Source organism: Zootoca vivipara, chromosome 7 (assembly GCF_963506605.1).
Source record: "Zootoca vivipara chromosome 7, rZooViv1.1, whole genome shotgun sequence".
In the NCBI taxonomy this organism is placed as follows: domain Eukaryota; kingdom Metazoa; phylum Chordata; class Lepidosauria; order Squamata; family Lacertidae; genus Zootoca; species Zootoca vivipara.
Genome location: NC_083282.1, coordinates 3,143,685 through 3,415,175, shown reverse-complemented (window position 1 = coordinate 3,415,175; position 271,491 = coordinate 3,143,685). Strand labels below are relative to the sequence as shown.

The 271,491-nt window shown below is 44.4% G+C and overlaps 7 protein-coding genes across 38 annotated transcripts; 3 read left to right on the top strand and 4 right to left on the bottom strand.

Moving 5' to 3' along the window:
- Positions 1-12,615: 12,615 nt before the first annotated feature.
- DDR2 (discoidin domain receptor tyrosine kinase 2) lies at positions 12,616-68,254 on the bottom strand. Of its 2 annotated transcripts, XM_060276574.1 has the most exons (18): positions 68,062-68,254; positions 59,079-59,153; positions 54,310-54,405; positions 48,075-48,177; positions 46,150-46,381; positions 44,591-44,738; positions 40,961-41,057; positions 37,848-38,031; positions 35,802-36,045; positions 33,359-33,421; positions 29,726-29,856; positions 29,070-29,280; positions 24,771-24,994; positions 21,839-21,969; positions 20,316-20,507; positions 17,565-17,799; positions 16,751-16,900; positions 12,616-14,085 (listed from the first exon to the last, which is right to left on the bottom strand). In XM_060276574.1, exons 3-18 carry the CDS (start codon positions 54,389-54,391, stop codon positions 13,951-13,953), a joined length of 2,562 nt encoding a protein of 853 aa, XP_060132557.1. In that variant the 5' UTR covers positions 54,392-54,405; positions 59,079-59,153; positions 68,062-68,254; the 3' UTR covers positions 12,616-13,950. The 2 variants fall into 2 exon arrangements, with proteins under 2 accessions (XP_060132557.1, XP_060132556.1); XM_060276573.1 differs by lacking the exon at positions 59,079-59,153.
- A 10,342-nt stretch (positions 68,255-78,596) lies between these two features.
- On the bottom strand, positions 78,597-104,280 carry UAP1 (UDP-N-acetylglucosamine pyrophosphorylase 1). 6 transcript variants are annotated; one of them, XM_060276575.1, is made up of 11 exons: positions 104,219-104,280; positions 96,519-96,813; positions 93,955-94,159; positions 92,797-92,972; positions 90,970-91,142; positions 90,253-90,446; positions 87,763-87,906; positions 86,825-87,013; positions 85,621-85,668; positions 82,164-82,230; positions 78,599-80,680 (listed from the first exon to the last, which is right to left on the bottom strand). In XM_060276575.1, exons 2-11 carry the CDS (start codon positions 96,808-96,810, stop codon positions 80,603-80,605), a joined length of 1,566 nt encoding a protein of 521 aa, XP_060132558.1. In that variant the 5' UTR covers positions 96,811-96,813; positions 104,219-104,280; the 3' UTR covers positions 78,599-80,602. The 6 variants fall into 6 exon arrangements, with proteins under 6 accessions (XP_060132561.1, XP_060132558.1, XP_034978260.2 ...); XM_035122369.2 differs by lacking the exon at positions 104,219-104,280 and adding an exon at positions 98,370-98,425; XM_060276576.1 differs by lacking the exon at positions 104,219-104,280 and adding an exon at positions 98,218-98,325.
- A 207-nt stretch (positions 104,281-104,487) lies between these two features.
- METTL13 (methyltransferase 13, eEF1A N-terminus and K55) lies at positions 104,488-115,060 on the bottom strand. 2 transcript variants are annotated; one of them, XM_035122375.2, is made up of 8 exons: positions 114,828-115,060; positions 112,960-113,713; positions 112,153-112,352; positions 109,747-110,008; positions 108,580-108,744; positions 107,606-107,818; positions 106,507-106,638; positions 104,488-104,777 (listed from the first exon to the last, which is right to left on the bottom strand). In XM_035122375.2, the coding sequence occupies exons 1-8, from the start codon at positions 114,987-114,989 to the stop codon at positions 104,503-104,505; spliced, it is 2,163 nt and encodes a 720-aa protein (XP_034978266.2). In that variant the 5' UTR covers positions 114,990-115,060; the 3' UTR covers positions 104,488-104,502. The 2 variants fall into 2 exon arrangements, with proteins under 2 accessions (XP_034978266.2, XP_034978267.2); XM_035122376.2 differs by having other exon boundaries at positions 109,813-110,008; positions 114,828-115,059.
- A 229-nt stretch (positions 115,061-115,289) lies between these two features.
- Positions 115,290-134,538, top strand: ITPA (inosine triphosphatase). Its single transcript, XM_035123697.2, has 8 exons — positions 115,290-115,433; positions 117,845-117,902; positions 117,985-118,049; positions 120,262-120,335; positions 122,067-122,098; positions 122,771-122,886; positions 125,103-125,179; positions 127,259-134,538. Exons 1-8 carry the CDS (start codon positions 115,356-115,358, stop codon positions 127,380-127,382), a joined length of 624 nt encoding a protein of 207 aa, XP_034979588.2. The 5' UTR covers positions 115,290-115,355; the 3' UTR covers positions 127,383-134,538.
- Positions 134,539-138,769: 4,231 nt separating this feature from the next.
- VAMP4 (vesicle associated membrane protein 4) lies at positions 138,770-170,440 on the top strand. Of its 5 annotated transcripts, none has more exons than XM_060276580.1 (8): positions 138,770-138,922; positions 141,995-142,121; positions 144,798-144,844; positions 145,433-145,483; positions 156,049-156,149; positions 157,764-157,843; positions 159,234-159,285; positions 160,775-162,188. In XM_060276580.1, exons 2-8 carry the CDS (start codon positions 142,056-142,058, stop codon positions 161,035-161,037), a joined length of 660 nt encoding a protein of 219 aa, XP_060132563.1. In that variant the 5' UTR covers positions 138,770-138,922; positions 141,995-142,055; the 3' UTR covers positions 161,038-162,188. The 5 variants fall into 5 exon arrangements, with proteins under 5 accessions (XP_060132563.1, XP_060132562.1, XP_034979155.1 ...); XM_060276579.1 differs by having other exon boundaries at positions 138,775-138,922; positions 141,914-142,121; XM_035123264.2 differs by lacking the exon at positions 160,775-162,188 and adding an exon at positions 162,195-170,440 and having other exon boundaries at positions 138,776-138,922; positions 141,914-142,121.
- A 1,469-nt stretch (positions 170,441-171,909) lies between these two features.
- MYOC (myocilin) lies at positions 171,910-177,641 on the top strand. Its single transcript, XM_035124284.2, has 3 exons — positions 171,910-172,772; positions 174,497-174,625; positions 175,597-177,641. The coding sequence occupies exons 1-3, from the start codon at positions 172,208-172,210 to the stop codon at positions 176,379-176,381; spliced, it is 1,479 nt and encodes a 492-aa protein (XP_034980175.2). The 5' UTR covers positions 171,910-172,207; the 3' UTR covers positions 176,382-177,641.
- Positions 177,642-179,610: 1,969 nt separating this feature from the next.
- PRRC2C (proline rich coiled-coil 2C) lies at positions 179,611-258,731 on the bottom strand. Of its 21 annotated transcripts, XM_060276560.1 has the most exons (37): positions 258,649-258,729; positions 251,902-251,967; positions 248,693-248,841; positions 246,777-246,954; positions 246,016-246,125; positions 244,556-244,693; positions 242,048-242,289; positions 241,564-241,643; positions 240,794-240,927; positions 240,618-240,705; positions 240,245-240,359; positions 236,670-236,747; positions 234,539-235,082; positions 233,431-233,591; positions 232,122-232,368; positions 228,876-229,089; positions 225,269-227,656; positions 223,273-223,478; positions 222,735-222,889; positions 220,450-220,798; positions 219,268-219,353; positions 218,718-218,903; positions 215,611-215,862; positions 212,029-212,118; positions 208,403-208,504; positions 203,135-203,360; positions 202,055-202,270; positions 201,606-201,718; positions 200,760-200,896; positions 199,187-199,421; positions 197,691-197,813; positions 194,074-194,286; positions 192,438-192,541; positions 191,824-191,889; positions 190,436-190,556; positions 189,272-189,508; positions 179,611-184,264 (listed from the first exon to the last, which is right to left on the bottom strand). In XM_060276560.1, exons 3-37 carry the CDS (start codon positions 248,805-248,807, stop codon positions 184,004-184,006), a joined length of 8,310 nt encoding a protein of 2,769 aa, XP_060132543.1. In that variant the 5' UTR covers positions 248,808-248,841; positions 251,902-251,967; positions 258,649-258,729; the 3' UTR covers positions 179,611-184,003. The 21 variants fall into 21 exon arrangements, with proteins under 21 accessions (XP_060132543.1, XP_060132541.1, XP_060132542.1 ...); XM_060276558.1 differs by lacking the exon at positions 251,902-251,967 and having other exon boundaries at positions 248,693-248,843; positions 258,649-258,731; XM_060276559.1 differs by lacking the exon at positions 258,649-258,729 and having other exon boundaries at positions 251,902-258,610.
- Positions 258,732-271,491: the final 12,760 nt, after the last annotated feature.

Genomic DNA, 271,491 nt, shown 5'->3' with positions numbered 1-271,491 from the left:
CTGCCTTTTCCCCTGCAGAGCATTCACCTCCTGGGAGGGCCTGGCTGATCCTGGGAGTTGAAGGAGAGCAAAACCTGTTCTGCCCTCTTCCTTGCTCCCTCCAGCCTAGTCATTCACAGTTGAAACCCTAGAGCTGGCCTTCACTTCTGCCGACAAGACTTGGCCAAGAAGGGGAGACTTCCCTCCACATGGAGTCTTCTGCCCTGGGGGTGGTTCCCATTGATGGGCCATTTATTCTCTCTTATTCCTAAATGGCTTGCACTCAACTGGCCCTGAGTTTGCATGAGCTAAACCTAGGAATTTTCGTGTTTGGCACAGTTTAATCAAACTTTGCTTAACCCAAACTTTTACTAAATCAAAGAATTGTGAGGTGATCTAGCTGCCGCCCCACAACTATGATGTATTAAAAACATGCAAATAATCACATTAAAAGCAAGACTCAGCTACATTAGTAACAAAACCAATTTGAATGCGTTATAAAAATGCAACACCAGATGGCACAAGAGAGCACAAAACCTTTCTATAGTGTTTTTACATAGGGTTTTTCCCCCTTTTGTTATAATGATTTAATTTCTGACTTATTTATAGTGGGGTTTTTTCCCCTGTGTGTAGATCCACCCACAGTCAGTTCCCCAAAGCCTGTTGGAACAAGAAAGTTTTCACCTGCCAGTAGAAGGACAACAAGGAGGAAGGCTGTCTAGCTTCTCCAGGGAGGGAGCTCCAGAGTCCAGGAGCAGCCACCAATAAGGCTCTTTCCTACCCCCCCCCCCCCAAGCATGCCTGCAAGGGTGCTGGGACTGAGAAGGGCCTCCCCTGAAAATACGACTGCCATATTTCAAAAAGTGAAAATCTTCTTTTTGGCCAAATTTGTTGAACTTTTCTTAGTGTTGCTAAGGCATTTGGCTAATTAAACAAACTATGGCCTTTTAAGCTGTGTGTGACAGGGTATTGTTTTTGTTTGTTACCATGGTATATATTTTTGTGTTTTTATACAGTGGAACCTCGGTTTATGAACACCTCAGTTTACGAATTTTCGGTTTACGAATGCCGCGGACCCATCTGGAACGGATTAATTCACTTTCCATTACTTTCAATGGGAAAATTCGCTTCAGTTTATGAACGCTTCAGTTTATGAACAGACTTCCGGAACCAATTACACCCATGCTTCAGGTTAAGTACGCTTCAGGTTGAGTACTCCGCGGACCCGTCTGGAACGGATTAATCCACTTTCCATTACTTTCAATGGGAAAGTTCGCTTCAGTTTATGAACGCTTCAGTTTATGAACAGACTTCTGGAACCAATTGTGTTCATAAACCGAGGTACCACTGTATTGTAAACTGCCCTGTGATCCTCAGATGAAGGATGGTATATAAAAATATATAAATAATAATAATAAATAAAACAGATGCATGCTTCTCTGGCTGAGATGAAGCTAGTAGCTACAAGAAGCAGGCGTTCTCAGTCATAAGCAGTGTATAGGCCAACTTCAAGCCTTTTTGTTTTGTTTTTTCAGCTTGTGCTGTAGAACCCCCTACCGCCCACCTAGAATCCTGAAACGCCCACTAGTGGGCGGCAGGGAGCAGGTTGACAACCCCAGAGATAGGTGGTTTTGAGGCGATGAAAGTGAAGGGTTAAACCAGTGTTTCTCAACCTTTTTTGGGCCATGGCACACTTGTTCCGTGAAAAAAATCACGCGGCACACCACCATTAAAAAAGTTAAAAAATTTAACTCTGTGCCGCCCTATATTGACTATAATTATGACTCTAAGAAACACTTGCCAATTGCTGTGTTGGTTGCAATCTCCTGTAATAAGGCTTCACAAGCCGCTGATTTCTCTGCCAGCACGTGCTCCTCGCCGAAGAGGCCGCTCACTCCCTGACAGAGTGACAGTTTGGATGCTGGCTGGACAAAAGAGGCTCTTCTCTTTGCACCTATGGAGTCCCTGTGCGATTTTTATGCGTTACAAAAGGCATCGTTTCATTTCCACGTGGCTCCGCTCCTCCCGTCGAACCCGTCTGGGCCGTCCCGAGGTTGCGGTGCATGTTGGGATACTGGGGGTTCTGCTGCTTTTTCCTCTCTGGGGGGGTCTGGGCTGAGGTTGCGGCTGCAGAGATGGTGAGTAGGGGAGGGGGAGCGCTCGGCGGCTTTCGATTGGGTGCGGAAGACCATAGACAACTAAGTCAAAGGGACGCTCGAGGAGGAACCATAGAGATAAAAGAGAGAGCGGAGAGTGGTGGTGGTGCGGACGGGGCAGGCAGGCGGGTTATGACAGGAATCGCCGCCATCTTGTGAAGGGTGCGCTCAAACGCAGCCATGCTGAGAAGGTTCTCCGCACATAGGTACGGTAGTTCTGCAAATCGCCCTTCTCGTCGCCGCACGTCGCGGCACACCAGCCAGCGTCTCGCGGCACAGTAGTGTGCCGCGGAACAGCGGTTGAGAAACGCTGGATTAAACCACCATAGCATGTTTTGCTTAAGTTGTATTTGCCCTCAAGCTTGATGCTCTGATAAGAGAACACATAATTACCACAAAAGCTGCAATGCACTTTAATAGAGATGATAAGTAGAAAAGCCCCATGAATAAGTGTTGTCTCTCCCCTTCCCAACTCCTTTACGTCCCCCAAATAAATTTTCAAACACCATCTTCCTCCCCTTAAACAGAAGATTAGCAACTGGATGGATTGGTTGCTGGGGGGGGGGGCGGGGAGCTGTGTCTCTTCTTCACCAGCTCAACAAGCATAAGGTCTTGGGCAGGGGTTCCCAAACTAAGGCCCGGGGGCCGGATGCAGCCCATTCACCTTCTAAATCCGGCCCCCGGACAGTCTGGAAATCAGCATGTTTTTACATGAGTAGAATGTGTCCTTTTATTTAAAATGCATCTCTGGTTGATTTGTGGGGCATAGGAATTTGTTCATATTTTTTTTTCAAAATACAGTCCGGCCCCCCACAAGGTCTGAGGGACAGTGGACCGGCCCCCGGCTGCAAATGTTCGCTGACCCCTGGTCTTGGGAGTCAGCCTGGCTCCTGCTGTGGGATGGCCCCGGGCGGCCAAGTGACATGTGGCACTCTCTCCCTTGCTTGTTAGTGATGGTGGCTGTGGAATTGAATGGAATTCTGGGGCTGCTCTGTGTCTATGTGCTGGCCAACTGCCCAGCAGGGATGGAGGTGCAGCCAGGTCGTGCCTGAACCAAGCAGAGCCAGCCCACCCATGAGGCGAGGTGAGGCGACCACCTTGGGCAGCTGGATCCACAGGGGCAGTGGGCCCCAATGCAGATCTTTATTACCCCCTTGTTCCTGACATAGATGTGCACTCACCACTTCTTTCCTGCCAGGGAGGAGGGCACCATTTTGTGGTTTGCCTACAGTGCCCAGAGGTCTTGGGCTGGCCCTGGAAACAAGAATTGCTCTGGTCCCATTTGAGACTGGCTAGCATCCCTTTATGAATGATGCTCTGCCATGCATATATTAGGGGCAGTGCCGGCCACTTCATGCGCTGAACAGATTCAAAACTCGGCTCAGCATAGCTGCCATCCAGCTGAGCCACATTAGTTGCAATGGCAACCAGGCAGCATTGGCGCTGGGCCCTCCTTCAGTTCCGACATTTGCTCTACTAGGCTGCGGAGAGGTAGTGTTTTTTGGGATGAGGTGGTTTTCCAGAGGTCATGGTGTCCATACAGTGGAATGACTGCTCCTTGCTCTGGCTGAGCTGTAGGGTGGCTAGGTGTCTTACTTGTTGAAGGACAGTTCTCCATGTGAAGGGCTGTGTTGTCCAAGAAGAGAGAGCAGGGGTCTCACGTTGCCCATGCAGTGGTTATTACCAGGACAGCTGACTGGCACATATGTCATGGTCACACTCTTCTGCACTGTGGTGAGATGTACTGAATTTCTATTTAAATTGCAGTAATCAGGGCTTTTTCCCCCAGCCAGAACTCACTGGAACTCAGTTCCAGCACCTCTCACGTGGGCACCATTGCCATAATAAGAAAACAAAGGAGGCTTTCATGGTCAGTTCAAGCACCTCTTTTCCTAGAAAAATAGCATAGCACTGGCAGTAATTATTTCTAAATTTGCTTTTATTCATAGAAATTAGCACCTGCAAATCTGCTCTCTCTTTTTGACATTGCATTTCCTCTTTTTTGGCAGTGGCTGGTGGAACAGTGTCTTTGGCAAGCATTAGGCAGTGGATCGCAGACCACAACTACTTCCCCCTATGTTCCTCGAATGTCTCCATACATTGTGTTGGTGAGGCAGAAGTAGTTCTTCATTCCAGTCTTAATTCCAGCTGCTCGAATAACCTCCTTTACTTACATGAACTTTGCTGTTAGACTGTACTTCTCACCATTAAAGTAGTGTCTCCCCACCATTATTACTGTGCTGGGGAGAAGCTAGACTGAGATCTGCAAGGCCATTAAACTATGAAGACTGACCAATAAACTCAGGACCGGCCACCCTCCACTTTCACTTCAGAAGCACAAGGAATTGTTTTGTTTTAAAGAATCTTATTTACAAATTGATCATTTTACAGGAATACAGTTCAACGTGGCCTTACAGAGAATAAATAAAGAAAAAAACTATACATTGGTCTTTAAGTCTCCATTTCAAAATACAGGGCTGTTTTTGAATGAGTACTATAGTCATAAACTAATATTAAGCAGCCTGACATTAATATTTGCTAGAGATGAAGGGAACACGGCTACCATTGTTCACTATAAAGCAGAGGGGCCAATTACTTGCAGTGATAGCTCAGAACATCTCAGAAAAATGTGCTCTGCATTGAGACGAATGGAGTACAATCAAACGACAAATACTGTACTATCGTTATAAACAAGAAGCCTAACATACAACATATTATAAACAGACCAGGTTCCAAAGAACTGTACAACTAGTTTTGCACCCCAATCACCTTTGAATTTGAGGGAACTTTCATAAGCATAATACCACTCAGGCGTACCCAGTGTAACACTCTGGATCATCATTTACAGACAGCATGGTCAGAAAACAGAAAAGGGGGGAAAAACCAACTCATCGTTTAAATTGGGAGCATTATTCCAACACTTAAATTTTCCCACTAATACTACAAGCTCAAGGTTAAACTTGTAGAAAACTTGAAATCTGACTCCGTAAATTGTGTCTGATGCACATATTTTAGCTTTTCTGTAAAACAGAGTTCCAGCAAACCCTTTTGCTAAATATTAAATGTATCTCCAACTGATATATTTTCATGTTTCCAGAAGCTGGAGTTTTAGGGAAGAACATCTGTGCAACAAGCACACCACAGATGAGTTATGAGGGCCATCCCTCTGTGGACATTATTTATGCTACAAATCTTCTATCAGATTTATAACAGCAAGTTGAACTATTGTGGCTTGTCCAAAAAGATCCTCAAAATTATGGTTTCACAAAGGGAATCAATGCGTCCCTCCTAGAAATCCCCAGACCACTTCACAGTTCCCAGGGCTTCCGAGGGAGATCAATTACTATCCATTAAATCTATGGACTTGCTGTCCCTATAATTTCCATGATGCAGTGGGGAGATGAAGTCGCCATGGTTTCTCATTCCTGTTTCCTTCTCTGGTCCTTTCTGCCCATTCCCCAGCTGCTGGTGACAAGCATTGCTATCTGAGATGAGGAATGAAGATGAGCAGCAAGAGGAAGAGGCATGCCTTGGCCTCTGCTAAAATCAGGAACTGAACATACCGGTAGATCCGTTTTCCAGTTTGCAACCTGGCAGTCTATCTGATTGTCTATTGCAGTTACTTACACTTACGAAAACCAACCCTCACCAAGATTACAAGCTGCATTAGAGCCATGTGAAATATATGACTACCTCAAAGAACCCACAATATGTAAAGTAACCAACAAGGAACTACTAAAGGGAGAGGAAGGATTGGGAATTAATTGGGAATCTGATGTTCCGGATATTTACATAAGTGCAATAGTTGGAAATTCCGTTCTCCAAAGCAAACAGGGCCACAACTGGGGTTGACTTGATTCTACCTAGTATTAAGATGGAAGCTGTTTTGGTGGAACCAGAAGGATTCTAGCAAGTTGAAAGGCACTGCAGGAGGGAGAAAATTGTATAATCTGTCTCAGCAGACATTCAAAATATGGATTTATGACAACATGTCAACAAGGAGTGAAATATCCTGGGAAACACAGTGAGGAGGGGGAGAGAAACCCTTTTGAGATTCACAAAATGACCAAAATCAATGTGTGTATGCACAACCACACATGGAAGTGTGCTCTCAAGACCAGTTTTCTATTTGATACTGTTGTGATGTGGGGTAAATGTGTGAAGACAGAATTTAGTGTTTTGATATAGTGTGGATATGCTTACATTATTTTTGGAGGGAAATGCTAAAAAGGATTAATATAATGTTTACCTTTAGTCTTACCCTAAGAAGCCAAGGAACATTTCCCCAAAGCCTTTCCCCATAGAATCTATGGGGAAATTTAGAAGGGTATTACACAAATTCATGCAGGGAAAATCTGCGAGTGGTTATTAGCTATGGCAGCAATAGGTGACCTCTATATTCAGTGGTGGTCATGACACTTAATAGCCTCTGATGGTCCTCAGGGAAAGGGCACACTTGCCTCTGCTTCAGGCTCGCAAGCACCTGCTGAGCAGACCCTGGCAACAACAAATTTTGGATCTAACAGTAAGGCAGCCCCTTTATCAGCCCCTTTTCAGTGGCCACAGAAAGCTGGGCATCTGTTGGGGGAAAAGTTGTGTGTGTGTCAGAAAACTAGGAGGGGGTTAATGGAACAGAGTATCCTGAAGAAAGGCGTAGGTGGTTGAGCTGGCCCACACTCCAGACAGGAACACTCTACCCTGAAACATTTGTTGCTTCTTGCTAGGTCCACTTCCACTTGTAGGTGACAACTTGTAATGTGATGGATGCAATGTACAACCTGCTCTAAAATAAACCGTTTCTTTTTATTTTCCCAAACTTTTTAGATCGATAGACTTCCTTATCCACCAAATTTTAAATCTGCTTTTAGTGGTGCTGTGTACCTCATTATCTTTTTACTTGCTGCTGCTTGATTTGTTATGTATTTCTGTTTATTTTGTTGGTTGCTTGATTGATAAGTTATTGGATTTTAATAGCTGCAAGCCACTCAGAAAACACTGTTCATGGGGTGACATAGAAATGCTGTAAAATAAATACTGTACATTAAGTTAAATAGCCATCAATTGACCTCCTCATCGTGAATCTAAGCTAGTGACAAACAACGTATCTTTGTTACAGGTAGGTAGCCGTGTTGGTCTGCCGTAGTTGAAACAAAATAGAAAAATTCCTTCCAGCAGCACCTTAGAGACCAACTAAGTTTGTCATTGGTATGAGCTTTCGTGTGCATCCACACTTTTTCAGATACACTGAAACAGAAGTCACCCAGAGTTGACCAAAGGGTGCCTATATACAATAGCATTATTTAAAAACAGAAATTGATGTTAAGAGAGCATCTTCACTTCTGACATGCTGCAGCTCTGTGTTATTTGATGTCTCGGTAATTCAATTGTTATGTAGTGGATATGACCTGTGTCCAGGCATTGTGAATAATTTCATAAAAGGTCTGCTTAAATACACACACCTGAGCCTTTTATAGGAGAGAGAGAACAGGGAGGGAGAGACTGGAGGGGGGGGGAATTACAGAACCTTTCCAACCTGGTGATCTGGAGCCTGGATGGAATTTTTAGTTTCCATAAGCAATCAGGTGGGAAGCTATTTACAAGCATGAGTTAGTTCACCTCCATCTAAACCACCAACAGTGGGAAGCTGTAGCATATAATGTGGTGTTACTACGGTAAAACAAATTTAAAAATAAACTTTACAGTTGGGAGAAAAAGTAGATTCTTCTTTTCATGTGAAAGGTGGGGTTTATGGGGTTTGTTTTTCTTTGTTATATCTGCAATTTCATACTTCAAAAATCTAGTTACAAGACTTCCTTGGCGACAAAATAAGCATGTGCTTAATTGACATTTGTGGTAAGCAGCTGCACGTACCAATGCTACCAACAAAAGTGCAATAATCCTCAAAAATCCTTAAAAAGTGAGGAGCACATTGGAAGGCAATGAGCTATGTACACACATCTTACCTCCCTACATTTCATGGTCCAAAATTCCCTCACCCCTAGTTTAGTTTTGTGGTATGAGTATATGATCAGTCACTAAGATGCAAATTAGGGGAGGGCTATGGCATCAGAAGCAGCAAAGCCCATAGAAGGAAGCCAGGCTGATGGTGCAGACATCGAAGTGAGATATTTAGATCTTAGTAAGCAATTGTAAAATGGCAATGGCAGGAAGGCATTCTCTAGCAGGGAAAATAGAGTGGTGCCTTTCAGGATGCTGGACAGAGGGGTATGTGGAGGGTTCAACACCACAGGAAGGAGATTCCTCAGTTATCCTGATCATTTCATTCTGCCCAGGTCTGCATCAGCTCACTTCTGCCCGTCTCTCCCAGCAAACTGTGATTTGCGTCAAGTCTGGCAAAGTTACATCTAAATGAAACAACCACTAAAAGTGCCAAAAGGCTTTTGTTGCTGTTATAGATATTATTGTTTTTATCTTGATTTTTAGATCTTACTATGGTTAATGTGGAAATTGTTCAGATTTGTACATTTTGATGTGTTTTATTCATTGTTCATAATTGATTCAGTTGTGTTCATAATTATGTACATATTTTCATGTTGCAAGCTGCCTTGAGCACAGCTTTAACTAAGGAAAGGCAGCATACAAAGAAAATGATGCTGACGATGGTTGTAATCCGAAAATAAAAACTGGGATGCTTGAGCCTCCCAAGACCGAAAGGAAGCCTGGCAAGAGCTCGTTCCCCCTGTCCTTAGCTAGCGATCAAAGGGGAAGGAAGGAAGGGAGAGAGACCGGGAAGACTGACAAAGCATGATTTAAGGTTCCTTGCATGATAGATCCCAAGAAAGGAAAGAGCAGTGCCAAATGAGAGAAAGAGCAAAACATACACATTTTGCAAACTCTATTAGTACGTGTTGAAATTAGGCACCGAGGCACCTATGACTGACTGGGAGTGAAAGGATGCATTCCATCTCTCAGCCCAGTCAAAACATCCCCCAAATTGGCCTTGGAGTTTCAGGCAACAATCTCTCTCTCTCTTTTCTGTTGTCTACACTGTCCAAGAAGGCCTACCTCACCCCTTTTAGAGCAGTAGTTTACAGATCCATAGAGACAATTTTGACTTTGTTCAGAAGCCACGTGTTGGTGCCAAGTCCTGCTGCAGAAGGAAGTTATCTATTCATCCCTTATTATGCTTCATCTGTTTGTTGATGGCTCCCATTCCACCCACATGAATTGCCACATTGGAGGCCATAGGACTGTGATCACAACTCCATGCTCCACACATAGAAGAGCAAGAAGTCAAAGATTTTCAGATCTGAAAGCACAAAGTCTCACAGGTTCACCTCACCTTGCTCAGGCACATTGCTTTTTGTGCCACTTTGCTGAAAAGATCTGAAATCTGCCTGTGGCTAAGGTGACACAAAGAGCCAACAGATTACTGCCTGATCCTGTAACACTTAATTATTTTGCCTGGCACTTTAGCCTGAGCAACTTGTGCAGGCCAGGGGCCAAAACAGACATGATGGAAATAGTCACATTTGTTCACCCATCTGCCTCTTTCATGTATAAAGTGTGGGGCGTGTGAGGGTAGGATCTGGTTTTCCCCACAACCAGAGGAACATGTATCCGAGAGAAGCTGGCTCTCTCCTTTACTCCTCAGGTTTACCTCCCTTTCCTCTGTTGCTGCAGGCACTCTTTCTTCTCCCAGCTTTGGTCCAGTGCCAAAAGTGAACTTGGCTGGGGAGATGAAACATGGGAAGATAATACAGGGGAGGGGAGGAAAGACCAAGAATTCAGCTCTGTCATCAGACCTCCCCCAACTTCCCACTGCATATGGGAAGGAGGCAGAGGTATGTAAATACAGATGCAGCTGCCCACTTTGTGCCTAGTTTGGTTCTCAGCTGCTTTCAGACGAGCTCCCTGGTTGGTACCCAACTGCCTCCAATTTGCTAGCCCTTCACCATTCACCTGCCCAGGCCTAACTGAAATGAGTAGGAGCCTTACAAGAGCTCCTATTCCCTCATGGGAGGCCACCTCAGTTTACCACCACAAAGAGGTTTCCTATTATCTCTGGTTTTCAGCAAGCAAGCCACCTGCCACAACCTCCGCTGCCTCACTATCAGCCTGTGACCCAATCAAAATGGGACTTGTCTGCAGAGATCCTTGTATGGTGACAGCCTTCTTTATTTCAGAGCTCTCCTGTTCTCTAGATTCCAGATATAGCCCAATTCCAAAAGACAGATTGTGCTGCCCTGACTGTTGAAGGCTAAATCTAGCAGCTTGCTCTGCTGTAGCTGAGCACCCCAACTCTAAACATCTTCCATTGCTATTATGGACCAGCCTACAAATTCTGAAGGTTTTGACAGGGAACCTTGGTGACAAGGTTTACTCAGTTTAGTAAATAACTCCTAAAACTTTATACCTGTTTCTCTGGTGGATACCAGGCCCTACTACTAAACAATCCCAGGAATCTATTCTGCAGAAGGCAGCTACCCAGTATTACATAGAAGCAAAATGATAGGCCTTTCCCCTTCTCAAAACAGCTTGGAGCTTGAGCTTTTGAGGCTCCGGAGAAAAAAAGCTGAAAGAATGGGATGCTACAGAGAGGGAAGCCAGGGCAATAAGTGAAGCATCCTCATAAGGAGAAACATGGAGCACAAGACCAAAGCCAGCCAGAGGCTTCTGGGAAACCCAGAAACAGGACCATCACTGACTGTTTGGCCCCAGTAACCGGAATTTGGAGATAAGCTGCCCCTGAAGCTGGAAATCCAGCTGTCATTGCTAATGGCCACTTGTGGACTGCACCCTTGATGAATTTATCTAATCCCCATTCAAAGTCATCGAAGCCAGCGGCCATCACCAAAGCATGTGGCAGTGAATTCCATATAACCCTCTCTTTTGACTGTCTTGAACTGATGTGCCATAGCTTTCATTGCATACTTGTGAGTCCTAGCCTTATGAGGGATAGTGAGATTATTATTTTTTTGTTCTCCACACTGTGAATAATTTTCTAAGCCTTTACTTGCCATTTTCTAATCTAAAGTGCCTCAAATGGCCACTTTGGCCATTTCATTTTACAGTACCGTCTTTCCCACATTTTAAGACACCGTCTTATCACTTTTTTTCCTCAAAAAAACACTGGGTGGCTTATTTTCAGGGAATGTCTTACTGGTATTTTTATTACATCAGGAGCAGTGCCCCTCTTTCTCCCTGTCTCCCTGCGGGGCAGGACTCTTGACTGAAAGAAAATGACGGGCAACAGCCACCACCAAGCTCCATGAGAGGGAGTCTGAGGGAAGGGAGGTGTGTGCATCGCTGGCCCAGCCCTCTCTCCCCGGCCCTGGGATGTTCGTGAGGGAGGGAAGGAGCTCCTCCGAAGGGCTGCTCTCTCTCTCTCTCCCCTCCCAGGTGGGGACTCACTTAATAGCAATCTGCTACACTGGAGCTTCTTAAATTTAAACCAGTACAGTATAATGGAATCTATCTGTGTGATGCAGTCGTAGCAGTAGCCTATACTAAAGCAAATAAGGATCTCTACCAGCCAGCCAACTGCCCAAGACTTAAGAGCGAAAGTTCCAACAATGTAGCACTTTGTAGCACTGATAGCAAAGAGGCTACCGGCTGAGATACTGTAGAAAACAAAGCAGCCAGCTGAGCAGCAATTAAGATGGTAAATGGTAGCAATTAAGTAGCAATTGAGCCAGCAGAAAGCGGGGTGAGATAATCTGCTGGTCCTAACAACCCGTCCGTGTTTCTCTTACCCACAAAATGTTAACTTTTGTGTAGGGTGTAGGGCAGTGTTTAGCAGCTCCTAAACAGCGAGAAGGGGAAAGTCCTTAATCCCCAGGGCAAGGACTGCGCCACCGGCAGCGATCCCGGTACCGGTACAAATCCTTAAAGGGGAAGCTCTACAGACAAGCAATGGAAAGAAAAAAGAATCCTCACTTTTTAAAAGGCTATTAAAAGGGGGAAAGGTGGGGGGAAGCGAGAGGTGGGCTGTGTGTATGTGTGTGTGTGTGTGTGTGTGAGAGAGAGAGAGAGAGAGAGAGAGAGAGGCGGGGGGGGGGGAGAGAGAGACGCGCACACAGAGTCTCTCCCTAAAGGGGAAGGCAGCGTCTTCAATCGCCCCTCTTTTTTCCCTCGTGCTTTCATCTTCTCCCCACCGCAAATGCCACTTTTCTCCTCTTCACCAAGCAAGCAGAGCTCACACAGCCTAGCTAAAAAAAAATATTTTGGAATCCTTTTACAGGTATTTTAAAAAATGCTTACAGAAACAGGAGGGGGAATCACGAGGCTGCAGGAACGGCTCTACGGTGCATTTTTACAAGCTTTTAAAAGAAATACGTGTCTTTGGAGCGACAGTAAAATGGGGAGAGATTTTTATGGGGGAGAGTTGGCTGGCGGGAGGTGGGAAGGGTCTATCACTATGTCTTATTTTCGGGTTATGGCTTATATCGCGCAACTGCTTAGAAATCCTGCTATGTCTTATATTATGGCTACGTCTTAAAAAGGGGGAAACACGGTAGTTGCCCTCTGCTGCACTTTTTCCACCTCTACGTTAACCCTTTTGAGATGGGAGAAACCAAGACTGTACACAGTATTAAAAATCTTCATGCGCTCTAAAATAGATAAACCGAGAGATTCTCAGAAGCTCTAGATCTGGAGTGTATAGGAGGAGACATTTCTATATTTCATATAGCATACAAAAAAACCTAAATTGAGGCAGTCTGTACTCCACACTAAGAAAGAAGATTTAACCAGCAGTAAGCAATCCAAATTCTGATTATTTTGTAAAATGTGCAAGCTGGGCAAATCTGCACAATTTTTCATATCTGGTTAATTTTTGGCGGAGGGGAGGGGTGCATTAGCATAGCTGCCAAGTACCCCGTTTTCCCCGGGAAACTCCCGTATTTTCTTACCGTTTCCTGCAGGTGTCCCGAATGGCAAAATACCCTGTATTCCCCCGGATTACGGAGCTCCTGCCGGCGGCCATGTTCTTCTGGTGCCGCACTGGCACCGGAAGTCACTTCTATGCACTTCCGGACATGCGTAGAAGCAACTTCTGGCGCTGCGGACATTTTGGAAATGGGCAGAGTGGTGCCAGAAGTCGCTTCTATGCATGTCTGGAAGTGCATAGAAGTGAATTCCGGTGCCGCGGCGCTGCTGATCCCAGATTTTTCTTGGCACCTATGTGAATTAGGACTGTCTCACAAACCACTGGAAACCTACCTCAGCATTTTTTCTGGCTTCTGAGATTTCAGCAAGCATTGTCCGTATGCTTTCAAGTGTATAGACGTGGTAATAAAGACCAGAAAACTTATTCCTATTTAAAATGAAAGCTGAGTTAAAGAAGCCAAATTCTACATCCAGTATCATATTCTACTCTTTTTCTACACTCATGCAGAGTTGCATCACACACACACAGCCCCAGGCATAAAGTGCTGGCGCTCTTCCCAGCTGTGTGTGTGTGTGTTTGCCTATTCCCACCTCAAGTCTGTGTAGTCAGACTACATCTCAAGTTCTTCCTTCAGAGGAAAATAAGAGTCGTGTTTTCCTCTTCCCATCACAGACAAAACCCATTCACAAACCGGAAACTATGACATTACAAGATAAATAGCATCCCTTCCCCCAGTCTTTGCCAATCCAAAGTATAGCACCTTGAATGAGGTTGTGTGGTAGACCTGGTCAGATCCCATCTTTTTTACTTCCTTTCCTTTGGTGGCTGATAAAGAAAGTCCCAACTCCGCTGCTGAAAGAAATTGTGAGTCCAGGTGAAGTGGCTTCAGTTCTATGTGTAAGTTTTTGAGGGCAGATGGATTGGGACGGTCCAGAGTATTTAGGGCATGAAGGAAAGGCATCACTACAAAGTGGTTGCTTCTTGGAGGAGGCAATGGATTTCCTGGAAGGAGGGTCGGTTTTTGGTGTCTCGTCTCCAGCAGCTGAGCATTAGCTTATAAACAGGATCAGGACAACAGGCAGGCTGTGGAAGGTAGGTCTTTAAATAGGAAAGAGAGAGAGAGAGAGAGAGAGAACAGATACTGAATAAAGGCAGATAAAACCCCTCTCAAAAAAGACAGTAGAAGCAGTAGACGGGGATTTCATTTCTGGCATGTAACAGCAGAGCTGGAATGTAGCTGAAAGTAATCTACTTCATTTACTAATGATTACTTATTAATCAGATCTGTAGCCCCATTTCCTCCAAAGAATTCAGGATGGCTTACAAGTTGAGGCTGAGAGAAAGATTAATCGGAGGCTGACATAATTTTATGGCTCCGGGGGGAATTTGAACTCATGGCCAATCATTCTACCCAGTAGACCACATAAGAACTCTTATTTTCCTTGTTCTAAGAAGAAGATGGCATGATCTGCAAGGCAAGGAAGGTCCTGCTAGTGGGAAATCCAGACTACTCAAGGCTTGGAGTGCTTGCAGGCAGGGGTGAAAAATTGTCAACATGCCGTAGTGCAAATGGGAAATCAGGCCATCGCCCCCACCCCGCCCGCTTGCCCTCCCCACCACAGCTTGCCTGCCACCCCCACCCCAACCACTGCTTGCCTGTGCGTCTGCCCCTCTGCTGCAGCTTGCATGCATATCCACCTGATTGTCTGCACGTCCCGTTGCCACCGTGTGGCTGCTGCCCCTCACCTGCCACCTTACCTGCTTGTGCGTGTGCTCGCACATGCGCGCCACCACACGCTGCCATCCACCTGCATGCTGCTGCTGCTGCTGGCTGCCCACTGCCCCCCCCAATGAGGGCCACATTGATGTACTTCCAGAAGCTGCAGCCCTCCGGGGGGGGGGGGGAGGCGGGCAGGCGGGCAGCAGATGGCAGTGGCCATTGGCCAGAGAAGGTGTGGAACCAGAAGTTGCGTGTCTTTTGGTTCTGCACTCTTTTGGTCCCCCTTGGCTGAAATCTTGGGACATCTTGGGATGGAATCAGAAGCCGGGGCGGCTTCTGTAATTCTGGGGTACAAACAGTGCAGTATATTAAAGCACATTTGAAAAGACATTTCCCCCCCCCAGATAATTTTGGGCACTGCAGCATGCAAAGAGTTGCTGAGAATTGTAACTCTGTGTGGGTTAAACTACAGTGCCCAGAATTCTTTGAGGGGAGAAATGTGCTTCAGATGTGCATGGCTCCAATAGCCAGAGACAATGGGAGTTGAAGTCAAATATACTGTACAGTGCCTGGCGTGCTATGGTCCATGGGGTCACGAAGAGTCGGACACGACTAAACGACTAAACAACAACAACATACTGTACAGTAATTTGGAAGATCACAGCCTTCCTGATTTATACTGTACTTGGGCTCAAAAAAAATAAAAAAATTCCTTCAGTAGCACCTTAAAGACCAACTAAGTTTATATTTTGGTATGAGCTTTCGTGTGCATGCACACGAAAGCTCATACCAAAATATAAACTTAGTTGGTCTTTAAGGTGCTACTGAAGGAATTTTTTTATTTTGCTTCGACTCAGACCAACACGGCTACCTACCTGTAACTTGGGCTCAAAAAGTATGTTTCATAACTCCATAATGAAGAGCATCTTTCCCCCCTCATTTACACATGAGGAATGGAAGCCACGTTCGTCATTCTAGCAGATGTCTCATACTGATTTTCTTCCCACCCCACCCATTTTTCTGACTCTCCATTTTTTAAAGCTCCAGTAATAATATTCTGCTTCATTGCATCCATTCACTCAATCCCACTTTCACCCATGTTTCTATTCAACAACACAAGTTTGTAAATCTTTCCAGAAGATTATTGCTTATTTATTATCCTGTTTCAAACTCTCCCATTCCCGCCCCCCACAACACAGCATCATAGCTGCCTTGAGTCCCTGTCAAGGAAAAAAGCACCCAACAACAACAACAACAACAACACTGTATTTATGGGATGCCAGCTGGATGAGTGCAAATGCAAGATTTAACAGTCTATAATTATTTTAAAACAGCTCACAATTCTGGTAGGAAAGGAAGCCATGGGAACTACTTTTCATTTTATGTATTAAGATTATATTATTTCTTTGTAATATTGTGCTTGTAAATACTGATATTTTTGACACTCAAATTTATTGATACATTTTGTAAACAATTTTTTTTGTGGGGGATGTTTGGTATTTGGATAAGCTGGTGTTTGTGGTGAGCTGCTTTGGATAAAATTCACTGTGGGAAAGCAGCTTATAAACAAACTAAAGTATTGCTGTGCATTTGGGGGTTCAGCCTGCATGATGCCTCAGTCCCTGTAATTATTGGGGTCCTGGATCCAGCAAGGGTGTGTGTGAGAGGTGGGCTAGAAGCAGGTTCATGGAAGAAGACTGGGAGTCATAGCCATGCTTGACTTCTGTTGGAATCCAAGGATGTGACCTTCTGGGGTGTTGATGCTGTAAACTTCTTCATCTTAGGCTCAGGTTGCATATATGTGTAAATAAACTATATATCATAAAGATGCCATAGCATCCACTGTCCCTAATTTCAAGGAAACAGAACCCTGGGTAAGTGCCTGGAACCCCTGGGATCAACTCAGAGGTTGGAGTGGCATGCAACACTCTTAAAAGTGCAAGAGTCCTGTCCTCTTTGTCACCTAAAGCACATGCAACTGTCCCATAATGGAGCAGATGACCTGGTACATTTCATTTCCCCCTATTTCCTTTGTTTCCATACCTGCCGTCCCTGATCCCTGAAGAACTCTCCTGTGTTCTCAATTACTTGTTCATCTGAGAGCTGAGAATATGGCTGCTCACGGCAAAAGGTGAAAGTCTCCCAGAGTGTCACACCAAACGCCCACACGTCACTTGCTGTGGTGAACTTGCCCTGGAGGGATAAATGGGTGGATGGGGGAGAGAGAGAGAGGGAGGGAGAGAGGGAGAGAGGGAGAGAGAGAGGGAGAGAGGGAGAGAGAGGGAGAAAGCACACCATTTAGAAACATGCACTTACAAACATCCCGGGATGTACATCTCCCATGAGCCCAAAGAGACTTCCAGGAGAAAAATATGTGGCAACAGCAGAAAACACTTTTTTCAGGCTATGGCGCAGTCTAGTTTGGTAGTCTAGTTCTCAGCACAGCTGGAATTGCAGGGCATGTTTAAAGAAGCTGTTATTTTCAGGCCTTTGTCAAATTTAGCTCTCCTTTCCTGTAGTGACCATCAGGGAGTTTGCTATCAGAAGGAACCCCTGAAAGGTCATTTGCCTGTGTTCAATCTGAGAAATAAAAGCATGATACGGGCAATTCTAATTTGTATTCTTGCATGATGATAACAAAGCCAACCATGGTATTAAACTGGATTCCACAAACTTGATTAAAAGTATAATTTTTAAAAACCTTAAGAATGTGTACCTTCAATATTCACCTAGCCCACAACCCATTCTCTTCCTTTCCTTCCCAGATATACAAGTCTTTGGCTTTTCGGTACAGAAAGGACGAATCCAAGCTCCATGTAGTCGACAGCTCTAAGAGGAAGTGCAAGATGAGGCTTACCAAAAGGATGCTCTCCCAGGACATCCAGCGAATGGGGAGCACGGCCCGGCCCTGGATCCTGTAGTAGTCTCCACTATAGAGGTTCCGGCTCATGCCAAAGTCAGCGATCTTGATTGTGTAATTCTTCCCTACCAGGCAGTTGCGCGTAGCCAGATCACGGTGGACAAAATTCAGGGAGGACAGATACTTCATGCCAGAAGCAATCTGTGTGGCAATTAATTTCAGGTTGGCATAGCTGAAGAAAATAAGAAGCACCAGAGAAGAAATGGCTTGTGGCCAGCCTAGTGTCCAAACTGCAGAGAGCCTGCTCCCTTCCCTGCTAGGCGTGGGAACAGCCACCCAGAGGTGTTTTCCAAAAGACAGAGGGTTAGACTTGCAGGCTTGAGAAGGGTTGCATATCAATCTTTCAAAAAAGCAGCTGGGGGAGGTGATCCAGATGGGACTATGGTGCCATATTTTAACCTTTTCACCCTTGCTACTTTCCTGCCAAACTGCTGCCAGCCAAAATGTGTTGTTTATTTAAATGGAAAAACACGTAAACGTAATATGATAACAATTGCAAAGTTATTTACTAGAAACTACTTCTCAAAAATTAAATACAGCTTCTCATAGTGTCAAAATCAACATCATGACATAATATTTTTAAATGTAGCTTATTCAGTTGACCACCAAGTCCAGTATGCACAAAATACAAATCCTATTTTGTCAGTGCCATGATACATTCATTTCTAATTTCTTCATCTTCTCCTTTATTTTTCTGTCTGACGTATTCCTTGGAAGAGTGACATGAAATAATCTTCTAAGTGTCTAATGAAGATGATAAAGTTGGTAGACAAAAGAAACTGGCCCTGGTAGATGCTGACACAGGCAGACAAGACAAGGAATTTTAATTTGTGTAGCTATTATATTACAAAGTGTCTTTGTTTATATGATTTAGAACTACACACAGCTGATGGTGAAACAGGGGAATATCCAGGAATCCTTGTCTTGTCTGCCTGCCTGTGTCAGCATCTACCAGGGCCAGTTTCTTTTGTCTACCAACTTTATCATCTTCATTAGACACTAAGAAGATTATTTCATGTCACTCTTCCAAGGAATACGCCAGACAGAAAAATACAAGAGAAGATGAAGAAATTAGAAATGAATGTATTATGGCACTGACAAAATAGGATTTGTATTTTGTACATACTGGACTTGGTGGTCAACTGAATAAGCTACATTTTAATATATTATGTCATGATGTTGATTTTGACACTATGAGAAGCTGTATTTAATTTTTTAGGTAGGAAGTAGTTTCTAGTAAATAACTTTGCAATTGTTATCATACAGCCTATTACGTTTACGTGTTTTTTTCAATTGGATTTGCGTAATATATTAGGCATTCTGTTGGCTTTGATTTTGAGTTTATTTAAATGGGGCAAATAGCGACTTTGGGCCAGTGGGGGAAGTGGGGGTGGGGAATGCATGGGGCAAACTGTTAATCCAGCTGCTCTATGTTACAGCCTCTCTTGACTGAGGGCTCCCACAGCTGCTTTTTTATAAAAGAAAAAGATGTGGGCAGTCTTAAACGTGCTATTTAAAAACACACTTAAAAGTCACACGTAGTTTGACCATCAGCTGGAGGGAGCAGCAGAAGCAAAGCCCTAATTAGGTGGGTAAATCTAGAGGGAGATATACAGGACGGAGAGGTTTCCTGCTTGTTCCACTGTTTGCCCCAGGAAAACCCTGTATTTACCGCTGAATTGGAACCAATGTCACTCTGTAGCAAAATCAATTAATGCTTGTTCCGATTCAGCCGCAAATAGAGGGTCTCCCTAGGACAAATGGAAGTGCTGCTGAACCCTAACATGCAGTTGTGAAGGCTACTTAATACATAGCTGAGTTTGCCTTGCAACAAGAAAAACTGGATGATGCTTTTCTTTTACACTGATTCCCATAATTCAAAATCCCCGAGCTAGTATATCTTTTCCTACCCTTAGTTTTTCCATGCCTCTGCTACACCTTTCCTGCTCTTTTTCCGATAGACTCCAGCTTCCCACTTTATCATCCTCACCTGCCTGAAGGTCTCCTGCTCTCCAAAATAACGCTGCCTAATGCAGACAGTATATCCTCCCATCGTATGCTTCTTCAAGCCATTGCCTTAACAACCTCAGTCTTCATCCCCAACTAGCAAATCTCATGGATACATCCCAGGATGCCACACTCTGAACCTACAGGGTGCAGCAACCTTCCCAAAGCGAAGCAGGTCTGGTTCTGACCAGTGCCTGGAGAGGACACTGACTAGAAGACACAGATATTGCTGCTCTGAGTTCCATCTTGGACAAAAGCCTGGACAGAAATGTGAAAAAGTACTTTTACCAACCCCTTCCACTCTGCCCTTGATTTTGTTGTCTCCCCAGAGGAAAAAAAAAGAGCTTGTAATATTATTTATACAGGAAGCACCTGGAGAGCAATCTTAGTTCTGTGAACAGACAAGGCTGCAGGATGTGGTGGGATGAAATGGGTGGGAATCAAATACTTGCTGGGGGGCAGAAGAGGGATAATGAGAACCCCCTTTGCTTTAGCAAAGGCTCAGGGGGAAATGCCCAGGAGCTGAACCTTGAGCCCTTTTGTGCAGCACAGCACAACATGCACACACACACAAGCTCAGCGGCTTGTGGAGCCAGTGTGGAACAGCTGCCACGTAAATGAGGCCTCCGCACAGAGGAGGCAGTGCACAAATCCAGCACTCACAGAGGCTTTATTAGCTACCTGACAGAAGGGGTGGAGCACTCTGACAAGCTCTGGGGCTCCTGGCGAGACAGGAATTGGTTGAGGTCGCCATTCTCCATGTACTCAGTGATCATGCAGAGGGGGTCGTCAGCGATGCAAACAGCCAGCAGCCTGATGATGTTGGGGTCCTTCAACCTGGACATAATCTTTATCTCCTTGAGGAAGTCATTCCTTTCAGAAACAAAATTATTATAATTGTGTAAATTGTGTGTCATTGTTTTTCAGTTTTTCAGTTTCCATGGTTTTGTATGTACTTGCTGTTATTTTAATTGATTATAGTTTAGTAATTATTTATTATAATTGTTAAAGAGTGAGTTTCTGATTATTATTTGCTGATAGTTTGAGAATGAATTTTATTTTGTACTGTTATATTCTAATGGATTATTGAATACAGCTTTATTTGCTAAAAGTTGTTTGTTTTAAAGATATGTTTTTATTATGAATTCTTTGTATTCTTTCAGATTGTTATAAAGTGTGTGATATGATAATAATAATAATAATAATAATAATAATAATAATAATAATAATAATTTATACTTATACTCCACCCATCTGACTGGGCTTCCCCAACCACTCTGGGCAGCTTCCAACAAGAGATTAAGAATACATTAAAACATCAGTCATCTTTGTTGTATATTTTGTTGTTTTTTAGCTTGTAAACTGCCTTGTGTATAGTAATATAGAAAGGCAATGAAATTAAAAGTGAAATTAAATCCAGCATGGGGAACAGATGTGGCCCAGTGCCTGAAAGCCTTCAGCTGAAAATCAGAAAGGCCCTGGTTCAAATCATGCCTTTAGTCTAGCATGAACTTTCTCGTTGGCCTTGGGCAAGTCACACTCTCGGGCCTAGCTTCCTGCACTCTCTGTAAAATGCAGATACAGTGGTGCCTCGCTAGACGAATTTAATTCGTTCCACGGGTCTTTTCTTATAATGAAAAATTCGTCTAGCGAATCCCATAGGAATGCATTGAAATTTTTTTGAATTTTTTTTTGCCCATAGGAACACATTAATTGAATTTCAATGCATTCCTATGGGAAACCGCGATTTGCTAGATGAATTTTTTTGTAAAACGAATTCGTCTAGCGAGGCAACCTCCGCTGGAAAAAACCTTTCGTTAAGCGGAAATTTCGTTAAGCAGGGCATTCGTTAAGCGAGGCACCACTGTACTAATACCAGCCTACCTCACAGTGTTATTTTCAGGATTACAGCAATAAAATGTACCTGAAGTGTTTTGAACATACTTTGTATTTCACCTAATGCTTCTGAACTGTAATTACAAATGGTTAAGAGACTTTTGGTGCGTATTACTCAAGATTCCTTTCTCAAACAGGGGAGGAAACCTGCTTGCACCCAGGCTTCCCACAGGGCAGAAGGCTGGACCAGGTGGGCCTTTGTTCTAGTCCAGCAGGGCTCTGTTTATTTTTGGTCTCATGGTGGGTCAAGGAGCTGCTATAACTGATCTTAGAAATGCTACAGCAGTTGTCTTCCACCTCCCAAGCACCTGGCATTCTTGTTGGCATCAGCTCTCAGCATCTTCACAGCCAGGAGGACAGGTTGGCTAGCGTTGCCATCCGGAACAAAATCCTTCTCCACAAACTGCTCCATCCCTCCTTCCACTTCACACAGGTGGACCTAGAAGGAAGGCAGCAAAGCAGAACTGGTTGGACCAATAGCTCTCACAGAGAGGAAGGCTGGACTTTAAAAAAAGCAAGATCATTAGAATGACCTCCCACCCCCCACTCAACTTTTCTCCCCCACCCCACACCCCCACCCCACTTCCTCTGCATCTGGAGTAGAAATGAATTCAAAGTGCTGCGCAGCCAATTTGAGAGTCAGGCTTGCTTGTGAATTTCCTGTACAGACAGATGTTTGTTATCTTCTGGTTGTGTTATCACTCCACTGAGGTCTCCTTATCCATAATGGAAAGCTTCCCAGACACAACAAGATTGCTGCCAAGGTTATTCGAGAGAGGCAAGATGACCACTCAGAAGAACCAGACTGATATCAGCCCCAAGGCCCTCCAGATGAGCTTCTTCATATTTTGTATGAAATAAAACAATCTGGTGTTGTGAATTTGGGTGTCTGGATGTCCATAAATGGATCTATGACTAGTTTTGCCTAAATTTGCTGGGGATCAGGGATTTAACAGATGAAAACTGATGTTTTGCTTTATAGTTCTCTAGTATTGGCATGTAATACTCATCAGGGTTTGGATAGCCTCTAATTAGTGTGAGGAGGCAGAGAAGTTTTTACTTTGAGTCATTTCCCAGAACCTTGTTGGTTTGTTGTAGCTTCCCAAACCTTATGGCACCTAAAAAACTAACATATTGAACTGTATTAATCATTTTGATGAATGATTTCTTATGTTTTCTGATATTTCGAATTACTATGACTTTGTTGAATTGTACTAATCATTTTTATAAATCTATTGTTGTTTGCTTTATTTTATAATATTTTTATTTTTATTTATATTATTGTATTTGATAGTACAATGATTGCAATGCTTGTTGTTTCTAATGCTATTGTGATTACTTTGAGCTCAGCATTTGTTGTTGAAAAGCAGAATAGAAATACCAAATCATTATCATGAGCTTTTGGTGAACCACAATCAACTTATCAACTTCATCGGATGAATGAATTGCAATTCTGCATTGGCAAGCATATACAGTATAGACATGGAGGGGGAAATAGAAGAATGAGTTCAGGGGAAATGAAATGTAAGGGCTTATCCACACTTACTTTTCCTCTCCTCTTAAAAGCTCCATGTTTGAGGAGCTTTATTTGTGTCCTGGATCTTTCCCTGTGAAACGTGAACTTCAAAGCTCAACCAGAGCAAAAGGCAATCGGCAGAAAACCTGAATTGGCATTTGCCCTGATTGAGTTTTAAAGAGCGGGTTTCTGTGAGGTTTGGGGGGGGGCAACCCCCCCATGCTCAGAACCAGAGCTTTTAAGTATGGAGCTGTGTCTGGAAAGAACGAGGCAAAAGCTAAGTGTATGAGCCTTAAGAAGGCCAGTGGCAATTACCTCAAACAGTGGTGCCTAAAGACTACTTTTTGTCCTCTGTCGTTTGCGCAGGAACTTGCTATAAACATATGGTAAAAGAAACTTTATTCTCCTCCAAATTAACACCCTCCAATCATTTCCAGAAGGCCAGCAGTGACAGACAAGGAGAGCATTGCCAAAGGACAGCGGTACTTCAACAGACACTGACATAGTAGCACAATGCAAAGTCGCAGAAAAATATATCACCAAGGACAAGTGCTCCACAATCAGGAGTATAGACAAGCAGACAAAGACAGGCATAGTCTTTTTCTTTACAACCACTTGTGTATTTGATAGAAGTAACATCAAATCGTAAATCACGAACCAGACACTGTTCCGGTAAATTCAGCGTTTCTTCCCTTCATCATCAAGCTGTACAATGAAGTCTAAGCAGTAAACAAGCAATAGCTTAGAAAACTGGACAAATCTGTCTCTGTATTAATATTGCCAAAAGGGACGCAATGAAGCAATCCAAAGACCAGTTCCTCCAGCTGAGAAGGCCCTCTCAAAGCAGGATTGGCTTTGGCTGAAGCAATAATCTCTTCTCTGTTTATATACCGTATTCTAAGTGTTATAAGAATTCTAAGGTATCGTAAGTAAAATGAATGTTCATAAGTGCACAAGGTAAACACACATATTTAAGTACATCAACCACATGTTTATGTAGTTATGATGTTAGTGGGCGTGCTAACGCCAGACACATGTGTGCATGAGGTGTGCATGGCCCCCCGGCACCCACAGTCCCAGGGCCAAGCCGGCGGGCCTGGACTGACTTCTCCTTTACTGACGAGCAACACAGAAAGTTTCAGAGCCCCACTGCATGGACAAAACAAAAATTGCAGTAATTATTAGACACCCATTATTAGCCGATTCAATGCCCAGTAGGATGATATCATCTGTCCCAATGAATTCAGATCCTTACCAGGCACGCAATTGCGGCAGGGGGCAAAAATCGCCCTCTGTGCCCCCTGCATGGCGGGCAGACACTCACCCATTGGGGGGGCACAGAGGGTGAAAAGCGCCCTCTGTGCCTTCTACCCCTGACCTGCGCACCGATGCTCACCCAGGAGCAGCGGGGGGGGGGGAGCCCTCTCAATATTGGGGGCGCTCAGCCCCATTTCAAAATATTGAGGGGGCTGAGGCACCTTCTGTCCCCTATAGCTGGCACCCCTGATCCTTACAGAACATCTTGGCCATTCCTATCGCAGCCCATAGTTTATCCAACACCTTTTTATTTTCTGCTCATGGCCTTCTTGCCTTAGTGCTCAGTCCAACTGAGTCTTTCTCTTATCTCTGTGACCATACCATGCCATGCTTTTATCATCCGTCTCCTGCTCCAGAAATCCTTGCTGGAAGGTACACGTACCGTAAGGAGCAAGCCGTGAACTCACCTCTCCAAACTGGCCTTCTCCCAGCTTCTCCTTGAAAGTCAGCAGCTTTCGAGGAAACTCGGCCACAGTCACATCTTTGCCAGACAGCAAGTCCATGGTGATTGCAGGGACAGAGTAGGTGTTGCTGCCTGTCACCCCCTGCAGGTTCACAATGTCTGCCTCGGCATAATGGGGAACCCCTTCAGCTGCGAGTGGCTGGGCTGGCTTGGCAGACCCACTGCAACCTGGCAAGGGAAGAAAATAGAGGAGAGGGTCTCAGCCAAATATACTTTGGGGTCTTTGGCTGCAATCCTCAAGGACCGCCTCTATGCATATGAACTGACCCGAACCCTGCTATCATCACCCGAGGCCCTTCTTCATGTGCCCATGTGCCATGCTCCATGAGAAGTCCAGAAGGTGGCAGCACAAGAATGGGGCCTTTTCTGTGGTGGTTCCCCATTTGTGAATGGCTCTCTCCAGAGAGACTCGCCTGGCATTACATATCTTTAGGTGCCAGGAAAAAATGTTCCTCTATAACCAGACATTTGGCTGAGTAAACAATTTAATGGCCTTTTAAATGACTTTGTGGGAGGGGGTTATTGGTTTTCGTGGTTAAGTATTTTGCGTTTTCATTTTGTATTTTTGTGCTGTAAACCACTCTCGGGTCTTCAGATGAAAGGTGGTATATAAAGTGCTATATCAATAAAATGAACTTTGCACAACATTAGACTTTTTTATTATTATAGCAAGATAATTCATGTAGTGTCTTTCTGGATATGTTTATTATGCCATAGCTCCTATGTCAGGCAAGTTTTTTTCTTTCTCTTTCTTCTTTCCTCCTTTTACTGTATACTTGTGTTTTGTATTCTGTTGCTTACCCTTTACATAAATAAACATATTTTTATATACTGTATATAAAAATGATGAATTCTGCAACTTATGGATACTAAGAACTTTATTCTTTATTTTATGTACGTTCTTCTGTTTCTGTTATTCATACAGTAAGGAGATTTGTGCAAGCACCACAGGCTCCATGTTGCCCCCCAAACTGAAGGGCACTGGCACGCACGTGTGATGTCACACATGCAATGTGTGACATCACATGCACCTCTCGATGCTGTGCAGGCCAGGGCAGCCTTCCTCTAGGCTGTGCTGGCCCCCACAGCGTTGGAAGACACTACACAAGCCAGCACGACCTTGCACCAGAAGCTCCGACTGAGGGAGTGAGAGAGGAAGGTGGGAAGGAAGGCGGGAAGGGTGAGAAATATTGAGGGGACTGGGCCCTGTTGCAAGCCCCTGCAAGTTGTTGACAGGGCTGACCCAAGACCCTATTGTGTCTTTGGAGTTTGCCAACAGGAAGACCACCTGCTCCCATTAAGTTATCTTTGGATGCCAAATTAAGGATGGGCAGATCTCAGTTTTTCTCAGTTTCTCATTTTGCCAATCTTAAGTTCAGTTCTCCACATTTGCACATCAGTGGGTTTTTTTTTAAGTGCTCATGAAAATTCACCCGTGTGTGAATTTCTCCTAATAAACTTTTGTGTGCAACTCTGCATAATTTGCACATTTTTGCAGGGTAGGGCTTACTAATATAATGTGGTTTTATATGTCTTTTGTGGAAATATGCATTTTTAGACGCAGTTTACCACCGTACATATGTTTTTGTATGTATTACGTGGCAAAAGACCTACATTGCAAAATCCAGAGAATTCATACAATTCATTTTAACTGACTAAGGCTGCTGATTTATAATTTATTGATTCTTTTATCTATATATTCTGTGAGATGGCTGCCCCGTGGTTTTCCATAGATCTGAGGGCAATGAAACAATCACTGAGACGGCTAGAGTGCCGGTGGCGGATAACTCATTCTGAAGCTGACCGGACACGGGTTAGCGCTCAATGTCGAGCCTACCAAGTGGCGGTAGCGACGGCGAAGAAGACTTTCTTCACCGCCTCTATTGCATCTGCAGAAAACAGCAGCAGGAGACTTTTTCAGGTGGTTGGCAGTTTAGTGGAACCACCTGCTCCATCGGGGCCCAGTTCGGGCCGCATGATCTCCTGCAACGATTTTGCAAAGTTTTTTGCAGATAAAGTCACTCAGATTTGGGAAGAGATAGACTCCACCGTGGGAGCAGGGCCAGGGCGGGAGAGTGCTTGAGTCCTGTCTAGTTCAGTTGCATGGGATCAATTCCAATCTGTTACCTCCGAGGATGTGGACAGGCTGCTTGGACTAGTGAAACCAACCACCTGTCTCTTTGATCCATGCCCATCCTGGCTTATAAAAGTTAACCGGGAAGGGCTGGGTGATGGGCTTCGTGGGTTGGTGAATGCTTCTCTCTGTGAGGGAGCCTTCCCAGACCCGCTGAAAGAGGCGGTTATTAAACCGCTTCTTAAAAAACCATCTTTAGATGCTGCCAATATGGCCAACTATCGCCCGTCTCAAATCTTCCATTCTTAGGCAAGGTGATTGAGTGAGTGGTTGCTGAACAACTCCAGACATGCCTGGAAGAAGCGGACTATTTGGATCCCTTCCAGTCGGGATTCAGGCCTCATCATGGGACTGAAACTGCCTTGGTCGCACTGGTTGATGATCTTCGGCGGGCTAGGAACAAAGGTGAGAGTTGTTTCCTAGTTCTGCTGGATCTCTCAGCGGTTTGACACCATCGACCATAACATCCTTCTGGACCGTCTAGAGGGGTTGGGAGCTGGGGGCACTGTCATAAAGTGGTTCCGCTCCTTCCTCCTGGGCCGCGTTCAGAAAGTGGTGGTGGGGGATGAGTGTTCGGACCCCCGGGCTCTCACTTGTGGGGTGCCTCAGGGCTCTGTAACCCCCCCCCATGCTTTTTAACATCTATATGCAGCTGCTGGGAGAGATCATCAGGGGGTTTGGGCTGGGTGTTCATCAGTATGCGGATGATACCCAGCTCTACCTCTCTTTTAAATCAGAGCCAGTGAAGGTGGTGAAGGTCCTGTGTGAGTGCCTGGAGGCGGTTGGAGGGTGGGTGGTGGCTAATAGATTGATGTTGAATCCCGATAAGACAGAAGTACTGTTTGTGGGGGACAGGAGGTGGGCAGGTGTGGAGGACTCCCTGGTCCTGAATGGGGTAACTGTGCCCCTGAAGGACCAGGTGCGCAGCTGGGAGTCATTCTGGACTCACAGCTGTCCATGGAGGCACAGGTTAATTCTGTGTCCAGGGCAGCTGTCTATCAGCTCCATCTGGTATGCAAGCTGAGACCCTACCTGCCCACTGACTGTCTCTCCAGAGTGGTGCATGCTCTGGTTATCTCCCGCTTGGACTAGTGCAATGCGCTCTACATGGGGCTACCTTTGAAGGTGACCCGGAAACTACAACTAATCCAGAATGCGGCAGCTAGACTGGTGACTGGGAGCGGCTGCTGAGACCACATAACACCGGTCTTGAAAGATCTACATTGGCTCCCAGTACGTTTCTGAGCACAGTTCAAAGTGCTGGTGCTGACCTTTAAAGCCCTAAATGGCCTTGGTCCAGTATACCTGAAGGAGCATCTCCACCCCCATCGTTCTGCCCAGACACTGAGGTCCAGCACTGAGGGCCTTCTGCCGGTTCCCTCATTGCGAGAAGCCAAGTTGCAGGGAACCAGGCAGAGGGCCTTCTCGGTGGTGGCGCCCGCCCTGTGGACCGCCCTCCCATCAGATGTCAAAGAGAAAAACAGCTACCAGATTTTTAGGAGACATCTGAAGGCAGCCCTGTTTAGGGAGGCTTTTAATGTTTAATAGATTATTTTATTTCATTTTTCTGTTGGAAGCCGCCCAGAGTGGCCAGGGTATAAATATATTATTATTATTATTATTATTATTATTATTATTATTATTATATGTTTTAAAATAAATTTGTGCTTTTAGACGCATAACAAAACTACCAGTGTTTTGTTAAGAGCGGTAGACTTGTAATCTGGTGAACCGGGTTCGCGTCTCCGCTCCTCCACATGCAGCTGCTGGGTAACCTTGGGCTAGTCACACTTCTCGGAAGTCTCTCAGCCCCACCCACCTCACAGAGTGTTTGTTGTGGGTGAGGAAGGGAAAGGAGATTGTTAGCCGCTTTGAGACTCCTTCGGGTAGTGATAAAGCGGGATATCAAATCCAAACTCTTCTACCTTAGGATGGCTTTTTTTTGTACTGAAAGGCAGTATAAAAGTACCTAAGTAAAGAATTCAATCTCATTCACCCCCTTAGCTTTGAAAAAAATAAAGAAACATTGAAGCTGGAACAGGGGATTATAGCCCAGGGTAATAGAGGAAATATGGGAACAAGTTCAACAGAGTGCCTGGTTGCTCTGACCTGCCTCGTGCTCCCCTGGGGTGAATTCAGGTAACTTGCGGATGAGTTGAGAAGGCTCTTGGTAGTCTGGAGCCAGTGGGAATATGCGGTCGTAAGTGGAGTTTGATTCTCGCTCACTGGATGATGTGGAGCGGTTATGGTTGAACATGCTGGACTCACTGGGCAGAGAGAGGCTGACAGTCATTTCGTCATCCAGCATCCGGCGAGAGGCCTGGAAGCAAGTCAAGGTTTCATCTTTACTGTACAACAGGCAGAACAGGGGGAGACTGGCTTTATGAACGGATATTAATATCCCTGTTCAATCATGTTTTAAGACATACAGAGCTTTTCCTTGGGCCAGGCTTACATGCTATTAAGTTAAGAAGTGTAGAAAGAAGGAGGGAGGGAGGAAGAGATGGGGTCCTTGGATTTTACCCCTTGTGAGTAGGAAACAGCTTAAGGGCACAAGTAGGTTTCCTCAACAGACAGATAGTCAGTTATGAAAGGATCTTAAATAGGTTGCTTCAAATCTTGATACTAAACTCACATTTCTACGCTTACTTGCTTGGAAAGGAATGTCATGTACCGTACCATGCTTAATCCTGAGGAAGTAACTTACTCACATTGGCAATTAAGTTTCTAATGCAGACATGCACTGTATCTGCCTGCAGGCTTACCTTTTCCAACATCTTCTGCCAAAACTGCCTCCAGAGTATGATTACAATGATGGCCACCAGGATGAAAATGATGGCCACTAGGCAGCCAATCAAGATGCGAGTATTACTGTCATCCACTTTGAGGGTTGGATCTGTCAGGATACAACCATAAAAATGTGAGCTTTAGGTGAATTTATGAAAATTAAAAAAAGACTTTCATATGGCATATTGCAAGCTGCCATCCTTGCCCTAGGTTTTATGCCTCCCCACTCGGTCAGAATTTTTCTTGGTGTCTTTTCAAATACAGTACTGCCTCCATTCACACTGTTTCTGAGAACAGCAGCCTGAATAACTAAGAGTGCAGTTCTAGCCCCTTCCAGTATTGAGGGAGTGGGCTCAAGACAGAACATAGGGTCCCCTCTGCTGAAGAGTGCCATTGGTCTTCATTATGATGGGAAGCCCATTATGATGGGAAGCTACGACTGTCCCTTCTGGTAGAAGGAAAAAGGCCTGAAATAAGGTATTTCAGGGAAGGGTGCCAGTGGCCTTGGATCTATCAAATCTTCCATTTTTGGACAAGGTGGTTGAGCAGGTGGTTGCTGAACAATTCCAGGCAGGGTGGATAAAAATCAATGATTTTTTTAAAAAAATCAAAAAAATCGGATTTTTTTGATTTAAATCGGATTTTTTTGATTTAAATCGGATTTTTTTGATTTAAATCGATTTTTTTGCTTTAAATTGGATTTTTTTTAAATAAAATGCTTTTTGAGGAAAGAATATTACCATCCAAAGGTTATTCCATCATGAAATAAAGATTAGTTTTTTTAATTATGTAGTATAAGGTTGTATATGTTTAATTTATGGGGTAAATAAATTCCATTAATCCATTCACCTCTTCCAGAGGTTTTTGTAAGATTATTGGGCAGTTTCTCTGCCTACAAGATATTATCACAGGTGCTTGGTTTACTTTTGCAGTTCTCAAAACTGAATTTGACTCAACAGAGATCACATGCCTCTTCTTCACAGCAAAAATGTTATAACATGAACAGAGTTGAGAAAAAGACCTTAATCCTATTGTTCTACAAACCTATGAATACAGAAGCAACCCCTTCAGTGCTAAGTTTCAAGAAGTTCAGTGAATAGAATAGAAACAATATTTTTCTGATTGTTTGGACAGTATTTAAGTTTTTCATGTGTAGGCTGGGCTGACAGTCTAAGTTTCTTAAAATATATATATATTGTTTTTGTTTAGCCAAATTAGTTAACAAACATGGATGTTTGTTTAAGCAAATAACATTTGCTGAAATGTTATTGTTTCAGTTGAATAAATCTATTTAAATTGTTATTATTAAGGTAATGATTATTTTTCTCCTTCCTAAGTACAACAGTAAAGTTGTCCAAATATGAATGATTAACCTATTAAACTGGGGATAAAAAAACTAATATGAAAAGTTGTTATTCTAAAAATCTTCATCTACTTGCATAATAAAGTTATACCAGCAAGAATTAGTCTTTATGATTTAAATCAAGCCTTACTGACTAGTGATTTAAATCGTGATTTAAATCAGTTTGATTTAAATCAAATCCACCCTGATTCCAGGCATATCTGGAGGATGCGGACCATTTGGCCCCCTGCTAGTCGGCATTCAGGCCCCTTCATGAGCCTGAAACTGCCTTGGTCTCGTGGTCCCTAGCTCTGGCGGGCTAGGGACTGAGGTGAAAGCTGTTTCCTGGTTCTGCTGGATCTTGCAGCAGCTTTTGATACCATTGGCCCATGGTATCCTCTTGGCTGGGAAGGAGGTTGGGAGCTGGGGCACTGCTTACAGTGGTTCCACTCCTTCCTCCTGGGCCGTGTCCAGAAAGTGGTGTTGGGAGATGAGTGTTCAGACCCCTGGGTGCTCACTTGTGGAGTACCTCAGGGCTCTGTCCTCTGCCCCATGCAGGGCCGGCTCTAGGTAGAGTCCCGGTGGCGCAGGGCGCCAGGGCGCCGGGCCGGTAGGTGGGGCGCTGCGCGGCAAAGCCGTGCGGAAGCCATGCTGTGCCCTGCGAGGGCAGGGGCGCCGGAGCGATCTCTGCCCCTCAGCACCAGGGCGCCCGACCTGCTCGAGACTGCCCTGGCCCCATGTTTTTCAACATCTATATGAAGCTGGTGGGAGAGATCCTCAGGGGGTTTGGGCTGGGTGTTCATCAGTATGTGGATGATACCCAGCTCTACCTCTCTATCAAATCAGAACCAGTGAAGGCGGTGAAAGTCCTGTGTTAGTGCCTAGAGGCGGTTGGAGGATGGATGGCGGCTAACAGATTGAGGTTGAATCCTGACAAGACAGAAGTACTGTTTGTGGGGGACAGGAGGCGGGCAGGTATAGAGGACTCCCTGGTCCTGAATAGGGTAACTGTGCCCCTGAAGGACCAGGTGCGCAGCCTGGGAGTCATTTTGGACTCACAGCTGTCCATGGAGGCGCAGGTTAATTCTATGACCAGGGCAGCTATCCAGCAGCTCCAACTGATACACCAGCTGAGACCCTACCTGCCTGCAGACTGTCTCGCCAGAGTGGTACATGCCCTAGTTATCTCTCGCTTGGATTACTGCAATGCGCTCTACGTGGAGCTACCTGTGAAGGTGACTTGGAAACTACAACTAATCCAGAATGCGGCAGCTAGACTGGTGACTGGGAGCGGCCGCTGGGACCATATAACACTGGTCCTGAAAGACCTAAATTGGCTCCTAGTATGTTCTGAGCACAATTAAAAGTGTTGATGCTGACCTATAAAGTCCTAAACAGCCTTGGCCCTGTATACCTGAAGGAGCATCTCCACTCCCATCATGCAGCTTAGACACTGAGATCTAGGACTAAGGATCTTCTAAGAACCAGGCAGAGGGCCTTCTCGGTAGTGGCGCCCACCCTGTAGAACTCCCTCCCATCAGATGTCAAAGAGATGAGTAACTATATAAACTTTAGAAAACACTTGAAGGAATCTTTTTAATGTTTAATGTTTCTTTAATATGTTTATATATAATGGAAGTCGCCCAGAGTGATTGGTGCCACCCAGTCAGATTGGCAGGGTACAAATCAATTATCATCATCATCATATGGTGAAGGATCTCCCAAGTGGTTCTATCTTTGGGTCCCTCAGCTATGAATCTTGGAGCAGGAGTAGCAAAATGAAAGTAAGGGCCTCACCCCCACCTCTCACCCACCACAGTGCACACCCGCTACTCTGCATCTCCCTGGTGCCAAGTTAGAATTGCTCCAATCCACAATATTCCAGGTACAGTGGTACCTCAGTTTAATTACACAATTGGTTCCGGAAGTCTGTACTTAACCTGAAGCGTACTTAACCTGAAGCCAACTTTCACATTGAAAGTAATGGAAAGTGGATTAATCTGTTCCAGACGGGTCTGCGGAGTACTCAACCTGAAGCATACTTAACCCGAAGTATGAGTGTAATTGGTTCTGGAAGTCTGTACTTAATCTGAAGCATACTTAACCTGAAGCGAACTTTCCCATTGAAAGTAATGGAAAGTGGGTTAATCCATTCCAGACAGGTCCGTGGAGTACTTAAATTGAAAGTACTCAACCTGAAGCGTACTTAACCCGAGGTATGACAGTAGATCACTTTATGGTCCACATTCTAAACTAGCTTCACACGTACCATAAGTAGTGGGAGTCACTGAAGAATCAGGAAGGGCTCCAGAATTATTGTACATGGCTGCGTCTAATAAAGAAAAGGGGGGGGGGAATCCAGACTTAAACAACAGCACCAGCAGACACAGTGGTTGTTTGAAACTTTCATTTTTAAATGTGGAAAAACAGATTATAGGTGCTCCTCAAGACACTGAGCTGGTTTCAATTATCGTTATCTTGGCTTAATGAAAAAAGATGTGAATGCCCCTTATGGCTTTGCACACAGCCTCTTTGCTCCTCGATTCACACAAACAATGATTACAAGATTAGGTTTGGTTATGGAAAAGGCGTTTTTCCTTGGTCAACCAACTAAACTCCTGTCAGTGGCCCATCCACACTTTTGTTTGGCCTGTGATCCCTACTGATCTAGTATCCTGGGTCCTATAGGGTTTTTGTCCCACCACTTTCCCCAGGAAAACCTACTGGTTACTGTTGAACTGGAGCAAATGGCAGTCTGCAGAAAACCTGAATAAAAATTTGTTCCTCTTCTGAACCAGTCCTAACATAGCTCCTGAATCGGATTTCATGTGCTTCGTATGTTGGGGAGAGTCTGCTCCCCCCCCTCTCCTTCTTTCCCCACCTACCCCTGCAGGGTAATTTTTCCAATTGTCTCTTCGGCTTTGAGAACCACTTCCGGTTTTCTCTGCATGTTTTATTTTATTTATTTTTTTACTTTACTTTCCCCTGTTTACTGCTCTTGTAAAACCTGTGATAAAATGATATTTATTGGAAGGGTCTCCACTTCTTTTGTATGCCAAAAGACTGTCTGAAATTATCCAGCTTTCTGAGCATCTGGCTGCCATAGGTGGGCAGAGCTGAAGTTGGGGAGAACACAAAAAGCAGACTATTGATTATAGGACTAAAGAACAGGAAAACATAGGTTTTCGGGGATAAAATCTGAGGCAAAAATCACAAGTGGGAACACTGAGCCCTGGAGCAAATTGAAAACGGGGCAAAAAGACACGGGAAGGAAAGTGTGAGCGGGACAAGAGGAGAGGCCTCAGAGACTAAGCAAAGTTTAGACCAGGCAGCAGACCAGTGGCAGGCTCAGCTTGGCTGGAGAGGGGTGGGGTGGGGGTGTAGAAACCTCCGAATTTTGTATGGCTTGAACTCAACTTACCACACAAAGGCAAGGAAAAGATTATCACAATTCAGGGACAGGCACATTCTGGCCATGCAAAAACACACAAGGTGAGGTGGGACAGAACAAGGCCAATAAAGGCTGTAGCCTAGGAAGATGCCCAAGGGACAGGCAGTGAAACCTGGAGGCTCTCACACCTGGTCGAAAGGCCAACAATTTGAACTGAGCCTAGAAACCAGCTGGCAACCCGTGACACACACACATAGCACTGGCATAATCAGCTGTGCCCAGCAGCCTCCTGGACCACGTGACATTTCTGGACTCCAAGGGCAATCCCATGAAAGTGAATTAAAGTAGTCCAACCTGGCAGTAACAAGAACAGGAATAAGCATGTCTAAGTCTGACTTCTCCAGGAAAGGCCACTGTTTTACAACTTAGTAAAAGGAACTCCTAACTGACTTTCTGGTCCATCAACTTCATCCTTCCCTGGGGGAAACAGACCTGGCCTTAGTCATTCATACTCTAGTCACATTTATGTGCAATGAAGTGTATGCACCTATGCAGACTTTAGACATTAGAGTGAAGGCAGGAGTGGCTAGGGCACAATCCTGTTCACTGAACCAATTTTGCTGCATGTACAGAGGAGGTCTTCTGTGTTGTACCATATATCTTGTATATCAAAGGTGCCGTGGGCTTTGAAGACACTCGAACTCAGGACGCAAGGGAGAAACATGCTAAGAGGAAGGCACGCTTGGCAAATCTACAACGAGATCAACTCCCGCCCGGAAACCAATGTCCCCCATAGCTGTCAACTTTCGGATTTGAAAATAAGGGATCAGCAGCCTCACCTGTCCCGGGGACAGTCTACGGTATATCTAACAATCCAGGATAGCAGCAAGAAACGGCATTGGAATAAGGGAATTTCCAGCAAAAAAAGGGGAAAGTTGACAGCTGTGGCTTGGAATTAGGGAGTTTCCCGCAAAAAATGGGAGGGTTGGCAGCTATGATGTCCCCACTGTGGAAGGATGTGCGGATTCAGAATTGGCCTCCACAGTCACTTATGGACTCATTGTTAAAACACTGTTTATGGAAGACAATCTTACTCGGCCAAAGAAGATCTTGTATATCATTATGACAAATACAGTTCATCAGCCTATGCTGCATCCAGGCATATGAGAAAATGAAACCTACTTTCCCAGCACATCAGGCCTTCTGCTGTATATTCTAGCAATGAACAAGGATTCCTGGCTCCCTCCCCAAAGATCTCTCACTTACTAGAATACACACAAACACACATACTGTAGTTCCATCCTCCATCCCTGTGTAATACCTGACTGGAAGGTGATCTCGCTGAACATCATCCAGGTGTCAGCAAAGTAGAATTGGCATTTGATGGCACTCGCCATGTGATGGAGAAGGGGCACTGTGACAAAGCGGGCACTGGGGTTCACATCATCTAACACCAGCACTGAGGAGACGGCGTTAGGCTCCCACTCATTTGCATCAGAGCGGAAGTGGCACTGCACCTCCTTGAAAATCTTCACTCCCTTGGCAAACATATTGTTGCAGTGAACCTGTGTAATGGAGACATGAGATGGGTGAGCATGAGGTGATGTGATCCCACCCAGAGACTATGAAATGCCCCAGCTAAGGTTGCCACGTTTTTGGAAAGCCCTGCTACATTAAACAATAGAGCGAAACATAGAAAACTAACAGGGGAAGCAATCAAGTATTATATCAGTGTTATGAAATAAATAAGTAATAATACTCTCCCACTGCAAGTGTACGCAAGGCAGCCATATTAAGCTTCCGCTCCTATGGACATATATTTGGGAGTAAGCTTCAATGAACTCAGGGCAGCTTCCCTTTGAGTAATCAAGCTATAAGATGCCTCCTTCAGCAATTCATTGGTTGTGCTATTACAGAATTTTGTTCTGGGCTCTTGTCCTGACACCTTTGGTTGCCAGATCTTAGCATATGGCAAAATTTCAGAATTTTAGCCTTCTTCTTCGGGTCTCTGGGGAAGGAGAAGCACTTCAGGACTGAGGTCCAGAATCGCAGTGTGTGCGCGCACACATACTATTTTCTTCTTGACTGCTTTGCCGCTTGCTCCACCCATTCTATCCATCAGGTTGCACCCTTGAGGTGCTAGGCAAAGCCAGGCCCTTCTCTCCTGATTTCTCCTGCACAGGCCCCTCTGGAATGAATGGGATGCAGCTTGAAACCATTGCACTTAATCGACCCAAGCTCTCATCCATTTCAGTAGAATAAGGTATCAGTGGATTGTGTCCCATATCAGTTAGTGGAAAGGAAAGATAACATTTGAATTTTCTGCATAAGGCACAAAATATAAAACCTGTTTATCCTTTGCCAGTGCCACTCTTATACACACCAACTGTCCCAGAAAAAACAACAGGACACCCTGTTTTTTCTTGAGAGAGGACAGCAGCCCAAATGGCCACTGTGAGCTCACACAATTTCGGTACACTCTCACCCCAAAAAAGCCCTTTTTTCAGGGCAGAAATCTTGTGTGGTGCCCCAAAACACCATGCCCCCAACAAGTGCTTTGGGGGTGGGGGGCGGGGTGCTGAGAACTTGTACGGGTAACATGACTTGCACAGGATTGCAGCCCCAGAAGATGGCGTCTCAGTTTTGGAGGGCCTGTACTCTTCCCTGGCAACCAGATGTTCCCTGTCAGATTTCAAAATGGCTGCCATCAACACAGGTCAGGGAATTTGGACTTTGGCACACATATTTAGAACAAAGGCCCACGTGTAATTGTTTATAATCACGGTTACTCAAGTGTGTAGGCCAAAAGTTTATTTGTTTGTTTGTTTGTTTGTTTGTTTGTTTAAACCATTTATGTATCACTTAACTACCACAGTCTCAGAAATTCAATATAGAAAAGATAGAAATAGGTTAAAACTATAAAATCAGACTTCAACTGGAATAAAAAAGGTTTTGGTAGGTGATGGAAGCTCAACACCTCTGACTTCAACTGGAAGTGAGTCCCATAAAATTGGGTCCCTCAAGACTTCAGTGATTGGGGTGGGATATAAGAGACTAGGTGATTCTTGAGGTATCTGGACCCCAGCAGATAAGGGCCTTGTAAATTAATATAAGAGTTTTGAACTTGGTCCTGCAGCCTATAGGAAGCCAGTGCAAGCTTTTGAGCATCCAAGTTATCTGTTAGCACTGGTCTACCCCAGTCAACAGTCAAGCTGAACCTTTTTGCACCAGCTGGAGCCTTCAGAACTGAGGTTTGAAATGTGGGGTTGGGCAGCAGGAAAAGGATCCCTACACATCTTCTCTAAATTTCACTCTGCTGCCAAGTCTGAAGAAAACATGGGAGCTCGCATTGAATTTAGCAACTAACCTTCATGGTGGTGAAGTTTCTGATCCGGTCAAATTCGAAGACAATTTCTACATAGCCATTGGCAGTGCTCTCATTGCGCCAGCCAACATAGTCATAACCAGGCCATACATGGTATTCGTGGGTTTGGCTGAAATCATCCAGGCCTGAAACCCCATCTGTCAGCTGGCCTAGTCCTTCCGTCATGCTAGTGGCAGGTGAAAAGAGAGGGGGGGTAAGAACACAGTTAATCCCAACCTTTTCCTTCTAAATATCAGCAAGATCAGGAGCCCCCAAACTAAGGCCCGGGGGCCGGATGCGGCCCAATCGCCTTCTAAATCCGGCCCACGGATGGTCCGGGAATCAGCATGTTTTTACATGAGTAGAATGTGTCATTTTATTTAAAATGCATCTCTGGGTTATTTGTGGGGCATAGGAATTCGTTCATAATTTTGTTTCAAAATATAGTCCGGCCCCCCACAAGGTCTGAGGGACAGTGAACCGCCCCCCTGCTGAAAAAGTTTGCTGACCCCTGAGCAAGATTGTCCTGGCTCAAACAGGAGGGCAAAGGATACAGATGGCGATCTCCTGTACCATTTAATGGATGGATAAATTGTGGAACAGGGGCGTACCCAGGATCAAAATTAGGGGGGGGCAAGGGGCGGGGGCAAGGGGCGGGAGGGGAGGGGCCACAGTGGGAATATGGGCGGGGCTACGTGGCCTGCGTCCTCCCAGCTCTTCTGAGGAGGCAGCCCCAGGCTCTTGTTCCCGGCGCGAAGCTCCAGAGGCGCGCGGGGAACGCAAGCCTGGGGCTGCCTCCTCCGCACCTCCCAGGTCTTCCGAGGAGGCGGCCCCAAGCTCCCGTTCCCGGCGCGAAGCTCCAGAGGTGCGCGGGGAACGCGAGCCTGTGGCTGCCTCCTCCACTTACACTCCCCGCTCCCGCTTAGCGCTCCTCCGCTTACGCTCCCCTCGCGCCTCTGGAGCTTTGCGCTGGGAGCCGGAGCCTGGGGCTGCCACGCTGCGCCCCTTAGCCTTTTGCTTCTGGGGGGGCAATTGCCCCCTCCTGCCCCCCTGCCCACGGCACTGGTCGCCCCTCTGGGCAGCTCGCCCCATCCCCCGGGTGCGCTGTTTCCCTCCGTCTCTTACGTTTACACCCCACCGCTTTTGCAGCTCGATAGTGGGAGGGGGAGAGGAGAAAGTGCGATGGGTTATGGAAAGGGGAAAGGGGGGAGGGCTGGTCTGTTTCTTTCTGGCTGGGGCCGCGCACCCCACTTTTTGCATTGAGATTTCTTTCTTTTTAGCTTGGGGGGGGGGCGGGCAGCTGGCTTCTAGAGTAGGGCAGCTGCCCTAACTTGCCCCGTGGTGGGTACGCCCTTGTTGTGGAATTGGCAGCTGGAAACTCAGTTGAAAGTCCAATTTAGCCCGGGGATAGGCAAATTCTCACGTTAGTTTTTGATACACTAAATTCCTCTCATGTGATGAGAGGAAGAGCCCCTTTTTGTACATGCCCTGATGATCCCAAAATCATCATGAGAGTTTTTTGTGAGACACTGTCAGGAAGAGGCACAGAGAGGCTGTCAGGAAGTTCCAAAAGTCCCAGGTTACACAAGGAAGGAATCTTGTAGTTCTCTAGAAATCTAGTTGCAGTAGGGGTAGCTAACTTGGTGCTCTCCAGCTGCCATGGGCTACTACAACTTCCATCATCCCTGGTCATGCTGGCCATCTGGGGAGCACCGTGTTGGCTACCCCTGAGCTATGGTGTCGTTGCTGGGCCATTTCCATGTGATAACTTGCTTTGCTGTTTACCTGTTCAAATACCATAGTAAAAGCTAATGAAGCAATTAATTTTGCAGAAAGGTCATTTGCTCCACAAAAATGTGATGGGTAGACATCACACAAGGAATTTATCACATGAAAAATTAGCATCAATTCCATGTCTCTGGTTGAACTTGGAAGATGAGGATAATTATAATTTTGTTTGTTTGTTTATACATACATACATACATACATACATACATACATACATACATACATACCCTGCCCATCTGGCTGGGTTGTCATGTGACCATGAGAAAGTATAAAGGTACAGAAAGAGGTGGCTGGCAGAAAAGTTATAGATTTTATCTCATTTTATTACTGACAACCTTCTGAGGGCTATTTGAATGGTTGAGCACTGTGAGAAAAGGATGCGGGACTAAATGGGCCACTGGTCTGATGCAACAGAGTTGTTCTCATGTTCAAATCCCCAAATAGCAGGAAAATAGAGCAGATTCTTGGAAAAGAATCACCTTTGACTTAGTTTGTGGCACTGGTTTAGGTTGGATACAAAACTTGGGGGCCGGTTGTTCCACTGGATGCACACATGCACTTTAAACTATAAAGTACACAAGGAAGAAACTGGATGGAGCACCGAAAATTATTTAAAAAAGAGTTATACCCTGTGCTCGGTTTTTCCCCAGGGGGTACTCAAGTAAACCTCTTTTTTGTTTGTTTGTTAAAAAGTGTGACACTTACTGTAACAACTTGATGGTGAGTACCAGCACCTATTTTTCTAGAAAAAAGGCACTGGTTACTCTTCACAATTTATCTTTAAATTTGAAACTATTGTTATGTTTCTTAAATCAATGAGATTGCCTGCTTCCTTCACTCTGAAATATTAACTTGGCTGAAGGCTTTCCTCCTTACCTTCCAAGTCCCGGACTGCAGAATCCGGGACCGGCAGCCGTGTCGCTTTGCCCTTCTATGGGCACCCAAAATGGCTGCCGCCAGCTTCGAAAGTCGCTTGTACGCATGCCAGGAAGTGCGTCGACACAACTTCCGGTGTCGCTCCGCCCATCTATGGGCACCAAAAATGGCCGCCGCCGACACCGGAAGTCGCATCTATGCACTTCCGGACATGCGTAGATGCGACTTTTGAAGCCGGTGGTGGCCATTTTTGGTGCCCATAGAAGGTCAAATTGGAAAGGAAAAAAATGGCTGCCGGCAGGAGAAAATAACGGAGAAAAATGGGAGACGAAGTGATATGGGGGACCACCGGGAAAAGGTAAGTAAAAACGGAGTTTCCCGGGGAAACCGGGGTACTTGGCAGCTATGGCTTTCCTCTCTCCCTTCCACCCATCATGAACTCAGGAACTCACCTGTACCCATCATAGATTGAATCATTCAGGTAAATCACGGTGCCACCAGGTAGAGCCAACTGCTGCCCTGCAGGAGCACTGTATGAAACCAACCCATCTGTAAAGGGATGAGACAGGGGTTACTCTTGCACTGCTGCTGCTGGTGAGAACGTAGATCTGGAGAGAAGTTCACAAACACAGAGAGCTTGGAGGCTGGGAACAGACTAAGCTAAATGGGAAGAAAGACTGGCTGAGGTCTAGACTGCTTCCAAGTGGAATCATTCACACACTTGCAAATTTAGGTTGTGCAGTTAGTGGATTTGGCACTCTTGAGCAACAAAATTGCTTTTAAAAAAGCACTAATTCACCATGTAATATTTCAAAAATCTAAGTGGTGTAGAGTTTTTTAAAAAAAATAAAATGAGTTTTTGTGGGAAGGAAAATGATGGGGAAATGCCCTTGAAAGTGTGGGGCAACACTTTTCTGCAAACAAATCAGAATAATTGCTCAATAAACTCCAGCCCTCTTCTGAACCACACCTTCCTGCAGTTCAGGTACTCTTATGTTCTAAGGATTCTGACCTCTTTGAAGCTAAAACAAGATAATACTGCAGAGATTAATTAATTTAAAGAAAGTACTTCCTGTGATCCTAATTAATTGCTCCTGTGTGGTGCCTTTAAGCTGCAAAAAGGGCAGAGTTTCTAACAGTGTAGTCTGGGAAAGGGGTTGAAAATAGGACCTCATGACACAAAAATTGGCACATATTTCTTTACCCCTGATAAAGTTCCTAGCTCCTTATTTGCATAAAAGTTTGAAACAGAGCTCAATCAGTAAGCCTGATCAGGAACTACAGTTAATATACCCCTACACCTCAAAATAAGTTATAAATATCTAGTCCATATCCTGTATTTTTTTGCTCCATAAGACACACCTGATCATAAGACGTACCTAGTTTTTAGAGGAGGAAAAGAAGAAGAAAATATTCTTTTCTAGCGAGCCTTCAACGGCTCAGAAGAAGGAAGGGGTGAGAGAGGGGGGGTACAGAGAGAGAGGAAGAGAGGAAGGAGGGAGGAAGGGAGGGAAAGGAAGGGAAGGGAAGGGAAGGGAAGGGAAGGGAAGGGAAGGGAAGGGAAGGGAGGAAGGAAGGAAGGAAGGAAGGAAGGAAGGAAGGAAGGAAGGAAGGAAGGAAGGAAGGAAGGAAGGGGTGAGAGAGGGAAAGATAGAGAGACAAGGAAGGAAGGAAGGAAGGGAGAGAGGGGGGGAAGGAGGGGGGAGGGAAGAGAGAGAAGGAAGGAAGGGGTGAGAGAGGGAAAGATAGAGAGACAAGGCAGGAAGGGGTGAGAAAGAGAGAGGGGGGGAGAAGGAGAGAGGAAGAGAGAGGGAAGGAAGGAAGGAAGGAAGGAAGGAAGGAAGGAAGGAAGGAAGGAAGGAAGGAAGGAAGGAAGGAAGGAAGGAAGGAAGGAAGGAAGGAAGAGGAGAGAGAGAGAAGGAAGGAAGGAAGGATGGATGGAAGGAAAGATAGAAGCTGGGAGGAGGGGCGGAGGAAGGGGCTCCCGTCCATCCCTTCTCCCGGCTCTGGAAGAGGCGCTGCGTCTTAACACGCAAACCATATGCCCTGAAGACCCCATAATCTCCCCTGTTCCTCATTTCCAAAAGCAAACATGAACTCTGAGTAAACCCCTGGAACCCCTGGAATCTCTCACTGCTCAGAGATTGGGGTGGCATCTTTCTGTGTGCTATTGAGGGGTGGTTGTGTATTCTCTCTCTGTAATTCCACACACACCCCAACTTGTACAGGAAAAAATACTGACCTACTTTACAGGGTTGCTTTACAGATTGCAAAATAATGGATACCAAGCACTTCAAACGCTCAGATGAGCTTTAGAAATGCTGTATTTATCATTATTAAGACAATGCTATCTTTGCTTTCCTATTTCATAGCTATAACAATATTAATAAGTAGTTCTAATCAAGTATTATGATACAATTAAAATGTAGTAAATGAAATTAAGAACAAAAATAAATACATAAAGTTACCCATTCTAGCCCTTTAAATTAAACTGAATGCTTTTTTCCTTCAAGCATTAAATCTTCAATCAGTTTGGAAACAGCAGATTTTGCTTTCTGTCACTTAAATTGTCCTCTTCTGCACTTCACTGGACACTTTTCTAAACCACTGGATTTCTATGAATTTTTAAAGTTCCAGGAAACATTATACATTTGAAAGTGATACACATAAGTAAATTAGACGTATCACTGTGCAAAGGAATATGCTGCCAGTTGAGACATTTTTCCTTGACCAGTTCCACACTTGCCCCCACTTTCCCTCTCTAGTTTCCTCTTTGCTGCTCTCATTTCAGAGTAATGTGAACAAAAATGGCCACAATCTGTGACCAAGAACAGCCATAATCCAGCTAAGTACAGCTGTGAATGAGAGTTTTTCTGCAAGTTTGCATCTCAGCAGCTCAGTTTCGAAACTGTTTTTTTAATCTAAGAAACTGGTTGTGGAACTAAAGGGGCTTTCCCCTCCATATCTGGTAGGAATTGCTTTATTCTGGGATGAAATTTATTAGGAGAGATTAAAGATTATTAAAACACATATTCAAATTTCTCCACAGTTATTCCTACTACTGTAAATGTGTAGACAGATACCATGAAGATGTTTTGCCAAAAGGAACTTTTGAGCTGGCAGCATCTCTATAGCACAGCAGTGACAGTCATTTAAATATGTGTCTATATCCTTATGGTAAAAATAATCTCCGGAATTTAGTTATTGCATTAAAAAAACTTAAGTCATGGGTCTCTAATGGAAAGGAAGATCCTGATCATTTCAATTCATAATGGTAGGATTTTATTTCATATAGTTTTGTTTCAGATGCACAGGTATCTCTCCCCATGCCATCGAGTGAAGTACGGTTGTTATGATTTTAGATTGGGTGTTATTATTTAATATTTTTAGATTTTGTATGCCCTGCATTGAGTTCAATATATATCTGGCAAGCCATTTGTCCATGTTGTGGATGGGATGCATCTGTTGCAAAGGAAAAACCCCAGAACAGTTGGGTGCAGACACTAATTACCGTGTTTCTCCAAAAATAAGACACCGTCTTATATGTATTTTTCCTCAAAAAAAACCACGGTGGCTTATTTTCAGGGGATGTCTTATTTTTTTTAATTAAGTATGGTACAGTTTAACCTATCACTATGGCTTATTTTTGGGGTAGTGGCTTATTTTTTGGGTATGGCTTATTTTTTGGGTATGGCTTATTTTCGGAGAAACACGGTATGTACACATTTGTCTAGATCACTGCCATTGTATGGAGGGTTAGCCAAATATGCTATTTTTCCTTTAAAGCATCACATTGATTGACCTGTTCATTAGTTGTTTTATTTTCGAAAGGGGGGGCAGAATCCTTGTTGACCTCACAGAGGCTGGCCAATCAACACTATGCACGGTTAGCTTCTGTTTCAACCTTGCAGAACTACTGCCCCCGCTTCCCACAAGAGCTCAACTTTGGACAAAAAAGGTATATTTGGATGGAACACAGTGGTGAAGCTTCCAGAATAGCCTCACCGCTCTACAAAAATTATATTTGCCTACAGTGTAAGTCACCCTGATAGGTCATCGTTCCAATGAATTGCTGTACTTACCTAGCCAGACACAACCATACAGCTCTACCCTGAGACAGACATTTGTGGAATGGTCAGTCACAGGAATAAAGCGGATGAATCGGCCAATGATGGGTGGCTCCAAGTCCTTGAGGACAATATCGTATGGATTGGTGTTCCCATCAAGCACCTGAGGGGGGAAAGGACATAAAATGACCAAGAACAAGGCTGCTGGGTAGACAGAGAAGTGTTGCAGCCACGGTAATTGTACCACAGTTCTCCTTGAAATTTGCATAGCTATTATTCTGATGGTGCCCTCTAGCAACTGAGTATTTAATGAGATTTTTCTATTTAGGTCAACTCAATTCTGCTATAAGTTTAATCAGGTGTTTAAAATGGTTGCATATTTTGCTCTTTAGTAGCATAGCCTCTCCAACTCCTAGAGAACATTGGCAATTTATGTACGTTCTGCATCTTCACCCAAAACATGGGTTCATGGTAACATAAAGATTCTGCTGAAATCTTGTCGAGTTCAGGGAATTCTTTGGTCCTTGACTTAGTTCTGAGCACCAAAATGTGGCGGGAAGGTAAACGGTGTTTCCGTGCACTCTGGTTTCCATCACAGTGTTCCATTGCACCAGTAGCAGTTGAGTCATGCTGGCCATATGACCTGGAAAGCTGTCTGTGGACAAACACCAGCTCCCTCGACCTGAAATCAAGATGAGCGCCACAACCCCGTAGCCACCTTTGACTGGACTTCAGGGGTCCTTCACCTTTACCTTTTTAATGTGCTGGTGCACTTTGAGGCATGCATACACACGTCTGTATGTATGTGTATAATTCAACAAAGTTGCCTGCATTTTTGGAATCATTATGGGGTCCTCAACATGAGCTCTTGGGCTTCAGAACTTACTACAGCATTACTGAGGGCATATCCACACTTACCTTTCCTCTGCTCTTTCCAAGCATGATCCACACTTCAAAAGTCCGTGTCCGAGCACGGCCATATGGCCAGCTCTGGAGCTTTTCCTTCAAAAACCCGTTCTTTAAAGCTCAGTCAGAGCAAATAGCACTACAGTGGTACCTCGACTTACGAATGACTCGACAACCGAATTTTTCGACTTACGAGTGGGGCAAATGGCCACACACTTACAAATTTCTCAACATCCAAATGGAAACCGCGGTGGTTTTAGATAGGGTTTTTTGACTTACGAATTTTTAGATGGGGTTGCTTCGACTTAACGATTTTTTCCGTTTCCAATGCATTCCTATGGGAAATCGCGTTTCCAATGGCGCTTTTCGACTTACAAATTTTTCGACCTACGAAGGTGACTTCGGAACGGATTAAATCCGTAAGTCAAGGCACCACTGTATGTGGAAAACCTGAATTGCTGTTTGCTCCAAACACATAGCTTTGAAGCACAGACCTGTGCCTGGAAGAGCGGGGCAAAAGAGAAGTGTGGCTAAGCCCTGGCTGTGCTGTTGTTTTTTATTTGCCACAGACTTTCTATAGTCAACAACAACGATTATTATTATTATTATTATTATTATTATTATTATTATTATTATTATTATTATTCACCCCCTCCCTACTGCTTTACCTGCTTTCCATGCCTGTTCCGCCAAGATATCCAGCGGGTGCCGTCCCGGCTGTAATTAATTTTGTACATTGGTGCAAATTCGTTGCCGTGACCTCCTGCATGACGGCCTTGGGTCCCTACCAGGGTGATGAAGTGCAGAGCATGTAAATCAATCTCCAGGAACTCCTTGAGGTCATCTGGTTCCACAGGGATCTCAGGGCACCACGCACCATCTCCTTCTTCTGAGCCTAGCCTAGAGAAAAGCAGAAAGTGGACCTGGCTGGTGTCACCCACTCATTTGTGGTCAATGCCCATCTTGGCCTTTCACTTCCAATGGTGCTTCTGCCTCATTCTTTCATTCATCCCCTTCTTCTGACTCCCTTATCTAGCTCTGGCCCTCTCAGCCACTAGTCCAGTTTCTCCATTCCCATTCAGCTTCCTACTCTCACCACCTCAGCACCTGTGCCTTCCCTACTTACCACTATAGATGTGCCACCTGGGTGGCAACAGGGCAAAGCCAGGACTGGAGAAGCTGAGTTGGGCTGACTTCAGGGATGGAATGGAGGACAAGAGAATGGCAGCCCTGACTGGGACAAAGGGATAGGCTGGAAGCTGGCTATGACAGGTGGACAGAATTTGGATAGTGATAATGGTTTCCCCCCTCTCACATGAAAGAACTCAGGGGAGGCAAAACAAGGAACTCTTCACATCACATTCAATGATCATATGGAGTTTGCTGCTGCAAGGCATGGCGAGGCTCAGATGGCTTAAAGGGGGCTTATGCGTATTCATGGTGGTGATGTATCAGTGGTGATAGACCATAGTAACTAAATGAGGCAAGTTGAGGCGAATGCCTCGGGTGGGAACATAGCACATGTAGATCTTCACTCCCTTTTCCCTGATGTAAAACAGGTGCCATTTTGTGGTTTGCCTCAGGTGCCCAAATGTCTTGGGCCGGCTTTGCCAGTAGGTATTGTTAACATCATGGCCCCTGTTGGCACTGGGCATTGCCAGTCATTCAGTAGCTGTGCACCCACACAATGTTGAATTAAAAGCTGTAAGAGAGAGGGCTGGCAGAGAGCAGCCCACTCTGCTTACTTCTACCAGCTGGGAGAGCGGCAGCAAGAGCAGCAAGGCAGGGAGGAGGTTCCAGGGCTCTAGCAGAATACTGGAGCCTCAGCTGCAGTTGGGAAGCAGAGAAGAAGGGGTGGAGCCAGCTGCATCAAAGGGTGGAAGGGAGGGGGAAGAATCAACGGCAGCTGAGGAGAAAGGTTGGACACTACGGGGACCCGTAGTGCCAGGAGGGGCATTTTGGGGACCAGTCTTAAAGACTGAGGCAGAGCCCGCCAGACGCCATTGCGGGCTTCTCATCCATGCAGAGAAGACATGATTTGAGACATCTCACCACTGTATATAGCATGCACAATAAAACTCTGAAAATCCAGAGGATGTGTGGAGTGCTTACTTGGGAGTAGCCAACACCCATCTGTGACAAAAGCCCTCATGCATTCTCTACCACCTCACATGCCCCATTCAGTGGTGCTCAGCAGTGGATGTGGGCAGCATCCAGCAAACCATCTCATGAGCCACAGTTGGGTACATCGGTGATAAGCAAAGGACACCATGAACAACCCGGCAACACCTGTTCATTCTGCTCTATTACTGCTGGCAATATTCAATGTCTGAACCGTAGCACTGTGATCAGGTTCTGGGGCTGAGCCCTGGTACAATAATGGTGCCAACAGTAGACCATGGGCTCTTCTGAGGATGGAGTCAGCTTTCCCTTTTTTGCTGACCTCAGACAATGTAGCCTAAGAGGGTGCAGTCACTTTTGGAGTAGCAAAAGCACAGGCAGTGAGATATGGGAACGACTGGGGTATGTGAACTGAGGGTCCCAGGCTCATATATCTTTGTTTGTGAGAGACCCAGGTTCATCTCACTCTTACCTTCCATACTTAGCTGCTGTGGATTCAGACCATTGACTAGAAGCAGTAATGTCCTCATCCGGGATGTGCCCGCCTGACATGCCCAAGGGGTAGCGGCAGACAGCTGCAGAGAGAGAGAGGAGAGAGAGCGGTTTGGGATGTCAGTAAAGCAGTAATGACAGGTTTTTTTAATCCAACAAAACACTCACCAAAAAACAGGGCCGGTGCGTCCATTTAGATGGACTAGGCCATTGCCTAGGGTGCAAAAATGGAGGGGGCGCTGCCGAGCCTGCCCCGCAATACCCTCGCGCCGCCGCCCGCCTGCTTGCCGAGGAGCTCACAGCGTCCCCTCCACAGGCGGGAGGAGCGCGAGCCAAAAGGAGAGCTCAGCGCCCTCCCGTCTATGGAGGGGACGCCGAGAGCTCCCCAGCGGCGGCGGCCGCAGCGAGTGAGCGGCGCCAGTAGTGGTGGCAAGCGCCCACAGCCGAAGCCTTCAGCTATGGGCGCTGCCGCCGTGTGCTCGCTCGCTCGCCGAGGAGCCCCCAGCATCCCCTCCACAGGCGGGAGGAGTGCAAGCCAAAAGGAGAGCTCAGCGCCCTCCGGCCCACGGAGGGGACGCTGTGAGCTCCCCAGCGGTTGCAGCGAGCAAGCGGCGGCGGCAGCGCCCGCAGCTGAAGCCTTCAGCTATGGGCGCTGCTGCCGCTGCCGTCGCTCGCTCGCTGCAGCCGCCGCCGCTGAGGAGCTCAAAGCATCCCCTCCACAGGCGGGAGGGCACAGAGCTCCCCCCTTGGCCCGCGCTGCTCCCGCCAATGGAGGGGACACAGGGGCATCAGCGGGGGGTGCCAGAAGGTGTTTTTGTCTAGGGCGCAAAAAGCCCTAGCACCACTCCTGCCAGATAATAATAATAATAATAATAATAATAATAATAATAATAATAATAATTTACTATTTATACCCCGCCCATCTGGCAGGGTTTCCCCAGCCACTCTGTGCAGCTTCTAACAAAATATTAAAATACAATGGTATGTTAAACATTAAAGCTTCCCTAAACAGGGCTGATTTCAGGTTTAGAGCGAAAAGGTTTAGAGACAAAAAAAAAACAGGTATTGGAAGAATTGATTAAAAAAGAGAAAGAGTTGGTTAAAAAAAAACCTGGAAAAGATTCAGTAAAACAAACAATAAAGATGTTACAAACACAATATTCAATGATAATAATCCAAGAAATAGAATGGAAAATAAAAAGGATGAAGCAGAAAAACATATTTTGGACATGCTGCTGCATAGAATAGTGCATGAGTCTGACCTTTGGAGTTTGTAAGTAAAGCATTTAAACTTACTAACAGTGTGGTTTGTTCTTTGCGAGAGGGATAGAGAGGAGTAGAGAGGGGGAGCTCTGTATTTGGAATAAACAGTCTAACAACCTATACTCTTCATGCTTCACAGTGCTACATGGTTGTGTTTTTTAAACTCTGCTGGGAGCTCTCATTTGCTGGAGAGGGTGTTTAGCCTGTGCTTTGGATCTAAGGATCAAGCCAGTTATTTTACTAATTTCCACACACTATCTATCTATCTATCTATCTATCATCTATCTATTCCCCCCATGAGCCCACATTATTACCACAATGACTCCAGCACAAGATAGAATACTGTTTTTCTAATCTTTCTAATCTATTTAGCATTATGATTATGAGTACTAGTTTATATAATGTGAAGTTTAGCTGGTGCATAATGCCACCTGTCAAGAGATTTTGAATGTGCGTTCCTTAATATTAGGAAAGAACCATGGATGCTTTAGTTGAGATTCCTGCATTGCAGGGGTTTGGACTAGATGACCCTTAGGGTCCCTTCAGATCTTCAATTCTATGATTCTAAGCAGCATTAATGACCAGATAAAAGCTATATATAGCTCTATCTTCCTCGAAGCACTTTAAAGCCCTAGGAGCCTTCCAGAGGAAGATCTGCGAGAAAGACTGTTTGCCATCAGGGGGCAAACACGTGGGCGGGGCTACGGAGCCCAGGTGAAAACTGACTCCGGGAAGAAGTTTCATCCTGGGTGCTGCCCCGGGGGAGAGCGTGTGTGTGCAGCCAGGGGCATCGCAATAGGGGGGCAATAGGCAATAGGGGGGCAGGGCGGCGCCCCCTTGCCACATCCACTGACGCCTGCCCCGCCTGAGTAGGAGGAGGGAGGGAGAGAGGGAGGGCTGTCCGAGCAGCCGAGAAGCTGTGCGCTCAAGTTGCCTCCGCTTCCCACAGGCCCGGTGGGGGCGTGAGCTGAGGTCCACCCTCCTTTCCCTCCGTCCCTCCCCGGGGGCAAGGCCTGGTTCTGCGGCTTAGAGCCCCTCCACCTTCTTCGCCTTCTGCTGCGAAGCCCCCTCCCCATTCTGTGGCTCCTGCTGCCGCTGCAGCCCAAACAGAAGCGGTGGCGGCGTCTGCTGCACGCTCCGTGGGCGCGCCGACCCGGGAGCTGCTGAGGCGCTGTGCCGCCGTGGGCTATTGTTGCAGCCGCCAGGAGCAGCCCATGTGCAGCCCTCGGAGTTGGGGCCAGTGGGGTTGGGCACGCCGTCAGGCCGCGGCCGTCAGGAACAGTAAGTGGCGCCGCCGCCGGGGCTGGGCTGGGCTGGTTAGGGACGCGGTTCCCGCACTGCCCTCACACTGGAGCTCGAGGAGGGGAAGGAGAAACGGAGAGGAGGAGGAAGCCGCTTCCCTGTCTCCATTGCTCCTCCTTTCCCTTCGCGCGGGTCCCTTCCTCCCAACGGCGTCGCTAGCCTTTATGCGCGCGACGGACGCCCCATCCCCCGGTGGGGTGCCTTCTGATTTGCCGCCCTGGGCAGCCAGAAGGCTAGCGACGCCGCTGCGCCTTGCTGAGCCACTTCAGGCTCTTCGTGCGGGACCTCGACGCGTCTCCAGCTCAGCTGCAGCCACCGTTAAGCAGGACGATTTAATTATTATTATTTGCTTCTGGGGTGGGGGAGCTGCCCCCCCCCCGCCGCATACTGGGTACGCCCATGCCCCTATCAATATGTTTGCAATCTAGAAGTAATAATAATATTAGGCTTTTACACAAACTTGCAATATTCAAGTAACTTCTCATACATTATTTTCAATAGTTCTGTAATATATGCCACCAGTATTACCCCAAATTGTAGAGGGAGATGATGAGATTGGGTTGCCTTTGTGGCAGAGGCAAGATGTGGACTAGAGAACGTCCTGACTTGTAGACCCAACTGAATAGTTAAACATTAAATATACATTTTAGTTGGTAAAATACAGAGATTGAGCTGACTGATCACTGGAGGGACAACTCAGTAACGCACTTCTGCAAGCTCACTTCCCCAACACCTTCTTCCCAGTTTGGAAATGGAAAACTACCAGTGCCTACAATGTGTGGCTGCTTTTGATTTGCAAGAGACTAGCCAAGAAGCTTCAAGCAGGCCTTGAGCTACCTGAGCATTATTTTTCATGCTTAGCTGCCAAGAGAGCTTCTCAAAGGGCTGCTTGTTCCACAGTGTTTACTGTCTGACCGCTGGCCTCAGCCCAAAGCTCTGTCCATTACCTGCCAGAAAACGACTTCTTAGCAAATTGAACTACATGGGATGAGGAAGGTGCAGCATTTTTGAATCACTTATGCAGCCTAAACATATTTCGACACATTCAGTGCAGCCTACATATCTTCCAACAGTGGTTTAAAAATACTGGACCAGAAATTGGGGGGGGGGGGCTATGGCCCTCCAGTTGTTGTTAGACTCAAGCTCTCATCAGCCCTGGCCAGCATGGCCAATAGGTAGGGATGATGGGAGTTGTACTCCAGCTACAACTGGAGATTTGCAGGTTCCCAGTCCCCTGCACTAGAGACCCTTGGGAAACTGATTGGCAGTAGATTCAGAACACGGAAAAAGAAAATGCTGTTATAGATTTAAGGGTTATTAATTTCAGGGTTTGGGGATCCCCCGAAACCCTGAAATTAATAAATGAGAGGGGGGGCCCTTGGAGGAGGGAGAAGAACCCCGACCCCAACCTCGCTGCTGCCACCGCCACCACCTCGCCGCCATCCTGGGAAGAGCGAAGAGACACCCAAGTAAGGTGATACCCCTTCCCTGTTTCCCCGCCGCCTTGCAAGCATAGCTGAGTGAGGGGAGAGGTAGGCTGAAGAAGGCCATGAGGAAGCACAGGCCCAACTCGAGCCCACCTCCCCAGCGTGCAGACCCGTTGGAGGAAGGCCTGAGCCTAGAGTCCCACTGGGAAAGACCTCTGGGTTTTGACTTATTTTTCCCCCTTGCTAATTCTTTAAAAAAAAAAATTAAAAAAAACTTTAATAATTTTTCCCCTCCCCTTTTTGCTGTTTTTTAAAAGGGGAAACAATTATACATTTTTCTTATTTAAACTATAAATATCGAAAAATTATGGTTTTTTTCCTCAAAGTGACACACCACCTGAGTTCTGCTCGGTTTTTTGGCGAATTTTGACACACCAAGCTCAAAAGGTTGCCCATCACTGTATAAGTTCTGGACTCCCTCCATGCAGAGTGAAGGTGTAAATAGGTAAATAAACCATATTTCTTAAAGCCACGACAGTCTCCACCATGTATTGTATTCTTCAAATGGACACAGAACCTATGTGGGTGCCTGGGACCCCAAGGGCTCTTGGCAGAGAGAGGGACAGGCACCCGACTTTTGTAACAATACTTTTCAGGGGCGTATCCAGGATCAAAACTGGGGGGGGGGCAAGGCAAGCCATGGTCGTTCAGGGGCGGGGCCAAGGCACGGGAGGGGAGGGGCCATGAAGCAGAGCGAGGTGGCATCAGGATCAGCCTGAAATCGGGCTGCTGTGACCCCCTCCTCCCCCTCCGCGACCAGCAGGGGCGAGGGCGCACCAGGATCAGCCCGAAATCGGGACTGCTCCGACCCCCTCCTCCCCTCCGTGACCGGCAAGGGCGAGGTAGCGCCAGGATCAGCCCCAAATCGGGCTGTTCCGATCCCCTCCGCGATCGCCTGGGCGGGTGGAGGGAAAGCCAGCCAAACGCTTTGCTTTCCCTCCGCCCGCCCCACAGCCAGCCGGCAAGAAGGGACGTCTCCCCAGCTGGCAGTGGGGCGTGTAAAAGAAAAGGAGCAGCACCGGGCGGCAGCGGGGGGCAGCCTGGCCAGCGCCCCTGCTTCTAGGGGGGGCAACTGCCCCCCCTGCCTACGCCCATGATACTTTTTCTCTCAGTGAATAATTAACAGGGTGGAATTAGCTGCCACAAGACGTGGTGTTGGTCAGTGGCTTACATGGGTTGAAAGAGCAATTACACAAATGCATGGAGGACAGACAGGCCCATCAATAACTGTTGGCTATGACAGCTAAATGGCACTTCTGTGTTCCAAGGAAGGAAGCTCACCTCCCAGTTTCAGATGCTGTTGTCTTCATGCCCTGCTCTTGGCCTTCCTAGTGTTATGAAAACCATCAATCAAGATGCTGGATTCAATGAGCTTTGTGCCTAGTTCAGCGGGGAATCTTCTTTTGATTCTTAGGTGACCCAAACTTGTTAACTTTTGTATGCCATGAGAGCTAACCTTTATGGAGGTCTGAGGGCAAGCAGCTTAATCAAGAACCATACGTGGAACCTGTTAGCTGTGATAAGCCCAATTTAGTGTTTAGTAACATCAAAAGGCTCCTGCCAACCTAGCAGTTCGAAAGCACGTCAAAGTGCAAGTAGATAAATAGGTACCACTCTGGCGGAAAGGTAAATGGCGTTTCCGTGTGCTGCTCTGATTCTCCAGAAGCGGCTTTGTCATGCTGGCCACATAACCTGGAAGCTGTACGCCGGCTCCCTCAGCCAATAGCGTGAGATGAGCGCCGCAACCCGAGTCGGTCATGACTGGACCTAATGGTCAGGGGTCCCTTTACCTTTAACATCAAAAGGTCCAACTCATGACCACCAGTAACTATACAGTGGTACCTCTACTTACGAATTTAATGTGTTCCGAACGCACATTCATAAGTCGAAAAAAATTGTAAGTCGAATCCCATTGGGGGGAAAAAATTGTAAGTAGAAGCAACCCTATCTAAAAATTCGTAAGTAGAAAAAATCCTATCTAAACCGCATCCAAGCTCCATTCGTAAATAGAAACATTCGTAAGTAGAGTTCTTCGTAAGTAGAGGTACCACTGTATTTACAAAACTGCTCAGAAGTTTTATATGCAATGGGACTTACTTCCGGATAGGCTACATCTCTTAGTTTGTGGACCTGATACTGAGAAGCAGCATTTCCATCACTTACCTGGATTGACCTGAGTTTTCACAGCACTTGGAATAGCCAGCAGGATCAGCAGAGCTCTCAGTGTCTGGGGAGGAGTAAGCATCTTCAGTTTCGTACCTATGGCAGCCAAAATAAGAAATCAGAAGACACACAGAATGCATTATTAAGACTGCAGTTGTATGCCCATTGATGAACAGTGCACATTGAACAGTGTACAATGAGGACTCACTCCTCCACACTTTCACTTCTCCCACTGCTTTTCCCCAGGGGAATCCGCTTTCTACCACTGAATCTGAGCAAATGACAATTGCATTTTCTATAGACTTATGTTTGCTCCGATTCAACAGGTTTTCCTGGGGAAAGCGGCCAAATAAACAGAAAACCACTCGAATCCGTGCCTAGAAAGCCCGTGAGAAGCAGAAGTGTGGATAAGTCCTGAGTTTTAGTTCAAAGTAAACATGTAGAGGGTTGCCCTGTAAGACTTTGATTGTGTTCAAGGCTAGCTTAGGTCGATGAGTTAAAAGTCCAACTCACATGTATCTTCCTGTATGCTGCATGGCAGAATAATACATTAAATTATGCATGCTGTGTATACATTACCAGATCAAAACTCACCTACGTCCTTTCCTAGTTCGGATTGAAGCTGGTTTGGGGGAAAACACATAAAAATGCAGTATGTTGTAAGATGCAACACCATAGATATGGGTTGTGGCTAATGTGTGTATACCACTTCCCAAACCAGCAGTGGGAGAGCACAGCATGCAGAGTAAATGGAGTATGTTCACAGCCCAAATGTTTACCAAGATGCCATTTTCCTATCCATAGCCAGAGCAGAGTCAGAATGCCTTTTCAAATGTAAATGTCTTGAGCATTGCTTTTTCCAAGGATTATCTGACAGAGGACACTTAAGAAAGGGCGGACTTTTGTCCTCTTTTTCCAGGACACACCTCTTTTTCATGAGTAGAGGCATCATAGTGATCCATAGTTAAAAGTAAAGGTAAAGGTAAAGGGACCCCTGACCGTTAGGTCCAGTCGCGAACGACTCTGGGGTTGCGGCGCTCATCTCGCTCTATAGGCTGAGGGAGCCGGCGTTTGTCCGCAGACAGCTTCCGGGTCATGTGGCCAGCATGACAAAGCTGCTTCTGGCAAACCAGAGCAGCGCACGGAAACGCCGTTTACCTTCCCGCTGGAGCAGTCCCTATTTATCTACTTGCACTTTGATGTGCTTTCGAACTGCTAGGTGGGCAGGAGCTGGGACCGAGCAATGGGAGCTCACCCCGTTGCAGGGATTCGAACCGCCGACCTTCAGATCAGCAAGCCCTAGACTCTGTGGTTTAACCCACAGCGCCACCTGGGTCCCTATTATTGAATAGGATGTCCCTATTTTCATCAGAGAAATGTTGGAGGGTATGGCGTGCGCACACACCGTGGGTGGCAAGGGGGCTCCGCGCCCTCTTTTTTCCTCTTCAAAATATGGCAACCCTAGCTTAGGGGAATTTGGATTAGTTTATTTCTGTTTGATTTAGGGCTTCGTCAAGGCACAGGTCCGGGCTTTAATGCTCCATGTTCTCCAAGTGGTGTTTTCATTTGCCCCAGAGCGTTTCCCACAAAAACTTGAACTTAGCAAACTTACATTACTTTAAATAAAGAATTAAGTTTGCATGATTGGATTTTTATTGATCTCTGTTAAGGTAAAGGACCGCTGGACAGTTAAGTCCAGTCAAATTTGACTATGGGGTGCGGCATTCATCTCCACTTTCAAGTCGAGGGAGCTGGTGTTTGTCCGCAGACAGCTTTTCTGGGTCATGTGGCCAGCATGACTAAACCACTTCTGGTGCACAGAACACTGTGACGAGTGCCAGAGCGCATGGAAACGCTGTTTACTTTGCCACCTCAGAGGTACCTATTTATCTACTCGTGCCGGTATGCTTTCGAACTGCTAGGCTGGCAGGAGCTGGGACAGAGCAATGGGAGCTCAGCCCGTCATGGGGATTCAAACCCTTGACCTTTTGATCGGCAAGCCCAAGAGGCTCAGTGCTTTAGACCACAGCACCACCCATGTCCCACTAAGAAGGAGATAGTGTGCTCATGTTCAGTTCGTGCTCTTTTACTATGATAATTGTTTCACATATTCCAGGGCTGAATTTTTTAAAGAAAAAAATTAGAATCATAGAATTGGAAGAGACCACAAGGGCCATCCAGTCCAACCCCCTGCCAAGCAGGAAACACCATCAAAGCATTCCTGACAGATGGCTGTCAAAGCCTCCGCTTAAAGACCTCCAAAGAAGGAGACTCCACCACACTTCTTGGCAGCAAATTCCACTGTCGAACAGCTCTTACTGTCAGGAAGTTCTTCCTAATGTTTAGGTGGTTTAGACCACAGCATCCTGTATATCTGTTAGAATATAGCACCTACTTATTACACTGCTTTAACATGAACTGAGAGGGAAAATAAGCCATTTCTATGTTGAAATTACTAGTTCAGGCCCAAGAAGAACACAGGAAGCTGCCTTATACCAAGTCAGACCACGGATCCATCAAACTCAGTACACTGACTGGCAGTGGCACTCAAGGGTTTCAGGCACAGCATCCTCCGCCCTGCATGGAACCTTGGATCTTTTGCATGCAAAACTGGTGCTCTCAGGGCCGGCTCTAGGGGTAGGCTGGGTGGTGCGGGGCGCCAGGGCACCGGGCCGGCAGGGGGTTGCCGGAGCGATCTCCGCACCACGGCCCCAGGGCGCCCGACGTGCTTGAGACGGCCCTGGGTGCTCTGTCACTGAGCTATGACCCTTCCTCAAAGTGGGAATTTCTGGCCCATAATCACATTTGAAATTTGTCCTAGAAATCCACAGGCCCCTTAAAGGCAGGGCTGAATGTACAAGGGTTTTGGATCAGACATGCCTTCTTTCCACTTTTGCTCTTAAGGGAATTAGGAAAACCCTACTAACTAAAAAGCAAGAGATAAAAATCCTACTAAAAATCCGACTTGAGATTTCAACCTGTCTGTAATTTCCCTCAACAGATGGAATTCTTTAGAAGCATATTGTATTCATGACAGTAACTGAGGGGTCCAGGCAAAACCAATAGGGATGCCTCTCCCTGCTACATTCTTGGCATAGGTCATTTGTCAGGGCCTGTAGATGGATGGAAATTGCTCAAGCTCAACCTTCACCAACCTGGTGCCCTCCAGACATTTTGGACTACAACTCCTAGCAGCCCCAACAATCACAACTTTATCATCCATAAAAACTTGGGCCATTATTTTTTTTATGCTGCAAGTCTTCTAGAACTACTTGAGTAGACATGCATAATCATGTGCTGCTTTTAATCACATGAGCTCTTAATTCTTTTGTCTGATTGTGTTTAGGTTTTATTGTATTATTTTATTTTTTATGGCAATCATTGGTTGAAGGGCAGCAAACAATGTTTATAGTGAAGTAACTACCATAATAATAAATAAATGCACCCCCAATCAAAGTTGAACTAGAGCTTTATAGTATCATAGAATCATTGAATTGTAGAGTTGGAAGGGACCCCGAGGGTCATCTAGTCCAACCCTCTGCAATGCAGGAATCTCAACTAAAGTATCCATGGCAGATGGCCATACAACCTCTGCTTAAAAAACTCCAAGGAAGGAGAGTCCACCACCTTCGAGAGAGTCCGTTCCATGGTTGCATGGCCGTACCCAGCATGGGGCAGGGGGGGCAACCCGCCCGAGAAGCAATAAATAAATAAATCGTCCTGCTTCACGATGACTGCAGATGAGCTGGAGACGTGTCGGGGTCCTGCAAGAAGAGCCTGAAGTGGTTCAGCAAGGCACAGCGGCGTCGCTAGCCTTCTGGCTGCCCGGGGCGGCAAATCAGAAGGCACCCTGCCAGGTTCATCACGCGCATAAAGGCTAGCGACGCCGCTGGGAGGAAGGGACCCACGCGAAGGGAAAGGAGGAGCAATGGAGACAGGGAAGCGGCTTCCTCCTCCTCTCCATTTCTGCCTCCTCTCCTCGAGCTCCAGCGTGAGGGCAGCGTGAGAGCCGTGTCCCTAACCAGCCCAGCCCAGGTCCGGCGGCAGCGGCGGCACCACTTACTGCTCCTGACGGCGTGCCCAACCCCGCTGGCCCCGACTCAGAGGGCTGCACATGGGCCGCTCCTGGCGGCTGCAACAATAGCCCACGGCGGCGCAGTACCTCAGCAGCTCCCAGGTCGGTGCGCCCTCGGAGCGCGCAGCAGACGCCACCACCACTTTTTGCTTGGGCGGCAGCAGTAGCAGGAGCTGCGGAATGGGGAGGGGGCTTTGCAGCAGGAGGCGGAGAAGGCGGAGGGGCTCTAAGCCGCAGAGCCAGGCCTTGCCCCCAGGGAGGGACGGAGGGAAAGGAGGGCGGACCTCAGCTCGCACCCCCGCTGGGTCTGTGGGAAGCGGAAGCAACTCGAGCACACAGCTGCTCGGCTGCTCGGCCAGCCCTCCCTCTCTCCCTCCCTCCTCCTCCTCCTACTCAGGCGGGGCAGCCGTTGGTGGAGGTGGCGAGGGGGCGCCGCGCTGCCCCCCACAAAGTGGAGCCCGGGCACCCCCGCCCCCTATTGCGACGCTCCTGGCTGCACATACGCGCTCTCCCCTGGGGGCGCCGCCCAGGAAGAAACTTCTTCCCAGAGTCAGTTTCACCTGGGCTCCATAGCCCCGCCCATGTTCCCACTTTGTGGCCCCTCCTGTGCCTTGGCCCTGCCCCTGAACGACCATGGCTCCCCCCCCCTAGTTTTGATCCTGGGTAAGTCCCTGCACAGTTGAACTGCTCTTACCATCAAAAAGTTCTTCCTGATGTTTAGTTGGAATCTCCTTTCTTGTAACTTGAAGCCATTGGTTTGGGTCCTACCCTACAGAACAGGAGAAAACATACTTGCTCCATCTTCCGTTAAACTGTTTATATACAGTAGTACCTCTACTTACAAATAACTCTACTTATGAATTTTTCTACTTACAAATGGAGCTCCGTCTGCCATCTTGGATGCAGTTTAGATAGGATTTTTTCTACTTACGAATTTTTAGATAGGGTTGCGATTTTTTTCTCCCAATGCATTCCTATGGGATTCGACTTACAAATTTTTTCAACTTACAAATGTGTGTTCGGAACGCATTAAATTCGTAAGTAGAGGTACCACTGTATTTGAAGATGGCTGTCATATCCTCTCAGTCTCCTCTTATCCAGCCTAACATACTCAACTCCCTCAATCATTCATCAAAAGGCTTGGTTTCCACATCCCTGATCATCTTGGTCACCCTCCTCTGCACACGGTCCAACTTGTCAGTATCTTTCTTAATTTGTGGTGCCCAGAACTGGACACAGTACTTCAGGTGTGGTCCAACCAAATATTTATAGAGTGGTACTATGATTTCTATCAATCTGGACACTAGACTTTGATGCAGCCTAGAGTATCATTCACAGTTTTTACTTCTGAATCACGCTGTTGACTCATGTTAAATTTGGTCTACTAATACCCCTACATCCTTTTCACATGTACTACTGGCAATCCACTGCTAATAACATGGCTTGTGGAAGTGATGATATTCAGCTGAACTATTTAAAATTTTAGAAGATGATGCTGTTAAGGTGCTACACTCAATATGCCAGCAAGTTTGGAAAACTCAGCAGTGGCCAGAGGATTGGAGAAGATCAGTCTACATCCCAATCCCAAAGAAGGGCAGGGCCAAAGAATGCGCCAGCTACCGCACAATTGCGCTCATTTCACACGCTAGCAAGGTTATGCTTAAAATTCTACAAGGCAGGCTTCAGCAGTATGTGGACCGAGAACTCCCAGAAGTGCAAGCTAGATTTCGAAGGGGCAGAGGAACCAGAGACCAAATAGCAAACATGCGCTGGATTATGGAGAAAGCTAGAGAGTTCCAGAAAAATGTCTACTTCTGCTTCATTTACTACGTAAAAGCCTTTGACTGTGTCGACCACAGCAAACTATGGCAAGTTCTTAAAGAAATGGGAGTGCCTGATCACCTCATCTGTCTCCTGAGAAATCTCTATGTGGGACAAGAAGCTACAGTTAGAACTGGATATGGAATAACTGATTGGTTCAAAATTGGGAAAGGAGTACGACAAGGCTGTATATTATCTCCCTGCTTATTTAACTTATATGCAGAATTCATCATGCGAAAGGCTGAACTGGATGAATCCCAAGCCGGAATTATTCTTATTTTTTATTATTGCATATTTTTTACTAATACAAAAAACAACATAAATACAAAAAAAACCTAAATTAAAAACCCAAAAATATTCATTTGTTCTTACATATTGTTAGGTTAACATTTCCTTAATTGTTACCTTTTCCCATAGGCTACTCAGTGGCGTATTAAGATGGGGGCGGGGGGGCGTGCCGCCCCGGGCAGCAGGCTGGACGGGGCTGGACAGGGCTGACCACCTCCGATGGCTGCCGCGGCCACCGCCATCGAGGACTTAAGCCCTGATGCGAGCGAGACTGCCTCACTCTGCGGCACTGCGTCATAGGCCTCCTGTGTGCGCATGCATCGTGCTTCATGACGCATGTGTTGCGCATCGTGACACGTGCATCGTGACATGCCGCAGACGCCCCGCCCCCCAGCAGGGTGCCTTCAGGTTTGCCACCCTGGGCAGCCAGAAAGCTAGCGACACCACTGAGGCTACTACAATAAAAATAGTTTCTAAACCTTTTGTCCCTCGTTATCTTATTTTATATAAACCCTTAGACGTAAGCACAAGGGACTCACCCACAAATGAAAAAAAGAAACAAAAAGAAAAAAATGAAAATGAAAAAGAATAGAATAGAATAGAATAGAATAGAAGAATTTATTGGCCAAGTATCAACCATACTTGGAAGTTTGCTTTGCTACTAAAAAAAAAGGAAAAGAAAAATAGAGTTTTGACTTCCTGATAATTATCAATGCATATACCGTACATATTTCTTAAAAATGAATGTACTCAGCTTAGTAACCATTCCTATAAATTATTATCCAATACATTCTAATAACACTATGCATCCACCATTTTGGAAGTCCAACTCTTTAACACGTGCCAGGAGGCTGGGAGGCCCTGGGAGGCCCTCCACCACCAGGGGGAGAGTTGGCATGTATGAGCTGAAGCATGCTCTGAGACATTGTGATATATCAAAATATTGTGCTGTTGAGGTGGTGATACATCACAATGTTGAAAGCTATCGCCCAGCCCTACTCTTCCTTTGCATGAGACATATTCAAATACTGATCTCCCATTTGCACAATTCGATGTATCCTGCTCAACCAGCCTGTTGTACAATAAGCAAAATTCAGAGGTGCCACCTCTTCTACTTCTTTTGATAAGTAGTATAAGAAATAGAAGTGGAAGCACAACCCAGTTTTGAACTGCTCACCTCCAAAATACCCTGAAGGACTAGTTGGGTTGGAAACACATGGGGTCAAGAAATATTTTTCTGCCTCCTCCACTGTTTACAGCTTCTGCTTCCAGTTACTGTTAAAAGCACAGGAGTAATGACTAAAAAAGAAGCTGGCAGTCTCATTTGTAAATATGGCTGAAACCTATTTCTGGCATATTTGATAGAGCCCCAAGAATTACCGTATTTTAAAATTCATTAGAATGTTTACAATGTGAATACTGAAAAGCAAGAATAGAGAGAATTAAATAAAATCAGCTCCTCAACCTAGAACAATGGAACATTCCAAGTGTTTATCCAAAGACACACACTTAAATCATATGACTCAGCTCAGGGTGTTGAATTTTGGGCAAATTTCGTAAAAATAGCTCCAGAGCAGCGCACGGAAACGCCGTTTACCTTCCCACTGGAGCGGTCCCTATTTATCTACTTGCACTTTGATGTGCTTTCGAACTGCTAGGTTGGCAGGAGCTGGGACCGAGCAACGGGAGCTCACCCCATTGCAGGGATTCGAACCGCCGACCTTCTCATCAGCAAGCCCTAGGCTCTGTGGTTTAACCCACAGCTCCACCTGGGTCCCTCTGGATACATGTGTGCTGTTATGGGCCCTCATGCTGTTCCCTGCAAGGACCCATTCATGTGTGTACAAAGCTGAGGGCCACAGGCAATTACATATATTTTTAATCAAAATGTTATGGGATTTTTTGGCGTAAGAAGATTAAAACCAGCAAAGTATAAAAAAGAAAATGCAACAAACCATACCGTTGTAGTTGCACTGAGTAATACAGAATGTGGTAAGTACCGAGGAACAATACTAAAAGGAGGATTCAGGAAGAACCATGAATTAAGCTGCATCAAAAGAACCACATGCAAGAACGACCCCATACACAGGCTGCACTCTTGCCTACCACTCCTCCTAGCCTTGGGGTTAACCAAAACAATAGAAGCACTACTTTTTTTTTTTTACGTGGGGAAACGGGAACAGGGATTGGGTTGTCCTTCTCTTAAGGACCTATTCCAAATATCAGCCCCCTCTTAGTGGAGCTTCTTTCTGCTTCCGGGGACTCAGCCTCACAGGTCTTCTGGTTGCGGCCTTCCGCACTCACTCAGAAGGGAACGATTCCACCCTTAAAGCCTGGCCTCATATTGCATTCCTATGACTTTCCCCCTGGAATTTGCCACAGGAAATTACACTCCGGTGGCACCTTGTCTGGAAATCTCAGACGGTATTCACTCCCCATTGGCGGCCAGTGGTCTGCACAGGAACTGAGGCATGGGAGCCCTTGCTTTGTGTGGGCCTGTGGGAAACTGCCCCCATGGCTTCCCACCCCACAACCCCTGGGCGGCCCTGCAGCTTTTTGCAGTGTTACCAAGTTGTGTGGTTGTGCAGGATTGCCAAAGCTAGCAGTGTAGCAGACCTGCCACTCCCAGGAATGCCTCCCAGGGCGCAGAAGGTGATCTCCGCACTCCACAGTTCAGGGTAGGAGAGGGGCAGGGAAGTTGCCGGCCACTCTCCTCCTGCTCTCCACCGCTGGGTCAGACATGACCGGGTGGCAGAGCTGCTGTGGCTGGGTGCAAGGTGTGCTGTGGCTGAGGAGGGTGTGTGGCAGCGCTGCCACCCACTTCCTGTTCTCGGCCTGACCGGGGGGGGGGGGGGAGAGCTGCGTCAGGCATGAACGCCACAGCCAAGGGGCAGCTCCTTCTTATGTGAAGCCAGGCTCTGATGAAGGAGCCTGCTGTGGGGATGCCTGCTTGCACCCCCTCACAAAATTGTGCACGGGGCCAAGGCCCCCACAGCCTCCCCCCATGCTGTGCCTCTGCAGAGTGGCTCTCATATCATCAGTTTTTAAATGATAAGCAGGGGTCAGCAAACTTTTTCAGCAGGGGGCCGGTCCCCTGTCCCTCAGACCTTGTGGGGGGCTGGACTATATTTTGGAAAAAAATATGAACCAATTCCTATGCCCCACAGATAACCCAGAGATGCATTTTAAATAAAAGGACACATTCCACTCATGTAAAAGCATGTTGATTCCCGGACCATCCGCGGGCCGGATTTAGAAGGTGATTGGGCCGCATCCGGCCCCCGGGCCTTAGTTTGGGAACCCTGTGATAAGGCCTGGCTGTAGGCTTACCATCTAAAAGGCATGAGACATGAATAAAGGGGCAGGGGAGGGAAGCGGGGGAAAACTAAATTTGGTGCCAAAACTTATCCACACTTAGCTTTTGCCCAGCTTTTTCCAGGCACTGGTCCACCCTTTAAAGCTCCCTGTCCGAGTGTTTGTGTTTTTGCCCCAAAGCTTTCCCAGTGAAAACTTGCTCCTTATAACTTGATCAGAACTAACATCAATTTGAGTTTTCCATGGAGAGCTGTTTGCTCTCATTAAGCTTTAAAGAAGGGAAAGCTCTGGAGCAAAGAAGGTGGGAGGGGAGGGTGCTCAGACACGGAGCTTTAAAGAGTGGACTTTAATGTTGAACAGCAGTTCTTAAAATGAGAAGATGGAATGGAAACAGATCGCAGGTAGGAGGCACCTGATGGAAGGAGCCCTGCTTCTCATTTCTCCCACTGAGGGAGGGAGCCTCATGGAACGGCTGCTAACAGGGGAGGAAGAAGCAGTCCAATCTCGCTGGCTTTTCACTGAGCTCGGCCATATGCCTGCTTGTCCTACACCTAGAAAGCAGAGAGGTTTTCTGCTTGTCCCACCACTTTCCCTGGGAAAACACCCTCTTTACTGCTGATTTGGATCTGATTCAGCGGTAAACTGTGGCTTTACCCAAGAGAAAGTGGCAGGGCAAACGGAAGTGTGGATATACCCTCAGTTGCAACAGAAATACTAACCAAGAGAATATTGTGGCACTTTTGGGTTTTTGATACAACGGACTAACATGGCTCTTTGGATCTAACTAAGAAGTCAATCACATGCTGACAACAACAAAAAGTTGTGTTTTTTAAGCACTGGGGAAATGCAGTTTGCCTGAACAGAATTCCATCTGGACCGCCTGCAATAGCAAAGTAAGTCCTGCAGTAAGGGGCGGGGGGACACACACTAAAAGCAATCCTTTGCAACGACCTTAGGGCAGATTTGTAAACCTCCCTAACTTATCAAGTTGAATGCAGCCCCCCAGCCATCACCTGTGGATATAGTGACCTCCTAGTGGCCATTAAACATGACCAGGGCTTCATTTGGTTTGGGTTGTCTTGTGTCTTTGTCAGGGGTCAGCAAACTTTTTCCGCAGTCCATCAGACCTTGCGGCGGGCTGGACTATATTTTGAAGGGGGGAAATGAACGAATTCCTATGCCCCACAAATAACCCAGAAATGCCTTTTAAATAAAAGCACACATTCTACTCATGTAAAAACACGCTGATTCCCAGACCATCCGCGAGCCAGATTGAGAAGGCGATTGGGCCGGATCTGGCACCCGGGCCTTAGTTTGCCTACCCATGGTCTTAGTCAAGCCCTATTCAGGCATCCAGGAGATTGTGTGAGAGCACAAACTGGAGGGGGGGCAGCTGGGGGCCACCCATGCTGGCCCCATTCCCAACATCCCTGTGCAGGCTGCACCCTCCTCTTCAGTTCTTCAAGCGTTTCATGTGAAGGTTCGAAGGGAGATCCTAAACATGTTCTGCTGAATGTGCAAACAAGCTGACTTTTGGACCTTACCTGGGGTTGGAGTACGCAACAGTGGGGATAATAGGAGCAGCATTTTTTATATGTGTCTAGATTCCATCCAGGTGAAGTCTAACACTCTAGCTCAGGCATGGCCTAACTTAGCCCTCCAGCTGTTTTGGGACTACAACTCCCATCATCCCTAGCTTAACAGGACCATGGTCAGGGATGGTGGGAATTCATAGAATCATAGAATCATAGAGTTGGAAGAGACCACAAGGGCCATCCAGTCCAACCCCCTGCCAAGCAGGAAACACCATCAAAGCATTCTTGACATATGCCTGTCAAGCCTCTGCTTAAAGACCTCCAAAGAAGGAGACTCCACCACACTCCTTAGTAGCAAATTCCACTGCCGAACAGCTCTTACTGTCAGGAAGTTCTTCCTAATGTTTAGGTGGAATCTTCTTTCTTGTAGTTTGAATCCATTGCAAATCCATTTGTAGTCCCAAAACAGCTGGAGGGCCAAGTTTGGCCATGCCTGCTCTAGCCACCGTAGCTGCCTTTCTGTTTCACTGATTCCGCGGCACTCATGTGGAAGATTACAGTTATCGGGTCACACTTTTAGAGCTTTGCTGCCCATATGACTTCTCTTAAGAAAATAAGAGCAGACCCAAAGGTCCATCTGGTACAGAGTACTACAACAGGGTTCAGCAAGATGCTTTTAAGAAGCCCATGCAGGTGGAGTATGAAGGCAGCGAGCCTCCCTCGTTGTCAGTACCCAGCAGATGACACTCTAAAATTTTTAGCTACTGTGTCATTTAACTTTCATAGAAAACAGCCTCCATGTACTTGTCAAATCCCCATCTACACCCAGTGGCGGAGCAAGCTGATTGGGCGCCTGGGGCGATGCGCGTGCCCTGCGCCCAGGGCGGGGCCAGCCACCTGTGGGGCGGGGCAAGCCGGGGCAGGACCCCCCATGGAGCCTCCAAGAAGTCTGTCTGCCTCCTCCCACTCAGCTGCCGTACAGCTGAGGAGGAGGCGACGATGACGGGCAGACCTTTGGGGGCAGTGTGGAGCCTGCAGGAAGCCAAGCCACCACATCACTCCCAGGAGAGACGCATCGTTCGGGTGCACTGCAGGCCCCATGGTGAGTGCCGCCTGGCATTTTGTCACCCCACTCAATGGTGACACCCAGGGCAAAACGCACCCACTGCACCCCCCCTTCCTCCGCCTCTGGGCATTATAACTAAAGCAATTTATTATGGCTTTATCATGTGTTCTTCTTTGGTCTGTCCTGAAACTACTGACCAATTTTAAAGGGAGAGGGGGGGGGAGGGGGGGAAACAAGGGAAAAAATCTTTTTTGTTATCCTTTGGTTTTATACAGTCAGATGGAAAGAATAATATGATTCTGGTGTTAAATTATGATTTACATATGATGTATATATATATTTATGTCCATATATGATTTATTTATAATTTATTTATGATTTATTATGATTTTTATATATTTGGGTTTAATTTCTTGTTTCTTTAATTTTTTGTCTGTATTCTGTAATCATTATTTCATTATTTAGCTATTTGGTTAATTATTTTCATTTGTTGTTAGAGTTTCGTTAGTGTTGTTATGTCTAATGTTCTATTCCGTTTATGTGTTTTTATTTTGTATATGCATTTTAACTTCAATAAAGTTATATTTTATTTCCAAAAAAAAAGACAATCAATTCTACTGGGGGGACAAGTTTTAGGGTCAAGTCTCAAGAGGAAGAAAGCATTCTCTAACCACTTTCTCTACACAAAGTATAACATATTATTGTAATGTATGCTACTTTATGTTACTTTTCATGTTCCCCGGGACTTTTTCACTCACTACACAACAGCAAACATGAATATACACTTAACAAGGAATTGGAGTCAATCCCTGATGAGAATGTAAACAAAGATGGTTTATATTTACATGTATAATTTTAGGCATGTTTTTAAATCATCTGAGAGCTACACCTAAAACAAGTCATGTGTGATGCGGCCTTTAGCATTTGGAGATGCATGTGCCAGTGGCAAACGTAAAATGAAAAATCACATTCAGATTCTGTAACTAGCAGAATTAAAGGCCTCCCTTTGCTCTCCCAACCAGGCCTTCGTGAATCACGGCTCCAGAAGAAGGGAAATAGCAATGGTTCTGTTGCAAGACCTCTGGGCCTTGGGGCTTTTCAGAGGTTGGACCTTTGCTTGGATGAGCTGTCGGTGCCACCAACAAAAGGAGAAGCGGTAATGAAAAACAGGGTTGTCACGAGGCACACACACGCATCCGATTAAAAAAAAACAGGCTGTGTATGTTATAGCTTCTCAACAGAAGCACTTTTACACAAGTTGCAATCCTCAACTCTTGAATAACTTCTACTTAATAAGCCACAGAAGCTAAAAGGGGCTCCCATCTCAATTTTCCTCTGGCTCCAAAGCCTCCTCTTTGAAAATGCCTCCCATTTTTCATAACCATCAAGGGAATCTGAAGTCAAGCAGTTTTGCCTGGCATGCAAACAATCTTTAAACACACACACACATAATTCTTTGTACGAAAGGTCTGCCTGGAAAACGTACACTTTTATCCCCTCGCTTCGTACTCTTATTTCCCCGCTTTACGCCATTCCAAACTGGACTAGTCTTTGTTTGAGGGAAGGAGGCGAGCTTCCTTTCTGCTTCTTCGCTTAGATGGACAAGAAGGGGGAGACCCTTCTGTTTTTCAAAAACATCATAAAGTCCATACCTGGATGCTAAGATGAACTTTTAGGGGAAGAAGAAGACAGGAGGTTTTCAGAAGTTTAATCCACTGGGTTAAGGGGAACGGACAGACTCCGCTTTCTCGCCCTAGATGGAGAGGCCGGGCTGGAAAGAAACTTCTTCAGGCTGATGCAAGATGCCTTTGCGAGCGATTTAGCATTCTGAAGATTCCTGGGTCCTGGCCAGAAATCCCACAATCCAACATATTTCACATTTGGTTTCAATTAGGGAACGAGAAGGGGGAAGAAAGTCACCAATTGGAGTTGCTTATTTGGAGGCTCTTTTCGTTCACTCAAGGAAACTTGAGCTAAACTATAATTTATAGCAAAACTCATTCATTGCAAAGCGGAGGGGCGCTATAGCAAACAGGCTCCAGGGATCTATGTAGTCCACTTTTTTATATTAAAAATATGCTTTGTGTTTTATTTTTTATTTGACCCAAATGACAGGATTACCCCCCCCAAAATAATATTTATTGATTTTCAAACATTTCAACACAAAAACAAAAACAAAAAAGCAAAAAATAAAAATAAAAATAAAACATAATCAAAAGAAAAAGAAAACATATCAATTCTTGCATTAACTTGACATTGTGGACTTCCTCGATTCCCCCCACACTGGGTCCATTTTTAAATCTAAATTAAGCAATTTTCCTTTATCATCTTAAATCATTCTAACGCAATTTTTAATTTTTCCATTATCTCACAACCAATTCTAATATACACAAAGAAGAAGAAAAACATCGACTATCCTCAACCTATAATTCATTAATTAATCCAAATCTAAATTTATTTTCCCATCCATCTCTAATTCTTCCTTTAGCCTCACAATTTATACCCCAAAATTTTTCCATACATTCAAATATTATTTCTTCTATCATAATAATCTTTAACCACTTTTATCTAATTCTACCCCCCTTCCCCTAGACTCCGGATCTCCCAGATGCATCAACCAGCTCCATAAAACGTTCCCGTTTCAGACCATCTTAATCAATCAGAAAATAAACCATTGTTGTTCTTCACCCTATTCCCACTCTTTTGCCACCTATCCACCACTCTCCCTTCTTTGTCCCCTGCTGCCCCCCCAAAATTTCTAACTGTAGCACAATACCATCCAGCTATGTCTCCACTTTTCAGCCCTATCTCAATTATTTTTCCAGTTGAGCTCAAGCCCCAGCATAGATTCTGCCCTCCCTCTCTTACTGGGAGGACATTATCCCATGCTGGTTCTTCTTTGAGGACTCCTTGAATCGAACATAAATCTTGTTCCCCCTCTCCCACTGGGGGAACAATATTCCATGCTTCTTCCTCCTCTTTTTTAAGTTCAATTATATTGTCCAAGACTGATGGATCTTCCTCCTCTTCTGTAAAGTCATTTACAATGTCCCCGGCTGGTGCTTGTTCATCTTGCTTCGCTACATTCTCTCCTAAAACCAATCCACCTTCACTTTCCATACAGTTCTGTCTTATTTTGCAAATCTGTATATTATTCTGCCGCAATTCATCTCTCACATCCAAAATCAGTTCCAGGAGTTTTTGATAATCCACAAAGTCTAAAGAGCCAGATGATGATGTTTTACACGGTGAGATTGCAGATGGTGGAGTGATAATAATGGTTCAAGTAGCAAGAGACTAGGCATCAGTCAGAAACATCTTGTTGCATGCCACCCCAGTCTCGGAGCGGTGAGAGATTCCAGGGATTCTAGGGGTTTACCCAGCGTTCAGTTCAGAGGGCCTTCTCGGTAGTGGCACCCGCCCTGTGGAATGCCCTCCCACCAGATGTCAAAAAGAAAAGCAACTACCAGACTTTTAGAGGACATCTGAAGGCAGCCCTGTTTAGGGAAGCTTTTAATCTTTAAGAAATTAGTGTATTTTAATATTTCTGATGGAAGCCACCCTGAATGGCTGGGGAAACCCAGCCAGATGGGCGGGGTATAAATATATTATTATTATTATTATTATTATTATTATTATTATTATTATTATTATTATTGGAACGAGGGTCAGCAGAGAATGTGGTGTGTTTATAATATATGGCTTATTCACACACACACACACACACACACACACACACACACACACACACATTGTAATATATGTGTGTGTGTGTGTGTGTGTGTGTGTGTGTGATAATATATACAGTGGTACCTCTACTTACAAATTTAATGCGTTCCGAACGCACATTCGTAAGTCGGAAAAAATTGTAAGTCGAATCCCATAGGAATGCATTGGGAGAAAAAATTCGTAAGTCGAAGCAACCCTATCTAAAAATTCGTAAGTAGAAAAAATCCTATCTAAACAGCATCCAAGATGGCGGACGGAGCTCCGTTCGTAAGTCGAGTCATTCGTAAGTAGAGGTACCACTGTATATGGTTTTCGCAGTAGTGATGTATGGAAGTGAGAGCTGGACCATAAAACAGGCTGATCACCGAAGAATTGATGCTTTTGAATTATGGTGCTGGAGGCGACTCTTGAGTCCCATGGACTGCAAGAAGATCAAATCTATCCATTCTGAAGGAAATCAGCCCTGAGTGCTCACTGGAAGGAAAGATCCTGAAGCTGAGGCTCCAATACTTTGGCAACCTCATGAGAAGAGGGGACGACAGCGGACGAGATGGTTGGACAGTGTTCTTGAAGCTACCAACATGAGTTTGACCAAACTGCGTGAGGCAGTGGAAGACAGGAGTGCCTGGCGTGCTCTGGTCCATGGGGTCACGAAGAGTCGGACAGGACTAAATGAGTAAACAACAACAACCTGTCACCTAACATGGACCACCTAACATGGAGAAGGCTCCCAGCCAGGGCCGTCTTAAGCATGCCTGGCGCCCTGGCGCCGTGGTGCGACGGAGAGTGGCCTGAAGCCGCTGAACAGCTGAGAGGCATGCCTAGAGACGGCCCTACTCCCAGCATTAACACCCCAAGCAGTCTTGCTTCACCCATAGTCACAGTCTTGGATTCCAGCAGAAACCAAGTATGGCTCTCACTCTGACTTCTGCCTGCTTCTCTCCTAGCTCTCTCACACTGTTGTCTAACTACTGTTAGATCCATGAAGGACAGCTTCCAGGTCATGTGGCCAGCATGACAAAGCTGCTTCTGGCGAACCAGAGCAGCACACGGAAACGCCATTTACCTTCCCGCTGGAGCGGTCCCTATTTATCTACTTGAACCTTGAGGTGCTTTCGAACTGCTAGGTGGCCAGGAGAATCCCAAAGAAGGGCAGTGCCAAAGAATGCGCCAACTACCACACAATTGCGCTCATTTCACACGCTAGCAAGGTTATGCTTAAAATTCTACAAGGCAGGCTTCAGCAGTATGTGGACCGAGAAATCCCAGAAGTGCAAGCTGGATTTCGAAGGGGCAGAGGAACCAGAGACCAAATTGCAAACATGCGCTGGATTATGGAGAAAGCTAGAAAGTTCCAGAAAAACATCTACTTCTGCTTCATTTACTACGCAAAAGCATTTGACTGTGTCGACCACAGCAAACTAAGTTCTTAAAGAGATGGGAGTGCCTGATCATCTCATCTGTCTCCTGAGAAATCTCTATGTGGTACAAGAAGCTACAGTTAGAACTGGACATGGAATAACTGATTGGTTCAAAATTGGGAAAGGAGTACGACAAGGCTGTATATTATCTCCCTGCTTATTTAACTTATATGCAGAATTCATCATGCGAAAGGCTGGGCTGGATGAATCCCAAACCGGAATTAAGATTGCCGGAAGAAATATCAACAACCTCAGATATCCAGATGACACAACCTTGATGGCAGAAAGTGAAGAGGAATTAAATAACCTTTTAATCAAGGTGAAAGAGGAGAGCGCAAATTATGGTCTGAAGCTCAACATCAAAAAAACTAAGATCATGGCCACTGGTCCCATCACCTCCTGGCAAATAGAAGGGGAAGAAATGGAGGCAGTGAGAGGTTTTACTTTATTGGGTTCCATGATCACTGCAGATAGTGACAGCAGTCACGAAATTAAAAGACGTCTGTTTCTTGGGAGAAAAGCAATGACAAACCTAGACAGCATCTTAAAAAGCAGAGACATCACCTTGCCAACAAAAGTCCGTATAGTTAAAGCTATGGTTTTCCCAGTAGTGATGTACGGAAGTGAGAGCTGGACTATAAAGAAGGTTGATCGCCGAAGAATTGATGCTCCCTGGAAGAGAAGACTCCCTGGAAAAGACCCTGATGTTGGGAAAGATGGAGGGCACAAGGAGAAGGGGACGAGAAAGGATGAGATGGTTGGAAAGTGTTCTCAAAGCCACCAACATGAGTCCGACCAAACTTCGCGAGGTAGTGGAAGACAGGAGTGCCTGGCGTGCTCTGGTCCATGGGGTCACAAAGAGTTGGACACGACTAAACAACAGCATACACTTAGATTTGGGAAGTATATCTACTAGCTGGCCCTGCCATGCGTTGCTGTGGCTGTGTGTGTGAAATTATTAAGAAAGGCACATCAGCGATGGCGGAGTTGGCATTGTTGGGGTTTTGGTTTCCTCTTGGTGCGTTTGCAGTGGTAGTGGTTGTGGTGCGGTCTGTATTGGACGGTGTTGTTGGTGTTATTGGTGCAGGTCAAGTGTCTTTCTCGTAGTCGTTGTGGCAAGGGGAAGGATCCTGTTGTAGTTGAGCCGGGGTTTCCGTGGTGGTAGTTAAAATGTGGAAATATAGAAAAATAAAAAGAAATGTTACAAACTTTTGTAATATAATTAGGGTGTGTTAGATATATAGTGTAGTGTTGGAGTTGGAATGGTTAGAAGTTATGAAAGGTGGGTGTTGTTGGAGAGTCAGGGTAACATGGAGGTGTTCAGGGGTCAGGAGGTGGGAGTTGTGTGTGCGGGTGTGATTGGTGTAATTGGGTGAAGTGTAAAGTTATGAAGGGGGAGTCCAACATTTAGGGGAATATGGAGGTGTTATGTGTGGGGGGTGGTTAGCTGGGTAATGGTGTCAGTTGGTATGGGAGGAAGTTATAGAGCAGGCATCCCCAAACTGCGGCCCTCCAGATGTTTTGGCCTACAACTCCCATGATCCCTAGCTAACAGGACTTGTGGTTAGGGAAGATGGGAATTGTAGTCCAAAACATCTGGAGGGCCGAAGTTTGGGGATGCCTATTATAGAGGGTGGGTGGTGTTGGAGAATCAGGGGAACATGGAGGTGAGCAGGGGGCCGGTAGTGGGAGTTCTGTGTGGTGCAAGTGGGGGTTTGGCGTTTGAGGTGAGTGTATGTGTCCGGGTCCAACATTTTGAGTCATATAAGTGAACTCCTTTGTGGAGTGTAAGGGATGGGGTGGTCTGGCTCTTGGGGTGGGAAGAAGATAGTTGATGTCTTCAAGTGTGGTCTGTCTTGGTGAATTTGCGGTCTGTATTAAATTGGGAGAAATTGTATGTATTTGTGTAAGTTAAGTAGGGGTGTGTTAGGTATAGATCAGGGGTGTCAAACTCAAATTCATCGGGGGCCGCATCAGCAGTTTGGTCACCCTCAAAGGGCCGGTTGAATCTCTAGGACTATGTGTCCACTCTTTATTATCATAAATTATTGTCACTGCATTCAATTATTACTGTTTTTTGTAATAATGTAAGTAATAACTAGCTCTGAAAGCAGAAACATAGTCAGAATAATGACAGCTCCCCGGCAACTCATTCACCTGCGGCTCCTTGCCCCCCACGGGACAGCTCACCCCGCACCCCGGGCTATATCCCCCCCCTATTAAAAAACCCCCTCTCCCCAGAGCCGCTCACAGGGTCGAGGCTTTTGAGAAACCAGTGTGGGTGGGAAGAGAAGGAAGAAAGGCAAAAAGAGAAGTATAGCTTTGGGGGCCGATCTGTAAGAAGCGGACAAAATCGGTGTGTGTGTGTTTGACAAACAGAGAGGTCTTCAGGCTGCAGCACCCTGCCAGCTTCTCCCCTGCCCAAAAAAGGGAAAGGTACGTGGTGGAGTTAGTGGTGGTGAAAGCCAGTCAGCCAGCCGTGGTGGCAGTAAGTACTATAGTTGGAGTGCTTCTGCTATTAGCTTTGCCCCCAAGAATCCGATTACACACACACACGCACAAAACAACAACCCCCCCTTCATGCACACGAGACGCACACCCGTGTGTCCAGATTAGTGTTACAAGACCTCCTCAGAGCGTGAGGGCTCCCGCTTGGAGAGCTTCGGGGGGAACCTTTCAATGATGGGGAAGGGGGGGAGAGAGGAAGGCAGACAGGGTTAATTCTCAAAAGAGCCTTTGCCCCCCCCCCTTCAAAAAAAAAAAGCAGGCCGCCTCGTGACCTTCCTTGACTGGGGCAGAGAGAGCACAGCGGACAGGAGAGACCTAAAGGGGAAAGAGAGCAAGGTCGCTCGCTACACTGCACTTTGCCCTTAGGCGGCAGCCCGGCGGGAGGAGCTTTTATTCCGCTGCTTCCTCCTCCTCCTCCCCCCGTTGCTTTCCAGCTCGCGGAAGCGGGAAGGGGGGTGTTATTAACAACCGGTGCAGTTTTTCTCTCTCCTCTTCCCCCCCACTCACCTCCCCCCCCCCCGGCCCGAGCGCAACCTACCATTTTATCAGCGGCACTTTCAACCAACTTCACTATCCAGCGCCAGTGCTGCTGCCGCCGCCACTACGGCGTCCTCCCACGCACGCTCGTACTGGGCCACCTCACGCCCCCCCCCGCTCCCTCACAGCCCTCAACCGCCTGCCATTGCCTAGGATCTTCTTTGGAAACTCCCGCCCCCTAGTTGCGTTCTTTCCCGCGGTTCCAATACTAAAAGGTGCAATGCTACCGCGCCTGTAGCAGCTGGTGGGCGGCGGCGGCTACACGGGCCACATGACGAGGTCTGGCGGGCCGGATTTGGCCCGCGGGCCTTGTGTTTGACACCCATGGTATAGATGGTAGTGGGGAAGTTGTGATGGTTAGAGTTATGTGTGGGTGTGGGGGATGTTGGGGGTGGAATGTTGGGGGGTAGTGGGGAAGGCAACATGATAGGAGGTGGGAGTTTTGTATGTGTGGGGGGGGGTCACGATATGTCATATCTGACCTGGACAGTGGATGCGGCCTGGCTCCCTGGGCGGATTGGCTCCTGGGGCAGCCTAGATCTGGGATCCAGCCTGTCTCCTGGGGCAGCCTGGATCTCGGGGGGCTGTTTGACCTGTGCAAAGGCCTGTTCCCTGGATGGTCCGGGTCTCTTGGTGAGGCATGGGATGCTGAGAGGTCTGTTCTCAGGGTGACCTGGTTCCTGTTGGCGGTGCGATGTGAGGGGTGGGCGCGGACTGTGTAGCAGTCTGGTGGGTGCTCCCTGTTGGCGGCACGATGTGTGTGGGGGGGCGGACTGTGTTCTGCTCCCCGGACGTTCTGGGTCTGCTTGGCCGGCGAGGGATGGTGAGCGGATTGTTTTCGGGGAGCAGCCTGGTGTCGGGGCGGGCTACTCTCTGGCAGTGGCACGATCTCCACGGAGGGAGCAGAGCGCGGATCAGAGGATGGGGAGGGGCGCGATCTATGGGGCGGGCAGGGATCCCTGGGGAGCGGCCTGGTGTCGGGGCGGCCTACTCCCTGGTGGGGGGATCTCTGCGGAGGGCACAGACCACGGAGGGGCAGCCTGCTCCCTGGCAGTGGGGGGGATCTCAGCGGAGGGCGCAGACCGCAGATCGGGCAGGATGGGGAGGGGTGCGATCTATGGGGCGGGTGGGGATCCCTGGGGAGCGGCCTGGTGTCAGGGCAGCCTGGATCCGGGATCCGGCCTGTCTCCTGGTGGTGGCGTGTTGGGGTGGCCTGGTCCCTGGCAGAGGTCTGGTCTCCGGGGTGGGCTGGTTCCCAGGGTGGTGGGGCTGGAGTGGGCGGGATTGTGGCAGTATTTTTTTCCTTTGTATGTTGGGTGCCCACTGGAGGGCGCACTTTTTTGTACAGAAATCCAGCTTTCTACCTGTCCTAGGTGTGTCATCTGGTCAATGTAAGTGGACATACACACTCCCACATGTGCATCTGATGTTGTAACCAAATTGCGGTTTTGGAGAAAAGTGTGTCCGTACAAACATGGACCTTCTACATTTTTATATAGATGGAGGGGAGAGGGAAGTAGCAAAAGTTACTGAATAAAATCCCTAGCTGAAGAAGCAGGATCCTTAACTCATGCCGGCTTTGCTGATCAACTCACACAGCACAGTCTAGTGCAGGAAGAATAAACTATTTTACCACATCAAAGTACCAAGACTTAGACGTGCTTCTCAAGCAGTTCTATACTGCCACCTTTAGCCTGAATTGTGAAGGTGCTTTTTTATCCCACTTACAGGTGTTGATTAACCTAGCGATATAGTTAATGTTGTTGTGTAGTCACTGTGCTTATTTTGTATATACATGCTTAATTGCAAGTGCTGCATTTTGTATCTTTTTGCATTTCACTTTCAAGTCACCTCTCCCCTGCCATGTGCTTCTACCTGTCAACTGAGGGCAACTCGATCTTATCTGTAAACATAGATGGGGTGCCACAAACTCCTGCAACAGATGGCTACCTCTCTGAATTATTTTTCATTTAGCTATCATTTTAATCAATAAATTTGTGACTAATATCAGTCTAACCCAGGCTTCCTCAACCTTGGCCCTCCAGATGTTTTTGGCCTACAACTCCCATGACCCCTAGCTAGCAGGACCAGTGGTCGGGGATGATGGGAATTGTAGTCCCCAAACAGCTGGAGGGCCAAGGTTGAGGAAGCTTGGTCTAATCCTTTTAAAAAGTCACCCAAGCTAGATCCCATCACTACAACTTGCAGGAATGGGACTTTATATATTTTTAAATGTTGTGTGCCTCAAATATAGGTTGTTTTTGATTACGTCAAGCAAAGGAGCATAATGTTAAAACGTAGCAGTGTTCTCTCCTTGCTCCTCCAGGAAATCTTTGTTGGTTCCTTTTTCTACTCCCAAACGGTAATTTGTTAGTTCCCACTTATTATGCATCCCCCCCAAATCAACTCAAACCAAAAGAGCAACGATTTCCCCCACATTCATATGCGTCATATTCTACAGTGGGCTTTTTCTCAAACAAGGGATACCTGTACCCATTCAAGAGTGTCAGAAATGAGTACATCAGGCCCAACTCCTCTGCCCCTGTCCGGAGGCCCTGCAGAGCCTCCTGCCCCTGGGCGCAGGGCACATGTGCCACCCTGGGCACCCAATCGGCTTGTTCCACCACTGCTCCCATCAGCTCCAGCCAGTGTCACCTGTGGCCAGGGATGAAGGGAGGTGTTGTACAACATCTGGAGAGCCAAAGGGCTATCGGGAGCCACCTTTCCTACTACACTGACAATTTACTGCCAATGAAGTTGGAACAGCTAATAATTCCTTTAAAAAAAAAAGGCACCAGACATTCAGTTGTGGTGCCTGTAACCTAGGTTTTAGGTGCCATTTGGTTTCTAACACTGATCAGAGTCCTAAAATGCAAAAGGCTTTATGGGTAAAAACCAGCACTTTGAATTTACCCCAGAAATGAGATTAGAAAATCTGTTTCATCTAAGAGAGGCCTGGATCTGGCTTGCAACCATGCGCTTGAGAACCATGCCCAAAAAACAGACATTAGAAACTAGCATATACCGGTAATTGTTCAGATAGTCTAGTTCCAGGGAGGGTTTATTAGGCACAGAGACACTAATCACCCACATGGCTTATTCATCTATTTCCTCTTTGTTAGATTTTACCAGCCATGAAGGCCAAGGATCAAGAGCAGATATTGATAAATTTAGGTTAAATGAGGTAGACATTTTGGCTCCATATGAATTCTTGTTTTGCATTAAAATGGGAATTCTGACTCTCATGGCTCCGAGGAAACTAATGCCAAAGCAAAACTTTACCAATACTGTACATATCATTTTTGGTAGATCAAAATGTATATCCAAATAAAGGATTTCTAATACTGTATTGCAACATCTCACAGGCAAAATTCTGCTTTCAGTTACTAAATTGTCAGGAGAGCCAGAATGTGTCAGTATTTTAATTGTGGTATCAGAATTTAGACAGCCGTTTGACATATTGTGAAGATTAAGAAAACAATCCTGTTATTTCTTTCCAGCTGAAAACAATTTCTTTGAGGCAGCTCACAACCAAGACAGATGGATTGACCAGAGTTGAGACAGCTTGATCTGCACAACCTCCTGTCCAGCCTCCATGACCCACAATCCTTGGCACGTGACTTCAGCCCTTATGTAAAACTTCAGAGTGTTGCAACTGACACAAATTAAATATTTTCAGGACCAATTTTCACAAATCATTTAGGAGCACAAGACTTGCCTTTTTCTCCTACAGATGACAAGTCTCCTTGGCATACAGTTTGGATTTATCTGATGCCACATACTGCTGCCCCTAAAGATTAAACTCCAACAAATGGCAACACTGGCAATGCTTCCAGTGTTGAGACATAAAAAATGAGACATTCAGGTTTCCAGCTTCATCACGAATTCAATGGTGGCTGCTCCTCACTGCCCTCTGGAGGCAGCGAAGGAGGTTCAGACGGGAAAGCCAGGATTTATGAGGCAAAAATCCTGGCAGGGTTCCCCAGTGGGTTCTGAGGAGCTCACTGCATCCCGCTGTCTGCAAGCCCATGTCTGCCAACTTGAAATGCACAGCGGGTACGACCTGGAAGGGTGTCCCTGCCATGAACGAGCCTCCATCTCCGGCATAATTTGTGGTTGGTTCCTCCATAATTCGGACAATTGACATTAATCAAGAGGCGCTCCTGGACTGACATATGCTAACGGGCTGCAACCAGTCAGCTCCCTAAAGGACTGGGCTTGGTTCTTTGAAGGTATCTGAATGTTTTCTTTGAAGCTTGAGAACAGCCAGAAAAGGAAAGGGCAGGACAAGGTGCTTTGTGCTTTCTTCTGGTTTTCAAATGGTCTTTTCCCCCCTGTCCACCCCTGCATAATGAAAAGGACATGTGTAGCCGCTGCTGTGCTATTCTGCTTGTGTTACTTCGGAAAAGAAGGGGGGGGCTTTTGATTTATGCTCAACAAGTAATTCAACAAGGTTTTACTATCCCCTCCCCCCTCGACCGAGGCTGAATGGACTTTATTTAAAAAATTTACTGGGCTGCTATTGGAGAAATGCAATGAAAAAAGAATGAACTGTTGCTGAACAGATCTGGCAAAGAGGCTGAATTTGAGGAAAAAATCTTGTTTTTAATTGTGTGCCGAGGAATAACTCCAGAATGGAATTTTAATGGTGGAGTTTGGGTATGCATTCTGTGAGTTATTTATGCCGACAGCTGGTATGCTAGTCCATAAACAGTGAAAGGAAAGGAATGAGACCTTGTACCACCCCGATAAACACTCCAAAGACTGAACAATGGGAGATAGTAATTAACTCTCCCAGCACACCAGGTCTGGAACAACACGTGAAATAGAATATTTATTTATAAGATGTAACAGAGGTTCTGTTTGTAAGGTGAAAAAAGTGGGCAGCTGGAAGAATGGTTTAACAGCAAGTGAATGATGTCAAATACAAAATGATGTGGCAGTGTGAGGAAATGATGATCATGTTTGGAACAGGAGCAGGAAACCTGATTTTAAGCAATTGTATTAATAAAAATAATTCGGGGGGGGGGGGATGAGACACATTCATTTGGTTATCAAACTGGGACAGCAGGCATCTGGAGAGGCACACAAAGGCTTTGTTTGGCTCCTTCCCCAAAGCTCTGGGTGGACTGAATGCTCCTTGACAGAGTGTCCTCATAATCCCCTATTGCGTCCGCATTACCCCATTATGCTAGAGCAATCTGGGAAGAAGAGAGCTCAGAAAGAGTAGCTGCTTTCTTATGGAGATTCCTTTTCCTTGTGCATGATTTTAGGAGAACGATCGAGGAATCCTGTTCTATCCCTCATCTAACTGGTGGTATTTGGCATTAATACCCCAGTACACATACCTTCACAAAAGGCAGGGCGCTCTATGCACAAAACTGCATGCAAGAATCATTTATACAATTTCATGTGAAACACGTGGGGGTACAGGGTCAGGCCCCGCCCCACACAAAGAGTGGAAATTCAGAAGCAGGTTCAAGGAGTTTGAGGAAACACAGCCTTAAGGGGGGAGAGAATTTAATCCAGTTTCACTCCTTCCGCATTCTTTCAACTGTGCAACCTTTGCAAGATACAACTGTTAATAAAAGCACAATATGGGCAGCCATAAAATCACATCACTTTTTTAAAAAAGTCACATATATTTGAGAAAAATAAAATTTCTCCAACTCAAACTCCGTACCATAAAGCCTTTTTGCAGGTATACCATAGGATTTGATACAAAATACCTTGAAGTACTGTAGAATGAAACGTAGCATCCTTGCTATTTTAAGTGTTATCTACCCTTAAATTAAAAGTTATATAAATAACTACTCTCAAGATAAAAAGTGTGAAAAGGACTACATCCATTCTTACTGCAGCCAAATCCTGGATTTTGAGGGAATTCAATTTAAGTGAAAAACCCACAGGGTGATACTGAAACTTTAATTTGAATATTCACAGTCTGACAACCGAGGATCACAACAAATTCTAGACCAGAAAGGTGAACAGGGCGATCTCACAATCCATTCTTCACCAACTCATGGATAATCAAAGGGGCATGGAATTCTTTGTCCTTCACGAATTCCTCCAGGCCCTAGGAAAATAAAAGCAGCAACAGATAATCAGAAACTGGGCACAACAGATTTAGTAGAACTTAAGAACACCAGGTTCAAATTTCTGCTCAGCCAAGAACCATTCAACTTTATTTCTGCACCTGTAAACATAACTATTTATGATCTCCACATAGGAGTTATGGCAATAAATGAGATAACAGGATGCCAGAAACACTTGGCATATAACACTTTATCCATACAAAGAGGCACGTGTCAAGAGTTTCACGCTCTGAATTAATCATTTACACCTTCCATGTCCAACACAGAGCAAGTGGCTAGAAAAAACAAATAAAGCTCTGACATTCCTCTTGCACAATTGAAGCATATGTATTTCTTTTTTCTCTTTTTAATTTTTTTAAAAACAAAGTAATAATAATACAAATGAAAATGTGCCCCTGAGACCATCAGTTATCATAATCATCCAGCTTTCCAAAAAATTGTTTTATGTGTGTACACACTGTCCAGTAAGGCTCGATTCCGATGGCATGAGTATCACAACGACCGGTAGATTCTTATCTGCTGCAGCCTTCATTCGCCTTCACAGCCGTTGTAACATACCGCTTGTTATCTTCCGCCTATTCTGCCGTTGAGGACTTCTAGGATCATTCTATGTCTAGCTCAGTGGTTCCCAACCTTTTTTTGGCCATGCCCCACCTAAGCATCTCCAAAATCCTAATGCCCCTCCCCCCGGTGACATATAATTCTTACTATTCAAAAAGTGAACTCCTATTCACGGTGAGGAAACCTAAAAGGCCATTAACAACCCCCCCAACATATATTAAGTAAAATAGAAACATCGTCACCTGACCTCCCCATCTCCCCCCATCTACTTCTATCCCCCTCTTTCTTCCCAATGTCTCAACAAATGAAACCAAATTTGTAAAAATGTTACGAGAGACATTGCATATATTTCTGTAAATCAAGAAAATCTTTAATAATAATAAAAAGGAACAAAGCCCAGCCCCCTTCCTCCTCTAGGCAGGGCAGGGAGAAGCCAAGAGGAGGGAGAGAGGAGGCGCCGCTGTGTGAGGGAGAGGGAAAGAACGTGCATGCTGGCAATCTACGCAGCAATTCCCAGACCATCTGCGGGCCGGATCCAGAAGGCAATTGGGCCTGATCCGGCCCGCAGACCTTAGTTTGCCCACCCATGACTTGCACCATTGTTCGAATGGCCAGATAAAACAAATTGCTCTCCTTTCAGCCAACAATACATTTCCAACTCACGCAGGCATCTACAAGATAGGATGACTTAATCATGCCCGCTCTCTAGGCTCCTCTTACCCCTTCTCCGTTACAGTGCCAAGGACGGACAGCCACCAGTTCATTTTTATAGGGCGCGCATAGCATACCTTCCTGTGGTTTACTTCAACCCTTGCTATCTGCCCTGAGCATTAAGACAGGGGAATTACAAATTTAAACTGGATGTGGGTGGGGAGAGAAATAAAGAACAACGTATCAACTTACTTCACCCCCGTAGGAAACGAGAGGAGAAATCTCACACTGAATTGGAAAATCATTGGCATCCTTCAGACTAAAGAAAAAAGTGAGGGAGAAAAACATAAACAAATCAGACAAGATACACATGTTTCAATTAGGAAGGTGGTCACTCTTTTGCCCTTTGTTAAGGATTAGCATCTTTCTCAGCTCCTGCCAAGGAAACAGTTCAGCAGCAATAAGGAAACTAAGATGGCATCCATGCAGCAGCTCCATCACCTGAATTCACAGGGGTTAGTTAAGCTTGCGCCCTGAGCCAGCCAAACACACACACACACACACACACACACACACACACACACACACCACACCAGTGGCAATTGAGAAGTGGGAGTATAAAAATTAAAATTTCACTGCTTCTTTCACATATATTCCCTCTTATTAATGAGCATCAATTTTAAACTGAGCAAACCATTTGCTTAAAAAACACAAATTTTAAATCAGCAAGGCTCAGTGTTTAAGATGATATCGTTATGTTCTCAGATGTTATTTTGGTTCTGGTGTTAGTATAATATGGAGTGCATTTTTTTTTAAAAAAGGTGGTCTTTCCTTATTACTATGACTGGTAGCTGTTTATTAAAATGTTGATACTGCAAATTATTTCAATTTAACTGAATAAAAGAGGCAGTTGTTTGACAGCCCTTTGGGTTTCAGAACAAAAACAAGGCATAAAAGTCTGCTTGCACAATCGCAAACTCCTGTGCACATGTGCTTTCCATGTTGGAAATTAGACAAAAGCTATTTTAAGTGGCCCATAAAGGTTTCGTCTCACAATCAAGCAATTCGTAAGCACTTTGTTCCAGGTCAAAAGTCACAAGAAATTCCAGCAAGTTATCCATTCTGCCAGAAGTTGTGGTCCTAACAGTAAAATTAGTAGAGTAGAATGTATGACGATACCCAAAAGGAAACCCGACTATTGGCCCATCTAGCTGGCTCAGTACTGCTTCCTCCATGGTGCTCTAGAATCTAAGGGAGACAGCAAAGTGTATGTGCATCTCAAGGCAGCCCTGTTTAGGGAAGCTTTTAATGTTTGATGGATTTCTGTATTTTAATATTTTGTTGGAAGCCGCCCAGAGTGGCTGGGGGAACCCGGCCAGATGGGCAGGGTATAATAATATATTATTATTATTATTATTATTATTATTATTATTATTATTATTATTATTATTATTAGCCTCCCTTGCAATAATGTTCTTCCCCACCTCCTTTGGCAGAGGAGGATTTCTCTCTCACTTGTGACCCCCTTTGGAAAAGGGAAGAAACAGCAAGAGAAATCAGCATTTTCCAAATTGAAGCACAACCAAGACCAGGGGTCGGCAAACCACGGCCCATGGGGGTCGTTAAACCGGCCCCCAGCCCCTGCCGCCCACTCGGTCAGTCCCTGCGCGGAGCTAAACCGCTGCGCCGGGTGCTCCGCACGGGGACTGACTTCCAGGACGCAGCCATGGCTTCCTATTGGCTGCAGGAAGCTCCTGCAGCCAATAGGAAGCTGCAGACATCTCCTCCTCCCCCAACCATGGCTCCGAAAGCCAGCGGGGAAAGAGCGGCGGGCATGTGCACATGCGCATGGGTGCACACGCTCCCACGCACGGGCAATCTGGCCCACCGGCAGAAAAGTTTGCCGACCCCTGACCAAGACAAATTCTTTCTTCCTTGAGACTTCTAGCAAAGGGAAAACTTGAGGAAGAAATGGAGTCTTCTTTTATTAGTGGCAATTTGGAGGCACAGCAAAACAGCTGTTTACCTTCTCTAAGCTGCACTCCATGTGAATGCCTGTGACTGGGAGTTTCTTGGCAGAAGTACTCACCCTCTACCCCAGCGAGTGGATTTGCTGGTGCCTGGGGGAAAGGGATATCCTAAAATGGACAGATGCAGAGCTTGAAGGAGAAGAAGGGTCTTGTCTCATTGTCCTGAGCTTTGGAGAATAATAGAAGCGGCAGGGGAGACCCCTACAGTCTCTTCTGAAGAGAAGGCTCCACCTTGACCCCCAACTGGAGAGTCCGTCATTTATTTCTTTGAGATGTTTTGGAGTGCAACTCCCATCATCTCTATTGGGGCTGAGGGGAGCCCAAAACATTTGGAAAGCATCAGGCTCCATTTGCCCATTTCCATTCTGTTCAAACATTGCTTTCTCCCATCGGTCAGAAATGTGAGGGCTCCTTCCCAAGGTCTCAAAAAGAAGGGAAGAAATGGTGGAGGTTCCCTTGGAGGTTCATTTCTGGTCTTCCATAATTGCCAGCCCAGAGGCAAAAAAAGATGTTGAAGTGGATTTCCCAGCAGGAGATTGTGCTTTGATAAATTTTCTCTCTTCCCCCTCAATTATGTTTTCCAAGGGGACCCTTTCCAGCAAGTCTTTAAAGGAAGACAGCCAGCCAATTTGCTTTAAGCAATGTGCAGATTAAGGCTTCTGCTGAAGAACTATCTGGGACACTTAAATAAGATGTATTTAAGGGGTCTGGGGAGAAAAGAGGAAAAGCTCAAAGATGCAGAGACCTGCATTGTCACAGAGTTTGTTGCACAGCAGCTCTAAAAAGTTCTGTTAATACAGTGGAGCTGCATGTGAGCACTGCAATTCTCAGAGGTGCTGTGTATATGTTTTTTAAATTCACATGAACTATAGAGATGAATTTGTCAGAAGGGTTGTTTGTAACTATGCAGAAACACTAGATTTGCAGTTGACTCTCCTCTTGCCAGTTTGTTTTAAAATGGCTTTCAAAAGTTTTGCGTGGAAATTTCTTCCTGTGAACAATCTTCTCCATTTAAAAATACTGAGCCCTTAGGTACAGAATAATAATAGCAATAATAATAGAATCTCATTGGGATCTGGAAATGAAGTCTACGTGAGAAAATAGGATGACCAATGGGCACAGTAGCTTACAGTAATTACGGAACTATAGCAGAGATCAAACATGGTAAAAGCAATACCTAAACTGTGTCACTGTGTTCCAAAACATAAGCAAGCATTCTGGCAAACTTAAATACAGACTCTAAGCCTGGAAAAAACACAGTGCATACTGCACTGCATACAAAACTGAGAGAGCTACCAGCTCATTTTTATTAAACCTCTTGTCTTGGTACACCATAAAAGCAGTCACAGGGCCATATGCCCTCAGCTCCCAGTTAAGCCTTTCAGATTCACAGATTTCTCAAAGGAATGTGGCCAGGTTACTCTTCAGTCTCACTCATCATCATCTCCAGGAATCTACACAGTCAAGACATGCACCTTTCCCCAGCATTCACCTTAGCTACCAGACCCTTCCCAAGAGACATGTTTATCACAGCAACAAACAACAACCCACTCCCTTAAAAAAGGAAACAAAACAGGCTGAGCACCAAGACCCTGCGTGCTGCGGAAAGGATTGTTAGTCAGTACCAAAGCACAGCCCCAACACCATGCACCTCCAACCATCCAGGATAGTATATTTACTTGTGACTGACATCCGCCTGGATCGCATCAGACCTTCCATTAGTGCAACTGTCACATGGGAAGAAAAAGGATTAATGAGAAGGGAAATGAAGCTAAGGAATATGCCAAATCAAAACAGCAGACTTTCCTGAGAGTCTTATATAGTGGTACCTTGGTTGTCGAATGGCTTGGCTCCCGAATGGCGAAAACCCAGAAGTGAGTGTTCCGGTTTGTGGACGTTTTTTTGGAAGCCGAACATCCAACCCTGCTTCCGCTTGAGTGCAGGAAGCTCCTGCAGCCAATCGGAAGCCGCACCTTGGTTTTCGATTAAGTTCAACAACCAAGGTACCACTGTACAATGGTTGGTGGGGCTCATTCCATTGATATGACTCCTAAGGGGCCTTGGGGGCCACTGCTGCCTGAATTGAATGACAGTGGCACGTTATTTAGGATTCTACTTCTAACTAAACAAATTGTTTTGCATGTGCCATGAGTGTGGTAGACCACTGCACTCAATTCCATTCTCTTCAGATGTCTCCCTCGGCCATAGAGTGAGATAAGTGTGCAACCCCAGAGTCGTCCGCGACTGGACTTAACAGTCAGGGGTACCTTTACCTTTTTAACCTACTGGTGCTTGTGTTGACCTTCTCCCTTCCTCTCCATCTTTTGTTCCTGGTGTGTTGTGCCTTTTAGATTTTAAGTCTGGGATTTTTGATTTGTTAGCCACTCTGTGAGCCTTTTCAGTTAAAGAGTGGGGTAAAAATGCTTTATAAACACACTTCAAGGCATAGACAAATCGTTGTCTTCTGCTTGCTGCTATTATTCTAAAAGGGCCAAGGCACTGGTACCTACCCACATCTGAAGAAGAGGGAGCCTAAAGCAGCTATTCTCTAAAAACGCTTGTATATCCTGGCTCCAGTTTGAATTATGGAGGGCTGGAGTAGTTTCCTAAATGCTGGGGTTCCACTCACTTGTCCCCAATGTCACAGATGCAACTGTGATGATCAAGTACATCAATCAAGATTGTTGCCTCACACTGTGTGGTTATCTCAGCCATGCGAATTACAATCAAAGGGAGATCTTATGGACTTGGGAGCCTGTTGCAGAATATTACTAGAAGCCTGATCAACTGGAACCTCCGGCCTCCTTGCACACTCTCCCAGATGTACAGCCACTACACCCACTTCCATAGGCAAAAGCTAAAGTAATGCCTAAATACTCTTACCGGGGAATTGCAGAAAGGCGTGTTCCATTTTCATCCACAAAGTGCCCCCCAGCATTGAGAACCCAACAGTGATGCAGGGACATCAGAGAGTGCCGCGCAGTGGTGGGGCTGTCTTTCCCATTCTGGCTGTCTGCGTTCTTCAGAGGAGAGAACTCGTCTTCTCTCAGCACTTCGTAAACCACAAATTTTCTAGAAGAGCAACAAAGCAGAGACAGCTCTGGTCAATTTTTTGGTTTTTTTAAAATCCATCAGATTAGAAGGAAACCAGCCAGTGTTCAAGAAGATCCCCAAATACCTCAATTTTGACTGTGACAGGCCAGCCACTCAAGCACGCAAGCATGGAAATCAGCCAAGGACTTGTAAGAGGCAAAGAGAATCTTTTCCCCGTCTTCAGAAATGGACTGCAGATTTTCAGCTTCCCTCTTTCTAGGCTGCAAGGGCAGTCCCAATCTTACACATAAAGGGACAACTGAAGGCACTGTGGCAAAGAGAGACCTTCCTGGGAGTTCACCTTGGCACCATAGCAGAGGTTTAGTATACAGGCCACCTCCTCCTCTCCAAGGCGGCTCCCTGCCCTCTTTGCTGGTTCCCTACTATGACCGCCTTTCTGCTATCAATTGCTACAACAGTCTCAGGATGCAAGAATGTTCCTCACCCATAAGTAAAAGTCTATTCTCAACTCCTCATGCAACATACTTCTTTCTGCTTTCCAAACTGCAAGATTAACTTAGTTCCTCTCTTTGCTAATCTCAACTAGTTTCTCGGCAGCTCAGCTTCCCAGCCTACATGCCACATATAGTTTGTACCTTCTACAGCTGTGAAAATCCAAAATTGGGTTTCTTGTTTTGAAAGTAAAGCTAACATACCAAAATGAATTTGCAACAGGGAACACAAAACACTCTCAGGGCAAGGCAGAGGAGCAGCACAAAAGGACATACTTGGCAAACTGGAAGATGTCAAATACGAACTTCTCCATCTTAATCCCATTTGGTTTGTCTGGCTTCAGAGGCTTCCCAGTGGCTACATCTATACACGGGATCTTCTTTTGGGCTACGTGGTGCTGTAGCAGAGGCTCGTAAAGACTGAAACATCAAGGTAAGAGTCAGCAGAGTCTGAGGCACAGAGGGAATCAAGGGTCATTAGCTAAATGAAGCCTCCAGGTACCAGATGTTGGGGACAGAGAATGGGGAAATACATCACCTTCATGCCAGGCTTGTGAACCATTTGCACAGCAGCTGAAAACCCAATACTGAATGAGATGAACCTTGATATAACAAGGCAGTTCTTAGGTTTTCATTGAATATTAATGTATTTCCAGCAGAAGACGCTTGATATCTAGTTATTCTGGCACAAAAGAAGCCATCTATCCCAAGTGTAGGATATCTGATCCGCACCTTTGCTTTACCTTTTGGCTGCAAAGGTAGAAGGTGTCATTTTCTACAAATGATCTGCAGTTAGGACTCACTACCACTTTTTACACACCCACACCCACACCCCACCAGTGGGTACAAATCTTGGTGCAATCAGACTGCATCAGCATGCCAAAATCTCCACTACTACATGTTTTTAATGCACAATTCAGGTCCTCTGCTATTGACATGGAGCTCTAAACACCTCTGTTCCTACGTATTAGGGACCATTTTCTTTCATCAATTCTCTTTAAGGCCTGGACACAATCAGCATATGATGCGAAGCCAGAGTATTAATTTCCCCCCTACATTTACTGTTCTGATTGAGACAAAATAACATTGAAACTGGAAATTAAAGCTTTGTGGTGGGCCTAGCAGAATTCTTCCATTAAAAAACCTTGCCATTTCCATAAGCAACTGCCACTGAACTTCCAAAAAAAACTCCGAACGGTTAACCAGTGCCCCAGTTCTCATTCATTTCCACCTTTAAACTGAAACAGGGGAACATACTCCGCACAGGGACATAAACATAGCAACATCAAGTGGTAAAGCTTTTTCTAGCTAGAATGATCTCCAGATTCAGGGGTCGGGGGTGGGATCTCTGTGGACCCAAAACAGTAGTACTGGGATGAAACCTGTGGCGCTTTAGCTGTTACTGGATCACAACTTTTATCACCACTGGCCATACTGACTGGGGTTTATGTGAGTCTAACAACATCCAGAGGGCCACAAGTTCCTAACTCCTGCAGAATCATGTTCTGAAGGAGGCAAGCCTAGCTGAATTCTGCTGTAAAAAAGAGAGAATTAGCTGTTCTCCCTCCTCCCCAGGGTGGGATGCGGGTGGCACTATGGGTTAAACCACAGAGCCTACGGCTTGCCGCTCTGAAGGTCGGCGGATCGAATCCCCGCGACGGGGTGAGCTCCCGTTGCTCGGTCCCAGCTCCTGCCAACCTAGCAGTTCAAAAGCACGTCAAAGTGCAAGTAGATAAATAGGTACAGCGGGAAGGTAAACGGCAGTTCCGTGTGCTGCTCTGGTTCGCCAGAAGCATCTTTGGCATGCTGTCCACATTACCTGGAAGCTGTACGCCGGCTCCCTCAGCCAATAACATGAGATGAGCGCTGCAACCCCAGAGTCGCTCACGACTGGACCTAATGGTCAGGGGTCCCTTTACCTTTACTCCTCCCTAGGGGTGCATTCAAACATGCAGCTCCCTGAAGTACCGTATTCTTCTGTGTATAAGATGTCCATATGTATAAGACTATACAGTGACTATTTGGGGGGACTCCAAATTAAGAAAACACCCCTTGTATAAGACAAGCCCCAATTTTAAACCTTTTTTTCTTTTGTTAAAAAAAAACCCCTAGTCATATACACGGAAAAATACGGTAGCATAGTTCAGGAAAATATTTACCCCTTGATTCCGCTACATGTATAAACTGGCATTGTTTGCTAAAAATCTGTGACACAAAAGGAAGATAGCAATGGCAGATATATGAGGATAAAGGTAAAGGTCCCCCTGAGCGTTAGGTCCAGTCACGGACGACTCTGGGGTTGCGGCGCTCTTCTCGCTCTATAGGCCGAGGGAGCTGGCGTTTGTTCACAGACAGCTTCCGGGTCATGTGGCCAGCATGACTAAGCCGCCACCCGTGTCCCCCATTTGAGGACAGATAGAAGCTTCCGTTGCTTGGTCCCAGCTCCTGCCCACCTAGCAGTTCGAAAGCACATCAAAGTGCAAGTAGATAAATAGGGACCGCTCTGGCGGGAAGGTAAACGGTGTTTCCGTGTGCTGCTCTGGTTTGCCAGAAGCGGCTTTGTCATTCTGGCCACATGACCTGGTAGCTGTTTGCGGACAAACACCGGCTCCCTGGGCCTATAGAGCGAGATGAGCGCTGCAACCCCAGAGTCGGACACGACTGGACCTGATGGTCAGGGGCCCCTTTACCTTTTAGAAAGAAATAATATATAAGAGCTCTACCACTCCTGTAGGAGTGCATCTCATTACTAAAGGATGCCCATACTTGACAATGTCTTTCAGAAACTCAATGGTGAAGTAGTGGTTGGCTATGTTCCCAGCATTAAATAGCAGCCGGCCATCAGGACTCCTTTTCTGCGCTGTGGCCAGAGAGATCTCACTGTACTCCACCACCTGGTAAACACCATCCACTCGGCACACCACACCAACTGGCTCCGTGGGATTGGTCTTTTCAACAACCTAATATAGAATAACAACAAGAGTTTTGTTATACTTAGAAGGCTAACAAACTTATTACTGCATACACCTTGGTGGACTTCATCATATGCATGAACATACATGGATGCTATTCTTAGGGTACATAGTATGATATGAACATAAGAAGAGTCAGCTGGATCAGGCCCACTGAGTCCAGCATCCTGTTCTCACAGTGGCCAAGCAGGTGCTGGCAGGAAAGCAGCAAGCAGGATCTGAGCACAAGAGCAACTCCCCCCCCCCGGGGGGGGGGCTTTCAACTACTGGTATCCATGCATGGGTGGAGAGGAGGACAACAATGTAAATAGTGGAATCAAAAGGCAATAAAAACTAAAGTCTGACAGTTCAATTAAGCAGCCATTCATAAGATAAGAGTGCAGTTGCACCTAGTTACACCTAACACTACCCCACCCCCACAAGGTCTTATGGAGTCACCTTCCCAAACTTAACAACGGGAGGCGAGGGGGCTACTCACTCACTCTCTACAGCCTGCATAAATATTGGTTACCTTTGCTCCACAGTCGGCTCCCTTCTGTACACAGAACCCAATGAAGCGAGGGTCAGCCACTTTGACTAAAATATTGTCCACACAATAGACATGGATGCTGCCAATGCCTCGCTTTTCCATGTCCTCCACAATATGATGGGCTCCCAGAGCTCGGTACAGGCCACCGTTGCCATCTTTAGGAAGGGAGAAGAGAAGGAAGCAGTTCAGTGTGTCAGAAAAGTTATTTCTTCACATCGGTTTTTGTCCACCTTTTTTTGGACATGGCCCACCACAAAGACAAGTCATCGTATTTAAGGTTTGTCAGGAAAACTCCTAAAAATCCCGCATTATTGGTAACACAGAAAATATGAGCAGCATTACTGAAAACCTTAGTCTATTCCAAATGCCTTTCAGTTTTTGTAAAAGTCCTGCCCACACACAAACCACAGAGAAAACCATCCTCCTTTCTCGAGAAAGCTCTATAAGTGATGGTGCTTCAGCTGAGGCCGTCTGTCTCCTTCATGGTCTCCAATGTTACCTTGGGTGCAGCAGGACCTTGTCCAAAACTCTGAGGGACCAATAATAATAATAATAATAATAATAATAATAATAATTTATTTATACCCCGCCCATCTGGCTGGGTTTCCCCAGCCACTCTGGGCAGCTTCCAACAGACATTAAAATACAATAATCTATTAAACATTAAAAACTTCCCTAAACAGGGCTGCCTTCAGTGAGGTCCACAAAGGAGGTAGCATTCTCTTTAGGGCTTTTAAAGGTAAGACGCAAAACCATTAACTGAGCTCCACATAGAAAAGCATTTCAGCTCTATGGATGAGCTAACGGCTAGCTGGGGAATCCAGAAAACAACACAAACATTAATCACTAAAAGATTTGTTGGGCAACATATCAGATCCTGGAGGAGTCATGATGGCTGCTGGAGAAATGACAGCCTATGCCCCCACAGCTAATCTTTCATGAAGTATGGAACTTCCTTTTTAATAAAAGTTCACACTAAACACAAGCGTTAAATCAGAAAGAAAATGTCTCCAAGATTCAGCATTTCTATGCTTGAAGTACCTGGAAGCTGAAAATGTTGGCTTTGAGAAAATGACCTAGATGGCACTGTGTAAGGGCAAAGTGATGTTGGGGCCTGGTTATATAGTTCAATAATTTTCACATATTGCCTTACATAATGACCTGAAAGCATTTTTATTGAGCTAATAAAAATAACCAGATGAATAAGCATGAGCAAATTCTATGTGTTAAATTTTTGAATTTGGAAGATACTGGAGGATCTTATTTGGAACCATCATTTAAAAAAGAAAAGAACGAATGCTCAAAAGTTTGGAAAAGAACAATACTTGTTAGTCACTACTGAAACAATCAAATTTGGAGACCTGTTATGCAATGCCACAAAAATACAATTTTTTTTAGTGTCTCACGTATTATAGTTACTGCTGTTATTCAAACTTAGCTGCTGGTTGTCGTGATTCTGTATGAAGTTTGGGAGTCTACATCTTGTTTGTTTTTGTATGATATTCCTATTTTCTACATTGTTTTGCTTATAATCACACTCTGTTCTATTTTTTGAACGATAAAAAAGGGAGGAGTTGCTTTTGATAGACATAATGGGGGGCGGAGAAGAATGAGGAAAAAAGGACATTTTTAATTGACGCCATCATGTCAAACTGTGGATTTGCATAGACTGCTCAGGGACACGACTTTCCTCAGCACCTTTTCCCGTCAAGTCACAGTAAAATGGACATAGCAGAAGCTGATGAATGCTAGAGCAAAGAGGGGCAATTGCCAATATGGATTTGGAAAGGGTTTCTACAGATGTTGTACCTGGTGCCATAGAAACTTTGCCTTTCTCTTCTAGGAGAATTTTCCCATCAAAGTCCATAGCAGGCAGCATTCCTTGCTGGAAGAAGATGACATTCTCTTTCTTTAAGCCAAAGTATTTGTGCTTCAGGAAAAATTCTTTCGTCAACTCCATTGTCCTACCACTTGTCATGATGTACCTGAATGGCACAAATAAGAGAATTATAGATAATTAAGACAGGGAGCACATCATATCATCAACATCATTATATATTATATATTATATATTTATATCCTGCATTCCCCACATCAGGACTCAAAGTGGCTTACAAATAAAACAAGAACTGCTACGAACCTAGAAAAATCTAGTTACAGGTAGGTAGCCGTGTTGGTCTGACGTAGTTGAAACAAAATTTAAAAAATCCTTCCAGCAGCACCTTAAAGACCAACTAAGTTTTTATTTTGGTATGAGCTTTCGTGTGCATGCACACTTCTTTAGATACGTATTTTTATTTTGTATAGAAAAATCTATCATTGAAAAACAATAGAATTAAAACTATATACATCTATAAAATCTGTTTAAAGCATACACATAATTATAATGAAATCAATATGGCATCAGCCCTTTAACTAAAAGCAGTGACTTCCCCAAAGCCTGTTGGAAAAGGAAAGTGTTCACCTATTATGGGATACAAAGCTTGTGGCCTTTCCTTGCTACTAGACACATGTAGGAACCTTCCTCCCCAAAGGGCCCTAAGAAGCTGAAGAAACCAGGGTTATTTCACAGCTTTTTTGTGGGCTCTGAAACTATACGTGCCAGAAAACTTCAGAGGAAATAATTCAAAACTGGGGCAAGAGATCTTGTGCCAACTTATAGCTATTTTACCCTTGCACTGCAACTTTATAAGATACACCCCTCACTGTTGAAAGTCCCCAACGTACTCTTGATAGACTCTGTGGGGGTGGAGTGTGTGTAGGGGAAGGGAGAAGAATGTCTTCTGCAGGCAAGCTATCTTCTGCTCACACCACTGCTGGATACAACCCTGAGTAGTCATACGGCCCTGAATGCAAGGCAGCAAAAGCTTCTGAACCAACAAAACAAAGACCACTAGCAGGGACCATCTGCTTCCACTTGCTACTGAAGAACACTGATAAAATGACTGGAGTGTCCAAGGTGCTTACCATGGAATAACACACATCAGGCCATGTTGTCTTTCAGCCAGCTGCTGCAGTTTCAGGATGCGCTCTGCTTGGATCTGGAAGAGAGTTTTGTGGGATGGCAGGCCTACATCATACATTCCCTTGGGGTATGAGACCCCCAGCCTTGTTCCTTGCCCCCCAGCTAGAAGAAGAACAGCAACTTTGCTTTGGGAAATCTGTCGGAGACCTAAAGAGCAAGAAAAATAAATGTTACTCCAGTGATTGACGGCAAGCATTTGATTTGCACACAACTCCTTTTCAGGCATGCAAGGCATTACTCAAAGGATCTAACTCAGTGCTCCCCAACCTTTTTATCACCGCGGACCAGTCAACGTTTGATCATTTTACTGCGGCCCGCTGAGGGGGGGACGTTGATTGTTTATATTTTATTTAGATTGTTTTGATTTAATAATTTTAATTTAATTGTATTTAATGTTCCTTGAGCGGCCCGGTACCATTGATCCACGGACCGGTACCGGTCCGTGGCCCAGGGGTTGAGGACCACTGATCTAACTGATCCAAATAAACGTGCTTCACATAATGAAGCTAGAATCTCTGTATCCTGCTCAAAGTGCCCTTGGAGACTCCAGTCCTCTCTACTACTAATCTAAGGCTGTTTTATGCTCTACTTGGAACCAAGAATAATGAGAAATTCCCTAACATCCTTCTACACCACTAGAATTTACATCTTGAACCAAAACCTTCACTTAAGAACAAGAAAGAACAAGATTACAGTTCCGGAGATATATATGCATTGTTTAAAAGTATATTTTTGTTGCTGTTTTTAAGGGGGAAAGGGGGTAGAGCATCTGTACTCTGTATGACTGCCTTTCCCGTCCTACGATACTACTCTCAGGTTTGTTTGCTTCTCAACATCAAAAAATCCAAAATGTGTGAACAAGCACATTAAAAGTTACATCATTCATTTTTCAGAATAGATGTTGGAAGATGGGGAATCAGTGGTTATTATGGCAACCTGTGTTTGACATTACATGCACAATGTTGGACTGAATCTCAGGCTCACTTGCTAATTCCCTGCCTAATTTCCAAGTTTGAGAAAAAGTAGGGCCTGCTGGTTTGGACGAAATGGCAAATCGATGGTTTGCTTCAAACCAGGCAAGTTGGCTAGACATGAGGTTGGGGGAATGGCAAGAAAGAATGTTGCATGCAAATCTGGGGTTCTCATCAATAATTTTATTATCACAGGAGTTCAAATATGGGTGTTTCTAAAGATACATTATGTGTTAAATGCTTATTTGGCCTCCCCATGTTAAAATGCTTCCTGGATTACTTCCTGGATTACTTCCTGCTTGGAAACATGCCTGAAACTATTTAAGCATTTGTTTAATTTAAAAAGAGCACACAGTATAGGGGAATGAGGAAGACAGGCAAACAGCAACCTAAGCAGCAAGGCAGAACAAAGCTAACTTCAAAAAATATTCAGTAGTATCTATATGCAATACCGAGTTTTCTTGGCCTGGAGAAGAATGCTGTATTACTCAAAAGCCTGCTTTATGACATTTTAAACAGTTATTGAGACAGTAAAAGCAAAATCTTGCTTATCTTCTTCTTAACAGCAGCTGCTGCTGCTTTTGCAAGTTTAAATATTTTTCTAGTCCAGAGCAATCAGACTTGAGCCTGGATATTACTTTTTCTTTAATTCTTTCTTCTCTCTCTCTGTCACTGCTTCAATCCAGAACATACTCCAAGCCCACAGATCTCATCATCTTACGACTATGGTATGACAGAGTCAGTCTCCAGCTGACTCTCAGGTGAAAGCACTGGGAAAGGTAATACTGTAGCTCTTTGGGATAACAAGGAGAGTCCTTATGGACGAACATGCACTTCAGTGGTCCAGAGAACTGACACAAACAGCTTGGTCAAGGGTCCACTGTTTCTACTTTTTCCTGCAGTTTCTAGTGGAAGATATATTAAGAAATGGCACTCAGGCCTAAATCCCTTTGGCTACATAGTAAAAGGAATGGCAGACTCCCATGTAGGCCACCAAGGCTCCATACAGTCAAGACAACCAAGCGGAGAAACACAAGAAGACAGAGAAAATTAATCTAAAGAGTGCTATTCAGCATTGTTCCTAATAGAATTAAAACCAAGGAACTGGTATGTTCTCCCCGCTCTAAAATTATTCATAATTTGGCATTCAACAAGCACCATCCATAAGAGCCTAGAGACATACACAACCATTTTTTTTACAATCTTAGTCTCAAAATACATAGATTTGCCAGTGTATTATTGTGGTTACACAATGATCTGTAAGAAAATTTTATGAAGTTGTGAGACTTCATACTTCCCACTTCCTTCAAAGCACATGCTAAAACCTTGCTACAACTGAGCTTGCCATAACATCAGCTCAGCCTACACCTTCTAACGGAGAGTGCTTTCATATTTCACAAACTGTGGATATTATATAAGAAGTGTAGAGAAGCAAGCCTATGATCTGTGTTGTTCTTTACATAGTCTGTATCACTTCAGGGACCAGGTCTGCTTCCTAGAACTGACTATGTGGCAAGTGGGTTTCCTCTTGTTACCTTCCTGCTCCCAGGCTGACAGCTGGGCTTGGTCCCGAGTTGCGCTCCCTAGCACTTCATGCGGCACAGGTTCCATTTTGGCATCCACTTTCTCCTGTCCTGGCAAATGCCTGCTTTCCTTCATGGCTTTCTGGAAAGCTTGGCCCAGCTCTCCCAGATTCATGTCCTTCAAGTCTCTATACAGCTCTTGCTGCTCCGACACATCCAGTTCCTCCCAGAACCGAAGCAGATGGCTCTGTCCTGCCTCAGCCAAGCAGCGCTGGAGCACCTGGATCTCATTGCCTCTGTCCATGGCCTATGGAGGAGAAGAGAACAGTAAGGCTCAATGAGAAACTCTTCGCCCGAAAACACTTTGCACTTCCCCCAGCTACAGCAGCCTTGAATTTAACAACTCACCAGGTAGGCATATAGCCAAGCAGGTAGTCACATAGGTGAGATTCAGGAAAGTAATTGAGTAGACTGGGAGATGGGTGAGTCACTCCTCCCCACATTTACCAAACTAGCCTCTTCCTTGTTTATTTACAGTACTAAATTTTGATACTGCTCTTTATCCATAGATCTCAGGGCAGTTCAGAACATAAAAACACAAGATAAAAAACACAAAATACATAATAAAAAAGAAAAGGCATAGTTAGAAGGCACTTTCCCTTTTCCTTACTAGCTTGCATTTTCACACTGGCTGCAGTGGAGGTGACTAATCTTTGTCTATGGCTAGCATGAAATTACAGGCCACTTGCCTCTTACTAACTTCAGTCACGACTGGACCTAATGGTCAGGGGTCCCTTTACCTTTACCTATTTTTTGTGGAATGATTTACAAAACTGGAATATAGTCTAAACATAGACCTTTTGAAAAGGATGTACAGGATGCTGGCCTAAATCGTGATCCAAGAAGGCCACCATTAAGAAGGGGAAAGCACCAATTCCCAGTGATACCGAAGTGAACAGTTCTGCAGGGGGAAAGACTCCTGGCACAAGGAGGCAAAGATAGCCTAATTCACATCTGCAAAGGCAGGTACTGAAACAGGGTTTTAAAAATTGTGTTTATTTTAGTGCTTACATTCCATCTTATTTTCCAAAAAAGGAATTCAAGGTGGCATGAAATCACACAACAGTTAAAAGAAATCTTTCTTTCTCTCTCTCTCTCACACACACCCTTTACAAACAGAAACAAATGCATACCCCCAATATTACTATAAACACCAATAACAACAAACACCCATTTCTTTTTTTATCCCCACGTCCTCTATAGAACATATATATTCTCTGCATATATATATGCGCCCTTTTGAAGCACCCCAGAGTTACTACAACAATCAGACCAGCTTGCTAGACTTGTACACATGCACACAAACGCCTCACTCACGTCACCTAGCCACATCATACTTCTGCCACTGCCTATGGTAACTTCCTTATAACATGGGCATGCCAAATGTGACACAGAAAACATTATTATTATTATGTGTCTACTGTATAAAAATAACATTCTCTTTCTCTCTATATACCGTATACACACACACGTACAGTATGCGCTCCTCAGGATCGACAATTGCTTGTTATGCTACTCTGCAAAGCACCGTAAAACTGCATTAACCGTGACAGAAGCCAAATAAAACCCACTCTGAAAGGCACTGCTAGGATTGCTAAAATTGAGCACAATCATTATTTTCTTTATAAAAAACGAAAAAGCAACTTATTACTCTGGCTCAGCTTTAATAAGAAGCTGTACTAAATGCAATTTAACTCTCTCTCCCAGCCCACATGCAAGTCTTCAACCCCAAGAAGTGAGGGGAGTGCTTCTTCTCTCCCCGGATTTGTGGCAAGATCCCCACCCCGCGCTGCCTCCGCTCACCTTCTGCGGCGACTCGCAACGCCGTCTCCGCTTCCTTCCCACCACCAGCCCATCTAGAGCCACTCTTCTCAAGTCCCGCCCCTCTTCAGCACACGTCGACCAATGGCGACACGCGAGGCGGCGCCCGCAAGCGCCGCGGGGCGGGAAGGCGCCTCTGCCACGTCATGCCAGGTCCCGGAGCAGCCGCGCGACGGCCCTGGCTGGACTCCAGGGTGGGCGGGGCAGCCACGCTCGCAAGGGAAACGGCGCCTTGCGCGGCGCGGCCAGTCGTTGCTGTGGCAACGGGCCCCTTTCACGTCATGGTCCCGAAATGAGAGAGGCCAGGTTCCTCTCTTCTTCCGTCAGTCATAGGGTTACAACACGCATATATGCAAATAAAATGTATGACACCCAAATAAGTATCATTTAGGGAGTGGTCCCTAAGGCCAGTATTTCCTTCCTCAGCTGGTCTGCTGAGTCCTCATCTCTCTTAAAAACTTCATTATTATTAGTCACTTCATTTCGAAACTGCTTTATGTTTTTAAGATTAAAATCTCAAAACAGTTTACAACCCACATTAAAACATCAGATAAAACACAAATTAGAACAAGGGCACAAATTATAAATATCTTGGAATGGTAGTACAGGCTTCAGGATCCAACAAACTTCACATAAATTCTACCGGGAGCGCTGCGGAAAAAAACTGCAAATTGCATCCTCAAAATTTTTAGAGCCCAAGGGGGCTTTTTTGTCCCCACATCCCCTAACTATTCAAGGCCAAAACGCTGGCACAGCTCCTTTATGGAGCCTTTCTGGGTCCGCCTTCCTCTTCCTTCTCTTCCCTGGAGCGCATGCAATCTAAATTTCTTAGAGCTCGCCTACATGTCCCCAGATGTGTCTCAAACGCATGGGTTAGACTAGAAACGGGGATGATGAGAGTGGAGGCTTTCATCTGCCTATCATCAATTTACAAATGGCTGACACTAAATCTGCTCCGCCGAGGAATAGCTCGACAGCAGCAGGAGACTCTTTCAGGTGGTTCGCAATTTAGCGGAACCACCGGCTCCACTGGGGCGCAGCATGGGCCACATGATCTCCTGCAATGATTTTGCAAAGTTTTTTGCAGATAAAGTCGCTCAGATTCGGGAAGACGTAGACTCCACCATGGGAGTAGGGCCCGGGCGGGGGAGTGCTAGAGTCCTGACTAGTCAAGTTGTGTGGGATCAATTCCAATCTGTTACCTCCAAGGATGTGGACAGGCTGCTTAGACTAGAGAAACCTAGAGAGCCTCTACAAAGGCTGGCGGTGGGCTTCGCGGGTTGGTGAATGCTTCTCTCTGTGAGGGAGCCTTCCCAGACCCGCTGAAAGAGGCGGTTATTAAACCGCTTCTTAAAAAACCATCTTTAGAAGCGGCCAATATGGCCAACTATCGCCCAGTCTCAAATCTTCCATTCTTGGGCAAGGTGATTGAGCAAGTGGATGCTGAACAACTCCAGGCACGCCTGGAAAAAGCGGACCATTTGGATCCCTTCCAGTCGGGATTCAGGCCTCATCATGGGACTGAAACTGCCTTGGTTGCACTGGTTGATGATCTCCGGCGGGCTAGGGACAAAGGTGAGAGTGGTTTCCTAGTTCTGCTGGATCTCTCAGCGGCTTTTGACACCATCGACCATAACATCTTTCTGGACCATCTAGAGGGGTTAGGAGCTGTCATACAGTGGTTCCGCTTCTTCCTCCTGGGCCGTGTTCAAAAAGTGGTGGGGGTGAGTGTTCAGACCCCTGGGCTCTCACTTGTGGGGTGCCTCAGGGTTCTGTCCTCTCCCCCATGCTTTTTAACATCTACATGCAGCTGCTGGGAGAGATCATCAGGGGGTTTGGGCTGGGTATCCATCAGTATGCTGATGATACCCAGCTCTACCTCTCTTTTAAATCAGAGCCAGTGAAGGTGGTGAAGGTCCTGTGTGAGTGCCTGGAGGATGGATGGCGGCTAACAGATTGAGGTTGAATCCTGACAAGACAGAAGTACTGTTTGTGGGGGACAGAAGGTGGGCAGGTATAGAGGATTCCCTGGTCCTGCATGGGGTAACTGTGCCCCTGAAGGACCAGGTGCGCAGCCTGGAAGTCATTTTGGACTCACAGCTGTCCATGGAGGCACAGGTTAATTCTGTATCCAGGGCAGCTGTTTTATCAGCTCCATCTGGTACGCAGGCTGAGACCCTACCTGCCCGCTGACTGTCTTGCCAGAGTGGTGCATGCTCTAGTTATCTCTCGCTTGGACTACTGCAATGCGCTCTTTGTGGGGCTACCTTTGAAGGTGACCTGGAAACTGCAATTAATCCAGAATGCGGCAGCTAGACTGGTGACTGGGAGCAGCCGCCGGTCTTGAAAGACCTACATTGGCTCCCAGTACGTTTCCGAGCACAATTCAAAGTGTTGGTGCTGACCTTTAAAGCCCTAAGCAGCCTCTGTCCAGTATACCTGAAGGAGCGTCTCCACCTTCATCGTTCTGCTCGGACACTGAGGTCCAGGGCCGAGGGCCTTCTGGCAGTTCCCACGCTGCGAGAAGCCAAGTTACAGGGAACCAGGCAGAGGGCCTTCTCGGTGGTGGCGCCTGCCCTGTAGAACGCCCTCCCAACAGATGTCAAAGAGGAAAACAACTACCAGACTTTTAGAGGACATCTGAAGGCAGCCCTGTTTAGGGAAGCTTTTAATGTTTAATAAATTATTGTATTTTAATATTTCTGTTGGAAGCCGCCCAGAGTGGCTGGGGAGTCCCGGCCAGATGGGCAGGGTATAAATAATAAATTATTATTATTATTATTGATCCTCTGCTATCAGTTCCAGTCAGGCTGGCTAACAGCAGTCCTGAACACTCTCCAGTGCTTGGCATTCTTTGGTCTGGAATGTACCTTCACTGCTGTACACATCAATGGACCCCCAAAATGTAGCTTTCTAATGAGATACCAGAAGGCATTTTGGATCTAAATGACATCTTTGCATCAGGCAGCAGTCTTTAAACTTTAGTGCCTGTCTGAACTTTATGCTCCCACCCATCACTAACACTGCAACATTGAAAACAACACAGCAAGCCTCATTTAATGTCCCGTCATGTGTTTGGGTGAGACACAGTAATAGTTGTCTCAGAATGACCTAAATGAGTGATCATTACAGCCTTGGTGGGGCAGCACAACGCCCATTCCCTGGAGAGAGACCTTGGGAGTTTACCAATAATGAAATAGGAAGGATGCTGGCCAAGGGAGTTTTCAGCACAGAAATGTCTAATTTCTTTGTGTCCGTATTTATATTTCCAGAATTTGTCCAGTTATGAAATACTTTGTTGTATTCAGTTACATTTCAAATATATACCAATATCAAATATGCCAAAAGGATTAGGAATAGAGAACATACATGAATAAGCCCTTTTGAGTATTTATACTTCCATTAATTCTCATTCCTTTTTTTCAGCTGCTGCTTCCGTCCATGCTTTTGAAGAGGAGCTACTACACAGTGGTCTTCCTTCAAGGCCAAACTATATACATTATGCAAAACGCATCATTTACACCACTTTTTATTTATTCTTGAATATGAGCAGTTCAATCAGATTACTTTGAAAATGGCAAAAAAATTAATTTTTTTTTACTAAGTTTAATGCTGCCTGTTTGAATACATGGGGTATCTGCTGAGGTAATATAATTTATACTATGAAAATTATTTGAAAATGTGGTTGGATAGACCTCTATCTTGACTATGGCCTTGTTGGCCCTCCTGTTGAAGAATGAAAATCTGATTTGACATAAAGCTTTGCAGACATGCTGTCCAAATAAATGAACTGTGGACTGTTAGTCCCTTGATATGTTTCTGGAAGGCCAGAACATCAATTTGGTTCCCTTTAGTGCTTTTATTGACTCTTTGAATATCATGCCCGCTAAGTAACTCATGCCTGAAGATGGGTTTCTTAGCTTAAAAGGTTGGCATAAGGTCTCTTTTAGCTTTTTTATTGATATTTCTTTGCCAAGGATAGTTGGCGACAGACACCAATGTAGTGATATCCAGATATTTCCCCATGACCTCACTCTGCAGGCATGTTTGCTTTGCAGTACAAGCTGGAAGGCAGAAAGAGCCTCTGAAGACAGACATATACAATCCAGGCCAATCAAGACTTGTTACAAAACCATAACACCAAATGATTCTCAGGGCACCATAAGCACCATCTCTGCACAATGTTTTGCTTAGAGTCCTAATCTTGAATGTTGTCATTAATACAGGTCTGTCAGTTCAGTATCTCAAATGTCTGCAGGGGAGAAGTGAACTCTTAACCAGGTTCAAAATGAAGTAGTGATATCAAGGCTAGCAAGATGTATCCGAATCCCCTTCCCTTTAAGTATATAAAACCTAAATGATATTTTGTCTTGGTAAAGCAAGTTGCTTATTTAAGGTGAATGTGTGACATCAAACCTAGGCTCAAAAGAAATGGCAACGAGTTACTGAAAGATCTATATATGCCACAGAGATTCAGATTTCTTCTGCTACTGTCCTGCAGAATCAAAATTTTTACAGCCAATGATTTCTCATGCTGTACCTCAGTCACAAGATTTATGTCTTGTATGTCACCATTTTGGGGGTCCCACTTCATTGATCACTGAGTGCCACTGGGACATGCATGCTATGTCCAGCAGGTATCAGATCAATGTTTAGTGATCCTCATTCTTAGAAATGTAACAAGACTGCCCATAGATCAATGCATCAAATGGAGCTGGTGTTGGCTGAAATTACTTTGGAAATGTAACTTTTGGTAATGTAAATTACTTTGGTAATGTTGGAAGTTCTCATTTTGAAGTCAGAGATTAGACTGCATATTTGGATGTTTTCTCTATGAAGGATGACAAGTTTGCTAAATATTGCTGTTGGATACCATTCTGTGGCTGCTGAAGAGAAATGGAAGGAAGGCCTAAATACCCTCTCAGAAAGGTTGTTTCCTGTTCAGGACAGGGGAGGAAAAGTCAGTCACTCACTCTGTGACTTGCTCATTCCGTGCAAGGCAATCGGGGGAGGGGAGAGAAGGAGGACACCCCCTTGCCTCTTGGCTTTGGGGGGGAAGCTACATGCACCCCAACATCCTAGCACTCTGTCCATACCCATGGCCAAGAGGAAGAACTATTCCTGATTAAACTCCTGCCTCACCTAACACCCAGGAAGAACACTAGCTTTATAATTCAAATGGTACACATTTTTATTTTATATTTTTAAAACTTGCCAAGTTCTTTCAGTGTTGTTTTTCCTCTCCATTGTGAAGACCACTGGCAGCCTGCCCCACATTGAGCTTTCTGTTATATTTTTCGGCAATCTTGGGGAGTTTCTTTTCCTCCTCTTGGGTATTTCACAACTCATCAAGCCTAGCTTTAGACATTACAAAAAGGTCATGCCACAGCAGACCGGGAAGCTTCTGTCTACTTGGTGGTGACTCACACTGAGAACTAAAAGATGCAGACTTGAATTTTTCCCACTTTCACAGAAAGGCTAAGAGTGTCAGTAATGTGTTCACAATGTTGCTAAAGAGGCTGTTTGCCTCTCTATAGGCACAAAACCCTTGCACAGTGTTGAAGGGACTCCCTCATGCACCACACTTTTCTATAAGGAAGGCTACTGTTTCTATCCCACCCATCAATGATTCCATTTTTAAAGTACATACCTTGCCTATTTTTAAATGTTGGAAGAAATCATTAATTATTGCTTCACACTACAACAGCTATTGCACAATAAGAAGATATTTTATTTTAAGCAAAGGGGACTGATTTATCTGATCTGCACCCAATGTTATATATATATAATTCCCATCAACTATACAGAATGAGAAAGGCAATTTTCATTACCCCAATTTTCAGGAGCGTCCAGGATAAGCAGTTACTCCTGAGAAGTGCTCATGGCACCATTTATAGAAAGTATCCTCCACATCTCTGTTTCCATGAAGACGGGCTACTTGTGCAGCTTTCAAGGGCAGTCTAGGAACATCTTATCCCTACAATGCTTTGAACAGATGGACAGTCGTTCCACAGTACAAGTGTGGGAGTGCAACTGATGGGCAGCATTCTTCTCTAACCTCAGTAGGCTGCTGCTTCTCTCCAGAAAGTACTATATGGGACTGAATTATTCTTCTTCACACCAGTTTTACTGCTTCCAGTACATCTGCCAGGACATAAGTAGCGTCCCATGCTTGACCAGGTTGTCGCAGGGCCTTCTCCAGAATCTGAGCTGTGTCTCGGAGCTCTGCAGGAGGTAGCTTGTGTTTAGCCTGCTGCTGGCAGAATAGAATTTCATTTACCTCCCCCTCAATCCTCCGGACATAGAGCAAAGGGAAAGTCTCTCTTAGGGTAGCCAGAACAGCATCTCGAAGCTGGGTGTCTCGACACACCAAATTTAGAATGAAGAGGCCTGCAGAGAGGAATAAGACATTTTGCTTATTACAAAGCAGATGTCAGAGATTACATACAGTAACACCCATTTAGATGTGTTTGTAGGAGGGGGTGGGAGGAGGGGGGTAATTGATTTGTTGGGTTTTTTGTTACTGTTTTTAATATGTATTTTGTGCGTTTTTTTTTCCCATCTGGGGGCACCCCAGAGCGGATTAGGAGGGCCCCGCCCACAGAACATCCACCCCCCATCCCTAGATGTACCCCACCCCTTTGAGTAGTTGATCCATAGCCTAGGGTGGTGTTTGAATGCTGGCGGACAAGGAGGATTGTTTTTAAAAGTTTTTATCTTCTGGGTGTAAGAAAAGGGGCCAAGACAGGGGTAGCAAGGTAGGTGTGTGTGTGTGTGTGTGTGTGTGTGTGGTACAGTGTTCAAAATTCCCATTGTTCTAGGCGCAAATCTTAATACCATATTGCATTTGAGCTACCAAGATAAACTGGCACCACTACAGGGACAGAACCCTGAAGTCAAAATATGTTGGCTATTATCTGACTGTGATCTGCTTGTCACGTACAAAACAGTCCTATTTGCTAAAGCCGCTTAAAGTGTAGAGTTACGCATGAGTGTAGGGAAGAATAGGGAAAGGGAAAAAGACAGACAGACAGACACTTTGACCTGCAAAGCTCTGGTCCGAAGTGGGAGAGAGAGAGAGAGAGAGAGAGAGAGAGAGAGAGAGAGAGAGAGAGAGAGAGAAAAGGGAGTTCTCCTCCACCCTTTGCCCAGGCTACTTTATTCACACAAAGGAATTGCGTCACAGAATTTAAAAACAACCAATCAAATACATCAGCAGATCCCAAAAAGGTTTCACGTGGGAGAGGATCAGGTAGCAGATAATATGTGAGGAAAAACTGGAAGGCCTTTCCCAGGCTACAGATCTATCTACACTACAAAGCATGTAATAAACATTGAGGCTAAAATAAACAGGGAAGAAGAGCAGGAACACACTTTAGAAGTTCCTGGTAGGATTAAAGGAGAGCAGGCAGGAAAGCAGGTTTTTATCACCTCCAGAAACCTACTTCAAAGGCAGGATGCCTGGCCAGGGAAAACATGGTCTGAGTGTTTGCCTGCTTGCAGCAATTTTGTTCTGTGCCTGCCTGTAGAAACTGGCAGGCTGAGAATGTGAGACTTAATGGAGATTGAAAGTTAAACTACAGCCAATGCAGCATCTGTAATATTCATATCAGAAATCATATGCTAATATAATCCAGCCAGGAGGAGTCCATTACGCTGGACTTATGTCCAAAAAATGTCCTCCTCAAACCGACACAACTGATCATATCAGATCATGATCTCTTTATATTAATTTTATGAACACTACATTAAAAAATTCATGCTAGCTATATAAAAGACAATGCTGTAGATCAGGCATCCCCAAACTGCGGCCCTCCAGATGTTTTGGCCTACAACTCCCATGATCCCTATCTAACAAGACCAGTGGTCAGGGATGATGGGAATTGTAGTCCAAAACATCTGGAGGGCCAAAGTTTGGGGATGCCTGCTGTAGACTGTGCAGGCGATTCATTAATTTGACTTATTGTAAAAGGATGTATATCTCTGGATTTCTTTTAACAGGTTTTAATTGACTTGCTGGATCTGTGAATGAATTTGTAATGGCTATTAGTCAGAAACAATGAAAACGGCAGGTATCTGCCCCAGGACACCCAGGCACCTAAGGCCAATTGACCCTCACCTTCCTTCTTCAGAAGCGTCCTCACTTTCTGAAGAAAGGACTTCTCTACAAAGGCTGGCGGTGGGCAGCTCATTCCCAAGGCAGAGTCCTTGCTGTCCACATCAAACATGATGGCATCATAAAAGGATGAAGCTGGGGGGGAAAAGAAGTGTGTTTCTGTGAGATCAACAGAAATAGGGTGAAGCAGAACAAGTGTTTGGATATGTAAGTGCCCTGCACAGTCCAGCTGCAAAGGTACATTATGTAGTACTAGATCCTATCTAGGATTAAGAATGTTTTCTTTTTCTTAACAAATTTACAATAAAAAATCTTTTATTTTTTAAAAAAGTGTGGTTCTCAAGGCCCTGCTTACAAAAAAGGCCTTTGGTATCTATAGTATGAAAACAGAAAGAGGTGATTACAAAATATAGTAATAAAATAATAATAAATAAAATATTATTATTACTTTTATAATAATAAAAGTAAAATGTTCCATATTTGCATAAATTTCATGGCACAAGAGAGCAGAATTACATGTAACATACTTCTGTAATTCTTGTTACAGATGTTTGCTTCATAACAATGTAGCTGATGAAGATGTATGAAGGGAGAAAACCTTCTTAACCCTAATTCCACTATGCTGTTTTCAAGCTCAGGGGTGGGAATCATCTGGCCTGTGGGCCAATCCTGGCCAGCCAGAGGGTCCAATTTGGCTCACATGGACATTTATCCTCAACACACACACTTGTCAATCAGCCAACATCACCGGTAGACAGGGTTCAATCCTGCTGGGTACTGCTTCAACAGCAAGCTCCCAGGGAAAGCACTGGTGAAGCAGACCCATGAAGAGCAGGATTGATCCCTCATTTCATCAGCTAGTAAGCAGAGTTCAAACCTGCTTGCCGCTGTTTCACTGAAGCAGACCCCTTTCCCCAACCCCTTGGATCAACTCTGACATGTAGGTCCCCCACCCCTGCTCTGCCCTCTATTGTTCCCTCCTTTCATTGTTGTGAGCAACACAAAAAAGCAGGAGTACAACAGAGATTCATTGGAGAATCATGGAACGCTTGGCCTCTGGAAGGCAGAACAGATTACACAGGCTTATATGGGAAATGGTTACCTTTTGCTGCAAGGCTGTCAACATAAACTAAGCCATCTGCAATGTGAACTTTGAGCCTGTCTTCAGGTGAAAAGCCAAACCAGCGTGTAGCCACTTCCAACATAGCTGGGTCAATTTCCACTACATCAATAGAGCACTGCAGGAAGTAGTCATGGATGAAGAGGGGCAGGCTGCCGCCACCCAGGCCAATAACCAGCACACGGATCAGGGCCTCTGCAATCAGCACACAAAGCAGGCATGAATCAACAGGCATAACTAACAGGGCGCATGTGCCAGTTACGAGGTGTGAGATATGAGGCTTCCATATCACCCTACTCAGTGCTAACCAAACTCCAATACATATGTAAACCCCTATGGCTCTATTACAACTGCGAGCTTAATGGAAGTTGTGCTCCTACTGGCACATTATGAAGGGCATATTATGGACTTTAACAGATTTGAACTGTGGCCTTGAGGACGTTTTAGACACTGGCAATAACAATCTTATCTCATGGGAAACTAAAGCATAAACCCAGCACTTGCATGGAGTCATTTTGAAGAGTCTCTGAACAGAAGTGGTGGTGCAAACAAGGCTACGTACCCAGAGAAATGTGGCGCCATTACCCACTGCATTTCATGGCCTTTTGGCGCCATCAATTTAATTCTAGCCCCCTTTATTCATATACAGTATGTATACCTGCTAACAGTCCCCACTCTCCTTTTCATTCCAGTCTAACAAAGTGGGCTCTAGCCAATGAAAATCTATGGAACATACAGACTCTTGTTTTCATATTCACAATCTACATTGAGGATGGATCAGTGAAATTACTGCTAGCAATCTGAAAATGCTGTAGAGAAGCAGCAGGATTCCCTCAAGCTTTTTGCGCAGGCTACATTTTAGCTGTGCAACAGGATACAGCTGGTAGATTTCTCTAACAAACACAACTTCTCAAATGACAAGTGAAAATGGAAATCAGGTTGATCTTGCTAATTACCTGGGAGGTGCTCAGGATTTTTCAGCAGGCACAATCCTGCAATCATGGCTCTATGGTGAGCACAACACAGATAGGTTTTGTCAATGGACTGACCGGCTGGTACAGCAGTAGGCTCAGCAGAGTTAATGGAGGCTGTTTTTTTCTTCTTTTTGTGCTTCTTATTCCCTGAAAACAAAACAACAACTTAAATGGACAAACCTATTCCTGCCATGCAGAAATACCCCCACCCCCAAGATTCAAGCTGAGAATGAAGCAAGAATTAATGCTCTGCTAGAACTAAGCCCTCTCAATAATTTTTTTCCTTTCATATAGTACAGCCGTCTCTTCTTCTTTTTTAGTACAGCCTCTTCTGATGGCTTTGTTAATTCTACAATTCTCTTCTCTACCTTCAAAGAACGTGGAAAGCATTTTTCCTTGTACAAGCAAGAGAGCTCCTTTTGGCCTAATACATAAGAATCTTTTAGAGTTGAGTAACTTGGTTTCTAAAGGTAGATTGCAGACAGGAAACACACCCATGCAGTCTAGCTCCTGTTCTCTAAATAAGAGTTGTGCTTATTTAGAATCATTAACCCAGAAGATTAATTCTCCCCACTGTTATTTATGCCCTCAGTACATACATAAAGGAGGCTCCCTTAATACTGCTAAGGGGTCAGATAAAATGACTTCATGCACCAAAATTGAATTCATGCAATCTTGACCCACAATGGGGCACAGGACAGCAGCGGCATTTATTCACAGAGGTTTATAATATTTAATTCTTACTGCAATTTCCTCAAGCCATTTAACAAGAACAGATGGACAGTTTGGAGGGAAAAGCAGTCCTCACATGCCAAAAGCTCAGATATGGGAAAACTCCTCAGAATCCCTTTCAAGCGGCACTCATAACTAGTGAACAGGTGAGTGGAACTGTGGGTGCCTGCACATACTCAATACAGAGAGGAACCCCCTCTTGTTTTACAAGCTTTCATGCATACACACAACTCATAGTTTAGTTCTCTCCAAAAATCAAAAGAATGGAAGCCTCCTCTGTTGCAACTGAAACATACTTACTCCAGATTGTGCATGTTTTTGCCACAACTTGCTATTTCCACACTTGCCCAATCCCTATGATTCTGCTTCCCACACCTCCCAGCAACCTCATTTAACAAGTCAATTGTTGGCATTTACTTGGCAAAGCCTTATTTCCTTGTAGTAAGGTCATCCCCATTTCATCTTCATCACACCTCATTTCACCTTTGTGGGAACCTCTGAATGAAAGTCTCGCCTCCGACTGCACCACATTCCTGTTGCTGAGGAAGATAAGGCGGCGGAAGTAGTGGGCACCATCACCTTTCACATCCTCAATAACATATTCCCCACTAAGGGGGCTACTTCCACGATGCTGGATGGTGCGGATCCCAATGTCACCTCCCACTGACAGAAAAGGCACCTGCAGGAGAAGTCAGTCAGATGTTGCCACCACCTTACAGAAGGCATTATCAAAAAGCATGGAAACAGACAAATATATCACATGTGAAATTACCTTAAAGTGGGTTGGACCATTGGCCTGTCTGCCTCAGTTTTGTCTTAGGCAAAATGTTAATTTTATTCTAAGAATTCTAGATCACCTCATCTTGCAAAACATATTTAGTTTATCTTGATTGAATAGGCCCATACATACAAGACAAAATTGTTGTTGATATGTTTCTAATGCTCCTACATCTGGCAGCAGTAGCTAGGAAAGGTCCACACACTCATTTCCAGCAAAAAAACAAAGGATGGCTGGAGTGTGCAGTCTTTGACTGCTGCTGTTCAAAGGCATCTAGCACCTCCCTACAGGAGTGGCCAATGGAGTTCCTATACCATCATCTCCTGCATCAAGAGAACATTAAGCAAAAGCCTTGTGCAATCAGCCAATCTATATATATAAAAATGTAAAAATCGTGAAAGTGTGGGCTCCACTTTTCTCTGTAACCGCTTGACCGATCGTTCTGAAATTTCGATACAATGATCCAGGCCACTCCCCGAGTGTTTGCAGAAGCTCGGATGCCTCACATCTCACACCCCCGCGGGTAAAAACTTGTTTTTTTCACAAAGTAAAACAGTGCCCTCAAGTGGAATTCCTCCCACAGTACACCCCTCCCTTCCTCTGAAATCTACACCACACCCACAAACCCCGCCTCCACCACGAGATCCACCACTCACATATATCCATCCGGCAGAGGTGTCGAAGACCTCAATGGAGACAAACGACACCAGCATCTTTACCTCCTACCAGCCCTCAAAAATATTCTCATAGCTGCCAAGTTATCCCTTTTTTACAGGAATTTTCCCTTATGCTGAATAGGCTTCCTCGCGAGAAAAGCGAAAACTTGGCAGCTATGCATTCTATAACTATACCTTTCCCTCTCAAACTCCCTCAATCATCCTAATGCATCCAATTCCACAGCAACCAACTGAAAACAGGCTTTTTGCACCAACAAGGCCCAACTAGCCCACAGCAGACTAGGCAGCTTTCCAGACTACACCAAGTGGAGGTACGGACCTGCCTGGGGGGGTTTCAGGCCTTTTGCACCAACAAGGGCCAACTAGGCCGCAACAGACTAGGTGGCTTTCCAGACTAGGCCAAGTGGAGATAGGATCCTGCCTGGAGGGGGGGGGGTTCAAGGCCCAACATTTCCCAGCAGAATGAATAGGCCACAGCAGACTAGACAGCTTTCTACACCAGGCCAAGTGGAGGTAGGGGCCTGCCTGGGGGGGGGAATGGGGGGGCAAATAGGGGGCAGGGATAAGTAATGGGTCAGTCGTTCATCATTTCCCCTAACACGCACTTGGGGGCATGCCGAGGCGTTTCTGCTTTTTAATTTAGTGGGTGTTGTGTCACATGCGAGGCTCCGGCGGCCATTTTAAGTAAGGGCAGTCGTGCAGCTTTTAACCTAGGCTTCAATTCCACCCCTCCCCGATTTACAATCCCCTACCTTCCCCTTGCCACTTCCTGGGTTTTTTATGGAATCAAACAGCTTGGGTGCTTTGGAATATGCCTTCTGCTGCTACGGGGCTTGGGGGCTTTGCTATTTGTCCCGTCCCCCCCGGTCGGGTTTTTTTAAAGTAGTTCTTTGGGTCCCAGGACACATCATCACCCCTGATCCTTCTCTTTGCCCAAACGGACCTCTTTCCCCTGGCTTTGTGCTTTGCCCAAACGGACCTCACCCCAACCTTCCTCAACACCAAATACGCCTCGATTATATCCACAATAAAAACCATAAAAAGAAAAAAAGTTACAAACAACACAAGGGGACTTGATACCTCATGGGTCAGGACAGAGTAGGGCAAGTCACATGGATGTGCCGCGGGGGTGGGGGGGAAAGGGGGCTCGACAGCTCATGGGTCGGGAGAGGATGGGGGCAGTCACAGGGATGAGCCGGGGGTGGGGGGAGGAGGCAGCAGGATAAGTCATGTGTCCGGACAGAGTTGGAGGAATCACAGGAAAGAACCACAGCAACGCGTGGCTGGGTCAGCTAGTGTAACATAGTTTCATTCTCTACAGCCCTTGAAAAAAATCATTTCTAATTCTAGAAGTTCCTCAGAGTTTACCTGCTGCTGGGCTGGGAGTCCAGGTGGGGCCAGCTCCATCACATTTTCTGACAGTTCTGCCTGAATGGCTTCCATACCTTCATAGTGTTGATCTCTGTGCAAAGCCACAGTTACTAGACGCCAGAATCCTGCATGTGTAGCCAACTGCTTCCGTCCCTCATCCGTCCCAAAGAGCCACTCAGTTTCTCTGCCCTGTGGTACTGGGGAGAGGAAAAATGGAAAATATAGACAATGAAGAAACAATTGTCCAAGTACGTGAACAGTCAGAGCATTCCAACATCTTATGTGGGCTTTGCTGAAGCAAGTCAAACACTGCTACTCCACCTCCAATATGGAATGTTAATAGGACAGACATCATGACTATATCCCCAAGACTATTCTTTTATGGGCTAGATTTGTACTATGATTTGGCAGTAGATGCTGTTTACCTCACTTTAATAGGAAAAGCAGACATGTCTAGAATCAGTTGTAAAACCAGCCCCCCCCCTTTAAAATCTATTCAGGCTTGCTGCTGCTTTCCTTTGGACGTAAGAAGATGAGAAACTACACTATGGGGACAAAAAAAAAACACTGGATTTTTAGTCAATGTTTGTAAATTCACTAAGAGCAAAAATAATGCAGATCATTTGCTGTTCTTAAGACATTGCTTTTCAGTATATTTAGTGCTGCTGCTTTAATTAAAAAAAAACTTATCCACTTCTTAAACATTACTGGCAGTGTGGGAGGGAGACTCAGTTGAGACTCTTCGATTGTTTAGATTTAACTTGAACTTTCCAACCTGGGCCAGTCAAGGAGATAAAAACTTACCAATGAAGATAGCAAATTTATTGTCAAAAGACACTTTCACAGTCATGTTGTGCACGACATGCAAAGTGTAACGGGCTCGGCCAGTGTCCTTGCTGCAAAGATCCAGTGAGACTGTGCTAGAACTGGGGTTCTTATTGATCTGGCTCCGTAGCAGAGCGTAGTGTTGCCTCTCTTTCACTGCCTCAATCAGATGCTCAGTGCTCTTGAACCGGATAGGCTTGTCCTGTGCTTCAGCACACAGCTCCAGGATGCATAAAGCTGAGCCTGGGACATGCCTAATCTTTGTCATTACATAGACAAAGATGGGCAGGGCAAATTCTCCCTCCGAAGTTCCTGCTTTGTCGCCAGAGACTTGGTGTATTCGCACCATCCAGCCTTCCCGGGAGAAATATTCTACGGCCATCTTTGATACATGTGCTTGGGCCAAGGTTACACAGAGGTAGCGCCCCCCAAACTGCAGAACACGGCTAATTTCAGCAAACATCATTTCTGCCCTACTCAAAGTGGTCTCTTCCTCATCAGGCAGGAGGGCATCAAGTGTGCCTTTGTCCAGTACCACCTGGAAGTGCTCATCAGGAAAATCCATTTGCAACACATCCATGACCATGTAAGTCATCTTAGGCCTCAGGTGAGCACTGCGCTTCTGCATCTGCTTGATAACCACTTCACTGATGTCCACATTGGTGATATCTTGATACCCTTCATCGTAGAGCTGCTCACTCAGTTCTGAGTTCCCACAGCCAGCCACAAGAATCTAGTGGGAAAGCACATAAAGAATGTCACATGCCTTGTGAGCAAACCAAAATGGTTTCTTAAACAGACATTCCAAGAAGTCTCGTCTCATGAATTCAGAGACAAGAACATGTGAAAGATTATCAACCAGAACTACAGTTGCTATGTACCACAAAATACCCCCAAATAAAACCATTGGATGCGTAGAAATCAGAAGAAGATAAAAAAAATAAAAAAGATAATCACCAACAAGTTCCACTACACAAAGGCCACTGAAAAGAAAAACACAGGAGGCAGAGGGTTGAGTTTTCCTGCCAATTTGCTCATTTTCTTCTGGCAATGAGTTTAAAGTACCCTGTGAAAGCATTAAAACATGACAACTATTCTCATTCAGCAGCATATACAGGATGTTCCTTACACACAATAACTGGAGGAAATGGGGGTGTGGGGGGAGAGAGCTGCAAGGGGCTGTTCACAAAAGTGCTGCTTTCATGCTATAAACACTGCAACATGCAACATTATTGTGTTGGCCCTTCTCTGAACCTTTCACAACTCTACAATATCCTCTAAAACACTTATTTTAACCGTCCCTCCACACCTTTACTTACTTATTAATACATTACTTGATTATAACAATAAAATTTCAAAGTGGGTTACAGAAAGGTAAAAACCATAAAATTAGGGGGAGGGGAATTGCAATTCATTAAAACCACCCTGAGATCTTCGGATGAAGATGTAATCAGGGGTAGGCAACCTAAGACCCGTGGGCCGGATGCGGCCCAATCGCCTTCTCAATCCGGACCGCGGACAGTCCGGGAATCAGCGTGTTTTTACATGAGTAGAATGTGTCCTTTTATTTAAAATGCATATCTGGGTTATAGTCTGAGGAACGGTGGACCGGCCCACGGCTGAAAAAGGTTGCTGACCCATAATAGTATCGATGTTTTCAGCAGGGGACGAAAAGAGAGCGGCGAAGGCGCCTGCTAGTGCTTATCAAGAGGCAATAAGTTCCAAAGTGCGGGAAGCGCTGCCACCCTGAACGGTTCGGGTTCTTTACAATCGTGGGGCTCCTCCGGCCGCGTTTCGGCCCCGAGTTCCCGCTCCTCGCCCTCCTCCCTCACGGCTCCTCGCCTCACCGAGTCCCGCGGCCGCAGGTACCGTCCCAGGGAGGCCCGTAGGTCCTGCCACTCGCCGTACCACTCGAAAGCGCGCCCGCCTCGTTCCCGAAAGAAGCGCTCCCAGTAGCCGGCTGAGGCGAAATCTCGCGCGCGCCCAGGCAGCAGCCGCAGCGCCTCCATGGCGACACGGCCGAGCGAGGAGCTCAGCGGCGAGGAGAGAAAGGGGACGGCGACAAACTGCGCCTGCGCGGTGGGACAAGACACCGGAAGCGCCTTCCTCACACGGCTCCTCCCCCTCCGTTCTCTAAGCTCATTGGATGCTGGCGTCTCCCGTCAATGGCTTGCAGAGTTGCCTGTCACTGCTCCCCACGTGCTCCCCTACCAACCAACCGAAAAAACTGCCGTCAGTCACCATCCGTTATAACGCTCTCTCTCATTGGCCAAATGAGGCAATTGGGCGGAGGAGGCAGTTGACTCGGGGAATGGCCAGGGCGGGGAATGAGCTCTAGCTGTGGGATCGGCTGAGTGAACTGAGGAGGCGCCGCGATGGCGACGACGCCGGCAGCTGCTGCTGCTGCAAGGAGCGTGGTGTTTGTCACCGGCAACGCCAAGAAACTGGAGGAGGTAGGAAGAAGGGGGCGGAAGGGGATTCTGGAAACGCTTCCAAGGCGCAGGTGGTTTAGCCGCCGCCCGCCATTGCTCCCCTGCTTTAAGCTGTTGAAAGGCGGCGTGTGTGTGTGTGTGTGTGTGTGTGTGTGTGTGTGTGAGAGAGAGAGAGAGAGAGAGAGAGAGAGAGAGAGAGAGAGATGCGCCCTGGCAGAGCCACGAGGGTTCTCTAGGGCCAGGGGGCTTCAGCCAGGGTACCGTGTCCCCCCGGGGTGCCTTGAAGGATGGTCGGGGGTGCTGCGGGCAACCCTGGCCTCTGTCCCTCCCTCCCTCCCTCACGTCTCTGCCTCCCACCGCAGCAGCAGCAGCAGCAGCCCTGGCTACGAGCTCCACGGGTGCTGGCCGGGGGTGGGGCTGGGGGCCAGGAGATGAGGCAGCCCTCAGAAAGCCAGCTTGGCAAGTTTGGACGATGTTCCCAACGACTTTGGGCAATTCTAAAGAAGAGTTCCGCCCCAGGCATCGGAGGGGGTTGCTACACCACAGCTAGGGGCCTCCTCTTTCCAGCCCCAGGGAGCGGTGTGAGGAAACACCTCTCTTTGGAGCCGGGGGGGTGGGGGCTGCGGCTCAGAGACCAGGCCTGTGGCAGCTGCGGCCCGGACGACTCCGAAGCAGAGGGGAGAGGAGGCTGAGGGAACACTTTATAAGGGAATCATGGGCTCTAAAAGGTTGAAAACCTCTAATCTAGGCCAGCCCCTGAAATGCGGGAATCTCATCCAATGTGGGGCTTGAACTCACGACCCTGAGATTAACTCGTGTGTATTTGAGAGAGAAGGGGAGGAGAAAGGCAGAGATATTGATACACACATTGTGGTGTGTGAGATGAATATATTCATTAGGACCTTGTGTGTTGGGGGGAGACCGCTTTTCCTTACTGCACTCCCAGTGTATACCCAGTCCTGAGCCCTCTCCATTTGGGGGATAGGGGAGGAGGGGGAATTCGATATAAATGCAACACTATTTGGAAATATAAGATGACAAAAGCTAAATTTCCTGCAACACAATTGCTATCTGGAGTGAGGCCTTGTCAGCATGGAACACCCTGGTCAGAGTTCTGCACTGGTTGCTTACGGTATCTCTGACATTCAAGCATATAAAGCCCTTAACAAATTGGGACCAATTTACCTGAGTTTACCTATGAGATCGCCTTACCTCACCTGTGCCCACTCAACCACATCAAAAGGCGGAATTGCCACATAATACCTGTTCTGCATTGATAAGAACTCAGTTGTTCAATGTGGCAGTGCCTACCCTTTGGAGTTCCCTGCCTGTTGAGATCAAGTAGGTCAGGCATGTCCAAAGTCCGTTTCAGCGGCCTAATCCGGCCTGCCAGTTGATTTAATCTGCCCCCCCCCAATGGCAGTATATGTCCTGGGGTAAAATTCTAAAAAAACTTTGAGGTAAAATTTGGTCGACCCTTACACAAGTTCACTGGCTGCTTTTGGAAAAAAAATTGGGCACCCCTGAAATAGGTGCTTTCACTGTACTCTTTTCAGTGCTTGCTGAAAACATTCCTGTTTAGACAAGCCTGCCAAGATGCTTGGAAAGTTAAGGTGATTTTAATCAGTTTTATTACAGTCATACCTCGGTTTAAGTACTGTATGCTTCGGTTTGAGTACTTTCAGTTTAAGTACTCCGCGGACCTGTCTGGAACGGATTAATCCACTTTCCATTACTTTCAATGGGAAAGTTCGCTTCAGGTTAAATACGCTTCAGGTTAAGTACAGACTTCCAGAACCAATTGTGTACTTAAACCGAGGTACCGTACCATTGTATTTAAACTTTTGTATGTTTTAAAGTACAGTTGCATTTCCCCCTTGTTTTTACTGTTTTAAACCACTTTGAGGTTTTTTTACATATTATGAAACAAATAAATAAAATAAATAAATCCCCAAAGAGGAGGTACAGACCACAGAAAATAAAAGAATGGACTTCAGCTGTTTATGAACGCTATTACTGGCCAGACTAGCAGTGTGATAGGCTGCCTATATCTGGGGAAATAGTACTGTACAGTACAACTATTCCATCGAGTTAAAAAAAAGTTGGGGGGTTTTATTAAAAAAATGTTTATCAATTTATTTTTAAAAAAATTAGTTTCAAAAAAATCAACAAGATGCCACAAATAAATCGAAGGAAAACAAAAAATCATAACTGTAACCGTGACATTGCGTGAAATGGGTTTTTGGAATGGGGGGGGGGCGAAGCTGAATGGGGGTAGGGAATAAGAGTGGGTGTATTATTTATGGAGTTGAGCAGCTGCCATGTAAAAAGTGATTGAACAAAGCATAGCTGTTTAACAGCAAATGTCCATTGTGGAAGCAGCCTTACATCAGTATTGTGGAGTCTGATTGCTGTGCTCTTCATCTTTGCAGGTGATCCAGATCCTAGGTGACTCCTTTCCATACAGGCTGATTGCAAAGAAAATAGACTGTAAGTTCATACCTCTCTACATCTTTGTGCACTTTTTTGAGTGTTCCTGCAATATGCTAACTGCAACATTTTCATTTTACAGTGCCTGAGTACCAAGGGGAACCTGATGACATTTCTATCCAGAAGTGCCAGGAAGCAGCTAAGCAGGTCCTTTTCCCCCTTCTAGATCTCTGCTTCTGAAAGCTTTTTGAGCAATATTGCACAAATCTATGGGCAGAAAAAAACTTAAAATTATTACAAGCTTCCTGCCTTTCAGAGAATATTCTGTTCCCACTAACATTATTCAGTGCCATTTCACTGATCAACCTGGGTTTGCCATGAGAAGTATATTCAATGGAGTTCTGTAAGCCATTATGAGTCGTTAAAGAGAATGCTTGTTTGCATCCAGTGCATCTAGTTGACCACTTTCAGTAGCCAGACATTTTTAAGTGTGTGTTCAAAATGTGCCATCTCTAATTTGCCACACACAATTCTTTCTGAAATAAATGCATATTATGCTCATCTTACCCGTACTATCCCCCTACCCTTCCTCTGTTCCTTGTGCTGAATTCTGATTGTATGCTCCTCAGAGAGGAAAGACCTAATCTCTTAAGAGTTTATAAAATGCAATGTATATCAGTTGTATTATATAATTCACTAACTGAATAATGTGTACACAAAACAATGTATGGATAGGGATATAATAATTATTCTGTTATCAAATCAATGTCTAGTTCTAAGGTCTGTCTGCTGAAACTGAGACAGTCCCTTGGTGCTTCCTCAGTCCCTTGGTGCTTCAGCATACAGAAATAAAAGAATATGTAATGTCTTGGAATATGGAGGCTTTCATTTTGGCTGTTGTGGTTAGTAGTCACCAACAGACCTGTTCTCAGTTGGGATCTAAAACCAGTTTGTGCTGGCTAACATTGCAACATCCTGTGTTAATGAATTCTACATTTTTAAATTTAAAAATACCCTTATCATATGCTTCCTGTTTTCTATTCTTTTTCTAAAAATATTATTAGTGCCCCTCACAATTAGTGTTTTGTTGGTTGTAGCATGCAACCTGGTCTCAAATTTTGTGCACACATCTGGACTGAAATAAGTGATTTTGACTGAATTTCCATATCTGTAGCTCTTCCACACAAAACTGAAAGACACCTGTTACACTCTTCCACTGCAGATTTAGAAAGTCAGTCAAAAAGCTCTTGTTGCATGCGCTGAAGACTTGGCTCTCTGGATTGGGCTCATTAAACTGATATATTCAGAGAACTTTCTCTTGTGGCCCCAGTATGTCCTTCCTTTCTTGACAGTATGCATACATAGTAAGATTTACAGAACACATCATTTGAACCTTATTTAATTTGGGCAAGTTTCAGTTAGTCATTTTGGAGAGATTCTCTTGGAGTTCTTCATACTCGATGGAGGCAGCGGAAGAGAATGCAAAGATTGTATTCACACACAAAAAATACTGTAGGCAAGTCCCAGGATGAACAAAATTTCCAGTTCAGATTACTTCTTAGTAATCATAGAATTGTAGAGTTGGAAAGGTTGGGATCCCCCACAATGCAGGAATTATTAATTATGAAAGCCAACTTACTTGTTCTTCGATCACATTTGTATTGAAGCCTTTTCCCAAGGATTTCTGAATTGCATACATGTCCTACTCTAAAAGCAGGGACGCGGGTGGCGCTGTGGGTTAGACCACAGAGCCTAGGGCTTGCCGATCAGAAGGTTGGCGGTTCGAATCCCAGAGTCAGTCACGACTGGACCTAATGGTCAGGGGTCCCTTTACATTTACCTTTTACCTACTCTAAAAGGAGACAAGGAAAGCAGAGGTCTGGTGTTGCTTCAGCAACAAACTGATACCGAGCTCTATATTGTAGAAGCAACTGCATCTTGGCTATTAGCCACAACTGCTCTGGAAGGGTAATTTTCAATTAATGGGGTCCAGCACGTTAGAGTCTCTTACTGCAATAGAACAGGGGAGCATGTGGTCTCACAAGGGCTTCTGCAATGGAGCCCTCAGAGTCCAAGGATGGCAGTGCCACATTGTCAGGCCAGGAAGGCACTGCCCCCCCCCCCGGCTTGCTTGGTGGAAACACTTCTGCATCTGCCCTCATCTGCCCTTCTTTTCTACTTCAGAGTCCTCAGCCTTATCCCCTGAAGAAGGTGAATCTCGAGTCCCTAACACAGTGGGGATATTGCTTATTTCCATGTAGCAGCTGCATAGCTGTGTCTTTTGCAATAAATTTGCATATTATTATTATTAAATATAAGTTCTTTGGGAAGTTTACTTTTGATACAAAGCCCCTTTACAATATCAGGGGAGAACTCTGCTATCTAATTAATTAAATTGTCACTGTATTCTCATCAACAGATCCAGGGACCAGTTATTGTCGAAGATACTTGTTTGTGTTTCAAAGCCCTTGGAGGACTCCCAGGGCCGTACATGTAAGTAAGAGTTAAGTAAGAGTTAAGGCTTTTATTCAGAGTATAGTTGATAAATGGAAAATATCAAAAGTGTTTAACAATATTCTTTGAATCCATTGACACATGGATTAGATTTGTCACCCAAATAACTCCTATCAGCCCCAGGAAGCATGGGCAATGGTTAGGGGTGATGGGAGTTGTAATCAAACAACATCTGGAAAGCACCATGTTGGCTCCTCCTGTTGTAACAGTCTTCATTGACTTGATCTGGCATAGCAAAAACAGTGGTACCTCTACTTACAAACACGATCCATTTCGGGGTGCTGTTCACACCCCGAAAAGTCCGTAAGCAGTGCCGCTACTGTGCATGTGTGGTGAACCCGGAATTAAACACTTACAGGTTTGCCACATTTGTAACCTGAAAAGCCACAACGTGAAGCAAACGTAACACGTGGTATGACTGTATCAACTTTTACTCAGGAAAGATGCCTTCAACCTCTGTCAAGAATTAGCTTTGGATTCTGTTTATTTTTAATTGTTAAAGTAAATGAAGAGAGAATAATAAGTAAAACATTGTTCTGTTAGGCAGGCTTCCATCTCAATAATTTCTCAATAATTTCTCTTTGGCTTCCCTGAAATTCTTTTAAGACAACAAACAGCTAAAGCAAAACTAAACATACCATTGTTACTGGTTTTGTGAAGTTCATCAGGACAATTTAAATACAGCTCTTTTTTATCGCCAAGTGGTGGAGAGCTATAGATTTCAGTCTCTGAGTTTCTTCCTCTTTGGCGATCACTCGTAGACGAGTAAGATTGTCTTCCATGAATATGGTCTTAACAGTGTGTTTGTAAGTGACTGTGGAGCCCAGTTCTGGATCCGCACATCCTTCCACAGTGGGGACATAGGTTTCCGGGCAGGAGTTGATCATGATGAGGGCTTGCCAAACGTGCCTTCCTCTTAGCTCTTTTCTCCCTTTCATCCTGAGTTTGTGCTGCTTCAAAGTCCATTAATCCGGAGCGTCCCTTATATTTCAGTAAGAACTTGGATGGCAAACTTATAGCCTGATTGGTTTTCTTTTTCTTCCTGGTTGGTGGGGCCAAAAAGCACCCCAAACAAGAACAAACTGATAATAGGAGGGGTAAGCAGTGCCTTTAACCTCTTTGGCTGTACTAGTCTTTACTTACACTGTAAATCACAAATCCATTTAGCACAATTCACAAAGAATTGAATTGAATAGTAGCAATGGAAATTACAGTAATCTATGCCCTGGTAACCTCTTTAATGGGCTGCTGCAATGTGTTGTATATAGGACTGATGTTGAAGACTTCTAGAAATTTCAGTTGTTACAAAATACATTATTTTGAGTTATATGTCACTCTGAGAATCTTGTACTGAGCCTATACAGTGATCAAATCAGAGTTGGCTAACCTGTGGGACAACTTAAACCACTCACCCTTTTCCTGGAGGCCACCTATTGCCTTTTTTGTCTTTGCTTCTCAGTATCACATTAGGGGTAAGGAATTTGTGGCATCCAGGTGTCATTGGACTTCAACTCCCATCAGCCCCAGACAGCAAAGTAGTTGAGGACAATGGGACTTTTAGTCTGGAGGGCCAATAGTTAGCCACTTTGGTTTAAATAAATAATTGAAATATTTATTGAAAATAAAGTATTTAGGTTTCCATGCTATTTCACTGTTTCTTTTATTTATTTGAAGTAGTGAAGATTAATTGAACCTGAATTTTCATTTCAGAAAATGGTTCCTAGAGAAGCTGAAACCAGAAGGTAATTTGGTATTTCATCCTACTTCCTTCTCTGATTAGGCACCTCTCCTGAAATTTTCTGTTTTTTCTGCAGTGTGTAGTGATGCTCTGTAGTGACCAGACTTATTGACCATGGTTAACATGGACCTTAAATGCTGATGAAGGTACCCCCTTTCTAAAAAACAGGAAAAGCTGCTTATAGAGGGGGCAGCAAGGATCAGAGAAGTGGCAAAAGGGTGTTTAACCCTTTCTTTATCTGTTCTTTCTGGCTGCATACACACCGTACATTTAAAGCACAGGGCTTCACCACCACCACCCCACAAAAAGAAAGAAAGAGAAAGAAAGAAAGAATCTTGGGAACTGTTGTTTAGACCTCACAGGGCTACAGCTTCCAGCAACCTTAGCATTGGTATAGTGTGTAAAAGACCATGTCAGTCTTACAGAATAATAACACTGAAAACAATACCTTTGGCCACCAAGGCAGCAGTATGTGCTGAGATGGGGGCAGAACTGATTGAATCCCAAAGAACAGCCTGCCTTCCAACAGTAGGAAAGTGCACAGTTCTCATAGTAATGATATGACTCATGGGAAACTTGCTCATGCTCCAAATGTGTATGTTTTCTTGGTTTCTACAAAAGTATCTGCTTGTTTTCCCCAAAGAAATTATCTGACATTCCTTTTTCTGTGCCCTAGGGCTGTACAAACTGTTAGCAGGATTTGAAGATAAATCTGCTTATGCTCTCTGCACCTTTGCCTATAGCACTGGAAATCCGGATGACCCAGTGAAGCTGTTCAAAGGCCAGACTCAGGTGTGTATGAGAGGTTTTCCTACAGTGATGGTTTTGGATTAATGATGGAGCAGGGCAGACCCAAGCTCTGAGCAAACTAGGTTTTGCCAGTATAACAGCAGTAATACTTTCCATGGCATGTTCAAGTGCATCACATATAATTATTTCATAGATTTGGTAAAGTACCATATTTGCTCGAATCTAATGCACACTTTTTTGGCCAAATTAGGCACCCTAATTTGATGGTGCATTACATTTGAGTAAACAGGCTCAGTGCACAAGAGCACTCTCCTCCAAGCCCCATCCCTGGGTGGCAGTACTGTTCAGTATGGGCCTACCCAGCTCTATCCCCGTCCCCTATCAGAGGGCGGGGGGGGCATCCAAGCTCTGGCCCAGCAAGGGCTGGAAGGCAGTAAAGAGCATCCTCCAAGCCCTCAAGGGCTGGGGAGAGGAGGGTGGAAGGAGGGTGGTGACAGCTCAGCGCATGCCTGCCAAGCAAGATTATCCAAGCACCGTCTCCCATCAGCACTGAGGGAGGAGGGCGTCCAAGCTCTGTTCTAGCGAGGGCTGGAAGACTGTTTAGTTAGGCTTGCCATATGTCTGGATTTTCAGGGGTATAATCTGTGTGTGTGTGTGTGTGTGATTTTTAGGATTTGCATAAATGTTTAGGGGCCGGCTCACACCCTCCCCGGTGCCCTCAAACCACCTGCAAAGCTGCCCAAGGAAGCAAGGAGGGGAAAGCACACACAGGGTGGGGGTGGCAGTGTGGGGCTGTGAAATGCCCTTTTCCATAGTCACTCCTGCCTCCACCTCTACTTTCTCCACACAATTACCCATCATGTGTTGGGGAAGAAGTGAGCGGGGAGGCTCGATGCCAAGGCACCTCTCTTCCTCTCGCACTCTTTTATTCCTCTTTTCACTCTCACACACTTAGAATTTTTCCACTCCTTGGCTACTTTCCCATTCTTGGGTCCCATCCCCTGGGTAAGAGGCTGTTGTGGATCTCTTCTCTCTGTGCCCCCCCCTTTATATAGAAAATTCTCTTCTATTCCCCCCCCCCATAAGGCAGAGAAGGTGTGCTTGCTTCCCTTTATCTCCCTCTCTCTAAACTTGCATCCTCATCCAAGGGAGGCAATGGAAAGGCATCTCTCGGCATTGTGTTGTGCATTGCAGTTAATGGGTTAGCAATTAGAACAGAACCAGCTGCTCCCTCCTGCCCCCCTAAAAAGAGGTAGTGGTGGTGACCTGGATCACAACGACGGTGCCTCCTCCCAGTTTGCAACTGGCAATGCCAAGCTGACAAATTAGGGCCCAAGACAGCTCTGGCCCGGTTCCATTTTGGAATGTTGATACAGAGGGTGGACCAACAGGGAACAGAGGAAAATGTGTGTGTGCTTGTGTGGCGTGTTTTTAAAAAACCCAGCTCCCTGTGCTTGCACAAGCTCCGAGAGGGGCGGGGGGAGGAGGAGGAACAGGAGAAGCCAAAGATGGCACAGGCAGCAGGCGGTAGGGAAGGAGAGAGGTGTGTAGTCCGGGTGGAGCCTCTCTCTCCCTTGCTTGGCTGGCTGAAACTCATTGTTATAAAGAGTGCACTTTTAGCGCATTAACATTCGCCAGCAAATACTTTTTTGGATTCAAGGTTCTGAAAATTGAAGTGCGCGTTAGATTTGATGGCGCATTAGACTCGAGTAAATATGCTGGCTAGTAGGACAGGTCTTGCTGAAGTAGAATCAAAATGGCTTCTGCTTTAGAATTTTTTGAGAGTATTGACAAGCATGTGGATGGGATGATTAGATAAAACATTATTTACTTAGACTTTCAAAGAGCCTTTAACAAATTCCTTCACCCAAATGGTCCTCAGCAAACTTTGCATTGATGAAATATGAGCTGGCAGTGATGGAATAGGAAAGGGATATTGGGATCATAGTAGATAACTAGATGAAAACATTGACCCAGTGTATGGAACCTGTGAAAAAGACAAATTTCATGTTGGGAGTTATTCAGAAAGGGATCAAAAATAAAGCCACCAGTTGTAAAATGTTTGTATAAATCCATGAACAGGGGAAACTAGCTACTAAAAGAAAGAAAAAGTACCTTTCCTTTGATGCCTTCCAGCTCTTCCATGTTTCTGAAGCACCTTCAGAATTCTCAACAGTTGGAGCCTGGCTTACACATCACTAATTTTTATGCCGGGCACTGAATCGAGTACTGTACTTTAAAAACCCTCTTACTTATAGGGACATATAGTTGACCCAAGGGGACCTAGAGACTTCGGATGGGATCCATGCTTCCAGCCAGAAGGTTATGATAAGACGTAAGTGGCTACTTGTCTCTTTGTTATATAAAATATCCAAAATGGGTTCATAGAGCTCTATAACTTTTTAAACGTATTTGTGCGAAGGGAATTGTTTGTTTGTTTTTCTTTATTAATATTAATAATAATAATAAATAATAATAATAATAATTTTATTTATACCCCACCCTTCCCAGGGTGGCTAACAACAAGTATAAAAGTATAAAAGAAACAATTCAATTAAAATGCAGATTAATACAATGTTAAAATTCAATTTTAAAATTAAAAATCTACAAGTAAGATAAAACCATTATAAGATAAAACCTTAGGGGAGGGTAACAGACTGCGTCAGTCCAAAGGCCAAGTGGAACAGCTCTGTCTTGCAGGCCCTACGAAAAGATGACAAATCCCGCAGGGCCCTAGTCTCCTGAGACAGAGCGTTCCACCAGTACTGAGAAGGCCCTGGTCCTGGTCGAGGCCAGCCTAACCACCTTGTGACTCGGGATCTCCAGTATGTTATTATTTGTGGACCTTAATGTCCTCTGCGGGGCATACCGGGAGAGGCGGTCCCATAGGTACGAGGGTCCTAAGCCGCATAAGGCTTTAAAGGTCAAAACCAGCACCTTAAACGTGATCCTGTACTCCACCGGGAGCCAGTGCAGCTGGTAAAGCACTGGATGAATGTGATCCCACGGCTGGGACCCCGTAAGGAGTCTCGCCGCGGCATTCTGCACCCGCTGGAGTTTCTGGGTCAGTTTCAAGGGCAGCCCCGCGTAGAGCGAGTTACAATAATCAAGCCTAGAGGTGACCATCACATGGATCACTGTGGCCAGATCAGGTTGAGAAAGGTAGGGGACCAACTGCTTAATGCAGCGGAGATGGAAAAATGCCACCTTGGCTGTGGTTGAAACCTGTGCCTCCATGGAAAGGGAGGCATCCAAGGTTACACCCAAGCTCTTGACAGAAGGGGCTGACACTAATTGAGCCCCAGTGAAAGATGGAAGTTGCCCCCCCCCCCGCCCCATGTCATCCCGTACTTTTGTACTTTTCTGTTGTAAACTGTCCTGCGATCTTCAGATGAAGGGAGGTATACACATTTTAATACAGTAATACTCTAGCCAGTTTGTACATTACATTTCTACAGAAGATGCAGTTTATTTCTCAAGGAAATCATAATTCTGCCCTGAAATATTTGTGGACGCAGTAAGCCTGTAACTTATGTGGGGGTGGCGTGAGGATTGTGTCTTAAAACGAAAATCATGTATAGTCAAAACCCATTGGGTGCAATGACAGATGGGGTTGCCAAAGTCTTTCCCCCCAGATTCCCACCCTTTTTTATTTTTTATTTTGCCTAACAAATAAAACTGAATGTGCCCAAATTAAATGTGTGTAAGTTATAGGCTGGGACCCAGGTGGCGCTGTGGTTAAACCACTGAGCCTAGGGTTTGCTGATCAGAAGGTCGGCGGTTCGAATCCCTGTGACGGGGTGAGCTCCCGTTGCTCGGTCCCAGCTCCTGCCAACCTAGCAGTTCGAAAGCACGTCAAAATGCAAGTAGATAAATAGGAACCGCTACAGCGGGAAGGTAAACGGTGTTTCCATGTGCTGCTCTGGTTTGCCAGAAGCAGCTTTGTCATGCTGGCCACATGACCTGGAAGCTGTATTCTGGCTCCCTCGGCCAATAATGCGAGATGAGCGCGCAACCCCAGAGTCGGTCACGACTGGACCTAATGGTCAGGGGTCCCTTTACCTTTACCTTTAAAGTTATAGGCTTACTGTATAATTACTCTCAGGGGGAGTCCGGTGGAAATTACAGTAGTTCAACAGCAGTGAAATTCCAAGTTCTCCAATGAGAGCCAACATAGTGTCCTCCAGATGGCATGAACTGCAGTTCCCATAATCTCTTAAACATTGGTTATTCTGGTTAGTGCTCATGTGATCTGGCTGCCTTGGGTAAGGGAAGTGCTGCATGCCTAACATTCTTCCTAATTCCAGAGTGTGTGTTTTAGGCTGGGAGGTGTGCAAAGTAATAATAAAAAACTGCTACATGATTGGTGGACTATTACAGTTTCTCTTGATAATGTTGCATTTTCTGTCCTTAGCTATGCAGAATTGCCCAAATCAGTGAAGAACTCAATCTCTCATCGTTACAAAGCCCTGAAAGAACTGTCTACCTACTTCTCTCAAGAGCACAACTTGACAGAGGCCACATCTTGTCTCAGTTAGCCTGCCTGGGTCTATGAGATCCCATGGCTTTTGTACAGAAAATTGTATTTGAAATTGGAGATCAACGTTTACTTCCCTGCACAGATCATGTCCAATAATTTTATTTTCTTTAAAGACCTGTGTTTCTCGCTTTCTTGTGAAATAATTATTTCCAAAAGGCAGCATGTCAAATATGTGTTGAAGGATTTAGATTTTCACTAGAAGCACCAGAAGAATTCAAAATACACTAGCATGCAGGAATGAAGATGCAAGAATAAACATTAACTGTTTAAGTACCAGGAAAATAAACACTGGATTGATGTGCTTTGTTATCAAGACGGGCCCTTGAATTTCCACGTCAAATCAACAATGGAGCAGGAGCAGATTTTGAAAAGAGTCAAGAAATGTCTTAAAGCATCTTCTTCCAAGCAAAAGCGAAAATGACTAAAGCCAGTGGTGCAGATGAGGTTGGGCCGCAAAACCCAGGGCCCCCCAAAATGACCACCCAAAAAGCAGGAAATGATGGGGGCTTGCCTAACCTCCAATCACCAGTGTCACTGTGACTTCTCAGGGCAGGGGGAGACAGCAGAGAGTTTAGCAGGGGCGCTAGATGGGCTCTTCCAGTGCATATTCACCATGCTGACCTCATTGTTTCTCCCGCTGGTAAGCTGCATTGGTGGTTACTGTTGTGTCAGGGGCTGGTCTGGATCGGAAGATTGGAAAATGCAATCACAGGGAGATCAGCTCCTAACAGAAGAGGAGGGAAAATATCCCCACCCACCCCATTCCCAGCGTTTCCAGAAGCAGAGACAGGCAGAGACAGAAGCTGCACAGTTGAGAGAGGAACTACCCAGCTTTGAGATAGTACCGTGGCTAGGCAACCAGAAGGGAGGGAGCAGCTGTGCGATACATCAATCAAGAGTAGGGGGAAACCCCTCGCTCCCCTTGAACTCGGAGGTCCAAGCATGCCAGAGAACAAAGGAGACGCAGAGGAGGGGCATCTTGCAGAAGTGGGGAGGCGTTAGAGTGAGCAACTGCTATCCTTGCAGAGAGTTGCCTGTCTGCTCGCAACATCATACTGTAGTAAATCTACAAAATCCTTGTTAATTCTTATTGGTGAGCTACCAGAAGGCAGAGGGGAACTCCCGTACTTGACATGTTGGTAGGAAAGTGCTGCCCTCCTCCTGGTGACTGCTACTGATCAAATAGCCCCACATATACACCTGGACTGACATGGACATGGTGGAGCCCACTGTGGTGAGAGCTGGTTGCTGAAGTGTTATTTTTCCTTTTCCTTTTAAATGTTTTATCGACGTGTTGTTGGCCAGGCATATGCATTAATAAGGAGGGGGAAGAAATTTGATTCAGTTCACATTTAAAGGCAAACCTGCTTTTAAGCCACAGTTTCCTAAACAGTGCAAGAACACAGTCATCCGTAAGTAACATTCTCTTAATTTTGCAATGCAGTTCTGCAGTCATGTAATCTGTTCAGATGTATATTACCAGGTTAAGTGTGCATAAGAAATGCATCTATTAATGAGAATGACATATTCCCATTATATGAGGAGAGAGCGCTGTGCATACTGGACAGTGTTGCATACAAAGATATGTGCATTAGGACAGATTAAGACAAAAATCTGTCCTTTTCTTTCTGTCTCTTGTACAGTTGTTTATAATACTTCTGAAAGCTTTTCCTTATCTCTGTAGGGTTCTCTATATTTTTCCTGTCCAGCATGATGCTGGTAATTGTACAGTACTTTGTTTCTGCCTCTTTTTCAATTGCCAAGCTAGTAATTTCGCACATTTATTAGCCGATTCAAAAGTCCTTTGATTTTCCATTCAGTTTCCTGATTAATTAATTGCGAAAACTGTGATTGTAAAGCCTTTATTTCCTTTTGAATCTGTTGATTTTTTGGATTACTTCTCAACTTTTTTTCTTTATCCTTCAATTGTGTCAGGATATTATCCTTCTTCTCATTTTGGGCTTTCTTCCTTATTGCATTTTGCTGGATCAGGAACCCTCTCATTACCACTTGCGGCCCAAATAACCCTTTTTTCTGTGTCCGTGTTCAAATTTATCTCAAAATAGTCCTTTAGGGTCTTTTGGGCCTTCTTCACAATCTGCTCATTTCTCAATAGCGCATCATTCATCCTCCATCTGAAAGAACCTTGAAGAGACAGTCTTAATTCTACCAGCACAGCATTATGATCAGAACAAGTCTTTGGGCAAATCTCAGATTTGCATATTCTTGGGGCTAACTCTCTAATTGTCCATATATAGTCCAAACGGCTGCACGACTGATTTGCATCAGAATAGAACGTGAAGTCTTTTTCCACTGAATTTTTCAATCTCCATGTAGCAATCATATCAAAATTGTCCAGCATTTCAAAGAAAGTCTTTGGTAGTCTCCCCTCATTAGTAAACTTTCTGTCCATCAAGGTGGAGACTATCCCGTTTAGGTCTCCCATCAGGACAATTTTATAATCCAGATAGTCCATTAATGTATTGTGAAGTTTCTTGAAGAATTCAGCCTTGCCATCATTTGGTGCATAAATTGCCAGCAATAATTCCCCCCCCCCTGTGCTGTTATTTCAACTGCAACATATCTTCTCTCTTCATCTTTAAAGATCATTTTTGGATTAAGTTTTTCTTTAGCATAAATTTCTTTAGCATAAATTACTCTACTTTTTTCACTTTATCTGATGAAATAAATTCTTGGCCCAGTCTTTTATTTTGTATAATCTTTCTGTATGTTCTCATCACATGGGTTTCTTGCAAACATATTAAATCTAAATTTTGTTTTATCAGCACATGATGAATTTGATTTCTTTTGGCCCATAAATTCAAACCGTTCACCTTCCATGATAATATTCTCAAAGCCATATTGATCTACTGTACTGCTCCTGCTCCTAAATCCAATCTGAAAAACTGTGGTCCTCCTGATGGCAATCCAGGTCCTTGGCCTAATTCTGATTCAAAATCTTTGGTGTTCTTCTCCAAGAATCTCCTCTTCTCTTCCACTGTTCTAATTCATACTTTCCTTTCTTGGTATTTGAAGAAAAGGCCTTGGGGAAAATCCCAGTGAAAGAAGATCCCTTTCTTCCTTAGAGCACTTGCCAAATCTGAATAATTATTTCTCAGTTCCAGAAAGAATTTAGGAATTTCTTTAAAAAGCACGACCTGGCGTTCTTAAATTCTTCTTATAATGCAATCCCAGGATTTTATTTCTTTGTTCTTTGGTGTGGAAAAGCACCAGGCAATTGTTTACAATTCTTGAATCTTTTTTTACCTCTTGCTCCAAACCTGTAGGCCTTCACAATTGATGCATCCAATTCTTCCTTGGCCAACTCCCAATATGACACAAATTCCTGGACTAAGAAATCCTTGTTCAATTTCGGGCAGTCCTCTTAAACGTAAGTGCGACTCCTCTCTCATCTGTAGAAAGGCAATTGCAGTTTGTGCCAATTCCTGTTGCCTTTCAAGGTCCTGTAATTTCACCGATTCCAGCTCTGTAACTCTTGCGTGGGCAAGTAACTTTCTTGCCGCTGTAGATGCATCCATCCTCAAAACTGTTGGAAAAAAGAACCACCGAGGAGGAAAAACATGATCAAAGACTAGCATATTTGTATTACAAACTGTATTTGAATCAAAAGAATTTGTTTATGTAGCTACTTGGAATTGTGGGGAAGGGGGAACTGGGCGTGGGAGGGGGGGCATAAGAGCTCCACTCTAGCTGCTGGTCTCACTGCTGCGGCTGCCTGGAACAAAAAAGAAGAGAAAAGATTCTTAATATTTAATTTATTATTATATTCATAACCCATCTTTCTGCTCCCCCCCCCCCGCCCCGCAACCAGATTTTCTATGGCCAGGGGCATCTTGCCCATAGGAGCTAGTGGCGCTGGGCACCACAGCGCCAAGTTCTGGAGGGCGCCAAGGAAGAGGCGAGGCTCAACACGGCGCCTCCCAGCAACAGCTCTCTGCCCTCCGCCATGCCGCGCCGCGCCCGAAGCCTCCTCCCAGCCGGAGGAGCCACCCTCCAGCCTGGCCACCGTGAGGGAAATGGGGTGGGGGTGGGGCGCCGGAGGGATTTTTGCACCACGGCCCTGTCTCTGGCCTCCCTGTTCCTGATGAAGAAAGATCAACACTCACCCTCCACGTTGGTATCAGTGGACTCCATCCCCTGGTTGAATGGTCTTACAAAAATTTCTCTGATCTTTAACACCTCCTCCTTTCCATCTTTCATTACTCTTACTTCTTCTTTCCATCCATCTTCCACCTCCTCACCGACCAGGGGATGTATCTTGGGCAAACGGCAGCAGGAGACCAGCAACCCGCGGAGCCTTCTCAGACTTCGGAACCTAGGAAAGAAGGGGGGGGGATTAGGAAATGGGTTCTAGATACGTATCTCTGCGCTACATTTCTAAATCTTGAGGGAACGTGAAAGAAGCAGAATGCAGAAAGAAGGAGAAATCCTACTTACACTTGAGACGAAGAGAGTCTCTCCATTCTCTCACGGAACATCTCGCGTTTGTCACTTGTTATCCTCTCCCTCACTTGCTATCCTCAAATGGTTGCTCTTCCCAAAGTTCTCAGCCAAGTCACTCAGCAGGGGGACGTGTCACAATGAAGGACATGACCCCGTTACTTTAGCTATCTTGCTTAGCAACTGGCATTGTTCCCCTTAACATTCACTTCTCAAATATATCTTTCAGTGGGTTAAGCAGTGGGTTAAGCGGTGCACTCCTGGACAGGACAGGAAACACCTTGCAAACACACACCCTTTTCAACATGGCGGGGTCACCAAGGGAAAGCACTTCTGGCCTAAACTATGGCTGCTGTTTCTCACTTACCGGTAATAGTTCAAAATAACCCCTCTCAACACCCTGTAGTAATCTGTCCAGTATTATGTTTAAATGTACCCCAAGCTCTACATTTGATTATTGGCTATTCAAAACCATTTTATTTCATTCACAAAAGAAAATCTGACATGTGATTCTGATAAATGTTTATAGACAATGGATGAGACATTTATTGATCCTTTTTGTAAGTTGTTATTTGTCTACTTTAATGTTTTATTTTTATATAGTAATCCAGAAGGGGTTGGGGTGGGAAGCAGTTTTGAATATGAAACTGGTGGATGACTGTCATTCGTTCAGATCCATTTCATAGAATCCTAGAATCTTAGAGTTGGAAGGGAGCCAAGGGTCATCTAGTCTAACCCCCTGCAATGCAGGAATTTCAGCAACAGCATCCAAGACAGATGGCCATCCAGCCTCTGTTTAAAAACCTCCAAGGAAGGAGAGTCCACCACCTTGCAAGGGAGTCTGCTCAACTGCCAAACAGCTTTTACTGTCAGAAAGGTTTTTACGAATGTTTAGTTGGAATTTCCTTTCTTTTAATTTGAAGCCATCTGTTTGAGTCCTACTGTCTGGAGCAGGATAAAACAAGCACCCTCCCTCTTCCATGTGAAAGCCCATAAGATATCTGAAGATCTCCTCTCAGTCTCCTCTTTTCCAGGCTAAACATACCCAGCTCCTTCAAGCATTTTTTGCAAGGCTTCATTTCCAGACCCTTGATCATCTTGGTCACCCTCCTCTGCACATGTTCTAGCTTGTCAGCATCCTTCTTAAATTGTGGTGCCTAGAATTGGACACAGTATTCCAAGTGTGGTCTGACCAAGGCAGAATTGAGTGGTACTATTACTTCCCTTGATCTGGACAGCCTAGAATAGTGTTAGGTTTCTTTTGCTGCGGCATCAAGCTGTTGACTCATGTTAAGCTTTCGGTCCAGCAAGACCCTTAGATCTTTCCCACGGATACTGCTAGAAAGCCAGCTGCCCCCCATCCTATCTTAGTGAATCTGGTTCTTCCTGTCTAAGTGCAGAACCTGACATGACTCCCTATTGAAATTCATTTTGTTCACTTGCGCCCAGTTCTCCAATTTGTTCATGTCATTTTGAATTCAGATAATTTCCCTCCCACTTGGGAGGCTTCCGTTGGCTTGGTTCTAAGAATGCGTACACACTCAGATGGTCACAGTTCCTGTTTTATAAGCACAGCTTTCCCTAAGCGCAGGCTTAGATTCTGTGGTTCTGTGGCTCTCTCTTCTAATTCTTTGCTGTATCACTTCCTAATCAGTCCTTTCCCTTATTAAGATAACAATAACATTGATAAGGGTAATAGTAACAAGAACATTAGCGCCATCATGCTGCCTGCTAGCACAACCAAACAACAAGGGGTCATTTCTCCACCTCGCACACGTAAGGGCACAGCAAGGGGCGCTCCTGCCGTGGAGGTGGCTAAAAAAACTAAGAAGAGGGCGCTCTCTTAGGGGAGGAAGCGTACCCCCACACCATGTGTTTCTGCTGGAGGCAAGAAGGCAACATCGGTTGGCTCTTCCACCGCACCTGGGAGCCTTGCGACCACCATCAAGTAGTCTGCTATTGGGTGCTTTCCTGACCTCCTTTGGGTTGTCTATCAATTTTCCTTTATCTTTGATTTTAGATATAATATTTTGAGTTTCTTTTTTCTTCAGTTGTCACACCAGCAACTTGCTTGATTTTTTAGCATGTTCGAAGTACTTATGTTTCATTCTTTTTCTTTACTATTGTTCATTGTTCATTGTATTTGTAATAACTTAATCACTTGCTTTATAGTTTCTTTGTTGGGTTTCTGAATACTTTTTCCTTTTTTGTCAAGGCCTCTAAAATTTTCTTTTTCTTCTGTTCTCTCAATTTCTTTTTATATGTGTTTTGTTGTATAAACAGATCTCTCCTGACCACCTTACTGGCATCCCAAACCACCTGTAATGTTGTTTCTCTATTTAAATTTAATTCAAAATAATCTAATATTTTCTCTGCTTTTTCTAAAAGTTTCTGATCATCTAACAACTCCTTATTCAATCTCCATCTACGAGTGGAGTCATTTCCCTCTCGTAGTTGCAGTGCTACTGGATTATGATCTGGAATTGTTCTTAGTAATATTTCTATTATTTTAACTCTGAGTTTGTATTCTTGTTATAAAAAAGCGCGCCTAGATATTCTGCTGTTGCACCCATAACCTAGGTTTAAGGTGCCATTTAGCTCCTAGCGTTCATATCTCAGTTTCTAACCACATACATACACACAAACGAAGGAATGGAGAGAGAGAAAGAAGATGGAGATGGAGAAAAGAGAAGAAGAAAAGGGGCATGTGTGTGTGTGTGTGCAGAGAATAATTAGACGTGGAAAGTAATAATGTAAAAATAGGGGTGTAAATAAACCATTTTTAACTTACCAAATATGTGGTCTTTTCCTATGCTGGGGTAAGGGGGAATTCATTTTGGAACTCATTTAGAAATTCATATTTTAAAAGTCTAACAGCCTATATTGTCATGTTTTGCTGCATATTTTAAAGCTCTGCTGGGGTTCTCACCAAAGAGTACTTGTCCCAAACCTAGATCTAGGCACCCAGGGAATTTTCCTTTTATACTGTACCTATATTTTTCCTTGCCTACCAACAGGATGCTGCTGCCCAAGTGTGTGAGGCTGTCAGGTGGGGGGGGTGGATTGGAAGCAGGAGCATTTAGGCCTGCTGGGATACATGGCCCAGTGACTGGTCAGGGATAGATGGGACGTTCTACTTCAACATTCGGAAGGTTCACAGGTTCCCCATCACTGAACCAGAAGTCACTGTTGTCAGTGTTCGTTTGTTGAAGCCCTTGTTCTGTACCCGAGCACTTCTAATTAAAAGTACATATTAATCCACTTTTCTCTCCCTTTTTGCTCTGCTGAAGCAACCCAGCTACCAATAGTTTAAGCATGATTACATTTGCTCTCATAACCACTCTGAGGAGGGGCACTAAATTATTCCCATTAAGAGCAAGAAAAGCTCTTAATGACCTGTAGTAACTTGCCCACAGACACACAATAAATCTGCTACAAGAGAGAGGGTTGGGGAACCTTTGAGTCTACGGTCTTCAAACCAGACTCCTAGATCCAACATGAGATTTCCCCAGACACTCTACAAAACTCTTCCTAACTTCATGAAGCACAGACTATGGTGTTTACTTTTAGAGAAAACTAGAAGAGGGGAAATTCAATATATTTTCATACATCCATGTAGAAAGCTGCTAGTGACCCAAGACAAAAACAATGTTGCAACCTAATCACTGGTAGGGTAGGGGAAAGTGCCAAAAATGTCAGCAGCTAATGGGTAGTAATGAACTCCTGCTGTTCCAGGTTGTTTTGTCGGGAACAGAGAACACCAAATCCTACCCAGGCTGCAAATCTCCACTTGGATTTTCGCATAGCTCACTTAAGAGATTCACAGAGTTCCTAATCCTACATTAATCCTTCCCTCCATAGCTATGTTTTCTTCCCAAGAACAGAATTATTTTGCCAATGTTATAAGAAAACAAAATGGGAAGATTATGAAGCAGGCAATCCTGTGGAGAACTCAATTACCAACCATATGTTAAAAGCAATAATTTAATCAGTTGATATCATTTTCTATAATGCCATTACTGTACAAAAATATACTCAGCAAATTTCCCCCAATTTAGAAAATTCCAAAGTTAGCTGCTCTCTAGAATCTGTTTTCGTGCAATGAAAGTAAGAGGTTCATAGAGGTTTTCTAATGTCTGCTTCATCACAAGTAGGTAAACAGAGAAACTTTTATATGCTTCAACTGTCACGGCTTCTGTACTTATCTTCTGGCTCCTGTCTATTGTTTTGCCTTTGAGGAAGACCTTCTACCCTGCCTCCCTCAGGGGAGAGGTTTAAAATGCACTAGACACACGTACATTATAATTCCCTATGCTTCAGCCTTCTGCCCAGATCTCCAAAAGATAAATATCACAGCTTGTTCTATCTTGTGTATAAATGCACACATAAAGAGAGGATATTCCCTGCACTCTCCACCTCTGGAGAGTGAATGCAATGAATGAATAGCCTGGCGCTGTGGGTTAAACCACAGAGCCTAGGGCTTGCCAATCAGAAGGTTGGCGGTTTGAATCCCCGCAACGGGGTGAGCTCCCGTTGCTCAGTCCCTGCTCCTCTCAACCTAGCAGTTCGAAAGCACGAAGTGCAAGTAGATTGATAGGTACCACTCCTATAGGAAGGTAAACAACGTTTCCGTGCGCTGCTGTGGTTCGCCAGAAGCGGCTTAGTCATGCTGGCCACATGACCCGGAAGCTGTCGGCGGACAAACGCTGGCTCCCTCGGCCAGTAAAGTGAGATGAGCGCCGCAATCCCAGAATCGTCCGTGACTGGACCCAATGGTCAGGGGTCCCTTTATAATGAACAGAAGTAGACTCAGCTTCCTGAAGTTGTTAATAATCATAAATCTGTGGTAAAGTAATAATAATAAATTAACTAATGCAAAAATATAATTAATGCAAAGAAAATTAATAACAAAGTACACAGCAAGTAGGTAGATACCTCCAGAGTGCATAGTGGGGACGGAATCACAATCACCTTTGGTCTGACAGTAGAGGTAATCTTACTCAAGAGTATCCCTTTTTCTATGTGATTGGCCTGCAAGCAGGGAAAGTTGAACCATAAAGAGCAGCACACACCTCTCGGAACCCTACACGGTTGCTTCTACTTTAGCTAGCCCCTGCTTAATGCCCAACTTACTTCCAATTCTGTCACCCTCCTCCCTACAGTCAAACTGCCAATAGCTTTCTTTTCTACAACACATGCACACACATTGGCAGAGCACTGATTGTCCATTCAGAAAACATGCTAGTCCTGGTCACAATGTCACAGACGTGTAGGCTAAACACCCAAGCTAACCCCTATCCTGAGATCAAGCACTCTGCACCTAATACCTGCATTCTCAGTGCAACATATTAAAGGAGTGTAGGCTCCCCTTTTCAGATACTGGGTTGGATTCAACTAGGTTTTACTCAGAGTAGATGTTAATGGTCTTGACTAACTTTGGTTGATTAAAATAAAAAAATTCCTTCAGTAGCACCTTGAAGACCAACTAAGTTTTTATTTTGGTATGAGCTTTCGTGTGCATGCACGAATCCCACCTACTGTATTAAGCATTAAGCATGAAAGCAGTGAGGGAGTAATCACCTTCCTACTGTTATCAAGTAAACAAAAGAAAACTTAACAACTTGTATACAACTATTCCATGTGTCTGTTACTCAGTCTGCCAACTCTTCCAGAATTATTTCACCAGCCCAGGCAGAAGCAGCACTGTCACAAAGCTGAGGAGCAATAGCGTGTAATGCCCATGTTTGGGGCAACAAATGTGGTATGATAAAAGGAGAATTCTGGAATTTCCTGTGTGGCAATGCGGTGACCGCCATGAAGGCGGCAAGTTCCTGCTGACCAGTGGGGCCGTTCACACTACTGCCACTGCTGCTGCTAGGAGAAAGCCAGGAGGGACCACAGAGGCCGCAGGAACCGGATAGGTATGTGCCAGAGGCCAGGACCCACGAGAGTGGAGCAGCATCCTAGTGAAGCCCAGCTGGCTAGGAGCGCACCATGGTAGGGCTGCTCTGGCACCAGTGAGCAACCGGGTGAGTGCCTCCCGTGAGTGGGCCGGGGAGCAGCATCTGAGCCCTGTGTGGCTGTGTCCCGAACAAGCCTCTCTTTTTTTTTAACTTGGAAAGGGTGGTGGAGAGGCCTTCCCTCCTTGCCCTGCTCTTCCAAAATACTGTAGTCTCCATCTCAAAGAAGAATTATACTGCCCAATCTCATTGATAAACCAAGACTACAAGATATTCACATCAATATACAAAATACTATTCCAAAACCCCATAAAACCCCTTGACGCAATAAAAAGATATATGGGAGGACAACATAGGCTATGAGATTAGCTTCACCCCATGGACTAGAATGTGATCTAAACCTCTCTTTAAATCCATCTTAGCCAAAAGAAAAGAACTCACTCTGAAACTCACAGATGGTACCAATCCAGGGCACCATTCCTCTCAAGGGAAGGCAGAAAAGTTTGCAGGTGTTTGGCCAGCATCTCCAATGGTTAGAGGGATGCCTGGCTTTTCCAGAAGGGAGCTAGGAATCAGAAACCAACCTTGCTCTTCGGGAGACGATGGTTTCAGAGGGAGGAGCCAGAAAGGGGAGAAAGAGGATACCGAGAGGCAATTTGCTCCCCTTAGGCCTGAGAGCCTTTTGCCATTTGCAAAAGAGTAAAAAAATGGGAAAGCCCAGCATTTGCTTCTCTACTGATCTACACTAGAGGTACCACTGTATTTTATTTAGACACAGAATGATTACAATATAAAAAATCAGAATAATACATGATGAAGTAACAACGAACAAACCAAGTACAGTACAGTATTAGCATTTTGCAAGGGCCCCGCCCTCTGGACCATTGGTCCCGCCCCTGCTCTGGTAACCCGAGATACCGGGGGCGGGGATTGGTGGGTACGGCAGCCGGCAGGGTCCAAACGTCCCGCTGCGGCAGTTTTTTTCCAACGACGTGCTAGGCGCTCGGCTCCCCACCCCTGTCAGGAGCGCCGAGTTGCTCGATGGGACAGCAGCTGACGGCGATTCCTCCTCCTCCTCCTCGCGGTCATTTCCGCGCCGGCCTTGAAAAGGAAGCAGGTGAGAAGCGGGAAGGGGCGTCGGGGGCCGGGGCTTGTGAGGCCTGCGGGGACGGGGCCTGGGGCCTCCGTGGCCTCTGAGGGAGGAGGCCCTGGGAGTAGGCCGAGTGTAGGGAAGGAAGGAAGAAACGGTGGGAACGGGCGCTGAGGTAAACCCTCCGGAGAGGAAGCGGCGGCGGCGGCGGTGAGGACGAGGGCCCTTTGGCGAAGAAGGGCGGGATCAATGGCCTGCCGGAGGACGGGAGAAGAAGGGGCGCCAGTGGAAAGGAAAGGGGGGTCCTTTGCCCCCGCCACCCATAGCGAGGGAAGGGAGAAATGCTGTTTTATTATTTATTATATTTGTGCGCCGTCGGTCACCCGAAAGTCGCACCTTAAAACGACAACAACAAAACCCCACATGTCTTTGTTTGTTTTGCAAAATATATACACCACTTGACTGTAAAGGAAGAAAGGGGGGGGGAGCCTCAGCGCTTCACAAAAAAATCGGTTTACAGTAAAATCGAGAAAAATCCGCAACCCTACTTAAAGGCGTACAAAAGTTTAAAATGCTGAAACAAATTAGAATTACTTCGACTTTCTAAGCATCTGGGTAGTTCTTGTCTTAACAGGAATGTTTTTTTTTTCAATTGGCAGGGAGTTCCAGAGTGCAGGCAGTGCCACACTAAATGAGATCAAGTTCTTACAAATGTGGAAGGGGCACCTGCCAATTCTGCTGCAGCTGGCCTTTTTGAAGTTTTACAACAGGGACCCTTAAAAAAAAGTCAAAGAGTAGGAAATGGGGAAAGGGTTAAAAGCAAGGCTGTAGGTGACTTGGGAATGGGAGGTGGGTTTGGTGCAGTGGTTAGTGTTGTACTAGGACCTGGAAGAGACTGGGCTTCAAATCTCCCCACTTGGCCCCCCATGCAGCTCACTGGATGACCTTGGGCCATTCACTGCCTCTTAGCCTAACTTACCTCCCAGGGCTGTTGTGAGGCTAGAGCAGGCATCCCCAAACTGCGGCCCTCCAGATGTTTTGACCTGCAACTCCCATGATCCCTACCTAAGAGGACCAGTGGTCAGGGATGATGGGAATTGTAGTCCAAAACATCTGGAGGCCCGAAGTTTGGGGGTGCCTGGGCTAGAGCTACCTTGAGTTCCTTGAAGGACAGGTGGAATAGATATGCAGTAAATAATTAAGCTGTTGAAAGTGGGTGTTGTGAGGCCCTTGAATCAGTCAAAGGAGGGCAGTCAGGAGGGGTGTGGATTGGGGAAGAAATGAAAAAGAAGGGCTGAAGAGAATGGAGTGAAGAGGAGGAGCAGGGATTGAATCTACAGGGACCCTTTGAGGAAAAGGAGAGGTGAAAATAGGGAAATGGGATTCTTTGAGATTGCATAAAAGGGAGATTAAGTGGGTGATATAGGACGAGAAAGATGTGTAGAAGAGGAATGGTTTAGAAGTCCTCTGAAGAGTGTAGGTTGAGGAGGAAGGTTGTGGTATGAGATAAGGAATAAAGAGGTGACAGAAACCTCTGAGTCCAGGCTATTAGTCAATGTGGTCCAGCTACTTAAACTACTAAGAGTCACATCCATTGTTCTATCCCTTTTTTTCTCTGGCCATGCCCATAATTGGCATGCAGCTCCCAGAAGGTTATCCAGAAGGCGAAGCAAATGTTCTCCGCCCCAACCTAATTACATTTAAGAATGTAAGAAGAGCCTGCTGAATCAGGCTGAAGTTCAGCATCCTGTTCTTACAGTGACCAACCAGATGCCACTAGGAAGCCTGAAAGGAGGACCTGGGAGTTTCATTACAGTGGAACTCTGTTTTCGAATGTAATCCATTCCGGAAGTCTGTTCAATTTCCAAAATGTTTGAAAACCAAGGATCAAAGGGCTGGCAGCAAAATCCACTGAAAAAAAATGGAGAAGCCATTCGACTTCCAAGGCACGTTCGAAAACAGAAGCATTCACTTCCGGGTTTCTGGCGTTCAACTTACAAAACCTTTGGCAGCCGAGATGTTCGAAAACCGAGGTTTGACTGTACTAGGTTCAAAGGAATAATCTTCTGAATATTGATTGCTGAGGGCACATCAGTAATTGGGCAGGGGGGTTGTGACTTTCATGTCTTGCTTGGGGTCTTCCTGGAAGGATCTGGCTGGTCACTGTTGGAAATGGAGTGCTGGGTCAGAGGAATCCATGGTCAAAAAGCACTGCTCTTGTTCTTGGAAGCTTCAAATTTTTGTGGGTACAGAAGTAACAGTGGGTTCTATCCAACACTGTTGCCCAGCTGATAGGAAGGAATCTATCAATTCTTCCCACCTGCTCTCCCCATCCTCAGATATGCTCTGGAGGGTTGGGGGACCCATTAGTTTAGTTTCACCATTGGATACAACCCCAAGGGTTCTACTGAAATAGATCTTGCTGTTTTAGGTTTTTGAAATTGTGGGATTGTAGCCATTCTTTTTAGCCACCTTTCCAAAAATGTCACTGATTAAAAAGGAATTGCTGCTCAATACCTTTATGGGATAATCTTTACCTGTTCCTTTGCCAGTCTTATGACCAATTCCGATAATAGTAAAAATCCTAAACCAGGCATCCCCAAACTTTGGACCTCCAGATGTTTTGGACTACAATTCCCATCATCCCTGACCACTGGTCCTGTTAGCTAGTTATTTAGTTATTTAGTTAGCTGTTAGTTAGTTGTAGGCCAAAACACCTGGAGGGCCGCACTTTGGGGATGCCTGTCCTAAACCCTCTTTGTCACCTTAAAAAAGCTTGGCTTTTAAGGTTTGCTTTAAGGAACTGGGAGAGTTTCAAAAGCCGAAGCTCACCTCTTCTGATAATATAGTTGAAAGTAGGATACATTTTAAAAGCCTGATTTTAAGAGATGCTACCTGTCTTGAGGATTTTTGTGCAGTGGGCTCAAATACAAAATAATGCATACAGAGTAGAGATGATAACATAGTGTTATGAAAGGCATTGGACAATTCTAATGATTTGTATTATTTTCCATACAGGCATCACTGTGGCCAGTCTTTGTGACTGAGAATGAAACCCCAACGAAACTGATTTTTTTCCCACCCCATCTCTCTTCCTAGGAAGTGGGGTTCCCCTCATCTCCTTGTATTGGGCAAGTAAAAGCAACACATATATGAAAATATGCCTCCAAAATTCAAGCGCCACCTCAATGATGATGATGTTACTGGGTCAGTGAAAAGTGAGAGGGTAAGTGCTTGAGGGCAATTGCTTTCTTTGCATGTTTTAAATGTGCGGGTTAGAATGGCCCCGCAAGTCAAATCCATCTGTAGAATAATTGCTTTTAAGTCACTGAGGATGAAGTTATATGGTGCTATTATGTCATGGCCTAGCTCTTGTAAATACATGGATGGGAAGCTGCACGATAGTCCCATGTAAATTACTCTTAGTTTTCCTAGAGAAGAACAGGCTATAGTATAAAAAGATAAGGTGGTAAACATGCCTGATGGACTTGACAACTTTTTTTCTTGCAAGTCACCAACATTATGTTGATGGTTACAGGTAGGTAGCCGTGTTGGTCTGGCGTAGTCGAAAGAAAATATTTTTTTTTCCCTTCCAGTAGCAAACTTAGTTGGTCTCTAAGGTGCTACTGGAAGAAAAAAAAAATTTTGTTTCGATTATGGTGATGGTTTCATTGGAATAAACATTCCAGAATATATCATTGATTAATGTACATTATTTGCCAGTATCTTTACAATATGGAGTTTTCTCTCCATATTACAGCGGTTTTCTTCAGCTAACTTTTACTTGGAGTAGCTCCTTGCTGCTAATACTGTACTTCTCTGGCCTGTTTGGTCTGGTCTGACTTTTCTTTTGGTGTGATGTGTCTTCCAAGGAGCAGGGGGTGTAACCTACCAGTGGCTCCTATTCCTGTAGATCAGTTGTCCTCAACCTTGGGCCTCCAGTCCTGCTAGCTAGGGATCATGGGAGTTGTAGGCCAAAAACATCTGGAGGCCCATGGTTGAGGACCACTGCTGTAGATGATGTATGAGACCAATGCATGCTTACTGAACTGAATGTTTTTTTCTTAATGCTGATAAGTTACTTACATTTTGCATTTCTCCGGTTTTAAATTGTTTTATATTTTACATTTGCTGTAAGCAACCACATATAACACATTGCAGTAATCTAACGTAAAGGTTACCAGAGCATAGACAACAGTACCCAGATAAGGGCATAGCTGGATGACCAGCCAAAGCTGTTGGAAGGAACTCCGGGCCACTGAGACCACCTGAGCCTCTGAGGCTTTTTACCTGGAGTTTGCAGCTGGAGGCTTTTTACCTGGAGTTTGGAGGCGCCGGGGGACGGCGATAGCCCGCTATGTAACACGCATACGCAGCATCTGAGCGGGCCTTTTACCTGGAGTTTGGAGCTGGAGGTGCGCGGCTTTGGAGGCGCAGGGGGCAGTGATACCCCGCCACGTACCGACGCATGCGCAGCATCGCGCTGTGTATGTGCGTTACGTAGCGGGGTATCGCCACCTCCCCGGCGACTCCAAAGCCACGCGCCCCAGCTCCAAGTAGAAAGCCCGCTCGGCGGGGTGTTCCACTTGGCACCCCCACCCTCGTGACTCTCAAGCCGAGCCTCCAGCCTCCCGGTAAAAAGTTTGCTTGGCGGTGCGCTGAACGGACTTTTTACCGGGAGGCTGGAGGCTCGGCTTGGGAGTCGAGGTAGGGGTGCCAAGTGGCACCCCCTCCCAGAGTGGAACCCAGGGCAGATTGCCCCCATCGCCCCCCCCCATTGCGACGCCCCTGCCCCCAAGCTACAAACCTGCTCCTTCAGAGGAAGTGTAACTCCATCAAGAACAGGCAGCCTTCCAGCCCATCCGGTCTAGGGAACCACCCACTAACAGTGCCTCAGTCTCATCTGATTGAGTTTAAGTTTGTTGGCTCTCATCCAGTCCATTATCAAGGCAAGACAGCGGTCCAGCATTTCCACTGCCTCACCTGCAGATGTAAAGGAGAAGTAGAGCTGAGTGTCATCAGCATTTTGCTGACAACGTACTCCAATTCTCCGAATAACTCCACCCAGTGGTTTCATGTAGATGTTCAACAGCATAGGGGATAGGATTCAGCCCTGAGTCTCACTTCTCTGTGGTTTCAAGCCTATGGAAAGTTGTATGTGTGATAGGACTTTTTGTGGCAGTGCCCCTTTTAGATATACTCCCTTGGTTTTCCAGATCAAATTGATTCTCTCTTGTCTTCATGATTCCCAAGGTAGGTTTCTGCTGCCAACCTCTGGAAAGTTTAAGGCAAGCATTTTACACATGGCTCTGTATTTAGAATGATACTGAGAAGTGGATAAGGAAATACTTGAACTAGCCCTGAGAAGGGTCTCGGTGCCTGTTTGTGTCCTCCTTTCCCGTGTTTTTGAGTCAAGGTCATATTAAGATGAAACTGATGTTCCCAAGCCTATAAATATTCCTATACATAATTAGGTAATGGATGTTCCAGGACTATATTCCCAAGTGTGAGATAGAACACTGCAAAGAAGGCTCAGTTTTAGGAGGTTGACTTCGTTGCTATATTGAGCACAATTTTGTCTTTTTAGGGGGTGAGGACATAAGAATGCTGATCCCTCCTTGCACTGAATAGGGGAACGTGGGTTTCTCTGAGGTACTTCATTGAGGTGTATGAATGCTGAGCAATCTTCCATTTTTCAGAAGGGCTCGTTTCCTTTATGAATCATGGATTTGTAGTTAAATTTTCTTTTAATTTGGACTCCAGAGAACTTAAAGCAGAACTGATGTGCTGATTGCAGCTAAGAAGATGCATCTCAAGAAAGACCTGGCCGCCTTCTAGCTTTGAAAGTGGACAAGAAAGACATGTATTTCTTGTTGAGCTTATCTATCTTTTACGTTTGCAGAGGAACCTCCTAGAGGAAGATTCAGATGAAGAGGAGGACTTTTTCTTGTAAGTATCTCTAAGATTGAAGCAGGGATACCTGAACAACCTTTGGGGGAGGATCTCTTAATGCTTGCTCTTCCCTTCTCCAGTATGGGGCCCCAGCTCTGTTGTGTATAGCACTGCCCTTGCCAATGTAACGTGATACAGCATCAGGTGTTCATCTTCAAAGCAAGGTGAAGTATTGCAAGATTCACTGGAACCCTTGCCAACAGCACCTGCTGTGAACTTTGCAGTGTAAGATTGAGGACTTGCCTTGCCAGCCCCTTCCTTCAGCGTTGGAGGCTGTACTAGTCTTGAAGTACTTTTGCCATCAATGTATTGTGTAACAGGCATAAGCAAACTTGGCCCTCCAGATGTTTTGGGACTACAACTCCTATCATCCCTGACCACTGGTCCTGTTAGCTAGGAATGATGGGAGTTGTAGTCCCAAAACATCTGGAGGGCCGAGTTTGCCTATGCCTGGTGTAATACTTTCAGCCTTCAAATATCTTCCTGTTAATCAGCCATGTGACACCGCTCATTCACTCAAGTAGATGAATAGCAACTGTGTCCTCAGGTTTGATCTGTTAATAAGCTTGTGTTATGTCTTTCCAGGAGAGGGCCATCAGGTCCAAGGTTTGGACCCAAGAATGACAAGATCAGGCAGTAAGTATGTTGTGGCATTTGAAAATGGGTCTTGGCTTGTGTTTCTTTTTCATATAAAATTGCCACAGTCTTAGATAAGGTTATTGCAGCATTTGTGTTGAATCTAGTAGTAGTTTCCAAGGCACTAAGACCTTTTGCCATAGCCCAGTAAACATCATTGCTATGTTTTTATTTTTCTGTACCTTGGGCTAAATAATCCATCTTCCACCATGTTGACTGCCTAGAGATTTGCAAGACCTCCTGGAGAGCAGAAATAGGTTCAAAGCCACTGAGCAAATTGGAAGCAATTAAAACTTGGCTAGCAATCACCAAATGTACCAAAACAATAGGAAAGAAGACAAAACCTGGACACCTTCCAGGAGCAATTTGTGCTAAGAGGCTTAAGCTCTAGCTTTGACATCCTTATCCAATTGTTCCCTGGAGGAGGAGGAGGCAACCCCCTTCTTCACTCAGATACCAGTTCAGTTCAATTTACTTGCTTAAAACCCATGGTGATCCTGCATATACCCCACATTCCAGTACAGAAGCATTAATCCTAAAGAAATGAATCACCTCAGTTTATTAGTGTTGGCTTTCAGGACAAGAACTTTGGAGGCAGCACATCATAGCAATTGACTGTGGGTTGGAAACTTGTATCCTATGATTTTATTAGGATGGGCAAGCCTGTGCACTTGTCTGTTTTGTGTCCATCTCTCTGAAATTTCACTGCACCATGTGCAATTCTTTCTTTTATTTCATCATTTATTACATACTAGCTGGCCCGACCACGCGTTGCTGTGGGTCATCCCTGTGATTTCCCCCCACCCTGTCCCGATCCATGACGTATCCCACCCCTCCTCCCTCCAACCCCCTGGCTCATCCCTGTGTTTCGGTAGGACACCCTTCCCTCTGTTCTCCCCAGGGAGTGTTGTCCCCTCCCCCCTGTATCGCCATACATTGGCCTCTGCGCACGCATCGTGAACATTTTTTATATATTTAGATTTTAATTTTTTGAAATAAGAACATGAGAAGCAGAAGTTATTATTGTTTAATTTTATTTTTGGGGTTGTCATTTATTTTGGTGGGTATTGTATGATTTGGGCGTTGTTGTGTGTTTTGGTTTTGTGTGTGTGTGTTTTGTTTGGATTTTCTAATTTTGGAGTAGGTGACCCAGAGAACCTAGAGAACTACTTTAACAATCCCGACCGGGGGGGAGGAATCAAATAGCGAAGACCCACAGCCCCGTAGAAACAGAAGGCGAGGTCCGAAGCACCCGAGCTGTTCGGTTCCATAAAAAACCCAGGAAGTGGCAAAGGGAAGGTAGGAGATTGTAAAGGGGGGGGATTGGCCACTGCAAATATCCGAGGACTTAAACTGGCCTGCGATCCATGCGCCTGCCCTCTTCCCCCCCCCCGGCCTAGTGGGGGCCTGGCGGCCTGGCAGGCACCTACATAAAACAAATGCCGTGCTGCGGCCTGCGACCCGGGCGCTCACCCTTCCCCCCCGGGCCTAGTGGGGGCCTGGCAGGGGGCTACATAAAACAAAGGCTGTGCTGCGGCCTGCGATCCATGCGCTTGCCCTCTCCCCCCCCCCCGGGCCTTGTGGGGGCCTGGCAGGGGCCTACATAAAACAAAGGCTGTGCTGCGGCCTGCAATCCGGGCGCTCCCTCTCTCCCCCCACCCCGGGCCTAGTGGGGGCCTGGCAGCCTGGCAGGGGCCTACATACAACAAAGGCCGTGCTGCGGCCTGTGATCCGGGCGCTCGCCCTCCCCCCCGGGCCTAGTGGGGGCCTAGCAGCCTGGCAGGGCCTAGGGTTCTGGTAATGGCCGCCTTGGTGGTTTCAGTTGCTTGGTTGATGATGTCATTATTTGGTTTGTGGGTGTGGTGTAGATTTCACAGGAAAGGAGGGGGTGTACTGTGGGAGGAAATCCACTTGAGGGCGCTGTTTTACTTTGTTGAAAAACAGGTTTTTACCTGCGGAGGTGTGAGGTGTGTGGGTTTTTTTTTCTAACAACACTCGGGGAGTGGCCTGGATCGTTGTGTCGAAATTTCAGGACGATCGGTCAAGCGGTTACGGAGAAAAGTGGAGCCCGCACTTTCATGATTTTTACATTTATATATATATATAGATATCACCAAAAGAAAAGCCATGTGTGTGTCTTGGTGTATGTGAATATGTACTGAAGCTCTAAAGTTCATCTTCTGTTGTTCAAAAGCATGTTCGTAGCTTCGAAAACAGTGTCTCATCCTCTGTCGTCCCCTACTCCTAGTGCCCTCCATCTTTCCCAACATCAGGGTCTTTTCCAGGGAGTCTTCTCTTCTCATGAGGTGGTCAAAGTATTGGAGCCTCAGCTTCAGGATCTGTCCTTCCAGTGAGCACTCAGGGCTGATTTCCTTCAGAATGGATAGGTTTGATATTCTTGCAAGTCCATGAAAGGGGTCTTGGACTATAAAAAGCCTTTAATAATAATAATAATAAATTTTATTTATACCCCACCCTCCCCCAGCCAAGGCCGGGCTCAGGGCGGCTAACACTAGATATAAAACAACTGATTAAAATACAGCTTAAGAATAAGATTAAATACAACATTTAAATTTAAAAGAACTCAAAATCAGTGCTCATTTATGGGGAAGGATAGAGATTATTATTGTAGTCTCTAGAACTGATGAATAGAGGCTGGCTATTTACTGGGGGAAGCTGTGTATGAGTTTATTCCTTGCAGACTCAGTAAAGTGATCCACCCTGGATTGAAATACCAATATAAAATGGCAGATGATAGAAAGTTGGAAAGAAACTATAGAACAGTTTTTGAAAGTCTGTAATTGGAATGTTTGGAGAGCTTAAAGTTGAGGACAGCATTTCTTTCCAGCTTGACTTTTGGTATGCCTTTAAATTCTTTCTTGGAATTGTCTGCTAAGTCAGGGCAGCCAGTGAGGAAATTGCTCACTTCCTGAGGCTCTGTTAGCTCTGTATTTAGGTCTGGGGTCTTGCGGCTACTTGATAACCATGTCATCATGCTCCTTTTCTCTGGGGCACAGAGGCAAGCAGCTTTTACGTCTGCAAATTCTAGGCTTGAAATCTGTTGGGCTGTGAAGTTTGCCACAACTGATACCCTGACTACTGTTCCTTGAAAAGTGTAGTTCTTACGTCCTTCAAACTGAGTGCATTTTGTTGACCATTCTGTTTCTAACAGCCATCTAATGAGGTAGCAGTGCAATCCAGAGTTGAGTATTCTAGGGTAGACTTGTTGGAGTGAGATGGATTAATGAAGCAATAACGTCTCCTGCACACTTATGCTGTAGTGTAGCAAATGGGGTGCAGGTTGCATGGATCGGGGTGGCTTGAGCTTTCCTTTACATGGGAAACACTGTAGTCAGCCTGGTAGGAAGATTTTTCCTGAGTGTTCCTGTGAAGAGGAGGAAATATTGCTGTATTATCAGAAGGGCAGCACCTCAAGTACACAAACGGTTATTACATTTGATTAAGAGGCCAGTGACCTTGCTTGTCGGTATTGCTTGTTTGAGACTTGTTTTTACTAAAACCAACACTTTGGAGACAAGGCTGTCAAGGGGAGGTTGTCCGGGCGAGGTGAACAGTAATAAGATTCTTTTGTTTTGTTTTACTTGCATTCCTGTGTGAAATTAACTTAGAAAACTGGCAGACAACAGAGCCATGAGTAAAATGGAACAGAAACCAGTTATGACTACCCCTAAACACACTTCTGTTAGGAGAGCAAAGTAATTTTTAATGGTTTTTTTTTAATGATGTGATCTAAAACTGTGTTTAGACAGTACTGACAAAAGTGTGTGTATAAATATAGTCGTGGAGACCATCCAGGAACCAAACATTATCCCATCTGTGTCCTTTAGAGTAGGCATAGGCAAACTGGGCCCTCCAGGTGTTTTGGGGCTGCAACTCCCATCACCCCTAGCTAACAGGACCAGTGGTCAAGGATGATGGGAGTTGTAGTCCCAAAACATCTGGAGGGCCGAGTTTGCCTATGCCTGCTTTAGAGCAATGTTCCCCAACCAGGGGCCATATGGCCCCTTGCCTCTCCCCCCCAGGATATTCCAAAATGCGTAAATTGGAGGGAAGTGAGAAGTGAAGAAAGAAAAGCATTTTTAAAAAATCCTGATGGCTGGCTATCCGCTTGGCCAATCACTCCTTTTTGCCACGGGCGTTTTCTTGGAGCAGACCTGGTTTGTTTCCAATGGGAGAGGGTTTGTTAAAGCTCCTGCTTTGATCAGTAGAGCCCGCTACCCGGAACCCCCAGGTCAGGTAAGTGCGATGGTGGGGTGGCAATGGGTAGGGCTGAGTGAGCTGGAGCTGCTTGTTGCTGCCACCAGTGCTGGGCCAGGCAGAGCCATCTGGTGCTGCTGACTTGCATCTAGTAAATAACTGTTTACTCAGAAGAAAGCAGGACTGAGTTCAGTGTGCCTTACTCCCAGGTAAGGGTGTGTGGGACTATAGTGTTTTATTTAGGTAGGCAGCCAGGGCCACTTGCTTTCTTTGAGTGGTTTGGGAATACAGTGGTACCTCAGTATACGGACTTAATCCATTCTTGAAGTCCTTAAGTCCTTGAAGTTCTTAAACCAAAACCATTCTTAACCATTCTTAAATCGAGGCGCTAATGAGGCTTCCCGCCACCGGTGCCCTTCTACCATTTGGATTCCGTTCTTAGACCGAGGTAAAATTCTCAAACTGGGACACTCTTTCCGGTTTTGCAGAGTTCGCAAACTAAATTGTTCTTAAACAGGTCTGTTCTTACACTGAGGTACCACTGTAGATACTATCTAGGAGGAGGTCCAAGTTTTAGAAATGGGGCATGGGGCCCCCTTTTATGATGATGGCATCATCATAAAATAAAATAAAATAAAATAAAATAAATAAAAATAAAATAAAATAAAATAAATAGGCATCATCAGGGGTTCCTTGAATTTCTTATAGAATTCTGCTGTAAAGCTGTCTGGGCTTTGAGTGGTTTCAGGTTTTTGGGGACCGTATCTATTTCCTCCAGGGTAATAGAACTATCCAGGAATTCCTGTTCCTCATCAGTTTAGCTTGGAAAGGTCAGTCCAGCTAGAAATTTTCTGATTTCCTGTTCGGATGGGCTGCAGAAGGTGTATAGGTCAGTGTAAAATTCGACAAATTCTGAGGTTATTTCTTTGGGGAAGATTGTTATGTTGCCGTCTATTTTGGTGAAGAAGTTTATTCTTGTTTTGAGTGATTCCCCCCCCCCCATACTTGTAGAAGTGTTGTTTTGAGTATAGAATGTTGACCATTGTTTGTTGATTTCTAGTGAGTCTAGTTCCTTCCTTTTTTGTTCTATAAGTTTAAGGAGTTTTTCAGCTCCTGTTTGTTTGTAGTGTGATAAGAGTGCCGTGATGTCTTGTTCTATTTTGCTAATTTTTGAGGAGGTTTATTTTTTAAGGGATGCTTTCTCTTTTATGCAAGCTCCTCTGGTGACCGCTTTCATTGTGTCCCAAAGGAGGGTTTTTTTTGTACAGTGGTACCTTGGTTTACAAACAGCCTGTTTTGCATACATTTCGGATTACAAACACGTCAAACCTGGAAGTGCATGTGCCGGTTTGCAAACTTTTTTGGGTTTACAACCCTTTTTTATTACAATTTTTTTTTGGAGGCCCCATTGGCAAAAGCGCACCTTGGGTTACAACCTGTTTTGGTTTACAAACAGACCTCTGGAATGGATTATGGTTGTAAACCAAGGTACCACTGTATTGTCTACATCATTTTCTTTGCAGTGTTTTGGAGAGTCTTTGTGAGACACTCTAATTATTTTATTTGTGCTTAGGATGGGACTGAAGGATCATGAGGGGGTAGTTCATGTTTTTTCTCTTCTACTGGGGTGTGGTCTGCGATTTTAATGCTACCTATGTTTGTTGATTCAACCAAAGGTATCAGACCTTGTGTGAGCAGAATGCTATCTAGTCTGTGTTGTAAATTTACAACATCTGGACACTGTGCCATAGCACCCAGACTGGAATGTGTGGCTGGTGTCCCTCAGGTTTTCTTTGCTCCATATGTCATAGGGACCTCTTTTTATATATAAACATTTTAAGCAATTTGTAAGCATTCTTAATTATTTGGGGTTTCCTTCAGTGGAAGGATGCCCATAGGGTTGTAGGGTGGATGTCTCTCATATTTAGGTTGAAGTCACTTCCAAGAATTGCTTCCCCTTCGGAGAAGGAGAGGAACTAGTTTAGTGTTTTCTTGATGAACTCTAGTTGTTTCGAGTTTGGGCTATATATGGAGCCAATAGTCTGTTTAGTTTTGCCTTTCAGTGGAAATTAATCTGCCTCTTTAGCACTGTTGTGGCTTTGAAGTTCAGGTCTCTACTAAATCCGCAGGCCTTTCTGAGCCAGATCCAACCCTGATCTGGCTCAGATCTATGATTCTATGATTCTATAACCCATTGTTGACTGAAGTGGGGTTTGCTCAGGAGTTTGCCTCTCTTGGGTGGATTGTGCATTTCTTGTAGGAAAGCAATGTGTGGTTTCATGGTGTTTACATATGAGGTGATGCGTTTTCTTTTGATGGGGTTTCCCAATCTCTCACATTTAGTGTAAATGCTTTTAAGATAGCCATTCTGCTTATCTGCTTTATAGGATCATTCCCTGCCAACCTGTCTGGGTTGTCCTGAGCCTCTCACCTTATGTTGTCTATCAAACCTATTCAGTTGCACTGACATAACGTGTGATGGGTAGGGGAAGAGGGGGTTTAGAATTAGATTTGGGTTAAAGAGTGGGGAGTGGATTACAGAAAGTAGCATATATGTAGTTATATAGGTCGGTGTTTATTTGGGGTATCCAGGATCATCTGGCGTTCAGCCAGTTGGTCCTGGGTCTCAGCTGGCATGGAGGACCTTATTTGGGAACAGGCTGTGCTCCATGTCATTTCGGATAGGCAGTGATCAATGAGATGGTGTTAAACACCTTTGTGATGCCTGTGTTGGGTATAAGGTTTATAAGTAGTGTTGTCAGTGTTATTACAACATTATTGGTTTATTGGGGATGGGATATGGGCATTGGCACGCTCTGGCACCACCATTGTGCTGGTTGTGTGACAGATTTTATCCTCAAAACAAAATAAAAAAATTCCTTCCAGTAGCACCTTAGAGAGCAACTAAGTTTGTCATTGTTTTAGTTGGTATGGGTTTATTTCTTCCTTTTCCTTTACCTGCTTATTTTATTTGTGTGTATCTTCTGGATGAAAAGTCCAGTGATATCACAGTGGTCGTGGCAAAGTTTCTTTCAGTAGTCATACGAATCAAAGATCAACATACCCATGACTAAACAAATAACGCCTCAGTCTCCCTCCCCTGGAGGTTTGTCTGTATGAATCTGTATTTTATTCTGGACCACAATAAAGATTATTGTGTTATGGGTAGAGTCCTTGGAGTTGGGGAGCTGAGAGTGTGGGTGGGTGGGGTGGGTGGGGAGTGTGATTTCGTGTTGCCTAGGTTGGTATTCGAGTGGGGATGGGAGTGGGGGATCTCTATGGAGGGGTGAGGCAGGGGAGGACAGTGGTGGTGCTGGCAATATTAATGGCATGGGGGCAGAGGAAAAGGGGGGGGAGTCCATTGGTTCAATGTGATTTCCGGATGCTTCATTTAGCTGTGGTTGTTGTTGCGGGATTGTCAATCTATGTTATGTGATTTTGGTTGAGGTTGTTTTGCTGTCTTGTGATGTATGTTTGGCGGGACGGTTCTGTGAGTGGTCCTTGACTGTACTAGTTTGCGTTGTTGTGTCATTTCTGTGATTATTTCTTCCTCTTAACTGTCATACAGTCACTTGCTGTTGTTTTGTCATGGCTGTTATTTCCTACATTGCAGGGAATTGCGCTAGAAAGAGAACCTTTGGGGTCCATTTCAGCTCTGATTCTGTTTTTCAGCTTTAACAATATTCCATTACTGTATGTTCCTATCCTTTTATGTAATTGCATTTTGTATGAATTATAAAAATTATAAATAAAACATGTTCTATTTTTAAAACAAGCATTTAAATAGGTGCCTTTCTAAAGTTATGATGTGGGGGTGGGTGGGCACAGCCAGGATTTTTGTTAGGGGGCAGACTTTTGTTGGGGGGGAGAGAGCCTGAGATTTGGATTGATTTTCATTTATCTGGGGGGTAGCTGCCCCTCTGCCCTGTCCACCCCCCTTGGCTATATCCATGGGGTGGGCACAGGAAAGAAACAAGGTCAGAAAAAGGTTCGGAAACGTGACTTTAGAGGAAGAGTGGCTACAAGTGTAACAAGAACAGGAAGTGAGGATTGTCCATCATATCAAGACTGCAAAACCACAATAACTTCTTTGCCCCATGCCCACAGAAGTCCTCGGACAAGGCAAAGGAAATGACTTCTTCACATGTGCTCCCATGTGGACAAGGATCAAAGCTGAGACTGCCCCAGACCTGTCCTCTCTACTTCAGTATTTCTCCTCCCACTGCCCTGCAACCTCTCAGGCTCTTTCCCCAATCTTCTAATTTAAGGCTTGACAGCCCATCATAACAACTTTAGTGTAATTGGGGCACTGTAGATTAATTGTAATCCTAATTAATAGGGTGTACATCCATTTCCTTTGTTTGGTCTAATCGCTGCTGGGGGTGAGAGGATAAATGGCTTTGCAATTTGGCTTCCATTGAAATGAAGTCACTTGGAATGCTGCAACCCTAAACAGTGGCACATTTTGGCCTAGTTACCACAAGAGTGATAAACTATGCTAAACTGCTATCTTAAAAATGTTTTTTAAAACCCCTGCTGATAAAAAACTTAACATATTAAGGCTAAGCTAGGCATGCCCAGGTTGTTGGGTGTTGTTTTTTTTAAGGAGGAACATTCTATCATGTGAGCTTCCACCTGCAGTCTGAAGTGAATCTGGATGATCGTCTCTATGAGGAAAACTAGGTCATCATTTAATAGGACACAGAAGAATACAACTAGCATTTCAGTATTGCAGGAATTGGGAACCTGTGGCCCTCCAGGTGCTGTCGGTCTGCAGGACCCCCTTGTCTCTGACCTCTAGCCACACTGGCTGGGGCGGATGGGAATTTGAGGATGCAAGTAGGTTCAAAACCTATAATCTTTACAACAGCCCTGTAAAGTAGGTCAGTATTCAGTATGGCTGAATGTTTGACAGAACACTTTTTGGGAGTTATATGCTCATTACTGTTAACTTCATGTTATTTAGATTGCACAGCCAGTCCCTGGCTTAGGGCAAATAACAAAAACAACACCCACTCAAAAAAAATAATCATAGAAATTTCCGTTCCCTTCCTTTTTCAAGCTAAACCTTCAGTATGTAATTTGCTGAAAACTTGATATTGCTTTGGCTTCTCTTTAAAAGGCTACTGTTATTAAAGAGCTGTTTGTCTTGGAGAAAAATCTGGTACTGTGTGGGGTATCCAGGATTAGAACAAGCCATGAATTGAAGTTTAGATTCGAAGTCAGGGCCCCAAGCTTTCTGAGAGAGTGGGAAACAAAACAAAGACCCTCCTTCCCTTATCTGAAACAAAGAAGGAAATTGGGAACTGCAAGATACACATTCTGCCCCTTCTCTTCCCTTCTCTCCCTGGTCACTTTCCTCCCTTTACCTGTTTCTTTCCTTCAAAAGACTTTACCTCCTGGTTACTCTCCTTTCTCCTTGACTTGTTTTTGACACCTGCTAAAAATGTTTTTGTTCCAGCAAAGCCTACCCAGGCATGTAATTTTAGCAAGTAAAGCATTTTGAACATTACTGCTTTCATTATCAATTTTAAATGTCTTAATAACTTGTTTGCTAGTTTCCTTTTTTATTGGTATTTAAAAAATGTTTTAGACTGTCTACCGTACGAGGTCTTTTGCTGTAGTAAATGGGGCATACACACACACACACACACACACACACACACACACACACACACACAATGTGACTGGTAGGAATACATCCATTTCCCTCAATTCTGTGTCTCATTTTGTTTGAAGGCTGCCTGTACTAGGTAGGTATGGATGCAAAGCAGGGGGGGGGAGAGAGTGTGTACTCAATGACTTTGATGCCACAACTTTCTCAAGTTTTCATTAAAAATTGTGTTGCAATTTTTCTGGAATTCTTCAGTGTAGTAGAACTTCCAGGAACTCTTAAATTAAAAAAATGCAGCATGACCCAAAGCCATGTTATAAAGTCTGTGAGGATATAAATATGGCATAAAAATGACAGCCAATGTACTGTACTTTTGGTTTTGAGACCAATGTTCTGATGTATACTCTATTCATGTTTGCTTAGAAGTTTCACAGTTGATTAAATGAGATGTATCCTCAGTTTTGCATGCATAAGACTGCTGCTGTCAATTCAAGTCTTGCCTTAGCCATTACTTCCTGGGTAGCCTTGGACAACCCAGTTCTTGAAAAAAATATTTGGAAAACTATACATGAACACTTCATTCTTAAGAAAATCATAATTTTTAAAGCCCATTCAAAATCTTTACATATGCTACTTTGCATTTGAACCCAATAATCAACTGCATTTGCTACCACTCGTGACAGATCATTGGGTAATCTGATTCTTCCTCCCCACACCCTGCTCTGTTTTCCAGTGTCCAAAACCAGGTTGATGAAGTTATTGATGTCATGCAAGAAAACATCACCAAGGTGATAGAAAGGGGAGAACGACTAGATGACTTGCAGGATAAGTCAGGTAGGAATAGTTAGTTGTGTCTCTTTTTCTCTTGCAGCCTCAGAAGAGAGTCCTCAAGATTACTAAATCCAGTGTGTTGTGAGCTCTGTGCAAAGTCTGAGAATCCAGGAGTTGCCTAAATCCAGGAGTTGCCTAACATTTTGGATTTTTGAGGGAGTGCTGTGGGTACCAATTCCTCTTGAGAGAAGAGAGAAAGAGTATGCACACATGCTGCACTTTCCCCAGCGATCTGAGTAAATGTTGGATCCAGTAGAATCAAACTGGCCCTTGAAAAGAAGTGGGAGAGACCTGCTATCTGCTCTTCAAGGTAGCAGCCACTTCATGACAGTTTGTGTGTGACTCAGGTGCTTTGTTGGTGCCAGGGAAGGATATCAAGGGTGTCATTGTGCCTGTGGGCACCACGTTGGCATCCCTTGCCTAGAATATAAACCTGAAACAGACTCCTAAAATGTTCTGGCAACTAGAGATTTAAAAGATTCTTCCTGACCTGCATATAGAATCCATCCTTACCAAAAATATTTCTAAACTATTCAATCTTAGAAGAATTAATTGTACAAAATAAGTACATCCCTTTTCCTTAGTCTTCATAATTGTGTTCCTAGTATTGAATTTACTCAGTTTCGTATGTACACACAGTCCCAATATATATATATTTACCGTACTTACTAATGCAATAGTCCTTTTTAGTTGTAACATACAGTGGTACCTTTACTTACGAATTTAATGCGTTCTGAACACACATTTGTAAGTCGAATCCCATAGGAATGCATTGGGAGAAAAAATTCGTAAGAAAAAAAGAACGTACCAATTAACCTCCGTAATCCAAACACCATGATGAGAATCTATTTGAAGTCTGACCTTAAACACCAGGGACTGTGCAATTCTGTAGGTTTTTTATCAGTCTTCTTCAGTCCAGACTATGTCTGCTTATTGTCCAAATCAAATTATTTTATCAAAGCAGATATTCCCGGCTATGGGAGTGGCTTCGGAGAGTGCCAGCCGTATCGTGCTCTGGGACCCAGTGTCCTGCCTCTTGCACAATGCAAGTGGACAATCTGTGGGTCTACAAGACAGTCCTCCCCCACCCTGGGGAGTCTGCCAGAGTTAATTACCCCCATATCAGCCCTGAATTACCAGCATGGCTGAGGTCCGATTGTATGGGAGTCAGCCATTTCTCACTGCCAGAAACAGGAAGCCTGTTGGCTGCATTCCTAATGTTCTTCTTTTAGAAACAAATCACATGGAATTCACTGTACCTCTGCAAGGGTACCTGATCATTACCTCTTGCATATGCTTGCATGTATAAATACAGACATGCATGCTAGGTTGGAAAGCTTTCTCACTTGTATTGTAGCAGGTTCAGTTCATGAGGGATCCAGTGTCGTGTTGTGGTTAGAGTGCTGGACTAGGATCTGGGAGACGGATGGGATCAAATCTCCACTTGGTCGTAAAGCTCACTGGGTAACCCTGCGCCAGTCACTGCCTCTCAGCCTAACCTGCCTCACAGGGTTGTCAAAGGGATTGAGGAGGGGGAAATCACTGAGCTTCTTGGAGGAAAAGGTGGGATATATATGTGATGAATAATAAAAAATAAATGTTCTCTTTCTGGCACAGAGAGCTTATCTGACAATGCAACAGCTTTTAGCAGCCGATCCAAACAGCTCCGGCGGCAAATGTGGTGGCGAGGCTGCAAGGTGAGGTCCCAGAGAGGAATTAATTTGTTAACTTTTTAAAAAAGCAGACCTATTAAGGTCACAAGGGCAGAGTTAACATGTGTGAACATGAAGTGTATACACAGTATTGCAGTATTTTCCCCACACTTGCAATTAAGAATGGGCTGAGTTTGCCACAAGAGGCCAAATTCTTTCTTCCATCCTTTTCCCAAAATAATCAGATGGCTCAGATTAATCAGACATGTTCAACCAGTCGACCGTGATTGACCAGTAGATCGCCAGGGTGATCCTGGTTGATCGCAGGATTAAATAAAGTGGGCAAGGAATGTCACACACACACCCTGCTGCAGGGAAGGCTGGGCCAGGTGGCAAGCACAGGGAATGTCACCCGGCCCAGCCTTCACTGCTGCAATGGCAGCCCCGGCACTGGATCCCTCTGTAGCCGCCAGGGAGGCAGGGTCGGGTGACATTTCTTGCACTTGCTGCCCAGCCCGGCCTTCATTGCTGCAGCGGCGGCACTGGGTCCTGCCAGGAAGGCCAGGCTGGGCGACGTTCCTTGCTCTTGCCGCTTGGCCCAGCCTTCACTGCTGCAGTGGTGGCCCTGGCGCTGGGTTTCTCCACTGCTGGGTCTTCATGGCAGCAGGGGGGGAAGGAGGGAGGGCAGGTGCGATTGGGATCTGTGTCAGCTGCGCGGCCCGCTTTGACAATGGGGGGGGGGGAGTGGAGGCTAAAGAAGGTGGGCAGGCGTGATTGGGATCCATGCCAACTGTGTGGCTCCCTTTGCTTGTGAGTAGGAGAGAAAGGGCTGGCTTGGGGTGGGGAGAAAGCTGCTTTAGGGGGAGAGAGAGAGGGAGTGGAGAGGAAGGGCTGGCTTGTGTGAGGAGAGAGAAGCCGACTAGCTCCTCGAGAGAGAGAACTTTTGCCTTCTTTCCCTCCCCCCCCCCACTTAAATCCCCCCTCCCAGTTAGCCACCACCTTCCACACAAGATCCTCGTCCCTCCAATGACAGTGGGTAGATCACTGCCAGTTTTTTTATACTGGGAGTAGATCGGTCTCTTGGGAGTTGGACGTGCCTAGATTAGATAAATGGAGACACGTGTGGGTGTGGGTGCACACATTGAAGACTGGTGTTTTTACGCCAGTAAAAAAGTTTGATGAGCTTCATGGCTGAATGCGGAGACCTGACCTCCAAATTCTTTACCCACTCTGCTACAGTGTCCACATTATGCCCTTATTTTGAAAATGTGGGTGGAAGACATGACTGGAGGCATTTTGAGTTGTTCAACTGATTCTGCGAGCTTTCACCATTATTATTGTGAAGAAAGGAGTCAGTATGACTTGGTTTAAACTGTAAGTCTCTGTAGGCAATAAGGAAGTAATGTCTTGTCTTGGCTTGTGTTTCCTTCTGCAGATGAAGGTAATTGTGGCTTTGGTTGCTGTTGCCGTCCTGCTAGTGATTATTGGTAAGTGCTTTCTGAAGTTCTTTGTTGTAATAATTCTGTGAAGTGGCAAGATGTAGAACAAATAGACACCCTTGAATTGCAGCTTTAAGAGAAACCATACTGGCAGGCTTCGGGGACTTGGCTTCCTCCTCCCCTTCAGCCTAGGATAAGCAGCACAGAGCGAAAAGAGTCGTGTACCATTTAAAGAGTCTTTAATCACCACGGCAAAAGAACAGAGCAGCCATTCTCTGAATGAAGGTGTTCCCAATTATGGTTTCCATCCACTTCCCCCCTAGACATTTCCACATCTTAAAACCTGATCTCGCAACTACTGTGCTTTTTGTGTAGCCAACTTTTCTGCTCTATGTGACCTTGGATTGATAGGCTGGACAGTCTCCAGCAAGAGAGAGTCTGTTAGCGCTCCCTCTTCCCGTTCTTCTTCACTTTGCTGTTCACATCCCCCCCGTTCGCCCCAACTTTTGTCTTCTGAACTATGCCCCTCTGCAAACCACTGTTCCAAATCTATACTGCCCCACTGCTTCTTCTGGGCAGTTTTAGGATCCTGGTCAGGAGCAGGGGGTGGGAGAGGCTCTCACCATTCCTCATCAGAGCAGTACTCCTTAGCCTGGTCTCTGACACATACACTACTTCAGGTCTTCTTGCTTGGGCTAATGGTTGATGTACGATTGAGTTGCTAGCTTAGGAGTTGCCCCAAAGTATTGCCATTAACTTTTGAGCGCCCCTAGTACTAGAGGATTGTGGGATTGAAATAGCTTTTACATACAAATTGTGTACTTTAATGTTTATGGGTCCCTTTTAAGAAGAAATCAATATAATTTAACCAAAATTGAGCATTTCTAAGATTGATTTTAATTGGAGATACTTAAACAGGAACTCCTTTGTCACAAGAGTGTTGTATTTTATGCACACCTATAGGAAAACTTGAAAGTGTTGTGGATGTGATGGAGACTGGGAGCTAAGTCCCTGTCTGTGGGAGGATAAAGGAATGGATAGACTAGGTAGGATGGCTTTCTGTAGTTTATGAATCCAAAACCTGGAAGACTTGATACATAATTCGACATGGGACTCTATGCATTTTCCAATTAGGGATGAGTTGATTTTATCATCTCAAGAATGAGAGCCAAGTTCAAGTCCTGAAGATAGGACATTATTTTCCATCTCAGCACAATGTGAAAAAAGCAATCACCATGTTTCTGGAAGTTGCTGGTGCTTTTGGATACCAGAAAATATCCACAATAAAATGGAAGTCTTGCCCAAATGATAGCAAAAAGAAACACAAACTTTGCAAAGAAAATGCAACCTAACAAGAAGCAATGCAAAAAACTAATTTGAGGAGCATATTGCAGGAAGGCATTCTGAAGAACCGAGACAAATCATGCTGATGAGCCATAGTTAAGCTTTATCAGCAAATTAAAAATTAACACTGGCTGGTATCAAACTGAGAAATTGCTCAATCTTCTAACAATATGCATGTGTCTTTGTATCCAAGGACTGGAAGGTGGCCAGTATAACCATTTTGAAGAAGGGATCCAGGGAAAGGATGAAGGGAATTGCAACTTAACCCTGCAGCCTGACTTTGAGCCAGGTTTGCTACTGAGGTGTATGACGAGAGAAGGGCAAGGAGTTGTCCCATTCATGACATTCCAGAAGCCGGATACAATTGGTGTCTGTGCACGCAGTAAAGATAGTTTCCCAAAAGATCAGCCACACACTGTCAAGGGAGATTCTTGCTTCCTGCTCACATGTACTTGAAGGGTGTGAGTTGGAAGACATGCCTGCTCTTCTTAAAAGTGGGATAACTGAGAGATGATATTCATGGAAAATCCCATCTGCTTTGACTTGAGGATTGGAAAGAGATGGAAACAGGATGTTCAGTTAAGCAATTTTGACGGGAAATAAATTTTCCCCTTCCAGACTCCAGCTGAGATGGTAAGTATTTTTCCCTTCAAGGGAATAGATAATTTTCTTAAAAATCAAACCTATCATGGAAACTTTATATTACTGCAAAAATAGTTGTCCTGTCCACTTAGTTGTCCTGTCCCAGTTGGATCACTATTTGGGAAATGCATATGTTTTGCCAAAACTTAGGGGCTTTGAATGCTGAGGAATACACTTTATTTTTATCATTATTTATTACATGTTGATACCACCCTTCAGCTGAGGATCACAGGGGGATTTACAATATAAAAAACATAAAAATATATAACATATTAACAAACAAACAAAAAATTAAAAAACCAAAGGCTGGGGTAAGAGGAATGCTTTTTCCTGGTGCCTGTAACAAAGGCAGCACCATGTAAGCTGCCTTGGGGAGAGCGTTTCACAAATGGGGAGCCACTGCAGAAAAGACCCTCTCATGGAGGCTCTTGAAGAAGGGCGGGGTCTAGGGCAGTTCACACAGGTAGAGACAGTCTTTGAGGTATTGTGGTCCTGAACTGAGGTCAAAACGAGCACCTTGAATTGCACCTGGAAACTAATCGGCAGCCAGTGCAGTTGGGTCAGGATTGGTGTTCGATTCTACAACTGCCTTGCACCCGTGAGTAACCTGATCACCAAATTCTGCACCAGCTGAAGTTTCCAAGCCATCTTCAGAATCAGCCATATGTGTAAAGCATTGCAGTAATCCAGCCTAGAGGCTACCAGAGCATAGACAACAGAAGTTAGGCTATCCCTGTCCAGGTAGGGGCACAGCTGGGCCACCAGCCAAAGTTGATGCAAGGCACTCTGAAGCCAAATGAGCCTCAAGTGACAGCAAGGAATCCAGAAGTTCCCCCAAGCTACATACTGCTCCTTCAGAGGGCGTGTACCCTCTCAAAGGGAGGCATCTTAAATATGTAGAGCCCAAGCTGGTTGGTGGACAATTCATTTTGTGTGTGTTTTTAAAGATGCCTCTTTTCTGCCTTTTACAGTTCCCATCATCCTCAAATACCACACTTGACTTGCTGATGGATCTTATGGTGGCTTCAGGATGACAGCATAGGAGGCAGCTGTGTGACTTCTGTGGAACATAATATGTATATAGCTTTGAAGTGTGTCCCCCCTTCTCCCTCGGAGGCACCAGACTGGCTGCAGAAAGAGCATTCAGAGGATCCAGCAAATCATCCTTTTCAGCCAAAAACTCATTCTAGTGTCAATATCTAATCCAAACCCCCATTGTTGCTCCCTGGATGGAAGCTCAGTTTGGAGCCAGATACTTATTGCTAACTGGTAATGATGTTATTTATAATTTACAGAATTTCTTACTGCTTCTTACAGAGGACAATGGAGGAAGAATAAGGGAGGGATGCAGTGTATGAACTCTATATCATTGTTTAGAGACCGCAACATATTTGGATGAATAACTGTGAAGATGCCACTTCCCATATTTAAAAAACCACGATTTTGCAAGGAGACTTTCTGTACTTGTTAAGGGATCCAGAAGCTCCACGTTCTCGCTGTTGCTTATGGATGTGACATAAAAGCATTCCAGTAAAAAAAACCTATTTTTAACTGTAACTATGTAGCTCCTAGTAAATTATTGAAGCAAAGGAAACACTGTTTATTTGAATGAAGACTCACAAAAGAAGAGGAGACCGCTTTTGGTCTGTGCAAGTGCAACCCAAACCATGCAGGTGTTTTGCTGCCAAATAATTAAGAGTAAGCAAGTTTACATGCCTCCTTTTTTTTAAAAAAAAAGGGGTCAGACTGTTTACGTTTCAACCATTTTTAGAAAAAGATAAGTCTCCTAGCTATACCTTAGTATACTTGGCTAGTTAGGTGCAGGTTAAGAATATGTGAGGAGGTTCACATTTAAACTTCATTCACCCTACATCTTGTCTGACTTTTTACCAAAAGGTGGGGAGCAGCTTTGAGACTTCGAGTTTTTCTTTTCGTTTTAGGCACAAGACACCTGCACCAAAATGACCACTTAAAGACAGCTTATAAATTATGTTACTATAACATAATAAGTGTCTGTTCACATCTACTCCTCTGGGTATTTATTTATTTATTTGAATAGATATAAATATATAGATGCACATACATACACACACACACACACTACTTAATTATACACCCACAGCCATCCCACCTGGTAGTACCGTATTAGGACCTCCCTGTCAATGGTGCAGGGCAATGGGGAGCAGCAGTAAGATGTGGTGACGGAGCTGTGTGTGTCACACCACAGGCTAGCCTGCTGCTTCCAGGTGCAGTAGACCTGGTATGTTGAATGTTTCCAGACCCAGAACCCACTTTTAACCCAAACATGCATTTGAGGACCCATTTCTTAATCTCTTGCCATGTATTTGCATGGTGATGGTGCTCCTGTTGTGCCCCCCCCCCCTTGGGTCAGGCTTCAACCCACCAGTTGAAGATCAGTGCAGCAGACTAACAGTGTCAATGTTAGTCAGAGTCAGCTGTTAGTGCAGGAGCCAAAAGGGAGGGATACCATTGCCTAGGACAGTACAGCTTAGGTTTAACTCATCAGTCAGACTAAGCAGGGCTTCAGGCTTTAAGACAGGTGAGGTATGGAGATTGAGCTTTTTGTTCAGTCTGCAGCCTTTTTGCAGCAGTGCACTTACAACATTTTAAATTACTAGCTTGAATTCCAGGGGACTGAATACCTGTAATAAATAGAAATAAAGCAGAATGAAGAAAAGAACCATGCCTTCTCTTTGAGGAACTACCTGAGACTGGTTCTTTATATGGTGACACTTCTTTTCAATATTATTTGCAATTTTAGCTGGCTGAAGAAGAGCCTTTTTTAAACAAATGTTTGCTACAAGTTGAGTCTATGCGTGCCTATGCAGCCTAAGCACAGAACTAAGCACAACTAAGTTCAGTAACGCCTCTTTCCAAGTAAGTGTGCATGGAACTTCAGTTTTAAAAACAATCGGTGTTAAAATATTTATATATTTTTTACAGTTTTTCACCAAAAGAAATTAGGCTAATGAATTTCGATTTTTTTTATCTTGTGGGCTGCTCTGCAAAAATGAACTGTCACGGGGGCTTTCTTCTACACTACCTTGAGATGTGCAGTTTTGTGAGAATTCTCTGGGAGAGCTGTTGTTATATTTATGAGTTGCTTTTCCACAAAGGTGAACTTAAAGCAACTTTAGAAACAAGCATTAGGAAGAAGTGTAGAAACAAGAATGAAAGCATAAAAAAAGCAGATCCAGCTCAACCTACTCCACAAAAAATTAGCAGAAAAATATGTCCCAAAGCCTGGCTTTTGCCTAGCATTAAAAAACAGTGGTGTTGCCAGGCATGTTTCCCTGGAAAGAGCATTCTAGAAATAGGGAGTCACCACTGAAAAGGCCTGTTCCCATGTGACCACCTTCTTGCCTTTTCTGGCAGAGAGGAGGAAGGAGTCCAAATCGCAGGACCTGGGTGGCAGCCTATTTTCTGCTCGACTTAAGAGCATTAGCCACTTGGTCCTCCCTCTGATGCCATTCAACAGGCCCCACCCACACCAAGGCACCTGCACTTGGGGCTGAACTTCAGGAAAGCTGCCAACTCAAGCTGGGACAGTTGTACAAAAGGTGGAACCCCATGCATTGTTTCCATTGGCCTTTGAAACACTTGTTGTTGTCCTCTCCCCCATGCTTTTTAACACCTACATGCAGCCGCTGGGAGAGATCATCGGGGGGTTTGGGCTGGGTGTTCATCAGTATGCGGATGATACCCAGCTCTACTTCTTTCAAATCAGAACCAGTGAAGGCGGCGAAGGTCCTGTGTGAGTGTCTGGAGGCGGTTGGAGGATGGATGGCGGCTAACAGATTGAGGTTGAATCCTGACAAGACAGAAGTACTGTTTGGGGGGACAGGAGGTGGGCAGGAGTCCCTGGTCCTGAATGGGGTAACTGTGCCCCTGAAGGACCAGGTGCGCAGCCTGGGAGTCATTTTGGACTCACAGCTGTCCATGGAGGCACAGGTCAATTCTGTATCCAGGGCAGCTGTTTTATCAGCTCCATCTGGTACGCAGGCTGAGACCCTACCTGCCCATGGACTGACTTGCCAGAGTGGTGCATGCTCTAGTTATCTCTCGCTTGGACTACTGCAATGCACTCTTTGTGGTGCTACCTTTGAAGGTGACCCGGAAACTACAACTAATCCAGAATGTGGCAGCTAGACTGGTGACTGGGAGCAGCCACCGAGACCACATAACACTGGTCCTGAAAGACCTACATTGGCTCCCAGTACGTTTCTGAGCACAATTCAAAGTATTGGTGCTGACCTTTAAAGCCCTAAATGGCCTTGGTCCAGTATATCTGAAGGAGCGTCTCCACTCCCATTGTTCTGCCCGGACCCTTGAGGTCCAGTGCTGATGGTCTTCTGGTGGTTCCCTCGCTGCGAGAAGCCAAGTTACAGGGAACCAGGCAGAGGGCGTTCTCGGTAGTGGCACCCGCCCTGTGGAATGCCCTCCCACCAGATGTCAAAGAGAAAAACAACTACCAGACTTTTAGGAGACATCTGAAGGCAGCCCTGTTTAGGGAAGCTTTTAATGTTTAATAGATCACTGTATTTTAATACTTCTGTTGGAAGCTAACCAGAGTGGCTGGGAAAACCCAGCCAGATGGGCAGGGTATAAATTTATTATTTATTTATTTATTTATTGGTGAGTGGTAATTTATACTTGCAGTCTTAAAAGAAGAAGAAATAAAGCCACCAATTTTTGGGTAGGTATCTAATAGTACAGTCTCCAATAGCATAGCATGACCCAGTTCTAGCTATCTGCTGAGAAAAAATTATGGTTTAAGTGGAATTAACTTCCAATCACAACTGTAACGGGAGGACTTTAAGTCCCGTTTCTGCTTTTTAAAATTAAAATTCCGAAACCAAATGTGCAAATAATTTCACTGTGAAAAGGAAGCAGTAATTAGTAGTGGAGTGTTTCAAATCCTTCATATTGTGCATACGAATATTGTGTATATGATTGTGCATAGGGAATCAGGTAACAGTCTGTTTTCCCAAGTACAGTGCAGATGAACCAGAAGTTACAAAAAGAAGCGAAGTCACATAGATCCTCTTTGTGGGTTTCCATAGCTGAAATTTGTTCTCTACACTAAATCCTAGAAAAGAAATTGCCTGTATTTTGCAGGCAGTAAGTATGGAGAGATGAACACTCATGCGAATAACAATAAAGCAAAATGTCATTTGTGTAATTATTTATGTTTGAAGCTGGTTTTATATCCTGAATTTGTCCATGGGCTATACTTTCAGTTATACTAAGAACTGATGTAACAAAGTTGCTTTAAAAACGTGAAGCTGTTCACACTCTCCACACCGCACGGTAATATAATTTTATCAGCTGGTGTGGGGTGACTTCAGCCCTGCATTCTGCAGGGATTGGCACTGTGGTCAAGTTCTCCATGGGGAAGTTGGTTGCACAGCCCATTCAGCCGCTTCTTCACTGTCCCCACCTTGATGCCACCCACCTGTTATGTCAGGTGTCGGGCAGATGGGCGTAGTTTGGGGAAAACAGCCTTGTGGGCCAAGATAGGGTGGGCCTGGCCAAATGTGGCCCAGGGCTGGAAGTTTCCCCACTGCTTCTCTAAACCCCTCACAGTTCGTTCCCTCTAAATGTAAAAGACCTTGGTTTTTTACTTTTTCCTCTTTAGTATTGCAATCCAATCCGTGGCCTGTTGACACCTCCTCCATGGGAGCATATCAATCTGAATCCAGTATTGTTCACTCTGGCTGGCAGAAGCTCTCCAGACACAGGTCTTTCCTAGCCTTCCTACCTGAGAAACCAGGGATTGAGCCTGGAACTTCCTACCTGCTCCATGCATGAGCTTGGCCACTGAGCCATGGCCCTTGCTTTGCCTTGGACAAGTGATGTGTGGCGGATTATATCCCCAGTAAAAGACTGGTGTGAAAAGGGAAAGAGAGAAATAATAAACGATCATTCTGTGCACTGCTGTAATTTGTATAATTTGGTATTCTTGTGATCAGAATACTGAGTAGCAAAAAGATAACAGTGAAATGCTGCTAAAGCTACAATCATATATATGGCAGGTTATGTTTGTGAGTGTATGAGAGAGAGAAGTTTTTCATTTATTGGATGTCATTCCTGGAAGTGTCTGATTTCTGCTACTGATTTTAGCAAATGGGGACTTGCTGGTTTGGCTATAAATTGACAATAAACTTTCTGTGATACTGATGTGACATGAGTGTGGCAAGAACTTGAAGTTTTTGTGGATAATCTTCTTGAAAACATTGGTGCATCACGTATGGAGTGTGTTGTGTAGATAATTATTTACATGGTATGTAGCAAGCAGTGTCTAGTAAGGGAGCTGTGTGGAGGTTATGGGAGAAGGCAAAACCAGCATCTTAGGTTAGTGTGGTAGACTAGCAGACTGTAGCCTTTGGGATGGATGGGATTTCTAGGGAAATATCTGGAATTCCAAGTGGCTCAGAATAAAGCATGTCAGGCCTTGCATTCAACATCCCTGAATAGCTTCCATTCAGTTGAGGATGCAATTCAGGCCCCAGAGCTTTGAGGCTTGGCAGTTACAATAGTGACACTGGGCACCCAAATGATAGCAGGAACTAAATTGGGAAATAGTAGTAGTAGTAGTTGAATTTATAAATTGCCCTATACCTGGAGGTCTCAGAGCGGTTCACAGAACAAAATGAAAATATAAAACCACGAAAGATAAAATCAAAACAACCCAATAACCCCCCCCCAAGGAGATGTTTTAAAAGGGTATAGGAGGTAAATCAGATCAACCAAATGCCTGGTTAAAAAGGAACGTTTTTGCCTGGTGCCTAAAGGTGTATAATGAAGGTGCCAGGCGAACTTCCCTGGGGAGAGCATTCCACGGATGAGGAGCCACTGCAGAGAAGGCTCATTCTTGTGTTGCCATCGTCCAGGCTTCTCAAGGTGGAGGCACACAAATAAGGGCCTCAGAAGATGATCTCAGGGTCTGGATAGGTTCATATGGAAAGAGGCGGTCCTTCAGGTATTGCGGTCCTGAGCCGTTTAAGGCTTTATAGGTCAAAGCCAGCACTTTGAATTGGGCCTGGAAACTAATTGGTTGTCAGTTGGACCAGGATCAGTGAAAAATGCTCAAACCATCTTGCTCTGATGAGCAACTTGGTCGCTGAATTCTGCACTAGCTGAAGTTTCTGAACAACATTCAGAGGCAGCGGCAGCCCCACATATAACACATTGCATTAGTCTAACCCTGAGGTTACCAGAGCATAGACAACAGTAGTTATGCTATTCCTGTCCAGATAGGGGCGTAGCTGGGCCACCAGCCAAAGCTGATGGAAGGCACTCCGGATCTGGATTGAGCGTCAGTTTTTTGGCTTTCATCCAGTCCATTATCAAGGCATTTCCACTGCCTCACCTGCAGATGTAAAGGAGAAGTAGAGCTGAGTGTCATCAGCATTCTGCTGACAACGTACTCCAAATCTCTGGATAACCCCACCCAGCAGTTTCATGTAGATGTTGAACAGCATAGGACAGGGGTGGCCAACTTCCAAGAGACTATGATCTACTCACAGTGTTAAAAACTGGCAGTGATCTACCCCCTTTTGGGGGATTCAGGTCAAAGTTGTTGAGTTTTTTTTTAGGAAGGAAAGCCCTGTTTTGGGGGGTTCATGTAAAAGTTGTTGAACTTCTTTAGGGAAGAGGAAAGCGACATTGAGCTCTTTTTTTTTTAGGAAGGAAAGCCCTGTTTTGGGTGGTTCAGGTCATTTTAGGGGTGCAGGGCAAAGATGTTGAGCTTTTTTTAGGGAAGCCAAAGTTTTTTTAGCTTCTTTGGGGAGAGCCACTGATCTACCGGTGATCTACCACAGACGTCCAGTGATCTACCAGTAGATCACGATCTACCTGTTAGACATGCCTGGCATAGGGGATAGGATTGAGCCCCGAGGAACTCCACATTGAAGGTTCCACAGGGCAGACCCTCAGGGAATGACCATCCAAGCAGGCCCTGAACCACTGCAAAGCGGTGCCACCCACCTCTTAATGCAGACAGCTGCTCCAGAAGGATACCCTGGTCAGTGATATCAAAAGTCGCTGAGAGGTTGAGGAGAATTAGCAGGGACACATTTCCCCTGTCTCTGTCTCAACAGGGCGCCCAAACCAGGCCTAAACCCTGATTTAAATGGATCCAGAAAATCAGTTTCTTCCGAAAGCGCCTGGATCTGGTCTGCAACCACTTGCTCCAGAACCTTGCCCAGGAAAGGGAGATTTGCAACTGGCCAGTAGTTAGTTGGATTTTGTGAGTCCAGGGAAGGTTTCTTAAGGAGTGGTTTTACCACTGCCTCCTTCAAACAGGCAGGGACCACCCCTCTTGTAAAGAGGCATTGATCACCTCCCTAGCCCAGCCAGCTGTTCCTTCCCTGCTGGCTTTCATCAGCCCCGAGGGGCAAGGGTCTAGAGTGACTGATCCAAGCACCTTGTCCACATCGTTGAGCCATCAACACAACAGGACTAGACTGTGCTCTGGACACCCCTTGAGATTCATCTGCTGTAACAGCAGTCAAGGTATTGGTAGACGCAAGCGATGTTATCCTCAAAATGCTTTGCAGACAAGTCACAGAGAGCCACTGTTGGTTCTACCACCTCCTTTGGGCCAGCCTGTAAAAGGCCCTGTACAACCTGGAAAAGCTCTGCCAGGCGACATGATGAGGATGCCATGGAGGCAGCAAAGTAGGCCTCTTTTGCTGTCTTCACTGCCACTAGGTAGGCTCAATAATGACCCCTTACCAGTGTTCGGTTGCATTCATTTGAATCTTTTCTCCACTGTTCAAGCCATTTCCCAGCTTGTCTCCTCGCCCTAAGCTCTGGAGTATACCGGGGACCAATCGGGCTCCACAAAGTTGGTGAGAGTGCTCAGGGGTGATCGTGTTAATAGCCCAAGCCATTCAGATGTTCCTGAGGTCCTAGAGCCATTTGTAATCCCACTGGATCTATCAGCCTCCAAGGGAGGACCTTCCTAATAGTTCCCCTGTCTCTGCGGAGGAAAAAATACGCCAACAGCATAAATCTCAACAGGTTTTAGGAACAGAATTTAGGAACATTCTTCCTTTCACTGAATAGCAATATTTAGAGTGCCTTCAGGTGGCGCTGTGGTTAAACCGCTGAGCCTAGGGCTTGCTGATCAGAAGGTCAGCGATTCGAATCCCTGTGACGGGGTGAGCTCCCGTTGCTTGGTCCCAGCTCCTGCCAACCTAGCAGTTCGAAAGCATGTAAAAATGCAAGTAGATAAATAGGTACCGCTACAGCGGGAAGGTAAACGGTGTTTCCATGTGCTGCTCTGGTTTGCCAGAAGCAGCTTTGTCATGCTGGCCACATGACCTGGAAGCTATACGCCGGCTCCCTCGGCCAATAATGTGAGATGAGTGCGCAACCCCAGAGTCGGTCACGACTGGACCTAATGGTCAGGGGCCGCTTTACCTTTACCTTTTACAGACTGTCACTATTTTGCAGGAGGGATTCAAGTGCATGTTGGAACTTTAGACTTGAACATTTTAAGTGAGTTAAGTGTCCTGTCACCCTAGTGCAATAAATCCATGGGATGACGGGATGGGGAGCCACAATTTTTTTGCAGTTTGCAAAGTGGCAGGGAAGTGCATTGAAGCACATTGAAAAATGTGGGATGAACAATTAACTTACGGGAAAATGTGTAAACACACTGGAAAACAATGAAATTTAGGGTATGCAAACAGCAGCTTGAAATACAGCAAAGCCTTTGCCCCCCCCCCCCTCAACCTGCCCGCTGCACTTTGCAGTGCTGTCCACATCAGAGGGGTGTGAGGGGTTCTTAGAATAGAATAGAATCAAAGAGACCACAAGGGCCATCTAGTCCAACCCCCTGCCAAGCAGGAAACACCATCAAAGCATTCTTGACATTTGGCTGTCAAGCCTCTGTTTAAAGACCTCCAAAGAAGGAGACTCCACCACACTTCTTCAGCTGACACGTAAGACCTTTGGGGTTTCCCTTCCCCTGCAACCCACCCCTAGTCAGGAAGCTGTCCTCTGCGCACGGGCTCTGACTGTCTCAGGTACAAAGTGAATGCAGCCTGAATTTCTTAGTTGGGTTGTAAAGGCAGGTTTTCCTCAAGAAATTACAGGATGGATATGGATTGTGGCTAACATCATATGTATGCAGTTTCAAAAACTAGAAGAGGGAGCACACTGGATGCGGAGTAGGCAATAATGTGTGAACAAAACATTCATGCCTCACATTCCAGACTAAATCGTGCACTTAGCACAATATTTTGTAGTACTTATTTCCATAATAACACATTTCTAAATGGTTTAATGGTTACATCTTTATGGTGTAGAATCCCAACTATCTTCGGCTGGCAAACTTTTAAACCTTCACTGTTCCAGAGCAATTGCTTCTCTGACCCTGAACTTGCCCCACTGCTAGATGGACAGACTCATGAAGCCATGCCCTCCGCAGACCCACACGGGTGGCAGATCTGCCTCTAAGAGTTTTGTATGTTCCTTCAGTAGCACCTTAAATAACAACTAAGTTTTTATTTTGGTATGAGCTTTCGTGTGCATGCATGCACACGAAAGCTCATACCAAAATAAAAACTTAGTTGGTATTTAAGGTGCCACTGAAGGAATTTTTTTATTTTGTCTCGACTCAGACCAACACGGCTACCTACCTGTAACATTTTGTATGTGTTGAGGATAAGGATCCCAAGAATGGGCACTGGTTCATATTCCCATGAAATCGTAAATGAAACATGATCCCTTTAAGAGAGTTGATTCCCATTAAGTCTGTGCCGCTGCCGCTCCCGCTGCCGAATCTTCTGGCAAAGCGACCCTCTCCTGCATCTCCCTGGTTCTCAGCTGTATAAAATTGAGGTCACTAGGAGCTCAGTTTCAGAACAAGTGAGAGAGAGCTGGTGAATGCCGCTTGCACACTGTGCTTCTCAGGGAGCCAGTGTGGGCTTAAAGAGGCGGCAGCGAAGCCATGAAGGAGCTGGTGACTTGGTTGCTTTCAGCTTGGATGGTTTGGGAAGCATTCGGGAGCACTGCACGCCTCCACAAAGCAAACAGCCAGGATGGCAGCTGCATCTATTCCTTCACAGTCCCCAGTGCAAACGAAGCCAGCTGCACTGACCCTGGGGAAGTGATGGCTGTTCTTGGGGACCTCCAGAGGGAAAGCAAGAGCCAGCAGCTAGAACTGGAGTCCTCCAAAGCAAGGCTCAGCCTCCTGGAGAACCTGGTCAGCCAGCTGCATGGAAATCAAGCAGCAAGGAGTTCCTCCTCCTCCTCTGTGGTGAGTTCGCTTCAAAAAGAGGTAGAGCGTTTGAAGAGAGAACAAGCCCAGAGGGACACACAGGTCGGCAGGTTGGAGTACACCATCAGCAACCTGCTCCGAGACAAGTCTGACTTGCAAGAGGATAAGAAGTGGCTGGAGGAAGAGAGGAAGGAGCTGGGAAGGAGGTTGGAGGACACCATGCAGGAGGTGGAGCGGCTGAGAGCGAGACACTGTCCCCAGGCTGGAGAGGCAGCCAGCAGGGACTCCCTTCAAGGTACTGTAGAAATTAAAGAACCCCCCCCCAGTCATCCTTTTGTCCTAAATCAAAATGCATATCTTTTAGCCTTTCTTCATAGGAATGAAGGGAGCCTCAAACCCTTTGTAATTTTAATTGACCTTTCCAAACACTGCAATGGGATGCCATTTTGTGAGCTGGAGGGAAGGGGAAGTAACCAGACCTGCCGTTTCACCTGAGGTTTATCACCCTGAGTGTGTCACCCTGTTGGTGCTGCTAAATGCCCTGTGATTTGCAGAAAGGCCATTGAGTCATGTTCCCCCTGTGGCAGAGTAATCCATGGGTGACCTCAAGAATCAAATCAAATTTTATTAAACGGTCACAGACTAAATCGACCTCAAGAAGGTATCTGAATGAGGCTAAATGCTTCTCACAGGCCTCTTTCCAGGTTTGCTTAGCACAGACCTGCTTAGCACAAGGCTGGACTTTTTACAAGCCTTTGCATCATTTCCCCTGTCACAGGATGGCAGAAATAGGGGGCGGTGGAATTAATATAGAAGCTGGGATCTGGTGTCTGTCAGGGAATATTTTTAGAGTGGGATGCCTCAGGAGCAAAAGTAGAGTATAATTAGCATTTCAGGACATATCAGTCAGCAAGCTGGAAAGTAATTATACTACTAATGAGCAACAGTTTCCATCAAGGTAAGGCCAAAAAGCTTATGTCTCCTTTGTGGAAGGGTACCTGAGATTAGGAGACTTATGCCAATGACTAGAGAAAGAAAAGAGAGGCCCAGCTTTGTTTGGTTCTGGGGGTCGTTTCCAGAAAAGCAGATAGCTCAGTGAGACTCTTAATTTCAGGGTTGTGGGTTTAAGCCCGCATTGCAGGGGGTTAGACTAGATGGCCCTTGTGATCCCTTCTAACGCTACACTCTACATTTTTATTATTATTATTCAGGGTGGGGGGATAACTGAAATGACAATGAAACCACTGAGACTTCAACCGATGCTGGTTTTGTTTACTTGAAGTCAAAAATGAAATCTCTAATAAGGGATTTATTAACAACAGGAAAAAATTGCAAGGGGGCACAAAGAGAGAGAGAGAGAGAGAGAGAGAGAGAGAGAGAGAGAGAGAGAGAGAGAGATGAAGTACATCTGAGCACATTTGGAGAGTGGCTGGTATCCAATGCCCTCACTATATGAGCACAAGGATTTATGCACTAACAACAAAATTAATGCTATGTTGGACACAAGCTTAAATTTCCATCAACACCAAGAGGCCTATCTGAGCTTCCACATTTCGAGAAGCAGCAAGGCTTCACCTCTCCTTTTTCTTACCTTGGCAGTAATAAATAAATTGGTTGCTTGAACCCACTGCTAGTCCCTTAAAAGTGAAGAAAGATTGCTTTAAAATGAATCTAACCAAGGAAAGTGTAGGACACCACTTGTTTAATTCGATGCCATTGCTCCATAACATCACAAGTCAGAAGCAAATAGCTGACATAATTTAATCTCCCACAAGGACTTTTGACTGCTCAGAGAACTTCCCTTCTCTCTCCTCTCCTCCCCCAGCCCTGTAGGCCTATAGCTGGTTGTTTCCCTAATTTCGTTTCCTATATTCTTTACAAGCAATTTTATCATCAGGAAAGCCTTTGTTTCAAAGCTCCTTAACTGCAGACTAAAGTGCTCATCTTTCTTTCTGTCCCCTTAGCCTTCAGGGTGTTCATTTTATTTATTGCTCTCTCCTTCCCTGCTTTCCTCTGCAGAGTCAAATGGAAACACAGACACTCTGGACTACCAAGAGCTCAAATCGGAGCTGGTGGAGGTTCCTGCATCCCGCCTCTATCAAGGAAGCCCCTCACCTGGCCTCCCCAGCGCAGAGGGGGAAGAATCAGGTACAGAGCTCTCTTGGGCAGGTGACGATTTCCCTTGCTTTGCTCAATGCTGGCTCCTGCCCTTCCTTGTAGCACACTAGTTAAAGAATCCTGCCCCAAACACCTCCCTTTAAGCCCGCTTTTCACCAGTCCAAAGATGAAACTCTCCCTTGTCAGTTTGCCCTTTCAGAAGTGCCAGCTAGTCCTGAAAAATCACATTTTGACTGCCAGACTCCCATATATTACCTGTTTCCTTCCTTTATAGACAAACCTGTCCTGTTTTTTCTCCCTTCCACTCCCCACCACCCATATCACGAAATGGTTTATTCCAAAGCAACAGTATAAAGCAGGGTCCCCAAACTAAGGCCTGGGTGCAGGATGCGGCCCAGTCGCCTTCTAAATCCGGCCCACAGACAGTCCGGGAATCAGCATGTTTTTACATGAGTAGAATGTGTCCTTATCTTTAAAATGCATCTCTGGGTTATTTGTGGGGCATAGGAATTCGTTCATATTTTTTTCCAAAATATAGTCTGGCCCCCCACATGGTCTGAAGGACAGTGGACTGGCCCCCTGCTGAAAAAGTTTGCTGACCCCTGGTATAAAGCAACATTTCACATATGTTTCACATGTAGAACACTACATGGAAACCCAATATCAGAGGGAGCATCTATTTTGAGTCTCCTTAGAAAGTTTGAAACCCCGTCCTACAACATTCCTGTTAGTGAAGACTACTCAGATGCTTAGAAAGTTGAGGTAATTTTTGTATGATTTAAAGTAGGGTTGTAAGCTTCCTTGATTATTTTTTTTACAATCAAGTGGTGTATAAATTTTATGTAGCAAGCAAACAAATGCATAAAATGCCTTTGGTTTGGGGCAAACTGTAAAATAGCACATTTGAAGAGCAGCTCCTCCCCCTCCCCCCCTCCCTCTCAATCTCAAGTTCAAATCCTGCAATGGCGTGAAGTAATTGGCTTACTTATTTCCTGGAACAGGCTGTGGAGTGCTCATATCGGTTGGTGAGCCAGTGACCTTCCGCAGGGCAGAGACCATTGCTGGCAAGTATGGCGTGTGGATGAGGGACCCAGAACCCATCTCTCCCTACAGCCGAGAGACAACTTGGAGAGTTGATACCGTTGGTTCGGATGTCCGCCAAGTCTTTGAGTACAACAATGCGGATCAGTTCACCAAAGGCCACCCTTCCAAAGTACATGTGCTGCCCCGATCCATGGAGAGCACTGGAGCTGTCGTTTATCGGGGTTCCCTCTACTTTCAGACGCGCAAGTCTAGAATAATGGCAAAATATGACCTGAAGACTGAAGTTATTACAGTCCAAAAGGAGCTACCCAATGCTGGCTACCACGGACAGTTTCCCTACTCATGGGGTGGCTATACAGACATCGACTTTGCAGTTGATGAGATGGGGCTGTGGGTAATTTACAGCACTGAAAACGTAAAGGGGGCCATTGTGCTTTCTAAACTGGACCCAGAGACCATAGAGATTGAACAAACATGGGAAACCAACATCCGCAAGCAGTCAGTGGCAAATGCCTTCATGATTTGTGGCTCCTTGTACACCATCAGCAGCTACTCATCCCCTGAGGCCACTGTCAATTTCATCTACTCCACTAACACAGGGACGAGCGCACCACTGAACATCCGCTTTGAGAATCGCTACAGATACAGCAGCATGGTAGATTACAATCCCACAGAAAGGAAACTCTTGGCTTGGGACAACTTCAATATGGTTGCCTATGATATCAAGCTTTCCAAGATGTGATTTGCTTGGAGAGAGTGGGGAGATGCTATATCAAGGGAAGCTTGGAGCAGGAAGTCCATATGACCACCATTACTTTGACTAGTTACAATATGGGGCACACAAATCATGCCAAAGCTATCCAGACCAAGCTCTACTGAAGATACAGGAGCTGTGTGCAAGCTCAATCCTGTGCTTAGTGGCTGTGCTCTTTTGCAGCTGCTATTCATTTCAGTGGAGTTTAGGAAGGAGAACTTCCCATGGATTGTACCCCAGTTCACTGGCCTTAATGGGCACCCATTGCCATTTGCTCCAAAGGTATCTGCACAGTATAGCCTTTCCTAATTAGACCTGGAACACAAATGCATGCAGCCTTAAAAATGACACAGTCATTGCCTCTGCAGCTCTCTTCTTAGCCTGGCCATAGGATTCAGCACTGTTGGTTGACAAGCAGGACTGAAGTAATCTCTTTCACTCTCTTCTGTGGACCTGACCTGACAATGGTGCATTCATTACGTAAGTGTAAAGTTACCGTTGTTATATTTGGCTTTAATGTAAAGCCCAGCTTGCCTATAACAGCCTGGTGGCTGCCTCTTCACTGCAGAGAACTTAGCAGAGAGGGCACTTTGTGGTGGGGAAGGGGCTGCTTAAACCTTTCTCACCCACTTCTTTTTGCCTGTAAAAGGTACTGTAAAGGTAAAGGACCCCTGACAGATAAGTCCAGTCGCAAACGACTCTGGGGTTGTGACGCTCATCTTGCTTTACTGGCCAAGGAAGCTGACGTTTGTCCGCAGACAGTTTTTCCGGGTCATGTGGTCAGCATGACTAAGCTGCTCCTGCCGAAACCAGAGCAGCGCATGGAAACGCCATTTACCTTCCCGTCGGAGTGGTACCTATTTTATCTACTTGCACTTTGATGTGCTTTTGAACTGCTAGGTTGGCAGGAGCAGGGACTGAGCAACGGGAGCTCACCCTGTCGCGGGGATTTGAACCGCTGACCTTCTGATCAGCAAGCCCAAGTGGCTCAGTGGTTTAGACTACAGCCACGCGCATCCCTTTTTGCCTGAAGCTTGTCTTAAACTGCTTCCTCCTGGCAGTTCGAAGTTCCAGGTTGAAGTTTTCTCTCTGTGTTAGAAATAAACAGTGTACTGGTGTAGTAAAAGCAATTGAGAGATATTTCAGAGGAGTATAATTTGTCAGAATTACAAATCTAAGAAGTGCATTAAGTGAATAAAAATTCAGAACAGTCCCTGCCTGCAGGCTTGCAGTCTAAATTCCATTTAGGCTTTGCAAGGTCTGTTGAGGCTGGGGAACCTGTGACCCTCTAGATGTTTTTGGACATGCAGCTCCCATCATCTCTGGTGGTCAGGGCTGGAGACAGGTCAGCATAGGTCAGCAACTAAACAATAAATCATCCGAGGCCAGTGAAGGAAACAACCCACAGCTCTTGCCCAGTGGTCTCAGCAACTCTTTTCAGGAGGTCTTGCCCCAAGGAAGCAGTTGCGAGGACTGAAGGTCCCTGCCTTCCCAGTGCCCACTTCTCATCTCCAGGGTCTTTCCCACACAATGACAGGCTGTATCTGCGCACCACTGCACCTCTCCTCTGCCCGTTTCATTTCTCTGCGTGTTCTAGGATACCAGGGGTGAAGGGAGCTGGTTGCAGCAGCAGCAGCAGCAGCAGCAGACTCCTGTATGGAAGTCAATAAACAATTAACCCTCCAACCAGTCATTTCTTTTCTGCAGTGTTTCTTGAGGCACTCTATTTTGCTATACAGCTCTTTTTCAAAACAACAACAACAACAACAACAACCTAAGGGGGTGTTCCTGGCAGTGCCTGGAACTTTTTAGAAACAACAAAAAAGGTTCTTTTTAAATGGATAATGCAATTTGTGGTTTGAGACCCATCACAACAAAAATTGGGTGAAGTCACACCAAACTCACATTTCAGCCTGCCGTATTAATTCAAAATGGCTCTTGGCATCCAAACATCAACAGAGATACTCCCACCCCAGCCTCAGGAACCCTCATGCTGAGTCTGGCAATGAAATCTAGAGTGCCAGTTGAACCTATGTCAAAAATGTGCCAAGTCATGCCAAAGTGATGTTTTGGTTTCCAAGTCATGCCTAGCATCTAAAAAATGACATAGTGTAGTCTGACATTCTACCTTGGGAACTATTGTGCCAAATTTGGTGATGATATCATATCCTAAGAGGCATCTGAACATATAGAGATTCAGAATTATAAATCTAAGAAGTGCAGTAGACCAAGCAAGAGGACAGACAAATCTCTGAACTCTGTGCTGTATGTATGCTGTGAGTTGTACTTGCTTTGCATTTGAAGCCTACTAGGGATCTGGTGGAAGCCTGTACTTTATGTGTATAGTGAAACTGCCTTAATGCTTTGGACCTGTCAGTAAAGGACTGAAGTGAGTGAAAAGTTGGAGTCTGTATTTCTTCCAGCACAAGCTGCACTGCCACGAACCTACATGCTTGGAGGGCTGTACACGTTTGGCACATGCCATATGTCAACAGTGGGCACTGCCCTTGCCACTCTCTTGATACTCTGGCAGTTACTGTGCTGCTGTCCTGCATGTCACTTAACTAAAAGTGTCCCTACGAAGACAGGAATATTGTCTTCTTTGTGCCACATCACAGATTTTGAAAGAAGCAGCTCCTTTCTACTAGGAGTGATGAGAGCTTTTGCCATTTGTCTTTCCACTCATCTGCCCACACCATGTACCACTTGCCTCCAATCCCTGATATGCCTGGCACCACCTATTTGCTCCTAGGCTCTTCTGAATCTCAGCATCTCACTGCCCCAGGATATTTGACACTCCTTTCTTTAATACCTATAGCAAGAGAGCATTAGTATGCTTTTGTTCTGATGGAATTAACCTGGCAACTCCTTCAGAAAAACTAAGAGGACTTATTACACAAGCATGACATCATCGAGGACTCCTATTATCCAATCAGAATGAAACACTGATGACAAATCCACACATAATGGATCAGGATGGACACCAGGCTGCAGCCTGCTCTGAAGCATTTCTGCTGAGGTTAATGGAATTGAACATCTAAACTACAGTGACGCGATGTGATGGTGGATTTAAAGGGCATCCAACAACAGTCCACCTGTGACAGAATTTTGACGCTGTGCAGTAAGTTTGGGGTCAATTTGCAAGTGCATTTGTTTTAGGGGTGCCATATTTCAAAAAGTGAAAATCCAGACACAAAAGTTGTTGACTTTTGGGTTGTTGTTTTTTTGCAAAGCTGTTGAGCTTTGACTGCAATAAAGTGGTTCAGTCACACAGCCTTCTGTTTAGTTTCTCTGTATGTGTGCAATGTGTTTGACCAAAGGCCCCATGGAAATGAGTTTTGAAGGAAGAGAACAAGGGGACTTCTAGGCACAAGGGGCAAAAGATCCTTGCAGATGTCTCAGGATGGAGCTGGATAAATTGTTTTGGATGAGAGGGTATCGAGAAAGGGGCAAGGGACAAATCCAAGGAGGGTTCTGTATACAAGGATGTGTTTGTACTGTGCCTGGTTTGAGAGACATACTCAGCAGAAAGGCAATTGGACATAAGAACTGTATCCTACACTGATTTGCCATTTTTGGAGCAGGTGTTTTTTCTGCTTACAGCAGTTAAGCATGTCTTTATTTACAGTAATCCTACTCATCCATTTTAGATTTTAAACTTCCTTTAACAGGCAGACATGACTATACTGTGAGAGGAGGCTGCAGATTTGGGATGCCATGAAGGGGTGGAAATCAGCCTTTCTGAGTCTCAGAGCCATGGCCTGCCAGAAGGGCTCCTGCGCAGGTCTCCAGAGGCAGGGGCCACACAGCGCAGGTTTACTTAGGTAGACTTTGGAGAGAGAGTGTGACACAGCAGAGGACAGGCTCTTGCACTGATGAAACAGGGGCTCAAATCCCGGGCTAGCTTGGCCAAATTTTAGTTTGTACCCAATCTGTAAAGTGAATTGACCAGAGTATTTGTAAGTGCCAATTCCAATAAGATAATTACTATAGAGCAGTGGTTCTCAACCTTGGGCCTCCAGATGTTTTTGGCCTACAACTCCCATGATCCCTAGCTAGCAGGACCAGTGGTCAGGGATGATGGGAATGGTAGTCTCAAAACACATAGCTGCCAAGTTATCCCTTTTTTTAAGGGATTTTCCCTTATGCTGAATAGGCTTCCTCGCGAGAAATGGGAAAACTTGGCAGCTATGCTCAAAACATCTGGAGGCCCAAGGTTGAGGACCACTGCTATAAGAGTACACACAAAATCTATAGAAATTGCTATAAAAACTAGCATGTAACTGTTAATTACACCAAACTGGGCAGGGTGCCTTGGCACTGGCCAAACTCAAGTAACACAGCTAAGCAGCTAAGCCTGAGTTCCAGCCGCTTGAATGACTTGAGTTTCCCACTACAGGTCAGGCATCTATGGACTATCACCCAGCTGCACCGAGGGATGGATGCGAGATGTTTTTGCATGGCTTCATTAAGTCCTTGCTTTTCAGATGCTTCTCCTGCTCCTCCCAGAAATGTCCACAGCTTGTCCCCTCCTGAGCCAGGGGGACAGCCCTGCAGATGCCACTGCCACTGCCACTCTGCAACATTTCGCCAAGGTCTTCCAAGCTGCCTCAGACAGGGCTGCATGCAGCGGCTCTCAGACAACCGGGTATTTCCCACCAATGACCAGAGCCTCATTAACCCAATCTCTCCAGTCTGTGCACAAAGAAGTCGAAACATCACCTATCCTGAAAGAGGTCTCTGTTCTCCCCCATGGTGGCTTACATGCCGGAGAGATGGGAGTGGCACACCACCACACTCCAAAGACCCTGTGTGCAAAGCAACTGATCTAGCAGAGCATCAACCTACATCTGGAAGCTGGGCTGTCTACTCCCTTGATACAAGAAGTCTGAACCCCACATGCCAACATGGAAGCTGTGCTCCTTCTCTTCCAAGGCATTATATCATTTACTCATCACCTGTTTCCTTGAGCTATTTGCAAAATGAAGGTGGCCACCGATTCTCTAATAATGTGCCACCAGTTCTTGTTGCTGTGTATCCAAGGGAACAAGGTTCCCCACCTCATGTGGAACAGCTAGCCCAAATTGACCGGACTCCCACACCTGCTATTCCAGACAGCTACCTTGCCTTTTCTAGGTAATAGGAATGTGTGCCAAGTTTGAACAGGGCATCATAAATTAATGGTCACTGCATTAGATCTCTTTCTTGGTCTTTTCATATTTTCTTCCTCTCTCTTCATGTGACCTTGGCTTTTGTCATGCCTCTCTTTTGCTTTGTATGTCTGAGCAACATCGCTGCAGAGATGGATTCTGGAGCTGCAGAATATACCTCCCCTTACAATATTGGTGGGTGGGCTGACTTGCAAAAGTAATTTCTTAAAGCATTTATCATGGATAAATTTGCTGATCTAGGTATTCTACAGTACTCTCGAGTAACTGCAAATTAATTTAGTGTAAGTTAAGAACCACTATTTTTAATCACTATGTTGAGGACTGGTATTCCGGCTTCTTTTTTATGGACCACATTTCATAACTTTACTGCCACCAAGCAGGAAAGAACCTGAAAGGCTTCTAAATTAAAACTGGAATGCTATTTGTTCCCGGTGGCCAAAATCCAAAGGAACCTTGTACAGCCTGAGGTTTCTTTGTGCAGCAACCACAAGCTGCTTTTCCAACTTAAAACAACAGCCCAAGAACACATCTAACAACTCTAGCTGAAGAGTTCAAACTTGAGCTGAGCAACTTCCATCTTCAGCAGTTTCCTCTTATGTACTAAACTGCTCGGTTTGTATCTAACTAGTACATTATAGCTCTGATGCATTAAAGAATTTCTGTGCAAACAAGGGCCAGGTGCTGCCTTTAACCCAAACTCCTATTCTAGGCAGCCAAGCAACACTTTCAACTTTAGCACCTGCAATGCAGACTTACCTCAGGCCATTTTCCTCAAGCTGCCTCAGTTGAGGAAGAAGCAACCAGAGAATGTCAGCTGCCCTAGGGTCCTAGTTTTAATCTTTAAAGCATTTTTTGGCTTGGGACCCGAAGGGGTACTTGTCTCTATATGAACCTGATGGTGTTCGAAGTTCTTCAATAGAGGCCATTCTTTAATGTCAACATTAAAGGTGAGGTGGGTGGCAAAGCATGACATTCCCAGACACTTTATGTAGAGAATATTTTTATTAGTTTCTGTAATCAAACCCATGTAAATAAGACCTTACATATTTAATACAGTGTTACCCCTGTACAAATGAAAAAAAAGTTTAAACATTTCTAGACCAATATGGCTGTTAATTTCTGTACAATGCCAACTCACAGTACAAGTGGATATCTTTCCCCCAAAGCTGACATCACAGCTAAGTTTCCAAAAATTCAAATTATAATATTTATATAAAAAGATAACCAATAGCATTTCACTAGGCATCAATAGCAGCAACAGACTTTTCCAGCTTCTGCTGTCATCTGAACAAAATTATACACATTAGACTTTTAGCTCACTCTTCGTTCCAAAAAAATGTTGGGAAGGGGAAGAAGAAATTCTCAGAGAAAACAGTCAATTCTGCAATTGCTATGGTATGTGGTGCTCTCTTATTAACTTCCAATCATTGCCTGAAAAAGTCTTCAGTAACGTCATTAAAACAGCTCTACTATAGCACAGTCACAACTACATATAAGCAAGTATGGAGTTTTTTACATTCACAGAAGTTATCATACAGTACTCTCCTACAGCTATACTACGAGAAGGATACAATTAAGAAGGCATTATTTGACTTGATTCTATTTCCCAGCACACAGTGAGCAGGAAGAAGTAGCTTTGATATAAGAATGCATTGTTTCAGAGGATGCCGTCTTGCAGCAGGCTGCGTGCTTGTTGCTCTATACAGACATAAGCTGAAAGCAGTTTGAAGGCCAAAGGATTCCTTCCTCCAAGTACTACTGAGCCACAGCTCAATGTGACTGGCAATACAACTCCTAAATGGGAGTAATATAAACTTTGCACTTTTGGTATCAACATGGGAGTCAATTAGCATCTTCCCCAGTTAATTCAGCACCGTATCAAACCATAGCAGCAGCTATAGCCTGCCTTTTAGGGATATCTGATGTAGAGCATCACAGAATGAAGTGTGTGTTGGTGGGGAAAAGGAGGAAGGCTGAGGGCGAGTTGCTCTGCGTGACTACTCAATCACCTTCAATTCTCGTTTCATTATTAAATAACAGCATCCTCTTAGGACCCTGAGCAACATAAAACCAATTTCATTTCTGTCCAGCATAGCCTTCCTTCAATCTGCCTTTCTTTTCAAAATGAAACGGCAAACAGAAGAGCATTTACCACTGGCTAATAACATGCTTCAGCAGCATTATTTTTCATTTTGCATCCTCAGAAACACAGGTGCCCCTATACAGGCAGGTTACACTCAATTCATGTGGCGGCATGGAAGCTACAAGCCCCAAGATCTCCAGACCTTTAAAGCATGTTACCATTCATGTCTGCCAAGGCTAATTAGCAACAGAGTCTATTTATGCCATTCACAGCCTTGAAGGGACATGCTTTGCCCTTTGGCTACAGGTTTTGCCACTGTCATTTCGCTCCCAAATTGAAATAAATGGGCACAACACTTAGGATTTTGTTTCCTCCGTCTTGATAGCCTGAGGTTTGATTGGTCCAGTTCTCACAGGCTTGGGGGCTGTTGTGGGTGCAGGGCTTGGTTTCTCCACCACTTTGTCCTGACATACTCCTGGGGAGGAGTCTGCCATTGCCTCAGCGGCTTTGCTCCCACTGTCACTCGCTTTCTGCATTTTGCTTCCAGGTGGCTTGGCCTGCTGCTGTTCAGAGAAGAATCTCTGTGTTGACTGGAGGACTTCTGCTCTCTGCTTTGCCTTAATAAGAAAGAAAGTGGGTTAAATAAGAGCACAGGCCTGAAAGAAACTACTTATTCTGTGTGTTCAGGATCTGAGGGATTCCAAGTTCTCCTGGTACTGCCTACAACAGTAACTCACACACCTTGAAATTTCTTCCACAATGTAGTTTGAATGCCAAGACAAAATCGCTTCTTGTCATGCTTGGCATTTTGAGTTTCTCTGGCAATCCAGTGAACTTGCAGTTCTCCAGATGTTGCTACCGTAGGAGTTGTCATTCAACTCCCTAACCTAGAGCCTACTAGTAGTACTACAGGAATTAAAGGGAGCCGGAGTGACATTTAGGTCAGTCCCACTGCGCAAGCCATGACCACGCTTCTTCCTCTCAAACACATTCTACAGTTTGTGATAAGCAGAAAGGCTATAAACACCATAAAAGTCAAGGCCAAAAAAAGCAATAAAGAATACACTGTATTTCCACCTTTTTACAAAGTCAACCTAAAGGCTACAGTGCCCAAAACATGTCATCAAAATTTATACAATCTATACAAGCATGTGGTAAGAATGGAATGTGACCTAACAAGTACAAAGATTAAAAACAAGGATACCGAAGTATAAAAATACAGCTTTGCATAGCTGTCAAAAACTTGAGATGCTGAAACTATAAATAGTAGTAGTATGTCAGCATGTGTAAAAACTTGGTGCAATCAAGAAAATAATCAATATTCTTCAGTGAAGTTCTACAGACCTTTCAAATGCCAAACGTGTTTTGGCTTGGTCAGATTTCCTCAGTGGCATATGTTCTTGTACAGAAGTTCTACCGTATTTATGAGTTTAATGTGCTATTGAATTTAATGGGCACCTCAATGTTCAAAACCTTGAAAGCAAAAAAAAAGTATTTGCTCGCGAATTTAATGTGCATCGGCAAAAAGTGCACTCTTTACAACAATTTGGACTCTTTAGAACAAGAATACAAAGCTGAAAATGAATGAACAGCAGCTAAAAGCTTATGTTCATTTTTCATATGTTCTCGTCCACACCAGAAGACTGAAAAAGCAAAGCCATGCTTCTTCCCCTGCCGGCCCTCCTAATATTCTTATGGGGGCCCCTTCTCCAGTCTTCAGGGAGTGGCTGGAAGTGGGAAGGCAGAAGAAGGTCCTCCTTTCCTTCCACTCTGCAGACAAGCTCTGGATTCTCCCTGCACCCCCTTTCCTTCATATTACATCTAATTTTCTAGCACAACTACTAACACAATACAGGCCTACACAACTGGTGGCAGAGACACTCACCTTGAGTGTGTAGTTCACACAAACCTAAGACTTCAGTGTCCCTCAATGTTCTCCCTCTACAAATGTTCTCTGGTGGCAAGGAACAGCTTGCCTCCAGTGACATGCAGAGAGAGAAAAAGACTGTGTGTGAGGAAGCCAAAAGCGGGGACACTTAACTAAACAGTCTTAAAGGCATTTCCAAAATCATGCATAGAAGGTGTAGTTCTCTCTAGGCCAGAGCTTGGAAGCCCTTCTTCCCCAGCCCTCATGGCCAATAGGGACAGCCCTAGGAGTAGTGGGACGGGGCTTGGAGGATGCTGCTTACCACCTCCCCCCCGTCTTCACTGACGATAAAACTGACAAAAAATGGGGTTTCCCTAACAAAAGGCACTTTATTTCGTTTTTCATTTCCAGCAAACAATTTTTTGCAAGTAACACTGACCACTTATAGCAGTTTAAGGACTGTTTCCCACAAAGTTCTGTTTCTCCAAAGCATGGTTTGTAAGGATGAATGACTAGCAACTCTCTTCTTCTGGGAGTTGGCTTCTTGAGATAAAAGACGCATTCTTTAGTGAGCGGGCAGTGTTGCATTTTGCAGCTGCTGCCCACTACTGATGACTGTTCCACCTCCTTTTGAGGAGGTTGGAGGAAGAGAACACAGACTGAGTCCTGTAGTTCATTTCTTTCTTTCTTTTTCGTCTGACAGGAGGGAGGGAGGGAGGAGAAGGTGGCTGTGGGGGCAGCAGCAGGGGGTGAGAGGGTCTTGGGGCACCTCAGCAGCAACCACAATGCCAGAGATCAGGCGCCTGCCACCGGCATCCCACTGCTGCCTCTACTGCTAGGGCTCAAGACAGGAGAAAGTGTTTTGGCGCTGGTGGACTTTTGGCAGCAGGGAGAACCAGGGGGAAACACAAGCCTCCTGGAGGAAGTGAAGCTGTAGAAGGCCGATGGCCTGCAAAACTACCATATTTACTTGGATGTAATGCGCTACAGAAACTAATGTGCACCCTAATTTTTGCAACGTAATGGTATATGCATAAGCTCACTGTATCTGACGAAGTGTGCATGCACACGAAAGCTCATACCAAAATAAAAACTTAGTTGGTCTTTAAGGTGCTACTGAAGGAATTTTTTTATTTTGCTTCGACTCTGACCAACACGGCTACCTACCTGTATCATACTTGTTGATATCTTCCATCTGCAAAAAATTGCAACATCTTTTTCACAGCAGTAACATTTGATTAGTGGGTCGCAAATTGTAATATTCGAGATTTTGTAAAGGTCAAAATCTATTTTTATCACATGCTTGTATAAATATTGCAAACACTTTCTTGGAACTGTAGCTGTTAGGTTGACTTTACTAAAAGGTGGAAAATTTAAATAAACCGTTTGAGTTTAAAGAGAAGAAGTCAGAATTACAAGGAAACCACCTGAGAATTATTATTATAATAATACCACCATCAGGGCTTGCCAAGAGGAAAGTCTCTTCTCATACCCTTCCACCCAAAGGTTATGTGATTAAGCTGCAGTTAAAAGTTTTTTTCAAAAGGAAGTCCCACAGAGTTCCATGGGACTTAGTCCACAAGCACAAACTGCTGATGTAAATTACCTCTAACAATGGCAAAGCCCTATTGGCTTCTGCAAATTCTTCCAAGTATATTACCTGTCCATCACCAGCAGGTCCCAGGGCAGATTACAACAATTTAAAATTCAGTATTAAAAACAGTTAAAATGAATTAGTCACAGAAAGTGGGTATGCCCTGGAAGCACACATCTCAGGTGTCAAAAGCCACAGTAAAGATCTGTGTCCAGCATTCACTGAAACTGTATAATGAAGGGGGCAGAGCCACCTACCTCTGCAGGGAGGAAATTCAGCAACTTATAACAGCAGCTGAGAGCTTAATAAAGTTCTTGTAGCTGGGACACACTACTGCAGATCACTGAGAACTGGCAGCAATTACGACATGAACCACACCCTAACATGCCTACTTCATGCTACAGCCTTAGCTGCTGCAACTGTATACTCCTCTCAACTGTGCTAACAACATGAGTCAGATTTTATTGCTGTAGAATCTTATGACAAATGGCACCTTGTGTTGTGTAGTTTTAAAAAAAACCACAAGCATCATAAAAAATTCTGCACAACCAGACCCTGTAAATAATTCTACTCGAGAAAAGGATTCTGCCCCCATGAAACAGGCATCCAGTTCATGGCACAGAACTGGAATTTAAGGGAAAAAAGGGGTGGTATGGAGGACAACAACTGAAAGTGTCATTTCCTCTTCATAATTCAACTGTGCATTTCCACAATTTTTCAAGATGGGATACGGGATCCCTGAGCACGATCATCGGAAATAGTAACTGGAATTGAAAAAGCATACGTGCCTGTAACAATTCAAAGTATCTTTTTGTAGCACAAACTTTCCATATGGTATAAAAATGTCTTCTTCTTTTAAACAAAATGATGGTCAGATGGCAACAGGCAAAGGCTTTATTCTAGATATCACACCTGGTTGTTATTGTTAGCCAGGCACAGGCAAACTCGGCCCTCCAGATGTTTTGGGACTACAATTCCCATCATCCCCGACCGCTGGTCCTGTTAGCTAGGGATCATGGGAGTTGTAGGCCAAAAACAGCTGGAGAGTTTGCCTATGCCTGTTAGCCTTCCTCAAGTCAAATATATATTTTTAAACATTTTCTCCAAATGTAATAATGATAACCTTGGCTGAGAAAGCAGCTACTTGTCTTAGGAAAGAAAAAGGACAGCAATGAGACCAAAATTATTCAGGTGGATGTTCACTTTACCATCTGCAGCATATTTGCCCTACATGATTTGGGACACAGGCTATCTAAATAGGTTATTTATTTTTCTTTTAAGTTACCTGATAAGTTTTAATTTTAATATTAAAAAATATCAACATATGCACTCCTCCCATCCACCCTCAAGCTAGCTAACCATAATTTGGACAAATAGCAGAACTCATTTGTCAGAAGCATTGCCTATTATATTGACCTATATTGACAAAACCATTTGAAAATACAAAAACCCTGTAGAGACCAGGCATCCTGAGACTTCGGCCCTCCAGATGTTTTGGACTACAATCCCCATCATCCATGACCACTGGCCCTGTTAGCTAGGGATCATGGGAGTTGTAGGCCAAAACATCTGGAGGGCCGCAGTTTGGGGATGGCTGCTGTAGACTGTCTCAGGGAACCACTCTTTTGTCCTTGTACACAACTGAAAAAATGAGGAAAGTCTGTTCTTTTTAACAATTGATTGGGTGCATTGATTTTGAGTTAATTTAATCTTTTGGTATCCCCACACAGCTCACATCGAAAGGAAAGTGTCTTGTTTCATTCAGAAGGGTCTCAAAGTGCTCTTCAAATAATGTCATGCAGTGAAATGCAGCTATTGATGGGAGATTCTAGCTATTTAATAACAGTTTTGTACACTTAAAAGAAGAGAAAGGCAAAGGGAATGGGTGCAATCCACCAGGCAGCGGACTGCAATAAAAGCAGGCAAACTCCTAAGCGTTGAAATCATATTTCCTGGGATTGTGCTTTTTTCTAACATGTGCTACCTGTAATCAATATTTAGAATAAATAATAATAAGAAAAAAAAATTGGTTTATATTCTCTTTGGCCACTGCAGAAAGGGGTATCTGAAGGATCAAGAGGCATCTTAATAGTAGTCTTTTGCCTTGCAAGCTGTTAAGACTGAACTGTGGTTAACACAGCATGGCCATCCAAAAATACTAACCTTTATGTCTTGTTCAGCCTTCATCGCAGTCTGGGCCTGATTGCCTCTGACTCCAGAGAGTGATCCACAAGGACCCCTGGCCATATGTGGCAAACGAGGGTGGCTCATAAGGCCTGTGGTCATCTGAGGTGGCATCTGACTAGCCAGTGCCACTGGCGGCCTCTGAACAGGCGCTGGGAAGGTGTTAGTATGTGGGGCTCTTACCAATGGAGGGACCAGGTTAGGCTGAGAGAGGATCTAAGTGGGGGAAAAACAACAACAAAAAGAGAGACATTTAGCTGTTAGCAGAATGCCAACCTGATCACATGGTGGCTTCTCTGCACCAATCAGTGCCTTGTAGCGGGTGCATTTTTTCTATTAAGATTGGCCATGTTTGGAGAATTCTAAGGGGGGGGGACTTAAGGTAGGAAGTGTGCTTAAAAATTGTCTTAGCACATTTGAAAACCAAAAGGGGGAAGGGGTTCCTCAAAATATATGTCAAGATGCAGGGATTGGCAACAGATAGGTTGATGTTTTCAAACAGAATCCGACAATCTCAAATGTGAAGTGCAATATACAAGACATTTTAAGAATCAAAAGTACACACCACATGTCTCCATATCATATACTTTATAGCAACAGCACTCTGAAAGTGCTCCCCCTTTTAAAGGATGCTCAGTTTTTTATTTGTAGCTAACTATTTGGAAGACTGCTTTACAGCTGCATTTCAGGTAAGTGGCTAACAGCACACAATTCACCAGGAATTTCTGTACAAGCACCAATAAAATGAGTAGAGGTGGAGGCATATGCGATTCTCAGCAGAGCCAGCACAGGAGACATTCCTGGTGTATTGTGCCCTTGATGATGTCTGCTTTAAGCCGCACACTGGGACCCTTCTCTCAGACACTATTTTCCCCTCTCCCTTTAAATGTTTAACACTCCAATGTAGCAAGAGCTGTGCGGAGAAGCCTGTGGTCACCTGCCTACATTAGAGCTGTCCAATCTCTCAACTTTAGGAGCACAGATATTACTGAAAGCAAGATACAGAATGTTTATATATATTCGATTTAGAAATTATTTAAGGAAATATTTGATAGATATTCCTACATATAGGGGTTCTTCCATTTGAAATAAGCTGAAGATAGAAAATCTCAGACCATTGGCAGTATAGCAGCTGCTGCCCACCTGGGGTGCAAACTGTGGAGGAAATGGCTGCGTCATTCTCACAGCTGCCGACTGAAACTGCTTCTGGTAGACGATGGTATTCATTTTATTGGCCTGACTGTTCGGACTTGTGGAAGCAACCCTTAGAGAGAAAACAATTTAAGTAAGTTAATATACTGGATATCATAGGCACCAGAGAAACCCTGTGTTACACTTTTCATGTGCTACCTTGAATCCAGAAGAAAACCAGCCATTATTTAGTAAATGCTGTTTGTAGCGAATACAAGGAAACAGGAGCTTATTGTACAGCAATATGAAATAGATGCTAAAATTAAAGCTTAATTTACTACCACCACCCCACACAAAGGGAGAAATTAAGATGAACTATAAATTGTGGTATTCTGAATTCAATAGGCAGTGCACAATGCCTCTGGAAACCCTGAAATACAGCAAGAGGATTTAACACTATTCTGTTCTTTCACACAGAACCATGAGACCTTTGCTTCCTTCTGGCACCCAGCAAGCACTCTTATGTGATATTGGCAGTTTAATCTCCTGAGCTGCTGCCACACCTGACTGGGTTAATCACTATGGCTAAATGCTTCTATTAAAAAAATGCCTTCAGATTTTGGGAAACTCCCAAATTACTCTTAGCTGGGGGCTTTATTTTAAGGGAAGCACAAAACTTAGCTTTCCAAATCATCTCGTTTGACTTCCACTGATCTTGTGCTCAGTACTGCTTTCAAAGTCAATCTCCAGCTCTGATCAGGATCCAATGTACTATGAAGAGAGTTGTATTAGCCCTCAAAACTGAGAGGGAAAAACCTGAATGGGAACCTGCTTTTAAAGCTGAGGAGAATTTCAGTGCTTTGGTCTGGTGGTCAGCATTTCAAAGGAAAAAAACATTCTAATGGATGAGGAGTGCAAGCTTATTGCGTGAGCCGAAGCATATATTTGGTCCCCACCCTTCTATGTTTTGATCTCTCCTCTCACATTTGTGTTCTTCAAGTAAGAATTCCACATAATACTAGAAAGAGTCTTACAAGTCACCTTACTTTTCAATTTGAGTAATATGAGTGACTTTTGAGTAATTTGAAACCCTAAGTGCTGGCTGTAGCTCAAATCTGCAAGTTCTTCCCTCTCCAACTTAAGACCCAATACTACATGGCACGAATAAGAAGTATCTCTTCTTGCTCTGTTATTGCTGAATCCCTAATATCGCATAGATAATATTGGGGCTATGTAGAAAAATGTAAAAGGAAATGAAAATAAATTCTAAGGAGCACTCTTCATAAAATTCAGAACATTTAATCAAATAGCAGTATTCACTGACATGAGTACAGTATCCAAATCATAGTCATATTGATTGTTGTCATATATATATGAAACACAATCCTATGGAAACACACCTGTGCAAGCTCTGCTGAAATAAATGGGAATTGGGCAAGTATGCAGTCATTCTGTCTTCATATTTCCTGCAAAATAAATTGCCCTGTTTCCAAATATGTTTCCTTTTTCATCTCAGTCCTGAGCAGCTCAGTTAGTTGAGCCCTCCAGCCACACAATTACTGACACTGTCTCCTTACTACATAGCAGAGGAAATACCAAAAAGCAATATGAAATGGCTCACTGCAGAGAGGTCAGAATGTCTGTTAATGGCTTAATTAAAACATAAATATTCCACGCCAGTCAACCCATTCCCACATAACCCCATTTATTACATACTTATTTTAAAATAAATAAAATATAAAATATAAAATAAAATATTGAAGATGGGAGGCGTGGTCCATGTTCTGTGTTGTTAGAAGCATGTCCATATAAAATACTGTGGCCAGGTCAATGTTCTGCACAAATCTTTCTCCAAACTTCATTAGCCCTTATTTATTTATTAAACATTTCCATGCCACTTCACAGCTGGCTACCAGAGTGGCACCCTTATACTAATGCCTAATTAAGTACTATTTCTTTAAGTGGGCTTCATCACAAATCTATGCTGCTAACTTGTTTGTAAGGACTTGCTTACCGGAAGGGACTAGACGTTGGAGTGGTGCTTCGTCCGGTGACTGGAGGTGTGCCTGGTTTAACATCAATGCCACTTCCAAAAGCTTTCAGGTCCATTTCTGACATCTGAAGCAAAGAAACCCAACCAACTTACAAAGGGCACAAAATTAAACACTAACATTTTCATGCAGGACCCTGTCATACTCATTCAATCATCTTTACAATGGCAATAGGAGCTAGGAAACAAGTTCCACACCTACTCCAAAATTTCGGGGGGGGGGGGTAAGCTGTTGACATATTACGGTTCATACTCTCATATTCCATGTGACACAAATAATTAAAATCCTCAGCTAGGCAAACTGAAAGCTCTTAAACACGCCCTACCAATACTCAGTAAATCTCACCAAAAGACTTATGCATAACAGATAAAGGAGTCACTGAGTATTTGCTTGGTCTCTATAGGACTTAGAAGTACTTACTGGATAGTGTCAAATGGTCTAAGTAAATGTATTGCTATGGTGTTCCAGCATTTGGCTGAGTCCTCCAGAAAGCTACGTGCACAACATGAGCACAAACTCTGTCCGCTCAGCCTACCTCAGTCAGCTGTACAGTGTGGGTGGCAAAGCTGCAACTTGCACATTGCACACCAAGGTTTTCGGTGGTCTAAGGGAGCCCCAACAATTCAGTGGAAAATAAGCGGCTTTTTAAAAATAAAAAATAGTGACCCCACCAAACACTTTCCTCCACTATTTGCAAAGTGGACTTCGTCTAGTACCCCCAGGTAATTTTCAGTAGTATAAAAAGAACTGGAGCTTCTAACACGCCATTCCCCCCTCTTTGAAAAAATGACCTTCCCTTTTTTTGCTTATGGGTCCACTATTTTTAGTGCTACCCCGTGATGCCATTGGCTCACAGCTGGAGAAACAACACAACTGTTGTGAATATAAGGGTGCTTGGGGGAGGTACACTCACTAAGTAGCCAATAGTCAAGCATTTGACTGTGAATGTGAACCACAAACCTCCAGCCTCTGGGCCAACCTTAGCTTACCAAGGGGGTCCAATTTGGCCCATGAGGCTACAGTGGTACCTCTGGTTAAGAACTTAATTCGTTCCAGAGGTCCGTTCTTAACCTGAAACTGTTCTTAACCTGAAGCACCACCTTAGCTAATGAGGCCTCCTGCTGCCGCCGCGCCGCTGGAGCACGATTTCTGTTCTCATCCTGAAGCAAAGTTCTTAACCTGAGGTCCTATTTCTGGGTTAGCGGAGTCTGTAACCTGAAGCGTTTGTAACCCGAGGTACCACTGTATTTTCCCCAAACTACTCACTTGTCCACCAGCTGACAACACTGGGTGATGTCAGCTGATGGGGAGAGGGAGTTCAATTCTTCTGGGTGCTGTTTCACCAGGGTGTTTCCCTGCAGGGTATGTTCTGGGGAACTTTGGTTGAATTAGTTTAATTCTAAACCAATTCCATCAATGTTCAATCTCTTCCATTTGCTATTTGTTCCTACCTAAACTGGTTATGGTGCTATAAGGACTAAGACGTTATCCCTTTGGAATGATTGCTATACAATAACCATGACATGCCTGGATATGATGTGCATTTGTTCATGCTTTTCTGATGCCATTCAGCAAGATTTAAGACACAGTCACATTTACCTTCCCAGTTATAATGCTGTGTTGAGCTCCAGCTGGAATTAGTCCTCTGAAAGGCTGGCCTACTTGCGCTGGCCGACTCATATTCTGAGTCTGAGGCTGTGGTGGTGTGTGCTGTAAAGGAGGCTGAAGGGACTGTGGAAGAGCGATTAAAGGCTGGCCTGCTGATCCAAAGTTGGGCAAGGAAAGTTGTGATCCTGGAATAGGTACTGTCACCTGGAGAAAAACCAAGAATGATTTAGACACACAGATGCTTCAATAGCTAAAGTGCATCACGATTAAATTGCCACTTTTGAATACTGTTGAGAAATATACACGTGCTGCTCTCTATGTACAGCTAAATATAACTTGTACCTTTTGTATATCTGAACAGAAAGAATATACACATTTTTATCCTTTGGAGTTGTAAACTTGAAAACATATTGGCAGCATCTGATGATTCAGAAAGCAAGCGAGTCAGACATGGTTTTTAGTAAACAGAATTCCCTCCATGTCCTTCTTCTATAACTTATGTTTTCCCTATCGTCCTCATCAGCAAAACTGAGTTGAGAGTGGTAAATGGTTTGTTTTTCCTTGTGGAACTCTTGCCAAACTGGGTGATTCTTGATAGAGTTCTCCAGTACAGAGAGTTCCTCCTTTATTAACTTCTGTTTAGAGTACAGAACGCCGATCAGATGTTTGAGCAGCTTCTTGGAGAAAGTGTGGCACAGTTTCCTTGTATATTCAGTAGGATAAGTGGATTGTAGAGGGTTCTTAATTCTAAGACCCTTAGGTATAATGTCCAGGTTCTTGCATTTAGCCAGAAAGAAGATGTCAGCCTGTACCTGTGCAAGTTTCTTGGTGAGGTTGATGGACTTCCATTTCATGTGGCTCAATGTGGTGCTTTCCATAGTTCTAATTACAGGTAGGTAGCTGTGTTGGGCTGCCATAGTCGAAACAAAATAAAAAAGTTCCTTTCAGTAGGTGCTACTGGAAGGAATTTTTTTTTTCAGTGGTACCTCGGTTTACAACCACAATTGGTTCCAGAAGTCTGTACTTAACCTGAAGCGAACTTTCCCATTGAAAGTAATGGAAAGTGGATTAATCCGTTCCAGACAGGTCCATGGAGTACTCTACCTGAAGCGTACTTAACTCGAAGTATGAGTGTAATTGGTTCTGGAAGTCTGTACTTAACCTGAAGCGAACTTTCCCATTGAAAGTAATGGAAAGTGAATTAATCCGTTCCAGATGGGTCCGCGGTGTTTGTAAACAGAGGCAGTTGTAAACCGAGGTATGACTGTATTTTGTTTCAACTACGGCAGACCAACACGGCTACCTACCTGTAATGCAAAACTGAGGTTTCAGAAGCAGGAATTAGGTTTCATGGTGCAGAAAGCAGTAATTGAAAGTATTTATTTCTTGGCCCTGATGGAGAAGACATGCACCATACAGGCTCAAAAGGACAACACTGTGAGGACACAATAGTGGAAGAGATATATAGTTTCTTCATAGCCATCTTATTTGTGTTGGGTAGATTTTGCTAAAATTCCACACACACCCCATTTTAATCATGGCCCAGCCATTTCACTGCCCCTAATCCTCAAGTTTGATGCTTTTGAATTATGGTGCAGGAGTAGACTCTTGAGAGTCTCATGGACTGCAAGAAGATCAAACCTATCCATTCTGAAGGAAATCAGCCCTGAGCGCTCACTGGAAGGACAGATCCTGAAGCTGAGGCTCCAATACTTTGGCCACCTCATGAGAAGAGAAGACGCCCTGGAAAAGACCCTGATGCTGGGAAAGATGGAGGGCACAAGGAGAAGGGGACAACAGAGGACGAGATGGTTGGACAGTGTTCTCGAAGCTACCAACATGAGTTTGATAGGGAGAGTACACTTAGGGGATTGTGTCAAACAGGTTCCACCAAGTGGCCAGAGCACCAATAGGAGCATCAGTCATATTGACTGGAAATGTTCCAAGAACTCTCAAGAATACATATGAATCCATCAGCTGCTGTGGTGGGAGACCATCTTAATGTGTCCCCTACTCTGTGCAGAGAAACAGGAACGCAAGAAATGTAAATTTCACCAGGAAATGAGCTTAAGACAAGTGTGCTATTTTAAAAAATCTCCTCATCTAAAGCACCAAACCTATACCCTGTTGTGAACCAGTGTGTTACCTCCCTCAGGGTGGGATCATAACATATTGTGACAGCTCTATTGTTGTCATAGTAGCCGTGAAGTCCCGAGACACCAAAGATGAGCTCACTATAGATGCTGAAAATCCACTATTAAATTGGTATGGCATCTAGGGTCCACACATTCAAAGGGAAGGATTGAGAAGAGGCTTAACAGTATACTTCTCTAACCCCTCATCTGTTCTGTCCAGCCCCCATTGCAACCTCTCTTGTGTGTCTGTAATGACTTCAGTGATGGTGTCCTCACTGGATAACCAGACAATTAGATACAAAATACCAAAATTTAAAGTGCTACGAGCATAAAATATTAAATGAGATACAAAAGATAGCAGTATCAGTGGCAATATAGTTAGAAGACAAACGACACCCTACACCAAACAATATACCAAAATATCAAATAACATGAAGGGGCAATTGCTCCTGGCTACGACAGGGCACAAGCGAAGTTCTTAATTCATCCACTCCAGTTGCAGACCTTATCTAAATATGTACCTTATTCTGATATTACCTTTCTTACTCAGAAGCAACCATTCTCTGCTCTCATGTAGAGACCTCTGTCTTTAGAGCATGGAAATTCTGGTAAACATACATACTATGCCCAATTCCCCTTGCAACTTGGCAATAAAATAGAACCTCCATTCTTGATCCAAAACGGATGACCTCTTTTTTATTATTGTCCCACCAGCCTAATTTAAAGATTTGCCTCTTGCCTAGCAACAGTGCTGGCCTCCAATGCCACCACTGACTGCTGAGCCATGGTTTGGGGTAATACTGCAGTATGATCTAATGTAATATATCAAGTAGCCATTATTAAAAAGAGGGAAGCTTATGAAACACTTTTAGGATGCTAGCCTCTATAGAAGATCAGCACATCACTGAACAAACTGAAGTGAATGGGAATTGTATGCAGACATTCATCTAGTGCTCCTATTCATTTCTATGTACTCTATGTAGAAGAAATGGCTATGTAGTTTACAGATCTGCACCATCTTGCTAATGTTTAGATGCCATGAACAGCATGCATAGGATTTTTCTAACAAATCCCCAGCAGAAGTGCTATGGTCCTGAGTATCTATCACCTGATCTTGGAGAAAACTATTCTCTGAAACATTATGGTTTTGCATAATGGAAGATCAACTTGCTAGCTGTTGAAGATTAACTGGAGTAGGGTAAGGATCACAGTGATCTCTAGACAAAAGGTGGCTTGATTTTTTTAGAGCAACACCTCTGCAAAAAAACAATCTTATAGAAAAAGAACACTATATATATATTTTAAAAAAGTTTTATTCTGTGTTAGAACTGTTTTGGACTGCTACTTCTCTATAAAAAAACACCAACTATGTTCTCAAAAGGACATTCTCCTGTCAGGAGACAATGATACTACATGCACCACAAGACACACAGACACACAAACACTTATTAAATATAATTGAAAGCCATTTACCGTGCCATAGTTTACCTGCTGAAGAGCACTGGGAGATGGCGCAGTGTTATAGAAGCTAGTCTGACCTGTTTGCTGAACCTGTCCAGAATACAAATTTGAGGCCTGGGTAAGAGTAGCTCTGGCCTGAGAAGAGAGAGGTTAACATTTTCTAGGTGACTAGCTAAGCAAGGTTAATTTAATTTGAAGAACAGAACAGTTGTATGACCATTTCATTTTAAATTTACTCTTCTCTGTACACTGCAGCAGGAATGTTGCTGAACTTTAATTCCCATCAGCCCCAGCCAGCATGCCCAATGGTGAGAGCTGAAATCCAAGGACACCTGGAGGGTCACAGGTTCTCCACTCCTGCTATAAACATTTCCACATTTGGAAAAGCAGCAAGCATGAATAAAATATGTCCCAGATTTAATTGAACACATAACAGCTGCTATGTATAATCTATATTCAAAACAGCTGAAATACTTCCACTGCCAAATATGGGAACATGCTTCTATAAAAAGTGTAAAAGTTTTAATGGATGAATCAGGACTGCATCAGGGTGTGCAGGACTCTTCCATACATCTGTCTGAAATTACCTGCATGCTATCTCTGTTCTAATTTTCCTTCCTCCCTGCTACAGTTCAGAAAGAAGGGGGTGGGGAGAAGAGGTGTATTTGGGGAATCATATTCAGGGTTTGATGGGGTCCCTCCAAGTGTGGGTAACATTGTGAGCTGCCTCAGGTGTCTATGAGTCACCTCCCATTAATTACTCACAACGTTCTGGAGTGTCACTTTGTGTAATTGAAACAAAGTCTGCAGGCCCAGCTGCCTGGTGTGGAGGGCCACAGCAGCTGCAGGGGAATGCTGGCTGTTGACACCAGCCCAGTACATTAAGTGTTCAACAGTATGGTGCCTCAAACAACTGAAGCACTATGTAGAATAATACACATCAGTTGGGCCGTAGCTCAGTGGCAGAGAATCTGCTTTGCATGCAGAAGATTCCAAGTTCAATCCCTGGCACCCTCCAGGTAGGGATGGGAGAGACCCGTTTGAATTTGAAATGCTGCAGAGCCGCTGCCAGATAGTGCGCCATTGGCTTGACCCAGTATAAGTCAGCCTCCAGTACTCATATGACAGGGCACAATTAAATAAATGCACATCACAAAAACTGGGAAGGCTGTTTGCATGATACGGCTGTGACTGCCTGTGACAGAATGGATAACATTACCCTGTAGCTCAGAGGTTTTTAAGTTTTTTTCGAGTCCATGGCTCCCCTGACCAACTACATTCTTTTTGCAGCTCCCCTGTGGGGAAACACCTTCTGAGCCTCAGAAGTCGTTATGTCACCCCTTGCCTGCAGAGCCGGGTACTCATTGCCTCATAATGCAGATTAATTTCCCTTTTATATACACTCAGAAGCAGCACAACCATTCCATTTTGTTGTATTAAAGCTTTTGTTGTATTAAAGAGGTGATTCCAACTCTTCAGTTGCTTTTCTGGGGAGGTCTGACTCTGACCTGGAGAAGATGTGTATCAATAAGCTGGGAGCCTCCTAGTCCTGAAGCTTGACTCAGTTGATGCTCATACAAGATAGGAATAGGTTGAGTATTAGATGTCTGCTGAAACGCAAGGCTTGACTGTGCCTTGGCAAGTTCCTGGTGCTGCACTGCTGGGAAGTTGTGTAAGGCTGTGCCAGAAAGGACCACTGGTGACGGCTGAGACAGGCCACTTTGCATAAATGCCTGCTGGGATCTATAAAACAATAGTGCCCTGAATTAGTTAAGTTAATAAACATTATTAAACTACAAAAACTGGTTTCGTGATTAACCTTTTAATGTGCACTAGGCATAAAACAAGGAGAAACACACAAACGTATATCATACACCCCCTTATTACAAGAAGAAGAAGAAGAAGAAGAAGAACAACAACAACAACAACAAGAAGAAGAAGAAGAGGAGGAGGAGGAGGAGGAGTTTGGATTTGATATCCCGCTTTATCACTACCCGAAGGAGTCTCAAAGCGGCTAACAATCTCCTTTCCCCTCCTCCCCCACAACAGACACCCTGTGAGGTGGGTGGGGCTGAGAGACTTCAGAGAAGTGTGACTAGCCCAAGGTCACCCAGCAGCTGCATGTGGAGGAGCGGAGACGCGAACCTGGCTCCCCAGATTATGAGTCTGCCGCTCTTAACCACTACACCACACTGGCTCTAAGGGGGGAAGATTACTAAGGGGGGAAATCCATGCAAATACAGTGGTGCCTCGCAAGACGAATTTAATTCGTTCTGCGAGTCAATTCGTTTTGCGAATACCATAGGAATGCATTGATATTTTTTTGCCCATAGGAATGCATTAATTGAATTTCAATTATGGGAAACCGCGATTTGCTAGACGAATTTTTCTTGCGATGCAACCTCCGATTGCAAAACCCATTCATCTAGCGAAAAATTCGTCTAGCAGGGCATTCGTATAGTGAGGTACCACTGTACTCAAAACTGACATCATTTTTTAAAAGACTTTCTTTAGTCTTGTTTACAGAACTGTAAGAATGGTTCTTTCTAGAAACTGTAGCACATGACTTAAAGCCACTTCACCAGCAGTTGAATAAAAGTGTCATAGCCAGGGAAACAGATTATTTCAAAATCTAGCACAAAAATGCACCACACAAGTTGTAAAAGGAACAAATTTACAAGATTTCAAGTGCTTCTGCTCAGAATTGCAGAGGAAACCTAAAGTGGACAAACACAAAGGACTGGCAAGATTCTGAACAGGCAGAGAAATGATACTTCACATACCACATCTAACCTACTCCCACCTCAGAAATTCTAAGTCTCCTTTTAGTCCTTTTAGTCTAACATTTTCAACACTTATCCCTAAAGCACGCGAAAATCTAAAATGAACGAACTTACTTTGCATGCATTTTTAAATTTTAATGTGGACTGTTTAATTTCAGAACTTGCATTTTCTGGTCAAAAACAGTGCAGTTTTCACAATTCTTACACCAATGAATACAAATGAAATAAATGTGTGACATAGTTAAGAGACTAGAACTAGAAACAAAATATTAACAAAGAGATGTTGCTTTCTATTTACCTATAAGGCTGCAATGATGAGTTAAACAATTCCTGGGCTTGGGAAACAGCAGGTGCTGCTCCTAAACCCATCTGAGCTTGATGCTGCCCTTGCAGAGGTGCATATATAGGGATTGGTATCTGTTGAACTGATGTAGGCTGTAAGGAATATAATTAATTAGATATCCAAGCAAACAAACATCAGAAATTGCCATGTGCTCAGTCCGTCTAGCAATTCTATTCTCTTGAGGTGGCTCACAAAGTTCTCAGTTAAGAGGTTGTCTTTTCAACCTGCTTCTTGAAATCCTTTAACTGTAGATGCTGTGGATTGAAACTGGGAGTTTTTACTCACAAAGAAAGTTCTCTGATACCTATGATACCTGAACAAATAATGGTGTGTGCATCTCACTAGTTGCTAAAAATATCAAAGGAGTGGGAAGTACCTGCAGATTCTGTGCTAGATATTTGGCTTGCAGGAACTGCAGACTACAGAAGGTACCCCAGTTCTTGCAGCTGATGAGCATAATCTTTCACAGTAGGATGCCTCTCCTCTTTGAATACACCAGGCATCCCCAAACTTCGGCCCTCCAGATGTTTTGGACTACAATTCCCATCATCCCTGACCACTGGTCCTGTTAGATAGGGATCATGGGAGTTGTAGGCCAAAACATCTGGAGGGCCGAAGTTTGGGGATGCCTGGAAGACACTGTTAAAAATGTTCCAGTATGAGCCACCAGCTGTGACCACAACTCAATGGTTTAGCTGGACAAGGACATTTAAAATGTTGAACTCTGATTTGGAATACAAGAGTCAACATTTGTATGGTTATTAAAAAGCAAATATGCCACCCAGTCAATCCCCTAAGTACCTGTGAGAGCCCTGGCTGAAATCCTTGCTGTTGGGCCAGTGATGGAGGAGCCAGTCGTGCATGCTGGGTACCAAAGAGATGGCTTGTATCCATGTAGAAAGCTGGAATTTGAGCTACAGAGTCATAAGAGAAAAAAAATCAGTAGCACAGCGCCTGAGTTAACTAAAAAGTAAAGGCAATTGATACGCCTAGCTGCTAAACAAATTGGGGGGGGGGGAGATTTCAAAGGCAAGAAAAAAAGACTGTCAATTTTCAAAAAGAGTGTTTGTGTTTTCTTTACAAATACTACAACATTCAATACAATTTGTTGGGAGCAACGAATAGACTGCAAAGTTGCAATCATGAAAGTAACCGGAAGATTTAAGAAACACTGAGCTTAAATTTAGTCACCCCTACCTTTAAATAGAAAGAGGAACCATTTATACCCAGATACAATGCAAAGAGACTACCTCGTATATTACCTGCTGCCGACTGAGACACATAGACCTGTGGACTCTGCTGCTGCTGAGCAATTAGCGATGGCATACAGCTTAGCTGGGAAAAGTGACCAGCAGATGCCAAATTACTTGTCTGTAACTGCTGTGGCTTCACTTTACAAATGTTAGGTGGATCAGAGGTTGTGGTTGTTTTTGTACTCAGTGAAGAGGTAGTGTATGTTCCAGCTCCTAAAATTACAACCAGCAAAGCACTGCTTTAATAGTTACTAAAATCTAACATGCTTCAGTAAGCTAGTCATAAGTTTGGTATACCCTAAGTAAAAATGCAAATTGTTAACTACTGCAGTACTTTATTCAAACATTCTACTTCTGTTATTTATTTATTTAATTTCTGCCCCAACCTTCTTTCCAAAGAAGATCAGGAAAACTAACAAAGCAGCAATATATATATATTTTAAAAAGAATACTTAAAAACATTAAACACCTAGAAACATTGAAACACAGTTAACATATTCTTACAGGTAATACTTTCAAGGTTACCAAGAACAGTATATTTCAGTCATCAAATGCTTTGGAGGACATTTCACCAAGTGAGGTCTTGTCATGGGTCATCGCCAACCAGGCAACACCCGGACATAACAACACTAGCAGGACCTCCCATGCTAATTGAAGGGTGCCTACAAGAGGATTTGCCTAAAGTAGCTTCACAGATTACTTCTTCCTACATGTGATGGCCCACATCCAAAGAGTTAAACAGACCTAGAGCCTGAGTTTGCTTTTCCCCTCTTCCCTCCCCCTTTAGTGTCATGTCTTTTAGACTGTGGCCAGGGGCTGTCTTGCCTTGTTTCAAGGGACTGTATGCAAGCTGCTCTGGCAGTCTTTTTGACTGAAGGACCAAGAAACTTTCAAGGAGATGAGCAACTATATAACCTTTAGAAGACATCTGAAAGCAGCCCTGTATTGGGAAGCTTTTAAATGTTTAATTATGCTTTTATATATGTTGGAAGCCGCCTAGAGTGGCTGGTGCAACCCAGTCAGACAGACTGCGTAACAACAACAACAACAACAGCGGTGTAGTCCAAAAGCTTATACCTGACAATGAAGTTGTAGGTGTAACTGAAGCCACAGGAATGGGAGGCATTGATGCACTTGAGAAAGAGCTGTATGTACCACTGGTTGGTCCACTGCTACTGCTGCTGCTTCCACTGCCACTGCTGCCACCACTACCGCCACCTACTGGAGATGCTGATGATGTAGCTGGTGAATTCTTCTCCCCGACATTTGGTGAATTCTCCCATGCTTTGCGAGCAGACTCCATCTAGTCAGAAAAAGGAAATGGTTCCACTTTGAAATACATATTTAGCCCATTTAATTTTCACAGTGTCTTATTTTCACTTTGTCTCTCTAGATAGCATCCATACTCCTCTAGTTAGCTGCCAGGGAAACTGAATTGTTTTAGAATATTAGAGATAGAAATTGTTTAATGTTTTCAAAAAACATGGGGCAAGCATACAGCAAAGGTTAGAGCCAAGTGTGAATCATTACTATCTTTGATACATTTTAAAAAAACTTTTCTCAACAAAACCTTTTAGAAGTATTCCTCAGCTATTTAATCCACATTACATTGATAGCACCATTAATCTAACACATTTTACACTCTAGATCTGAATCTCAGGGACCCACAAGTATGCAATATGAACTAAGCCAAATGTAGCACAATCCTGCACATCAACCATAATACAGATTTCAAAAACCCCGACAAAACTTTTGCTTTTTATACCACAGTTTAGAATTTGCCAGTAACCAAAACCAGGATTAAATACTGTAGGTTTAAATAAGCTGGGCTATAATGGAAAAGTCAAAGAAGAGATTTGCAACCACATTTTCATTAACTGCTATCACTGGGCTTGCTTTTAAGTATAAAAATGTGCCCAAGACATGTGTCAACTCTTCACGGTTCTATATTGAACCTACCACCTCAGCATCTCTGAGCAGTCCTGAATAATGCATAAACTATGCATAAGCCACCATATTAATAGTACTCATACCTAATGAGGCATCATAAAATTGAACAGATTGTTACTTCTCTGGAAGTTGTATTATATTTTCTGCAGTGATTGAATACAGAAACAGGCGATGAAGATATATAATTACAATCAAAATTATTCAACCCTCATTGCAAATCAGGTTTATTAGCAAAATTTACAGACTTCCAGCTGTTTGCAATGAGCAAACTAAACAAAAGCAATTGAAATAGCTCAACACAACAGATGCTTCAAGTGGTTTCTCCAAATTCAGCTCAAATTGCAACTTATACTGGCTTCTCCCATCTCACTATTATTCAACCCCTTCATGGCAAGCATCTTAGTGTTGTTGTTGTTTAGTCGTTTAGTCGTGTCCGACTCTTCGTGACCCCATGGACCATAGCACGCCAGGCACTCCTGTCTTGCACTGCCTCCCGCAGTTTGGTCAAACTCATGTTGGTAGCTTCGAGAACACTGTCCAACCATCTCGTCCTCTGTCGTCCCCTTCTCCTAGTGCCCTCAATCTTTCCCAACATCAGGGTCTTTTCCAGGGAGTCTTCTCTTCTCATGAGGTGTCCAAAGTATTGGAGCCTCAGCTTCACGATCTGTCCTTCCAGGGAGCACTCTGGGCTGATTTCCTTAAGAATGGATAGGTTTGATCTTCTTGCAGTCCATGGGACTCTCAAGAGTCTCCTCCAGCACCATAATTCAAAAGCATCAATTCTTCGGCGATCAGCCTTCTTTATGCTCTCACTTCCATACATCACTACTGGGAAAACCATAGCTTGAACTATACGGACCTTTGTCGGCAAGGTGATGTCTCTGCTTTTTAAGATGCTGTCTAGGTTTGTCATTGCTTTTCTCCCAAGAAGCAGGCGTCTTTTAATTTCTTAGTAGAGCAGCCTTTTGCTGCTATTACCTGCTGCAAATGAGATGCATAGCCAGAAAGCAGCTTCTGGCACTGTTCCTGAGGAATCTTAGCCCATTCCTCATGAGGAATGGTCTTCACTTCAGTAATATTCTTGGCTTTGTGTGCTGCAACCGCCTTCTTCAAATCCCACCAGAGATTTTCTATGGGGTTCAAGTCAGGTAACTGTGATGGCCACTGTAGAACCTTCCGGGACTTCTTCTGCAACCAAGCCTTGGTGGAATTTCAGGTATGTTTGGGATCGTTTTCCCGTGGGAAGGTCCAGTGATGCCCAAGCTTCTCACGGACAGCATGTTTTCTCCTAAGATTTCCTGATACTTCAATGAATCCATCCTGCCTTCCACATGCTCCAAGTTTCCAGTGCCAGAGGATGCAAAGCAGCCCCAGAGCAGTGTGTTCTTTTCATTATTCTTCCTCCAGACATAATGCTGATCCATGGGGCCAAAAAGTTCCAATTCTGTTTCATCACTCCACAGAACAGTATCCCAAAACTTCTGTGGCTTATTTACATGATTTTGAGTATACTGGAGCTGACTTTTCTTGTGCTTTTGGTTCAGTAGTGGTGAACGTCTTGGAGTTTTGGCATGGAAACCTTCTGCACTTAGTAAGGCGCCTTACTGTGCTCACTGAAACATCAGTGCCTGCTGTCATCAAGTCTTGCTACAGCTCTTTCGCAGTCACTTGGAGGTTTTCCCCAGCCTGCCTTCTCAGTATTCTGGTTGCTGCCTCAGATAGCTTCCGTTTTCTGCCCTGTCCAAGTAGTGTAACCACTGTTCCTTTAACTTTGAACTTGCAAATTAGGCTTTCAACAGTGTTTCTGGGAACACGCAGTGCTTTTGCTATCTTCTTGAATCTTGCTCCTTGTTTGTGAAGGGTGATGATCTCTTCTCTATTTCTAACATGACCTATTTATCCATATTTCTAACATGCAGCCAAATTTGACACTCAGCAAACACCTGGCCAGCTCAGGTATTTCATGCTTTCCGTCTCAAGCACACTTGTTGCAACACACTTTGTTCAGCTGCATAAGGTGTGCTTGAGACAACACCTGTTGTATTTGTGCTGTTGTGAGGGATTCTATTCAGGGGAGTTGAATAATAGTGAGATGGGAGAAGCCAGTATGAGTTGCAATTTGAGCTGAATTTGGAGAAACCACTTGAAGCATCCGTTGTGTTGAGCTATTTCAATTGCTTTTGTTTGATTTGCTCATTGCAAACAGCTGAAAGTTTGTAAATTTTGATTTCAGCTTAACAGTTCAGCCTTAAAAACTCTGGTATTTACTTCCTTTCTTCCTGATGTTTAAGCATCTGCTTTGCGCTCTTGTGCCACTCAGTGAGTACTGAATAACTGCCACCACTGCTCTTCCTTTGAGTGAGAGAGGATGGTTGAGTTTGGTGCAGAAAATGGAAGGTCACCCACAGCCGTGGCCTCTTGCCTGCCTTTGAGCAAGAGCCTGGCCTGGCCTGATAACCCTTGCCATTGCCCCAACAATCCTTCTAACACCATGCTGACAGAGAGTGCAAAATACAGCATGCGCTTCAAACCTGCATAGGACAATTAGGAGAATACTGACGACAACCCATTGTATGTGTAACCACCCCCTGCAACTAGGCAATTGCAACAATCCAGCCAGGTTACACAGAGATCCAAGATTATTGTGTGTCATGAGAGGCATGCTGGTTTAGCCCCCCACAAACTGTAGGAAACATTTTTGCCACTAGTGTGTGGCCCTCAGGGGAAAAAGTTACTTATCCCTGCTACTTTCAGAAAAGTAACAATCAGTCAGTCTTCAGATGCCTCAGAACTTGTAGTTGTCTATGCGAGACAATTTTTATGGATAACCACTTTTGATCATAAGATTATGTATTACATGTATCAGTTTAAAATCAACCCTAAATTTTCTAATGCAACGGATTTCAGCTACAATGCATGCTGCAAATTAGCATCTTACTGGAAATTACCAGACAAAACTATATATTGGTTATTAAGTTTATTTTATGGCATTTAAAGCCTCCCCCCTCCCATTAAGTTTAATGTAAAATTATGTCCCTAGGTGTAAAATATTCAAGACACTACTCAGAAATATCAAATCTTCATTACAGAACACAAAAGGTTCAAATGTAAAACCTGTTTTAAGAAAGACAATAGCATGATAAGAATCAATAGCAAGACATTAGATACTGTTCATAACACAACTGCTGTATCAGAACATGGCATGTGCCTTTATCTACTCACTACCTTCCTATTGGCCTACCTGTCCACATTCACAACAGCAAGTTACATGCAAACTTTATACCAAATACCCAAATAGTTCCTCAGACTAAACAGAACAAAAGGGTACATTACTTTATCACAGCAATGCTTTCAGCCGAATACATCTACAGAGGCACAATAGTGAAGTTTAAATGATACGTCAATATGAAACAGATCAGAGAGGAAAAAGGCAGCACAGCCATGTCAATCTAAGCAACAACTGGAATAATTGTTGAGTGTAAGCTCTGCTGAAGTTGTGCACATTTACTTTACAAGTTGCTTTCAGCCCAGTGCTATGTTTGTTTTGCAATTTCCATAAGTATTTTGAAATGTGGGTCAGGTCTTCAAAAATTCAGTCTAGTCTCAGCTGATTAAGAGAGTTATTAGCATATACATACAATGTATGTCAATAAGACAAGAACCCCACCCTCTAAAATCTGTAATCACAGGGGACATGTTCCTATTTGGAATCTCTCTCACAAAACCTCTATTTAACTGAGTTATGCAAATACATGTTCTACCACTTTACAGAACTGAGAAGAATTGGTATCAACCTGTAAATAATGCTACTGAGACTCACTTTGCAGCATGAGATGCACAATATAGTCCAAATGAACACCGTCACCTATGAACACTACCTGGCTGCCTTCACAAACCTACCTCACACCATCACTAAAAAGGTCACACTAGTTACCACTTAATAGAAAATATTAAGCGATCAGCAAGTTCTAACACTGCCAGTCTCCTGCACAAAGTGTGCTGCATCAGCCAGCCAATATACATTACATATTGCTAACCTCAACAATAATTGCTCAAAACAATACAAGCTATTTCACAGGAAGGCATCTGGAACCACCTACATAGCTCATTTCCCATATACTCTCTATAGGAGGGGGAAATCACAATCATCCTAATAAGTCCTATCTGATATTCTGATGTGTATCTAGGATTTGGGTGGCAAGAGTCAGCTGATTGCTGTTAGTTACAAAGTGGGATAAAAGAAATGTAATGAACCCCCTTAGAAACTCTTGTTCTAGTGGTCTAAAAAGCAAAAACTGCCTTTTTGGTCTCTCCACTGAAGTTTGCCAGCAAGATCTTGATTAAGTCTTTCCCCTGCATGCAAGAAAATGACCCTTAGAGGGATGTGGTACATACCTTGAGGGTGAGGTCCACGGTAGCGGGAGAAACTGGAGTTAGGCTGGAGCTCTGTTGTAGAGCCTCCCTCCTAGGGAGGGGAAGGGTGTGGGGCAGGGGCACCTGAAAGGCAGGCAACACACATCACATTCTAGCTAGGTCTATAACAAAAGCCCCAACAAAAGCAAGAGCTCAAGCAATGCCGCTGAACTAGATTGTCTTTCAGGTGCAAGCATTTAGCAGGGAAGCTTTAACATAAAAAGGACAAAAAAGATCTGATAGGTGTGTGTGTGTGGGGAGACTTTCCGGTTCATAGTTATGGCTTGTTGACCATTTCCTTTTGGATTTAATTCCAAAAATTTAATTCAGGTTATTGTAATTCCCCTATACTGATTCTCACAGGACTCATTAAAGAAGTAGAATGATGGCCCTCAAACATTGAGAAATATCCTCCTTTCATAGTAAAATAAAAAAATTCCTTCAGTAGCACCTTAAAGACCAACTAAGTTTTTATTTTGGTATGAGCTTTCGTGTGCATGCACACTTCTTCAGATACAGTGAAATGGAAGTTTCCAGGCACTTATCATAGTGTCAGAGATGCACAAAAACTAAACTACTGCAGGAATAGTACAATTTTACTTGAACTTAACTAAGTGCAATCAATAGATTTCCTGAAGACTCAAATATAGACGAAACAAAGACATTGATGCTCCCTTACTCTTGGCCATTAACAGTGCTCTTACAATCATTCTTACAAAATACTGCCACAGAATGGAATTAAGCTAGTTTAAAGAATGAAGGTAGATGAAATTTTCAAACCACATATCTAGGAGTAAATCGAACTCCAAAAATACTGTACACAAGTCATCAGCATCCGAGAATTACACGGTACTCCAACATGGACATAATAATCAACCTCAAACATTTCAAAACTTTATGAACAAAAGGGATGACAAAGAAAGCCACAAACACCGCCACAAAGTATACTTAATAGGAAACAATTCACTAACTGGAAACTCTCTTGGAGAGTCATTCAAATCCTGCTCTCCTTCAAACACAAGCATGGTTAAGCCAGAGATGGAGTCGCAAAACAACAAAATAATAAGCACCAGGATTCCATAAGGGGACACTTTCTGTTGCCAGACAGCATTTGTCAAGGTGTACCATCAATCAAAGAACACAAATCCAAAGCCTTTGCAGACTTACCAAATAAAAATAAAGGTACATTGGATAAAAGCATTTAAATTCAATAACCACTGCCATTATTCTGCTCTTAAAAGTTCTAGGTTGCTTTGATCTTATTTGGCATCCACAATTGGTTTCCAAAGTTATTCACAGAATATCTAGGTGTCCACATATTGCAGCAGGAAATAAGATACTAGTCAGGAGAACCATTTGTAGAGGACCTGTACCACTTTGGCGAGAAACACGAGACTAACACACAAGCAGAATGATTACAATTCACATTGTATGCCCAGTTATTTAGAGGTCATTGCCCACACACTTCTCAATTTTGTGTGTGTGTGTGTGTGTGTTGCTTTTGCTTTTTCAAGCCCTTATAAGATGAACAGAAACTTCACTTCTCTCTTGTAGCTGTGGCTAAAGAGAGATATCTAACAGAGCCATGATTTGGCAGTGAGAAGCAACTTCATGGTCTCATGCTTTCACCCCTCAAACTTGTGCATGCCTTCTCATCCATTCTTTTCAGAGTTTGAGAGAACAATAATTTCCCATAATGTTTTAGTTGGGCAGCCCATCAATCCAAACCAGGGATTTAGACCCACTTCAAAGCATGACTCCAATCTCCACTTTGCAGGCAAACTATGGTTACTGCTAACCTGGATTATCCAATTTAGCTGTCAGCTGTTACAGTAATCTCAAACAGTGAAAGAGTAGGTGAAGGAACAGACTAATCATTGGGGGGGGAGGGGAGAGTAGAGAAGATGAAGAAGTGTGTAATCATAAATGGATGCTCCAACGGCTCCATGGCATATGAATTTACTCTAAAAGTGATATTATTGCATGAAAAGTCTGTTTTGTTACTTACACGCTTGTCCAGAGTTATGCCTACTAGCATAACACAAAAAGCCAATTTCAAGACTATGGTGCGAAGGGTGTATGTGAAAGACAACAAAGTAATTACTTGAGTAAGCCCTATTACTATATTATGATTGCAAATATGATCTTCAGGATTGCTCAATATGGATGTAGTTAAATTAACAAAATTCTTCCTGTATGTGTGACGAGTAATTTTTTTCAACATGTTCACCATGTTATATAGCAGATTGGCAATTTTGATATAGAAATAAATTCTAGTAAAACTGAAGTACATGCAGGTGCTGCTATTGGAATGGTCATTATACAAAATCTGAGTTATCTGAACACAAATAATTATGCCTAAACCTTGGTACATGGATGACTAATTCAGATATCCAAACAGTCAAAGTTTGCCCATTTCCTTACTTGGTTTTTTTGCTGGCCAGCAGCAGTCATTTCGGGCACAAAGCATGGAGGGAGATCAGACAAATCAGGGAGCAGGAGAGATCAAAGAAATGTTTTTCCTTTGTTTGGCTTTTGCTGATTGGCTGCAGCAGTTTCAGGCAGAAACCATTAAGTGAGGGAGGGAGCGAGATCAGACAAATCAGGGAGCAGGAGAGATCAAAGAAACAATTTTTTCATTTGTTTGGCTTTTGCTGACTGGCTGTAGCAGTTACAGGTAGGTAGCCGTGTTGGTCTGAGTAGAAGCAAAATAAAAAAAATTCCTTCAGTAGCACCTTAAAGACCAACTAAGTTTATATTTTGGTATGAGCTTTCGTGTGCATGCACACTTCTTCAGGCTGTAGCAGTTTCAGGCAGAAAGCATGGAGGGAGGGAGAATGGATAAATCAGATTAGAAATGTTCCCATAGGAAATAATGGAAATCATCAGCTCATTATGCAAATGCTCACATCATGAACGGTTTCCTGGGAATGCATTGTGTTTGGAGAATGGAACCTGCATGTAGACAATGCAGTGGAAAGAATCATGTAAGAAAATCCCTCCTGGTGTAATGGAGATGTCATGACTGGATGCTCTCCCACCTACTGCTGGGAAGGTAGCACTTTGGAAAGAAGAGCTAGGCCAGATTTCTTCTCAACGCACAGCTTTCTACAGGAAGGGAGGTGTTGTTTATTTTTAATGTGGAGGGTGATTTTATGCAAACCTCACCTATATTGTATATTCTGAAATCAGGCAAGCCCAAGAGAGATGACACCAAGTAATCCTTCTGAATGTGTAGTGAGAGCCTTAATGAACCTAGAATTAACTATTTTGTGAAAATCTCAATTGCCATAACAATATGCATTTCCTTACCACATAGGACTGCACACACAATATGCTAAAAACCCTATAGCCTAGTTTGCACTGATTGCTCAAACCACTTTCTATTTTCCCCACAATTCTTGAACGCCTCTCAAAATTCCATGTTCTGCTAGCCTTTATCTACAAGGTCTCTAACATTATTTTTGCATTGTTACTGCACAACAATAAAAATTACAGAAGATTTTTTCCATACCCAAGTAGATCTGTATAGCAGAGTTTTAGTTTTAAATGCCATGAAAAATAAAAGTTATGTTTATAGCTATGCTTAAAGTAACTAATAAGCTTACATTTGTCACTAAAGCCTCTTCCATCTTTGCACTGCTTGTAGCCACTGTACTGGAGTGAGAAGAAGGTGCTGTATAGTCTGTTACAGACTCCTGTAAAGAAAAGAAGTTGAAGAAGCTGACCTATACAATAACAAAAAAGAGCTTTGAAGAGATGAAAAAGCTAAAATAATCTCTCCATTAACAACTTCATTAACTAAACTGTCATATCACAATAAAGCATCATAAATAACTTTACATAACTTCATAATCCACAAAAAGGTACATGAATACACTTCTCCCCTAATAAAGCTATAACCTAAAGCATCAGCAGCAAGACAGCATGGCAAATGGATTGAAACAACATTCAAGTGAAGGCCATCAAAACCTGGCAAGCTCTTGATGCCTTCCTAAGGACCTGAGGAGATGTAGCTTAACAAAGCCCTACTGGTACTGAAATCAAGAACCATGAATGTACTATAGAAAATGCCTGCCAATTTAACTGTTCTTGAAGGTTGGCAGGTAAGATGGCCTCCATTGCCAACACTGGAAGTATGGGCAGACTGGTTGGGGGGTAGGCCTTAAAAACACACACCAAAAACCTCAAATCCAACCACTGGCCCTCCAGCTGTTGCTGAACTATAACGCTCATCACCCCCTGCATGGATGGCAAATGGTCAGCAATGATGCAAACTATGGACCAGAAACACCTGGAGGGCCAATGGTTCCTTTAAATGTCACCACCAGCACTTTAAATTAGGCTGAGAAACACACTAGCAACCACATGCAGTTTCAAAGCTTCACATGGTCTGACCACCTAGCTCCTATCAAGACACTTGACAATTGCATGCTAAACCAGCTGAAGTTTCAAAACTGTCTTTAAAGGCAACCCTACAAAGAGTCCAGCCTGGATGTGATAGAGCATTGATAAGTGTGGCCACATTTGACCTCTCTAATAGGTACATCAGCTGTAGCTGATAAAATGAGCTCCTGGCCACCATCACCTGTGCTTTGCCTGTTAATGTATAGTACACAAGAACTCAGAAAGTGTGTACTTGGTTCTTTAGTGGGAGTGCAACTCCATCTAATACCAGTTGTAAGGACCATGTGATCTCGCTACCTACAGATTTCAATCTTATCTGAATTTAATTTCAGCTTGTTTAGCCCCATCAGTCCAAAGACAACATCTAAATACCAGTTTAGGAATTCTACAGCTCCCTTGAAATCAGAGGACAAAAAAGAGGGTTAGATTTGAGTGTCACCTGCAAGCTAGACATTGCAGCCAAAACATCCAGCTGATGTCCCCCAGCAGTTTTATGCAGACAGTAAAAAGTATGGGGGACAAGACAGATCATTGAGGCACTCCACAAGTCCTCCTCAACCACCTTCTGAAAATGCTCCTCAAGGAGGAACTGGAAATGTTTACTAATTACTGAGGGCCCCCTATTTTTAAAAAGCCAAATCATGAACCCCCTAATTTTGAAAATTTTGATAACTCTATGGTAGTTACCTCTGCAAAGCAATGTTCTGAACAAAATGTGGGGTAGCCCCTAATAAGCAAAATATTTTAGGGATACTAAAAAACAGACTAGGGCTGAGTGATACCTGGTTTTCAACATTGTGATATATCAGCAGCTAAACATTACAATATTCTGATTCATCACAATGTCTGAAATTGGATATCAGGCATGGGGACGAGGGAAGGAGCAGCCACGGAGATCGCACAGGTGGGGTGAGATCATCATGTGATACTGGCGGTGCCTTGAAATCAGCTGCCCTGTTCTCCCTCATGTGAGGAACAATATATTGCCTGCATATTGCCAGGTCAAAATTGTTATTGTGGTGCGATTTCAAAACAGATTTTGGCCAATATATTGAAAAATCGCAGAGCGCTAGGCCAATCAAGGTTGTTTCTGTCCCAAATCCAGGCTGAAGCTGAACTGGGATCTTCACATGAATGGTGGTATACAAATTTAATAAACAAACAAATAATAGTAACTGGGATGGATCCAAATAATCAACATCTTCCTAAACTACCTGGAGTTGATATACCACATCCCACTCCAACACCATGACCCAAACTAGCCAATGTGAAAGTGGACAATAATTGTCCGAAGCCATAGGATCTAAAATGGCCTCCTTTATTACTTTTGTTTAAACATACAGTACAAATGTGCATTACTTTCCAATGGTGGATAGATGTTACTGTTAAAAGCCAATTTTTCTTCTTCTTCTGAAGTCTGAATAAAACTATTTGGAAAAATACTAAAATATTTTAAACAACATGACATGGAACATGCTTTAAAGTTCTAGACTGTTTTCCTTGATAGTTGATAGTCTGCTGTAGTCGAAACAACAACAAAAATTCCTTCCAGTAGCACCTTAGAGACCAACTAAGTTTACTTAGTTGGTCTCTAAGGTGCTACAGGGTTTAGGAAACGTTAACTACATGACTAACTGATGCTCAAATACTTGATTATTTTAAGGCAAGACGTTGCCTGAAAGAATATTTCCACATGCATCAACTGAGAAGTAAGAAGACTTCTCCCATATGGAGCAGAGGAGGGGAAACTTTGGCCCTGTCATTAGGTTAGGATGCAATGCTAGGTGAAACAATGGCTTAGCTTTGGGTAGCATGGCAGCAACATGACCACGGGAGGAGCAAAGCATCCACACTTTTTTCTCCAAGTACCCACATGCTCAATCATTCATGCTTAGCCAGGGTTTCGCTTCATTTTTGTGTGTACCAGAATCTATGAGCCCATGAAACCATACATTTTGGACAGTTCTTTGAAAAGTCTTCAAATAAAGAACAAATGAAACTGAGTGAAAGCAATGCAGAAAACACAACAATGTTCTTTGTCTTACGCTGATGTTTCCACCCTATTACTTCATTCTGGAACTAGGAGAAGTATGAGGAAACAAAGCTTTAAGCCAGAGGTCAGCAACCCTTTTCAGCCGTGGGGTGGTCCACCGTCTCTCAGAGCATGTGGTGGGCCGGGCTAATTTTTTTTTTTAGGGGGGAGGGAAATGAACGAATTCCTATGCCCCACAAATAACCCACAGATGCATTTTAAATAAAAGCATACATTCTACTCAGGTAAAAACACCAGGCAGGCGCTACAAATAACCCAGAGATGCATTTTAAATAAAAGCACACATTCTACTCATGTAAAAAAGCGCTGATTCCCGAACCGTCCGCAGGCCAGATTGAGAAGGCAATTGGGCCGCATCCGGCCCACGGGCCTTAGGTTGCCTACCCCTGCTTTAAGCTGTTTCAGCTTCTTTCAGAGACTTGTAGCTATTGTTACTTTCCTACTAAAGCAAATCTCCATAAAAGCTGCCTGACGCAATATTTGAGCAAGAACTGCCGCCTTAAATGCTTGGATGCCTTCACTTACTCATAGCCATTTTTTAAAAATGGGTACTGCAAACTTTCTAGGATGAAGGCCATAGAAAGAGCTCTACTGAAGCCAGCTTCTCCATATTTATGAATATTCACTATATATGAATATTTATCATATCTGTAAGTATTCCACTCAGGTATATCTAAATTCCACCCATTCAGCACTGATTAGTTAAGTAGCCATTCCATTTAATTCTTACCTTTTGAGTTGCTCCAAACTCTGATGCGGGCACGGATATCATTGGTCCTATTTCAGTACCAAGTTCAGCAGTTGCTTTGCCTTCTTTAGAAGTAACAGGGTCTGGACTTCTGACTGCAGTAGGGCTTGATTTCTCTTGCCCCTCAGGGTCCCCTTGATGAGCCTCTTTTACTTTCTTGTTCTTTAATGACCGTTCTTTCCCAATGGGACCAGGCTTGTACTCTTTGTTTTCTATTGGACTCAAATCTGAAAGCTATGCAATGTATTAAAAGATTATTGCCTCTTCATTTCATAGAATCATAGAGTTGGAAGAGACCACAAGGGCCATCCAGTCCAACCCCCTGCCAAGCAGGAAACACCATCAAAGCATTCTTGACAATCATTTATTTATACAGCACATCTCAGGTGGGCACCATTACCATTAAAAGAGAACAAGGGAAGTGTTCATGGTGAGCTCTGGCACTTTTTTTTTTAAATAGAAAAATAGCATTGCTTCCTCCGAAGGCAGCAATGGGTGGCAAGCACAAACATGAGAAAATACTCCCATGATCCCTAGCTAACAGGACCAGTGGTCGGGGAAGATGGGAATTGTAGTCCAAAACATCTGGAGGGCCGAAGTTTGTGGATGCCTGATCTAGCTCATAATTGCTTCCAAACACTGGCCATACACCTTTATTGCCTCCTTCCTAGTTCAGATGGAATGGAGATATAGAACTGCGTGTCATCAGCATGCTGATACTGTGCTCCAAATTCTCAGATAAAAGCCCCCAATAGTTTCATATGCATGCTGAATAGCACAGTAGACAGAACAGACCTGTGAAGTCTCTCACAGCTCAAAAGCCGTGGAGTTGAGTACTTGGAGTACTATGGTCTCCTAGTACTATATTCTGATAGCAAACTTGCAGGTAGAATCACAAGCATAATACAGTGCTTCTAGCTCCCACCCCTGAGACTTGTTCCAGAAGGACACTATGTCCAATGGTGTTAAAAGCCACTGAGAGGTCAAGGAAAACCAACAGTTTTATTTCCCCATACTCTCTCCTATAAAGGTAAAGGTAAAGAAACTCCTGACCATTAGGTCCAGTCGTGACCAACTCTGGGGTTGCAGCGTTCATCTAACGTTATTGGCCAAGGGAGCCGGCATACAGCTTCCAGGTCATGTGGCCAGCATGACAAAGCCGTTCCTGGCGAACCAGAGCAGCACACGGAAATGCCGTTTACCATCCCATGGTAGCGGTACCTATTTATCTACTTGCACATTGAGGTGCTTTCGAACTGCTAGGTTGGCAGGAGCTGGGACCGAGCAACGGGAGCTCACCCTTTCGCGGGGATTCGAACCGCTGACCTTCTGATCGGCAAGCCCTAGGCTCTGTGGTTTAACCCACAGCGCCACCCGTGTCCCGACTCTCTCCTATAAAGATCATTAACCAAGGCGACCAAGGCTGTTTCAGAGCTGAAACCAGACACAATCTATCTATATATATAAAAATGTAAACTGGCCATGTCTGTTAGTATCCACATTTCACCAAAACCGCTTGCGCTCAAATTTTGACACAATGCCGCATGTGAATATGAGAGCAAGCCCATACCGTTTTCAAAGACAGATATCACACCTGTGCCATGTAAAAACCCCAAAACCCTGTGTTTCAAAACACACCACCCAGACGAAAATGCATTCTGGGAAAAGAACCCTCTAGCGGCAGCTATACTAGTACTACACCTGTAGAACCTTCCCTGTCAACAGCACCTCAGCTGCCATTTACATACTAGGCAGAAGCCTTTACAGACTAGGCCAAATGGAGGTACTGACTCACCTGGGTGGGGGTTGTGGGGGGATGGGACGGGATAGGTCAGGACACGGTGGGACCAGTCACAGGGATGTCCCGGGGGTGGGGGGAAGAGGGGGTGGGATACGTCATGGATCAACACAGTGTGGTGGCAGTCACAGGGATTAGCCATGGCAACGTGTCACAGGGCCAGCTAGTTAGATCTATATACTGTAACTGCTTCCTCTTAGTCAAACTGCAGCTGGATGGTCACCACTCTCTTGTCACCTTGCCATGAATGGAATTTTAGAGACTGGGTGGTAGTTTCTAAAACTTCTGGATGGAGGAAGGTTTAAAAAGGGATGCACCACTGCCTCTTTCAAGATGCTTCACATCATTGTAGGAAGGCTTTGACCACTCCCCCAGTCTAGTCAATCCCTGCTACTAGATTTTACCAGTCACGGGCAGAGATCAAGAGGGCACACAGTCAACCTCACTACTGTGTCCTGTCCATGTCCTCAGGCTACAACAGAAACTTATTCCACAGGCTGCATGCTCTGGCATAAAGTTTGGCATAGATCCGAGTGGTTTTGCCCATAAAGGGATTCACAAATCTCTCACAGTAAGCTATTGAATGGTTAATGAAACAATACCGGTCTGGACCAAGTCAATTTGCTACTCTGTAAAACTCTGCTGGGCATTCAGTGATTATATGCTCTCTTTGCCGCCGCCACTGAAAACATGGTAGGTGAAGCTATGTATCTGTACCTCTGTTAGGTTAGATTTGCACTGGGATCTACAGGAATCCACACATCCTACGTTTTTGCTAGTTTTGGGAATTGCTATAATTCATATTTTACAGGAGTGAAGTACAGTACTGGATTGCAATTCATTATTCCAATAAACAATGTAAGAGAGTATGTTTCAATTTTTATTATACAAGCTTCCTGGAAATGCAGCAATTTCTGGTGCCTTATAAATTTTTAATTATTGTCTATTTTTCTTCTTCTATTATTTCCTTATTTAGGTATTCTTGATGCTCCACTGTCTTAAGTTGTATTTTTGCTTTTCCTAGATAAATGTATAGATTCTGGAGTGAATTAATTTGTTTCAGTTATATCAACAAGCAATCACAGCAGTTTTTAACATGTGGCAGTTGATTTTGTGAGCACCTCACACAAATATTCAGTCTCCCCCCCCCAAAAAAAATGAGAAATATGTTAACCAGGATACAGAAGCATAGAAGTTTGATTATATTTCCCTCTTGGTGGAACACATGGCCACAAAAATGCAGCTTCTAAAATGCTTCTGTAGTTCACGAAGGTTGGAGAGTTTCACTTACCTTCTGTGCTTTTATAGGTCCTGCACGGGGTTGCTTTTGCCTTTGCTCCTTTGGTTCAAGAAGCTTCTCTGAGGTCTTCTCTGAAACTGGGCCAACTTCGCTATCACTCCCGCTAGATGCTGGAGCACCAAACTGAATAGTTTCTATTCCCAAATCAATTCCACTTTCTTGCCCAACTGTTGTTCCCTAGTAAGGGTCCCAGAAAGTTTAGTTTAACACAGGCACACTTTTGTTCCATACTGCAACATTCAATTAAGTATTTCACCATAGCTCTAATGATATCAGCAAATTTATATTACAACCATTGAAGATTATATTTCATATCAATCAGGTTTTATTTAAGGTATCAGATATTGGTTTGAAGATGTAACACCTGTAAGCTAGCTTCCTACTAACGAGTAATGGCTGTTTTACCTGTGAAAACTAAACTAGTTACCCATTTGACAAAATGGATAATGGATAATGTGTTTTGCTCTTTTTTGCTTCCAGCCACTGACAAATTACCAGTAGAACACAGCTAACAATAGATGAAAACATGTCTGTTCATTACCTCTGGAGATGGAACTGATCCAAACGATGTCAAAGGCTTATTCCATGCACTGACTGAAGGAGGCTGGGGAGGACTAATGGGTCCCACTAAAAGTCCAGAGAACAAAGTGGAATTAGAACAAAATTTGATAGTATTAAGTGCTAATTGCAAACTATGACCCCCCACCACCACTTACATAAAATTAGTGCAAGGCAGCATGCTGCTTGCTAAGAATTCAAAATATTTTAACATATTGCATGAAATGGTAAGAGAACATTCAGGGCAAAGTATCCCAGTTATCTGTTCACAAAGAACACATTAATAAAGTGTATGCTAGGAGTTCAGCAATTCTATTGCTTCTAGATTGATTTCTATATTATCTACAGTGGTTCCTCTACTTACAAATAACTCTACTTACGAATGTTTCTACTTACGAATGGAGCTCCATCCGCCATCTTGGATGCGGTTTAGATAGGATTTTTCTACTTACGAATTTTTAGATAGGTTGCTTCGACTTACGAATTTTTTCTCCCAATGCATCCCTATGGGATTCGACTTACAATTTTTTTCGACTTACGAATGTGCGTTCGGAACGCATTAAATTCGTAAGTAGAGGTACCACTGTACACCTTCCTCTCAAGTAGTAGAGGTCAATGAAAATAAATCAAAAGTTCAGGTGGTTGGCATTTGTGGGAAGATCAAATACAGTAAGCTTTTCATTTTTTTATTAAAGCTGAAATGCCTAAAAATACCTACTGGCATTAGCCTAGGTAAGAAAAAAAGCTCATAGAATTGTAGAGTTGCAAAAGACTCTGAGGGTGATCTAGTCCAACCCCCTGCAATGCAAATGAACAAAGATATGTCATAGCAGTAAATAATTCTCAACAATTTCCTTTCAAAAAGTGTCTACAGAAAGGGCAAATGGCAGGCAGTAAATGTTTTCACAAACATTGGGTAGTCCTACCCATACATAAGAACAGTGACGTCAGAGAAAGGAGGACTGAGCCTGGGTATATGTGGACAAGCCTTGCAGCTCTCCATCATTATAAATCACTTCACAGGACAGCTTATCTATGTGGAGGATCCAAAGCATCAATCCAGGAGTAACTCAGGTGCCCAGGAAAGGTTGTTTGTTACCCAAGATCTCAAGCACACATTTTTTTCTTGCATGTCTTACTAGGAGGGGGAAAATGGCTTGCTTACATTTTTTTGAGATGTCACTGAGGACTGTTGTAGGGGGCACTTTATTATCCCATAATTCGGTTCCTACAGCATTATGAGATGGTGTGTTCTGAAGAGTTTTGCTTGTTGCTGTATACTCGGTGCTGCTGTTTGCTGCACAGGTTGCCTGTGGTTGCAGCTGAACTGAAGTCTGTGGACTTGGAATCTGAGACACACACGGCAGTGTGAGTTGTGGTTGAGCCTGAATCTGTTGAGTGGCGGCGGCGGCCGCTGCTGCTGCTGTCGCCTGCTGCTGCTTTTTGGCAAACCTGGGTGGTAGTTTGGAATTTGGACACCTTCCTTTTTCATTTGAACTCTTTTTGGTCCAGACCTAAAAATATGTAAGGTTGTTAAGAGAGCCTGCAGTTTATCTGCCAGAACAGCTGAAATGGAAACTCTGCTCCAAAGAACTGTTAGATATTTTGTTTTCCCATATACATCAGTTGGGCTTTTTAAAGCTACAATAGGGAAAATTGAAGGTTTTATAAAAGGTTTATTAAATCACAAGACATATGGAGAAAGTAAGCAGGAACACTGATTTACACTCAATATAAAATGGTCATCCACTAAAATTGACAAGAAGCACATTCAAGATGAAGTACTTTTTGCAAACAATATACAATTTAACCTATGGAACCTATTGCCACTGATATGATATCCACTAGGAGTAAGTCACTCTAAAATAAAGATTGGATGAACTTATGGATGAAAGTACATCAATTAGCTACTACTAGCTGCAAAACTGATTCCTTATTTTCAGTGCCAATATAGCAATGGGCTCAATTCTCATAATATCCTGATTGTGAACTCCTGAGGCACTCTGGTGGTCAGTCAGGGTTCATCCACACTTCCACTTGTCCCTTGCTTAGGAAGCACAGGCCTGAGTGGTTTTCCCCTTGTCCTGTTCCTTTCCTTTATATATATTATTTATGATTTTCAATTTTATACATTTCAATAATTTTACAGCCATTTTAATATTTCAAAACTTGACTTCTTTCCTCCGCTTTCCTCTCTTAAATTTATTTTTTATATTTTCTGCATATCCAAATTAACTTAATTTGTTCATTTATTCATCTACTTTAAATATACAGTAGAACCTCGGTTTATGAACATCATATTTTTTTCTTTACCGCTATGGCTTCCAACGGAGAGAGCCATAGTGGTGTTTTAACCTCTAATAGATTTTTGCATTTATCCCATAGTCTACACATATTTTTCCTAATTATATGATTTGTAAATCCTTTATGTACTTACACCTTTTCATATCATAAATAAGTGTGCCAACCAAAAAGAGAATACATGAATTCTGTAATGTCATCCATTCCTTCAACCAACAAAGATAGGATGCTTCACAGTATAGTCTCATATCTGGCAGGGAAAAACCTCCTCTCTCTTTTGCATCTATCAATATTTTATATTTTATTCTCAGTTTTTCCCCTTGCCGAATATATTTAGAAATACCTTTTTGCCCTGTTTTGCCCAGGGAAAAAACAGTTTTTAGTGCTAAATCGGAGAAAGTCCAAATTGTTGTTTGCTCCAATTTAGTGCCAAAGAACTATTTACAGTTTTCTACATGGGAAAGCAGCAGGATAAGAGGAAGTGTGGAGAAGCCCTCAGTCCTGAGAACACTCAGCTGGTCAAGCAAAGGACTTGATCTTAGAGCTATATTGAGAAATCTGCCATGAACTGCAAGTAGCACGTGTTGCTCAGAGCTGGAACACCAGACCTTTAATGACTATCAGGAAGCACTGTTAGCGCTAACTGGCATTTAAGCGACTTCCCAAATAACACCAATGAAAATGGGCAAGTAATACAAGACTGAAATGTGTTGCCATGAAGGGTTAGGTTTACAAATTCCACCACAGGTTTTGACATTTTTGAAGAAAGTTTATTTATTTATTCTGTTTCAGCCTCCACCAAAGGGCCAGAAAATAAATAAATAAATCAGGGTTCCTGTCAAATAAGTAAGAAATTCACTACATTTTTTTTAAAAAAACACCATAACTGCATCATACAAAACTGAGCAACTCAGTATTCTTCTGTGAGAACTGAAGTTTGTGGGTAGCCTGAGAGGCTGACACCCATGGAATAAGACTATTTCAGAAAGTAACCAGCTCAAGTGAACAGTGCTTTTAGAGAAATCTTGCTACTGAGTTATTCATGCAAGTGAGCTCACAATGGAGGGCAGGAACGCACTGCATATGCACCTATTATGTGTACAAAAAAGATGCCTGGGACAGAGAGAGGAGATACATATGATACTAAACCTGCACTGTTTGCTCTTCCTTCTTCCTGCGTTCCTCGTCTTGCAGGCGTTTTTGTTGCTTTTTTGATACCACTTCAGTAAAACCATCATTGTTCAAATTGGACTGGGAATCTTCAACTACTGTCACTTCAGGGTGGTCATCAATAATTACAACACCTGTAATGAAGGTCCGAAATTTAGTTATAATTAACCCCTATTCAAATAAATGAAGCCATTATCTGTGGGGTTGATTCAAATGGCAGAAAAAATAAAATAAAATACTATTATACTGCAGACCCATTTATGCACATTCAGTATGTGTGCATACGCCGAACCAGGAAGTGATCCAAAAAGTCACACAAGAAGCAGAATAGGGCAGGGTGGAATGGGGGGGTTGCAGGCTTTTTCCAATGGTGTTTCAAATATACACAATTTCACTGATGTGTGCAGTGCCTCGGAACATAACCCCCACGTAAGTGTGTGTGTGTGTGTGTGTGTGTGTGTGTGTGTGTGTGCCTGTAATACATTTAAGATTCTTAAGAGGAGCTTCCAGTACATACTTGCATAGTTGTTAAGGTCAAATTGAGAAATTGCATCCATTTTCTCCTTCACTTTCTTTGGACCAGCTTTCGGCTCTTCTCGCTTCTTGATGTTGGGATCTTTGGAAGCTTTCAGCGCAGCAGCACTGTTCCCACTTTCTTCTGGATGTAAACTGCTCCCAACTGTTTCAGCACTAATCACAACTGCAGCTTGTTCCTCAAATGGTCTGTATCATAAACACAAAATGAGATAGCAATGTAGCAAAGGGTGGAGAAGGGAGAGATAGAGCTACATAGAACTTTACTAAGACTTTAGTTGAAGCTAACACACTCCATTCTGTGCATCACAATGAATTCAGAAAAGATACTGAGAAATGACAAAGGAAGTAGAAAGATGGCAAAGAGCCTATAACCAAGTTATAGGAAGAAAAACTGATGGGAGTTGCATTTGGTCTAGTTCAAAACTTAAGTGGGTGAAATTGTGGAACAAAAATTTAGAGGCAGAACTTAACTACAGGAGTGCTATCGGCATTTCCCTGAAAATACCAAAAGTGGGGATTTTACGGGGGGAGGGGGGGCAAACCTGGTGGTAGAACACACGCCTTGCAGGCCCTGACATGTCCTAGTGCAGGCATCCCCAAACTGCGACCCTCCAGATGTTTTGGCCTACAACTCCCATGATCCCTAGCTAACAGGACCGGTGGTCAGGGATGATGGGAATTGTAGTCCAGAACATCTGGAGGGCCAAAGTTTGGGGATGCCTGTCCTAGTGGAAACAGCTGGGAAAAACTCCTGCCTAAAAACCTTGGAGCAACTGTCTGTCTGTTTAGGTTAGATAGACCAATGTTCCGACTCTGCATAAGACAGGTATCTTTGTCCCTATAGACATTTGTTTTGAGTATAGCCTATTTTAATGGCAAGAAAGGGATCTCTAGATGTGTTGATTCAGATATAGTACAGTGGTACCTCGGTTTAAGTACACAATTGGTTCCGGAAGTCTGTACTTAACCTGAAGTGAACTTTCCCATTGAAAGTAATGGAAAGTGGATTAATCCGTTCCTGACGGGTCTGCGGAGTGCCGTGTTTCTCCGAAAATAGGCCATACCCCGAAAATAAGTCATACCCAGAAAATAAGCCATAGTGATAGGCAGTTTAACCTTGTAGGTTAAACTGTACCATATTTAATAAAAAAAGACATCCCCTGAAAATAAGCCGCTGCATGTTTTTTTGAGGAAGAATAAATATAAGACGGTGTCTTATTTTTGGAGAAACACGGTACTCAACCTGAAGCGTACTTAACCCGAAGTATGAGTGTAATTGGTTCTGGAAGTCCGTACTTAACCTGAAGCGTACTTAACCTGAAGCGTACTTTCCCATTGAAAGTAATGGAAAGTGGATTAATCTGTTCCAGACGGGTCCGTGGAGTACTTAAATTAAAAGAACTCAACCTGAAGCGTACTTAACCCGAGGTATGACTGTATAATTTAATTGGATATGACCCACAGATTTGTTTTTCTTCTGCCTACACTGAGCTACAAGGACTGATAAAGGTTCTCAAGCTCAGAAGCCATATTTGGTTAGCTAAAGAGATTCTGTTTTAGTACGGTAGTTTGGGAAAACCTGGAACTGGTGCAGAAAATTATAATTCCTCACCAGATTTTAACACAAAAGAGTAAGTGACTCAATTCCACAACTTGTAATGAGAAAATAAACTTTAAAAAGGTAAAAAGCAGCTGGGGTTACAGGTGCCGGAGACAAGAATAATTTGGGGCAAGCATAATTGCTGGATGGTGGTTTGCTCTTCACAGCTTTCTGTCTCTATCCATAATTATCACCTCAATTTTCCATTTATTTTACAATCATTAGATACCACTTATCAAAGCTAGTTAACTCAAACCACTGAATGGTCATAACTCTTTAAACCAATTTGGTTAATCGAACCTATTTTTAAGTTTCCAGTGAACTCAGTAATTGAATGAAATTTCTGCATCAATCTTCCAGTGACAAACATACTTACCCCCTTTTCCCAGTTCTTGTTGGAGGGCCACTTCTCCTTTCATTTCTTGGCCCTGAGAAGTTTCGTCCAGATTTGGGTGGTCCACTATTTCCACGACGATTTTGCCGATCAATTCCAGGCCGCTGACTGGAAAAACTTCTCTTGGCTATTTCCCTTTTGGGGGCTAGTGTGTTTTCCCCAGTCTTAACAGCTGCCTGTGCTGCAACATCTGCTATTTTTTTTTCATCCCTCTCACGCCTCTCATTGAAATCACTACTTTCTGAAGCCGTTTCCCACTCTTCATTTGCTTGGTCTGAGGAGTTCTGATTGGACAAGTCTGGTGTCTTACTTCCGGACACCTCCAAAGTAGTGCTTGGCTGTTCATTAACTGCACTACTCATTGCAGCACTTGATGATGAGCTGGTTGTGACTTCACTTATTTTTGATGCTGCCTCTCTCTCTTTTAGACGCCTAAAGCGTGGTGGCTTATCTTGCCTGGGAGGTCGTGCAGGTCTTTGCCTTCGAGGCCTTTCCCGAGCAGGATCAAATTTTCTCTCAAACTTTGCAGGTGGCCTTTTATCCAGTGATATAGAACCATAATGGTCATGCCTTTGTGGAGGCTCCCCATCTTCAAGTTTGGGGGGATCCATCTGCCTTGGGTTCCACTGATTCTCTCTGTATCCTGGTTTCCTAAGAGTAGATGGCCGAGGTGGACGGCCAACTGGATCTCTACCCCCACGTCTGAACATGCCCCCCCTGCCACGTCTAGAAGGTTCTCCTTTAGGAAGAAAACCTGGTTTGGGTTTATTCTCATCTTCCCTCCCATAAGTTTTGTCTAAAACCCTATTGTCCCCTCGGATATTATGTTCAGGTTTATAAGACAATACGGCTTTTGCAGGCTTTTTGACATCTGTCTTTTCTTCTCTCTTTGGGTGTCTGCCTTTGCTTAAGCTGTCCTTGTCTGAAAGAAGGGTGTCACTTGCACTTTCATGCACTTCACTGTCAGAGTCAGTTTCTGAGCCTCTCTGTCTTCGCCGTTTTGGAACGACTTCAAAATCGGAGCTCTCACTACGGGTTTCACTTTCTTCTCGCTGCCTAAGAGGACCGGAAGGCACGTGCTCCACTCGAGGCTTAGTGTCTCTGTAATGCGGATAGTCTCTATTGTGGCCTCTTCCGCCTCGACCCCTGCCTCCATAAGAACCTCTGTAGCTTCGTCCTCTAGAATAATATTCTCCACGTCCTCTGCCTCTGTATCCTTGGTCTGGGAACCAGTCCCTATCCCTAGCTTCTTTCCAGTATGTTCTGGGAGGCAAACCAGGTTCTCTTCTCACAGGTCTAGTTTCCATACGAGGTCTCTCTACAGTTCGTTCTTTGTTGATTACTTTCTCTGGCTGCTTTTCTTCCTTTGTTGTGCTGACAGGCTGCTGAACTGGTTGCTGCTGGATAGTAAGGGATGGAAGCTCAACAGCAATTTGTGGACTAGGCAGCTGTGGAGCTATGGGTGGAGATGTCTGTACTGCAGGTGGCTGCTGAGACGCTGGTGGTACAGGCTGCTGTACAATGAGAGGCTGCTGGACAATGAGAGGCTGCTGCACAGCAGGTGTAACTGTAGACTGCACAGGAGCATCTGTACAGTCTGAAGCTTGTGGTGTGCTTTGCAATGCCTTTTTACCACCTGTGGTGGTCTTCTCTGGTTCTAGCCTGGGAGGTGGAACCTGAGCCTGTTCCTTTTTCTCAATCTTGCTAGCTCTCTCATTTGTCAGTTTCTCTCCTTCTCTTTCCTTCTTTTGTTCACGCTCTTCTCTTTGCTCACGCTCTTCTTTCATATCTCGAAGGATAGGCTTTTTAATAGGACCAGACCTTCTCACTGGCCTATCACTACCTTCCTCTCTTCTCCCATAACCTGGTCTTGGACCCCACCTAGTTTCAGATTTAGGCTTAAAGGGTTTTTCAGGCTTTGGCCCTTCAGACAGCCTATTAGTTACAAAGACTTCTTTTTTCAGTTTACTATCTATTCTTTCAAGAATTGGTTCTTTTGGCTCAATGTGTCTGCTGGTGACTTTGGGAACATTTGCTTGTGTATCATTTGCTTGGTCTTCAGATTTCAGAGAATGGCTTGACCCATGAGAAATGCTCTTCAGGGAAATATTGCTCTCTTCTACAAGTATTTCTTCTTCCTTGGAGATTTGGGAGACATTTTCTGCAGTTACTTCAAAACTCAGTGCAGGAGCAGGTGTGTCACTTTGGTGAGGCTGAGCATCTTCTAAAGACCTGGCTGAAGTCTTCTGTACACTCATTTCACTGGGTTCTTTGAAGAAGTCCACCTTTGTCTGAGAGTCCAAATGAATCTGTTCTGCTGAGTAAACCTCTTGAACAGTTATGTGTTCTTGATCCAGAAGTGTGTCAGGCCTAAAAGAAGGAAGCCACAATTTAAGTTGAAGTCCTATCAAAGTCTCTCTATATTAAACATGTTAAAAAGAATGCAGGACAACTGCTGTAGGATTAGCTCATACAATGTTCACAAGAGACAGAAAATCATTTCTGAGAGTATTTTAGCCAATGAACTTGTGGTGGGGACGAGGCTAAAACAGGGGTGGCTAGCCTTTGGCCCTCCAAATGTTGCTGGATTGCAACTCTCATCATCCCTGACCTGACAATTGGCCATGCCAATAGTGCCCCCCCCCAAAAAAATATTGCACTAACAAACCCCAGAAGCAGCCAACTAGGAGGAATCATTCTGTCCGGTCACTTCAGATTCAATAAAATATATGAGGTGCACTGAATGTTCTACCTGTATTACTGAGCGTCTACCATGCAAAAAACTCAGCTCACTGTATACCTTCATATTTGAAAGTGTACAAAGCCAGAGCAGATACCAAGATTATGTTCAGAGTCCAACCTTGTATACTGCGGATTAATGAATCCCTAGAGAGAGAACATAAACTACCTATTTGAGAAATACCTTTTGTGCCCCCAAATGTGTCCCTAATATAGTCTTACAACTTGAAGCAAGGCATTTGTTATTTGCAAACAACAGCGTTGCCCCTTGGTTATTGGATTTTATGCTCAACACACTTGGACTATCACAAGCTTTGTCTGCAGGCCAGATCCCAACCTCCCCCAAAGACCACTTTGACAGCTGACATCAGGTAACAACTTCAAAAGGCCCCACTGAAAGTGAGTCCCTTTGCACTGTGAACACCAAACAGCTGCAAGCACACATTCAAATGTCTTGCTTTCAGCTTCAGACCCCTCAGGTGCATCCATCTAGAACTCCCTAGTGCAACACATCCCAGTGAGATTCCTTATCAGTGAGCTATCCTTGTACAAGAACAAGTGGGAGCCCATTTTAAACTCATAATTGTTCCTTTGCAGCTGCATCCTTACCTATATAACAACTTGCATCACATATGTCTGGTATTACGCAACAGGAAGTGGTTTGAGGAAAACAACCTTGTGGGCCAAATTAGAACCCTAGATGGATCTAACTTGGCCCATGAGCCAGAGATTCCCTAGGCCTGTTTTATGGTATGTGAACTGTGCGGGCTTATGCTTGAAATGCACAAGATGCAATAGGATAATGCAGAAAAAGACAAACAGAATACAATAAGAGAATCCCAAAGCTTACCTTATATCTTCAGTGTCTTCTAGGATTTTGGGGGGATTGTTAGTCTGCTGAGGCTCTGCATGAGGATACGGTTCTGACCCCCACACCATGCGCGGTTCTGGCAGAGGAATAGCATGCTCCCTTGCTGATCGAGTAACATGATCAAAAGAGTCCGCAGCAGTTCCTGTCCCTTCCATCTGGTCCCTTCTTAGAAGTGGCTTAGGAGGTATTATTCCTATAATGGAGATATTGAAATTAAGAAGTTAAACCATACAGCTCAAAAAAGTAACTGAAAGGTATGGGCTTGCTGACTGGAAGGCCAGCAGTTCAAATCTATGTGACGAGATTAGCTCCCATTGCTCTGTCCCAGCTTCTGCCAACCTAGCAGTTTGAAAGCATACCACTGCTATGGGAAGGTAAATGGCATTTCCTTGCACTCGTCACAGTGTTCTGTTGTGTCAGAACCCTACACATCAAGATGATCTTACAAATGGAATTTTTAAATTTAGAAGCTGTTACTAGAAAACTTTCCACTCACAAAGAAATTTTGTTGTGGAGTAACTTTTCTGAGGCTTGTACACTCACTAGCATACATCACAGTACTTAAGAAAACTTTACAAGCCTCAGAAAAGTCACTCCACAACAAAATTTTCTTGATAGACTGTGCCCATGGACAATGCAATTTCCTAAGCTGGATAGAACCTCAATGAAGTGCCTCCAACCCACAGAGAGGGGTTGGGAACAGGAAGAAGCCTCTGGAATTACAATTTCTCAAATTTAATCCATTCTGGGAGTCCGTTCGACTCCCGGATCAGTTCCAAAACCAAGGTGCGGCTTCTAATTGGCTGCAGGAGCTTCCTGCACTCAATCAGAAGCTGTGTTGGACATTCAACTTCCAAAAAACATTTGCAAACCAGAAAACTCACTTCTGGGTTTGCGATGTTCGGGAGCTGATTTTTTTCAACAACTAAGGCATTAAACTACCAAGGTACCACTGCATCTTAATCATCCCAAGAACAGGTCAGGTGGCAGGATTCCATTGTGCATCACCGAAAAAACATTTCAAAGGAATGTACACAGGACTTTGCCTACACTTAATCCTATATGCCCCTCAAAGAATGGGTTCAACTGACTTAGAGGAGAAATAAACATGCAGAAATCCCAAGAGGGGGGAAAAGATCAGATGAAAAAAAGGTAGCGGGGACTGGGAGCTCAATGAGCCTGAACAAAGGTTGTAAAGGCAAGCCTAAATGCACTTATCCATTCCTCCTGCCTCTGTTGAATTATTTGCAAAAGGGAAGGGGGATGATGAAACGTAGCTGTGAGGCTTGCTCATAGCCCTAAGAACTGTGGGCCAGGAATAAGCTCAGTCTCGAAAGAACAGTGTTCACTACTGCTGTTTTCTTTCTCTCCCTTGTCTGCAACAGGGGAACCTTGCACAAATCAGATTAAAATCAGCAGAACAGTGCAGACTTGGAACTCATTCACTATAAAGGCAGGAGAAAAGACTTTAGGGAGGTAGGAGGTATCCCTAGAGATCAGCCATCATGTAGTCGTAGAAGAAAATGTGTTTAGACCACTGGGATAACAGCAAACAGACATAAACCACCCCTTTTGAAAACAACAACAATACATAAAAGCAGCAACCCTCTAATTTAGCAGTCAGTAAACATCTACAAAACATCTACATCTACAAAAGCAGAGACATCACCTTGCCGACAAAGTGATGTATGGAAGTGAGAGCTGGACCATAAAGAAGGCTGATCGCTGAAGAATTGATGCTTTTGAATTATGGTGCTGGAGGAGACTCTTGAGAGTCCCATGGACTGCAAGAAGATCAAACCTATCCATTCTTAAGGAAATCAGCCCTGAGTGCTCCCTGGAAGGACAGATCGTGAAGCTGAGGCTCCAATACTTTGGCCACCTCATGAGAAGAGAAGAATCCTTGGAAAAGACCCTGATGTTGGGAAAGATTGAGGGCACTAGGAGAAGGGGACGTCAGAGGACAAGATGGTTGGACAGTGTTCTCGAAGCTACAAACATGAGTTTGACCAAACTGCGGGAGGCAGTGCAAGACAGGAGTGCCTGGCGTGCTATGGTCCATGGGGTCACGAAGAGTCGGACACGACTAAACGACTAAACAACAACAACAACAAACATCTACAAAATAAACCGGGCAGCCAGATGTAGTGAAACACACCACATCTATATATATATGTAAAAATGTACACATTGCACGCACAGAGGTCACAGCCTTCTCCGTAACTGCTGAACCGTAATGTAACAAATTTGGCCACAACGTTCCATGCCCACCAGGGAGGGATCTGGCATAATTCTCCCCCCCCAAAAAAAACCACACCTTTCACACCTAAAATAACAATTAAACACAAAAAAGTGGCGACCAAATTAGACGTCACCACCAGAAGCTCTGAAAACTCCAGCAGCATCCAACAGAAAGGCAGATTGCACACTGCCGCCTCCAAAGCTGCGCCACCAGATGACACCACAAAATTCCACGGCAACCAACTGAAAACAGTCCTTTTGCAGCACCAAGGCCTAGCTTTTTCAATAGGCTGCAGCATTGCCAAGCAGGGAAAACTGAGCAGGCCGCACCATTCAGTAGGCCACAGGCAAAAACAAACAGAATAGGGCCTTTCACAATGGGGAGGGGGGCACAGGGATGAGGCACAACAAAGGGAGGGGGGAACACATAGCCATGGGGGGGGGAGGTAGGACCCCGAGTCAGCCAAAGCAGTGGGGGATGGGGACATTTTCAGGAACACACATGGGTGGGGGAGTCTTATTTCTGACACTTACAGTAGGGGAGTCAGGGTTGGAACAGGGCAGGTGAGGGGACTCTGAAGGGAGACTCTGAAGGTCCATTTAGCAGAAAAGGGTCCATTTAACAGAAAAACCCAGAGCAACGCGTGGCCGGGCCAGCTAGTGCTACAATAAATTAAATTGCCAAAATTAGACTACCATAATTCCACACAAACAGAACACACTTTGCTAGGATATAACAAAGGTGTAAGATGCACAAGCAGGGTGCAAATACAGAAGCGACTTCTCCAAGAGCCATCAGTCAAAAATGAGGCAACCAAAGGAGGATCTCAATTGTAATACCGGTTCACATTAGAGTAGGCAAACCACTAGGGACCTTAGTCCCAAACCATTTAGGGCTTTAGAACTCTAAAGCAGCACTCTGAATGGTGTTGAGCAACAAATCGGGAGCCAACTAAACACCTTTAGTATAGGTGAGATTTGTACCTGGATGCATGGGTGGCATATCCATAGCAGGCCTTCCTGACATCATTCGTGGATCCACGTAAGATTGCATCATGAGCCACCGTGGATCAAAGCCCATAGAAGCCAAATGTGGGGGATGTGGCTGCATGGGTTGATAGAGAGGTCTATGTGGTGGTGGGGGAACAGGGCCAGCAGAAGGCTGGGGTGGTGTAGTCTGCGGTAGGACCCCTTGCTGCTGCTGCTGCCACTGCTGCTGTTTCATCTGCTCCTATAAAGCAAGAGAAAATATGAAAATTTTTGATAAGCTATAGCAAACTGCTTTTAAACAAGTTTCCCCCCTAAAAATGTTTTAGGCACCTGATTTCAGAGGTTTTTTGGCTATGCTCCAATTCTTATTGAACACAGTACAGTGGTACCTCGGGTTACGAACACGATCCGTTCCGGGACGCAGTTCGTAACCCGAAATGGTCATAACCCAAAGTGCCAATTTGCGCATGCCAAAGCGCAATTTCTGCAATTTCCGCGCTTTGCGCAAACCGCATGCACCACTTCTGCGCATAATGCACGTGCGGTGAAAACACTTCCGGGTTTGTGGAGTTTGTAACCCGAGGTATGACTATAATTCATTGGTACAAGCTCTGATTATGAGGTTAATGTTTGCTAGATATGGCCAAGACAATAGACATAAACCTTAGCCATGGCTAATAATCAGGACAGGAGGAATTAGCATTTGGGAGTGTTATGGCTGTACTAGGTGGCTGAGGACAAAAAGAAGGAAACAAGGAGGACCATTATTGGAAAAACTTGGATGGAGAAGACAAGCCTTTCTTAGCACTGAGGAACATAGTGGACAGACAGTTGAATCATCTGGCACAGTAATTTGAATGCTTAGTTCAAGTATGGTAACATTTGCAAATCTTAAATATGATAGATGGCAAGCTATGGCTGACAGATCACTGAATAACAGCAAAGGTTACAAAACACTTATGAATAAGAGGAGCTATTACTTGCCAACTACTGCATGTTACCCACATCTTACAGTAAAGTTTAGTTACTTGTCTGGTGTCTGGTGTCTCCCCTCAAACACAAATCACAACCCCCCCCCCCAAAAGTTTTATGATTAATTCTGTATACTGTTCTTCATTTGAAGATCTCACAGCAGTTCACAGTGCAGAAATGCAAAATAAATAAATACTCACACATGCATGCATGCATGCATACATACATAAATAAATAAAAGCAAGGGAAAAACATCAAACCAACCCATAACTTCATCTCCCACAATTTAATGATAAGTATACATATTAATCTCAAAGTGCTATCCTTTTACCTGTTGTCTCTGAAACCTTGGTGGCAATGATTTCTGAAACTGTTTTGAATAGCCAGAAGAAATAGCAGGACGTGGCTGAGCACCAGAATCAGTCTCGCTTTCATGAGAACTTTCTCTTTCACTATGATTGCTTTCTTGAGTGGTGGAAATAGCTTGACACACTGTCCAGGGGTGGGGAATGCAAGAGAAAAGTAACATTAGCAGCATGGGTGATAAATATGGATGATAACAAGTTCAAATTCAAAAACCACTCCAATTATCTTAAATATTAATGTAGGTGGGTTTTTTAAAAGACTTATTGGACATCATGACAAAGCAATGCTGAAACAGAGGAATAGGAGAGGCAGAAACTACACAAATGTAGTGGCCCAAGGTGAACATGAGGCCAGCACCTTAGATTAGGAAGCAGCAGTGGGTGCGGCTGGGCCTGCGTGGTGGAAAGGCTCCGTATGAGCACTAGGCACTCAGCTCCCAGGCAGGCCATGCACACAGCAAGCACCAGAAAGGCCAGCGCAGTGCCTGCCCGCCCAGACTCCCACTTGTTTGTCCATTCTCAACAGCAAGAGCTAGGGTGGACTGGCTGGCTGGGCTCCCTTGCCCACTTGCTTGCTTACTCCGAGGCCACCTCAGCTCCTGGCCAGCAGCAGTGGCACCATTCACCTGGAGAGCTTGTAGCCAGCGCTGCTGCAACAAACAGCTGTGCAAGCCTTTAGGATGCAGAGACAGGAAAGGGCATGAGAGGAGGGAGGGAGGGAGGGAGGGAAGGAAGAGGGACAGAGGCCAGTGTTGCCTGCAGCACCCCTGACCATTATTCAAGGCACCACGGGGTGCCACGACATACTGGTTGAAAACCACTGATATAGGCACATGTAATCACAACCAAGTAAGCTTTGTCTTCTAGCCTTAGTTTACAAAATGCTGAATGCAGTTGCTATTTATCTCATTTATGAATTGCTTCCCATGAGGCATTCTGAAACAATTTACGACGTTTCCTTCAATATATCCAAAAGAAAAAGTAGTATGCAGTTCTTAGGCAGTACTATAGTTAGGATTCCAGTTTAAGACAGCAGGTTGCTTACTTTAAACAAACAAAATAACTGGTACAAACCTCTCTCCTCTTTACTGCTGCTTTCACTTTCTTGTGGCTTCTCAACTGTAACAGGTGGAGTGATTGGCTCTTGAGGTTCAGACACTTCAGCTTTTGGTTTCTCTTCTGCTTCTTCCCTTTCCACTTTTTCCTTTTCCTTCTCCTTCTCCTTCTCTGCTTCCTGTTCCCTTTCTTGGTTTTCTTTTTCTTCCCTTTCCTTTTCTATCACTGTGTCTTTTTCCTTTTCACTTACTTTTTCCCTCTCCTTATCAGTATCCTTCTCCTTTGCTTTTTCTTTTTCTTTCAGTGGGTCTTCTCGGGGTGGTTTTGTTACACAGCCAAATTTCTCATTTAACCGTTTTAGCTTTTCAGCACATGCTGCTTTTCTTTGCTCTTCCATTCTTCGCTCCTCTTCCTCTCGCCTTTTACGGGCTCGTTCTACAGCTGCAGATACTTCCGCTTGCTGTCTTCGTCTCTGTTTCCAAATCTCATCCTCATCTGGTGTTGGCCTAGAAGGAAAAGGACCTTGCTTTCCTGGCCCTGCCAAGCGATCTGGAAGTGGATGCTATGTTTTTTGAAATAAAAAGTGCAAAAGTCTCAAACAAAGGTAATTTTAGACCCACTACAGAAATGTATATGCAAAGTGATTCTATGGTTCTTTTAGCAACTCTGAAACAGGGGTCTTCTATCTATGAACTGTCAGAAGGTCTCACACTAAAGTTAGGCCTAACAAGTGAAGTGCTGGCCACAAGCAATGCCAACTAGAAATGTGCAATTCTGCTGGAAATCCCTGAGTTCTATTCATTTCTCCCCAGTTGGGCAGCTGTGCAGAAGAATGTGCCTCAATTAAAAGTTGTTTATCTTAACAGAGAATAATGTTAGGGCTAAGGACACTACAAACACCTACTACTCTAAAAGCATCTTTTCAATTCGTTATAAACTGACAAGCAAAGAATAAAGGAAAGGCTGCAATAAATATTTGCCAGCAGTGGTTTCCAAACTCCTCCCACCCATGGACCACTTGGAAAATTGCAAGGGTCTTGGCAGACCACTTAATTATTTTTCTGCCTGTTGTAGCAATTGTAATGTGCTGTGCTGGGTGCTGCAGGATTGTTAAATATAATATTGCTTCTTTTATTTCTTATATGCAGTGTTAGAAATTCCCAATTGCAACCATGTGGAGATCTCAGGATGCCGGGTTGGCAAATGACATCCCCATCTGGTTGGGTCCTTAAGAAGCTAAGCAGAAGAACTAATTTGTTGCATTTATATCCCACCTTTCTCTCCAAGGAGTACATGGATCACCCTCCTCCTCAGTTAATCCCTACAATGACCCTGTGACATAGGTTAAGAGGATGTGACTGGCCCAAGATCACCCAGTGAGCTTCATGACTGAGTAGGGATTTGACCCTATCCTCCAAAGTCCAAGTCCAACACTCTAACCACTATACCACACTACTGGCTCCCTACAAAAGTAGTATTTATTTAAGTAGGTAAAAAAATAAGGGGGGAGCAAAATAACAATTGGAGAAGAATCTGAAATATTTTCCTTAAAGCTTGAATTTGTTTTATTCTGTATTGTTTAATTTGATGTTTTAATGTGCTGTAAAAGCTTTGAGATTTTTTTCATTAAAATATAAAGCAGTATAGAAATGAAATGAATACTACCACTACTAAATTTCATTGGGAAAAAGGGCTCCTAGACATTCTGTTGTGGCATCCATAACCTAGGTTTAAGTTGCGATCTGGCGATTAGTTTATATATTTGAGTTTCTAACACTGCTTATAGGTATTTTATTGCACATGTTACTTGCAATTTGTGCACATTTAACTTCTGTGCACTCAGCTTTATGCAGTTGGCAAAATTTCGTTAAAGATTTTTAAAGGGATGGAAAGGGGGTGAGCAATTAAAATTGTTACATGCTCTTCAAAGACATCCTTCAAAGGCCACCTGAATGAAGTTTGGAGACCACAATTCAATTCTCTGTGCTGTATTTTATGGAATTACTACATTAAATCAGCTGTTCTTACATGTATTACAATGTGCACTGCATGACTACTATGCAAAGCACAATCTTACATTTTACTAAAAAAATTAAAGAGAGAAAGTTAAGTATTGACAGTTGGGCCCAGAGGTGAATTTTGCTCATACCTGAAGAGCAGATTTTGGCTGAAGCCCAGAACTGCCCCTCTCAAGCACTGAAGACTGGGCTGGTGTCAGACTGCGTTCCTATTGGATTAAAAAGCACAACTGTAAATATTATTGTGAAACAAAGCAAATGGTGTTGATTTAATCCTTTTCTAGTTCCCTTTCAGTTGGATGTACTCAATATGATGTACACAACATGTAATTACTCACTTAGGAATCATTCTTAACACCTTCATGCTCCTGAAAGGAAATAACAGTGGTGTCCTTTTGTCCAGCGCTGCTGGCCATTGAAGGCACTGTGGTCACTGAAGGTGTGCACTGTTTGGGAGTTACCACCAGCCATGTTCCCACTGGCAGTGGCTGGCACAACACCCCCCCAGAAGGGTTGTTTTAAGGGGGTGGAATAGTGTCCTAAACAGGCCCAGTGACAGGCCAGGGGCTTGATCCAGGCCTTTCTGCTGCAGCAACATGGTGCACCTTAACAATACACAAACCAGAACAAAAAATGTAACCCTCCTGGTCCTGACCAACAGAAACTGGCAAGGCTTTGGATCCAGCACTGGCTTCATTCACTGCCATCATCCCCAAGACCAGGGGGCCCTGGGTTAGGATTCATCGTTCTATGCCAACACTAAAATCCCCAAAATGTCCAGCAACAGAATCAAACACTCTTAATCAGCCAAATCAAAAGTCTGTTCAGTGTCTCTGACAACTGGAGTTCAAATGTGCTAAAGGCTTCAGATTGCAATGGCCTCAAAACCTCTCACTGCCAACATAAGGACTGTACTGATGTGGGATATGCAGTCTTGAGTCTAGTCAGTTTCCATGTCAGCAGAGAGACTAGGTACCTATCTTTTGCATAAACACTTAGCTGCACAGAAAGTTAAATAATGCCAATTCTCTATTTAGAAAGAATCTTTCAATCTGTATGAACATTCAATAACATGAACACATAGTCATAGGTTTGCTACCTCAGAAAGAAAAATTCTTTTTTCAGTTCATCCAAAAAAGCCCTTTGTTTTGCCAACAATCACATATATGGCAGATCAGATATATGCAGAATGTTCCAAATGGAAATGGGCAGGCTAAGGACTTCCGGCCAATCGCGAGGCAATGGCAGGTGCTGTTCTCCTCAGCTGAGGAGGACGTGGTGCCTTTGAGGCAAGGGGGGACTGCTACAGCGCAGCAACCCGCCAGAAAAAGCCCCTAATCGAGCGTTTAGGGGGCATGGATCCGGCAGACGCCAGGAGCGTGCTCCCCCTTCCATTGGTTGCCTAGTTTTTGGGCGCCGAGAGAGAAGGGGGTAGGAGCAAAACGCGGTGCATTGGAGCAAAGCTATCTCAGAGGCATGAAGCTGTGACCCTGCCAGGCAACAGCGATTGGTTCTTTCTAAATTTGGAACTAAAAAGGACTGTACCGTGAGTACCGAAAATAAAAAATCTGAACAGCTAAATCAATAAAAATTGGGCCACGGGAAGGGGTGGAAAAGAGGAAGTCAGCCCCTGACCACTGTGTGACGGAGAAGGCAATAATATTGTCCTGAACCCAAAGTTGCATTTGAATTTAAGAAGATAATAACTGCCTAAAAGAGAAAAATTAGTTGTTACTTACTTTAGAGGAAAGCCCTCTAAATGGCTGGCGAGAGACTACTGTGATTCATTCTAAAGGAACGTACTTCCGATTTTGAATTTCTGAACTGCCAAGAGCTCTACTGAATATAAGGACTGGATATATAAGGGAATTGGATTGGATCTTGGTGAAGAAAATAAAGGAAAAAGGATATATTGTTTGAAAATGGATTATTACTTTTGACTTTCGATTCCGGATGGGTTGTGGACACCATTTCTTGTTTTGCAAACACTGACTGTCCTTGGAGAAGGAAAGTAGATAGCCAAAACATGTCTGCCTTTGAGCAGTTTGTGCTGGCACAGCTATTGGAAATTAAAAATGACTTGGTATAGTGCAATCTGGAGATTAGAAAACTCAAAGGTTGCGATGATCAGAAAGAACTGAACAGCAGAAGTGAGAGTCCAACTGTCCAGTCAGAAGTGGAGGAGAAAACTCAACAAGAGCACCCCAGTCCATATAGAAGAAATTGAGTGGTACAGAAGGAGAGTCCATCTGCGCACGAAAAACTAGTTGAGAAAAATCAGTATGAATTGAAAGGTATCTCCTCTCGAAAGATGAAGACATCGAACCAGGGAGTCAAGATGATCACAGAAAATAGAAAAGGGGTGTTTAGAATTACAGGATTGAAGAAAGATGCAGGGCAGCAGGGGAAGGTTAAAGGAATGAGGGTAGAAAGAAAGGTGAGGAAGGGGGTGGGATAAATAGTTTATAAGTGGTTATGTAATAGGGTAACCCGGATCGAAATAGGACTGTTTATATAGACTTGCCGACCGTAAAAAGGGCCTTGTGATTAGAAGGGTTAATAATAGAAATATGGTTTTGACTGAGATGGGGAGTTCTTAGAAGAGAGGCGTGGGTATAAGGAAGAGAAATTTTAGTTTAGTACTGTATTGCATAAAAGTATATTAAGAATTTTATAATATGAATTAAATGAATAAGTATGTTTAAGGTAGAAATATAATATGTAAGGAAAGAGGAGTATGATGTCATAGATGATAAATATGTAAATTATAATGAAAAGGATAATTATAGAATTTTGGTTTAAAATTTAAAGTGTATAAACATGTTTAAGATAGAAAGAAACAACGTTAAGATGATGGTTAGGAAATTGCCAAAGAGAGTATAAGATGAACCACAGGAAGCGGTGCTGAGGAAGTCAAGCTACAATGTCAGAAAAGATGAACGGTTTTTGAATTATCGTATATGTATGTTTTTGTTTTATTATGTTTGTGTTAATGTTTTCATTTGTTTCTTGTTTTCTCTTTTAGGTATTGCTGGGGGTTGATGTGTTGGTGATGTTTTGTTGTTATATGTTAAAAAACCAATAAAATTATTTTTTTTTTAAAGGAAATGGACAGACTAGCTCTTTTGACTACTGTTGGATTCCATCACCTTTAACCCCACTTAATCAATGATAGGTTTAAAAGGAACTAAGCAATTCAATACACCAAGTGGTTACTTCAAAAAGAGAGGCTATACAGTCATACCTCAACATCTGAACGCTTCAACTTCTGAAGGTTTCGACTTCCGAAGTCGATAACCCCCGGAAGTCCTTTCGCTGCCTGTGCCCAGTTGGCGCCTGCGCAGAGCGGCACACGCGCCATAGCAGCGCTTCGAGAACCGAAAACCTTGACTTATGAAGACAGCCACAGAACGGCTCGTCTTTGTAAGTCGAGGTACCACTGTAACTTGTTGTGATGCAAAATGCAGCTCAGTCAGAAGGGAAGCTATGATAAGATTACTTGTAAAAAACAAACAAACAAAACCTACCCTTATTTTATGTAAATTCCCCTCTACAGCATGTTTCATTACTTCATTAACACTTTCATTAACACTGGTTGGAGAGGCATGCCAGCACTTAACCAGCTTTATCACAATAGCATCTGGGTGATGCACACCCAACTTGTAACTTATACATCAGGACAAAAAAGTGATTATATAAAAAATACCTGATCAATGTAGTTGCTTTTATTATATGGCACTTTGGAACCAACTGACTGCAAAGGAGCAGATGATTTATGTTCTTCTGAATCTTTCTTCTCCACGTCTTTTGTAGGTTCATTACTGCATGAAGGGGATCATAAAAGGTCATATTTTGCATACCCCCCTTTTATATCAAACATGCTTTATATGTTAATCATGAAGATTATGTTAATCTTCTCAAGTTGCGATTTATAGCTGTGTTTCCCACATCCAACACTCTAGCTACTACATAACTCTCAGTCTCTCGCGTGCATTTTACACGTGGTACAAATACTACTGGTAGATGATTATTTCAAGTTTCTAAAGACGACGTGTGTGTGTGCGCGTTTTAGAAATCACCTGCTGTACTGTTCCTTCTGGTTACTTCCTTGCTCATCATCATCACTGAAGTTCAACTGTTCAGTATAATCTACCTCACTCTGGGCTCCTAGAATAACAAAGAATGGTAGGTCAGCACTGCAAAACACTTTTCTACATGCAACCAGTTAAATGTTCACTGATATTAATGTTCTTACCAGCCCAGCCTTCATCAGCTTCAGCATCCAAATTATCAAACTTGTCAAGTTCTTTGAGCTCATTAGCACTTAGGATGGCTGGGCGTTCTACAGCTTCTGAGCTCCGTGAAGGGGGCCCTCTACCCCTCGGTCCTCTAGAAAAAGAAAGCAATCTATCATATAGGGCTTATATATCAGTATTTCATACTTAAGTTACTGAAGAGACTTAAGATTAGTTTCAGCTCAATATTGAAAAAAGTAGATATCTGTTTACAAACAGCAAGTTTAATTAACAAAGGGAACTATTTTCAATTACTAGATGGAAGAATCAAATGTTAAAGAACAAGAAAGAAAAAAAAAGTTCTAGGTGCTGACATATTAAGTGCCTGGGTGCCTGAGGTTTCCCCAGTGCTGCTGAAAAAATAAAAAGACAATGGAATATATACCAAACACACACAACAATATATATAATCAATAGACAACAATTTAAAAAGCTATACAAAAATATCAATGGTACAAGGTTCAATGTTATGAATAAGGGAAAACTGCGCAAAAACATGCACCTGTAAGTTGACTACTGATGTTTTGCTGACTAACATTGGACTATGCACCACTGCTGCTTTAGTAATTTTATGCTTTGTATTGTTGCATCCTCTTTAAAGTTTAAAATAATCATAGTTTTAAAATTATGTTAAATAAATAAGACTATATATGCATTATGCAAATATAGTTGTGATATCAAAAAGTTTTAAGAGCAGTAATCAAATAATGCATGTAATTGGTATTTTTACCTGGCAGCCTCAGATGGAGCAGGGAACCTGCTGGGGCCGGGCATTTGAGGATATGCCAATTTAGGGTACTGGTTAAACAGCTAAGAGGAAAAAACAAAACATCAGATATGTAAACATTGTATTTTAATTAAATGCCAAAATCATAAATAGGAAAGTGAGAGTTTATATAATATACCAGAAATAAAAACTGAAATCTACCTAAAATTAACGTACTCTTAAATTGACAACTTTATACAGTTAAGTTATTTAGGTGTGTGTCTTTTTGCAAGTCCCTTGGTGCTCTATGATTTCTCAGTCACATCACCTGCTAGGAGGAGAAAATGACTCTCTCAGATAGCAATTACCGTAACAGCAACAGGAATATAAACAGCATAGCTGCAAAGACCACAAATACCACTTCACTCAGCTGAGCAATTCTACTTTCCTTTGATCTTCAGGACCCTTAAGAGAAAGAAGTCTAAAAGAGATTGATGGACAGACTTACATAGGGTGGTATCATTGCTCTGTACTGAGGTATGATCCCAGGCTGTTGCTGACCATTAAGCTTGGGAGCAGGTGGCAGTGCTATCCTTATATCTCTCTTCTCTGGTACCTTGGGGCCATCACTCTGTTCTACTGGTCCAGGCACATTACCGTCTTCTTGAGCAACAGGTTTTGCTTCTTGATCAGTTGGAGAATTTGGAGAGTTCAGATTCCTGCCTCCACCTTCTCGCCAGCTAGCAACATCTGCAATGGGATAGGGGAGGTTATATTCTGAACAGATTTCTGTAAACCATTTATTTTGTGTTGTGCAAGAAGTGTTTGGTGTATTTCTCATCAGCTTCATCCACCCCTACCCCCCCAAAGGACCCTCAGTGACAAAACTGTCATCTCAGCCTACTTGAGCTGTGACACCACCAAGAATTCCACACAGTCCACTTTAACCACAGAAATTGTTTAACTTGATCAATTCAAGCTCTCTATAACCGAGAACATTCAGCAGTTATTGTTTTAAGTAGGGCTAGCACTGGCTCAATTAAGGCACTATACTAAACAGTGGTTAAAGAAGCTGAACTATAGTTTAATGTAGTGTTTGAATTGGTTAACCATAACATGCAACAGTCTGGCAAAACCCAATCAGAAGTCACATTTTGAAGTAGGTTTGCAAACTGTAGTTTGTGCTAATTATGGTTGGCATGATGTATTAACTGACATTCCAGTTACACCACTTGCTCCATTTCTAAAGGCCAATGAACCTACAGCCTGGATAACAGATCAGGTGGGAAAGGACTGTAGACAAGCAGCAGTCATGACTTGCTTGTAGGTTTTAATGAGGAACTAGTGGCCTTGCAGGTGCTGTTGGACTCAAACTCGCATCAGCCCTGGCCAACATGGCCAAATGGTCAAGGATGGAAGTTGTTGTCTAGCAACATCCAGAGAGCCACAAGTTCCCTGTCCCTGACCTCAACCACCATGAATGCAAACCACGTCAGAATTTTTATAATTACAAGTAGGCAGCCATGTTGGTCTGGCATAGTCGAAACAAAATAAAAAAAATCCTTCCAGTAGCACCTTAGAGACCAACTAAGTTTGTCATTGGTATGAGCTTTCGTGTGCATGCACACTTCTTCAGATACACTGAAACAGAAGTCACCAGACCCTTATATATAGTGAGAGGGTGGGGAGGGGTATTACTCAGAAGGGTGGTGGGAATGGGTGATTGACGGATAGATGTGGAAACCTATTGATGACAGTTAACGACTGCAATTGGTCTTACAGGGAAAAAAACAAGGGGCGAGATGGCTAAAGATAGCTTTATCATGTATAATGAGATAAGAATCCAATGTCTTTATTCAGACCAGGTCTCTCCTGGTTTTAAGTTTGGTGATAAGGTGCAGTTCATCAACTTCTCTTTCCAGTCTATTTCTGAAATTCTTTTGTAATAAGGCAGCTGCTTTGAGATCTTGTATAGAATGTCCTGGGAGATTGAAGTGTTCTCTACTAATTTCTCTGTCTTGTGATTCCTGATGTCAGATTTATGTCCATTTATCCTTTGGCGTAGGGTTTGGCCTGTTTGTCCAATATAGAGAGCTCAAGGGCACTGTTGGCAGTTGATGGCATACACAATGTTAGAAGATGAGCAATTAAATAGTCCTGATGGTATGTTTGATGTTGTTGGGGCCAGTAATGGTGGTGTCCCAGTACGTTTCCAAGCACAATTCAAAGTGTTGGTGTTGACCTTTAAAGCCCTAAACGGCCTCGACCCAGTATACCTGAAGGAGCGTCTCCACCCCCATCGTTCTGCCCGGACACTGAGGTCGAGCGCTGAGGGCCTTCTGGCGGTTCCCTCACTGCGAGAAGCAAAGCTACAGGGAACCAGGCACAGGGCCTTCTCCGTAGTAGTACCCACCCTGTGGAATGCCCTCCCATCAGATGTCAAAGAGATAAATAACTACCTGACATTTAGAAGACATCTGAAAGCAGCCCTGTTCAGGGAAGGTTTTAATGTGTGATATTTTAATGTATTTTAAATTTTTGTTGGAAGCCGCCCAGAGTAGCTGGGGAAACCCAGCCAGATGGGCGGGGTACAAATAATAAATTATTATTATTATTATTATTATTATTATTATTATTATTATTATTTAAACAGAGCAAAACATGAACTCTAAACATGTCAAGAACTTCTAGTCTATCAAAGCACAAATGAACACTTCATTATTAATGAATATACTGCTTAATGCCAAAATAGACTTCTAGGTGTTGTACAAAATATAAAAAACCATTAACACATTATTAAAATGTGTCATAATTTAAATACACCAGTTAAAATATCCCTTAAAAAAAGGTTAAAACAGCAGACTCTGGTCAAGAGATCAAGCAAATGTCTACATGAACAAGTGTTTCTTCAAAAGCTGGTAGAATTAATTTGCATATTACTTTAAGAATGGTAGCATGGGCCAAGAACTAATTAAAACTGTATTCAAAACTATTATTACATTTTATGTATACTTACTTTGTGGTCGTAAACTGGGCCCAGGACCATAAGGCTCTTCAGCTGTATCCTTCTCTTTACTTGTCTTCTCTTGATCACCAGCTGCCTGAAGACTAGGAAATTCTTGCTGGAAATAGCTATTTATTTGAACTCCAGGACCTGAGATAGTTGTAAAAAATGCAAGTCAGTAATTAACAGTTCAGAAAATCCAGATATTCTGCTAAGTATGCATATGCATATGGCCAGAGCAAGATGCCCTGTACAACGCCTATTCTCTCCCCACTCCAAGTAGTAAGAACAGCACTATCATTTTGAAGTTGCACCGTGAGCAGCTCAAAGTACAGCTCAAAGTCATGAGGGAATACTGCTGTAATGTGAGTTTGGGCACTGACCAGTATGAAATTTATGTAAGAGGCCCAACAAAATGTCTAGCCAATCTGACCAGAAATAGTTGGCAGATGTGTAGTTAAAAGCAACTGTGCAGTTAGTCCCTTACATGTATGATGGCTGTGACACATAATGGATAAGAAATCTCCCACATATAAAACACCCACTACTAACCCAAGCTTATGTAAAGTTATCCTTTTCTACTGCATTTACTTGGGTGTTGGTGTCTCTTTTTGTGGCAGGGGAAGGAACCCTGGGCCACAGGGATGGAGCAGGCCAGGCGGGTAGAGCCGCAGCGACTGCTACTCCTGTGGGCCACAGAGGCGGCATTGCTAGCAGCTTTGGGCCTTGTTGCTGCTAATGAAGAAGGAACTTTGGAGGAGCCTTTTGAATCAAAGACAGCCTTTCCTTCTGAGGAACAGGGGAAAGAGCATTCAACTGGAACCAATGTGGTAGGTCAGATCTTCATTGACTCTGACGAACCAGTCTCACATTGAAGATGGAGAGAGTTTCAGAAGCGGAAAAGGAAAGAACTTTGGAGGAGTTAAATTCTCTAGAACTGTCACCCCTACTGCAGGTGGGAGGGAAGATGGAATGAAAATCCTTAAAGAAAGTAGTAAAAAGGCCCAGAAGAAAGAAGCCTATCAGTATCTTATGAGAGAGCTGACATGAATCATAACCACTCAACCTTCAAAGCTATTAATAAACTACAAACTACACACACACACACACACACACACACACACACAGAGAGAGAGAGAGAGAGAGAGAGAGAGAGAGAGAGAGAGAGAGAGAGAGAGAGAGATGACAGAATATTTAAACTTTTGGGTCTAGGGCTTTTGTTTTGTCAGAAAGCAATTTTCTCTAAAATGTTTCACGAAATAAAATCATTACTGATATAAAATTTCTCATCAGAATAAAACTGCAAAAGACATGAGGTTTCCTTGAATGAAAGTACAGTACAGTACAGCCAAGAACAATGTTTCTACAACGCTATCAATTTTGGCTGCCTCAAAAAATTAAGACCAACTGTCCTAAGATGGCAATGCAAAGTGGAACTGCTAGCCCAACTAGGCCGGCCCACCTCCACTTACCATCACCCTGCCCACCTTGCTTGGTATTGGCCCATGATTTGGCAACAGGAGGTGCTTCTGGAGGAGCAGGAGCTGCAGGCTTTGGCTGGGTCTGTGGCACTTCTGGTGGTCTGAAGCAATAAGAAATGTGAAGAAGCAATCTTGTTAGCACAAATGTTTTAGCAGGGTTTAAAAGAGAATGTTACTTATAGAAGACAGAGAATTCAGACTCTTGAATCATTAAATTAAGTGTTTGCCATGTGTCACGGGGACTTCCTACAGGGAGCCTCCCCCCCCCCGTCATCCTGACCAGCACTTCGCCCAGCGACAGCACAAGCGGCGAGTCAGGAGGAGGGAATGAGGCACTGCTCTGGTCGAGGGTCAGCGGATGAGGGACTCAGCAAGACGTCGGAGCCCAGGCGCTGCCCCAGCCAGCAAGAGGGGAAACCTCTCCTTCCGGCGCCCGAATTGAGGCACGCGCCCACACGTAGGGCGAAGGGGCGGCATTTTGGGGTGCCCAGGCTTTTATGCTGGCCGAAAAACAGGCGGCAGCCATTGCCGGGTTCTGAATCGGACTAGGCAGTCATGTTTTCTGTGATCTCTGCACTGTAAATAGTATGCACAATAAAACTCTTAAAGACAGTGCGGACTGAAGCGTCTTTACTCAAGAGTAGCTGCAACAATCCCCTGACACCATGGATCTTCCAAAGTGCTCTTGTGGCATATACCAAAACTTTACACCACTATTCTTAATGAGAATTTAACTTTGACCTTTAACTTACTTTTCTTCCTCATGTTGCTCTTGTTTAGAAGCCCATCCTGTGCCATCCTTAGGCACAATGTTTATATTCGGATCATTGCCTTTGTTTTCTGCTTTAAGACTGGGGAGATTAGCAGGAGGGGGCATCCTTCGTGAAATGGCAACTTTTCCAAGACTCTGTAATCCATGGCGTGTTGTGACTGCATCAAGAAAAGACATTTTGAACTGCTGACTCTGTCACAGAAATGTACAGATTTATCAAAGAAATAGGATTCGAAGTAGAACTTGGAAGATTTGCGAATCCATTGCTCCTAGGTCCCAAGTTAGGATTGCTTTGGTATTTATTCTACATGCACCCTGTCCTTCTATTGAGACAAATATGACTTCCATTGTTGCCATAAAATGGGTGCCTCTCATATCTCAACCAGGATGCTGTTCCACAGGAGAGGATGTATCAATAGAAAATACAAGGGTTCAGGACAAAATATAAAAACTCAGTACTGTATGCAGGAAACAAAGTACAATGAATGTATTCCTCACAAAGTACCTGTTATTACAAGGTACAAGTGGTACTCCAACACAAGCGGTACTCCAAAAACATGGAAGTGAATACAGAGCAGGGTGGATAAAAATCAATGATTTTTTTAAAAAAAATATATCGGATTTTTTTTTATTTAAATCAGATTTTTTTTAAATCGGATTTTTTAAAAATAAAATGCTTTTTGGGGAAAATATATTACCATCCAAAGGTTATTCCATCATGAAATAAAGATTAATTTTTTAATTATGTAGAATAAGGTTTTATATGTTTAATTTTTGGGGTAAATAAATTCCATTAATCCATTCACAATGTCATGCTCTTCCAGAGGTTTTTGTAAGATTATTGGGCAGTTTCTCTGCCTACAAGATATTATCACAGATGTTTGGTTTACTTTTACAGTTCTCAAAACTGAATTTGACTCAACAGAGATCACATGCCTCTTCTTCACAGCAAAAATGTTATAACATGAACAGAGTTGAGAAAAAGACCTTAATCCTATTGTTCTACAAACCTATGAATACAGAAACGACCCCTTCAGTGCTAAGTTTCAATAAGTTCAATGAATAGAATAGAAACAATATTTTTCTGATTGTTTGGAGCCCCCGTGTTCAAAAACACACAACTCTCCCTAAAGTGCATGCTGGGAAATAGAATCAGGAGACCTTGCACAACAGCGGCCTCTAGCAGCGGCTACACTGGTACTGCAGGTAGGAAAGCTTCCCACTCCACAGCAGCTCAGTTCGGCTTTGCATACTAGAGGTTTGCAGACTAGGCCGAATAGAGGTGGGGGGGAGACAGGGGTGGGAAACATCATGGGTCGGGACAGGGTGGGGCCGATCACAGGGATGAGCCCGGAGGGGTGGGGGGAGGAGTCAGAAGGGGGACTCTGAGGACCCATTTAATAGACTAAGCCACAGCAACATGTGGCAGGGCCAGCTAGTAAAAGAATAAAATTCAAAATGCACAAAACAATCATAGATAAAAGAATGAGAGATGGCAGACAACAAGTTAAGGATAAAATGCTAGGGAAGTTTTAAACAAGTACATTACTTAGCAGGCCAAATGGCTGCCAAAAGAGAAATCTCTCAGCTCATAGAAGGCCTAAAGAAAGAATGCAAGATTCTTTCCCTCAATAGTGTGTTCAACAATAGTAGACGAAACGCATTATTTAGATTTATTAGGACTCTCCAGAGCAGATCTGGAGAGCATGGGTGGGACTGGAGGGGGAGAGATTAGCAGTCCTCTTGCGCAAGTGGAAGGACATCATTGATATAACTCAAAATGGTAGCCAACTATAAACAACTTATTAAATTTAGATGAGATACTTTAATAACGCAAACAAAGCTATCAGCAATGAGTATTTCTCAAACAGTAGCAGCTCATATTATTTTACATACCTGCAGCTTTCTGTGTTTCCAGAGTCTTTCCTTTATAGGTATTAAACAGACTAAGTGTTGCATACTTGGTTTTTCCATCCTTTGCTTTTGTGTTCTGTCCTGACTTTTCAGACATTTCAGTTCATTGAGCTAGAGCCTCCTTGTTCACCCTCTCAAAATGAAAGGAAAACTCATTAGACAATAAAGAAATATGCACCTGACATCAAAGCCCCCCTTTAACATGTCTTTAGACATGTTAACCAGTGAAAGTGACATAGCTTATTTGAGAAAAGAGGCATTCAGAAAAAAAGGTGCTGCTGCAACTGTCCCATCATGACATAGCTCTGCCTATTGTGTATTACAGTGGAACCTCGGTTTATGAACACCTCGGTTTACGAATTTTCGGTTTACGAACACCGCGGACCCATCTGGAATGGATTAATTCACTTTCCATTACTTTCAATGGGAAAGTTCGCTTCAGTTTATGAATGCTTCAGTTTATGAACAGACTTCTGGACATAGCTGCCAAGTTATCCCTTTTTTAAAGGGATTTCCCCTTATGCTGAATAGGCTTCCTCGCGAGAAAAGGGAAAACTTGGCAGCTATGCTTCTGGAACCAATTACACCCATGCTTCGGGTTAAGTACGCTTCAGGTTGAGTACTCCGCGGACCCGTCTGGAATGGATTAATCCACTTTCCATTACTTTCAATGGGAAAGTTTGCATCAGTTTATGAACGCTTCAGTTGAAGTACTCGGCGGACCGTCTAGAATGGATTAATCCACTTTCCATTACTTTCAATGGGAAAGTTCGCTTCAGTTTATGAACAGACCTCCCGAACCAATTGTGTTCATAAACCGAGGTACCACTGTATTACAATGGATAATGTAACAGGATGGGCTTTCCTACCAGAGTATAGGAATACTTGGCTCAAGATACTGCCACAGCACAGGCAGTGGTCGAATGAACTGCAACACTGCATTGAAGCAATGCTGCTGAAAGACTATTGTTGAGATGCTGACATGCATTCATCATTAAAACAATTTCACAATTCATGATATTGATTTTCCAGAAAATTTTGAACTAACTTTTTTTGTTCTGATTTCCCCCTCAAAACTAGTTAGGATGTTAACATATTTAGTAAATTAAACTAAAGCCAAAAAGTATGTCAGGATAATTTTCCGTGTTGTATTTCCCCAACAGCTAAAGGTATTTGATTTGAAGTATCTGAAAAGAAAAACAATTCAGTAAAACACTGTATGTGATTTAAATGTTATATTTAAATTGGGGTGGGAAGATGGATTTGGCTCTACACTGCCATGGACCAAATGTGAGAGATGAATTGGGACAGCCACCTATCACTTGACATCACAATGGCATCAGGTTACCCTCTTTTTGCCTGCATGTGCAAGCAAATGAATGCACAGCCTGCAAAACTTTCAGCTGATTGTTGGGTCTCATGGAGCCCAAAGCAAAGTACTCCACATGACCAGAAAATCAGCTATAAGTTATAGATCTTGTGGAACCCCTTTGCACAGGATTTTGCAGGTGCTGCCAATCAGCTTGAAATACTCCTTTCAGTTGAGACATGTCTTTACCTCCCCCACATCTCACTTGTGGGCCAAATGGGAAGGCCTGGTAGGCATGTTAAAGAAACTGATCATCAATGGGCAAATTAAGGGAACTGATCATTAACGAATATGCAACTTCCATGGACACAACTGAAACACCAATGTGTTGCTGAGGAAACATGGCATGTTTCCTGTTGCAGTTTATCTTCCTCCAAAAACTGCCACTACACAAATCGAATCTGCACAAGATCATGTGGCTTGTTGCTCAGATGTACTAATGCTAACAACCGAGTCATCCCAAACTGCATTCCTAGCTAAGATCATGTCATGTCATGTTACGTTTTCCCACGGAATTGCTCTAGTTCTATAATTTTTTGAAGAGTAATATTAAATAAACGAAATAGCAAACCTTATGGCTAGAATGGCAAATATGAAATCAAAGCTGTAATTGCTGATCCCTAGGAAGTCAATATATTTATGCAAACAACTCTACAGGCATGCAAAACTTTTTATGTTAACAGTTTTCAGTGTCTTCATCACATCACATTAAAATCTACGGTAAATAATGAAAGAGAAATGTATTCTATGAATTATGATACCTTTAAAAATTTACAGGCATTTAAAAATAATTTAACTCTTTGAATAACATCACATACTTTGCTGATGTAGTCAAAAATGTGTTCTGTTATTTTTTACTATTGAGAAAATCTTCTATTCTGTATAAATATTTGAAAAGTTAACACCTCAACAATACTTTTAGAAGTTTTGTTTACTAAATATAAATTAAACATACTAAATCAGAACTCTGTTAACTTAAGAGAGTTAAAAATTTACTGGAAAAAATCCAATTCAAAGTTTCTAAAAAAACCAAACCTAACATCACTTGCTGAAATATTGCTTCCATATTCCTTCTGTTGTTTTCTACAACATTTTTCTCAGTAAACCATCACATACATCTATAGACTGTGCAGCCTATATGCAGTCAATCAAACAGGATTATCACTTTTTTGTAATATAATTATGCTCCAAGTACAGTATGATCACATCTTATGTTGGGGTTTGCTGGCAGCTGTTTTCTCTCACAAGCAGGCTAGCCACCACATTCTATACTAGCTGCATATGACATCTGTGATGTTGTTAAGGTCCAACACTTTTAAAAAAATAGCCCTCCTTTTCTGATTCCAATAATGCAAAAAGGCCACAGCTGTATGTGGTATGCAGAGTCAACTGTTACGTGGTTTCAAGTGGTATGTAATCACAAACTAAAGAGGAGACGTAACAGTTCTGACTATCAATATATGCCAAATTACAAATGGCATATGTCAGCATCTGCTGAATCATTCATACTCTCATCAAAGCATAGGAAAATGAAAGAAATAGGTTTCCACATCTTGCATGCCAGTATGTCTGGCTTGAGGTCAAGTAGTTTACCGGGATGATTTTTACTAGGTGAAAATGTATTTTTTAAACCAGCCAGGGGAAATCCAGTTACTGACAGCTCAGCACATTAACATTTCCAGTTTTAAAAAAATGTTCTATCCATATACAATCGTACCTTGGTTCTCAAACACAATGCATTCTGGGAGTCCATTAGACTCCTGGAATCGTTTGAAAACCAAGGCACAGCTTCCGAAAATCATTCAAAAATCAGAACACTCACTTCTGGGTTTCGATTGTTCGGGACCGATTTGTTTGGGAGCCAAGGCGTTTGAGATCCAAGGTATGACTGTATACAACATTGCAATGAATTACAGTTAGTTATCTTGTCTTTGGGGCAGTTCAGAAAACAAAGTAGAAAGACAACACAGCCAGAAAACCTTGGTGCATTTGCCAGACCGATGACGGATGTGGAATTCTGTTCTCCATCTTAAAGGAAGGGAAGAGATAGCAACCTCATGACATTCCCTGGCTAAGGAATAGTGAGGCTAGCAGTGCCTACTTGTTCATCTCTTCCACTAGCAGAACGTGGGGGACTGAGATTGGAAGTTTCCTTTTTAGATAAACTACAGTTTGTTTGGTTCGGAATGACATGGTAAATAATAACTAGATTAATATTAAATCATTTGGATATAAATTATGTAGCTGATTGACTCCAGCTATAAAAGCTGAGGCTGCTGAACAGACTCTTGGACTGGGGTATTTTTTGGAGGGGTATTCAGCTGTTATTGATATTATTTTCTATCTTTATACAGTCAAATCTTGGTTTTTGAATGTCACAGCTGCTGAACGTTTCAGAAGCCAAACACCAAAAACCCAGAAGTGAATGCTTCTGTTTTCGAACACGCCTCGGAAGTCAAACAACTTCCACAGCACGTTTTCCCATTTTCACCATTAACTTTGCTAACAGCCCTTTGATTTTCAGTTTTCAAACATTTCGCAAGTTGAACAGACTTCAAGAACAGATTACATTCGAAAGCCAAGGTTCTACTGTATTTAGAAATATGTGGAAAGTGTTCAATTTTGTTGTGTTTTATTTATTGTTTATGGCTACTTTTGTAATTATGCAAATCTTTTCATGTAAATAAAATACTGTTAAAATAAAATGCTGATAAAATACAGTTCTATTTTCCCAACTAACAATGAGATCTTATTCCTATTAGTCATTGGAATTTCATTTTTGTTTGCCACTTTCTTTTGTGATGCTTTGGCTACACCACGGCAGAGTGAAGCAGAATGGAGAAACATTGGAAATTCGACAAAACTATGCTGTGTGCAGGTTCCTATAATCCCATACTTGGCCCCAGAAACTGTGAGAGCTGCTGGCGAAACCAACCCTATATGAGGATATTTTAAAGACATTCTCTCCAGTGTTTGAAATTAGCCAGGCACATTTTGCAGCAGGCCACTTGTGACCAAGTGAAGATGCCTGGGCGCCAAGGTGGTGTCTGACATCTCCATCATCTGGAGGTGCATGCATGGGGTCACTTTATCCCTGGATAAAGTGACTTCTTCTTTTTCTAATAATCCGTAACATAGCTCAAGGTTATCATCTGAACTATCCAGATGTTTAACTGATAATCTATCACAAGGCGAGACTGTAACTTTGGTTTAAGGAGCCATTTGACCCCTAGCTTGTATATCTGAGTTTCTAACACTGATTCCCTCTACAGGTAAAAAAAAGAAAATATGCAAAATATGACATCATAATAATATGTGACAAAGATGCAGGCTTTTGAAGAATGAAGTAACAGTATTAATAATAATACTCTTATGTAGTTATGACTTAACATGGTTTCTGGTCAGATGCACAACATCATTTTGCAAACATATTAAGTAAGGTATGGACCATTAGGTTCAGTCGCGGACAACTCTGAGGTTGCGGTGCTCATCTCGCTTTATTGGCCGAGGGAGCCAGCGTACAGCTTCCAGGTCATGTGGCCAGCATGACTAAGCCGCTTCTGGCGAACCAGAGCAGCACATGGAAACGCTGTTTACCTTCCCGCTGGAGAGGTACCTATTTATCTACTTGCACTTTGATGTGCTTTCGAACTGTTAGGTTGGCAGGAGCAGGGACCGAGCAACAGGAGCTCACCCTGTTGTGGGGATTCGAACCGCCGACCTTCTGATCGGCAAGCCCGTTAAATCAGTATTCCCAGTATTTAAAAACTGGCAATGATCTACCTAGTCATTGGAGGGAGGTGGAGCATGCATGGAGTGGGTGGGTGGAAGGGAAGGATTGCCCAGAGGACTTGGGAGCTGGGGGCACTGTTATACAGTGGTTCCACTCCTTCCTCCTGGGCCATGTACAAAAAGTGGTGTTGGAGGAGAGTGTTCAGACCTCTGGGCTCTCACTTGTGAGGTGCTTCAGGGCTCGGTCCTCTTCCTCATGCTTTTCAACATCTTTATGAAGCCGTTGTGATAGATAGATCACCAAGAGGTTTGGGCTGGGTGTACACCAGTATGCGGATGATACCCAGCACTACCTCTCCTTTAAATTGGAACCAGTGAAGGCAGTGAAGGTCTCGTGTGAGTATCCGGCAGTGATTGGAGAATGGGTGGCTGCTAATAGATTGAGGTTGAATCCTGACAAGACAGAAGTACTGTTATAGGGAGACAGGGGGCGGGCAGATGTGGACTCCCTAGTCTTGAATGGGTAACTGTGCCCTGAAGGACCAGGTATGCAGCTTGGGAATAATTTTGGGCTCGTCCATGGAGGCATGTCAATTCTGTGTCCAGGGCAGCTGTCTACCAGCTTCATCTGGTATGTCAGCTGAGACCCAACCTGCCTGTGCACTGTCACGCCAGAGAAGTGTATGCTCTGGTTATCTCCCGCTTGGACTACCGCAATGCGCTCTATGTGGGGCTACCTTTGAAGGTGACTCGGAAACTACAATTAATCCAGAATGTGGCAGAAAGACCGGTGACTGGGAGCAGCCACTGGGACCATATAACACTGCTCTTAAAGGATCTACATTGGCTCCCAGTACATTTCCAAGCACAATTCAAAGTGTTGATGCTGACTTTTAAAGCCCTAAACCATGGGTAGGCAATCTAAGGCCCAAGGCCCACATCCGGCCCAATCGCCTTCTAAATCCGGCCCACGGACGGTCCGGGAATCAGTGTGTTTTTACATGAGTAGAATGTGTGCTTTTATTTAAAATACATCTCTGGGTATTTTATATAAGGCATAGGAATTCGTTCATTTCCCCCCCAAAAAAATATAGTCCAGCACCTAACAAGGTCTGAGGGATAGTGGACCGGCCCCCTGCTGAAAAAGTTTGCAAACCCCTGCCCTAAATGGCTTTGGCCCTGTACATCAAAAGGAGCATCTCCACCACCACTGTTCAGCTGGGGCACTGAGATCAAGCACTGAGGGCCTTCTGGCAGTTCCCTCACTGAAAGAAGTGAGGTTACAGGGAACCAGGGGGAGGCACTTCTCAGTAGTCACACCCACCCTGTGGAACCACCTCCCATCATATGTCAAGGAAATAAACAACTATTTGACTTTTAGAAGACATCTGAAGGCAGCCCTGTTTAGGGAAATTTTAAATGTTTGATGTTTTATCGTGTTTTTACTATTCTGCTGGGCAGCTGCCCAGGGTGGCTTGGGCAACCCAGTCAGATGAGTGGCATACAAATAATAAAATTGTTGTTGTTATTAATGCTAAGACAGAAGTGTACTTGCAATTGTCTGAAACCTGTACTGCTGATAGAAGCTGGGTGAGATGAAAGCATTTGGCAAAGACACCAAGGAAATAAGAAGAATCCTCATACAGTAGTGACTCCCCTCTAGGGTAGACTTCTTCTACCAAGCTGACAGTAATCAGCAGAACTCACAATGCTAGATTCAGAATGTAAATTCAGCAGTAAGAGGTAAACAAAAATTCTCGTCAAGCACTAAGCATTAAGAAGTTGAAGCCAGAAAAGTTAAAAGTACCAAAGTATGTTCAGATATCCCACAGTAGAAGTAGAAGTTTATAGGTAAAGAAATAAGAAATGGCTGTGATCTTACTTTAAAATTTTCAGAATTTGACTTCAAAGTAGGAAGGAGGCCCTGTAGTCCTCAAGATATTGTAGGACTCCAACTTCCACCAGTCCCAGCCAGCATGGTAGAAGTTAGGGATGGTAGGAGCTGAACTCCAGACCATACTTTCCCCAACCTCAAGTACTGGTAGCTTTATTATGATAACCAGAGTTCCACATTTTGCTTTCCATACATGTCACGACACTGCCCTCTGATATGCATGGTAACCTGCAGCGGGCAACTTTGGAACTGCACATCCTGTAGAATTCTATCAGTTATATTGTACAGTGTGTCTGCACAATCAGAATGAATTTCAGGAACCGTATTGAAAAATATGTCTGGCCCATCTTGCAGTGTTAAAAACTCATATACAGTGTTACCTCTACTTACGAATTTAATGCGTTCCGAATGCATATTTGTAAGTCGAAAAAATTTGTAAGTCAAATCCCATAGGAATGCATTGTGAGAAAAAAATCGTAAGTCACCAAAATAGATAGATAACCCTATCTAAAAATTTGTAAGTAGAAAAAATCCTATCTAAACCGCATCCAAGATGGCAGACGGAGCTCCGTTCGTAAGTAGAAACATTCGTAAGTAGAGGTACCACTGTACAGTATATAAGCTAGGCACCAACCCCTTAAGTCAGGTTACAGTCACCAAAGCAGAATGCCTAGTTGCCATTTTTGGGCCAGACAGCTCAAAAGTCGTATTTTTAATATGACTTTTTGGTTCCTGAAATTCATCCTGAGTGTGCAGATAAAATACAACTGATAGAATTCTACAGGAAGTGTTGCTAGTGTGTGAAAACAGCCAAGATCCAAGGATCCCCAGGCATGTACCTCTAGACCAGGCATCCCCAAACTTCGGCCCTCCAGATGTTTTGGACTACAATTCCCATCTTCCCCGACCGCTGGTCCTGTTAGCTAGGGATCATGGGAGTTGTATGCCAAAACATCTGGAGGGCTGCAGTTTGCGGATGCCTGCTCTAGATGGTGGAAACATCAGGCACCATCCTGGTGCCCAGCCATCTTCACATGGTCACAAGTGGCCAATAGTCAGGTGCAAAATGCACCTGGCACATTGCTTTCTATGGTGAGTGTAAATGAGGAATGGGGCACTTGGTCGCTTCTCCACCACTCCACTCACCTTCTCCCAAGCAGGAAAGGTGGCAGAGGCCTTATTGGAAACTGCATTGATGAGACCCCCTAGAGTGTGATGAAGGGAATCATTTCTAGCTCCAAACTTGGTAGTGGAGAGAGGAGCCAAGGATTGTCCTGAGCACAGAGGTACAGCTTGAGGTCAGTGACAAGGGGAGTGAGAGGGTCCCAATGACCACAATATCCAGCTTGGCCACCAAAGCAAGTAAAAATTTGTTGTAGGAACACCAATAGGACATATTTTAAGCTTATACAACAAGATGGTTTAAAGAGGCTAGGATGGTGGCTGTTTGTATCAAGCAATGGCCTGTATGGGACTTATTCACTTTATCTCCTGTTCCCACCCCACCCCACCCCCCAGCCCAGGTTTTTCTCTTCCGCATCAATTTCATACTGATGTCACATAGACTAGGCTTAAACAGCCTTCCTCTCTTCAAACACCACCAAATGTGTGGTAGCCAAATAATGGCAATACAACCATAGTCTCTCCTAGGGAAGATGCCCCAGCTTTATTATATGACAATGATTACAAACCCGCAAATGTCAATAACTAATTTGTACCAGTTCTTGTATTTTCAAGATGCTAGAAGTAATGCAAACATGTGAACCAATGAGTAAGTTTACATTTTCTCAGCACAATGACTCCAGTGAAGAACTCTATGTTTAGGAAGGCTGGTAGGAGTAGGTAACTGTGTATTGGAGCCCACTGAGGTGCTATTCTCGGATGGCAAATAAATCACTTTTTCTTCCCCAATCAACCCCCCTTCTCACATACACTGGCATCCACCATCTCATTGTCCTGGGACCAAAGTACTTGAAGGTGCACCTTTCTCCATACAGCCCAACCAAAACTTTGCAGTGCAGTTGAGGGTGAAAGTGTGAGAGAGGCCTTTCTCCACCTACGATGGAACTCCCTTTCCTTAGCCATGTTCTGGCAAAATCTGAAGGCATTCATATTAATCTAGACCTCTGGAAGCGGAAGGTTCTTTTAGGCATCACCGGTTTTATTGCTGACATTTTAATTACCAGATAGGGTTTTCATCAGGTTTTATAGATTGCTAGCCGTCCTGAAGAACCCTTCAGGGTGTAGGCTGGGATGGACTTTTTTTTTTTTTTACAACCAGCCAGTTAACTGTATCCCCGAGTGGGCTGCTGCAAAACCTCACCCCTGCCTGACGAAACGAATTAAATCGGGCGGTGGTGGTGCATCCCCAAGTAATAAAGGATCCGCAGCAGCCTAGGACTGGATTAGTCAGGAGAAAGTTACTCATTTTTCCTCTCACAAGGAAGGAATCTGGAGAAGAGGACGAGGGCGAGGGGGAAAGGGACGCGCCGGAAGCTTACGCGTAAAAAGGGAAAAGGGAAGCGGGGACGAAAGAATGGCGCCGGAAAGCCTTCAAAGTGGAAAAAGGCAGGATGCGCAAGGGATGGGGAAATAAGGCCGCGTTGCCGATTCCTTCGCGCTCTTCTCTGCCCACCCCAGACCCCTCTCTTCATTCCTCCCGCCACCAAGCACAGCAGCATCCCTGCCCCCAACACACAATAACCCCATTCAGAAGAGGGGGGAGGAGGAGGAGGAGGAGGAGGCAGGAATCGCTCCTCTTTCTCTCCCTCCCCGCTGCCAAGGCCCGCCGCCCTCGCCGGGTGCGCGAGGGCGAACCCTCCTCCAACGGCCGCCGGCATCGGCTTGACGCGCCCCGCTCCTCCTCGCCGCCGCCCTCCGTCCCCGCTTTCCCTCCCTGCCTCCCGTTAGCCCCGCGCGAAGCCGCCTCAGGAGCGCACTCACCGAGGCCGAAGTAAGCGCCTTGCGTCGCCTCCACACACAGCAGGGCCAAGATGGCGGGCGGGTAGCCAAGCCGGCGGCGCCTCGCGAGCGTCTGACCTCACCACGCACGCGGCGCCTCGCTCCACGTGACCCTGGGGCTTCGGCGCTCTGGCCGGCGCCTGCCTTCCCTTTCAGACGCCAGCCGCGGAGTCAAATCTGAGCTGGGAGTGCGGCGCCACCTACGGGGCGCCTCGGGAATGGCAGCGGGGCCGTGGGCGCGCACGTTGCGTGCTGTGTTGCTGTGCGCCTCTAAACAGGAGGGCTATGTTTAGTTATCAGGGTTGGTACAAGGCGGATGCAAGAGGTTTCCATCACTTTGTGGACCTATCAGCTGCACCTGAGTTAGCTTTAAAAGTAAGGGCAAGGAGGTTGTTATGTACTGAGCTGAATCCTAGAACAATAGGATTCAGAATCAGCGGGAGCTACCCAATCCAACTCCAGGTGGAAGTGAATCCTCAACCTGATTGGCCTGCTGGAGCAGCCAATCAGGCGGCTGGCAGAAGTGAATCTGCTACCTGATTGGCCTGTAGGAGCAGCCAATCAGGCTGCAGGCAGAAGTCAATCCACAATATAATTGGCCCACAGGTGTAGCCCTGAAGTAGCCAATCACGCAAGGCCCATTGTATAAATAATGTATATAAGCAGACGGTTTGGGGAAAAGAGCCATTCGTCTTCTCTTCTCCTCCTTGATGACTATGAGCTGAATAAAGAGCATGAAATTCACTCTTGACTCCGAGCATATTTCAGAGGTTGTGCTGGATATGGGTCATGAGGGATGAGGGAGAAAGAATACAGAAGAATACCTACTGGAAAACAGTAGAAATTAGTTAATTACTGCATTCCCCTGTGCACTGCTTGCTGGCTATTGAGGAGAAGAATGTCAGAGCAGTAGGTGTGGTGCTCACATATGGCGAAGGGAATAGGGGAGATCTGGGACAATGGATTCAAGAACTAAGGTATTTACTATTTCAAAAGAATGACCCAGACAGACAAGGATAAGGTGATCAGCAAGCATTATCAGGTACTGTATCTTGTCAGGCAGGAGGAACGCCTCTCACATTTCTGTTGTAGACCTCCTCCTTTCTGTGTGACACTGGTATGATGCTTGTAAGGTGGCCTTTGGTTGGGGGTTGGGCAATTTCCTACATACTTTTTCTGGGTCCTCACCTCCTGCAAGACGGGAAGGGGAAAGGACTCTGTTGCAACAGAAAAATAAAGATTTGACGTGCTTTGACTGGTTCCTGCCTCCATGAATTCTTCTCTGACCAGTAATGGACTTAAGGGACACAGAGTCCGTTGATGGGGAGTTGGGCTGTAAAAGCCAAAGCCAATTTTTCCTTCTCAGTTTCTGCAGTTATATATAACAAGATGTGTACCCCCACTCTTGCTTACTTGTGGGGTGTGGAGTGATCTGGGACCCTCACAAGGTGGTTTGGTGTTGAGTGTTTGATATGGTGAGGGTTCTACATGGAGAAGTGTTAGCAACATGCTCAAGCTCCGTCCTAGGAGGGCTATGATGCTGTTTAAGCTAGTGCCCCCTTTATGTCCTGTGCCCTTTCGTCATAACTTCCCATCACAAGTTTCCACTTGTGAGCTCTAAATGTGCATGAGAGATATGACCCCAGACAACACACCCTATTTTCAGAGTTAAGTTCTTCCTGTTCTTTATAGACTCTGGGTGCGAGTGTGCTTTGTTAAGGTTTTGAGTGACGACATATCCTATACTCTGTGACAGTGGCATGAGCGGGATGAATGTCAGGGTAGGGACACCTGTTATATACTAGCTGGCCCTGTTATATACTAGCTGGCCCTGCCACGTGTTGCTGTGGGTCATTCTGTTAAATGGAGCCTCAGACCCCCCCTTCAGACCCCCCTCACCTTCAGTGTCCCCCTGTTTTACACGTGTTATGTTTAAACACGCGTATCCCTGTGACTCCCCCCCTGTTCCGACCCATTACCTATCCTGCCCCCTCTTCCCCCCACCCCCTGGCTCATCCCAGTGATTGGGCTCACCCTGTCCCGACCCATGACCTATCCGGTGCCCTCCCCCTTATTTGTGGCTTGAACGAGTCCGCTGTTTTATTTGATTTATTTTGTTGTGTTGTGTTTTATGATGGGCGTAAAGCCGAATAAACATTCTGATCTGCCCTCCCCCCCAGCCTCCCCCAGGTAAGCCCCCACCTCCACTCGGCCTAGTCTTGAAAGCGGCCTAGTCTGCATAGCAGAGTAGAGATAAAGTGGAGAGATAAGCTTTTCTACTTTAGGTGTAGTACTAGTGTAGTCGTCACTAGAGGGCGCTGTTGCAGAATCTCTCTCTGCCTTCTACAGTGTTTCCCAGCTTCCCTGGCTGTGTGATTTGAGGGTTCCAAATGACCAGGTTTTGGGGGTTTTACGTTGCAGAGGTGTCACATCTGCCTTCCCAATGGGCATGGTGTTACTCAGACATTCACATTTGACGTTGTGTCAAAATTTGAACGTAATCGGTCAAGCGGTTTTGGCGAAAGATCAACGCAACGTGCAGGCCCCTTTTACATTTTTATATATACAGTGGTACCTCGACTTACGAAGACGATCCGTTCCGCAGCCGTCTTCATAAGTCGAAGTTTTCAGTTGTCAAAGCGCCACTTGTGTGCATGCGCGAAGCGCGCACACTGCTTTGTGCAGGCGCAGAACACGCGCACGCGGGGAAAATACTTCTGGGGTTGTCGACCTTCAGAAGCCGAATCGTTCGGATGTTGAGGTACCACTGTATAGATATTTATTATTGCAGTCTGCAGAAAGAATAAAATGGTCCAGAGGAATTCTCCAAATTTTGGACCCCAAATACAAAATCCAAGACACTTTTATAACATTCTCTTTACATGATTAGCTCGTGAATGATCTTTTCCAAGGACATAGTGGCATAGCAACCCCCACTGACATCTGGGGAGCACCAGCATTTTGGGGAACACCCAGTGGCTTTGCCCATGTGCAGCACCCAAGAAGCCAAACAACCGCCGTGCAGCCTGCCCCTGCCTAGCTGCATGGACAGCTTGTGAACACCTCGTGCTTACTTTTCATTGGTCTACAAAAATGTGCTTCTACCTATTATACACCATTATAACAACACATATTTTAAAAACGAAGTTATAAATCCATCCATTCTTTTGTCTCCTGCAAAGTGTTGCATTTTGGGTAGTCTGTTACATGAAGCGGTCATTCTGTGTGATTGTTCTTTGGAACATTAGTCTCTTCAAGGCTACTTTGTCTTTCTGCAACGCAAAGCTGATAAGAGAGGCTCTGCATGTTAGCAAAATACAGTACAAAAATGCATCTTCTATTCATAGGTGCATGGAGAAGAAAAAAAATAGTTTAAACTTCCAAATCTATGTTTCTGACTCTACAGTGTAAGAACACAAAAGGGGTCACAATTGACAGAGATTACAGTGGTTCCTCTGGTTAAGATCTTAATTCGTTCCGGAGGTCCGTTCTTAACCTGAAACTGTTCTTAACCTGAAGCACCACTTTAGCTAATGGGGCCTCCTGCTGTTGCTGTGCCGCCGGAGCACGAGTTCTGTTCTCATCCTGAAGCAATGTTCTTAACCTGAGGTACTATTTCTGGGTTAGAGGAGTTTGTAACCTGAAGCATCTGTAACCCGAGGTACCACTCTATCTGACTGATACTTGACAAGGTGCCCCATGATATTCTTGTAAAGAAGCTGGTAAAATGCGGGCTAGACAATGCTACCATTCAGTGGATTTGTAACTGGCTTACTGACCGAACCCAAAGGGTGCTCATCAATGGCTCCTCCTCATCCTGGAGAGTAGTGACCAGTGGGGTGCCACAGGGTTCTGTCTTGGGCCCAGTCTTATTCAACATCTTTATCAATGACTTGGATGATGGGCTTGAGGGCATCCTGAGCAAGTTTGCAGACGACACCAAATTGGGAGGGGTGGCTAATACCCCAGAGGACAGGATCACACTTCAAAATGACCTGAACAGATTAGAGAACTGGGCCAAAGCAAACAAGATGAATTTTAACAGGGAGAAATGTAAAGTACTACACTTGGGCAAAAAAAATGAAAGGCACAAATACAGGATGGGTGACACCTGGCTTGAGAGCAGTACATGTGAAAAGGATCTACGAGTCTTGGTAGACCACAAACTTGACATGAGTCAGCAGTGTGATGCAGCAGCTAAAAAAGCCAATACAATTCTGGGCTGCATCAATAGGAGTATAGCATCTAGATCTAGGGAAGTAATAGTACCACTGTATTCTGCTCTGGTCAGACCTCACCTGGAGTACAGTGTCCAGCTCTGGGCACCACAGTTCAAGAAGGATACTGACAAGCTGGAACGTGTCCAGAGGAGGGCAACCAAAATGGTCAAAGGCCTGGAAACGATGCCTTATGAGGAACGGCTTAGGGAGCTGGGTATGTTTAGCCTGGAGAAGAGAAGGTTAAGGGGTGATATGATAGCCATGTTCAAATATATAAAAGGATGTCATATGGAGGAGGGAGAAAGATTGTTTTCTGCTGCTCCAGAGAAGCGGACACGGAGCAATGGATCCAAGCTACAAGAAAGAAGATTCCACCTAAACATTAGGAAGAACTTCCTTACAGTAAGAGCTGTTCGGCAGTGGAATTTGCTACCAAGGAGTGTGGTGGAGTCTCCTTCTTTGGACGTCTTTAAGCAGAGGCTTGACAGGCATATGTCAGGAATGATTTGAAGGTGTTTCCTGCTTGGCAGGGGGTTGGACTTTGGTCTCTTCCAACTCTCTGATTCTATGATTCTACTGGACATTTCTTGCTCTGGGACTTAATGAGCATTACATTAAGCGGGTAAAACAATTGCATTAAAAAAACCTCTGGATAGCTAGGTATAATAAATGTTCACAAATGTACCGAACAAACACGTACATAAATATATAAACCACATGTCTGGAGCAACACAGGAAGACAGTTCTGAAACCATTTTGACTCCGAAACTGACCAAGGGTTTCTCTGCAAGGAGGGAGGGGGTGAGGGAACCTTCCCATTGTCTCAGGAATTAAGTACTGTAATTACAATCTCAAAGGAATGGCCAGACTACCAGGAAAGGCAATCAGATAAGGCATTATCACAGGCACCCCCAAACTGTGGCCCTACTGATGTTTTGGCCTACAACTCCCATGATCCCTAGCTAGCAGGACCAGTGGTCGGGGAAGATGGGAATTGTAGTCCAAAACATCTGGAGGGCCGAAGTTTGGGGATGCCTGCATTATCTTTTTTTATAATATATTTTTATTAATTTTCCAATTAAAACACAATTATATCACATCCATTATTTCAAATTATACAAATACGTATCAATTAAACCGAATGTTATGCCAAATCATATAAAATTTTCGGAGTTCCCATGCTTCAAAAATTTGGGGATTCCTCGCAACTGTCCACTGCCGTCTTTTTCTAAAGTCCAAATCGTCACTCAAAGTCCATAATAATCCCGATCTTTCCCCACCAGTCACTAAGATGTTTTCTTCTTTCATCCGATTTTTCCACAGCTGCTGAGATAAGTATCAAACGAGATTCCACATATATTCTTTCTCCTGTGTGAGTTTTAATCAGTCCGGCCTCCCCATAAATCTTCTTGTCTGGAGTGTCCCCTGTTGCGTCAGTCTTACAACACGGAGCAGCGCCATCTTAGAAAGCTCAGATCACTTTCGCTTCTTCTCAAAACTTTTTTAGACTAACTATCTTTGTAAAATTCACAGCTTTTCCAGGCAAAAGGCACAGCCGTCACATTATGCATAAACTCTTGATAAATTTGTGGCTCTCCTTGCCCTGTAGCTGAACTTAGCTTCAGATCGCTGTTCAAATTCAAAGTGCGTCGCACCCCATAAATCCACCGGACGCTTTCCAGGCACTCCGACTATCCAGTTAGAGGGGGGATTCTCTCTTCAGCAGTTTTACAACTTCAAAAAATATGCTCAATATCAATAGTTTATAAAATTCATTACTCACACAGGTATCCTTTATTTCTCGTTTGTTCCAAACAAGCAAGGACATCGCGTCCGGGAAGGTATGAAGTAACTCGTAGAGTATATGAAAAAAATTAAAAAGCTCGCTTCCCTTCTCGTTCCGTCCCCATCAATCTTTCTTCCAGATGAAATACAGCTTCGACTTCTCACCCTCAGCAGCGTAAATTCCTTGGCAGTAAACAGAGCTTCTGCCCCTCCTTCTGAAGCATGTCCATGGATTTAAACCTAATTATCTTCTTTAATCATAGCTGCCAAGTTATCCCTTTTTTAAAGGGATTTTCCCTTATGCTGAATAGGCTTCCTCACGAGAAAAGGGAAAACTTGGCAGCTATGCTTTAATCATGGAGATCCCGCCATGCAGGTTAGCGTCCGGGAGTGCCGACTCCCCATGAGTGCTCTCAGCCCAAGCCCCCCCCGAACAATCGGGGTGGGTTTGGGGGCATCGCGGGCCCGCGGGCCCTCTCCGTAACACCCGGAGAGGTAAGGGGGTTGGGGATGCCTGCATTATCAGATAACCTTGCAGACAGGAGATAAACAAAGCACTCAGATTTTCTGTTGTAGACTGCCTTTTCTATGATGTAGGTATGATATATCTGGGGGGTGGTCTTGGGCTACACCCCTTATGTGATGTATGCATGATGTATGGAGGGGTGGTCTTGAGCTCCAGGGCAGGGAATTTCAAAATGTCGCTATAAGGGCAGGCACGCCTTTGTTCTGGGTCCTCCTCCTCTCTACTGCATGTGAAGGGAACACCCTGTTGCAATAAAGATCAGACTTAGCTGGTGTTGTGTATTGAGTCAAAGGATTTTATATCTGTATTATTATTGTCTGTATTTGCATTAGGATAAAGTAACTGCCTTTTGGTTCCAGAGGGTACAGCTACTATTGGTTCATTTAAGCTGCTGTATTTGGATCCTCTGTCTTATTGGTTTCCTCCAAAAGGCAGCACTGTGATTGCTTGATATTGTTCCCTCCAAAATGTATCCCTTCCTAGCTAGTCCCCTGTCCCTATAAATGTAGCTTTCCTCTCCTCAGTCTTCAGTCTTGTTCACTTTAATAAAGAGCTGTTACTAGAGAACTGTCTCCAGCATGTTTTGTCAAGGGAGCTGAAATCACAAACCCCACGTCACAACAATTGGCGACGAAGGTGGGATCCGGAATGCTGAGGAGCGGTTAAACACAACCCTGCCTCAGAGTCCGGATTGCAGCTGAGAACAAGACTCACTGGCCAGCTGAGAAGACGACCCTGCCCGCTAGGACAATGGAGAGTCCAAGGGTATTGGAGCCCTTCCAGCCATCAGAGCCCCACACCTGGGAAGACTACGTCGAACGCTTCGAGTTCTTTGCAGTGGCTCAAGGGATCACCGATGCCAGCAAAAGAAGGGCCACATTCCTGAGCTACTGTGGGCCCGAGACCTTCAAGCTGGCCAAGGCATTACTTGCTCCAGTGAAGCTGAGTGAGACATCTCTCAAAGATATTCTTGCCTGCCTAACAAGCCACTTGGCGCCTACTGAGACCAAGATGGCCCGGCGGATGGAGTTCCATAAGAGGCAGCAGCATGCTGGGGAGTCTGTATCCACATTTCTGGCTGAACTCCGGAAGCTCGCTCAGCACTGCGGCTTCCAAAATCTGGAAGAGACTCTCCTGGATCGGTTTATTGGTGGTCTGAGCAGCAAGAAAGCCAGAAGACGCATCGTGGCTAAAGAAGAGGTTACCCTTGCTTCAGCCTTGAAAGAGGCCACCGCCACGGAGAATTATGAAAGAGAGGAGCTTGATGCCAGTCGCAAGGCCACTAAGCCACAGATAGAAGTTGCGCATGCCATGGACGAGCTAGAGGCTACTCCGAGCCAGAGCCCAGTCCGTGGGGTCGAGTCGGTGCGTCAGGCCTGCACAGTGCACAGAGATCGCCGAGGCAGTTGCCCAGGTTGTGGCGGAAACCATGAAAGGAAGAGTTGTCGTTTCAGGGATGCTATCTGCCGGACGTGCGGAAAGACGGGTCACATCGCCAGGGTCTGTAGATCGGCGGCGTCGGGAGCGACAGGAGCACCTAGACTGGAGCATCGCAGACCGCCCACAGCAACTCGTTTTCTAAAGGACTGCCACTACGTAACGGAGATCAACGGGAGGGCCGTGCAGTTTCCAGCGCAAGGCAAGGCACACGTCAAGGTGAAGATTGAGGGTCAGCAGTGCGACATGGAGGTGGACTCCGGATCCGCATTCACCATCGTGTCGGACCAGACCGCGAAGACATTCTTCCCCAGGGGTAAGTTGCCCCCTCTGGAGCCCTTTCCGGCAACCTTGCAGTCGTACTCAGCAGGCCGCATCCATGTTATGGGAATGTGTGCCGTGAGAGTACAGTTCCGGGACAAACAGGCTGTACTCAAACTGGTGATTGCGAAGGGCAGTCGCCCCAGTCTCCTGGGCACTGACTGGTTCCCTGCCCTGGGACTGAGTATCTCAGGGCTTAATTCAATCCAAACCTGCCCTGAGATGAGTGAGGTATTATGCAAGGAATTTGCTGGTCTCTTTAATGGAAAACTGGGTTGTTATAAAGGGCCCCTAGTTGACTTCGAGTTGGACCCCGGGGTGGCTCCAATCCGACTCAAACCAAGGCGAGTGCCATTTGCACTGCAACCCAAGATCGAGGCAGAGCTGGATAAATTGGTCAAGCAGGGAGTTCTCTCACCCGTGGACTCTGCTAAGTGGGAGACTCCAATCGTCACACCCCTTAAAGCAAATGGGGAAGTCAGGATATGTGCAGATTACAAATGTACTATCAATAAGGCACTCAGGGGAAACTCATACCCCATTCCAGTCGTATCACATCTGTTGGCTAAACTGGCTGGGGGCAAGGTGTTCGCCAAAATTGACCTGGCACAAGCTTACCAACAGCTGCCAGTAACCCCAAAATCAGCGGAAGCACAGACTATTGTCACACATAAAGGGGCGTTCAGAGTTAACAGATTACAGTTCGGAGTTTGTGTGGCCCCAGGGATTTTTCAAGGGCTCATGGAACGCCTGTTAAGAGGTCTGCCGGGGGTCTTGCCATTTTTTGATGATGTTTTGATTGCTGGAAAAGACCCACAGGAACTGGTTGCGCGTGTCCGTGCAGTGTTGCTCAAGTTCAAGGAGGTGGGGTTGCAACTGAAAAAAGAAAAATGCAGTTTTGGGGTGCCAACTGTGGATTTCTTGGGGTTTAAAATTGATGCATCAGGCATCCACCCCACAGATGCTAAGATTAAGGCCATCATCGAGGCACCACGACCACAGAACAAGACGGAGTTGCAGTCATTCCTGGGACTTATTAACTTTTATCATTCGTTCTTACCCCAGAAAGCTTCGGTAGCTGAACCATTACATAGACTATTGCAGAAAAAGAATGTGTGGCGATGGGGGCGGGAGCAGCAGAAGGCTTTTGACTCCTTGCGAGGAATGCTGAGTAGCAGTAGCGTCCTTGCTCATTATGATGAGTCAAAGCCGCTGGTCCTGGCATGTGATGCCTCTCAATACGGTCTGGGGGCTGTGCTGAGTCATAGGGAACCGGATGGGTCGGAAAAGCCCATCTCTTTCTATTCCCGTACGTTGTCGCCCACAGAGCGCAACTATGCTCAAATTGATAAAGAGGCACTGGCTATTGTGTCCGGAATCAAAAGGTTCTATGATTATTTGTACGGTCGCCATTTCTCCATTGAAACGGACCACAAACCACTGTTAGGGTTGTTCAACCCAAACAAACAAACGCCACAAATTCTCTCCCCCAGAATGTTGCGTTGGTCAATATTCCTGAATGGGTTCCAGTACACCTTGACCCATGTGCCGGGGAAACAGTTGTGCCATGCTGATGCGCTGAGTCGATTGCCCCTTCCTGGCGGGAGCAATGAGGATCCTGCTCCGGCGGAGCACATTATGATGCTAGAAACACTTCCGGGGGCTCCTGTAACAGCTACGGATATAGCTGAGAAAACTAGGAAAGATGCTGTTCTCTCCCGTGTGCTCACTTGGGTGGGGAGGGGGTGGCCAGGTGGTCCGCATGAAGAAAAATTCAGGCCTTATGCGACAAGGCAGCACGAATTGTCCATGCATAAGGGTTGGCTCCTATGGGGAGATAGGGTGATAATCCCAGCACCACTGAGAAACAGGGGTCTTGAGACGCTTCACATGGGACACCCGGGAATGGTCAGGATGAAGTCGCTAGCCCGATGTTATGTGTGGTGGCCTGGAATGGACCAGAACATAGAACAATGGGTACGAACATGCAAGGCATGCCAAGAGGTGCGGCCAGAAGTGGCCAGAGCACCAGTCCACTGGTGGGAGCAGTCCAGGACTCCCTGGAGCCGGCTGCACATAGATTTTGCTGGGCCATTCCAAGGGAAGGTCTTTTTGGTTATCGTTGATGCATATTCCAAATGGTTAGAAGTGGCGATGGTCCCTAGCATGGCATCAGCTGCCGTAATCAAGGTGTTGAGGCAGCTGTTTGCTACCCACGGGTTACCTGAGACCATTGTATCAGATAATGGGGCAGCTTTTGTATCCCAAGAATTCAGGGCATTCTTGGCTGATAACTTTATAAGAGGGGTCACATCCGCGCCCTTTCACCCATCCTCCAATGGGCAGGCTGAGCGCATGGTAAGAACAGCCAAAGAATCCATTGCGCGCTTAATGGAGGGTAACTGGTCGGCTCGCATTGCGCGAATGTTATTTTTGCAGCATGCGACGCCGTGTACTGCGACGGGCAAGTCGCCAGCCGAGCTGCTCTTAGGTAGAAGACTGGTAACAGTGCTGGATTATGTCCACCCAGATAAAATGCCAAACCGTAATTCAAGAGCAACCCCCCAGGCTGAGACTGACACAACAAGGTATCTCGCCCCTGAAGATCTGGTCTGGGTGAGGAACTATTCACGAGGTCCGCGGTGGGTGGCCGGTGTGATCACCCGGGCTAGTGGACCTGTGTCCTATTATGTGACCTTGGAAAATGGGCAAGTTTGGAAGAGACATATAGATCAGCTGAGGCGCCGGGCGCTCAGCAGGGAGGAGTCAGATAATTCATCCCTGGCTAATGACGCACAGCTGCAAGACCAGAGTGAAAATGGTCCAGAGGTACAGTCACCAGGGGCTTCAGCAAATGAACCAGAGTCTGCTAGTCCTCATGATGACGAGGTACAGGTCGGGGACCCTGAGATGTCTGGGACTCCATCTGTTCCTGATGAAACCCCTATAGCAGCCCCTCCACCACAGGTAACACCCAATCCAGAACCTGCAACACCTGTTGTCAGGAGATCAGGTAGAAGTTGTAGGACCCCACAGTACCTGAGGGATTACGTCTGCTGTGCTCACTAGGGGGGGAGGGGTGTTGTGTATTGAGTCAAAGGATTTTATATCTGTATTATTATTGTCTGTATTTGCATTAGGATAAAGTAACTGCCTTTTGGTTCCAGAGGGTACAGCTACTATTGGTTCATTTAAGCTGCTGTATTTGGATCCTCTGTCTTATTGGTTTCCTCCAAAAGGCAGCACTGTGATTGCTTGATATTGTTCCCTCCAAAATGTATCCCTTCCTAGCTAGTCCCCTGTCCCTATAAATGTAGCTTTCCTCTCCTCAGTCTTCAGTCTTGTTCACTTTAATAAAGAGCTGTTACTAGAGAACTGTCTCCAGCATGTTTTGTCAAGAGAGCTGAAATCACAAACCCCACGTCACAACAGCTACAACCTGTCCCCACATGCTTAGGGTTAAACAGCACGGATTCCAAAGCAGATGGCCTCACTTTTTTTAGAGAAAGGGGGGGGGGGAAAAAGAAACCACTAACTTCAAGCACTGATTCAAGATTATCAGTTACCTCTTTTAGGCCAGAGCTGAGTTCCCTTAGATTCAGATTGCCCCTCTCCCTGCAGCCAGGATTAAAACAGCAAGTGAGAGGAGCTTTAGTCCACTCATGAGAGCCAGTGTGGTATAGTCAGTGGTTAAGAGTGGTAGACTTGTAATCTCGGGTTCGCGTCTCCGCTGCTGGGTGACCTTGGGCTGCTGGGTGACCTTGGGCTAGGCACACTTCTCTGAAGTCTCTCAGCCCCACTCACCTCACAGAGTGTTTGTTGTGGGGGAGGAAGGGAAAGGAGATGGTTAGCCGCTTTGAGACTCCTTAGAGTAGTGATAAAGCGGGATATCAAATCCAAATTCCTCCTCCCCCTCCTCTTCTTCTTCATGATTACTCTCTCCCCACGATTCATAGATAGCCCTGCTCTGCTTCTCCCATCTCCCTTGCCTACCCATCCACAACCCAGAAGGTTTCCATCTGCAACATGAGGAGAGATTATCAAAACCTCAGACACACAAACCAGACCACATGCTGCCCATGACCTCTCCTTACCCTTTGGCGGGGGCAGAGAGCTAGAGAAGGAATTTGAGGTGCCATTCCCACCTGTGCCAAAGTCACCTAAAACCCACAGCAGATAGTTCATTGTTGGAAGTTTAGCACGTAATTTAATAGACCTCTACCATGTCCCCACTTCCTTTTTGTTTTACTCAACTTAAAAAGCCACAAATATTGTAGCCTTAGAGCAGGCATCCCCAAACTTCGGCCCTCCAGATGTTTTGGACTACAATTCCCATCTTCCCCAACCACTGGTCCTGTTAGCTAGGGATCATGGGAGTTGTAGGCCAAAACATCTGGAGGGCCGCAGTTTGGGGGTGCCTGCCTTAGAGCCAACTAAACAGCTGTAGACTGATGAGCGGTAGGTGGAAGAAGTAAACAGTGATGTTATAATCCTGCTCTCAGCTACAGGACGTTTCCAAAATTTCCACTGCTGCGA

Bases quoted from the DNA above. Each gene is read 5' to 3' on its own strand.
- DDR2 (XM_060276574.1), bottom strand. From the start codon at position 54,391: ATGCTTACTCCTCCCCAGACACTGAGAGCTCTGCTGATCCTGCTGGCT. The intron at 41,058-44,590 runs GTAAGTACAGCA...ATCCCTTTACAG, and splicing joins GTATGGTTGTGTCTGGCTAG to ATGGGTTGGTTTCATACAGT. The intron at 21,970-24,770 runs GTGAGTTCACGG...CCTTCCTTCTAG, and splicing joins GAGAAGGCCAGTTTGGAGAG to GTCCACCTGTGTGAAGTGGA.
- UAP1 (XM_060276575.1), bottom strand. From the start codon at position 96,810: ATGGACAGAGGCAATGAGATCCAGGTGCTCCAGCGCTGCTTGGCTGAG. The intron at 94,160-96,518 runs GTAACAAGAGGA...CTTGCTCTTTAG, and splicing joins GTCAGCCTGGGAGCAGGAAG to GTCTCCGACAGATTTCCCAA. The intron at 90,447-90,969 runs GTAACCAATATT...ATTCTATATTAG, and splicing joins GAGCCGACTGTGGAGCAAAG to GTTGTTGAAAAGACCAATCC.
- METTL13 (XM_035122375.2), bottom strand. From the start codon at position 114,989: ATGGAGGCGCTGCGGCTGCTGCCTGGGCGCGCGCGAGATTTCGCCTCA. The intron at 113,714-114,827 runs GTGAGGCGAGGA...CTTTCCCACTAG, and splicing joins ACCTGCGGCCGCGGGACTCG to ATTCTTGTGGCTGGCTGTGG. The intron at 106,639-107,605 runs GTAACCATTTCC...TTTCCCCCCCAG, and splicing joins TGACAGCCTTGCAGCAAAAG to CTTCATCCTTTTATGATGCC.
- ITPA (XM_035123697.2), top strand. From the start codon at position 115,356: ATGGCGACGACGCCGGCAGCTGCTGCTGCTGCAAGGAGCGTGGTGTTT. The intron at 122,887-125,102 runs GTGTGTATGAGA...TCTTACTTATAG, and splicing joins TGTTCAAAGGCCAGACTCAG to GGACATATAGTTGACCCAAG. The intron at 125,180-127,258 runs GTAAGTGGCTAC...TTCTGTCCTTAG, and splicing joins CCAGAAGGTTATGATAAGAC to CTATGCAGAATTGCCCAAAT.
- VAMP4 (XM_060276580.1), top strand. From the start codon at position 142,056: ATGCCTCCAAAATTCAAGCGCCACCTCAATGATGATGATGTTACTGGG. The intron at 142,122-144,797 runs GTAAGTGCTTGA...TTACGTTTGCAG, and splicing joins GGTCAGTGAAAAGTGAGAGG to AGGAACCTCCTAGAGGAAGA. The intron at 144,845-145,432 runs GTAAGTATCTCT...ATGTCTTTCCAG, and splicing joins GAAGAGGAGGACTTTTTCTT to GAGAGGGCCATCAGGTCCAA.
- MYOC (XM_035124284.2), top strand. From the start codon at position 172,208: ATGAAGGAGCTGGTGACTTGGTTGCTTTCAGCTTGGATGGTTTGGGAA. The intron at 172,773-174,496 runs GTACTGTAGAAA...TTTCCTCTGCAG, and splicing joins CAGCAGGGACTCCCTTCAAG to AGTCAAATGGAAACACAGAC. The intron at 174,626-175,596 runs GTACAGAGCTCT...TTCCTGGAACAG, and splicing joins CGCAGAGGGGGAAGAATCAG to GCTGTGGAGTGCTCATATCG.
- PRRC2C (XM_060276558.1), bottom strand. From the start codon at position 248,807: ATGTCTGAAAAGTCAGGACAGAACACAAAAGCAAAGGATGGAAAAACC. The intron at 246,955-248,692 runs GTATGTAAAATA...TTCTTGATGCAG, and splicing joins GGAAACACAGAAAGCTGCAG to TCACAACACGCCATGGATTA. The intron at 212,119-215,610 runs GTAAGAATTAAA...TTTTCTTTACAG, and splicing joins AGTTTGGAGCAACTCAAAAG to GAGTCTGTAACAGACTATAC.